General features: G+C 42.7%; 5 protein-coding genes across 5 annotated transcripts; 3 read left to right on the top strand and 2 right to left on the bottom strand.

Annotated features, from left to right (window-relative positions):
• The first annotated feature begins 61,791 nt into the window (after nucleotides 1-61,791).
• On the top strand, nucleotides 61,792-167,122 carry DAB1 (DAB adaptor protein 1). The gene is made up of 15 exons (XM_030455215.1): nucleotides 61,792-61,959; nucleotides 114,577-114,716; nucleotides 116,340-116,438; nucleotides 135,224-135,355; nucleotides 135,974-136,093; nucleotides 136,640-136,678; nucleotides 138,054-138,119; nucleotides 141,470-141,529; nucleotides 149,192-149,248; nucleotides 152,127-152,189; nucleotides 153,206-153,314; nucleotides 154,345-154,896; nucleotides 156,435-156,562; nucleotides 157,482-157,553; nucleotides 166,590-167,122. The coding sequence occupies exons 1-15, from the start codon at nucleotides 61,893-61,895 to the stop codon at nucleotides 166,632-166,634; spliced, it is 1,749 nt and encodes a 582-aa protein (XP_030311075.1). The 5' UTR covers nucleotides 61,792-61,892; the 3' UTR covers nucleotides 166,635-167,122.
• An 8,213-nt stretch (nucleotides 167,123-175,335) lies between these two features.
• C8B (complement C8 beta chain) lies at nucleotides 175,336-193,533 on the top strand. Its single transcript, XM_008500805.2, has 12 exons — nucleotides 175,336-175,589; nucleotides 177,161-177,314; nucleotides 178,387-178,528; nucleotides 179,375-179,516; nucleotides 182,564-182,696; nucleotides 183,566-183,763; nucleotides 185,686-185,926; nucleotides 187,044-187,172; nucleotides 187,865-188,028; nucleotides 190,188-190,341; nucleotides 191,530-191,598; nucleotides 192,989-193,533. Exons 1-12 carry the CDS (start codon nucleotides 175,504-175,506, stop codon nucleotides 193,141-193,143), a joined length of 1,767 nt encoding a protein of 588 aa, XP_008499027.2. The 5' UTR covers nucleotides 175,336-175,503; the 3' UTR covers nucleotides 193,144-193,533.
• Nucleotides 193,534-199,206: 5,673 nt separating this feature from the next.
• Nucleotides 199,207-217,725, bottom strand: C8A (complement C8 alpha chain). The gene is made up of 11 exons (XM_008500390.2): nucleotides 217,488-217,725; nucleotides 215,310-215,406; nucleotides 214,218-214,362; nucleotides 213,013-213,157; nucleotides 210,871-211,060; nucleotides 209,239-209,439; nucleotides 207,744-207,984; nucleotides 205,266-205,394; nucleotides 204,521-204,678; nucleotides 201,982-202,204; nucleotides 199,207-199,863 (listed from the first exon to the last, which is right to left on the bottom strand). The coding sequence occupies exons 1-11, from the start codon at nucleotides 217,595-217,597 to the stop codon at nucleotides 199,712-199,714; spliced, it is 1,791 nt and encodes a 596-aa protein (XP_008498612.1). The 5' UTR covers nucleotides 217,598-217,725; the 3' UTR covers nucleotides 199,207-199,711.
• A 7,041-nt stretch (nucleotides 217,726-224,766) lies between these two features.
• Nucleotides 224,767-248,962, top strand: FYB2 (FYN binding protein 2). The gene is made up of 18 exons (XM_030455259.1): nucleotides 224,767-224,837; nucleotides 228,335-229,088; nucleotides 230,396-230,590; nucleotides 231,647-231,680; nucleotides 235,068-235,156; nucleotides 235,833-235,861; nucleotides 238,385-238,538; nucleotides 240,226-240,352; nucleotides 240,453-240,496; nucleotides 240,798-240,867; nucleotides 242,684-242,767; nucleotides 243,904-243,932; nucleotides 245,310-245,367; nucleotides 245,898-245,990; nucleotides 247,496-247,580; nucleotides 247,971-248,127; nucleotides 248,282-248,315; nucleotides 248,789-248,962. Exons 1-18 carry the CDS (start codon nucleotides 224,829-224,831, stop codon nucleotides 248,877-248,879), a joined length of 2,136 nt encoding a protein of 711 aa, XP_030311119.1. The 5' UTR covers nucleotides 224,767-224,828; the 3' UTR covers nucleotides 248,880-248,962.
• Nucleotides 248,963-253,768: 4,806 nt separating this feature from the next.
• On the bottom strand, nucleotides 253,769-279,878 carry PRKAA2 (protein kinase AMP-activated catalytic subunit alpha 2). The gene is made up of 10 exons (XM_030455013.1): nucleotides 279,704-279,878; nucleotides 273,142-273,283; nucleotides 269,673-269,766; nucleotides 268,103-268,247; nucleotides 267,152-267,239; nucleotides 264,028-264,252; nucleotides 262,143-262,647; nucleotides 260,294-260,420; nucleotides 259,358-259,631; nucleotides 253,769-256,282 (listed from the first exon to the last, which is right to left on the bottom strand). The coding sequence occupies exons 1-9, from the start codon at nucleotides 279,795-279,797 to the stop codon at nucleotides 259,393-259,395; spliced, it is 1,659 nt and encodes a 552-aa protein (XP_030310873.1). The 5' UTR covers nucleotides 279,798-279,878; the 3' UTR covers nucleotides 253,769-256,282; nucleotides 259,358-259,392.
• Between the last annotated feature and the right edge of the window lie 6,331 nt (nucleotides 279,879-286,209).

Below are 286,209 nucleotides of genomic sequence, written 5' to 3'. Positions count from 1 at the left end.
AGTGATGCTCCCTACTCCATTGCTTTCAGGATGGAGCTGGCAAGTGCTGTAGAGTGGGAAGGGATTAATTGTAAAAACTCCTCACCCTGTAGCTCTTTATTGGGAAAACAAATTCTGGAGTTAAAACAAGGTTTTTAACTAAGTCAGGGAAATCAGGAAATAATGTTTTTCAATACCTTGAAGTAGGCTCCCAGAGAGTAGTGGGGCAGAAAATGGTACATGAGAAAGGTGTAATATCATTTCCAACAGCATGCAAGAATTTAGGTAAGCTTATAGCAAGAGCACTGACTGGAAAAAAGTGCCTTGATGGTCTTCTTCCACCAGGTACACATCTGGAATAGCAGGAGACAGTAAGGTGTGTTCTCAAGTCAATAACCAATTTTGTTTAGTTTAAGTTTAAAAAATGGCTTTTTGAAGAGTGAACAAATTCCTCCTGAGACAAGCACTGAGGAGAATGACAAGTTACTGGTTCTCTTGAAAGATCAATTTGATTTACATTCAGTTAGAGATGAAAACATTGAGTTGCTATACATTTCAAACATCCTGTCACCAGGAGTCAGCTCAGAGGCAGTGCTTTACTGGTTTTGTAGAAAATGTTTCTTATCTAATTAAGAAATAATTAAAAGGACCCACAACACCAGAAAGCCAGAGGGAAACAGCCAATGAGAACAGACAAAATTTCAGGATGTGTTTGCAGTGAACTTGTGGCAATATGGGGAAGTTTGGGAATCCATTCCTGGATTATTCTTTCCTACAAACCATTTTGTGGCCAAATTTGTTGCAACCTGCTCTAGTGATTTTTTTTTTTTTTTTTTTTTTGCATTCTTTGAAATAAAGCCTGCATAATGCTAATGAACCAGAGAACTTAGAAGCCCCTTAACACTTTAAGTCAGAAATGTGGCCAGGATGAATCAAAAGCTGGTTTTGACATGATTGGTTTTAAAACAATACTGCAGTTCTTGTGCATAGACCTGCCTGTCCAAAACCTGCCACTTGAGTTTGGGTTGTTTGCCCTCCCACAAGCTCTGGAGGGACCTCTGACTCCATCCTATCCCTTTGGCACTGTGTCCCCATTCCTCTGACTCCATCCTATCCCTTTGCCACTGTGTCCCCATTCCTCTGACTCCATCCTATCCCTTTGCCACTGTGTCCCCATTCCTCTGACTCCATCCTATCCCTTTGCCACTGTGTCCCCATTCCTCTGACTCCATCCTATCCCTTTGCCACTGTGTCCCCATTCCTCTGACTCCATCAATCCCTTTGGCACTGTGTCCCCATTCCTCTGACTCCATCCTATCCCTTTGGCACTGTGTCCCCATTCCAGCTTTCCCCTCCATGCTTCCCTCTGCCAGACTCCCCACCCCAGCTCCTCTTGTCCTCCTCTCATGAGGTTACCTGATGATGCTCTTTTTCTTCATTCAGAAGCCCCAAATCAGCATCATAAAATCATTGCTACCAAAATGTGTGTGCCAGGCTCCCTTCCAGCCAAAGCCTGCAGTAACTGTTTAGATGATCAGGGCACAGGTCCTCCTGACCTGTTTTTATTCTAATAACCAACAGAGCAAACTCCTAGCAGGGTTAAAGCCTCAATTTTTGGACTTTTCCATCGTGTGTGGGTAACATGGGCATGATTCCTCAAGGCAGTCCTTTAGGAAGTGCATGTTTGGTGAAGAAAGTTACCCCAGGACCTCTGCCTTTGATTTTATAGCTAAAAATTTGCTATGTGAATACTCACTTTCCAAATACTTGGATCTTTAAAGGGGTAAAGAAGACCTAAAGTGCTGATTAACATGTACAAAATGACTTAGCTCCAGCACTGTAGATAAAACTCAGTATAGAGCCTGTATTCCTGAAAAGAAAATAAGGAATTATTGTAAAAAGTCCTGTAAAGAAGTTGCTTTCCCTTTGATCTTTAATGGAGAAAGAAACTAATAATCTCTATAAAAATGCAAACATACTTAGTGAGCTATTATTCAGAAGCCCTGATTGCTTTTAACTTCATGATTTTTTTTAAGTTTTTTAAGTACATTCCATTCTGGGTGAAGAATGGGATTTTCTGAGAAAATTTTCTAGGAAGAAACCTAAAAAAAAAAAAAAAAAGACAATGGTCACTGGTGATATCTTGCTCTGGAAACATCCAGAGGGAAAGGCTGAGAAAAGAATTAATGTGACTGTATTACCCTGCTCCTGCAGCAGGTAATACACATTGTGTTTTCAAACAGAGGGGAGAAAACTGGCAGGCTTCAGCAGAATAAGTAATTTAAAAGCTATCAGAGAACTCTCTTCCCAAAAAGACTGGTTTTAATTGTACTTAGGGGATAAAGGAATATAAACAAGGAAACAGTTTGATCAGATGGAGTGGATTCTTACAGAGTTGATTCCATTCTGAGAGGATCCAATGGGAACTCATTTTCCTAGTCTGTAAGTTATGTTTATTGTACATTATCCCCATGCTGTATCATGTACCTCATATATTCTGCTTTATGGGACAAATCAGATAATGGTTTAAGGCTGACTGTATATATTCCCAGCTAGTTAAAGTGCTGGTTGTCAACAGGCATCTTTCATGGGAAAGGCAATTTCAAGAGGATGAGATTCTATCTAACAGAAGTACCTCAAGTACATTTTTATACTTGCTCACACACAGTATTTATTTCATAGCTCTCTATGCAGAAGATAGATGGGAAAGATACAATTACTGAAAAATCCCTCAGCCTGTTTCTGTCGTGTGATTTCTTTTCAGCTGGAAGGAAGGTTTCAAATGATCATCCCTTGCACACCAGTGATAAAAATCATCTTGGTTTTGTTTTTTGTTTTTTTTTTATTAAGGCATTTTTGTTGATTCTTCAGTTTTATGTTGCTGGAGAGGATTTCATAGCACCTGTCCAAATTTTTGTTTATATTTGATACCTCTCAAGCACTGTGACAATTAACACTTTTTGCCAAATGAATCCCAGTAAAGAGATAATAGTAGATTTTGGTTACTTTATGGCTTCTAAGTTTAAAGTAATTCATCAAAAGTAAAAAAATATAAATTGGATATCTTCATAGCTTTTCTCTACACATTTAATTGGATGTTGAGAAAGCAACAAATGTATTTACAGAAGAAAAAAGAAGTCATACAAAGAGAAAGTTGGGTGAAACCATAATCTGTAATCCATATCTACAGTGATTTAGAAGATGTGAGGCTGTGATGATGTGAGATTTATGCTGTTTACCCTCTTATATTGATAGAAAATAATATTGATTGTGTTAACTTCTGTGCTTAAAATGTTCTCCCTCCTGGCTGCTGCTATATATAATATCCTTCCTTTTCTAATTTTCTATCCTTTATATAAAAGAGAAGAAAATGGGGCAATGTCTGGTCCAGTTCCACTGCCTTGAGATGCTTCTGTGTGCATTTTGCCTGCCTTCCAGAACAGTAGCAAACTTCCCACCAAATATTTAAGGGCAAAATACTTTATAATTATTGACTGCACGTTCCTTTTAGGTTTCTCAGTGTACTTTACCAACACTGATTCATTAAAGCCTTTAGTGTCTTGAGGTGGCTGGAAGTATTCCCATGCCCAGCAGAACAGTAGAGAGAACAAGAGGAGAGCACTATAGAGGTATTTAGGTACTTACTGAATACTGATTTAGGCAGTGTTAAACATTTCTAAAAGTGAAGCCTTGGTGTGTGTTTCTGGGTCCTCTGTAGAGTGAGAAATCCAACCCACACTCTCTGGGTTGTTTCTAATTTCCTGCTGTCCCAACTCACTGGAAAAATTCACTGCAGGGAGATTACAAGAAGGATGCTCTGGCCTGCAAACTGCTGGTCACAACTGAGGCTCTTTCAGTGCTGCCCAAATATAAAAAAAAAAAAGGAAGCAGTTAGTTGAAAGTGTGACATAAACCATATAGTTTTTCTTACCTTTTAAAATTGATAGAGATGCTGATCCAGGAGCAGTATTTTACTACCTGAGTATCCAACCCTGCAGAAAGGTTTGCTCCTCACCTTACTCCCTAACCCCTGAGCTACTCTGCCTTCTCTACTTGTACTGTTCCATAGCACACCCTCTTCTCCCAGCTGACCTTTGCTTTCCACTGACATTTGCAAGATGTGACTAAATGGAAGCCAACCAAATAGATGTTAAACAGCAAAATCTTTTTGCTGCTCTTTTATGAAAAAACAAACAACAACAACAAAAAAAACAACCCCAACCCATTTTCTGAAGCTTTAAAATGTGAGGGGAAAATGCAAATGTTCTGATATTTGCTATTGCTAGACTACATCCAAGTGCAATTAAAGACATTGACCACTTGCTTATTTTTATGTGCTGAGTTACACAAATCTGTTCAAAGCAATGAAAAGCCCAGCTGGTACAAATCATTACCAAATGCCACTCAAAGCCACCTTTAGCTGGAGAACATTTGTTCTATGGTAACTGGGAACAAACTGTTTCAGTTCCTGCTGAAGTCTCTCAGAAGGATTGGACAAGAGTTCATCAGCTCTTTGGAAAGGAAAAATTAACTTGGATGCTCCTCTGCCACCAGGTGTGTGTTCTGACAGGTTGTGGTACCACAGATCCTCCAGTCTGAATTCAGGGCTTTTGGGTGAAAGGGACATTTCCTTGCAGGGTACAGCAGCCTTGGCAGCCAAAGCTGCTCATCAACCTATTTATTAGTATCTGCACTCCTCCCCCACTGTTATATTAATATAATGAATTGTTCACAGGTGCTTCAAATGAGGTTTAGATGATCACTGGGAGCTTTGGTACTCAAAGAAGCCAAATTGAAAGGAGCAGATGCAACAGTCCCCTAGCAAAAGTACAAAGAGTGACTTAATGAAGGTCATTTGGCACATTTTGGCCTTGGTGACCCCTGGAATAATCAGTCTCTCATTGCTTTACTGTTTCTAGACAGAAAGGTGATTCCTTCTCGCCCACTTGCCTTGCTTCTTTTTTTTTTTTTCTTTTTTGTCTTTATTACATCACTGGGAGCTCTTAATTACATTTAATCCTCATTTTTAACTAAAAATGAGAGAGTTCCCATCTGATCATTGTTAAACCTTGCTCTAAGTCATGCTTGAGCTTTAATGCTCTTTTGTCTGGCAATGTTTAAATCACAATAAGTACTCAAACACTAGGCCAGGTGATTAAATAGTAAAATGGACATTCTCAGCTGGAGATGCAGAGAGAAGTTAGAGGTCATGCCAGCTGTATGGCCTGAATGCTTCGTACACCAAATATTTGCACTGTCCATAGCTTGTGCTTTCCTTTCTTTTCCTTGTTTTGTGGCAAATACAGAGAAACTCAAAACCTGGCATTATCCCACAGAGGTCTGAGGATGAGATTAGCTTTGTAAATGTTGATTTACTGCTCTACAAGGTCTCTTCAAAGGCTGTGCACAAGGGGAAGGAGCTGCAGGCCCTGGAAGATGAGATCTGTCTCACAGTTCTGTGGTTCTTAATGAAGGTGACAGCCCAGTAGTTGGTACCTTGGCAGAGTTATGGGTACTTCCCACAGATTTCACTGGGATTTTGGGGAAAAACCTATTTCCTATGCCTCCTTTCCTTATTAGGGAGCCAGGGATGAGAGTGTTTTCTTACCAGCCTGTTTAGCTTTTTTTTTTTTTGTAGTTTATGCATTTTGGAGATAAGGTGGGTTTCTTACTTTATGTCTTACACTGTTCAGTGTAAAGGGACTCTGGAACCAGCTGAATCCTCTAGGGGATAATAATTGCAATAAATGTAAAGGCTACTTTACATTTACATACCCAAAGAGCTGCTTAATCCCCCTCTCCCTCCAAATGAAAAAGAGGCTCTTTTCCTTCTCTCTCTTTTTTTCCCCCCCCCCCTTTTTTTTTTTGGGTTTTTTTTTTTGTTTTTTGGGGTTTTTTTTTTGTTTTTTGTTTTGTTTTTTTTTTTTGTGTGTGTGTGTTTTTTGATTGGGTTTTTTTGTTTGTTTTTTGGGTGTTGGTGGATTTTTTGGTGGCTTTGGTTTGGTCTTTGTTTGTTTGTTTTTAATGCTTAAAGGGACTGCACTAAGGTCACAATGTGCATCCAAGTCCCATCTTTGTGTCTCTTGCCTGTCCAAGGCAAGCTCTCTAACACGTATATTTTGATAGTGGGGTGACAGATATTATCAAGGAGAAAGGAGAGCATTTTAACCTTGAATACACACTGCAGGAGAAAATTACCCAGGGACAGCAATGCCATGGACAGCTCCTGTGCAATGAGCCGTGGCAAAGGGTCTTCATTGGGTTTTTTATCCAGAGGGGGATTTCTGAGCTGTAAGTGTTCATTCTGGCTGCAAGTGGTCAGTGATAGAATTACCAAGAGGAAACCATCCCTGCCAAGAAATGTGACTGATGGGAGCAGAATTATAGTGTAAATATGGGCACAGTATTCTTTGTTCTTCCCAGCAAAGACATCAGCAAGTTTGCAGATGACACTAAGCTGGAGGGGAGTGTGGATCAGCTGGAAGGCAGGAGGGCTCTGCAGAGGGACCTGGACAGACTGGAGAGTTGGGCTGATTCCAACGGGATGAGGTTCAACACGGCCAAGTGCCGGGTCCTGCACTTTGGCCACAACAACCCCATGGGGAGCTCCAGGCTGGGCACAGAGTGGTTGGAGAGCAGCCAGACAGAGAGGGACCTTGGAGTCTGGATTGACAGGAAGCTGAACATGAGCCAGCAGTGTGCCCAGGTAGCCAAGAAGGCCAATGGCATCCTGGCCTGGATCAGGAACAGCGTGGCCAGCAGGTCCAAGGAAGTATTTCTGCCCTGTTCTCAGCCCTGGTGAGGCCACAGCTTGAGTCCTGTGTCCAGTTCTGGGCCCCTCGGTTCAGGAAGGAGATTGAGGTGCTGGAGCAGGTCCAAAGGAGGCAACTGGGCTGGTGAAGGGACTCGAGCACAGATCCTATGAGGAGAGGCTGAGGGAGCTGGGGGTGTTGAGGCTGGAGAAGAGGAGGCTCAGGGGAGACCTCATCACTCTCTACAACTCCCTGAAAGGAGGTTGGAGCCAGGGGGGGGTTGGGCTCTTTTCCCAGGCAACTCTCAGCAAGACAAGAGGGCAGGGTCTCAATTTGTGCCAGGGGAGGTTTAGGTTGGAGATTAGAAAGAATTTCTTTACTGAGAGGGTGATCAGACATTGGAATGGGCTGCCCAGGGAAGTAGTGGATTCTCCGTGTCTGGAGATATTTCAAAAGAGACTGGATGTGGCACTCAGTGCCATGGGCTGGGAACTGCAGTGGTAGTGGATCAAGGGTTGGACTTGATGATCTCTGAGGTCCTTTCAAACCCATCCAATTCTATGATTCTATGATCAGTTTTGCTCTTTCACCCACAGTCTACATCCTTCTTTGCTCCAGCAGAACACAGGTTGTTCAGGATCAGATGTAACCCAACTCTTGGGTAGGTTTCAGGGTGAAAGATGTGTATTTGGCTGGTTTTTTGGCTTCTGCCTTGCTAGGTTTTGATGATAAAATTTTACACCAGCCCCTTGGGGGAGGTGTCTGTTTCATGCTTGTTGGGCAGAGGCCACTGAGTGGAGCACAGAGGTAATTGTTAAATTCAGCCATGAAAACTCCTATTACTTAGTTTCTCTGTGACATCTGTTACATCCTGGTGTGCATGTGATGGGAGGGAGATTTTGTTTCATTTTGAAATCTGTTGGTGAGCTTGAATAGTATCTAAAATAGTTGATGGCTCATCAGAACACATACAAAATGCACTCTTCCGGAGCCCACTGCAAAATCATCCTCTGGATGTGTAGCAAATTAGTGTTCTATACAGAGAGAAATTCAGTTTCCAGGCTCTGTTCCAGGCCAAGCAGTGAGGAGCTGGGTCACCCAGACTACAAAACCCACTGTAAACTAGAAAAAGAAGATGTTAAGAGAATAAGAGAATTTCTGGCTACCTGGATACTGATGCTAGCATCTTTGGTTTCCTGGTACTGGTAAATTTTAGAAGGTTTTGCCATAACAATCCAAGTCATGCTCCTGTCTTCTTTTTGTACAAAACACAGAGATAGGGAGGATGCAGCTCTGAAGTTGACATCAGGGCATGAGGCTGAGGGAGCTTTGTGCTTCTCTTTTCTCATCCATCACGTGCCCTTGTGTACACCTTCCTGCAGCACTGATTTTTCCTCTTCCTTCCTTTCACCAGCAGGCCAAGCCCAGCTGGATTTAGTCTTGCTTACTGCCTACTCCTGAGCTGTATTTTTATTGATGTTTCTAAGTCCCAAGCACTTAGATTTCAACAGAAAGAAACTTCAGTTGAATGCTATAGATCTTTTGTAATCCATTATCTGTGTAATCAAAGTGGGTTTCCTTGCTGAAGACCATGTCTATGGTGTATTTGAAGTCCAGGGAGAACCTGTTTGCACGTTCAAAAGCCTTGTTCTCAAATAACATGGATTTTTCCCTGCTCTGAAAGCTGGCAAACATCTTGGTGTTCCTGTTAAAATTTGTTTTTCTGTTGAAGAAACAAACTTGATGGTAAAGGGAGCTGTGCTTAGGCAGAGAATAATGAGAAATGAAGGAAACAGAAAGGAATGGGTAATTCAGCTTAACAAATACTTGGATTTCTTTTTATTCTGCACCTAACCTTGATTCCATGGCACTTCTTCTCTGGAGACTGAAGCTGCTGGTTTTGTCAGTTTTGCTGGAGGTTGGCATGAAGATTCAGTCCTTGATGAACAATATATGTGAAAGTAACCCTTCCAGAAGTGTTATCCTGATTCAGAAAAATACCACCTTAGGCAGAGGAACCACAGATCTGAAAGACATTCTCTCTTGTATGTCCCATGGTCTCAAGCTGAGCCACATGCAGATGACAACCATCAGTCTTTCAAAAATCTTGATTGCTAATGACCTTTGAAATGATCCTGCTTCTGTGGCAGTGAATAAGGACTCCAAATCTGGGTTGTATAGGTTCTGTCTTGGTTCTGTCAGAATTTCCTATTGACTATGAACAAGAAAGCCAGGAATAAAAGGTGACATAGGCATTTAAGAGGCTAAACTGTACCATTAAGCAAGTTTTAAGTTTCCTAATATAAAGAAATACTGTGCACTTGAGATGTTTTGTTAAACCCCTGGTTTTTGTCTCAAGCAAATGTTATGATCTCTTTCAAGTGAAGGACTGGCTTTTTAGGTCAAAAGTAACAGCCCTTTAGAAATGAAGCCCTGATCGAGTTGACACCTATAAATTTATTACAAAATAAAAAGATTTCAAGCCTCCTTCATTTAAATCTTTACTTAACAATTTACATTATTGCATTGAGTTGCTCTGGTGGCACTTGGAATTTACATTTCTGCCTGGGAAACTTAAAGAGGAAAAAAAAAATATGAATACCAAATATCATAAAATAATGATTTTTCAGCTTTACAAGTGTACTACAGAAATACCAACTTAGGCAAACATGTTGCCTGGAGTTGAGGTTTCCACACTTCTGCAAACCTTCATGGTACAGGGTGTGTGGGTATTGGGAGCTCCAGGGTCCAACTGCCTTGATGGACAAAGGAAAAACCTGAGATCCCAGGAGTTTGTTTTTACCTGAACGTTATCTCTGGTGTGTTGGAGGGGTCCCAGAAAAACAGAGATCTTGTATTTGAGCCATGGGTCAGAGCCCTGGCAGCTCTTTACTGCTGAGCCACATCCATGGAAGTCTTGGGGTCATAAAGAAGTGAAGTCGAGCAGCTTCCTAGAATTCCTGAGCTTTGGGGATGATCCCAGCAGTGTCAGTTCCACTTCCATCAGGAGGAAGCAGTGGCAAACCAGTCAATAATCAGCAGCTGTTAAAGAGGGATTATATCTGAGATTAGAAATGCTGATTTTGTGCTGAAATAGTGAAAGGAAACATCTCTGCTTTTGGTTCTTATGAAGCAGACTGAGAGGGGGACCACTCAGACACAGGAGAGAGTCAGGAATGTAGCCAGTAAAGGCAAAGAAATGGACAAATTACTATTTAAACAAGATTATTATTATTATTATTATCATTACTGTTATTTTTATTGCTATTTAAATTGTTAAAAAACATGTTTCATGCTTTCAGAAGTATTTTTACAAAGCAGTGGGCTCAACTAACTTGAAAGTGGGCTAAGCAAGTCTCAAGGGGAAGTGTCAGGAATCTTTTCTAGTGCCTAACTGAAATAACACATTACATCTTACCTGAAAATGCCTTGTTCAGCTCATAATACCATGCTGAGGGCATTTTTCAGGAGGAGTCTGAGGTTAAGAAAAACACCTACTGAATAACTAGTGCCACTTACTTCAGCACTTGAGTTTTCCTCGGAGGTCTTCCATCCAATTACTGACCAGATCCAGGGATATTCAACTTATCAGATCTGACAAGAGCTGAACTCAAGGTAGAATAACTGCTTAAACATTTATTTGTGTCAATGACACATTAAAACTCTCTGCTCTGTCTAAATATTTAAAGGAAAATATAAAGAGGAAAATGTAATGTGACATAAGAGGAAATGAAAAACAACCTTCTTGTGGAGGACATTCACTACACCAAATTGCTGTCCTCTGAATACCTGTTATTTTGGGAGAAATTGAAGGGAATGCAGTGCCTAAATAACATGTTTGTCTGCCTCCTTTCAACAAAAATGATTTTTGTCATGGCAAGTGAATCTTTTGCTGTCAAAACTGGAGTAGATGATAACAGTCAAGATCTTCAGGAAGTTCTGAGTCTGAAATTTTTGATTCTAAAGCTAACATTGGAAAATTAAGAAATACTAAAGATTAATATATATTTAGTAAAAAGAAGCTGTAGTATTGCCTAGGTAAGAGAGCTTAAATGTGTTGATTGCTTTTCTTAAGGAAAAGCTTTCTTCCTAAAAAAGCAGAGCATAAAGTCTCCAAGCCATTTTTTTTACCAACTCAGAATAACACCAAGTTTCAAAATTCTTCATAAAGCAGATCTGTATTTTCCATGAGTAGATAGATTTTTGTGATAGCAAATGTACCTTTTCCATAGTAGCTACCTTTGGCTGTCAGTTTACCTGTTTTTAAACGAGTGTGAGCACTTTTCCATAGTAATACAGATTGTGTGGATTTTCATTATATAAAGGCTGCTGAAAATTTTCTTCATCTGTGAACTTTTCCTAGAAAGGAGCTTATTAAATTTAGAGTGATGACATCAGTGATGTCTGGAGGGGATGAGAGAACAATGGAACTCCAAATGGGTGCATGTATCATGCTTTTAGCAACACGTTCTCTGTTGGAACCTGACACTTATGTTTGCAAAACAAACCCACTCTAAATTAGTTTGCAGTTAATTGGCTGTGAAGGGAAATGCACCTTGCCAAAAAGGATTTGAAATATGAAGCAGTTTGGATTCGTGAAGAAGTTCATTGTGCTTGAAGAATCACAGACTCTTTCATCTGGGAAATAATTCAGTTCATAATCTCCAGTGCTTTTTCAAAATCCATTGTTTGGCAGAGGGGCATCTAATTGCTGCCAGCTACTTGAAGATTTATTTTAGAGGAGCAGTCTTAGAATGCATGTTGGAGCTGTTCATTTGCAGCTGAGGAAAGAGATTGAGTTGGAGTGAGTTTGGTTTGAATATGTGGTGGAGAAGAGGAGAAGGTAGCACACACAACCATAGCATCTTTTTTCTGGTTGTTCTCCTTGGGACTCAAAATGGAACGAGTGGTCAGGTGTGTAACAGAGGTTAGTGGCTGTGGAGTGTTGGACATCCTTGTTTATCTCTGTTTATTGGTGGAGAAAGTCTCATAGTAGGCCTGTGAAATGGAGGTGGGCATGAAAAAAGGTGGAGGTTGACTTATCCAAGGTCACACAGGCAGTCAGTGACAGAGCTGGGGTTTGAAAAAAGCCCCTGAGTCTTTCTTGTCTGACTACAAGATTCTGCAAACTTTGCTGAGATGCATGAAGAGTTCCTTCTGTGACCAAGTCCAAAAACCAGTGATGAGTGTCTGGAACTTTCAAGACTTAATTTCCTCTTTAGCATTCCCATGTGCTGGCTTTTAACAGCTGTCAGTGACTTTTCAGGATAGCACATACTTGTGTGTGTGGTCAGGAATTATCATAACCTTGTCCTGGTGGGCCACTGCCAGAACTTAGAGGAGCATCTCAGTATTCCTGAAGGATCCCCACAACACAGCTCAGAGTGTTCAGCAACGTGTTCTGTTCCATTGCCTGGCAGCTGAGTGGGGATCAGTAGCTAAGAAACTACCCATAGTAGATCTGTAGAGTGAGAGCACTGAGTTTCTTCCTCTTTAAGAAGAGAAGGTGGATACTAAATGATGATTAATTCAGCTGAATGGCACTGGGTGGCTACAGTGGTTAGAGATGGGCTACCATGGCTACTGATAATGCAGCAGGTATTCTTTTCAGTCAGTGCCTAATTGCCTTAGAGGAACTTATTAAACTGAAACCACTATTGTGTGAGGAGCTGCTCACGTGGAGTATCTCCAGAGTGATTGAGATGATCCTGCTGTGGGCTACAATACAGATCAGTAAATGTGGATTGGTTTTGTGAGGAAGCTGACATTTTTGAAACCTCAATTGGCAAGGGATGGTCTGCACGTTGGTCTGTATTTTCCTGAGATGTTATTAGTAAAAATAATGGCTGATTCTTTCTCCAAATATTTTGAATACCCACTCCAAAAATCCTATTTGAATCAAGTAAAGTGTAACAAGTATCTTGAACTTCTGGATTATTTGAAATCACCCCCTAAAGCTCCTTCTCAGACATCTCTGAAAATGTCTCTGTAATATTGTTTGGTAGCCATTTATAAGCATCACAGCTTGAGATATATGAATTAGTTATAATGAAAGTAAGATCTATCTTGCATCTCAGAGAATAGCCAGATCTCATTAGTACTAATGGGTGTTACACATGTACACTGACAATAACCTTACAGGTTTTATGGCTTAGTGATTTCCCATTTACAGAGGATGATACTAGTTTTGCAGCAGCAGAAATACATAGGCTTCCAGCTGGCCAAAAATTCAGTGCATTAAACAAAAGCAAACTTTCTTCTTGGCCAACAGAATGCTAAAAATTTGCATCACCTGAGCAGATTTCAGGACAAGAAGCATCTTTCAGCAAATGGTCTCATTTGGCTCTGCTCTGAAAGGCAAGGAGTTCTGTTCTTAGTCTGTGTGCTTAATCAGGATTAGCTGCAGCTGGTTAACTTGCATATGAGGTGAAAGTGTTAAGGTTTTTTTGACTGCCCTTTTCCTAGGGACTCAGAAAACTTGACTGGACTATCAGTGAGTTCATTGGCAGTAATTTTCCTGCAATTTTTTTCCAAGTAAACTTTTTTTTTGCTCTAGGAGGTATTTCTTATAGCAGTTTACTAGCAGCTGCAGTTCTTGGTGTAAATTGGGTAGTATAACAACTTACTTAAAATCCAGGTGTGCAGGTATCAGATATTTTAATGTTGTTTTGAGGCAATTCTTTAAACAATTTAGTGCCCTGGGCTGGCACATTGAATTCATCCCTAACTCAACCAAGGGGTACCAGAACATTTAACCAGTTTGTGACCATTGTCCTGTTACCTCAAACTTCATAAAGAACTAAGAGGATAATGCTAGTTTCCCTTCAGTGGTTTCAGTCAGTACTAAGGGACTGAGTGCTGGAGAGGTAAATATTCAACACACTGGAAAAGGAGTTGAGAGAACTGCTTCATAGCTTCAGCTTCTCCAGCTGGTGAGTGGGTAGTAGAAATTACACCTTTGACTTACATTTAAATCTTAAGATCTAACTCTTAATTGTTTATCACTTCCTCTGTGATGATATAGTACATCATCAGAAGGGAGAATCCAGGAATGTTGAGTTTAAATAAGCTTTACAGATAAAGACAAAAGGAAGCTGATCCTCACACCATATTCCTTGCTTGTTTGCATCTTGGTCATTTTTTTCACCAGAGAAGAGGAACTGTGACCATATAAATGTTCTCACGTGAGAATTCTGTTGCAAAGTTATGGCCTAAAAAAAGTACTTTACATGGAAAAGGAGCAGATTGCTTATGGCAACTCCTGCATAATGAAGGAACACAATGAAGAACTGCAGCTCATATTGCTCTTCAGGTCTGTTCTATTTTCATAGGGTTTTTTTAATAGTAGAAAATTGCATAGTATAATTACACGTTCATTTGCATTCATATTACAAGCTGTGAGCTAGTACAGTCTTTTATATTTAAAAAATATTGCTAGCAAGTATGATTTGCATCCATCAATTTCAGAAATGGGAATGAAGTTTACATTTAGAGTTCCTTCTCAGTCAACACTAGCACTTTTCCAGTAAGCTGTAGGATTTGGGGGAGGCCAGCTGCATGGTCAGTGTAATGTTATTTTGTAGTGCAGTGGGTAAGGGTATAGAGCAGTTAATTTACTGTCTTCCCCCACCAAAAAAATAAAATAAAAAAAAAAATAAAAAAAATTTGGGAACTAAGGAGCACCAACGTTTTATTGGACTTGATACTTACAGACAAGTATTGCCTCATGTCATCTAGAGGATGCTGTCTAACATTTCTTCATGACTTCGGTTATTTTAGAAGTTCTTTGTCTTAAGACAGCAAAATTCTCACCAAAAGGAAATAGTGCTGCAATTAGGTTTATGACTAGGATTTTTTTTGTTTGTTTTGTTTTATATCCACATTGGAATAAGTGGATTCAATTGGTATCCTGTCTTTCATTTCTGTAATAAGTGAAATTGAAGAAAACAGGTCTATAGTAAAAATCTCCATTCCATCAAGTACTTCTGTAAATACACTATGCCTTTTAACGTACATTTTGGTTATGTTACAAAGGTTATTAGATTACTTTATCTTTTATGCTTAATACCTGGTGTCTGTGGACAGAGGAAGATGAAACTGAAAAAAAATGGAGAATGTTACCAGATATCTGCACACACTTTTGGTCAATCTGTTTGCTCAGCCTTTCTCTTCACTCTTGGATGGGCACTCCCTGCCCTGTTACACATTGGTGCAGCTGGAGGTAAAATAACCTGTAGACATCTTGGTGGTCACTCCTTGACTGTCATCTCGAAGAGCTGCAGTTAGATATTTGTGTGCCTGGCACAACACAATTTCTTGTTGTAATTTCTGATCAGACTGGAGACTCTGTAATGGTTTGAGCCCTTGTATCTGACAGCCGAAGGAGATGCTGCCATTCAGCCCCAGGAGGTGAATCAGATCTACCTCGAGGCTGCAAAAAAGAGACTTTTCCTTCAGTCCTTTACCTCAGTTAGCTCGAGCAGAGCTGCTTTTATGCCTTGATTGGAGCTAACGCTGGTGAAATAGCAATAACCTCGCGAATGTACTTCTCTTCTGTATGTAAATCCTGTCAGGAAGTGCATGACAGGCTCTGTTTTCTCCGGGTCTCCGTTTGTAAAGAAGCTGTTACCGCGGAATAAGTTTAATGGGTCGTGAATTTTGTGTGGAGAGGAGAGTCTCTCCATGACTTCTGATCTGCCTGCAATAGACCTATTGGCTCGGCAGCAAGTGCATTAGGCTAAATATGCTCCCTCCATTGACTCTGAAGGTAACAGCCCTAAATGCCTCATTAAATTTTCATGGGTGACTGAGAGAAGCCATGAGAAAAACACCACAGTAGTAGCGGTGTGACGGCGGGGCCTCCCAACCTCCCTCCGCCGGCCTCCTCCTCACAAGCTCCCGAGGGGGGCAGCGCGGCCACGGCCCGGAACCCCGCGGCTCTGAGGAGGAGCCGGGGCGGGGAAAGGGGGAGGCCGGGTTCGCAGCTCCGCGGCCGTGTTTCACGCGTGGGCAGGGGCAGACTGACTTATCGACCGCCCTCCCTCCACCCCCTGCCCCGCGGGGAAACCCCTTTGCCCGACACCGCTGGATTGGAACGCGGTGATGCGAGAGCCGGGCGGCTGTGGGGCGGGGAGTGCGGCGGCGGGGCTGCCAGCAGCTGCTTCACACGGGGGCTGCCCCGGAGGCGAGTGACAGGTTGGGGACGTCGTCCTACACACACACACACACACACACACATATACATATACATACACATCCCGTCCTACACACACACACAGCCCATCCTTCCCCTCCCGCCCCGGCCGCGCCCCCCCCCCCCTTCTCCCTGCCCAGCTGCACCAACGGCGGCGAGACCCCCAGCCCTGGGAGAGCAGGAGGAGGAGGAGACCGACCCCCTCCTCAGCAGCTTTCCTCCGCCACACACCTCCCCCTTTTCCCCTCCCTCTGGCCTCAGCGCCGCACTGGCGGAGGCCGGAGAGGGCAGGCAGCGCGGGAAGGCGGCTCTCCCCCAGCATGGACGAGCCATGTGTATCCTAAGGAATAACAGCAGCTGCTGCGCCCACGATGGGGAGCAGAGGAATGCGAGGAGGAGAGGGCTCGCTGGGGCAGGTGAGAGCGCCGGCTCCCTTCTCCCTTCCGCGGCCCGTGTGTGTGTGTGTCCGTGTGTCCGTCCTAGGGATGAGAGAGGCGAGAGGGGGAGCGAAGGGGGTGTCCCGGTGATGGTGTGTGGGGATGCCTGTTGTGAGGGGAGAGCTCCGCTCCCCGCCGCCGGCACAGGAGGGCAGCTGCTCTCTGTTGGAAGTTGGGGTGGTTAGGTTTTTAGGTTGGTTTTTTTTGGGGGTGTGTGTGTGTATGTGTGTTTGCCCGTCCTTCTCTCCCATTCCCGTCAGCCGGAGGAGGGAAAGAGCTGAAATCTCCAGCGAGTCGCGGGAACTTGGGAGAGGAGCCGGGTGCGCGGCTTTCCCTCTCCCCGCCGAGTCGCGGGGCAGAAGCGGCTTTCTCTAGACCCCACCAGCCGGGACGCACTGTCCCTTGGAGGGGGGGCAAGAGATAAAACGAAAAAAAAAAAAGCCAGGAGGGCTCCAGAGATGCTGTGAGAGGGGGGGATTTCCAGCATCGCGACCCCCCTGGCTATCTTCCCGTGAGAGCGGCTTAACCCCCGCCGTGCCAGGGGGGCTCCCGGGGATGCTGCCGGGAATGGGTCTGGGGGTGCTGCCGCTCCGCTTTCAGTAGCTTCAGCTGCTGCCGCCTGCCAGCTGGAAGCACCCATTCGGTGTCGGCTGTGCCCCTGCGTTGGGGTGGATGTGTGGGAGTCTCTCCCCGCTGCCTGTCAGAGCCCGGACCCCGGCAGGGAGCCCCGAGGCGGATCGGGATGTGCTGTTCCCGGGAAGGTGGAGCAGGGGCGGGGGACGCCGCGCTGAGGAGCGGCGGGGAAATGGCGCCGGGAACTGAGGGGCTCTGGCCCGGGGGCGGACACAGGAGTTCCCCTGCCCCAGCTCCTCGCTGTGGGGTGCTCGGGTCTGGGACCCTCAGTGGGAGCCGCTGCCTGGTCCTGGGGGAGGAGGTCCCAGGGTTCTTTCCCTCCTTTCCAGCAGCGTGGGGTGAAGGAAGTGGGTGTAAAGTGAACAGTTACTTTGTGGGGTGCTTTGGGTTCCTGTACCTCCGTTGCACGGCTTTTATTTTGGAAAAATCAACAACACGCAGACAGACAGGCTTGAATTAATTAAAGTTCCAAACGCGTTGCTCCTGGGTCTGTGGGAAGGTGCCCGCACGGGTTGGCTGCCAGCCCGGGACAGGACACTCGTGACAGTGGATTGGCAGGACACGGTCCGGGGCTGTGAACTCTCCGGGAGGCAGAGCCACCTCTTTCTTTTGTGTTCTGCAGGGTGTTTCACGCCACGGGAGCTCATACTCATGACCATTTGAAATGCCTGTATGAATGGCAAGTAGTGAGGTAGGGAACTGGGGCCACTATTCAGCTGAACAGTAAAAGAACAAAGCTTGGTTCTGGTTTGGACAGTCACGGAGCTTGCAGATGAATGGGAAGTTTTAAATTTCCCTATGAACTTCTGTTTTATTGTACATTTCAAACCGGTTAAGCTAACGTTTGGGTCTTTCCTCAAAGCAGTTTCAAAAGCGAAGTCCTTGGAACTCTTTGCCATTTGTCTGAATTCTGAATGCATGTCTGAAACGTTTAATCATGTTTATTGTTTTCAGCCACTCAAACGGAATAAAAATTACTTATCGTTGATGAAGCTTATCTTGCAAGCTGTTTCACAGTATGTTTCTGTTGCAAGACACGGTGCTGTGTTAAACTCCTGATGACTGTATTGTTTTATTGTTCTTTCCATCTCCACCCTCACCCCCACTAATGCCAGTAGCACTCTGTTCCTCACTGATATACTCAAAAATAACACAAGAGCAAGTTTTCACTGCTAGGTTTGATCTTTCTACTCATATCTGAGATTTATATCTTGTATTTGCTCTTAAGCTATTTTTTCATTGGGTGCTATAAGGGCAGCTGATATATTAAAAAAAAGGAATGAAGGCACAAAGCTAAAAGGTGCTTTCAAACTCTGAAAATGAAACTGTAGGTGAAATTAGAGCTGGATTCTCAGTCATTGTTTATTTCTTTAACCACATATTTGAAACCTTCCAGAACACAAGATTCCTTTTCCCATTGTCATTACCACTTAATTTCATTACACTTTTAAAATTGGCTTTTCATATTGCTCTAAGAGTTCAGATTTCTAACTCTTTGGATTTTTGGAGTATTTGGATTATAGATGTTGATCTTAGACTATGCCTTATAGGTAATTTTGCTGCACTTTAAGTGTGTCTCAGCACAGTGATGGAGGACACCATCATGTTTTCTTGTAGGATTACCTTCGGGACTTCAGTGACTGCACACATCAGTGGTTTCATCTTAGGAGGATTGAAATTGATTTTCTTTTTTTTTTTTTATTTTTTTTTAAGCTCAGCTAGTGAAAGACCCCCTGTATGTCCTTTGACCCGTGGCCTCACATGATGAAGTGACACCAATAGTGGAGGATGTAGACTTGAAGTAGCTGCTACTAGGCTTTCAAAAGTAAGGTACCAGAATGGACACATTGTCCTGGCCTGCTTTGTTCTTTGGGCCAGGCATAGTTTTTAAATATACCTTGGAAGACCCCTGCATATATGGATGAAAATAATTTTAAGCCATGAAGCTTGTGATTCTCTTTTAATACTTTTGAGAGGTTCTTGCTCAACAAAACACAGGAAGACTGACCTTTCCCTCTGATCCATAACAGGCCTATTTTCTTTTAAGTATCTTTGGTTTCAAATTTTGCAGGATGGTTGTGTTGAATTTAGCAGCAGCCAGGCTACTCTGTTAAATATTGGTTAGTGGGCAAAATCTCTATTTTTACTCTCATGTTTACATTTTCAAGTGATGGCAAATACTAGTAAAGAGGACCAAGGTTGTCTAGACTTTCTAGTTCAAATTAACTTTCCCAGTCAATATTTAGTCAAGGTCTTGATGGTTAAAGTTAACTGTCCAAGTCAATGTTTAGTCAAGGTAATGACTTGATTTTTATAAACACTACCCAAGCATTCTTGCAAAATTAATCAGACTTGCTGTATCACAATACGTTTGCTCAGCCAATTACTTGGGATTAAAGGAATGTTATTACTTGTTTGATATTTCAGCAGTGCTTGCCTTCTGTGGCTCCATCCTTACAGTACTCCCCTAGTCTTTAAAGCAGGTATATGCCTGGTGGATTTGTGAGGTAAATAACTCATGTGCTATCCTGGTTTTTCTGGGTAGGAAAGTGAGATGCAGAGATGCCAGGTGCTGGCTCAAGAGGAAGTGGAAAGCCTTGCAAGATGTAGTGCTGCAGCATTTTTGTATAGAATTACAAGAAAGTCTTTCAGGAGCCTGTGCTGGGGTCCAGCTCATTGTACAGGGAGAGGTGGGCATTCTGAGAAAGCAATCATTGGGTGAAATATGGAACCAGTTCTGGTGTCTGGGACAAAAATGATGTAGCTGAGTATGGTGACATTGGTACTTTCAACATATTGTGGTGTGAGGAAGAATTGGAAATTTTTATTGCAGTTCTTCCTTTCTTGAGGCAATCTTCATTCTTCCAGGTTGCTGCCTAAGTCTCTTCAGCTGACACTAAAAACTGAAGTCTGGACTTTTGTGCCATTGGTTTGTTCTTTTATTTTTAATTTTTTTCAATTGTGCCACTTGCAAATGCATTCCACACAATTACATGGGTATTAGAGTAGATACTCATTAGGATTTTACTAATCTGAACCTCAAGTGCTGTTCTGCAGATTTGCCAGCCTTTGTAAGGGAGTGCTTGACTTCATCAGCTGCACTGTTTTATTATGAGTATTTTGATACAGTAGAATGCAAAGCATATCTTCTAAACCAAGTAATTAATCAGATTTAAACATTTTCATTTTCCTGCTTTAACTTGTCACACAGAGAACCTGCAACTCTGTATTTTGCCCTTACCACGAGGTTTTGCCCAGTCCAGCTACAGGAAAGTTACATTTCATGGTGGTGGTGAAGAAATTTCATCAATGCATGGATCTTCCATTGTGTTTAAAGGCAGTAGGAGTGTCCCAACTTGGAAAAAAATGAGTAAACCCAATATGGGAGTTACAGAAGAGCTCAGCATATTATTGTGTGCAACCTTATCTTGCACAGCCAGCACACATTATTGGGTGTTACAGGTATAAGGAGAGTTTGCTGATTTTAACTTTGCAGCATGAAACTTTGCATCTTCCACTTGCAAGAAGCCATAACAAACATCGTGAGAACTTGGCTAAAAATGGATATAGTGGAATTAACCACCTTTATTTTCAGTGGTTCATTAACATACACAAATTCTGCATAGAGTGGAGTCTACTCAACCCATTTCCAGTGGTGCATCTGTTTTTTAGAAAGAATTTCTTTACAGAGAGGGTGATCAAACATTGGAATGGGCTGCCCAGGGAAGTAGTGGATTCTCCATCCCTGGAAATATTTTAAAAGAGACTGGATGTGGCACTCAGTGCCATGGGCTGGGAACTGCAGCAGTAGTGGATCAAGGGTTGGACTTAATGATCTCTGAGGTCCCTTCCAACCCAGCCAATTCTATGATTCTATGATTTTGAGATGTGAACCATTTTGAAGATTTAGCTTTGTCTCCTAACCAGCTGTGGATTTGTTCTTTCTGAGTAGTTAGGATGAAGGTGGTACCAGCTGTGTGTCTGTGTGCCTGTTGGCTCTCATGTCCCCAGCTATCCCAGGTGTAGCTCATCAGACTCAGATGAAGTCCTACCCAGAGCCCTTCACAGGAGCAACCCCCTTGCTCTGACCCAGACCTCTTCTTAGATATGTGGAGTAGCTGGCATGGTCTTCTGGCGCTTGGAGGTGTGAGGATTTCCCCTTGTTGTTGATGGAATAAGAAAGGATGATAACTGTGGGAAAGCTTTTAAAAATGAAGTGTTCCTGAGCAGGAGGAGCCTGCTGGGAGCACACTCAGGGCATAGTTTCCAGCTCATAATTCTACAGAAAGTGCATGTCCTGCCATTACATTACTGTCAGTGTAATGAAGATGAATAAATTGTTACTTAAGGATATGTACAATGTAAAAAAATTGTGCAGTCCAATACCTAAATGCACAAAACAATCTGCTTTTTTTTTTCTATATTGAATTTTTCTCTCTCTTTGTATGGATATATGTATATGTTATCTATATGCATAGATTCATTAGCTGCTCTTTTGATTATATAAAGATTTCTCAGGTCTCTGGATATTGTCAAGTGGTTACACTGAGAGATTCTGCCCCCTGTCCCCCAAATAGTGATTACTCTTGTGGGTGGGAGAACAGCAGTTTCTTGAGAGTCTTTGCAATTCCCCAAGCCTGAAGGCAAATGAATGGAAATTTAGTGGACCACCTAGTTCTTGACACAGAATTCTCCAAAGAGGAGTCTGACCTAATTTATATTGTATTGAATCAAATAATCCTATCATGCATGTGTGCTTGCTGGTTTGTTTTCTTCTAGCAGGGATATTGCTGTCTTGCAAAAACTTCAGATTTAGATGTTAGGCAACGTCCCTGTGGTTTTAGGAGATTCTTTTCCTCGGTGGGCAGTTACCAGAAAATTAAATTTAGAGGACATTTGTGAAAAGGCAGACAATCAAGATGCAATCCTAAAGCTGCTAGAATCAGCCACACCTGGATGGAATGATTATTTAGTACTGAGGCTGATTGAGTCCTCCAATAAAGCCCTCCCATTATTAGTCAAGGTGGAGCTGGGCTCTTCCAAAAACGCCTTCTGTAGCAAAAAGCAGGATAAATCTCCATGTCATCAGTGTGATGGGAACAGTGTGGTCGGTGTGCTTTGCTCTGCTGATTGCTGCCTTTTGTCTTTGCAGCTTTGCTGATGAGAAGGAGCTCTGAATGTATTTGTTGGGGCCAGCGTGCTTTGAAGCTAATTGGGAGCTGATTAGCATCCAAGCACCGTATCTCCCTCCTTAAAGCAATTCCTGGCATGCAAATCCCTTTTTTAGTGTCATTCTCTAGGTAAGGGGACCCATCAGTCTATCTGGGTTAGGTCCCAAGATACACTGTGAAGCTTACAAAGCTGTATGATCATGTTTTGGAAAAGAACTTTTTAAACTTGCACGGTTTTATTCTTGGGTTCTAGGAAAGCTGTGGCTCTGCAGAAATTCAAGATTATAGCAACAGTTACCTGGAAAGTGTTCTTTGGTGCTGGACTCTTCTGCTTCTTCAGTGTCATTAAGGGGAGTCTTGGCTTAAACCTCTTGATAAGAGTTGTGTTGTTTGGTTGGTTTGGTGGTTTTTTTGATTTGTTTTGGTTATTTTTTTTTGCTTAAAAGTCTATCTTTTCTCTTTTAAAATATAGCATTTAAAACTTTTTGGCTTTCCAGTTAGAGGTTGTTTTCTTCTCCACTTTCTATTTTAGGACAGTTCCATAAGCACCCTTTCAGGAATGGGTGTGATCAGCAAGGTCCCAGCTTGATGGTTATAGAGAGACTCTTCTTGGTTTAAGTTCCTGCAAAACATGAAAGGTCTTACTTTTTTTTCCAGCTGCAGAATAAGTTTAATAAGGTTACACTTTTCTTGGGCTATGTGTGGTCAGGATGAGAGGGAACAGAGTAATCCACCATATAGTGTTCTTAGCACAGGTAGATGAAACTCAAAAGAGGTTCTTCAAGAGATTACTTTCCTAATTCCCACAGTGTCACATTGCTGCAGTTTTGCTCTTCTGGCTGCTGTTAAGATTCACAACATATTTAGCTAGGAAGAAAATCCACAGTCTGAAGATGATCCAAACTTAAAAACCAACTTAAACTTACCAAACTTAAAAAGATGTATTTTTTTTCCAATGGAAAAAATAAACATCCTAAACACTAGTGGGTATTAAGAATATAAGTTGGTATAACTTTTAAACAGTTCTAAATGATTTGAAATTTATGTCTTCCAGTAAATGCAAGAAGTTTCATAGTTTCAGGGTATTCTGCAGTGTTACAAGTCATGGGAAAATGTCTTTTTTTTAACTGTATCTGGTCATCTGGTTTCATACTTGTACTCATACCCACTGCTCCTGGTTAAAAGTTGGCTCACTGATGCACAGCATAAAGTAGTTTATTAAACATATGTCTTAGTTATACCTACTAAACATAACTTTATCAATCAGTTGAAATGTTTACATAAGATTATTGACATTTGTAGCTTCCCATTTGGAGGTGGACATGCAGAGACTTTAAATGTGCCTGTTTGGAAACAGAAGTTGAGTTGCTGGAGGTGCAGCACACACACATTTCTCACTTCTCTTGTAGTGTAATGAGGCAACCAGGTGCCACTAATTACCAGGGAGTGAGCATGAGCTTGTGTCAAGCCCACCTGTGCCCAATTAGGGTGGGCCCCCACTGCGCATGAGCAGGACCAGGGGGCCAATAAAAGGTGAGGCCTGAGACACAGGCAGGGCTCACTCCTGAGCAAGCCAGCGGAGGGATCAGTCGCTCTCAGAGCAACAGCACCGATCCAGGCTGGTCAACCCTGTGGCTATAGGCTTGGAGCACTGTTCGTGAGTCTCTGCTGGAACACCTGGTTGGACCTTGAAGTGCCGTACCCTAAAAGAGGTTCGTCTTGCTACATCTCTTTTGCAGAATTCTCTTCTAACCTACTGACAGATTGGTTACTTAGAGAAGAACAGGCAGAATATTGGTCATTTCTCAGCCTAAAGGATTATAAATTATTTTTTTCTGTACTTGAAGTAACTGAGGGGAAAATGAGTTCTCTCTGTACAGCATACAAAAAAAAAAGGAAAAAGAGCTTTGTTTCTCTTCCTAGTAGCTTGAGGTAGAGCTCTTCATAAACTATGTTAAAACAGCAAAGAAAAAAGAGCAGTTCAACTTGTTTAACCTTCACTGGGTTTATTCAGGTGCCTCCTCAAGTAGTTCCTGAGCTGAAGTCAGGCTGAAGAGATCCAAGGCAGCAGCAGGATGCAGTGCTCGTGCAGAAGCAGACAGTGTGTTAGGAATTTTGACAGCATTTCCAGGACCTGTCAGTCTCTGGCTGGAGATTGGCCACAGCAGCTCCATTGACATGTGCTTTTTGCCAGATTAACAGGTAGCAGGTCACTTGAATTCTCCCCTTATTGAATTAATGCCTTTCCTTTAATTTTCTCTCAATGTAATCTGTCAGTATTGATGGGAGGAAAGAAAAACTTTGCATTTAGAATGGTGGGTGTTTTTTTTTTAGTTTTATCTCTTTTTTGAATCTCATTGTATAACCTTTAGCAATCAGATAATTAGCATCATATTTTGCTTGTGACTATGGTGATGTAGGAGCTGTTTCCCCCCATCTTTGCCAGGAGGATTCAGGCCTGGAGTTTCCCACTAGCTACATGATTAAGCCAAGCATAAGGATGATCAGAAAAAATAAAAAAAAAGCAAAATACTTTTAAGCTTTATTGTAGTCCAGCTGATATTCATGCCATTGTACTGCCATTTGGCTCATCAACAACCAATGGAGTGACTATTTTATTAATATTCCAATTTTCCTTTTGATTTCTTCAGGTAACAAAGTACACAGTTAAGTTTTATTGCTCCTTTTGTGTCACTTTTCTTCAAGCTCTGAGGCATATTGGCAAATTCAAATCTCATAATGGGAACATTAGATGACCCATTAGGTGTTCCTGTCTTGTCTGTAGCAGCCTGTAATATATATATATATATATCATAATATATATATAAACCACTAATATTAAGGGTCTTGCAGCAGGTGGAGATTTCCCTTCCCTTTTTTAACATAATGAAGATTTTCCCCTGCTAGGATTTCCTTCCCTAAATGTGCAGATATTTTAAAATTTGGTTGATGTGCCACAGTAACACTGTCAGTACCATTTGAAAACGTTGTTGCTCCTGTTTATTGTTTTCAACCACCTGGTAGCTGATTGCAATAAAGATTCCCATTTTTAATTGTGGTCTAACCAGCACAAAACAACTCAAGAGGTAATGCTGCTTCACACAGCATGTTGGCAGCTCTCTCAAATTTAAAAACCAGTGAAAAAAAATGTCAGTGAGTTTAATAAAGACAATTTTATGAATGTGTGTGGTTTTGGTGGCTGCCCAAAGTAATCAAATCTCAGATCATGGCTTCAGGACAGTTTTTCAGCCACCATCCCCGGGTGACAGTTTTCATATATTCAGCCTCATTTTTCTTCCTCTGGAAACAAGAGAAATAAAATGTTTGAGAAGTCCTAAAGAGAAAAACAAATTGAATTGACCACTTACTGTTCCTGGCACTCAAATTTTATGTTTCTTACCTCCCTCATGATACAGTGAGCTATTCAAAAGCACTCTGGGAGAGTTACAGCTGATGAAATTTGGTAAAGTTCTTTCAAATAAGAACTACACTGATTTACATCAAATGAGGGCTTGTCCACTGTTGCTATGTTACGTTAGCAGCAAATGCTAATTGATTTTGGTGCATGCAGAACCTCAAAGAAAAGTGAGAATTGTTATTGAGTGAATCCCACTGTGCCCAGCTCCAGTTTCTGGATTTCAGTGCAGGATGAGCCTGGAGAGGACATGAAATCCTCTTTATGCTCTCTGCTTTTTGTAGAGGAAGCCTGGTTAGCTTGTACAAGATGCCCAGACAACTAAAATTTAATTGAGAAAGAATCCTATTTTCAGGCACTGAACTCAAGTTGCCTTGTTTTTTTCCAGACAGCAGAAATCCAGGGGTGAGGATCATGTGCATCAAACTTGGAACTCATGCTCAAGCCTCTGCAGAGAACCAACTCTGCTCTTTAGTGCAAAGAACATCTTGAGTTCAAAGAACATCTTGCATATGACCTGTGAACATCCTGGGGGGCTAGTTCTGCTCAGCACTGGTTTTACAGTGTTTTTAAGTGGAACTTTTTGGTGGAGATGGGAAGTACAGTACAGAGAGGCAAAATAGTGCAGGTGGAGACCAGTGGTTTTGTGGACAACATAACACAAGACTGAGTTGTCTGGGTAATGTCTGGAGTGGAGACTGTCTCTGAGTTTTGTTTTTTCCCCCCTTATTTTGTGGATTACATTGTTGTGTCTGCTTGCTTCACAGTGGTTATTTATTAAAGATAAGTAATGTTGAATGAGAATTTATTTTTTTAATGAGGGTGACTAACATTAGATTTTGCCAAGATTGCCTAGTTTGCTCAGAGAAATGAGTATCAGGAAACCACTAGGAATTGTTTTAGTTTCTAAGAAATTAGGATACATATGTTTTCTTCTACAAAAAAAATCCATTCAGGAGTTCAGTTTAGGGTTACTGTTGTATATTCAAATGATACCAGAAGAATCAGACTGGAACCAGGATCTCTAAGGATTCCTCTCCATTTCAGACATGAATATTTAATGCATTAGGTTAAAAAATCAAAAAAACCAAAACCAAGCAACTTAAGATTAAATTATAATCAACGAGAATAAAAGTACTTCATAAAGCTTTCTAGTTTTAACATAAAATATGAAAAAGTTAAGCCTAGAGTTACAGAAGTTGGTTTATGGGATTTGGCCACAGCTGACATGTTGTTGGAGTCTTATCTTCATCATTTTAGTATCTCTGCATGAGATAAGATGGAGATATATCAAATTAATATTGTTAAATCCTTATGACAATCCTAATTGTTCCAACTTTCCTGGAGGAAGTTGGCTACACTGGCTTTGTTGGCGAGAGCAGGGTGGTAAATGGAATGAGTTGTGTGTTCAGGTGTCCATTAGCTGAGGAAGATCTTGTCTGTCTTGGAAGTATGGGAGGTGATGTCTAGAGAGCAGTTCCAGAGGTTACCACTTAATAACAGCACCTTGAGAGAAGCTTTTCTCAGAAGACAAATACATCTGTTACTGAGCAGTGCTGAGAACTATGTGGGTTTTTTGTTTTTATCTAATATCTTGAGATCAAGTAGCTAATTAATAGGAGAATGATTTATAAGGATGATGCCTGTAGAAGAGTAAAGTTCTAAATACTAATCTATTGCATTTATTCTTTATTATAATAAAAGCCTGAGAAATAGACATGGGTGACTGAAGTGCCTTGCAGCCTGTAGCAGAGCTCACCAAACACTGCTTTTTAACCAAGTGCCTTTAAATGCAAAACCCTGGTGAGATGTTTTGGTGAGGTAAAGATGTTTTGGTAAAGTTTTGGTGAGATGACAGCAATAACTTGGAGTGATTCTGATTGCATCTCTGGGGGTGATGTGAGAGGGAAACTTCTCCACCCTGGTGCAGCAGCTCAGGGGGGGCTGCAGTGCTCTGGAAAGAGCCTGGGGCTGAAGGAGTTAAGGTCACTTGCTCTGAGGAGTAAATGAATCATAGAATCATAGAATCGGCTGGGTTGGAAGGGACCTCAGAGATCATCAAGTCCAACCCTTGATCCACTGTTGCGGTTGCTAGACCATGGCACTGAGTGCCACATCCAGGCTCTTTTTAAATATCTCTAGGAATGGAGAATCCACCCCCTCCCTGGGCAGCCCATTCCAATGTCTGATTTTACCATTTTACCTTCTTGAATTTGGCAGGATCTGATGCTCCAAGAGACATGAAATACAGCAAAGAGGCCTCACAGGGGAAGAACTGCAAAGCCCATGCTCAAACAAGTAGCAAAATCATGTCCCCATTTCAATATATTACTTTATATATTGACTAGATGACCTATATCTATCTGTGTGTATATAAGTAAAAGCCTCAATATATTTAAGATATTTACTGGCAATTTTTAATTCCAAAAGCAAGGCTTGGTTAAGCTAAATGCTACCAAAGAAAGAGCCAACATGCAAATCACAGAATCATAGAATTGGCTGGGTTGGAAGGGACCTCAGAGATCATCAAGTCCAACCCTTGATCCACTCCCGCTGCAGTTCCCAGCCCATGGCACTGAGTGCCACATCCAGTCTCTTTTGAAATATCTCCAGACACGGAGAATCCACTACTTCCCTGGGCAGCCCATTCCAATGTCTGATCACCCTCTCCAGAAAGAAATTCTTTCTAATCTCCAACCTAAACCTCCCCTGGCACAACTTGAGACCCTGCCCTCTTGTCTTGCTGAGAGTTGCCTGGCAAAAGAGACCAACCCCCCTGGCTCCAACCTCCTTTCAGGGAGTTGTAGAGAGTGATGAGGTCTCCCCTGAGCCTCCTCTTCTCCAGGCTGAGCACCCCCAGCTCCCTCAGCCTCTCCTCATAGGATCTGTGCTTGAGTCCCTTCACCAGCCCAGTTGCCTCCTTTGGACCTGCTCCAGGACCTCAATCTCCTTCCTAAACTGAGGGGCCCAGAACTGGATACAGGACTCAAGCTGTGGCCTCACCAGGGCTGAGAACAGGGCAGAAATACTTCCTTGGACCTGCTGGCCACGCTGTTCCTGATCCAGGCCAGGATGCCATTGGCCTTCTTGGCTACCTGGGCACACTGCTGGCTCATGGTCAGCTTCCTGTCAATCCAAACTCCAAGGTCCCTCTCTGTCTGGCTGCTCTCCAGCTGCTCTGTCCCCAGCCTGTGTAAATGGTGTGTAACTGAGTTAGTGCAGCCAGGAGGAGGTCTGAGGGGCTGACCAAGCCCATAGAACTGATTGCTTGTGAGTGTAGGAGTCTGGTTTTGGTATGCAGCTGCTGGATCAGGGATGTTTGTTTGCTCCACTGCATTAAGGATTATTTTAAAGCTTAGGGAAAAAGATGTAATGTATGTGATAGATTTAGAAAAGCTTTTCTGGGAAAGTAGGGATCACTACTGGAGTCTGCCTTACAGTTCCATAACAATATACCACACTCAGGAAGAGAAACTCTTAGAGTTTTGGCAACTAGAAAACAAATTTTACTGGCCCTTCCACCTCCAATCTCACATGGCCAAGGCTTCCTTTTTTAAAGCTGAAGAAACCTGTTACAATTAATCTGTAAGCCTTAGGAGCTGTGCTACAAGGGACCAAATATTATTTCAAAAAATACAATGGGTAAAACAGCTTAGGAAAACATGAGAGGACAGAAAAGAAAGAGTTGCTGTTAGAAGTACAATTTATTACTCAGGGCCTCCCTCTCTCCTCACTGAATAATTGTCTATTTAACCAGGAACCTGTGAAACAGTCTAATGGGCTATTAATAAACTGGAGTGGGTTACCTTTTAGTTGCTGGTATTTTCAAAGGTTTTAACTGCTGGGCAAAGTCTGAGGAGAGAGTGTGTGGATGAATATATTATGTATCCTCTTTTTTTAACAGCCCAGTCTTTCTGTAGTACAAAGGTTTACACATTTCTAGCATTCAAAAAACCTGATGTAATAACTCTAAATCCTTCCCTTTGATAATTCTGATTGATTACTGATGCTCTAAGACACCACTACAGCCTGGAGAAGAATTCTTAGCACATGCCAGAAAAGCATCCTGCTTATTTTGAGGAAGTGTTTGCATATGTTTGGAAAGCTTTGTAAAACAGTTCCTGGTAAATCTTTTTTTGTTGTTCTTGCATGGTTTTCTGGCACTTGTTGATGTTTGAAAGATTGTTGTCAGATTTCATCACAAAGGTTTGGGTAGAAAAAGCTTTTCTGATGTTAACTAAATGTGAGCAGTTAACTTTTCTGGTCTTTAAGTCACTCAGAGGTTTTCTTTCTGCCATTACAGAATCTTCATATACTCTTGATTCAGTGCCGTGTAGGAATGTGTTGAACATTAAAAAAATGTTACTTGCCTTTGGTTTTATGCTGTGGAAAAACAGATGTTCCCATGCTCTTGTTTAATCCTTTATAGTGTTGTGTAGCTGTAAATCTCAGACAGGGATTCTGTGCCCTGAGGATCCAGTTTTTCATTGTACCCAAGTGAGCCATAAAAAACCCTCTTGCTCTGCTCAGAAACCTTTAGGCCTGTAAGCTCTGCATTTGCTTCTGAGTTCAGTGCTTTCATATGTATCAAATGTAGGTAGAAAATGTACCTCTGCTTTCCAGAATGGCCATCATAGCTTTCTAATTACATATTGAGCTTTTTTTCTCTTGTGAAGGAGTTTAAATGTTATATATTAGCAATAATGTTTAAATTGATGAAGTGTAGAACAAGTGAAATGGGTTACAGGGAAAGGAAGTGAAAATATTATGAGCCCTATGGCCTAATGTATGGCATCTTAGAAAATGTGTCTAATGAAGTGAAGTATTTAAAAATCAGCTTAAAATATACAGTGAGAGAAACAGCAGTAGCAGTAGGATGATGATCTTGACTTTAACATAAGAAATAAATAAAGTCCTATTCTTGTCTCTGGACTCCCAGGTTCTCAGTTACTCATTGCAATCACAGATTCTTCTCTTTCAGTTCTTGTTTGCAGTTTTTACCTCAGACTCTATTCCTCTCTTCTCTGATCCTGTACTTTCTGCATTCAAATCCAGCAGCTTGCTGGGTACCTTAAAGGAAAGATGAACTTCTTGCTGTTGGTTCCAGCCTTTTTGGCATTGCAGTTTGGAGCAGTAACTACAGGGATATCCCATTTTGTGGTTGTAGGAATGTGCATATAAATTTTAGTTCCTTTTGGAGGATGCAAGAGAGGTAACAGTGTAGGGAGATCTTAACATAAAAGAGAAATCACTGTACTTCTGTCACTTTATAATTTTGTGGGCTTTTTTAGGATTGGCAAGGAAAAAAATAATCCATGACTTGAAGACCAAATCCTGCTCCCAGTATTAAAACTCAGAAAACTTCTCATATGTAAGTTCATAGTTATTTAACATGGTCAAAACGTTGTATTTCCTACAGTCTAAATCTTGGAAGTGATTCAACTCCCTCCTCTTCCCTCATGTCCTGCAAATCACCCTGAAGCACACACATGTGATGTGTAACATTACAGCCTGAGCAGTTAAAAATCTGGTGAGGCTGCAAGCAAGTGAAAAGAGACTCATCCAGTGGGAAGTGCCAGGAAACTTCAATAAGAGGGGATGCTTCCTCTCCTAGCTTTCAGTGGAGAAAATGTCCATGGGTGACTTATTTGAAGGGAATTATTTAGCCATGTTACTGGTCATAAATAAATAAATTGCTCCAACTTTTCAGTGAAGTATGTGGCCTTGAGATCAAAGATTTAAGAGGTAATGGGAAGCACAGATTGTGTACTCATTAAGGGGCTTTTTGTGTCTGCTTGGTTCAGGCAGACAACTGAAGGAAAACCCACATTTTTCTACCAGCACATGTTACAGGGAGTTTTTTGGAGAGTATGTGTTACACTGGTGACTGCTGTGAGGTTATTGGTACCAAGAGTCCTGTGGGCTGCTGTAAACTGGGGAGAGCAGAATTTAAACCATGATGTACTCTGGGAATTGGTGAGAAGAGGATTTGAAATGGGAGAAGCTCAGAAAATCATAGAATCATAGAATTGGCTGGGTTTGAAGGGACCTCAGAGATCATCAAGTCCAACCCTTGATCCACTACCACTGCAGTTACTAGATCATCTGAGTGCCTCATCCAGTTTCTTTTGAAATATCTCCAGGGATGGAGAATCCACTACTTCCCTGGGCAGCCCATTCCAATTTCCTACACTTGGGAAGTGCTGGAGAACTTCTGAAGGGGAAGGAATGCTCTAAGTGGAGTCACAGCCCTTGGATAGATTCAGATGCCTTCCCTTTTTGTTTATGATTTGCAGCTCTAAGGCTGCCAAACTGTGCTGTGGTTGTTCAAATGTAGCTTACTAGAGTTTTCTAAGCATTTGGTATGTCATGAGAGAGAATATAATAATAAATGTGTTTTCTACCATGGAATACCAGTATTGACTTCAGTTTTCAGGAGCACCTAATGGTACCTCCACCTCTGTCTTTTGTACCCAGGAAAATGATGGATTTTTAAATGCCTTTACATGGAGGAAGCCTTTTGCTCAGCTAAATGGGTTTGGGATCTGGTGTTGGAATTTAGGGGGAGGAATGATGTATAAGTGAAAATAATATTACTCTTCTTGGGCCCTTACTAGAGGATCCAAGCCATGCAAATACTGAGTTAGGAAGCAGAAATGTCAGACTTGACAAACATGAAATACAAGGCCTGTGATAGAAGTGTTGTGCACTTTAAAGTGTCTGAGTTACAAAGAAAGCTTGTAGTTCATGGAATTATATCTGTGAGCCTTTTAATATACTCAGGTTGTTCTTTATCTCCTACATAGCATGGAAGAATTTGTTTCCCTGGAGGTGTCTGAAGTAAGGCTAGAAAAATCCTACCTGATCTTTAATAATCCCTCACATGCATGGTAATACTCCAGAATTGTACTATCCTTGTATAATTTACACTTAAATCCTTTCATCTCTCTGCTCCCAAACCTTTAGTGGTAAAGGGAGACTGTGACTGCATACTTGAAATACCTCAGCCTTGTTGCCAGCTCAAACTCACCTTTTCCCACTGATTTATTGTGGGTTGGGTTTGGGTTGTTGTTTTTTTTTCAGAGAGTAAGACTGAAAAGCACATTTCTCCTCTTAGACTTTGGAGCTTCAGGAAGTAATTTGCAGATGGGGAAACAATGGATCTCATACAATAAAAGCACTGCCTAGGTAATTCATAAGGAAGATAAACTTGTATTGTTAAGCTTGCACATTTGGCTTTTATTTGTAGGGCATATATTGCTCTCCTGTGCTTTCCCCCATTAAGCAGTAATGTTACTGCATTAGTAAGAAAAAGCACTGCTACTTCAGGCTTTCAGAAACACACACAAAACAAATAATGTGCTTTACTGAATTATGAAGAACTGTGTTATTTGTTTATAACCACTCAGTTATTGCTCTCAGTGCTCCCCACTGCAATTTAATCACTGCTCTGCATCTCTCTAGGTCCTGTAGCCTGGTGTGAGGCAGCAAAAGGGACCAAGCCAAGTGACTGGCAGCTCAGGTGTTTCAGTCAGTCAAGACACTGATTTATTTCTTTGAGGAGGAGTGTGAAGATTGGTTGAGGTGAAGATTGTGTGAGAATGGTTGTTTTGTTGTTGTTTTGTTGTGTTGTTTTTTTTTTAACTGAGGCACTGAACGGTCATCAGTGAATGCAGAGGTCACACGGATGAGTTAAAATAGTTTTTCATCACAAAATAAGATAAAGGATTAAAATGCAGGGTGTTAAAAATACTGTGGTGTCTTTCTTAGTATAGACAGGTGCAGGTTTTGAAGTGTATTCATGGTGTCTTTTACTCTGTGACAGTGTTTGAGCTGGGACACCACTCAGCCAACAAATAAATCCTGTCTCTTTGGAACAGGGCAGGTGGTATGGATATATGGGAGTTGGATCCTTTTTGGAGTACAAATTATAACTCAATTAGAGTGAAAATGGGAGTGAAAGCACTGGTTGAATATTAGTCCTTGCTTTGAAAATGTTCATAGATATACCTGAGTTAAGAACAGATACATTCATGTTTTCATTGCCCATGCTGATGCAATAGAAATAATGTGATTTTACATTCCCCACACACCCCCAGCTGAACTTTGTCCATTTAGTCACAGTAATTCTGTTTTCTTACCTTGAAGTGCTCTTTTCAAGCTGGAAAAAAAAATACATGTCCTTTTTACATGGTTAAAAAAACACCTTATAGAGCAAACATGACACCATTGGGTGATGTTTATAAGATATAGAAAATTGAACCCAATTTTTTGCTCATGGTGTGTCATAATTTCTTTTGCCCAAGTTTTTATTTCATGTGAACTCATACAAATATAAAATACAGGGGAAGGCAGCAGATACTTCTGAATGAAATGAGGTTGTTCAAAGACTTTAAACCTCGGGAGACCTTTGAGAATCTGTGCTCAAAAATCATTGCTTTTACAGCAAGAGAGACACTTTACCTATGAAGAGATTGCTTTAGAGGGATATTCCCTAGAAAGCCTGCTCTAGCCTAGCCCAGCCTACATTTTATGTTCTTTTCCTAACCTAAATCCTGAGGTTTTCAAACAGTTTCATTAAATGTAGGCACTAAGTTTGATGGAAAAGGAGCTACATTAAAAAAAAAAAAAAGACTCTTTTAAGAGAAGCTGTCAGTGCTGACAGCAGACAAAGTTTTTACTGTCTCATGGAAATCTGGATGGCTGAAACTGAAGCTAAGAGAGACAAAGGGTGACTTTCCTCTTGGACAGAGCAGTGATTTCCAGGCTTGCTGCTGGGTGCACTCTGGGGAAGGGAAGGGATCTGCAGTCTGAAATGATAAAAACATCTTTTCCTATTGCAGGGGCTGCCTGGCAAAGGGAAAGCCCCACTTTTAATGGCACTGATTTCTGGGTGGTTTGTGCATGCTACATGTGCTGCATCCAGATGAATGAATGTTTTTTGAGGACACCCATTAAGACAGAAATTTGTCTCTTTCCCAGAGAATGTGCATGATATGGTGAATGGATGTGTGCTCATGATAGTTTTGGAAGATGAACAAGAAAAGAAAGTGTGCTGTGGGCAGGGAACCAAGCTGCTTCAGCACTTATTTTCCCTCCTGCCTTTTTTTTCTGAGCTAACAGTCTATTCAGCCTGACTACAGATCTATTCTTAATGTGTTGAACTGCATTATTTAGCCCACCACTGCAAGCCAAATTATCATCCCTGGAGATAAAATTGCTAACTTGATTTAATCGAGCTTTGTTAACACAGAATTTCATTTCTATCTTCTCTTGTATCTGTCCATTGTAGGTGCTTCCTGTTTATTAAGTATGATTTTTAACAGAAAAAAAAGAGACACAAATATACACTAATAGCAGCTCTTTAGCTACCTCTCCAGCGCCCAGGAGAAAGCTGTCCAGGAGACTCTTGTCTTGTAAGAGGCATTTAGAACTTGCTATTAAGTCCTGTAGTGCCTGTGTTCACACCACATCGATCCTTCAGAAGTGAGACCCTGAAGAGGCAGAACTCTATTATGTTCCTTGGCTGTGAGTAATTACTGAGAAATACAGAAAAGAATACCTGAGTGTTTTATTCATAATCTACTTAGCAGCTGCATTCCTTACTCCTGCTTCCTTTGAATGCCATTTGCTAGAAGGAGCAGCTGAATACACAGCCAAGCCCAGCAGTTAAAAATACTGTGAGTTATGTTTACTGAGAGAGATCAAAATAGTCCCCTGGAAGATTATGGACAAGGATTACACAAAAAGAAAGAATATGCAAGTCTGGTGTGTGTTGTTTTGTTTTTTTTCCTGCAGCATTTATTCCCATTTTCTGTGAAATGTCTTTCAGTTTTTAGGTAATTTCCCATTTTGTTCTTATCTCTTGGATGGAGAGCAGGTTTGAGATTTACAGTCTGGAAACAGCTTGCAAATGATTTCAGGAATATTTGCAAGGTCTTAGCAGCTGGTATGATGCAAATGAGTGCATAAAACAAACAGTGGTATTTTTTTATCTATCTTGCCATCCCATTCCTCAACCCATAGAGGTGCATTTGGCCCATCCTTCCCTTTTTTTTCCCCTCAGTGGTGCTGGGCACTCTATAAATCCAAAATAAACCCAAACCTCTCTTAGAATGCTTGGTAGCAGTGGCTCTTTTCTGATGAGGAAATACCAGTGATAAGACTCAGGTTATCATCTAGTCAGTGGTGTCAGTAACTTGGATACCTTTGTCTCTGATGTCTTCTTCCTCTTTCATGAAATTGCACCAGAAAAAGTTGTATTTGAGGTGAAATTTTAGCAACAGGGACTTGGATTTGGAGAACTGTGTTGCTCTGCTTCAGAAGAGCATCCTGGACATCCCCCTGAGGATGCTTGGTTGGCAGGAAAAAGGTGGTGGAGAGGGTCAGAACTGGGAGGAGTAAAAGTTACAAGTGGTTGTAAGAATATTACACGTGATAAAAATGGTAAATTTGGTGGTCATTTTGCCATTCAGGAGAGACCTGATGGAAGAGGCCACTAAAATGCTTTTTGCAGTGAAGCTTTGGATAGATTATGAATGGCAAACGCTGAGATTTACAGACAAAAAGCTGCAACCATTGACTTGGGAGCCAAGAGGTCAGCAGACAGTTGTCACAGGCTGTGTGACTTTTAAACTAACTGGTGGATCAGGGTTTTCATAGGATTGTGTTCAGTCTTTGTTGTACTGATCACTCAGTACTGGCTCTGAAATGGGAGGAGGAAAAAAGTTTTCCTGAGTGCTCTAAAGTCTCAGCTTTCACCACAGAATTCTGTAGATTGGTTGAATTTTGCATGGTGCCTGCTCTGCTGCAGCTTTGGCTACTGAGTAAAGAAACCCTGACTTGAGTAAGACTTGCCAGGGGCAGGAAGTCTGTCTGGAACAGGTTTCTAGAGGGTCAGGCTTCTGTTTGGGAGATTTATTTATTTCATAATTAAAAAAAAAAAAGAAAAAAAAAACCCAAGAAGTTTTTATTACCTGCATAATGTTGAGTGTGTAAAGCTTTCTGTTTGCTAATACTTCTCTAGTTTTTTTCCCTTAGACATCTATTTTTTCCTAAGTTACTCTGTCTCCTCAGAGCAATCTCCAGCTCAATGTGAGGACAGATTTGCCTCATTAGCAGGATGTTGTCTGGAAGCTGAGATTTGCTTTAAGGAAAATGTGATAGTTGTGATATGAGGACACAAGGTGATCTTGCCCATATTGCCACATTTGTCTGTACTTTATGTATTTCTTCCCTGTTGGCTTCAAAGGATTTCTTTCTAGGAGGGAGTTAGATGGGCTCAGTCAGCATTTACATTTATGCAAATGATTGTTGTGTCACTGGAGTTGCAACATTTAAAAAAAAAAAAAAATAGTGATATTTTACATGCCTTTGAGTATTGAAGTGATTACAATTCCCCACATAAAGAGTTGCTTTATTAATTAATTAACTCTGAGAAAAAAAAAAAGCTAGTGACCCTCTGAAGGAATATCAATAACTGCAACATTAATTATGCAAATAAGAACTGTCTTTTACTGTTCGTTATTCATAGTTTAACATGAAAATTGCCTTTTAAAAGATTGCTTCATTCATATATTTCAATAAATGTCTAATCTGCCTGGGCTGTCACTTGGATCTAGATTTTGAGACAAAGCCTCAGCAGTGACACTGATCCAGACAGACTGCTCCTTCCCCTGCCACTTCATCCAAGTCCCCAGAACCCTCTTCCTAATTGCTGGGCTGCTGTTTTTTTTTAAGGTTTGCTCTGGGAGGCAGCAATCTCCTTTGGGAATGAGTTCTTGGGAAATTTGTACACAGGAACACAAGAGTTGCCAGGTTTCATAGGAGGGGAAATGGGGGCAAGAAGCAGCAAAACATTTGGGGAGCTTTTGTGGCTTTCTCATGGCTTCCAAACCAGAGGTGGGAGCAGGGCTCTGAGTCCTGTTTGAGGCTGTTAAATTGTGGGGTTGTCTTTTTTTTGGGGGGTGTGAGCCTGTAGAGGTGGTACCAAGGCAACCAAATACCATAAGGAAAACAAAGTCAGAGTGGGTATTTGACTGCTCTGAGCTGAAACAACTTGCTGGTCCCTGTTAGACTTTGAAAACATGACCAGTTGCCACCTCTCAGGTGATTTTATGCAGATTTTGAGGAGACTGCCCTTGTGAGGAGCTCTGCTTTTTCATTTCTGAAGTTTCAGAGTGTGTTAGCAGATTTTGATTTCCCTTTCATAGTCCTAGAGACAAATAGTCAGAGGTTTCCAGGGCCACTTCTCTCTAAGCATCCCTACAACAGGTGAGAAAAGAAGAGCTGTGTTTTCTTTCTCATCAACATAAAGGTTGTGCTGCAAACAACCTTGCAGGCAAAAAAGCAGTAGCTGTGCAGTCCCACAGTTTACTCTCCACTCTCTGAAGATTCAAATGTAAGTTATTAAGCTTTCCTTTTTTTAATGCCCTAGAACTATGCCAATAGCAGGGAGGGCTGATGGAGAAGTATTTCCCCCCCTCCTGCTTCCCTGGTAGCGTGATGAATTGTGGAAATCCTGATTGAAAATTCTAATCACAGCCTTGCAGTCCTTCAGATCACAACCCTTGACAGCTGATTCACTCCTTTTCATGCCTGCTGCCTCTGACTGCTTCTGGTGCCTCTTATGCATGAGTCTATCATTAGCACACAAAGCATGATGGATTGGTTGGGGTACCTCTATCCTTAGAACCTGGGAAATGCTTCTTTTTTCAGACTCAAAGACATCGTCATGAATGAGAGAAGAAAGTAATACAGTATTGGATGTGCCTGTTTGCTGCCACTGTTTAGAGAGAAAATGATGCATTATGGGCAATGTAAGTATCTATGGCCTCTTTGGGGTTTTTACTCCTTCACAGATGATGCAGAAAATGGTGGATCTTAAGCAATGAGTAACCTGAGTCTGGGTGTGCCTGAAAGTTGTGCTACTTTTTGGAAACCTGAACTGTAATCACTTCCAAAAATCTATGTGAGGATGAGGAAATTCTTGCATTTCAGTGTGATCTGATGGCCAGAATGATGGGGAGTGATTGGCTGCAGTACTGCCCGTGGACTCGATGCACTTTTGTGTCTTCTCTTCTATTCACCCTTTTTGTCAGGAAACTTTTTGCAAATGTTTGCATCTGTAAATGCAGATGTTCACCTTGCAGATGCTTTTATTCATCTGTGTGAGCTGGCATTTAATGTTTCAGTGCACAAGACAGTGAAGTTTTGGCTCCAGTGATTGATAGGCACAATTTTCAAATGCGGGATCAAAACAAAGTGAAAATATGTCATGTTGAAATGCAGAGCTCTGAGGTGTCATGTGGTCTTGTAATAAATGAAATAGCACTGCAGACCTGACAGATTGTCGAGGAAATGTTTTTATATTTATGATGATTAATTTTCAAGATGAACTGCAATAAAAAAAGGCGTTAGTAGATACTTAAAGAAAGCAAAGGGAAGCAGCTTTCTGAAATGAAAACAAGCAAGTAATGATAAGGCTGCCTTCACTTTGAGATCATGCTTTCTAAACTTTTTGCAGTGACTAAATTGATATTCTGGCTGCTGCACCTGGCAATAAAACTACTCATGCAAGTGTAACGTTTTCTGGGAATTCCACTTCTTGTATTTGTACTGTTGCCTTGCACTGGGTGCCTCAGAAAAAGAGGGAACACAAAGCAGAGCTAAAGATTTTCTACCAGGACTGAAGATTCTCTCTAAGCCATTAAAAGAAATCAGCACTGAACACTGTGGGAAAACAGAAGTAGCTCTGTAGTTCCTTTGAAAAAACACCAAAATTTTCTGAAACCCAGCGTGCTCATTCATCTTCACCATTTGCAAATTGAAGATTGACTTTTTTTTTTTTTTTTTTAGAAAAACACTTAAGTGCAAAGAATATTATTTGTCAGATACAACTGAATGATTTAAACATTGTTAGGTGTGGGGCTAAAAACATGCCTTGATGCCCTTTTGTACTTAGCAGGAAGCCAGCCAGAGATGCCAAGTGCTTAAGTTTTATTCGTATTGATTTAGTTTTATTTTTACTTGGTGGGGTTCCTTGCTTCACTTCTTTCCATTTCATTGTGTTTGCACAGATGCCTTGGCAATCGACAGGCACAGAGTAGCTTTATGCACCCATTAGTACAATGGGATTGATCAAGCATGATCCAATGGACTGGATGAAGGAGCTGGGACAGATCCTGGATCCAGTGTCAATTGGCACAGCTCTGTGGCACCAGCATAGCTCTTTTCAAGCTGTAGTTTCTCTGCTGCTCCAGATCAGAAACCATATTAAACTGGGTCATGATTTGCCCCTGTACTCAGCCCTGGTGAGGCCACACCTCGAGTACTGTGTCCAGTTCTGGGCCCCTCAGCTCAGGAAGGAGATTGAGGTGCTGGAGCAGGTCCAAAGGAGGCAACTGGGCTGGTGAAGGGACTCGAGCACAGATCCTATGAAGAGAGGCTGAGGGAGCTGGGGGTGTTCAGCCTGGAGAAGAGGAGGCTCAGGGGAGACCTCATCACTCTCTACAACTCTCTGAAAGGAGGTTGGAGCCAGGGGGGAGTTGGGCTCTTTTCCCAGGCAACTCTCAGCAAGACAAGAGGGCAGGGTCTCAAGTTGTGCCAGGGGAGGTTTAGGTTGGAGATTAGAAAGAATTTCTTTACTGAGAGGGTGATCAGCCATTGGAATGGGCTGCCCAGGGAAGTAGTGGATTCTCCGTGTCTGGAGATGTTTCAAAAGAGCCTGGATGTGGCACTCAGTGCCATGGGCTGGGAACTGCAGTGGTAGTGGATCAAGGGTTGGACTTGATGATCTCTGAGGTCCCTTCCAACCCAGCCAATTCTATGATTCTATGATTTGCATGTTGGCTCTTTCTTTGGTAGCATTTAGCTTAACCAAGCCTTGCTTTTGGAATTAAAAATTGCCAGTAAATATCTTAAATATATTGAGGCTTTTACTTATATACACACACATGGATATAGGTCATCTAGTCAATATATAAAGTAATATATTGAAATGGGGACATGATTTTGCTACTTGTTTGAGCATGTGCTTAGCAGTTCTTCCCCTGTGAGGCCTCTTTGCTGTATTTCATGTCTCTTGGAGCATCAGGTCCTGCCAAATTCAAGAAGGTAAAATGGTAAAATTCAAAAACTCCCTGGCCATTGGCCTTCATTTTCCTTGATTTCAGGGAACTTCATTGCCCTGAAAACTGATGTAACTTTTTCTCTTGGCAGTCTGTCTGCTTTTTTAGTCACATCTACACGGGCGTGTTATACACAGAGCTGATTTATCAGATGTTTATTTTGAAGCTAGTTACTGAAATATATATTTGTGTCTAGTGAAAGGAAACTACCTACAACTGGTTCACTCTTTGGTGGGAGGTATTGTGCTCAGTGTTGCTTTTTATTGGCTCTTTTTTGACCAGCTGGGACTGGGGGAAGCCTTTACCCAGCTCCTGCTTGGGTCACATTTGTGTTTCTTGACTCTCTCTTGTTTAGCAGCTGAGAAAACATTTCATCTAGAAGATATGAGAAACTTTGGGAAAAAAAAAAGTGTGAAAAGAAAGCAATGATGGTGTCTTTGCACAGAGACCTAGGACAGGAGTTAAGAAGGGAAAAAACTAAATCAGAACTATCAATGTATCCACTAAGATACGTTGATGGAATGAGTGGTTTTAGGGGGAGTTTCTGTCATCAGCACATAGATGTTTGCATGTGGTCAGCAGAGATCAGCATTAATTCATTTTTTCAAAGTATAGGTGGGTTCTCAAAAGTTCCAATGCACTGAGGCTTGCAAATGACCACAAGAAATTCAGCCAGGCTGCTTCTGTCATTGATAAGCTCTACTGCAAAAGGCACAATGCTGGTATCATAACCATGTCAGAGTATGCAATAGTTAATTTAACATTCTTTGCAAAAAAATACAGGCAGACTGATGAAAAGAGACACTGTCAGATTACATGTGAAGTCATGATTTGTAATTTACCAAGGAAAATGTGGATTTCTATATAGACCCTCTTACAGTCCAATACCTAAGTTTATTAAATATTAAAACTGTGATCTGTAATAAAAATGAGGAAAAATGTATTGATATGTTCATATTTTAATAAATAATCAGTATGGCTTGTCTTAAATGGCCTATACTTCTGTTTTAACTTCTAGTGACAAAGTGAAGAGGCCATACAAATGTATAGTGATTTAATTAATAGAGGCAATATCAAGCTTTGAAATTCCTCAGGAGCTTTGTCTCTGTTGGAGCACTTTCTGTGCTGTGAATCTTCCCTAATAGTTTAAGCAAATGAACTAAAATAGCCTTTGGGCTATTTTGTTGCACTGTGTTGTTGGGGAAAAAAAAAAAAAAAAAAAAAAGAAAATGAATCCTGTGCCATTTTGCATTTGCTGTCTGTGAATCAAACTGTGAAAGCTAATTTAAAAACTTTCACACTTGGCTTGAATGAGGACTGCCAGTGCTCAGAGAATGTTAAATTGAACACAATTAGCTCCAAGTGGGCTAGATTAGATATACCCAGCAGCCTCCAAGTGCCCAGGCTTAATGGGAAACTAACTCAGAGGTTACAGCAAAGGATTTCCAAGCATTGAGTTGCTACTCAACACTTAACCCTCTATAGAAGAGAGCTTTGAAACCAAGAGTTTGCACTCTGTTGTGGGAGTGTTGTTGGCAGGGATGGTGAAACCCCGGGGTAAGGTAGGTATAACACTGGGTAAGTCTGTGAAAGGGGAACAGATCAGCTCAGAAATTTGGGAGGCTTCAGTGATGTGAGCATTTAGGAGTCAAATGCATTGTACCAGCTCTAAATGACTGTCTGGTCTCCAGAATACCTGGGTGTCACTGGGATTTAAAGAAGGGGCAGCTGGCACAGCTGTCCTAAAGTCTGGGGATGTTTCAGGGGATGATGGGGGTAGCAGTGTTTTAGTCTGGAAAAATAAGGTGGGTTTGAAGTTAATCTCTTGATCAAGAGCTGGAGTAGGGGCAAGAGGTCCAAACTTCATTGAGAAGGTGAAATTCGGTGTGAGGGTTGAGTGTTGGGACTGGGTGTGAGCAGATCTCTGACCTGAGAGGCTCTGGAGCTTGGGATATTAGGAAAAGGACTGGAGAAGGAAAAGGTGACGAACAGATGAAGTTGTGAAAAGTTACAGTGACATTAGCTGCTGCTCCTCTTCTCTCTACTCTTCCTCCTCTTCCTCCTCTTCCTCTCTTCCTCCTCTCCCCTCTCCTCTCTTCCTCCTCTTCCCCTCTCCTCCTCTTCCTCCTCTTCCTCCTCTTCCTCCTCTTCCTCCTCTTCCTCCTCTTCCTCCTCTTCCTCCTCTTCTCCTCTTCCTCCTCTTCCTCCTCTTCTCTCTCCTCCTCTTCCTCCTTTCCCTTCCTCCTCTTCCTCCTCTTCCTCCTCTCCTCCTCTTCCTCCTCTCCTCCTCTTCCTCCTCTTCCTCCTCTTCCTCTCTTCCTCCTCTTCCTCCTCTTCCTCCTCTCCTCCTCTTCCTCCTCTCCTCTCTTCCTCCTCTTCCTCCTCTTCCTCCTCTTCCTCCTCTTCCTCCTCTTCCTCCTCTCTCCTCTTCCTCCTCTTCCTCCTCTTCCTCCTCTTACCTCCTCTTCCTCCTCTTCCTCCTCTTCCTCCTCTTCCTCTCTTCCTCTCTTCCCCTCTTCCTCCTCTCCTCCTCTTCCTCTCTTCCCTCTTCCTCCTCTTCCTCCTCTTCCTCCTCTTCCTCCTTTCCTCCTCTTCCTCCTCTTCTCCTTCTTCCTCTCTTCCTCCTCTTCCTCCTCTTCCTCCTCTTCCTCCTCTTCTCCTTTCCTCCTCTTCCTCCTCTTCCTCCTCTTCCTCCTCTTCCTCCTCTTCCTCCTCTTCCTCCTCTTCCTCCTTCCTCCTCTTCCTCCTCTTCCTCCTCTTCCTCCTCTTCCTCCTCTTCCTCCTCTTCCTCCTCTTCCTCCTCTTCTCCTCTTCCTCCTCTTCCTCCTCTTCCTCCTCTTCCTCCTCTTCCTCCTCTTCCTCCTCTTCTCCTCTTCTCCTCTTCCTCTTTCCCTCCTCTTCTCCTCTTCTCCTCTTCTCCTCTTCCTCCTCTTCTTTCTTCTTTCTTCCTCCTCTTCTTTCTTCTTTCTTCCTCCTCTTCTTTCTTCTTTCTTCCTCCTCTTCTTTCTTCTTTCTTCCTCCTCTTCTTTCTTCTTTCTTCCTCCTCTTCTTTCTTCTTTCTTCCTCTTCTTCTTTCTTCTTTCTTCCTCTTCTTCTTTCTTCTTTCTTCCTCTTCTTCTTTCTTCTTTCTTCCTCTTCTTCTTTCTTCTTTCTTCCTCTTCTTCTTTCTTCTTTCTTCCTCTTCTTCTTTCTTCTTTCTTCCTCTTCTTCTTCTTTCTTCTTTCTTCCTCTTCTTCTTCCTCTTCCTTGATGAGGTGCTTGGACTCTGGCTTTTGAGTTCCCACTCTTCCATGAATAATATCAGAGTATGTGTGTGGAACCCATTCAAAACCTTCTCTCCCCCTTTCCCTTCATTGAGGTTTTTCTGTTTGGGTTGGGTTTAGAAGTGCTGGGGTTTTGTGGTTTTTTTTTTATTGTGGCTGTGGTGGGCTTTGTTGGGTTTGGGTTTTTTCTTTGAGGGGTGTTGGTGTTTGGTTTTGTTTCCGTTGTTTTCCTGCTTTTTTGTTGTTGTTTTTGTGGGGGGTTGTGTGGTGGGGTTTTTTTTGGGGTGTTTTTTTTTGTGTTGTTTTGGGGCAGGGTTTTTATTGGTTTTGGTTTTTTGTGGAGTTTTTGGTTGGTTTTTTTGTTGTTGTTTCGGGGTTTTTTGTTTTTGTTTTTTTGTTGGTTGGTTGGTTTTTTGGGGTTTTTTTTGTGAGAAGACTCCTTGTGGAGTTTTATCCAGATGCTGAGTGATATCTCAGCTCAAGTGATTCAAGTAATTCCTGTAGTAAGTGAGCACTGAACCTCCCAGTAGAGAGAGACCCTGATGGTAAATTGAGAGGAAGCAGGTCTGTAAAATGAGCATTTTACATGTCATCTGTTCTTCTGTAAGCAACAGGAATTGTGCAGACAACAGAACACTTTTAATTAATGACCTCATCCATAAGCACTGTTCCCATCTAACATGTTTACAGGGGGTAACATCCAGTCAAGAAACTTCCATTAATTCTTTTTTTTTTTTTTTGCATGAATATTGTGTGCACGAGTGCCTACGTTTATGTGTGGATTTTGGGGGGGATGCTGTTAGTGTCTGCAGTATTAATGCATAGAGAGTAGTTTAAAAAGAACCATGGAAAAAGTTTCATTATGCATGTAAATATATTCAACAGAAGACAAAATAATTCTATAATGGAAAAAAAAGGAAAAATTATGCCATTTGACATGAGGAATCTGCTTTGAACTATAGAATCATAGAATTAGCCGGGTTGGAAGGGACCTCAGAGATCATCTAGTCCCAACCCTTGACCCACCGGAGCAGTTGCTAGACCATGGCACTGAGTGCCACATCCAGTCTTTTTTTAAATGTCTCCAGACACGGAGAATCTACCACCTCACCGGGCAGTCCATTCCATAGCCCAATCACCCTCTCCGTGAAGAAATTCTTTCTAATATCTAACCTAAACCTCCCCTGGCACAACTTAAGACTGTGTCCTCTTGTCTTGTTGAAGGTCGTCTGTGAAAAGAGTCCAGTTCCCACCTCGCTACAGCCTCCTTTCAGGGAGTTGTAGACAGCAATGAGGTCTCCCCTGAGCCTCCTCTTCTTCAGGCTGAACAGCCCCAGCTCTCTCAGCCTCTCCTTATAGGGCCTGTGCTCGAGTCCCTTCACCAGCCTGGTTGCCCTCCTTTGGACCTGTTCCAGGACCTCTACATCCTTCTTAAACTGAGGGGCCCAGCACTGGACACAGTACTCGAGGTGTGGCCTCAGCAGCACTGAGTACAGGGGAAGAATCACCTCCCTGGACCTGCTGGTGACGCTGTTTCTGATCCAGGCCAGGATGCCATTGGCCTTCTTGGCCACCTGGGCACACTGCTGGCTCATGTTCAGTTTCTTGTCAATGCAGACTCCCAGGTTAAGGGAGGATAAGCACAGTCTGTTTTCTGACTTTTCTTTCTTGAATTTGTTGCTTGAAATATTATGGTGGCATGCAGAGGCCTAGCTTTAAATTTAATTTCATTTTAATTTCCCTGAATGCCACCAAGATGTTTTTAAAATAGACTGTAAAATTGGAACTAGGTAATATTTGGCATTCAATTTCTATAGAAATGGCATTCAGGATACAACTTTGGACTCATAAGTAAAAATAAGATGAAACCACACGTGTTGATGATGATTTTTAAGTATTATCAAGAACATATGAGTGTAATTTGTCCCTTGATTTGGTTATCTGGGCAGCTGGGGGCAGGGTTTGTAAGAGTCCTATAGATGGAAAGCCATCCATGAACTTTTTCAATCTGTTAATCCAAATGTTCTTTAATGGATAAAAATAGCAGCAAATTACTGCACGTGTAGAGATCTTGGGAGTTACTTACTGAGCTTCAAATAGAATTATTCTTCCAATAATATTCTGAATATTCACATCTTGTGGTCTTGAATAGGCTGTCAGAAGGTTACTTGGCTGCTAAAAGGCTGCACATCCTCACCTGTCTTTGGCATGGCCAACTAGGGGAAGGTCACTGTTGAACTCTCTCAGTTATTCCTGTGTTGGTTCCAAGCCTTCCAGCTCTGAGGAGCCATCCCTGAGCTCCTGCTGCTGCCTCCAGTGCTGGTTCTGTGTCTGTGTGTGGACCCAGCCAGCAGAATCAGGCTGATTCCTTCTGCTCTTAGCAGAGCTGAAGCATTAGGGCAGAGGAAAGCATCAATCACAGCAGCACATCCCTGCTGTGGGTCTCAAGGAGTGTGTTTCTTTCAACATCCTCAATCTGGAGGAAATAAAAGGCAAAGAAAACTCTGTCCAGAACACAGACAGATAACCCTGCCTTGCCTGAACCAGAGGCTGTGTTGTTGGTGTTCTGAACTTGCCCTCATGACCCTTCTGTCATCCTGACAAGTTTTTGAGCTGGCACTACTGGAAACGAAGCTGGTAAACAGGCTTGTCCTCTTCAACCAGGCTGCTTCACAACGCAGCCTGGCACTGGGAGGGCACAGCAGCAGGATTTTGTTCCCAGTTTGAGCGGTTTGGTCGGGTCACCCTCAGCTGATTGACCTGCCAGAGCTTGTAGAACCAGCACCTGGTCAGTAACTGGTCCAGGGGTGCCCGTGGGGCTTTGTCATAAGTTGGAGATAAATCCCCAGCAGTTTTCAGTGGTGTGTGGTTTGTGGGGACATGAGAGAGAAGCTTTATTTGTTGGCTGAATGTCACATTTCCTAAGGAAAAGCTTTGGCTCAAAGGTGGAATACTGAGTTTTTATGCAGCTGCTTGGTTTTTAGTTAGTGAATACATTGCTTATAATAATGGGAATAAAGTGAGCATTTGGGGCTTCAAGGTTTGGTCTTTTCCAAGCACTCTGATATTGCTTTGACACCAACAGACCTGAAAGCCAGTTACAACTGGACCTCCTGGTTTGGTTTTTTTTTATCCTTCTCATCCCAAATCTCCTTTGAGAGCCAGTCACTTCTGCCAGGCCCTTCTCACCCAGCACCCCAGTACCTATTGCAGGAGTAGGTGCTGAAAGAATGCAGCTTGCAAGCTGAATTCAAGCAGCCCCAGCAATATGGTTGTGGCACACCTGTGTTGCCTCTTTTCCCCCTTGTGTTATTTCACACAGACATAAAAAATTAGCATTCCAGAGCCAAGAACATCAGTAGAGAAATGCTAAATTTAACATGGTCCAGATGGAAGATAACTAAATGCAAGGCTGGGTGTGCAGTCACATGGGAACTTGTCTTCCTTTGTGAAAAAGAAGAGGTCTGTGCTGGACCATCATGGGCTGGGAACCACGGGGGGAGTGGATCAAGGGTTGGACTTGATGATCTCTGAGGTCCCTTCCAACCCAGCCAGTTCTATGATTCTATGATCAAAATGAGGATTTCTGATGCAGGCAGGCACTGTCTGTGGGAAACCTGGTTGCTTGGTGAGGAAGGGAGGAGGAGGAGGAGGATTTGATGCCTCAGGGCAGCAGGATGAGGTCCTACAGACTGAGCTGTCTGTATCATGGCCTTTGGTGTGTGGCATGCAAGCTGTCAGCTCCAGTTTCCACTTTGGTTTGGATTGGTGAAGTTTATAAGAATCTAAAATGAGGATTCAGAGGGAGAAATGTCAGGCAACTTGAGCAGCATTTCATGTTACCAAACACCATTGTAATTAAACAAAAATGCCTTGTCAGTAACCAAAATAGCAAAAGCTCTACAAAATGACCTAAAATACTGTGGAAATTCTTTTAAGAAGCATGAGTTTTGTTACCAATTTTATTGTTGTGTTTTCTGCTATTGGAAAGTGCTTTTCTTTGAATAGTTTACCTGAGTTAGGGCATTAAATATCATGAATTGTAGCTATTGTGTAGCCACATGTAGCTTCTCTGTACCTATGGACCAGAAGTAGAAAGTTTTTTCTGCAGCTGTGGTTGGAAATAAATAAAAATCTTAGAACCATAGTTTGCAAAAGAAGCAATGTTTTTAGTCAATGAACTGAACTTTTTTTAACTGATCTGTTACCGTGTCCATAGTGGGTTTTCTTTAAATTTTTTTAATTTTACTTTATTGTTAGCAGTTAACAGTTCTTTACTGTTATGATTTCCAGTGTACTAATCACTAATCTGCCCTTCTTACCAGTTCTTTAGAAAAAAGATTTGAGGATGCAGCCCAGTGTGCACACTTAAAAAACCAAAGCAAATAAAAAAACAAAACTACAAAAAGAAACCTACAAAAACCCACCTCTATGCTCTTATTAAAATTAACTAAAAATATTGTATAACTTGGATTTATTTTTTTTTAACTGAAGGAATTCACTGTTGCTGATACTGCAGAAAGGCTTTGCAAGAGGAGGGCAATCAAGGAGGGATAATTAGAGTTACTATTTAAATATGCAGCAAGCAAAAAGCTTATCTGGAAAGCAGAGTGAAGTTCTAACAGCATAAGACTAATGTAAGAATGATTTTCAAGCAGTAAAATCACATCTCCCTGACTTTGTAAGTACTAAATAATAAGCAATATTGAATAATGGAGAGTGTAATAGGCTGGGTGATAAAGGCAGTGGTATGTGATTTTAGCATTAGATCTTACCTAAAGGGGACAGATTGGTTTAACACTGATAGAGCTGAGCTGTGGGAGGATTACAGGTATTTGGAATGTGTGTGCAGGAAGAGATGAGAGTAATTGCTGGAGATAATCTCCTAGCAGTTATCTCAGGATAATGACATGAGGTTGGCAGAACCTCTGTTCTCAGGTTTTACTTCTAACAAATGGGTCTGAACAGCTCTGAAGGAAGGAGATGGGACTCTCACTGCTGGCATCATTTAAAGTTTGATGAGGAACAGAAGAATGTGCTGTTAAGAACAAATCCTTCTTGGCAGAGAAATGGCTAGGACAGTCTTCAAACTCCTAATCATCCCTGATGTTTGTAACTCTGTCATTATTTTTGTTAATTAACTTGACTGGGTAGTGCAAACATCACATGTTTTCCAAAACTAATATTCTTGTTGCTTGCTATTTAAATGTTGGTGGAACTGATAAAAACAAAAGCAAACCAAAATATTAATCATAGAATCATAAATGTTAGGGGTCGGAAGGGACTTTGTGAGATCACTGAGTCCAACCCCCCTGCCAAGGAAGGATCACCCAGGGCAGAACATTTGGCATCCATTTGGGTTTTGAAAGTCTCCAGAGAAGGAGACTCCACAACCCCCCTGAGCAGCCTCTGCCACTTTTCTTTAAACCCGTTACTCCTTGTCCTATTACTGGGCACCCCCAAAAAGAGATTGGGCTCAATCCTCTGGCCATCCACCCGTCAGATATCTGTGCACATTCCTAAGATCCCCTCTCAGCCTTCTTTTCTCCAGGCTGAGCAGCCCCAATTCTCAGTCTTTCTTCACAGGAGAGGTGTTCAAGTCCCTTAATTCTCCTCATGGCTCTCCCTGGGGCTCTCTCCAGTAGATCCTTTCCTCTCTTGGACTGGGGAGCCCAAAACTGCATCCAGTATTCCAGGTATGGTCCCAGCAGGGCAGAGCAGAGAGGGAGGAGGCACCTGGGTGATAACTTCACTGAACACATTTATCCCAAAGGCTTGAGCTGGATGTCATCTGCAGCCTCACCACACGGTGCTAAGAGCCTCTCTGATTTAAAAATTTGGGTAAGGCCAAGCCTGCCTCATTCTGGGCATCAGGAGGCAGCTCCCAAAGAGGTGCTGGGAACACTGGTTCATCCCTGCTCCAAGCTCAAGGGCACCTGGGTGCTGAGGGTGCCCTGCTCAAAGGAGAAGCAGCTGAGGATCTCTCATTTGAGCTGCCAGGGCCCTTTCCTGAGGCCAGGGGTGCTTAACCCAATGGTCCTGGCTACCTTCCAAGCAGAGTAATTAAATTCTACATAACTAAATTCCTTTTCATTTTAATTGGATTGGGTATTCTTCACCTTTTGGCTTTAAACTTGGCTGGCTAAACAACTTAAGTATTTCATTATAGCAGGGTCTTTATTTCAGATTAGGTTATATTATCCCTCAATATATGTTGTTTAAGAGTACCAGGTGTCTGCAGAGGGCAGTGGAAAAGGTAAATCAACATTTTACTTATATTTTTACTAATTTTCTTTGCTGTACCATTGTACACTCATTGGATGCACGCATTGAACCTCCTTCCAGGTTGCTCTCTCAACTTATAAGCCTTGTTGACACTTAACCAGAGTTTATAAAAAGATTTTAGACCTCTGTGTGTGCAACTTCCATCTCATTTATGGAGTCAGTGAAGTATCTGGGGCATCACTGGAAGTTTCAGTCTGCAGTGTGTGTTTAAATGTTCAACTGATCACTAAGGTTGCTTTGTACTTTGCAGAAGCAAGCTTGTAAACAAGGAAATCTGTGCTATGTCTCCTCTAAAACACCATTTCTAGTGCCAGGAAGTTCTGTTCAGGTACTGGAGCCTCCATAATTGATTTTTCAGCATATGGCATTTCACATATTAAAACCCAGGTTGCTTTGTCAACATGTACTGTGATTCTGCAGAAATTTTAATTAAAGTATGGGGATAGCCACAAGACATGAAATGAGAGGAGTGAAAAGGAGTTTGAATCAGAAGCTAATTTTTGGATAGCACATCTTTGAAATGGATAAAATTCAGATTAGTTCATTTAATGGTTCACCTGGCCTTACTGAGATCTACATTTGGAACTTGCCAGCACCACTGGCCTGTAATCAGAATATTTTTTGCCCTGCTTGCAATGGAATTATATTAGTCAATTCACATTAGCCAAGTCTGTATTCTGTGTCTGGTTGGATTTAGTTGTACTCTGCTGATGTTAGGGCTCTGTTTGGCTTTTTGTTTGACCTGGATATGTGCATCGTAGTGCTGTCAATCTTATGTTGCTCAGTGAACTCCTGCTACTGAAAATCCAAGGTCCATAGCTCTTTAATAAATTATTGAGTAGGTTTTATGCTGTTGTAATATTTGCCTTTAAGCATCAGGGCTTCTTTTCCCAAGGAAAAAAAAACTGGTACAGGATTCTGTTGGAGTTTCTTAACCTCTCTGACAGCCTTTGAAAGAAGAAAAAAGGAACAGCATGGCATCAAGGCATATATTTGTGGGGAACTCTTTAATATATATATTTATATATATATATATATGTATATCAGTATTAACTATACATCTGCTTTTTTTTTTTTTTTAATTAAGGGTATATTTCCTGTAATAATTGCACAGAACCCTTTTAAAGAAGGAGGATCCCACCTGTGTTACAGACTATAAATGTGCTTCCTGCAGCATTCTCTTTCTCTGCATTAATTCTAGAGGGCTGCTCTACACTTCCAGAAACCCTTTTTGTTGTGCACTTGATTTTTGTTGGTATGCAAGAGGGGAGAGGAAAACCAGCATCCTGGCTTTCATCCTTCTGGATGAGGATTAATGGTGACCACAGCTGCAGAATAATGCAGATCTTAGAGCTGCTGGGGGTGGGAAGGGGGAAGGGGAGAGCAAAGGACATGGTTATGTCTTGCCTTCCCCTTGCCTCTTCTGCCCTCTGATGCACTGTGTCTAACAGGGGAGCTGCAAGAAGAAGAAAATGGGTTCCTTCCATTGTCTTAGGAGATCTCCTGGTGTTTCAGTTTCCTCTTTCTGTCTGCCAGAAGCTTTCCTTGATTTCATGGGATGACAGGGCTCAGCATTCTGCTGTCTTGGCTGGATGAGAGCAGTTCCTGGAAATAAAGGCCCAGGTTTGCTGCTCCCCCAGCTGATTTTTTTTTAACTAATTTGTTTTTCATTCCTCTTATGGTTTTTTTTTTTCCTGTAATCATAAGGAATGGATTCAATTTACCAGTAGAGACAGGCAGTTTTTGCATGGCTTACTTGTTTTCTTGATGGTGCATTAGGCAATGGGTGCTGAAATGCTCCTGGCTCCAAGGTACACAGATTTACACAAATGATTTTTACTCCATCTCTGTAGATAGCCTCTAAATGCCTTGCAGGTCAGCTGGTTGGGATTTTTTTTTTTTTAAATGGATAAAAGTATGCTAATTCCTTCAAGGAAAATCAGAAGGATTATGACATCTAGGAAGAAGAAACTGCCAGACAGCTCATGAGCAATATAACCAGGGCTGACCCAAGAGCATATCTAAAGCTTCCGATAAAATTGCCTGAGGAGTCTGCCAAGAAGCCAGATGCTGCTGCTGGAAAAATACCTTCTGTAGCTTGGCATTTGTCCTGTAATTGCTTCCAAGAGAGAATAAACTGTAGCGTGACAGGAGAAGGTGAATGGCTCCTCACTGCATGCTGCTTGGGCACATTTTAAAAAATGTTTAGGAAATAAGCATGGTTTTGTCAAGCATTTCCACTCCTGCAGCTCCTTGCACCCATTGAACTCCTTACCAGCTCCCTATCTGCATAGTCAAGAATTTTATTATTTTCTTTTTGTTCATGACATTTTAACCTGATCTGGCTTGATTATTTATTTATTTATTTGTATTTTTCTCTTAAGTAACTCCTTTTACAGGATCCCTAAGGCTTTGATTCTGTAAGGGCACGATGTGGTCATGCAAACCTCTTCAGTTGGATGGTTTTAGCAGTGTGGAGATCAATGTGTTTCCTGTATGGATCTTTCCTGTATGGACTGTTAAGGGTTATCAGGTGGTTTGGTTTTTGTTGTTGTTAGGTTCATGTTTGGGGGTTTTTTTGTTTTTTTGTTTTTTCCTTGGGTTTTTTGTTGGGTTTTTTTTTGTTTGTTTGGGTGTTTGATTTATTTTTTGCTTGTTTTTCCCCTGTTACAGATCTTGCTGTGGGAAAGGTGCTGTCTTTTATTATTTAGAAGCACTGCTGAGTCTTACCCATGAACAGAAATGCATCAAGCCTGACTTTCTGGGAAGTGCTCCCTCCCTTTTAACATTCTTACTGTTACAAAGCAGAGTCATTTGTGGAGCAGTGTAATAACATCATCAGATACAAGGCACTGCGTTCACAAATGAGATAAGAACAGACAAGTGAATTCAAGAAAATTATCCATGGGTTTGAAGTTTTTCCACTAGCATCTTGCAGCCCTTCTCAAATAGGGTTTGGGTTTGTTCAGGAGTCTGCCTGCTGCCTTAGCAGTCATGTGGAATTACCTTCATGGGTGACACAGCTGGTTTGAAGGCAGGAGTATTTAAATGGGCTTGTCAAAAATATTTCTGTAGCTAAAACTCATGTAGTTGACTACTTAAAATATTTGGCAGTCGTGGAGCAACGCTGTAAAAATAGTTTCTGCTTCTGTCTGTAAATCCATCCTTATAATCCTAGAGAGCTTTTTCCTCTGCTCGTCAATGAACTTTGGTAGAAGCCTGGTGGTTGGGTTTGGTGTGTAATAAATCAAAAGTCTGTTTACAGTGAGATGAAGTCCTCTGATTAGTTTTCTGAAGGCTTCACTGTCAGGGAGCAAGGGCTGAGTGCTGAGAAATGGCAGTGAGTAAAGATCCTGGCACAGGGGGTTTTTGTTGTTGTTGATAATAGGAAAGTTTGCTTTCCTTTGCTGTTCTGTCAGGAGGCATTCAGGAAATTGCAGGGCACGGTGTGTAAGTGAACTCCTGTGACTGAGGGAATCCCAAAGGGGGCTGGAAAAGTTGGTGCCAAACTCACATCCTTTCAGGGGGTCAGTATAAAGCATCACTTCAAGCTGGAGTTCAGATTTCAAAGTATTGCTTCAGTTGGATCCTGTGAAGTTATGGTGCTGTATTTCATTTAAAATGAATGAGAGAGTAAATCCCAGGTCAGTCTCACTTGCAAGCTTAAGGAAGTCAGCTTGAAATTAAAAAGAGCAGAATTAAGATATTCCTGTAAAGGACAGGAGATGAATAAGTTGTGCCTTTAACTTTCCTTGCCACTTTAAAACATGCTGAGCTGTCCAGGATGGGAGACATTTAATTCCATAACCTTTTCTTCCAATTAGAAGGCACGGATTCTGATTGTGAGGAATTTGCATTTTAAATATAAAACGTGGTGTCTCTGTCATTGCTTGTACCTTCTCCCTGGTGATGTTCCTGACTTCATGCTTCTCCCTTTCCTTCGCTGTGATGATTGCACCACTGCTCTTTAGTAATCATTTAACAGCTCTAATTACAGAATCCTGTGATCCCAACTGTGTACTTTGTCCTTTTTCCCTTCTTAGTCTTCACTCGGTTTCTTTGGTGTCGAGAGGATTGCTAAAGAGCTCTTCTCCTGCTTTGCAAAAAATAAATTCCAAAGGCCCAGCTTTGGTAACGTATAGATTTGCATTTTCTTCTTGCTTTCAAGTTAATGGCATTGAATTTTAGACATGGAGGGGTTGGTTGCTCTGGTGCTGTTTACATCAGTCACGCTGGCATAGCTTCCCTGACACTAATGCAGAGACACCAGCATAAAATTGGTGTAACTCCAACTCCATTAAAATCAATGGAATTACGCCAGTATAAGTCAAATGCAAGGCTATTGATTTTGTGCCCCTGTGACTTTATTGACTTTAATGTGGAGGTGAGGCAGGTTTCTGCAGGGGGAACTCAGACCACAGTCAGACAGTGCCTGGGCAAGCATGGGTTGTGAGGTTTGGTTCTTGTTTGTTCTTACACAGCGTTATCACAAGTGGTTTTTTTTCTTCTCCACTTCAAGGTCAGCAAAGTAGTAATCGAGGTATAGGAAAGCCTTGGGGTGACACAGTTCCTGCAGGAGGACGATTTAGGTGATTTAGTTTCACTGGGAGCCCAGGGAATCTCCAGTCTAATCTTCAGGACTTTCCATGCTGGCTGGTAACATCACAGCCTCTTGATATCAAAGGAGGTTTCTAAGCTGGTTCTGTTCAGTGGCACTGCTTTTTTTTTTTTTTTCTTTTCGTGCCTATAACCTGCAAAATTTTTCAAACAGCACTTTGAGGGGAGTTTTGCATCCTGGAGCAGAAAACTATGCTTAAAGGAATGATGTGTGTTGTATTTACACTCCCAGCTCTCAGAGGGGTTGTTACTGGTTTCCAGCTCTCCGAGCTGGAGTTGCATTTTCTGCTGCACGGGTAAAAGGGAAGCAAAACCAAGACTTGTTTCACTCAAGGCTGCAAATGCATTTGTGCAGCAGACCTGCATGGAATTAAAGGCATCCAGTGCTTCCTTGACTGGTTTTTGTAATTGTAACTTCCAGTTGGATTTCTAACCTTTCATTTTCTGTGGCAATAGACTGGGGGGTTGATTCTGTCCCTTCCAGCCTTTTTTAAGCCTCCTCTTGAATGCTGCTCAGACTGCCTGGTGATGCTCCCAGCTCAGAGAAGAGGCAAGGTGTTAACAGAACCCATGGAAGGGATGGTAAATGTTATTTTAGGGAGCTGAAGCTGATACCTGATTATTGGAAATCAGATTGAGAGCAGGTAGAGGCACCACAACAGCACTGGAATTACACAGCAGAACAGGGGAGAGCAGCAAGTCTTGGGTTCTCAGTTTGTTGTGTTTATTGTTTTCTTTATTAAAAAAGAAAAAAAAAGGTTTTGCACTGTGATCATAGAAAATCTTTTAAGAGGGTAAATTTCATGTTGCAAGCATTAAAGGAAAAAACTACAGATATTTTTCTATTAGCCTTCACTGGCTCAAGTCAGTTTTTCTTAAAAGTATTTGAATATCCTTCCTCTGAGAAATTATGAACTGACATCATGTAGCTTTTCCTGAATGTAAAATGACAGACTTGGAAAATATATTTCAAAAATTCTGTCACAGTGAGGCCGATATGTTCTGCTTTGCCTTTGTCTCCAGAATGCTCTCCCCTATAATATAAAATAGAAACTGTAATATTAAAATGAAATGTTAGTAATTTCCCATTAAAAATGTTGATTAAATCAATTCATTCCTATGAAAAACATCTTTTTAATCCAGTCAGCATTTTCTGTGAGTAGAAAATTCACAGTAATTCTTGGGAATAATTGGAGAGGTGGAGTGTAGTGTTTTCTACTACATGGAGGGATTTCCAGGAGGAATTTTAGTAATTATTCCTCCTGTCATTGGCATAGTAATAAACATCTTACTTTGGAAATATTTTATAGGTCAATTTTTTGGCAAGATGCTCTTCTAGTGGTAAATTAGCTTCAGTGGTGCTATTTACACCATCTGAGGAACTGGGTAGGATGCCTGAAAGATGCCCTAGAGATAGAGTAATGAAGCATATTGTAAACCACAATAAATTTAATAGAATGTGTTATTTGCCTTAGTTACATGTACTTTTTTTTTTTTTTTAAAGAACTTCTTGTTTTGGGGAGCTAGGAGATATATTTTATAAATACAACTAAACAAATAGCAGCTATGTACAGTGGAAAATTAAATGTTATGGTTTGAGTACTAAATAGTTTTCTGACATCAAAGGAATTATGAGGGATGGATTGGGGAGGATCCTTCTGGTTTCTCACTGCAGGTGTAGTACAGACAGCAGAATAAAGCACGTAAATCTCCTCCCTTTATCTTAATACACAGAAAATCAGAGGTAGAGGGGAGCAGCTGCTCATTTTTAGAGCAAACAAAACAAATCTGAAATACAGAGATGCTTAGGAGTCTTTACAAGCCGTGAGGCTTGGGGAGGCAGTGGGAGAAGTGGGGTCCTGGCTTTCAGAGGAGTGTGACAGTTTGCAGGGGGGGATTCCAGGAGGAAAACCAAGCATGAGCTTTTCCCACATCTGCTGAGAGTTTGGGTAGGATCTCAGTTTCATAGAATCATAGAACTGGCTGGGTTGGAAGGGACCTCAGAGATCATCAAGCCCAACCTTTGAACCACCACTGCAGTTCCCAGCCCATGGCACTGAGTGCCACATCCAGTCTCTTTTGAAATATCTCCAGACACGGAGAATCCACTACTTCCCTGGGCAGTCCATTCCAATGCCTGATCACCCTCTCTGTAAAGAAATTCTTTCTAATATCCAACCTAAACTTCCCCTGGCACAACTTGAGACCCTGCCCTCTTGTCTTGTCGTCTGGCAAAAGAGACCAACCCCCCCCTGGCTCCAACCTCCTTTCAGGGAGTTGTAGAGAGTGATGAGGTCTCCCCTGAGCCTCCTCTTCTCCAGGCTGAACACCCCCAGCTCCCTCAGCCTCTCCTCATAGGGTCTGTTTGTGTGCATGAGCAGGGAGCTTCCTTTCACCTTTCCAGCCTACACCAGCAAAGCAATTGCAGGAATAAATTGCAGAGACAACTTTCCCTCTCTGCTTTTCTTTTCCTTATCCTTTTCTCCTCTGTGTCAATATATTAAACAGCCTCTAAATCTTCCTCATTTTCTGCTTGTTGCTAATAGGCCTTATTAACTGAAATATTTTGGTGGGTTTTGGACCAGTCCCTTGGGTTTCAGTTTGGAATTAGTTCAGTGCCTTCTGTTAAAGATTCATCCTCTGATACCAAGAAGCTTCCCCTGGGATGTTTGTGGGGTCTGACCATTAGGGAAATGAGCTGATGAGTACAAAATAGTGTGAGCAGCTCCAAAGGATTTCATGGTCTCCTCTCTCAGGAGGGTCTAAAGGGCAGGGGTGGCCAGGATGAGTTTTTTCCCATCTGTTCCTCTGTGGTCCCACTGAAGTTCTCTGTGTTAGGCTTCATGATCAGATGAGAAGTTGATGAGTAACATCTTTATCCCTGGGTAGCACTCTGTTGTGCTTGAACTGTTTGTAGTTTGCTGGCATCACAGCACTTTTAAGAATCATTTTATTTTGCCCTTTTACTCTGTTTGGCCTGTGTTTAACACTTGCATAAGCACTGGTGTCAGCCTGACAGATGATTACATTGGGTGCTTTGGAGGAAAGGAAATGAATTGCAGGACTTCAGAGAGGGAAGAGCTAACACTGGCAGCTTGGGTTTTGTTTTATCAAACCAAAGGTGTGGGAGATCCCATCCTGTTGTCAAATCCCATTTTGTGGCCGTGGAGAACTTAAATACTTAGGGAATGCCAGGGCTTAGTTACAGGTCCTTTGTAGATTTTTTTTTTTTCTTTTTTTTTTTTTCCTTTACATAAGCCAAGGGAAACTGGTTTTGGGGTGGGGGGAACTTCTTAAGTTCTGAAGCCCTAAAGAAAATGAATAAATTTGTCTATTTTAAAGCTAGAGTAAGTATTGTGATCATCTGGCTGACCTCCTTCATAACTTGAACCACAAGAAGTCAACTGTTCACCCTTTCAAGAGCCTGCTGAAGCATGGTTGGGAAGACAAATTATTTGTGATAAATTGTTTTACAGATGTCTGGGAGAGGCTGGGGGAGCGTATGGCTAATTTCCCTGTGCACCAGAGATCCAAACTGGTAATCCTGACTGCAAAGTGTATTTACAAAAAAAAAAAACCCAAAACTTATTCACTAAGGCTTTGGGTTTTATGCTGGTGTAAGAGTAACACAGAATGCAGGCTTAAGACTTGTCTTGGAATTAAAAACCAGTTAATTCCAGAATGGGCTGATTGTGTTCCTGCTGTAGGCACTTAATAAGGGAACAGAAAACAGTATTTTGTTGAAATGAAGAGCTCTGAATCCTCTTTAGGAAAAGCTGAGGCATGCACATAACACTGTAATAGCTGGAAGAGGAACAAGGCACCCAGGAAGATCATTAGAGTGGAGACAAGTAAGATGATGGCTTTTTAAAATGTATTTTATTCTTCAGTGTGGCCAACAAAATTTTGCCTTGTGAGCAGGGAGAGAGCTATGGCAGAAGTGATCAAAGGCAATAGCATCCCATTGATAAAACACATGCTGCTGTACTTCCCACAGTTGGGAGAGCAGAGTATTTAACAACAGTGACCTAGATTAGAGGAGACAATAAAAGCTGTTGCAGTGAAGAGCAGATTGACTGCCATCCTCATCTGGGTAATAAACGGCTGAAATATGGACACTGTATGGAAGTTTACTAATGTAGCTTACATAAAGACCTGTACTTTTGGAGGAATTGTCACTAGCAGCTTCAGTTTGAGCTATAGCTTGCATCTGACAGATGTTTATGTTCTCCTTTACAAAGACACCTCTTCCTTCATTCAAGGATCTATGAGCCTGTGGGACTCTGACCTGATTAGGTTTTAAAGTAAATCAATATGTGAACCTGTCCAAAAATAGACACGCATTTATTTTAAAATATATTACTCAGTGGGATAGCCTCGAGGGGATACAGCTTTTCAGGAGACTTTCAAGTGAGATAGCAGTCATATGTTGTTATTTTTAAATATTCAGTGCCATTCAGATGCTGTTATTTCAACTGTCCTGTTGAAAGTAGCTTACAACAGGAGATGACATTCTTGGTGCTTTGTACCCACAGCCTTCTAAGAAAGTAAAACTTACTTGACTCTTTACCCTAGGGGAATATTTTATTTCTTTTTAAACTTGTATTTTTTATTTTTAATAAGTAAAGTAGCTCACAACAGGAGATGACATTCTTGGTGCTTTGTACCCACAGCCTTCTAAGAAAGTAAAACTTGCTCGACTCTTTACCCTGGGGGAATATTTTATTTCTTTTTAAACTTTTATTTTTTATTTTTAACACATGGACCTGTCCTAAGTGTTTTCCTTTTGTTAAGTGGTTCATGGTCAGGCTTCCTGTGAAGTTAGGCAGTTAACCTTTAGGTAAATCAAAATCCAAATTCCAGAAAAATAAACTGTCAGTCCAGCTGTGACTTGTGAGATGCTTTCAATAAGTTCCACTGAGCTGTAAAGACTGATGCATCCCCACTGTGCTGTAAAACAAGATATTATGGAATTGGGTTGTGTGGAGGGGGAGGGGAAGGAGTTGGGGGACATCTGTTCTCTGCAGCATTTCCCTCCCTCTCTGCTGGGGGGATGTGAAGCATAAGTCAGGAGCTCTACTGATGCTCAGGGATGAGGTGGTTCCCCCACAGCAGAGGGAATGCACTGGTCTGTACTGGGGGCCAGCAGCCTCAGCACCTGGTGTCCCATCTTTGGGGTAGAAGCATCTCCCTGCCCGTGGAAATGGGCCTTTGGAGCGACTGTCAGGCTGGGGGCTGTTAGCTTCTTGTTCCTTTTCTCTCTTTGATCACCCTTCATTTGCTTTGTCCTTTCCTACTGTTTTCCTAACTCAGTGTTAAATCAAAATGCTCTGATCAGACTCAGGTGTTCCAAGAAGGTGTAGTCAGCAAGCACTGCGACTTGGATTCTGATGTTGCTTCATTCTTCCCCCTTTTTGCCATGCAGCACTTACTGAGACTTCAGAGAGGAAGAACAGGGAATTCTGTATTTCAGAATCAGTTCAGCAGATTTTTGAAAAGCTATCTTTGAATATCCTCTAATACACATACAGACTTGAAGAGCTTATTAAAGAAAGCCCCTGACACACTTCAGCAATATTAAATCACTTCAGACAGTGCATGGCAGTGTAATGTTACTGAAGCATTTAAAAATTGTTAAAAGAGCCTGGATTTGAAAGTACTAGAGGATTCTCAGCCTTTTACTGTGAAAAGTGATTTAAACTGTCATAATTATTTCAGTAGTCCTAGTGTATTGCTTTTTTAAATTACAGAGAAAGGACATTAGTAAATAAATGTAACTGTTAATCTCTGGCCAGCTAACCATCTGATATGCTGGGTTAATTTCTTTATTAAATGCTTGTTTAATAACTGGGCAGCTGTTCAGACTGGGCAGCTGGACTTGAGGGTAATTGTGCTAATAATGAGCACGTCTTCACAAAAAGAAAGAGCAAAAAGAAGATGTGGTTAGTGAGGAGGGAACCTCATGACAAATGGCATCAGGACAGTGTGGTCCTCTCCCCTCCACAGATTGCCTGAAGTAGGTGGCTCATCCTTCAAAGCAAGAAGGGCCAGCAGGAAGAATTGGAGTGATGGTTTCTTCTTTGCTTGGTGATTTATTCTATGCCTCCACAGCCTGTACCTCCCCAGCCCTTCCAGCCTCTCCCCTCCTGCTGCTCCACTGGGTTTCTGCTCTTGGGGAGCATTTTTCTGGTGCATTTCTGGATCCCCCCAACAAATCCACATGATGTCAAACTGCAGCTCTCTCCCTGGCTATTAACTTTTTGCCTCATGTACAGTTTCCACAAAATACAAATGGACTAGGATGGTGTAAGATTTAATTAAATGTGTTTTCAGAGTTCACTGTAAGCAGGAACTGCTGGATGGGTGCTAAGAATTACAGCTTTGTTTACATGGAGGCAGATTCTTTTATGCTGGAAACATTATCATAAGCAAGAAGAGTGATGAAGTATAACCTCAGTATAATGAGCAATGAATACCTTTTCCTTTTTTCTGTGGTTCAGTAGGAGAATAATGAAAGCTTTGAAAGAGGATTTGAGGAGCCAAAATCTGAAATTCATGTCTAACAATATGATTTTTTTTTTATTCTTGGTGATATTTCCAGCTACTTCCCACATTGTAGTCTTTGTCTTCCAGCTGCTGGTTCTTCTGTACATCCTGTCTGATGTCTCTGACATCTCAGATAGGTCAGAACGTCTTAAACAGGACTAGATTACAGTGTTTAAAGATCTAAAATTTTTTACTTATGTAGACTGAGAACTTCATAGGTTTCTTCCTCAGCAAACTTGCAGTGGCTTTCTTTGCTTTTGTTTGTTTTGTTGTTTTTTTTTTTAATTGATGTTTTAAACTCAGAAAATGACCATTACTTTTTGTTTCCTTCTTTTAACAGCACTGGAAAGGAGTCAATGAGATGAACTGTTTGGGCTATAGTATCTGAAAGGCTAAATTATTCTCTTGAAGAGACATTCTAAATGAGCCTGACCCAGATCCTGGATCTGTGTGAAGAGGACTAAGGATATAGGATGTCAACTGAGGCAGAACTTCAAGTGGCTGTTAAAACCAGCACAAAGAAAGACTCCAAAAAGAAAGGTAGTGACTCATTTCTCTTTACTCTTATGTATTTTGTACTTTATTCAGCTCCTACATCAACCACCTTTCATGCATCTGTGGTTCTCCTGTTATCTGTGTGCTCTGTGAAAGGAGAATTTGTTAAGCCCCGTGGAAGTCTGGTGTGGGAACCTGGGGTTTGGTTCTCTGACATTAAGAATCCATTGAGATATATTTAAAATGCAAGAAAGATCTTCTGTATTACAGTTCATTAATTTTTGCACTCTCTAGGTATTGCAGTTGTTTCACAAATGGAAATACAATTTCAAAACTTACTCTTAGCAATAGATAACTTTTATTTCCTCTGTTGATAGTATATTTTTCTTCTATTTTTTTAATTTTCTTGAACTAACCAGAGTTTAAATGCACTTTCTGTTACTGGAGGTTGAATCTTACTGACACTTTGTGAAGTTACAGAGAGCTCAGTAGCAAGCTGCAGAGAGATTAATTGTGATCAAATAAAGGATATAGAAATAAAGAGGAGGAAAATGCAAAATGAAGGAGAAGCTGTTAATAAATTCATGGTTATATAAGTTCATATTTGTATTTACAGTTTTGCATCCAAATGTTGGGCAGCTCTTTGTGCTGATAAGCATCAGAAATGGGTCTGTTTGGATTGGTGGTTAGAAATAAGAGTACTGAAGGGCTTCTAGTAAGGATTTTTGTCCCTAGATTCTTACTACTATTTTTATTGCTTATGTTTTTAAGTACTGATGAATCTGGAGGCCAAGACCTTGAATTCTAGTGGTGATTCATGTTGCTCTGAATAGCTGTCTTTGATTTTTTTCTTAAAAAACCTCTGCAGGTAATGAAATAGACATTGAATTTAATATTAATCGCTCAAATAAGCTAAAACAGAAAAATTAACATAACAGTTTTAGTAACTGAGGCAGCAGGATATAGATTTTCTTGTGAGCTTTTCAGTTTGGTATTGTTTCTTTTTATGGGTGTCTAATTTAACCATTTACTTTTTTTCTTTAAGACAAAAAATATTCTCATCTTTGATTATATACATTTGTGTTGAAAATTTCACTCAGATATCTGATAAGTAACTTGTTCAATAACTTGTGTGCCCAGGTGGCCAAGAAGGCCAATGGCATCCTGGCCTGTATCAAAAACAGCGTCACCAGCAGGTCCAGGGAGGTGATTCTGCCCCTGTACTCAGCCCTGGTGAGGCCACACCTCGAGTACTGTGTCCAGTTCTGGGCTCCTCAGTTTAAGAAGGATGTAGAGGTCCTGGAGCAGGTCCAAAGGAGGGCAACCAGGCTGGTGAAGGGACTCGAGCACAGGCCCTATGAGGAGAGGCTGAGGGAGCTGGGGGTGTTCAGCCTGAAGAAGAGGAGGCTCAGGGGAGACCTCATTGCTGCCTACAACTCCCTGAAAGGAGGCTGTAGCGAGGTGGGAACTGGACTCTTTTCACAGACGACCTTCAACAAGACAAGAGGACACAGTCTTAAGTTGTGCCAGGGGAGGTTTAGGTTAGATATTAGAAAGAATTTCTTCACGGAGAGGGTGATCAGGCTATGGAATGGACTGCCCGGTGAGGTGGTAGATTCTCCGTGTCTGGAGACATTTAAAAAAAGACTGGATGTGGCACTCAGTGCCATGGTCTAGCAACTGCTCCGGTGGGTCAAGGGTTGGACTTGATGATCTCTGAGGTCCCTTCCAACCCGGCTAATTCTATGATTCTATGATTCTATGATTCTATGAACTTCTGGGCAGCTATACCTTCTGTAGCTATTCTACCAAAGTGGTAGTTAAGACCTGGTGTTTGCAATTGGTTTTTTTTATCAGATGTCTTTGTATTAGCATTTAAAAAAAAAAAAAAAAGACACAGAAAGTAAAATTTTCAAGCATTTTTGGGAAGATGGTTTAGAATCCTTCTGACTAATCTAAATCTAAACTCACATGGGGGGAAAAAAATCTATTTAAGATAAAACAGATGTAGTTTGGAAAAGCAAAATAGGGCAACTTTGATGTAAATGAGACTGTGATGTTAGAGAAATGTTTGAGGCAAGTAGAGAAAGTAAAGATAGTTTGATTGTCTGATCATTCAATATTTCTGGGCAGGCAGGAAATGTTTAAATGTCAGTTCTTTGCAATAGGGGCAAGAGCTGTTTGATGTGTGTCTCCAATGCTGTTGCTTCTGCTGGAGGGTGAGACTTTTGATAACAGCAAACAACTGTTTTAGGAACTTGATGCTTATGTTAATAAAATATTCAGCATCCTACTTCGAGAAAACCTTCTCACAAATCATAGTAACTCAATACTTCTCTGCACGAAATCTGATTCTGTCCCCCCAATGGAAATTCTGAGAATTACTGCTGAGAAATATAAAATATCTTCTGTGGCAGCACTCAGAGCTCCCTGCAGCATGTCCCAGAGTATCTGAGGAGCTGGCAGGGACAGGGGACAGCAGGAGCACATCTCCAGAATTCATCTTTCTCTGTATTTTATTTTATGTGCAAGTCAGAGTGCATCCCATCACATCCAGCCATCCACAGTGGGACAGTGACTGCTTTATACAGACCAGGTGTGCAGCTCAGACCCTTTTGCCATTCAGATCCTACATTATGAAAGTTAGAAGTGACTTAATGTGCTCTTTTACTTGTCCTTGAATTGTATGTGTGTATTTAAACACGAGCTCTTTCCTATATAGTGTGAGTGATGGACATGTGAAAAACAGGGAATTTTTTTCTTCTTTTTTTCCAAAGTTCATTAAATGTGAGCGGTGCTAATATGAAGTTTTTAGTGTTGTTGCTAATCAGTGAATTTGCATCCAAACTTAGTATTCCCAAGAAATGAGTCTTTGCTTCATAAACAGAAATTTCAGCTCTAGTAACTTCAGCTCCAGGTTTTGTCTTTCTTCTACAAGAACCATGCAACCTTTTCCATTCCATCCTGCAGCAGGGAAGGGGCCTCTCTGGCTGTGTTTTCTGCTGCTCTGGCAATTCTCCTGGTATCAGTTCACAGAACTGCATTGAGAGCAAGAGGTTTGATAACAGCTTTTTAATGGAATGACTGTCCCACCAGTTTATTCCATGGGGAAGATCTGGGATGTCTGATGGGGGATAAGGATTAGCATGGAGTTAGAGCATGGGACACGTTTCTTGAGCTGAGCAGAGGTCTGTGTAGTTGTCAGCTAAATCTTTAAATCTCTCAATGTGTGTGTAAGGGTAAGCACTAAAATAATACAAAGCTTAATTCCTGCTATTTGTAAGGTATATGAATAGAAATCATGATAAAACATTGAGGGCTTTGTTGTTGCTGAGTTTGCCAAAAATCATGTTCTCTAAGAAGCAGAATTAACATTTCAAATAATGCTCCTAAAGGCTGATTTGATGCCATTTGTTTGTTTCAGCTGGTTCCTTAGAAGGTGAATAACATTACATGTTTTTACCATTCAAGGTGGGAAATGAGAATTTGAATGCAAATCTGCATCTCCTTGGGGGAAGCCACAACATTTTCCTAGGGATTTGGTTTCCTCTCCTTGCACTTAATTTCTCTACATGTTATACTTGAAGCTTAATTTTTTGCAGAATCATTGCTCATTATGTCCTCTCTGTGGAGTCTGTAGTAAAACTTTTGAGTCAATTTTCAGAATTATAGGGACTTCCAAAAATGAGAGCAAGATCCAAAGAGGATCTCAGGCATGGTGAGCACAACAATCATTGATGCTAAGGATCCCCAGGGGGTGAAATTCCCTTATTTATTAGGTTTCCACTGCAAGACATGGGAAGCACGTGGCATTTGGAAATAGATTTCCCAGCAGGCAGGTGGCCAAGGCAGGGATTGTCACAACAAGCCAGAAGAAACTTGGGATTTAGAGGGAGGGGTGATGTGCTGTGTCTCTACCAGAGCTTCTCACAGCCATGGGTTGGGGCTTTGAATTTTGGCTGAATGAACCCACAGGTTCTGAAGCTGTGATTGAGGAGGGGGGAACAAGATCAGACTCCACTCAGGGAGGTGTTTAATGCCAGGTAAGGAATCACCCTGCTTACACCAGCAAAACAGAGGGTGTTGCCTGGCAGGGCTTTCCTGATGGTAAAAGAATTTTGTTCCTTTTGGGATTAGGGTGGCAAAAAGCTTAAGTGTCCCATTTTAACTCTCTGACTGCTAATTAAAAGGAAAGCAATGGGCCTGGGACTATTCCCATGTCTCAGGTTGGGCCTCTGGCAGAGTCACATCTATTTCCTGGGCCTTTTAAACTCTAATGAGTGGATGTAGTCTATCTAACTATCTAAAGGAAAACCTTTGCATCCCCAGAAGCAAAACTCTTGTCAGACTGAGATCAAACAGGAGGTACCTAGTTAGTTTCCAAGCCTTTGGGGATAAGCAGCCTTGAAAAAAGGTTGTGTTTGTCAGGTTGAGTTTGCAGCATAGGTGCTGAGGGCTCCCCAAGTCCTCTTCCCAGTTTCTTAGACTTCCTTTGAATCTCATTTTTGGACTAATCCTTGGTAAATTTGAGAGTGGGCTGGAGGCTGCTGGTTGATGGGAAAGTTGCAGTTTTGCTGATACCTTGAAATTTCTCTGTGTTTTTTCAAGTTGATTTCCAGATTGGAATTTCAGTTGGAATTAATAAGTGCTATGAACAATGACAGTTGATTATTATTATTATTATTATTATTATTATTATTATTATTATTATTATTATTATTATTGAACTGTTTTGTTGTATTACAATCAGCTAGCACCAGCTAAAGCATCATCCCTGTGATGAGGCATTTCAAGTTGCCAGATTGGTTGATGTTCATTTATTTTTCTGATTACACAGCTAAGATTCATGGAAATCAGCGTAATTCAAATTTGATCTGGAGTAATGAAGGGGGGGCAGAGTCAGGAACTTATTTCATTGATAGGGAGTGGATTTGCTTTTGTTTCCTTGCAGTAGTTATGAGTTGTTCAATAATTTATAGATCATGTAACAGCAACTTTAATTGATACGTTAATTGAGTCCACGTGTCTGCCTTTAACAAATCTCCTTTGTGAAGTGGTTACTGACAATATTAATTGCATATCTTTAGAGTTTTGATATCAGGTATGAATCCATTCTCAAGCTGAAAGAGGGTGGGAAAATCATTAATTTTGACATTGTGTAGCTATAATTAACAAGAGTTATCCAATAACCCATCATAAATTAGAGAGCTCATGAATTCTAGTTTAAATACTGTGTTCAACCAAAGGGGCTCCATGGTTGTGTGAATTGCAGCATCCTTAAGGGGTGATGGATGTTGTCTCCTCTTGCAGTTATTTACTGGTTTTAACTGGCACACAGGTCTGCCAAAGCTAAGGCTGGAATTCTGTCACTTTGCTGCTTCTCAGTAAAGATTTAATGATTTATATAGAATAATAGTTCCTGAAGAACTTGTGTTATCTTCTAGTTTCTCTCTATTTGAACAGCAGTCAAAGCACTTGGGTTGAAACTAGCAATTAGGAGCCTTAATGCAAGGCTGTTCCATGGGGGATTTGACTCATGCACAGCAAAACTGTGCTCCAAGGTGTTCTCAAGGTGTTCCTTGGGAAATCCTTAGGTTGCTGGAAGGGGAAATCACCTCTGCATCCTCTTCAGTCTGTGCTCTGTGTTGGTTCTCCCTCCATCCACTCACACCAGGAAACTACAGCTGAAATAGTGGAGAAAGAAAGTGAGGAGCTGAGGCTGGCAAAAGGAGGTAGAATTCCCAAAAAGTAATATTCAGGGAAACTTTGGGGTACTTGCAGTAGTGGAAAAAGACTCCCAGCAAAGTTTCTAGTAGGAGATTTCTAAACAAAAACTTTAAAAGAGTTCAAGGAAGAAAATTCTGTCATGTAGTGAATGTCACTGAGCAGGAGTGACTTAACTCATCCATTTGAGGAGCTAAAAAGCCTCTAGGGGTCTGGGCCCCTCAGTTCAAGAAGGACAGGGAAGTGCTTGAAAGAGTCCAGCGCAGAGCTGCTAAGATGATTAAGGGAGTGGAACATCTCCCTTATGAGGAAAGGCTGAGGGAGCTGGGTCTCTTTAGTTTGGAGAAAAGGAGACTGAGGGGTGACCTCATCAATGTTTTCAAATATGTAAGGGGTGAGTGTCAGGGAGATGGAGTTAGGCTCTTCTCAGTGGTGACCAGTGATAGGACAAGGGGTAATGGGTGTAAATTGGAGCATAGGAGGTTCAAGTTGAATAATCTAAAAAATTTTTTTCCTGTAAGGGTGACAGAGCCCTGGAACAGGCTGCCCAGGGGGGTCGTGGAGTCTCCTTCACTGGAGACATTCAAAACCTGTCTGGACATGTTCCTATGTGATGTACTCTAGGTGGCCCTGCTCTGGCATGGGGGGTTGGACTAGATGATCTTTCGAGGTCCCTTCTAACCCCTAGGATTCTATGATTCTATGATTCTAAGTTTCCTAATATGGCTCACACAGAAATAATCTACAGGGAGGAATATGTTGGTGATGATGGTTTTATATCATTCCAAATCCAAAAATATTTGCTTCATAAATATTAATGAATTATATTTCTGTCTGCACGTTGCCTTACATGCACTTGAACTTCTTGTCTTTTCTGAGACATTTTGCCTTTTCCATTGAAATTCTGCAAGCAATAACACTCTATGTCAGTGTTACTCACTGTAAAGCACAGGTTAGAGTTATGAGGTGTATTGGTAAATGCTCCTGTTTTGCTGAAGGGAAATCAAAGACAAATCTGAAAAATGAGATTGGTCCCAGAAGTCTTGGAAGCCTTGATCTGCCCACCAGTTTTCCCTGATACAAACAGGTAACACTTGGCATTGATGTTGATGTGTGAATTGCAGTGAATACTTTTCCATATTACTGGAGAAAATTTCTCAAAACTTTATATAATCTCATATAATTAGTGGAAAGTAATGAGCTTTCATGCCTGTGTACATATTGGGAAGTTTAAATTGCTTTCAAAAAGAGTTGGATTTTTGCATCCAGTGCTGATCTGACAATTGATTCCCTAAAATTACAGCACAAATCAGAGCTGAGCTTGATATATAACCTGGAAGTCATATTTCTGATTTTGAGAGTTAACCAGTATGTTTTGCTCTCTCAGTAATGATATGCAGTAATTTCATGAGTCAGCTTGTAAAAGAAAAAAATGTGGAGCAATGGACAAGATAAGGGAAACTTGCAGGGTTGGGGTTGTGTATTTAGACAGCCAGAAACACAAGTGTTTAGCTAAATACCAAAGTAAATTACTCACCAAAACTGGAAGTGAAAAATTGTTGTGTCCTTCATCTTTAATGTCCTAAGGCTTTGGGACACTGGTGACTTGCTCTTAAGAAAAACTTGCCACAAAACTGGTAGCCTTTTGAAATACTCTGTGGCTGAATTTGTAAGCACATCCTTCATGTGTTATGGCATATTCCTGAGCTCAAAGAAATACACTGTGAATTTGGCCAAGTAATAGGATTGGACTCCCTGGGATAAATATGTCATGCCCAGACTTTCACTGGGCTCCTCAGGAGTAAAGAAAAAGATGTGGCTGTGATTCTTGCAGATGATGTGCTCTGGCTGTATAATCAATATTAACATTATTGGCCATCCAGAATAAAGGTAATAAAATCTGTAATGTATTTGGGTTGTCTAAGGACGCAGTGGATGAATGTGTTTAAGTAGCACATTCCTCTTGAAAATTAATTTCTCACACGAGATAAATGTGTCCTCAGAAATAATTACATATGAGTTGTGTTATTTTAAACTAAACATTGTTATATGTAATGGATGGTGTTAGTGTAAAGAAAGGAAAAGCTGCATTTCTCTCCTTTTACAGTTGGCTGGTTTTGCAGATAAGACAACAATACATTTAGTTTGTTTAACTAAATAATGTGTTTGTGTCAGTCTTTTGTATGAAAACAAAGAGCTTGAATACAAAGCAAAATATGTGGGTTTAGTTGTTTTTAAACTAGACCAAGTCTTAGTGAAATCCTGGGTAGATGTATTATATGCACTTAATTGATTTTTTTTTTTTTTTAACAATTCTTTCAAAGTGTCTTTTGCTGCAATTTCAGATTATCAAGTCTTAATGTGTGTGTATCTGTGGTTTCTGAACAGGCCTGGGGAGTAGGAGAAAGAATTGAGGTCCCCTGCAGTGTGAGCAGCCAGAAAGGGGACCATTTTTTCAGAAACTAAAAACCAATAACACGACTGAATGCTTTTGCTTTTGTAAGGAAGGAAAAATCAAGGTGCTTCTTGGTAGCTTTGCTTTCCTAGGAATTATCCCCCAGATGATGTGAGTAGGTTTTGGGTACAAAACCTTTGTGTTTGTCTGAGGGGTGACAGTAGAGGAAGCCCTGATGGGGCCAGGCAGTGAATGCAGGGTCAGAAGCTTCTGTAAGTGGGTTCTGGCCCCAAAGAAATTGTGGAAAATCTGTGTCCTGAGAGCAGAGTAGTGGGGTAGGATAACAGTACCAAAACTGCCACTCCTCATGCTGTGTGCTTCAAGAGTTATTCCCCTCCCTTTCACCTCTCACAGTAGTTTCTGTTACTGGTTTCCTGGTCCCTATAGTACTAAAATCAGGAACAGCTGGATGGTAAGCTAATGGACTATGCACCTATAATTCTGTTCTGTCACTATTTTATTAGTGACAAAGATAATCTTTCCCTGAGATTATTATCAGGAGTGTGTGCTGCTTTAAAAAAAACAAAACAAAACAGAAACAACAAGACAGGGTCCTGAGTGTAGTTCAGAAAGATTGTAAATTCACTACATACATTTATTGGTACTCAGCAGCAGTTCCCTGATGCCTCCATCATTCGGGGCTGCCTTCTGACCCTTTTTCTTGTCTTGATTAACTTCTCACTCTGCATTCAGCTGTCATTCACCCCAGAATTGCTTTGCCTCTCACTAGCCCAGAGTTTGGGCTGCAGAGACCTCTCTGTCTTTGGCTGCATGGACACCATGATGGCTCAGCACAAGCTGGAGCTGCACCAGGTTCCACAGTAAGTTCTCTGCAAGGAGGAAAGATCCAAAGTCCATCCATTTTCCATTAAAAAAGCCAAGTCTTCCCTGCTTGGATCTGTCTGTGAATGGAATCAGGACATGAATCCAGTCTGTGAATAGAATCAGGACATGAATCCAAGCTGTAAATCAGCAAATACTTGAGCACTCATTGACTTTTTGCCACCTTCTAGTAACAGCCTTGAGGCCAAAGCTAATATCCCAACACTAACCCGAGATTTGCAGCAGGCAGTCTGCAGCCTGTGCTGTCTGTACAACCATTCTTGACATCTTACAAGCCCCACTTTTCTGCTTTGACCCTCCCTGAGCAGCCTTTCCCCTAAACCCTTCTCTCTGTAGCTGAGGATCAGTGGAGTTGGCTCACTTCTGATTCAGGCAGAGCATTTATCCTGGTTTTGTTGCCTAGGCTGGAACAGCAAACAGAGTTTATCACTTATTCACAAGCAGGAGAGTTTATGCACTTCATTTACCATAATACTGTTGGCTTTTTCCAATTCCTTTTATTTATGCTTTTGTGCAGTGCAGGAGGGCAGTGGCCCAGACAATATCCATTATTATTTGGACAAGAACAGAGTAGCTTTCCCTTCCAGTTCTTAGAGACAGCATCACTCATTGCTGCAAAACAGTATTCAAAATAGGAGTGAGGCAAATTCTCTTTTGGCTTCTGAGCTGTGAAACCCCCCTTCTAAAGTAGAACAAGTTTGAAGTGAAGGTGCAAACACTGTGTGGTCTCTCTGGGTTTTGTGTCTGCTTTGTGATGTAGGGAAGAAAAAAAGCTATTGCTCCATCAACACAAAAATCAGGATGTGTGGGACCAAAGATGTTAACATGATGGTGTTTCCAGGATCTTCCATTAGAGGTAATTGAACCTGGTGGGCTGTAGGACCCAGGGGATTTTTTTCTGCTCCAGGCTGATGGAAAACTGCTGTGGTTTGTTGTGTCCAGGTAGCAGCAAGGCTGAGGATGTATTCCTGGTGGGCATGTGCACTGCAAACAGCCATACACACCATCCCACCCAGGGAGGAGGTTTTCCCAGCACCCACATGATAAAAAACAGCACCTACAGACAGCAGAGATTGCTCAGTCCTCCACTTTCACCAGTCCTGACCTCCAGGTGACCACCTGGGGAAGGTGGGAGGTTTTTCTGGCTGGGGTTACATTGCTGCAAAGTTGTCCCAAAGCAGAGAAAGCTCTTACCTCGACCTTACAAATTCACAGCAGTCTCTCTCCTGCAAATGATGGGAGGAGCAGCTTTCTCTGGAGTCAACTTGCTTTTAATGTCTACCTCCATTTTAATTCCTAACAAATGTTGAGCAGCTCATCTGTGATCTATAATTACACCTCTGATTCTTTTCGCTTAGTTAGAGGAGAGATTGTGTGGTGAAAAGGATGATTCAGGGAGTGAAATGAAATTAAGCACAGGAAGTCTTTTGAGGGTAACTATTAATTTCATTTTTAAATATAAAATTGCCATCAAAGTAATAAGAGGGTAATACTCACACATCACAATAATGTGAACTAGCATGCTGATAACTAGGTGGAAGGCAAAAATATCACCACTATTTGACTGAATTCATCTTTTTTTTTATACCTTGTGTTGTCTCTGTGAGTTATATATTGAATTCAAATGTACAAAGTCACAAAGTCAATCAAATGCATCAGGGAAATTGTGTGTACTCTGTACTTGGGCATGGCTTAAGCTCAGTGTGGTTACCTGTGTGTGTTAAATATTGGCTATATTTATCAGCACAGGAATTTTTATAGATTGCAGTTTTCTTTTTTAAAAATGCTCAGAATCTGAAGTGTTTCTTTAAAAATAATGTGTTACCAGCCCTTCTCAGTTAAACTGGATGTGGAAGAGAACACAGCCTTTACTGTTGTGAGCTTGTCAAAAAGATGGCAATGCCATAGAGACACTGGAGATCAAAATCAAAGCTACCTACAGAGTTCTTTATCTGTCACACCTCTTTTCTTTCTCTTCACTGGACTATAACTAAAGCAATATGTCATGTCTATAGCTCTATGTTTAATTGCATTAAAGTAATGCTGTGGCTGTAAGGTTAAGCACTGAAATTCTAAGGGAAGGCATGCTCCAAGTTGTCTGGCTAAGCCTAATTTAACATCCCTTCAGGATGTACATTTTCATACAGGTTTTAATGAGCTGAGCTCATCCTGCTCTCTCCTGCAGACCTTTGCCCTGTTCAGTGAATGGAAGGACAGTGGTCAGGGAATGTGCTCCATTTGGTGCTGCTTGGTAGCCAAGATGGAGCTGCCTGCTTTGGTACAATGCTCCAACCTGTGAATACACAGATGTTTAAGTGAGATCTAAAACATTTACATTTTAACATTCTTTTCATATATGCTTCTTTCCCCCCCTCACAAAAAAAGAAAAAAAAAAAACCCAACAAAGTAGTGACAGGTTATTGTAGTTTTGCTTTTGTTTGGTTTGGTTTTAGAAAGGATTTGAATGATTTGAAGAAATAGCTTCTCTAAAGGGTTACATCACAGGGATGTGAAAGGATCAGGGAAGTATTTCTGGAAGAAAAGAGTCCCAGTATCCAAGCTTGAGAGTGGTGCTTTGGTGAAGGAAGACAGTCTGGTTAGGGTGAGCATTAAATAGGGGCAAAGAAACTGTAGATGTTTTAGAATTACACTTGGATAATTTTTCAGCTATTTTCAACTAAGATGTTATTAAGGAAATTACCTCCAATGTAAGATGGCATTTCAGGAAGAGAAGCCTTATGTTGGAGGAGGTGGAGAACCCTTTAATCCACAGAGCCAGCAGAAGGGCTTGCAGCAGTTCCCTAATTCAGTAATTTCTCATCCTATTCAGTGCATAAACTGCCAATATATTGAGAAGATGATAAAGATCACAGTGGATTTTTTTGTGGTTTTTAGGTGTGGTGGGGGTCAGGATTTGTTCTGCAGCAGTTTAACCATCAGAGGTCTAAGAAAGTGTGGAATAAACTTGGGAAGGAGTTTTTTTGTTTGTCTGGAGTTTGAAAGACAGAAAGGAGACATGGGATGAGTGTCGTGGAGCTGCTGCTTCCCAAGAAACTCTGTTGTAGAATCACCACGGTTGGAAAGGACCTTCAAGAGAATCAGCTGTCACTTGGAGCTGTTTGCAAACACAAAAGACTGAGGCAGCCAGAAATTTGTGCAGAATTATCAAAGAGGACTTTTGTGTTTTAATAAAAAACCATTATGTTTGTTAGCCACGTATTAGATCCTATTTCCCACTCCTGATTTGCAGGGGGATGCACTATTAGAGGTAGAGGGGGAGGAAAAATACCAAAACACTACTTAGTGTGTGTTGAGATCAGTAACTTGAATTTCTTGTGAGCTTTCTGACCATCAGATGAACTCAGGAAGGTCAGTATTATACATTCTGCCCTTTCTTCTTGCTGCCTTCTGTCTGCTGTCTCTCCAGCAGGTAACTTTTAACCATTACACCACCATCTTTTGCTCTATAACCTCTGCAGGCTGCATTTTGCCATCCCTGTTACCACACTAATTATATCCAAACACGAGTTGATTTTTTTTTTTTTCCAAAGCAGATGATGTTTGGAGGAGACTGAATTCTCTGGGGTTAGTAATGAAATTTCCATTTGAAGTAACATAGTTCAAAGGGAGAAATTTCCCCTTTAGGTTTAGACCAAAGGTTCTAAAAGCCTGAGATGTGGTAATAAAGAGGCAGTAGCTTGAAATACCTTTCAAATTATGTCTCTTTAGACTTGCTGAAATGTGTGGTTAAACTTCTTTCTTACTGCTTTAAATTATTCAAGGTTATTGGCCTGCATTAAACTCAAAACCCTTTAAATACCATTTCTTTAACCAAGTTATTCAGAACTGCCAAGCTGGAAGATGTAGAAATGGTGTTCTGTAAGGGGGGGAAAAATAGATTTGCAAAAGGAGCTGGTTATTTTTTCCTAAAAAAAATATGTTTGTATTTTTACAGACAAAATTTAATTATTTTAATTATCAATAGTAGGTGTATAATGCAACCAATTCCCTGTTGCCAGTAGTGCTTGTGTAAGCTAAGGAGCCCTGGAATATAATCAGCCAGACTTTAATGTCTATAAAACATTAACATCCTTACTATGGGATGATTATTGAAAATCACTTTTTTTGCCAGCATTTGGAGTGGGATTTTCATTTGTTCTGTTGTGTGTGTTGGGTTTTGGAATCTGAGTTTCATAGTCAGTGTTCCTGTTAATCAGAATTTCATTTACTTACAGATGTTATCTAGTTTACTCATCCTTAAAGCAGTGCTGAGTTAATTCTCAGTCACAATTTTGGGGAGGAAACACCTTTTTCATGAGAATTGAGCCCACCTGGAGCCACCTTGTCCCAGGGTCTGCAGGGCTGGGTCAGTTCAGGGAATGGTATTTCTCCAAATGGTGATGCTTCCCATTCCAGTTTGGAAAGGGAATTGGCTCACAGCCTGATGGGAGGGCTGGCACTGAATCCCAACATGAGATTTATTGGATGAATCCCTTTATGCTCCCTTTTTTTAAATAAATGTTGTAACAAGGTATTAAAGATGATGCCAAAAGCATTGAGTAACTCTGGAGCATATTAAACCATTGTATCCTGCAGGTTTTTAGTTTTAACCCCACTCATGATAATGGCAAATGGGCTGAAGAGTGGAGAAAGGAAAATCCACACCTTTGCAGCTCAGCATTTTGTCTGAACTGGGTTTGGATCACAGAATGTCACTTCCCCAGAAATGAAACTCTCTTCTTCTGACTCATTTCAATTACATTTTGTTCTGTAAAAAGGAAGTATAGGTTTTACTAAGGCTCCAAATGCATAAAAATATTTCATTTTGACTACAGTGGAACAAGGAGGTTTTGAGGATTAAATCAATACTGAATTACTTGAAGTTCTTGTGGCTGTGGGCTGGGGTTTCTTGCTGTCCTGGTTGCTCTTTTTACTGCCCAGGGTCACCACTGACTCAGGTGGGTGTTACCTTTCCAGGTGCTGAATTTCTTAAGTTTTGAAACTTTATTTAGTTTTAAAATGAACTATTATATTTTTTGCATATCTTAAGACTATGAGATAAAATACTGTTTGCTTTGGGTTTCTTTTTTTCAAGATTTATTCAACAATTTTCCCATCCTAATTAGGGCCTGCTAGGATGTTTAATATCATGGAAAAACTGAAGTTGGAACCATGTCATGGTTTATTTTTGTTGGGTTTTACAATCAACATCTTCTTCCAAATATAAATGATGATTAAACTGAAATTCTTAAGGCTTTACTGGGGTAGAAAAAGGGGATAATTACAAAAACCAAACAATAGTGGTTTTTGAAAAACCTTTTATTGCAATACAGACATCATAGGAAAGGAAGGTGTGTGTTTTTAAAAATAGGCAGTGGTACTGCAAGAAATACTGAGATGTTCAGGGGTTTACTAAGTTCCTCATGAAATGTGAACCTTTTATTTTTGTGTTTTGGGATGTAAAATATGTGTCTTGAACCCATCACACACCTGGGCAAAGGATTTCATCTCCCGAGTTCCTTTAGGAAAGTTGCTGTAGAAAGTGAGAAATAATGGCAGTGTTACTGTTGGCACAAAGGGCCTCCCTCCTGAAATATTTTTTTTAAATTCAAGCTACACACTCTCCTGTTGTCACAGTTTAACACTGGCCTGGCAATTAAACCCAGTAACAGATGCTCTCTATTAATCTCTCTCTCCTCCTTGATAAAGAAAGGAGAGAGAATAAGGGAGAGAGACTGATGGCTTGGAAACTAAACTACACAGCTTTAATGAAACAGTAATGATAAATAGGAAAAATTACAGAATCTATACAAATATACAGGAAATGGATATCACATTCCTCCCCCTTTTCCCCCAGTAACTCTCACGTCACCACCAAGGCTCCAGGGCAGCCCTGGGAAAGTCCAGGCTGGAATCCTGGAGTCGGCAGCAGTTGGGAACTGGAGGCAGGAACACACAGATATGGGCTGGGATGGATCAGGAACACACAGATATGGGCTGGGATGGATCAGGAACACACAGATATGGGCTGGGATGGATCAGGAACACACAGATATGGGCTGAGATGGATCAGGAACACACAGATATGGGCTGGGATAGATCAGGAACACACAGATATGGGCTGGGATGGATCAGGAACACACAGATATGGGCTGGGATGGATCAGGAACACACAGATATGGGCTGAGATGGATCAGGAACACACAGATATGGGCTGGGATGGATCAGGAACACACAGATATGGGCTGAGATGGATCAGGAACACACAGATATGGGCTGGGATAGATCAGGAACACACAGATATGGGCTGGGATGGATCAGGAACACACAGATATGGGCTGAGATGGATCAGGAACACACAGATATGGGCTGGGATGGATCACGAGCACAGGCAGAGGAACGGACGGAATCCTCCCAGGATGCCAGGGGAAGGAAGGGAAGCAGGAAAGGCAAGAAGGGCAGGCAGCTGGAAGCAGGAAATCATGGCTTGGCCCTTGTGATCCCTCAAATTTATCCTGAGTATGAGGTGTATGGGATGGAATACTCTGTTTGGTCAATTCTGACATCTCTCTTGTCCGTTCCTCCCCAAAGGAGGCTGCAGGTGGGATCTCTTTCTTCCTTCTGAAGGGTAAAAGTTTTCCTCAGAGCTGAGCAGTGTCCTTGGCTCTGCACACCAGTCTCTAGCAGTAACTATAAACATCAAGTGTTATCAGTCCTAGAAGCACACACTGTCTGAGAAACTTGCTGTTAATTTCAGCAAGTGCAACTACTTAAAAGAGACTTAGCCAAAAGCAAAAGTACAAGACAGAAAATCACCTTTATCTTGGCCCAAACCAGGACACCCGTGGAAGATTTTGGAGGTGATCAGTTCTGGTGAGGGTGTTGGCTGAGATGGTCTCAGTGCTCTTAGGCAAGATGCTGAGATGTGCTCCTCTGAAGGTGTTCATGGATTCACAGTTCCACACAAGCATTTAAACATTACTCAGAAAATCAGAGGGAACCAATTTTTGTGCCAATCAGGAATGAAATAACTTAAAATGAGTTATGGGGAGGTCATTTGTCTGCATGTGGGCTTGGGGAGCTGCTGAGGAGAGGAGACCTGGCAGTGATTTCAGGGAATCCATGGCCCAGGTGTCTGTCCCCAGCATGACATTTAGATAAAAGAAAAGGTGAAAAAATAATGTTATCCTCAAGATGAAAGCTTTTTTTTTTTTTTCCCCTTCACTCAGACAGACAACAAACCCCCAGTGTAGACAAAGCCTCAGATTGGCTAAAAGCCTTAAATTCTGCTTTACTGCTGGGCAGTGCATCAGCCACATCCAGGTTTTTAATGGAGTATTCTGGTAAGAGAATGTAATTTTCTCCCTAAGATAACTGAGATGAAGCTGGTTCTCTAGGAAGGAGAGATTTGAAGTATCTTGTTAGGTGCCCAGCCTAAGAATTAACATCTATGGCTCCAGATTTGCTGGTTGTGCAAAATAATTTAAGGAAAATAAAAGAACATCAGTGATTTTTCTAGTTATCCTTTAAATGTGAATAAATCCATCTTTCAGTGCAAGGTCTGCCTGGTTTTCATCACTGTCAACATAAGATGAGTTGTATACATGAGAATTTAGTGCTGTAAAAAATCTTTGAGCAAGGGGACTTTGCAAACCCCCCAGCAAGGTGTGTTGGAAGAGGTGCAGCTGAGGATTTAACACCAAGTAGCTGCTAAGTGTGCAGGGGGTTTATTTTCTTTGTTAGTGAAAAAGGCAGAGAGGTTATGGCAGGCAATTAAACTGGAATTTCTCCAAAAATTTCAGTTCTAGAGAAATAGGATTAAATTGATACTGAGGATAAAAAAAGCTGCCTCAGAAATCCAAGTGGTAGTAGGAAAATACCACTTGTTGTGTGTTGGTGCAAGTTCAGCACTGTCACATAACATACCTGAAAAAACACCTTTATTTCTCTTTTTGAGCCCCATTTCTCCCCTCAGTCTCTGCTAAAGACCTTATCAGAACGTGTAAAAAAAGGCTGTAAATATTAATAAATAGGTAAAATATTACAGGTAGAATATTCGCTGTATTTCTTAACCATTTCCCCCCCTTCATTTGGCAACACATTTTCATGTTGTCCTAATGAATCCAGGCTACAGCTCCAGAGGTTGATCCCTTTCCAGTTTCTCTTTATGAGTTAACAAAGAGAAAATTAGGGAAAGTATGGGGATGGCATCAGAGAAAATGCCAGGCAGCTTCAGGGATTGCATCTGGGCAGCTCTGAAGGTGCCAATGTGCCTTAAAACACACTTTGGACTCTTGCTTGTAGGAAGGAGAATTCTGCCCAAGGCAGACAAAAAATTAGGTTTAAAAAACTTTTATAAAAATAACTTTGGCAGAAAAAAATCTGCTTTTTTTTTTTTTTTTTCCAAAAGGCACACAAATATCACTTCAGCTTTGTTTCCTGAGCTTCCTTTTTTATTTTCCTTCCACTTTTATTCAGCTGTGTGGCAGATTTAGGCTATATCATGCTTGAGTTTTAAGGAAGTTCTGACAGTTTCATATTTATGACTTGTCTCCCCTGGAGGAAAACTGACATGCTGAATTTAAATTAGACATTCTAGCTGATCTGTAATTTCAGGTATTACCTTTAACTATTTACAAATATTATTGGAGCATATCAAGTACTTTTAGTGGTGCAGTTTTCCTGAGCTGAGTGATTGCTTAGAGATTGCCTTGGAAAACACTTTCTTAAATTTGTCACTTCATACTTGACATCACCTCTATGCCAAGCTGCTGTTGTTTTCCAGACATATCCAAAAGGGAATTTTCTTTTTCTCCTGCTTTTAAGATGTTCTGCAGCCCCCTGGAGTAAAGGAGCTGGGGGCTGCTTCACTCCCTCCTTGCCCCAGCTTAAAGCCTGGATGGTTGGGAGCTTTTTCTCTTTTTGTGGTTAATTTTTTTTGCTTTAGAATTCAGGAGTTTGTGTTTACAGCATGAGGCTGGTTTTATATTTATTCTTCATGGGATGAGAAGCCTGCTCAAGAGGAATGGCCCCACACCCTTTTAATCTTTGTCAGGACACTTGCTTTGTGTTATGGTACTTGCTTGGAGCAGCATCTTTAGTAGAAATAAAAAAAAAAAAAAAAAAAAAGACAAAAAATTGTCTTTCAATGTCTTCCCAATTCAATTTGTTTCACTTTAATTACTGCTCTAATTACAGTTTCAGCTTGTTCCCATTTCTGTCTAAATATAATGCTTCTGCAATGCTTTTCCAGAGGCTGCAGGTGAGGAGCAGAAACAGGGATGCAGAAGAGAAAATGAGAGTGCACATGGAGGAGAGACAATGCTGAGAGCAGTTTCTGGAAAAGAGCCAAAACTTAACCTTCATTAATTACTAGAGAAAACATTTTATAATAATGAAATTTGAAATAATGAAACAAACCATCCTGTGGTTATTGAGATCAGAACTTAAACACTGGTCAGTCACCAAGCATATCAGTGGTTTTGTTCCAAGTATGGAATTAGTTTATTTTCCTGAAACGTCAGGAGCTGACATTTATTTTGATTTGCCCCATCCTGATTTTTTGGGAACTTGCATTGCTGGATTTCTCTTGCTGAAACTGCTTTACAGCAGTATCCTGGGGGGTGTTGCTGGTCAAGTGCAAGGATTGTTCCTTCAACTACATCCTAGATGTACTTAAAGGTTCTGCAAACCTCCATCTCTTCTGTAATTTCTTCCCTCCTTCTGCCCATAAATCCCTTGTGCTTCCTCACACTCCTGCTCATCCTTACATCCTTGCTAACAGCAGAGATTTGCTTGAAAACAAGAACATAGACTGTGCCTTTTCTTCCATAATACACATTCCATGAACATTCCCAGAGTCAACCTGTTATTAAAAATAAACATTTTTTTTTTCCTACTATGGAATTCAAAATAACCTGATTAAAAAGATCTTGACAAGGATTTCACATTATGGAACACACACAAAGCATCATTTTTGGCATGGCTCAACAGCAGCCATGATTTATAGCAACTTCCAGTGAGGCTTTATGTATTTACAGCTGTCTAGTAAAGCAAAGAAGGGTTTGTAGACATATAACAGTGCTGGGCTTTTCCAGTTATTGTGGTTTTGTGTAGCTCAGGAATTGTAATGCATCCCTGGCTGTTGTATTTGGGTTCAGTATGGGGAGGAGAACCAGTGGCTGCAGGGTCTGAGGAGCGTCACCAGCAGGTCCAGGGAGGTGATTCTTCCCCTGTACTCAGCGCTGGTTAGGCCACACCTCGAGTACTGTGTCCAGTTCTGGGCCCCTCAGTTTAAGAAGGATGTAGAGGTCCTGGAGCAGGTCCAAAGGAGGGCAACCAGGCTGGTGAAGGGACTGGAGCACAGGCCCTATGAGGAGAGGCTGAGAGAGCTGGGGCTGTTCAGCCTGAAGAAGAGGAGGCTCAGGGGAGACCTCATTGCTGTCTACAACTACCTGAAAGGAGGCTGTAGCGAGGTGGGAACTGGACTCTTTTCACAGACGACCTTCAACAAGACAAGAGGACACAGTCTTAAGTTGTGCCAGGGGAGGTTTAGGTTAGATATTAGAAAGAATTTCTTCACGGAGAGGGTGATTAGGCATTGGAATGGACTGCCCGGTGAGGTGGTAGATTCTCCGTGTCTGGAGACATTTAAAAAGAGACTGGATGTGGCACTCAGTGCCATGGTCTAGCAACTGCTCCGGTGGGTCAAGGGTTGGACTTGATGATCTCTGAGGTCCCTTCCAACCCGGCTAATTCTATGATTCTATTCTATGATTCTATAGGTTTGGGGGCTGGATTGCTCACACCAACACCTTGTGTCCTTTTGCAGTTAGAGAAATAAACTCTAGAACAGTGCAGCTGGAGGAAAATGAAAGTTTGGAACATATTCTATCAAATCCAGGTGATGGGACATTGAGGGATTCCCTCCTAACTTTTCTTTCTGGGCTCAGAGGAGTTTGATCTCTGTAAAAGTCTCAGTTTGAAATTGTGCCTTGTGGTTTTAGTGCATTTCTGGTTATTTCTATTATTATTTCTTTCCATTATCTCTATTTATTTCTATTCAGTGAGGGTAAAGGAAAAATTGTTTCAGTTCTCACTCTTGCAGTAAATCTGGATACAGTGGGGGGGTGGGAGGGACACAAAACCTGCACTTTTTACAGCAAGTATAAGCAAAGAGGTTAGGGAAGTTTCAGGGTAACTTTAGGTGTACAAGGAGGATAATGTGACCAGGGAACACAAAGCAAGGATGAACATTCACTGTGAATAGTAATCTGCTGGGATATTTATATGGGAAAGCCCAGAGCATTCCAGGGGATGGTAGTGAAGTGGCTTCAGCTTTCCACCCATGCATGCTTCACACACAGCATATGGGCAGGGTTTTTTCTGTTCATTTTCTTGCCACTGAAAAAAAATACTACTTGTTTTCTTCCCTTTCTTTAGAATGGAAAGGGCAGATGAGTTGGCTGCTGGGTTTTGAGTCTAACTCAGTATATTTAGGAAGTATTTTTGAGAGCCTGCTTTAAAAGATGCTAATAGAGATGTTGTGCAGTTTGAGTTTTCCATTACTGGAGATATTTCTGGCATGTTGGAAGGCAAAATGAGAATGGATGCTGTACACATCTCTAAATGCTCCCTCTGGAGGTGGGGCTCTGTCTTTTTTTTTTTTAATCCTACCTCTCAAAAATATTGTACAAACTTTAGAAAGATACCTAGCTTATATAGAAAGATCACCTATAGAAAGACATGGGAGGCATTCAGTCTGTTGGGAACAGTGCTTTTTACAATTTGACTTCAGAGCCACTTTTTTTGAACTGAAAATGAACATTTTCATGCAGCAGTGATGGGCAATGAATGCAAAAATAATAAAGCAATCAGGCACCTCTGAAATGCTGCCACCTCTCAAGAAATGACAGCAATTTACCATATGCCTCAGCACATTACAGCATCATCCCTCATTTTAATATTTGATTTCAAAGATTCATGTTTCTGATACTTAAGACAGGTGTAAGTCTTAGACATCCAGAGGTGTCAAATTATGGACTCGGTGCCTAGAGTTAGGCTTTTGTGCTTCTTTGCTACTAAATAACATCAGACTTCAGGAAAAAAAAGAAAAAAAAAAAAAGGTTTTTCTGTCTGAACGTGAGGCTTGGCAGGCATGAATGTCTTCAGGTGGTTTCTCTGATGATATGTTCCTAAGTTGTGTGGTTTATCCTATAGATCAGTGGAGGGTAGATAGACTGCATTGATTTTACAAAAGAAAATGCTATTCCTCTGGTTTCAGTGGTGCCAACAAAACTACCTGCTTGTAAAGCATTTTATCCTCTTTGGGGGCCTCACACAGGTTTTTTTGTGTGATGCTGGCTCAGAGCCTTTCAGGGCTTGAGAATTGGTGTCTGTTTACAGGGAAGGACTCATTGCCAGTGGGTCTGAATGAAAGCAGGTTTGTATTTCCAGGCTCCAGCCTGAGTTAAAAGCTGAATTTTTACCTCACTGTCACTCAGCTTCACTTCTGTGAAAAATTCAAAGCTGGATGCAATGCAAGCCCCTTAGGTGACAGCTTCAGCCCAGTGTCACCACCCTCAGCAGTGCCACACAGGCTGTGGAACTCAACAGGCACAAGGTGTCAAGTCCCACCTCCCATCAGTACTTGCTGTATCAGAGAATTAGTTGTAAATGTTATTATTTTATTGCAAAACCATTTTTAGGTGAGTCCAGACTCAGCCCAGCTGAGGGATGTCCCAGCAGTGCTATCTGCAAAGCTCTGAGTGCTTGGCCTGGAGCTCATGTAACTTCTGGATGGGTGAAAAAGACAAAATCTGCTTCTCTAAAATCATTTGAAATCAATCAGGATCAGGAAGGACATTCCCTTTTGTTTGCTGGCTAACACTCACCTAGATAGGATCTGTTGGTAAGAGCTGAATGGTTTATCTGTGGTTTTGAGTTATTTCTCCATGCTGTGTTTTTCCTTGTCTGGGTTGTTTGAGGGAGGGTTGGGTGCTTGGTTTGGTTTGGTTTGATTTGGTTTTTTAAGTTGATTTGTAGTTTGGGGTTTTTAGGTTTTTTGTTTTTGTTTTTTATAAGGAATAGGGTTTTTTCAGTAGGAACTGAGCAATATGTATTGCAGATTAGGCAGTAAAAGGTTTCAATCTGGCCAAGTTGGTTGTTGCTGAAACTCAGAAGCAGAGGAATGGCTCAGGATCAGACAAAGCTGTGGAAAGTTGGCCCTCAGCTACTCTCTGAATTTTAATGGGAGATGTAAATTACACTGCACTGCAGCTCCCTTAGTTACTTGATCTATGGAGTGAAATTGAACCTGACTACCCAGGCTGCTGTTCATCTTTCTTCTTGATTGAGAAAAAGGTGCCAGTGGCACTGAACAGCAAGTACCCACGTGGAGGGAAAAGGCTGGGAGTGGGGGAGAGTGGAAATACCACTGACAGCATTTGGGAGATGGGGAGTGATCAAAGCACCAGCATTTAGCTCTGGAAGGGGAATGGTGGGAGTTTAGAAAAGAATAAGAGGGAAAAGAATAGAATGGTAAAGAAAATAAAATTACCTTTTATTTAAAAGCAAAATAAAAGAAAAAAACCACCTCCAAAACCAAAATTTGAAATGTAACTTTCTCATTAATTTGACTGCAATTAATATATATATATAATATATACATAATATATATATTAATAAATATATATGTGAAGTCCTTGCAAAAGAAAGTGACTGAAGTGATTATTGATTATAATTTATAACATGTGTGACTTTATTTTCCAATGCTTTTGCTTTTCTCTCTGATGCAAGAATGAGAGTGTGATCCTGCAGAGGATTTTCAGGCTTTTCTTTTGCTTTCAAAGTGTGCCATAAAAATTATTCTTCAAACATTTCTTCCTGAAACAGATCTCAAAACTCAGATGCTTTGGTTGTCTGTTGTCCATGTTATGAGTTGCCAGGATTGGGAGCAAAAGGGGTATGAGTAATTCTGGGCCAACTGGGTCTTGTAGTTCTGGGTCTTGCTTTCTTTTCCATGGATTATTTAACACTTGTATGGATATTCATGGTAATATTCAGTTTGGATGGGGTTTTCTTCTGAATGAAATGCAGTGACCTGATGCTAAGGGACAGAAAGAAAATCTCAAGAACTGATGGCTCCAGAGAGTGGTTGTGGGAGAAAGGCTGAAGATGGAAGCTGTAAACTTTTTAACTCCAATCATGGATATTCTGTTGGCTTCAGATAAAAACATCTTGATTTAATAGGTTCTTGAAGCAGTTCAGACAAATGCTTACACATATCCTTTGAAAGCATTATCTTTAAAAAAAAGATCTAAGTTATAGTACAAGATTAATTTGATATCATTTTATAGAGTGACAGGAATTTCAAGTCCTTGGGAAATCCCAGAGGTGAGATCTGGACCATGCCAGACAGATGTTTGTCTAAGGTGCTGATATAAAAACTCTAATGAGGAATTGTATTACCTATAGGTAGGTGTTTCTGTGGTCCAAGTGCAGAACAAGGTTTTTCTTAATCCCTGCCCTATAGATTTAGCTGATTTCTTCTTATCTTTTCCTGCCATACAGAGAAAAATTAATTGCCTGCCCCTTAATTCTGACAATATCATAATATGTCTGGAGGATGGAATATATATATATATATATATAATGAAAAAGTTCTATAATGCTACAGGGAAGTATAGTCAAAAAGGTAGTAGTATCTAGGGAAGGATAAAAGAGAAATGGGATAAAATTAGGGTAAATTTAGGATAAAATTAGGGTATATTAGGATAAAATTTATCTTATCTACTGATAAGATAAATCAGGTGTTTCATGCTGATATAGTAAGGAAGGAAAACCTGAAGAACAGAAAACTCAAGAAATATCTGCCCCATGGAACTCTTTAAATAATGGACACTTATTCTGAATCCCTGGGTAATCTGTTTTGATTTTTGGTTTGTGGTTTTGTGTTTTTTTTTCCAAGGAACAAACTGCTGTCCAGTTCCATCCAGAGGAGACTTTTTTTAGAGTGGCTTTTGCAAATCTGTTGACTGAATTGAAAGGCAAAAGGCTCACCAGTCACTCAGTGAGGCAGAGGCAGAGATAGGGCAGCTGTAAATGTTTACCTACTGTGCCTCATTTAAATGTTAAATATGACTCTCAGGAGCTGTAGGCAGGTGGGAAAAGGTCACCTCTGCCTTTGGCTAGGCTGCCTGCACAGAAAAAGGGGTGAGTGCTGACAGCAAAGATTGTGGGCAAAGCAGAGAAGTTCCTGATGAGAAGAAGCCTGTGGGGAAGTGGGATCCTTTGCCCATGGGATGCTTTCATAGAATCACAGAATCCTTGGGGTTGGAAGGGACCTCGAAAGATCATCTAGTCCAACCCCCCCTGCCAGAGCAGGGCCACCTAGAGTACATCGTGCAGGAACGTGTCCAAGCGGGTTTTGAATGTCTCCAGTGAAGGAGACTCCACAACCTCCCTGGGCAGCCTGTTCCAGGGCTCTGTCACCCTTACAGGAAAAAAATGTTTTCAAATATTCAACTTGAACCTCCTGTGCTCCAATTTACACCCATTACCCCTTGTCCTATCACTGGTCACTACTGAGAAGAGCCTAACTCCATCTCCCTGACACTCACCCCTTACATATTTGAACACATTGATGAGGTCACCCCTCAGTCTCCTTTTCTCCAAACTAAAGAGACCCAGCTCCCTCAGCCTTTCCTCATAAGGGAGATGTTCCACTCCCTTAATCATCTTAGTAGCTCTGCGCTGGACTCTTTCAAGCACTTCCCTGTCCTTCTTGAACTGAGGGGCCCTTCGTCCATCCTTTCCATCCTCCACTGCCATCCTTCCCATTCCTCCCCTTTGTAAGGAGAGGAGGCAGGCAGTGGCAGCAGAGGATTGATGTTTTCCCAAGTGATGAGTTGTTTTATGTCAGAAGGTGCTGGGTACTTGGATAAGAGCTTCTGCAGTTGTTACAGAAGCCATTATAGACTTCCATCTAGTGGGAAAAACCAAAAAAAAACTAACCAAAAAACAGGGCACTGCACCTTGGTGCTTCCACACCTTTAAGTGAGCACATCTGACTTTTTGAATTTTATTTTTTTATCATTCATTATAATTTTCTTCTTCTCCACCATCATTTTCATTAGCCAGCATTGTTGGAATGAAGCTCTCAAAGGCTGAGGTCTGATTTCAGCATCCCAGTGGCAGGAGGCTGCAGAAAAAAGGAAAGGGAAAGGGAAAGGGAAAGGGAAAGGGAAAGGGAAAGGGAAAGGGAAAGGGAAGGGAAAGGAAAGGAAAGGAAAGGAAAGGAAAGGAAAGGAAAGGAAAGGAAAGGAAAGGAAAGGAAAGGAAAGGAAAGGAAAGGAAAGGAAAGGAAAGGAAAGGAAAGGAAAGGAAAGGAAAGGAAAGGAAAGGAAAGGAAAGGAAAGGAAAGGAAAGGAAAGGAAAAGGAAGGAAGGGAAAAGGAAAGGAAAGGAAAAAGGAAAGGAAAAATGAAAAAGGGAAGAGAAGGGAAGGAAGGGAAAGGAAAGGAAAAAGGGAAGAGAAGGGAAGGAAGGGAAAGGAAAGGAAAAAGGGAAGAGAAGGGAAGGAAAGGAAAGGGAAAGGAAAAGGAAAGGAAAGTCCAACACCAAGCCCAGAGGTGTGTTATGCCTTGCTGTAGTTATCCTCATTATTCAATAGCTCCCTGTTCAGGGTGGCCTGAAAATCCTATTTGTCAACAGAGATGGGCCAAAAAGAGGTAAACTGGCACTGCTGGTGTGTGCAGGATTTCCTTGGAGGTTGTGTGGTTGCTGGAGAGGTTTATGCTTCAGTGTGCACAAGAAAGCCTCTGAACACAAGAAATCCTAGAAGTCATTTGTCCACCTTGAGCGTTTGTTCTCTGACTTTGCTGTATTATTCAAAGTCTGAGCTTGCAGAGGATGGTAATGACATGTCTCACCTTGCTGAGAGCAGATGCCCTTGTATGTAAGTGTACATTTCTACTTCTTTTCGGGGTTTTTTTGAAGTCATTTTGAAATGACAGCACTAACACAAACAGTGCTAAAGTCTGCTTTGTTCTTCTGCTGTGGCAGTGGATTTATTTCACAATCAGTGTTTGTCATTTTAATTATAGGTAAGCTGAGGGAGGTGGTGACTGGGAAAAGATGATGTAAAGATTTAGGCTGCAGCTCCAGACTGGGTTTCGAGGTAAAAGAGATTAATTTGTTCCAGCCATTTTACCAAAAATCTCAAATTGAATAATCTTCATGTGACAGCCTGGAGAGGTTGCCATCACCCTGGTGTTTCTTTGGACCAGAGTTAGAACAACCCACATAGTGCTGAGCTTGGGGCTGTTGCTGCTGAGACCTCTACCAGCTTGCAAAGTGTTGCTGTAGTGGCTGACACTGTAGAGAGGCACCAGGATCCACTGCTTCCTACATGAAGAATTTCAGCTTGCTGCTAATGAGGTCATTGGATTGGGAGGAATTTTTGAGTCCAGCCACCCCCCCAAATAATTATTCAAAAGTTACCCAGGAGTTTATTGTAGTGTTTTTCCTCAGTGTCATGTTGCTGGATCCAGTTGCCTTCTGTGAGCAGCCAGCATGGCTGAACCTCAGGCAGGTGGATTTCCAGCTGCAATGTCATTGCTGTTGTCATTTTTTCATTATTATTTATTTTATTTTATTCTTGAGCTTTCTTTGCTCTCCTGATCTCCCCTCTCTGTCACTGGAGTAGATGTTTGCCCAAGCCTATGGCTGATTTCTCAGATTTCTATCACTGTGGCATCTTCCAGAGCTTTCTTCCTTTATTTTCCCCCTAAAGCTGATAACCCCTAGAGGAAGCTGAGTGAATAATTGGTATTGCTTTGTTTCCACGTGCCCATGTTTCCTGGAAAAAACCCACAGCTTTGGAAGCTCCAACTCTTGCCACCACCCTTACAATTGCTAGCAGAAATGTTCAAGATCCAAAGCACCTCAACCAAGTCTTTATGTCAGGCCATTCCTGGTGTGTTTCTCCGTGTCTGGAGCTTTGTCCTCTTCCACCTTGGTCTTGACAAAAAGGGAAAAAAACAAAGTGAGTTCTTTTAGTCTCCTCCCCTGTGTCAGGCTTTGTGGTCAATCAATATTCTGTATTTATCCATCATGACTAAAATGATTTCTGTTGGGTATTGGGTACAACTCACTTCTCTTTTTTTATCTGGAGAAAATGAGAGCAGCCCTGGGAGAGCTCTTAGTGCTGCAGGTACCTTACATTTGGTGAGGGAATTGGCCCATGAGATGTTAACAACTTCAGATCTCTGTTTTTCTTCCACCCTTGCCTCTAATTTACATGCCAGTTGAGGAAAAGCAAGTCTAAATGCAAATAAATATTCTCTTTCTAATTTTTGGTTTTTTCTGGAGCAGGAAGTCAGGAGGGAGTGGGCATCTTTGTGGGAAAACCAGCTGGTTTTCTAGCACAGGACTGGAAATTTCCAAGGACATTTCTCTTTGAAATAGAGGGTGACTGTATTGCAGGGGGGTTGTTACAGTGATGTTTTTGTTAATGGGGGTTTTGGATTGATTTGATGGGCCACGTGGCATAAATATCCCAATCAGTAAATCTCTGTCCTATAGAAGGAAAAAAAAAGAAGTGGAAAGCTAATGTGAAATACTGCTAAGTGCCAGCCTGGAGAAGGTGTTTGCATCTCCAGCTGTTTTCCTCCAGCAGATGTGCAATGGAAAGCAGGGAACTTTTGGGTGGTGGTGGCTGAGAAGGTGCCTTGGTCCTTAGTGGAAACCTGGGGAACCACAACCATTTGGAGGAGCTGAAAATCCTGGGCTAATGGGATCTATGGAATCTGCAGGGGGGACTCTGCTCCTTCCCTGCCCTGGAGCCAGGAGCTGCTGTGCTGAGCAAGCTGCTGGCAGGGAGGCACCAGGGGAGGCAATGGGAAGAAGGATTAAATGGAACTCATCCAGGCAAGGCAGCCTGGAGCTGAGGGGGCCCCATTCTGGGCTCAGCTACATGCACTTCAATTTTATCTTTAAGGTCTGAAAAAACAATGCTGGCATCAAAAATGGGAGCAGAAAGATGCCTTTTCATCCCTCCCATGTTTTCTTTTTGGCAGTCTTTCCCCCTTTTTGAAAAAAAGGGGGATTTTTTTCATAACTCTGTTTTCTTGATTGAGGATTTTCTCTTTGAGGATTTTTTTTTTTTCACTGTTTTTAAAAATCTCCAGACTGTATGCAGACATCATTATGTCTCTTCATATTTACTTAATCTTACTCCTTGTTATCCACACAATATTAGCAATGGCACATTTTCCTGAGCTGGTTTCTAAGTGGTGTATTTTCATGAAGGAAAAAAAGGAGGGGTATTTTTAACAGAATAATTTGCAGGCAGGTGCTGTGTTTAATCTGGTAACCCCTGTTATTTGAATTTGGTTTAGAGTCCTTCTGTCCTGAGATGGTTAAAGGCTGGAAAGGAATTAAGGAGACCAAAGAAAGTCCCTTGACATTTTTATGTGCTGAAGTAACAGGCAGGCAATCTCGTTTTATACAATGCTGTCTTCCTGTGTGGAACAATTAGTGTTAATATGATAATGATAATTGTTTCAGTAACTTACTCTTAATTAACTATTTATGTAATAAGACACTTAAGGATCTGTCTTTAACAATTCTGAGGGGGTTTTTTTCCCCTTGCTAATTGCTTTCTCCATATATTTCTTTCCTGTGCTGGGGACTGTCTTCTGTTCAGCATTAACTGTGTGACATCCAGGCTTAAAATTTGGTATTGATGATCATTAATTAGCAGAAAATGGTGCATGAATGGCCTAGTAACAGGTGGGGTTCCTTCCTTTAGCTATGCTGTAATTGCCAATTGCTGGGTTTTCAGTGGAGTAATCAAGCTCTAATATAGATCCCAGCTTGTGGGGCCACCAATCCTGCCTGCTCTTGTCACCCTGCAGTTTTCAGCAGGTGACAATCTGCCCCTCTGCCTTTCAGATGGCAAACTTCATTCTGTGCCAGATGTGGGAATGCCTCTTTGGGAGCCTTCTTTAGGCAGCTGGCACCATTGATCAGAAAGGGGGAAAGTGTGGAGGAGAAAAGCTGCTGGGCAGTGAGTGATGTGAATGGCATTGAGAAGCAGGGAGGAGAGTAATGACCAGATCATCTTCTGCATCATTTGATGCTGCTTAATGTGTTCTGAAGGGGTACTGAGAACAGGTAAGGGGAAGATCCTGCTATGCCATGGGCTCTTTAATTAGCTCCCAGTGTTCTGCTTTGGACTTTTTTCATCTTGAAAATGTCACCTGCTGCCCTGTTTTTCCCTCGTTGTTCTTTCACTTGTGCCCGTGTGAAGCATATACCAATATTTTATATTTGTAATTGGCCTACGTTTCTGTGTACTGCTTAATACAAAGTGCACATTCTCCTTTTTACTGTGGTTTATGTTTATTGCACTCACCACGTTGGTTTATGTGCACAGTGTGCTTATTGAATGTGTGGTGTAGTCACAGAGATGTTGTATTCCATTGTTAGCATCATTAGTGATGTTTTCCTCAGTGATTTCCATCAAACTATAGTTTAATTTAATTCACTTCATTATTTTGCAAAGCAGTTCATACGGGTTGGATTTCCTTTCTGTTGCTTTTAAACCCAGCAGTGTCTCAAACCAGTGAGAACCTAAGTATTTTAAACTGTGGCTTTTTTTTGGTTTATTTTTTTTTCCCTAGGATTTCTGTAATACAGCCAATCAGTTAAAGCCAAAGACTGATAAGTGTTGCAAGTTAATTAGCACCTCAGTTCATCAGCAGTCACACTCAAATTAATACCAGAGAAAGCACAGAAGCATCTCACCTTCCACTTGCATTTAGTGAAGGTGATTTTGCAATATGTTGTGTGGTGTGCTGAGTATATTTAATATGCAGTGCTCTTATTTTTTGACCTATTTAAACTCAGGGTCTCAAATCTTAAAGGAACTGCCTTGTTTCAGCTTGTGTAGAGAATAAGGAAGATTCAGTTAATTGCTAGGATTTATTCTGATTAAGCAGCACTGACTAATGGGTTTCTACACTCATCCACTTGGGAGGTAGGTATTTCCTTAACTATTTTGCCTTCTTTCTAAGTACATGCAGTTTATGGCTCTTGATGGAAATAGAAGTCACTACATGGCTAACACAGAAAGACAACTTTAGCCTAATCAAGCCTTAATTGTCTGGATTAGTAAGGCCAAGAATAACTAAGATGCTTTGCAGAAGTGCTGAGTTATTCATATTCAGTCCATTGCATCATTAGATTTTCACTCCATGGGCTTTGCTTTCAAAGCCTGAAAAACAAATGGGGCAAAGCAATATTCCCACTGCTGGCATGTCTGAGGAGAAATCCTTGGAATTTGAGGGACTCGGTATTTGGGGAAAGAGGACAGATAATTACTTTTTATTGTTGTCCTCTCAGCTGCAGTACCTTAAGGAAAAGGAGAATCACTCTTCCTTTGGAGCTGCTTGCTGTAGGAACCCCTCATCAGGAGCAGTCAGCACTGCAGAAGCCTCTGTCTGAATGTTGGCTGTGAGCAGGGCAGAAAGCCAGAAGCTCTGCAGTGCTCCTTCCTCTGCAGACTCAGAGAAAAAGTCCTTTGAGTTGCAGGTCTTCATTTTACACCTCTGCAGTGATGCTGAGGGCTGAATGTGGTGGGATTAAATCAGTACTGCCCTGCTAGCTTTATATTCCTGATACTTATTCCCAGTATTGATACATGGAGGTGTGGAGTATCTGAAAAGAGGGAATCAGGCCCATGTCTCCCAGGAACACTGCTTATGTCTGTGTTTGAGTTTTGAGGAGTATTCTTCAGGGGTTTTAGCATGTGGACTATGTATATGCTTCACTGGTTTTCTTGGAGTGGGGCAGAAGGAGAGGAAATCTGAATTTAGCCTGTTGATGGTAAGCATGCTAGAAAAAAAATAGATTGGTTGCCTGCTGAAAAATAGACTTTTATCAAAATTTATTGAACAGGGCACAGGTAAATGTGTTTTTCTTTTAATCAGACTTGATAAAATTACAATCAGGAAGATGCCCCTGCTCCCTTAGGCACATCACAACCTTGTTATCATCTCAAATTCATCCAGCCTTTCAAGAGAGGGTTTTATTAGCTCTTCTTAATCCCCAAATAATTATCCTAGACAGAGAGTTATTTGTAGAGAACATCCAGTCTAAGGTGAAGGGATTCACAAGAAATCATAGCCCCTCATAAATTCTCTGCTGTTCAGCAACACCCTTGTCCCTGCTTGTCCTTTATCTTAAATCACAGCTGGCTTAGGCTGCTGGGGAAATGGTACCTCAGGCAAGAGAGATGCCTCCTCCCTGGGGGGATGGGGTGGAGATTTTATCCTTGTGTTTGACAAGGAGGAAGAACTTTTTGAACAGACTCTAAAAAGGGAGGGAAACTTCTCCTAAGAGTTTACATTTGCTCCTAAGCCAACTGGGGAGGGTGGGTGCTCAGCCTCCAGAAGTCATTTGGCAGCCTGTGTAACAATCTTTGTCTCCCTCCTGTTGCCCATGTAGAGCCTGAATGCTGCAATGCAAACTTTCAGATATCTGAGCTGCCATCTCCTCACCCCACTGATGGAGTCCAGACCATGCCAGCTCCCAGGCCCCTCCTGAATCCCATGGGGAGAGCCAAACTTCAGAAGAGCCTTTAGCTAGACCAAGACTGCAAATTTGCAGACAACACTAAAATGGGAGGGAGTGTGGATCAGCTGGAAGGCTGGAGGGCTCTGCAGAGGGACCTGGACAGACTGGAGAATTGGGCTGATTCCAACGGGATGAGGTTCAACACGGCCAAGTGCCGGGTCCTGCACTTTGGCCACAACAACCCCATGGGGAGCTCCAGGCTGGGCACAGAGTGGCTGGAGAGCAGCCAGACAGAGAGGGACCTGGGAGTCTGGATTGACAGGAAGCTGAACATGAGCCAGCAGTGTGCCCAGGTAGCCAAGAAGGCCAATGGCATCCTGGCCTGGATCAGGAACAGCGTGGCCAGCAGGTCTAGGGAAGGGATTCTGCCCCTGTACTCAGCCCTGGTGAGGCCACAGCTTGAGTCCTGTGTCCAGTTCTGGGCCCCTCAGCTCAGGAAGGAGATTGAGGTGCTGGAGCAGGTCCAAAGGAGGCAACTGGGCTGGTGAAGGGATCCAGCACAGATCCCGTGAGGAGAGGCTGAGGGAGCTGGGGGTGTTGAGGCTGGAGAAGAGGAGGCTCAGGGGAGACCTCATCACTCTCTACAACTCCCTGAAAGGAGGTTGGAGCCAGGGGGGGGTTGGTCTCTTTTCCCAGACAACTCTCAGCAAGACAAGAGGGCAGGGTCTCAAGTTGTGCCAGGGGAGGTTTAGGTTGGAGATTAGAAAGAATTTCTTTCTGGAGAGGGTGATCAGGCATTGGAATGGGCTGCCCAGGGAAGTAGTGGATTCTCCGTGTCTGGAGATATTTCAAAAGAGCCTGGATGTGGCACTGAGTGCCATGGGCTGGGAACTGCAGTGGTAGTGGATCAAGGGTTGGACTTGATGATCTCTGAGGTCCCTTCCAACCCAGCCAATTCTAGGATTCTATGATCCCTCCCTGCCCTACATCTTAGGTACCTGGCACCAGGCTGCTCAGCTACATTTGCCTCTAATTAAGATGAGAGCTCCAAATCCTGCTGGTATTTGAATCCTTTCCCTGGGCACAGAGCAAGGGTTCCTCCTTTCTTTTAAATATTGGCAGCACAGGCAAGAGGGGGAGGAGAGGTCAGATGATTGCTGCTGCTGCACTTTTGTGGAATGGCTTCATGATTACAGGAGTTAGAAGGTAAGAAAACCCAGCAGGTTCATTAAGTCCTACAAGTGTCCACAGTTTTCCTGAGAGCTCCTTCTGAAATAGGTTCTTAGGTTTTGAGTTTATCGTGTTGCAGAACTCAGCAAATTTTGTGGGGAGTTTTATTGAAGTGGCAGTAAAAACCAAAACAGGAAAACCCCACCAACCCATACCTAGGCTATTTTGTGGACTTCAGAGTCATTTATTTACTTGCTAATGAAATGCTCACTAACTGCAGGCTGCTCACACCTATTCCTGTTTTAAAGGAAAATGCCTTTACTACTGTAAACAGAGAAATTAATCATAACTATCTTGTTCTACAAAACACACTTGGCTGCAATGGGGAAGGTCTGAATTTTTTTTTCCCCTTCAAATAAGGAAAGTTAAATTACTTAAGGGACTACTTAGCTTCCACTAGTGCAATTAGATTAATGTAGGAGGAATTTTGATTTATTTCCAGAGATGAATATATGTTTCTAGGTCAGTAACTCTATTTAGAACAAAAGATCTGAAGATTTCTCTGAAATAAATCCAAATGTACTATTAGGTCTGCTGCTCTCCATTTGAATGTCAGTTTAGTCTTCATCAGGATTTTTTTTGCCCTTTTCTTGCAAAATGGCATGAGTCCAGAGGTGTTCAAGTTCAGAAGTAATAAAGGAATTGGGAAAGAGGAGAAGAGGTAATAAAATGGTGATCTTCATTTGCATTGCCAGAGGACTGATGCCAGTCACCTTAAACCAGGAACATAAGCTAGGAGGGGACAGATAGGGAGGCAGTGGTGGTTACTGGCAGTAAAATACTCCCCAGAGCAGTAGAAATTAAAGTTAACAGTGACACATTGAAAAGTATGATGGTATTGAACATCTGGGCAATGAAAGAGCAGAGAGAATTCAGTTCTGATCATGTAAAGCAGTGCACAGAGAGGGGAAAAGAGTAGGAAATTTCAGTGTACAGTGGCAGGCTCTCATTTGTTAATTGCCACTTTGGAAAGACATCTGGAACTTGAGTTCTGTAAAACCAGTGAGGCAGTTTCCAGTTTTCCAGGGTCCTTTGAGCAGAAGCCACGTGGGGTGTGTGAGAGGTGATGGGAGAGGGAGCAGGGGGGGACCCTGCATGGTCAAACTATGGGACCCCAGGCTCCAGGGTGCTTTGTGTGGGATGCTTAAAGTTCAAAGAGCAATTGGGCAAGTGAATTAAAAAAGTATCTTGGAATGACTGATTTACAAAGTTGTCCCTTGTTGCACAGGAGTCCTTGGTGGTTGGGAGGGTATTTCATGGTGATATCACTGATTTTCCATCCCACCAAACTGAAGGAGCTTTATGGCCTTAGCATCCATCTCTTGTGAGTAGATCTCCAGAGGGTAATCCATGTTTTGGTTGGCATTTGTTCATGGGTGCTGTGGTATGGAAGTTCTGCTTGAGATGGTGCCATTTCCAGGTCAGGTTGTCCCTTGAACTGGGATTTTTAATAATGAGGTGTGAAATATGTTCTCAGTGAAATGGTTGGGTTTATATCATTAGGAGAGTGAATTTGATGAAGTTGGAGTTTGCTGCTTGTCAGATCATGACACCCTTGGTAGGAATCAAGAACAGATTTCTGGATTTGGCCCCTTGTATGCAAACAAGAGAATGTATCATAAAAGTTGGAACTTCTATCAACTGCAACAAAACTGCAATATGTGCAATATGTTGCTGTAGCGGGAGGAGCCATTCTTGCTCCTGAAGCTCGACGAGCTGCTGGTCTCTTCCAGGACTCCAGCCACCACACAGCGCTTCCAGGGTAGAAGTGTAGCAGAAAGAGCCTTTCTTGCTCCAGAGGCTCAACGAGCTGCTGGCCTCTCCATGCCTCACACCAGAGTGAGCTGGGCTGCTCTCTGTGGATGTGTGTCCCACCTTTATTGGCCCCCTGGTAATAGGGGGCCTGCCCTAACCAGGCACAGGTGGACTCACACCCACTCTTTGGCAACTCGAGGCACCTGGTTTATCTTGTTTCTCTACATGTTGCAGTGTGTATTACTGGGCTGGTAATGTGTCTGTTGACAAACTTCATGGTAGAATTAGTAAAACTTGACCTTTGGAGAATTAAAACCAAAGAATTAAGATTGAGCCTCTCTTTGAATATTCAGGATGCCATGGGAGACTGAAAATAAACTGCTGTTTCTGGTGGAAAAATATCCTCTGGCAAACTTAAATATGAATTTTTAGGAACCTGTTTGTATCTATAGTAGATTTAAAAATAAAAAAACCTCTTTCTACCCATTAGATGTTCAGTATCATATAATGAAAGGTGTTCAGATCAGTATAATAAACTTTCTTCTTGATAGATAAGCTACCAAAGGGACCTTATGGTAAGTGTGGTTAAAAAAAAAAACCTGAAAAGGCCCCAACTTTTCCTCTTCCTCAGGAATCCTTTCTTCAGTCCTTGAACACCATACTGGGACCCTGTCTTTGTGTGCCCCACTTCTGACATCAGCTTCCATTTACAATCATTTTTAGTGCAGTTGTGCAGATTTGTGTCTAATTACCCAACAGAATCTGAATTTTCAGCCTGGTAAATGATTCTGTGTGTGCCATGTACTGTGGTTTGCATGTAAACAGTTGTTGGAAAGCAAAATAATCCTCTCCAGTAAAGCAGGATGAGTTCTGAGGAGTGTTCTCTGTTTGCATCTCAGGAACAGGATGGTCTCGTGTTTCAGCTTCTTGGGGGTTTCTGTAAGGTTCCCTGTTATGTATAAACCTGGTTTATTCCTCTCACCAACAGTGTGTATGCCATTGTAATCTGAATACTACTCCTGAAAAATGGTTTAGGCTCCTTTTGTATTCATGATAGATTTTATGAACCTTTTTTGTTGCTGGTGATGTCAGCAGAATCTCTCTATTGAATAATGGATTAGATGTTTAATCAAAGTTCTGTGCATTATTATACAACTCACTTCTTTCAGCTTTCTCCTGAAAACTGGAATTAAAAAATTTGATTTGCAATGCAATTGAGTGAACACCTGAAAAAGAAAGCTCATTTATACAGTTTGTACCTCTGCCTAACAACATGCAGATATAAAACACAAGGTGTATATCCAGCAGGCCTTTCTACTGGAAGCCAAGGAGAGTTTTCTGCATCAGTAAGAAAAGAATACAAAATTCAACATAATTTCCACTGACTCTCGTGTACTTCTTTGTAGTTATTCCTGCAGATGATAGTTTTAAAACATCTGCTTGTCCTAATGTTGCTTTTCTCAACATCAGTTGAGATGTGGCTGCAAGACCAGTTCAGGTCCCCCCAGACCCTCTGGTTTAGCAATTACATCTGGTTTTATTCCAAATTATGGTTTTGTCCAGCTGTCTTTTAAAACCATTTCTGTGAGTTGCTAGGATACATTTCTAAAAGTGGAAACTTTATACAATCTCAATATGAAAAAACCTTTCTATGCCACTTTTTGCCAAGATTTCCTTACAAGTTTACCCATCTTTCACAATTGTCATCCAATCCTGTTCCTTTGTTTGCTATAATCAGGGAAACACAGAGCTGATTAAATGAATCTTTTTCTCTGCTATTATTAACTCCTTTGCTGAGCATCCCCGTGGCATTATTCTGATGGATGGTTGGTCAGCTCAAGCCTGACCAGGGCTGCTCCTGTGAGTGTTGCTGGATGGGGTGGTTTTCATCAAACCATCACCTTTCTGCACATGCACACACACACATTCTGCTGTAAAAACCCCTAATATTTCAGGTGATGAAAAGGAGAAAGCAGATCATTTGAAATCAAGTCAAACCCAGGTGTTTCCCTTAAGGAAAGTGCTGAATTTCTAACTAAAAAGTTTACAATCTATGTGAGGGTTGGGCTGAAGAGGCAGTGGCAGAGCAGCCAAATGGCAGGATCAGGCTTTGCATAATAAATTCTTTGTCATTTTTTTAATTTGCTGCTTGCCAAAATGTGATCCCAAGACTCCCAAGTCTTCCTCATCTTAGAGCACCTGCTTAACTTGCCTTGTCTTACCCTGGTAGGTTTTTTTATTATAACATTAGTCCTTAAACTATAAGGAAAGTTACATTTCATGGTGGTGGTAAAGAAATTTCATCAATGCATGGATCTTCCATTGTGTTTAAAGGCAGTAGGAGTGTCCCAACTTGGAAAAAAATGAGTAAACCCAATATGGGAGTTACAGAAGAGCTCAGCATATTATTGTGTGCAACCTTATCTTGCACAGCCAGCACACACATTATTGGGTGTTACAAGTATGAGGAGAGTTTGTTGATTTTAACTTTGCAGCATGAGACTTTGCCTTCTTCCACTTGCAAGAAGCCATAACAAACATTGTAAGAACTTGGCTAAAAATGGATATAGTGGAATTAACCACCTTTATTTTCAGTGGTTCATTAACACACACAAATTCTGCATAGAGTGGAGTCTACTCAACCCATTTCCAGTGGTGCATCTGTTTTTTAGAAAGAATTTCTTTACAGAGAGGGTGATCAAACATTGGAATGGGCTGCCCAGGGAAGTAGTGGATTCTCCATCCCTGGAGATATTTAAAAAGAGCCTGGATGTGGCACTCAGTGCCATGGGCTGGGAACTGCAGTGGGAGTGTATCAAGGGTTGGACTTGATGATCTCTGAGGTCCCTTCCAACCCAGCCAGTTCTATGATTCTATGATTCTATGGTAGAAATCCTTTTTCAGCACCTGAATTTTGACCAGTTACTTTAGGCTCCCTATTGTTGCTTTTAATATCAAATAGATTTTATTTTTGTGATATAATATGGGGAAGAGGGATGGGGGGGGGGGGGGGCGGAAAAAAGAATTGGCATTTAGATTTTCAAATAATTTTTCTTAAATGGAAGTTGTGAGATTGTTAGCTACCATTGTGATTCTTTCGAAACAGCCCAATAGGCAGTTAAATAACTGCTATGGACATAATCAACAATTAAATTATATTGAATGCCTGCAGACTCCATCAGAAAGGTCTAAGGGAAAACTATTACCAGTGAAAAAAAACCCATAGCATTTAAATTCTGACATGAGAAGCAGCCAGACAAAAGGAAACAAAGATCACGGTTTGATTACCCTTGTAGAAGAACATTTAGAAAATGAATATTAGGGCCTTGGTAATTGAAAGCATTTAAAAGTGTTAATGCCTTCCTTTGCTTTGATTAGAAAGGTCACAGGCAGAACATTGCTGTGTGCTGACGTGGTACCTCCAACAAGTCCAGTGGTGATGGCTGGGATGTGCTCAGCTCCTGCAGGTCTTGGAGGACTAAACCCTGGGACACAGCTTCTTGAAACAGCCAGAAACATGAATTTGTATTTAAAAGCTTTTAGGAGTTATTGAGGACTTAGAGTGTCAGGATATAATGATTATTTTTTTTTTCAGGTGCAGCCTTTCCTGGTTGCTTAAAGCCAAGCTGAAGGTGTGTTAATGCACAGGGGTGTACAACCAGCAGAAAGTTTGAAGTCTTGTGTGGCTTTATTGTTCAGGGACATCATTTTTAAGTAGTGAAAGATAAAGCCATTCCTTCCTTTCTGTCCTGGAAGCAAGGTATCCTATAGATTATGGACAGGTATAAGCTATATGACCTTGGAGAGCCTGCATGAGGGGTTTGTGCCCTCTGCATCTTGCTGTGAGCATTGCTCTGAGGAGAGTCTCTTTCTTTTGACTTACTAAGATGGTGCTAAAATAGCCTAAAACAAAACATAATAAAGCAGAGAATTAGGCTCATAATTCTTTTTGCCTTAGGAATGATAATACTATGCATTTTTCAGCTCTACCTTCTGGCACTGTATTAAAAGATGAAATACAGGCTTAGGCAGCAGTTACTTGGGGAAGAAAGTTAAAATATTTCACTCCTGCCAATCCTAAAGTTTTTAGGGTATTTAAGAGGCATTTGGCTGTTTAAAAAGTGGAATCCACCATGTGGTTGCTGATAAAAGCAAAAGGACTGGTAAAAGGAAGGGGGAATCAAGCAGGGTGCTGTGGAATGATGAAAATGTGATCCTGAAGATCTTTGCCTGCTCTTGTCTTGATATCAATTAGTCACAGGTAGCCTTGGTTAGGTAATGAACTTTTGTATTTCCCAATCCTGCACAAATGTTACTGCAGCTCAGAGTCATTCCTGATCCCTCTCTGGAAAGGGTTTAGGTCTTGGTGAGCATGTGGGGGATGTAAATCATTGTGTGTCCCCCTTCTCTTCTGGCAGTGTTTTGATATTGATGGAAAGGCTTTTGGGAGTTGGGGAATTGGGGAAGCCTGAGCCTGGTTTCTTGGGTCTTGAGGATCTAAGCTTTGAGGAAAGACAAGCTCAAAGTGTGGCCTTTCCTCAGTAAGTCCATCAATAGTGCCTTCTCCATCCAGCTGCCTGTGTCCCCCTGACCAATAAAGTGAGAACTTTATAATAAAATTGAGATTTAGCTGAAACTGCTCTGAATATTCAAGTGTTAATGCAGGAAAAAAACAGCCATAGGGAGGGATGAGGTTTGCTTTGCACTCTCCCACATACCCCTATGGAGTGTGTGATTGTGTTGCTCTTGTTTTCTTGGGAAAACAGACTAAAAATAATGGCAAATAAGAAATAAAACCAATTTTGTTGCTGAATAGTACGTTGTAAGGGAAAAATATTACTCACATCTTTGGATTACCAGAGTATTTGAAGCTGCAATAACCCAGTTGTTAGCAACCATAATTTAGATGTTTGTGGTTTGGTTGTTTTGTTGTTTTGATTTTTTTTTTCTTCACATAAATATGACTTATTTGAAGTATGTTGAATTAGGAAACTCATGAATAAATATTTTGACATAATCAGAATTATATGGCTAGAAATTGACCTACATTGCATGACAGATGCTTCAGAATCCCCCAGCTAATAGCATACTAACCTGGCATAGCAGTGCCCTATCTTATACTCCACTAAGCTGAATACAGGCATTAAATTATTAGATTGTTGGGGGTTTTTTTTCATGGAGATTAGACACAGTCAATTTTGTTTGTAAATGAATAAGTTCTAGGCAAGTTATTGAGAAGGCATTGGAATAAAGTCCAAGGGAGGACTCGTGCATCATTTGACCAATGTTTTTAGCATGGTCAAGCAAAATACTCTTAGAGAAGAACCCAAAAATGCTTGACCCTACCAGCCATCAAACAACTTGATCATTACACCAAGTAGACAATCTTACACTCTTCAGAAGATCAGCACAGCTGCAAGAAGTATAATAATATTTTTAAAGCCTGGTAATATTATAATGATATAAATAGAGTGTTTCCCCTGAGGCTGTTCTTTACGCCTGTGTTGAGTTCAGAAGACTAATCTGATCTGTGTGGCCTTAAAATTAATAGGACAAGGATTTTATACAAAAAATCCTGACCTCAGATTAAAAGGTGTCTTCTCCTTTTAAGTTTATATGGAAATTTGTTTTAAACTATCTTCCCTGTTATTTTAGTAAAGCACAGGCGATTAAACTATTTAGGTTCACATAGCACAGAGTATAGTTTTCAGGCTTCAGAAATCTTTGCTGTTCAGTTCTAGCACAAGAAACAGTAGTGCTTTTATTAATTAAGTACAGTTGCTTTTTATTTCTAACATCCCTCAGGGACCCCCTCAACTTGGTGAGGTTGCTCAGACCCTCGTCAAGCCTCACATTGAACATCTCCAGGGTTGAGGCCTCAGCTGCCTCCTTGGGCAACCTGTTCCATTTTTCCACTTCCCTTATGTTACAGAACTTTTTTCTAACATCCAATCTAAAATCTAATTTAAAGCCATTGCCCCTCATCCTGTCACTCCAGGCCCTTGCAAAGAGATTCTGGAAGGTCTCCATTAGATCTCCCTGGAGCCTTCTTTTCTCCAGGCTGAACAAGCCCATCTCCCTCACCCTGGCTTCACAGGAGGTGTTCCAGATTCCTCCAGATCATTTTCCTGGCCTCCTCTGGACCTTCTCCATCCAGTCCATGTCCTTCTTGTATTGGGAGCTCCAGAGATTTTTCCCTCATTGAGCATGCAAGAAATTTGGGGATGTTAATCACCAGATGGACCTCCAGCTGGGGTCTTATCAGAGCAAAGTGGCAGAATAATCAATGCAGCACCAGAAACAGAAGAGTTATCCTGATACCTCCATGGCACTACACACAGGAGAGATGCACAAATCCCACTTTTTTTTCCTCTGGAATGTGTTTTGGCACGGGGCTGTTTCCCTTCTTGTCAATGCTTTGCCCAAGGGTGATTGCTGGCAGTGGTCTTTTCATTTCTGCCTCCTGCTGCCACTTTGACAATAGGAATGGCAGCAGGAGGCAAAAATGAAAGGACCAGACTGAAAGAACACTTTGCCACTGTTGTAATTCTGAAATTGATGGTGTTTTTTTAGCCCAAAGTCTCAGGGAAAACAAAACAAAAAAAAAAGCTGCTTTCCTCTTTGCCTCCTATTGTTTTTCCAACAGGGAGAGATGTTTTCTGATGCTGCAGAGGCAGTGGGAGGCCAAAATGGGAATAATTTTCTTCCTGAAACATTGGAGAGCAAAATGTGAACAATTTCAGCAAGGAAAGAGTGATTTGGTTTTTTGTTGACTGCTATGTGGTGAATACTGGTATTTCAATTTGGCTGTGGAAAATAAAGAGCAGCTGTTTTCTTACTGAATTAATGTGCTCGTGGCATAATTCCTACAAATCTATTTGCTGGGGGTTTTAACATGTTGTTTTCAGTCGTTTGCTTTTCCTGTGTGAGAAGAGGGCTTTGTAGGGCAGGTACAGACTTCCCTTCTGAAGCCTCCTGCTGCCTCTAATGCCACAGCCTTGAGCCCAGCTTTTTGGGACAGAAACTTAGGGGTCTGCACATTTCAGAACTGCATTTTTTACTCTTATCATGGCTAATAAATCTAGACATGATTGCCAGTGCCACTAATTCCTTAGGAAAAAGGATGCAGGGGGGGTCTGTAGGTGGGGAATGCTGCAGCTTTTATGCTGGGGTCTTTGCTCAGAGGTGTGGAGGCTTCAGTGTTATTGGGGTTCAGGGAAGTGGGAGGGGAGTTGGAGAGAGCTTCAGAGGAGGCCAAGTCAGAGAGATTCATGTTCTTTGAGATTGATGTTCCCCTTCTTTTTCCTAGAAGACCAAGTCCCATGATTCAGGTGAGATTTCAGCACTGAACCAAACTGCTCAAGGAACAGAAACCCAAGCACCAGACTCTGCAGTTGGCAGATGTTGATGTCTTGTTGTGACCTACATGTTCTAACTCTTCTAACAAGTACTGGCATGAGTCTTCCATAAAATCAAAGTTCTACATGGAGAAGGAAGGTGGCTCAAGGAGCAAGGCTGGGAGGATCTCACCCCCTGTGTGCTGGCAGCACTGGTGTGTGAGGAGCCCTCAGTGTTGACAAGAGAGGGTAAAGTGTAAATCAATTAATGGTTTTGTTCCCCTGCTTTGGCTGGTATGGGCTATTGCATTTTTCTTTGGGGACTTCAGTGTCTGTAATTAGTTCTCATGACTGGAAAGATTTTTCCCTCATTGAGCATGCAAGAAATTTGGGGATGTTAATCAGCAGAGCATAACCTTTTCTTAACTTACTCTTCCTTCTTGTCCTGGAGAATTGGCATTTATCTTAGGGCAGCATAAGAATTTGGTATTTGGATGAAGGGAACTGATTCACCACCCTTTCTCTTTCTTTGTACATAACAAAACCTAAACTCTTTGGTAGACTCATCAGCAGAATACATTTGTAGGCTTTGAAGTGGAAATTGTGAATTTATGTGTCTCAACGTGACTTTGGGGTGCTGTGTGTACACACAGCCATTTGTCTGTGGCCTACATTAGTTAAAGTCTAATTAAAGTTGTTGCTGAAAACTACATACTGAAAGCCAAAGACAGGTAGAGACATAAAAGCACTTTTTTTTTTTTTCCTAAGTTCTGAGATTTTTTTAGTTCTGAGAGGATATTTACTTGACTTTGTCTTCTTGATTTAAATACTTACCCCAGTTTTGGAAAACAAGGTGAATGAAGTTTGCTAAAGGATCTTCTGTCTTTTAAAGAGGAGAATCCCCAGATACCTATCCTTCTCCCTTCCCCTCGAGTTGTCCAGAAAACATCCTTTTTATTCTTTAAAATCAGAAAATGGAACACCAGGTTTTCCTTGTTTCACTTTTGGTCATTCCCCAATGGGCTTGTTGAACATGGCTGATATCTCAAAATGAAGTTTTATTGCAAGGTCTTATTTTGCTTTAAATCAGTGTGGAATTTGGAATTTTAGCTGCTTCTGCATCCAGCCTGTGCAAAGCATCTCAGAAAATGGCTTTCAAAGATTTATGAAGACTTGCGTGGTACAGAGGCTGAAAGGAAGTTTAATTACATTCAGCTTTTGGTCATTTCTGAGGCTGAGGGTGTGCCCATACACTGTCATCTCAAAGACCATCTAAGAAAATAAAATTGATAAGTGAGCCTTCTGGCTAAAACTAAAATGAGTGCTTTGTCATCTGCTTGTGGAGCAAATGTGCTCCATCACTGCCATCCCCATGTGCTTGCCCTGTGTTCTCCATCTCTGAGATTTGTCCCAACTATTTAATCAAACATTATATTATACTAAGGCCTCTTCTGTAAATAACTGCATTTTTTTTCACATTCTCACATGTACTTCTTTGTGCTATCAAGAAATAATTTACCTTGGTTCCCCCCCAGCTGCTTTGCTTTGGAGACAATAAAATGCACCTGTTATTTCCTGGTGCAGAGAACAAAGTGTGAAGATAAAAACTGGGCAAGTGCAATTGCAGTCACCTTATGAAGGACATCTCTGCTCATAAAGCACTGCTCCAAGACAGCAAATAATATGGAAACATCTTACTTGCTTACCCAGGAAAGTTGGTTCTAGGAGTGGGGATGTGGAGGTGCCTTCCAGTACAGTAATTCACAGGCTAATAATGCCAGAAGCCATAAAATGTCTCAGTTGGAGGTTACTGTGAATAGCAGTTGGGAAGTACTGCTGTGATGATAGTCTGAATGATGATTGAATTTTCCTGGAGAGCCCTTATCTCTGTTTAAAACTGTAGGTAATGTTTTTAGATTTAACCGTAATAGAAGTTCATTGAGTCCTCAGAGTGCTTTCTGTGTCCCTCTCTTTAAATGTTTTATTGTTTTCTGCAGAAATATCCTCAGTCTTTGCATTCAAGACAGGTGTTTGTGTTGATGTCTAAACAGGGTATTTTACTTCTTCTCTCAGCAGAAGGACCAAGAGGATGGAAGCACCAGAACCTTCTCTCTCTACTTTCTCAGCCTAGGAGGCTCATTTGCTTCCCAATGGCATTTTATTAATGAAGTACAGTTGCTTTTGACCCCCTCAACTCGATGAGGTTGCTCAGACCCTTGTCAAGCCTCACCTTGAACATCTCCACGGTTGAGGCCTCAGCTGCCTCCTTGGGCAACCTGTTCCATTTTTCCACTTCCCTCATGTTACAGAACTTTTTTCTAACATCCAATCTAAAACCTAATTTAAAGCCATTGCCCCTCATCCTGTCACTCCAGGCCCTTGCAAAGAGATTCTGGAAGGTCTCCATTAGATCTCCCTGGAGCCTTCTTTTCTCCAGGCTGAACAAGCCCATCTCCCTCACCCTGGCTTCACAGGAGGTGTTCCAGATTCCTCCAGATCATTTTCCTGGCCTCCTCTGGACCTTCTCCATCCAGTCCATGTCCTTCTTTTATTGCAATGCTCCAGCTGGGGTCTTACCAGAGCAAAGTAGCAGAATAATCAATGCAGCACCAGAAACAGAAGTGTTATCCTGGTTCCTCCATGGCACTACACACAGGACAGATGCACAAATCCCACCTTTTTACCTCTGGAATGTGTTTTGGCACGGGGCTGTTTAAACTTGTAGGTAATGTTTTTAGATTTAACCGTAATAGAAGTTCATTGAGTCTTCAGAGTGCTTTCTGTGTCCCCCTCTTTAAATATTTTATTGTTTTCTGCAGAAATATCCTCAGTCTTTGCATTCAAGACAGGTGTTTGTGTTGCTGTCTAAACAGGGTATTTTGCTTCTTTTCTCAGCAGAAGGACCAAGAGGATGGGAGCACCCGACAGAAAGAACTTCTCTCTCTCTAGTTTCTAAGCCTAGGAAGCTCAGTTGCTTCCCAGTGGCATTCCTGGGCAAGGACATCTCATAGGGAGAGGTGGGATTCTTGGTTGGAGGAGGTTTAAAAGGCGATGAACTGAGGTTTTGTGTGCTTGTATCTTTCCAGTATAATTACATTCCAGTATAATTAATAGAGTGGACCACAATGGGGTTCACTTGTTGACCCTACAGGAAGCTGGCTGTAGATAAAAGCACTCCAGGAGACATCTTGCAGACTTTTTAGGAGTTTCTCTGTTAGTTGATTAAAGGAGAAGTTTGCATTTAAATTGTACTCATACCAATTGTACTCTGTAACCAAGATCTGGTATTGGGTCATTGTATAGAGACAAGAGGTACTTATTCCCTATAAAACCTCAACATGTTTTTTAAGTTGCAGTCCACCTCCATAAGCAGATTGCCTCTCATTACATCAGTAAATCTTTTTTCAGTTGCTAGGAATTGTCCTTTAGTGATGAAATAAAGTGTGAAATCCAGAGTAGATCTTCATTTAAAAGACAGCAATGATAGCTGGTGCAAGCAGATCTTGCTGCAAATGTACTCTGATCTCTTGAGATGGATTCTAGATCTTAAAATTAAGCCCTTAAATAACTCTTTTGTTAACGAATTTTTTTAAAAATGGCTAATTGCAAGAAACTCACTAGAGAAATCTGGTTAGAGGCTGCTTGTGGTAGCACCAGAGTTTAAATTATGTGCACCTATACTGCTAGAGAGGATGTGTTTTCTTTTCTAAAATGTGAAAGGAGGAATTGGGACTTTTCTGTGTCAGATCTCAAGGTGCAGCACTGCCAAATAAATGATGTGGCAACTCTGGCTCGAGCAGGAAGAGTTCAGTAATTCTATTCATAGGTAGGAGGACGTGGGAATTGGAGGAGGTTTTTTAGTTTGAAAATCCCAAAATAAACAGGATGCACTGAATTTCCTTATGATTCTGAAGAAAGAATTACATTCTTGAGGTTCTACAGTCTGGGTATCAAGATCCTTTTTGTTACAGACAGTTTTGAGCCCTCTGTATCAGACTTGTGGGTTTGTGAAGCCATTGAGAAAAACGTGCCATCAGGGAGGATAATCTGAGCTTTTCATGATTCCTTCATGAACTTCTGTTTAATTGCTGCTGTTCTGAAACATATATATAATTACGTATAAGTATTTTCTCTTTAACACCTGCTTATCTATTTTTTTTTCCTAGGGAAATCTGTAGTTGATTAAAATTACCGTGAATTCTCTTCAGATAATTGGTATCAGATGAAGCTGGGTGCCATGTGTGCCTGTGTATGTGTACATAAAATTATGGTTGCATATATATGTGGACATAGAGGGGTATAAATGCACAACTAACAGGAAATATCTTTAATTTAGCAATTAATTCCTTTGGGGGGGCATCCAGGAGGTCATTCTGCACCGCAGTGTTTTGTTATCTTCCCCTATAAAAATGCTAATTGTCCCCAGGAAGATGTGGGCTGTTTATAAGTGTGTGTGTGATTGTTTTGCAGCCCTGCAAGATATAAGGAGGTGTCATTTCAGGTTTGTAATTTGAATGTGTGATGGGAAGAACTTTGACAGTTTATTAGTTACAAAAGGGGAGAAAAAAAACCCCTCACCCGAAACCAAAGACAGTGGAGATCTTCAGCAAATTGATTGCCAGGAGCATGTTATTGACGTTGAGGATAATATCATTATGTATTTTACAGTCATAAAATCAAGAAATTCAGATTATGCCCCCAGGGCTTCACACATTTAAATAAAGGATATAGCCATTTCCAGGGCTATTGGTTTAGATTAGCGGGTGCTGTGAGGAATGGGGAGTGTGTTAGAAGAAGGGAGAGGAAAAGCAACAATGTGCTTACTGCAGGGATGCTCTGGTTCCTTTTCTTTTCCTATTTATGAAATACAAATACAGATCCCCTGGGAGAATAAACAGCATTTAAGTGTTAGCATATCCACACAGTGTTAGCTTGACGCTCTCTTAAGCTAGGAGCCAAAATGAAGTGTAATCCTTGGCTTGCACCATGAGTTGGGGATGAGTCTTCTTGAACCACACAAGACACAGTGCTTGGGAAGAAAACCTGGAGAGCTGCAAAGTTAACAGCATTAGGAGGAGTCAGGTAACCTAAAGCAAACCCAGCTGTCCTTCATGTCAGAGTAAAACAACAACAACCCCATGGGGAGCTCCAGACTGGGCACAGAGTGGCTGAGAGCAGCCAGACAGAGAGGGACCTTGGAGTTTGGATTGACAGGAAGCTGAACATGAGCCAGCAGTGTGCCCAGGTAGCCAAGAAGGCCAATGGCATCCTGTCCTGTATCAGGAACAGCGTGGCCAGCAGGTCCAGGGAAGGGATTCTGCCCCTGTACTCAGCCCTGGTGAGGCCACACCTTGAGTCCTGTGTCCAGTTCTGGGCCTCTCAGCTCAGGAAGGAGATTGAGGTCCTGGAGCAGGTCCAGAGAAGAGCAACTGGGCTGGTGAAGGGACTGGAGCACAGATCCTATGAGGAGAGGGTGAGGGAGCTGGGGGTGTTCAGGCTGGAGAAGAGGAGGCTCAGGGGAGACCTCATCACTCTCTACAACTCCCTGAAAGGAGGTTGGAGCCAGGGGGAGTTGGGCTCTTTTCCCAGGCAACTCTCAGCAAGACAAGAGGGCAGGGTCTCAGGTTGTGCCAGGGGAGGTTTAGGTTGGAGATTAGAAAGGATTTCTTTCTGGAGAGGGTGATCAGACATTGGAATGGGCTGCCCAGGGAAGTAGTGGATTCTCCGTGTCTGGAGATATTTCAAAAGAGACTGGATGTGGCACTCAGTGCCATGGGCTGGGAACTGCAGTGGGAGTGGATCAAGGGTTGGACTTGATGATCTCTGAGGTCCCTTCCAACCCAGCCAATTCTATGATTCTATGAAAAGGCCTGAATGGCAGGTGATGGGCTGCTCTGATGGTCATGCCTTGGGAGCAGCTCCCCGAGAAGGTCCAGGACCCACTGCTGGTGGGTGGGACCCAGGGAGTCCCCACCTCTGGTTCTCAACCCAGACTGCTCTGAACTCCAACTTCTGCAGTAACTTATCAGCCTCTTGGGCTTTTTACCAGATCCAGCTCAGGGTTGAATGGACCTGAGGTACTTGGGTTGAGTCCTTGGAGGCTGGGGTTGAGGATTGCCTCTAGCTTGCTTTGCAGAATCTGAGTTTAATTAAGGTATGTTGCCTTGAATAAAAATGAGTGTGTTAAAAACCTCCTTTATTAGTGTTGCAGCATATTTAGTGAGCTGGATAAAATACTTTTCCACTGATGCTGATGATAAACCTCTCTCTCATTTAGATGCAAGCCCAGAAGCACATTGCATCACCCAGCCCTGGGGATTTATTGTTCTCTTAAAAAACTGTTGAAGTCCAAGTGCAATGTCACAACTCAGCAGCAAAGGTCACGTTTTCCCACACACACAGGAGCAGAGGCTCCAGCTGGAGCACAATATGGCTTAAAGGTGAACAGTGACATCTATAGAAGTAGATGAAATAATTACTCTTACATTTTAAGGGCCTCTGAGGATTATAAATCTATATACTGCAAACAAAATAGTTCTTTGCTTGTGTCAACAGTGGCTCATTTTCTAATTAAAACTGATCACCTTTCTAACCTGAATTAGTGTGACATTGTTAGTGGTTTGGGTTCTTTTGCTGTTGTTGCATTTTTTCTTAATTTGAGGCATGAGAATCCAATAGCTTTTAGGGTTTTTTAATAATATGGTTCCATTTTGGATGGTGGAAGAGTTGTGTTGAGTTATGAACAGCTTGGGCTGTTTCTTTACTTATTGAAAGATACTTATAAAATCATTTCAGAGCAAACCATTGGAAGATGCTCATTGGTCTAGAAGTTGTAATACAAAAAATTATACTTAGGATCATTTTAGTGGTTCTAGTCCTCTGAAAAACACTGGGCAGATGCCTACCTGCACAGGGTACTCTGGACATCTGAGGTGGGCATCGGTTGCTCCCCTGGCACAGCTTTGGCAGCAGTGGTCTTCTCTGAGCCAAAAAATCCTAAAATGACATCTCAGGAAATCTACATTGTGGAAAGAAAGAGTTGTCATTAAACATGCTTCTAAATTTTGCTGGAGATTATGGGCTTGTAGGGATTAGAGACTTCTTTATCTTTAGTTTTCCCTAAAATCTTTACTGTTGGTTTATGAATGTCCCTGTCCCTGCCCTTGAGATGTCATTTCTAGTTTGAGGAAGGCAAACTGAGAGTGAAAGCCCCAAGGTTCAGTGTCTTGTTACTCAGAGAAAAGCTCCAGCTGGAAGTGCAGCTTCCAACCAGGATAATCCAGGCTGGGACCGAGCATGGGAGGTAGCAGGGGGTGGCTGGAGAACCAAGGGTGGCAGCAGATCTCAGGGACCTGGGAAGAAGAAAAGATTGACTCTGGTTGATCCATGGTAAGAAAGGGGCAGGACTTTTCTGGATGGGTTTCTGGCTCAGCTCTTTGGTTTAGTGATGTAGTGTTAGTCCTCTGCCTCCTCTGAAAAGCTGAAAAATTACAGCCTCATAATTCAGGCATCTTTTATTTATGCTATTTCAAACACAAAAGGAACTTTGTTCAAGAACTGTCATTAGAAAAAACTTTTTTTAATGATGAAATTATGAGGAGAAACCAAGGAACTGGGGTTGTTCAGCCTGGAGAAAAGGAGCTTGGGGGTGAGACCTTCTTGATCTCTTCGACTAACAGAAAGGAGGTTGGAGTGAGGTAGAACAAGAGAAAATGGCCTCGAGTTGTGCCAGGGGAGGTTTAGATTAAATATTAGAAAAAATTTCTTTACTGAGAGTGTTGTCAGGCCCTGGCACAGGCTGCCTAGGATGGTGCTGGAGTCAGCATCCCTGGAGGTGATTAAAAGCTGTGCTGAGGGACATGGTTTAGTGGTGGCCTTGGCAGTGTTGGGGTAATGATTGGACTTGATCTGAAAGGTCTTTTCTAACCAAAATGATTCTATAATATGTTGATGAGAGTCTGGGCTATGGGCCTTGTCCAATGTGCAAATGAAGTATCACAACACATAAATCTCCCACTTCCTGAGGGCTATCAAATCGACCACTCTGACAGTGTTTCTCACATGGTCATTTTCCAAACAGGTCAAAATTTTTTTTGTCAGCACAAGTTACAGCACCAAAATTTGGAAATAATCATAGAATCATAGAATTGGCTGGGTTGGAAGGGACCTCAGAGATCATCAAGTCCAACCTTTGAACCACCGTTGCAGTTCCCAGCCCATGGCACTGAGTGCCACATCCAGTCTCTTTTGAAATATCTCCAGACACGGAGAATCCACTACTTCCCTGGGCAGCCCATTCCAATGTCTGATCACCCTCTCCAGAAAGAAATTCTTTCTAATCTCCAACCTAAACCTCCCCTGGCACAACTTGAGACCCTGCCCTCTTGTCTTGTTGAAAGTCAACAAGACGTTTGGCAAAAGAGCCCAACCCCCCCCGGCTCCAACCTCCTTTCAGGGAGTTGTAGAGAGTGATGAGGTCTCCCCTGAGCCTCCTCTTCTCCAGGCTCAACATCCCCAGCTCCCTCAGCCTCTCCTCATAGGATCTGTGCTCGAGTCCCTTCACCAGCCTGGTTGCCTCCTTTGGACCTGCTCCAGGACCTCGATATCCTTCCTGAATTGGGGGGCCCAGAACTGGACACAGGACTCGAGGTGTGATCAGGGGAGACCTGGGTATACACTGAGAAATGGTGACTCTTGCAGGTGGCTGATTTATAGCATAGGGCAGTGTGTTTGTGCCTTCTCTGTGCTTTTTCATGGGACATAGGCTCTAGGATTTTATGGATGAATTTGTAGTCTAGTAATTTGAAGTTTCCAGCAAGGTTTAAAATATCCACATGGTTTTTCAGGTTAATGGTTTTTCCCAGTCATTTATCCCCAAAACATTTCATTGTACTTTATCTGGGTCATAATTGACATGGGACTTGTGCATAAGCAAAGAGAGCCACAAGTTGTGTTTGAATGGGCTATTCAGTCAAGGATTTAGTTATGTGCAGCAAAATAGCTCATAGGTTGGAATAAGTATAAGTGCTCAAACCAGGAAAGGAATGGGAGGTCTCCATATCATAACTCAGACCCAGGAAACACCCTTGGACACATCTGTGCTCGTGCAATATTCTTGTTTATAATCAAGATGGAAATTGTTGGCAAGAAAGCTTTTGAAACTGGACTTACTGCAGATGAAATTGATATTTTTGTGAGTATAAAAGCCATGGGAAAGCCCACTATTAACATGGAACTTTGTTGTGTCTTCAGATGTTCCCCCTCCTGCCCCACTTGGGAGCTGAAAGTGGAAAATGGTTTTGTGTTGTTTTTAGCTGATGGTGCCAACATCTGCCTTGGCATTTTATTGGGTATTTTCATTTTGAACCAAATACAGCTTTGAGTTTCTGATTTCTTATTTGTCTCTCATTTTTTAAAAGTCATATAAGAGCAGATTTTCTGTGCAGCTGTAAAGAAGCAGATATAATTGATTTTTTTTTTTCAGTGCCTACATTGGACCTTTTAAATAGGAATCAAGTGTGGAGAAAATATGAGCCCAAAATGTTCAAACAGAGGTGGCTAATACTAGATTCATACCTAGGGTTAATTTATAGCAGGCTCCAACTTTCTATTAATTTTGTGCAATAGCTGGAAGGATGGGGCAGAGTCTGTGAGAAGAGCTCCTATGTGGATCCATTTTAGCAATGTCAGTCTGTGTTTAGGTGAATTTTCTGGTGGAATCTATTGGGTCCAATAAACTTCAAATTGTTTAATATCTATCTCACCTTTTTTGTTGTTGTTTTTTTCCCCTGCTTCTTTGTGCCTCGGATGTTGGTTGCAGTTATTTACAGTTCACTGCTGGGGTTTTTTTTGACATCTTAGAAAGAAGTTCCAGAGACAGCTGCAAAATATATCTTTAATCAATTTTTGCAAGGCTGATTCCTCAACTAACATAATTTTTCTAGCTAAGACATGGTATAAACTCTTCTGCAGATACTCAGGGAAAAAAAGCTTCTTGACAAAACTGTTCCTTTCATGAATTGTTGTAGTGTTATCATTGTTCAAGCAAGCCTGAGAACTGTAATTTGGGTACATTGGGCCTATCAGTACTGTGCTATCTTGCCCCCTGATTGCTCTTTTATTAAGCAACACCATGTGCTATTTTTTTCAACTTCTTGGTGAGTCTGGGAGAGCTGAAATTGCTCGTTGTGTTTTCTTTTCTGTAGGTCTAGAAGCAGAAAGAATAGGACAAGGAGTCAGTATTTCTTGGGTGGGGGAGGTTAGACCAGCAACATTCTCCAGGAAATAACATCATTGGGGTTTGCATCATCCAGGCTGTAGCTGTAAATATTGGTAATAGTGGATAGATGAGTCAGGATAGGAAGAAATGTTTCTGTTAGGGTTTTGGTGTCAGAATGAAGAATTCTCAAGTGTATTGGGAATAAAACAACCCATAAAGAACAGAAGTTTTCAGATCCATGAGGTCTGATTCAGGGCTTCTCTCTCCTCTCTGCAAACCTCATTTGTGTGCAAATTTCCTGCAGAAGATTTTGTGTGGCAACAATTCCACTGGGAATTCATCTGAGGCAGCAAGGCTGAGAGGTTTCATTCAACTAATGCTTTCCTCCTAATGCTATTTAAATGTTCACACGTGTAGGTATCGAGGTAGGAGTTACATCCAATTTGCCATATTATTCCAAGTGTTTATTCCTTTCTTTTTCCTTTGCAATTATATGAATGTCCCTTGTGTCTTTTCCAGGTCAGGATCGTAGTGAAGCCACTTTAATAAAGAGGTTTAAAGGTGATGGTGTCCGATACAAAGCAAAACTGATTGGGATAGATGAGGTTTCTGCTGCACGAGGAGACAAGTTATGCCAAGACTCCATGATGAAGCTCAAGGTACAGTGGAACTTTTAATGTTTAATCATAATTTCTGCTTCAACTTTTGCTCATTCTCCTTTCATGACCCCCGAGTCACACTCTGGTTAATTATGGATTGAAATCAGTCAATTTTACATGAACTCAGGGCTGGTGTTGCTTCCCCCAGTTTAATTTTAATACATTCTCTCTGAGGTTGGTAGTTATTCATGACTGACACCACTGCAATTTGTCCACAAATTATAAACAGCGTATCTGCACCTTGAGTAATTTTATTAGGCAAAAGGGGAGATAACCCACCAGGAAGAAAAATGATTTATCAGAACATTTTCTACTACTCCTGAGTGCTACTCAGCTGCCTTTGAGTGTTATCTTAACTTCTGTTGGAACATTTAAAAAGGGGTGAGTGAGGTTGAGGGGTGTAGGTAGCCAGATATAGGGAGAACTGATGTGTTCTCCTTGGAAGGACAGTGTCTTACACCAGGAACAGCAGCACTGATGGGTTACAGAATCAGGAGGCAGTGTGCTGAGGAGACAGGAAGGATGAAGAGGATTCCCTGGAGTTTTGGGAAAGAGATGGAGCAGTGACAAAAAAGCAGCCTTTGAGTAGGCTGCAGACTTGGAGAGCAGACAGTCTGAAAGCACAAGTGGTGTGGGAGGGTGAACACTGTGGGATGTGTCAGACACCTCTCTCTAGCTCAGCCTTTTCTTAAAACCCTCAAAGAACCTGAGAGCTCTCTGAAGGAAGCATCATTTAAGGAGCCCTGGGAAAGGTGAAGAGCTGGAGTGGTTGAGAAGGAAGGAGAGGATGTGTTTTTCTTAAGTGTAGTTTGGGTTTCCCTCCCCTGCCCTGCAGGGTTACAACTTAGGGCTAGGAGTAAATGCTTGGGAGTGTTTTCCTCCCTTTTTTTTTTTTTTTTTTTTTCTTTGATTTTCATGTTTGTTCAATGGAAGGAACAATCTCATGAGGGTCTTAAAACATTCGTTATTGGGGTTTCAATTTATTTACTGGTGCAGTTGGTTATGTTTGACCTTATTAAAGTGTTACTGGTCAGGGCAGGTTCTGGAAAAGGTGGAAATAGAAGTGATTATTACACTTAGTGTGGGAGATGCACATCAGCAAGTTCACTTAAAAAGTAAAAGCCTGAGATTAGGAAAAAAATGAGCCCTTAACAGAAGTTTTCTGCATCAGTGGTATAATTTGGTTTTGAGAAGATGCATTTATTAAAAAAGCTCCATTTTCTTATTCCAGATGTTTGCCTATGAAGTAAGCTAGAGTTGTTGGGGATTTTTGGTTTGGTTTTTTTCCCTTTTACTTCTTCTTGGTATTTTTTTCCTTGAAAAGAAAACAAAGCAGCTTATAGCTAGGAAAATGACCTTCAGCTTCCATGAAAACAAATTTCAAGGAGGATTAGCTCGTGCAGGGGTTGGAAGTGGGAGCATATTTGAAATGCTCTCTGGGTAGCATAAAGAGATATGGTACCTTGAAAATGGGAGGAAGCCAAAAGTAAGAGGGGGAGTATTCCTGGAAAGCTCCTAAGTTTTCCTAGAAAAGTGATGAACTGTATAGAAGCAAATCTTTGTGTTCTTCTGTGGCAGCTGGAAGAGTAATGAAAGCATCCACCCTGTTTTTTGTTTCAATAGGGAATTGTTGCTACAGCTCGATCAAAAGGGGAACATAAACAAAAAATCTTCCTAACAGTCTCCTTTGGGGGGATCAAGATCTTCGATGAGAAGACAGGGGTAAGTGGAATAATCACCTGGTGGAACAGAACTGAACCTTTTCATGGATATTTCCTAAAAAGCATTTTCTGGTTGGGCACTAGTATTTCACACATAAAGCACCTGGCAAGCTTGATAATGGGGTTATCATACAGCAAACCATTAGGTGACTGAGGTGTAGAGTGTAGCATGAGGATCTGGTTTGTTAGAAAATCTTGCCTTTGTTGGTTTGTTATAAAATCTACTTCTCTAGAACCACCTGAGCACACAGATGCTCCTGATGTGCATCAAGAGTCACAGCTTTGAGTCCAGAAAGTGTCAAGAAGGGATTTGTTTCCCTTCTGCCAGATAAAGAATTGCTTCCTGGAAATACCAGCCCACTTTTTCGTTTGTAGAAGCCTTTAGCAGCCCAAGGTGCAGACTGGGTATGGATTTTCTCATCCAGCCTGGACACATCTCTGGGCTGATACCTGAAAGACTGAGGTTGCTCTGGTTGAGAAGTTGCAGGGAACCTCCATGCCTAACACAATTTTCACCACAGCAATATCATGTTTGATTTTTTTTTTCTTAGATTGCTCTGAAAGAAGAAACCTAAGCAAAACATTATACTACTTAGATCTAAAGAGACAACACACAAACTGTTTTAATCCTAATTAAGAAGATTTTTGCAGCAGTTTAAGCTCTGCCTTGAATTTTAAAAAGCTCTTGATTTAATCTTTTGAAAGATTAACTATTTAACATGATGCCAGAAATAAAACCCTACTAATGATAGATGAAATTATCTTTGCCAGTTAATTTATATTATTAGAAAATCAATGTCATTGAGCTCACTGATACATAATACAAGTAGTTAGTCATGAAAAGCTCATTTGGAATGTGTTTTGTACAGCATGAGTAAGGAATTCATACAAAAGCAGTGTTGAAGAGAAGGTTGCTGAAGTTACAGCCTGGCCTCTGAAGACAGGAAAAGTCAGGACTGGGGCTGGCAATGCCTGGTTGTTTCTTTTACCAAAGAGATATTAGGGTAGTCCAGAACTCTGAGATGAGATGACAAGCCATGAGATGAAGCCAGAGAGTACCAGCTTCATCCAGTGTACAGAACAGAGTCTAATGCCCTAAGGAACATGGTAATGTTTTGTTTTCTTTGTCATCTGCAAATTGCACTGAGGCCACAGTTGCTTTCCTCAGGCTTCTGTCTTTTTCTTGAGGAAGAAAAACAAGAAAAAACATGAGACTTGTCCCGTGGCACTCATCTCTGAATGCTTCACAAGCATAGGATTTATTTTTGTAAAATAAAGAGGGAAATGGAGATTCTTTTAGAAACAAAAGTGTGGTTGGGCCAAGTTGTCTTTCCTGCAGCATCCTTCACACTCTCCTTTCTGCAAATAGTGAGGTGGAGACATGAGAACAACTCTTTCATTTCATAATTGACACCCAGTATTCTAAATCCAGCATCACTACATCATCCTTACAGTAACCCTGCCACTCACTCACTGGGGCTTACACTGAAACTTTTAAAGCCACCTTCCAGATGTCTGTCCAGAGTGATGGACAGGAGTATTGAGTTGTCCTTCTTGAAACAGGACTGTGACAGAGGAGCTTTCAACACCAGTTTTTACAGTGTCCTTTTGAAAGCAGGACAATTGTGCCAAGCTTTTGAAGCAGAAGTGTAAGAACTCATCTTAACATCCACCATTCCTTTGGCTTTTTCACCACTTTGGCTCTTTCCATGTCCCAAAGTTTGGTGTTTTGACCCATTCTCCTCACAGTCTCTCTCCTCATTCTTCCTGTGCCTTTTAGTAGTTATGTGCAACCTCAGTACCAGGCCAGAAGCAAACCTCATTTATTGTTTGTTTGGAAAGGTTCTTCATCTTTCCAGAGTGTCTTTTCTTCATTTTTATCACGGGCTATTGCTATCACATCTGCCACCAGTGGCAGCCTGATGTGATAGGGAAGAGAAAAAAAAAATATTCTGAGAAAATGTAGGCTTCTGGATGTTGTAGGCTCCTATTGGATTTTAATTTATCAGAATCAAAAATCAATTTGTAGCTGAAAACTAGCAAATTTTTTAAAATTGACAGTGTCATAGCTGACTTCAAAGAGATGATTTAGGGGAATTGCTCCATAATTCATTACAGCTGAAGGGCTGCAGTTGGGTTACTACTGAAAATGATAAGCAAGGCTTTTCCCCCTGTTACTTTATAGCTCTCTTTAGTATGTTCCAGACATAAAATTTATCAAAAACTATTGATTTTAATAATGCTATTATTATAGCTTTAGGAATTCTGCCCTTTGAGTAAAATTATCCATGAAGGAGATTAGGCTCAAGGTGGAATATCATTTGGGAAGAATTTATCTCACCAAGAAAAATACAAGAAGGATTTTCTGTGAGTTTGCAGGGTAGATGAGATACAATTCAGTTGAGCTATAGCACTGCAACAGAAATAGTCACACTTCTCTCTTCTATTTCATTGTTCTCTTCCATGGATTAATACAAAAATAAGTCCCTTCATCCCCCTTTTCAAATTTTTTTCATTGTATTTAGGATGTGATAGAAGGGCCCTGCTTAACCCAGCAGCCCTGTAGGTACCTGTACACTTCTATCAGCTCAGTCATCTGCTGGAGGAGGCTGCAAACACAGGCACAGCAACAGAAATTGTTCTGCTTTTAAAGCCCCAGCAGCAGCTGTATAATCCAAAATTGTGTTTCATTTGACCAACAGGAGGCTAGCCTGATCTATGCCAAAATTTATCAGCACAGGTGGATTTTGCCCTATTTTATCCCTCAAATGCCCCTCTTTTGTCTACTGTCACATCTTTGCCACTCACCCCACTTCTCCAGAATGTGTTTGCTAAATATATACCTTACCTGAAGGAACTGGTTTTATTTTTAAATCAACATAAAAACTCTGCCACGATTATTACTAAACCCAAACTTTTTCTACCCAATGTCACATCAGTGACTTCTTGGCTGCATGATATAGTAAAATAAGCCCTGATAGTTTCTTCTGCCACATTCCCCCTGCTCCCTGGTGTCTGTCAAACCCAGCAGAGCACAAGCTCTGATTTCTTTTTCACTGGTAGGCTTTCATAAGGGTTCTTGTGTATTTTAGAGAGCATGGGCTATAGAAGGCAAAAATGCAAATAGTGGCATTATGCTATTTAATATTTGCCTTTTCAGGGTAGAATTTAGCAATTAATGTGTTCCTTGAGAAGCTCCCAAAACGAGGGCTCTCAGGATAGCAGGATATGCAGAATTTTGAAAGGACCATCACTGTTCATTAGCTATTTATGAGTATTATTTTGTTAATCACAGACATCAGGCTATCTCCCTGTGATATCTTAGCAATGCTTCATTAGACGTGCATGACTAATAGGGGCTCCATGAAGAGGCTGTAATTATCTCATTGTTTATTTATGGAACCATAAATCTTTGTTTACTGTAGGTTGCTTTCCAAAAATGTATTTAAAAATAACATTTAAATTCAGGAAAATACTTGGGGAAACATATTCTTCTAGGTTCAGAAAATGAGGTGTACTTCTCAACTAATTGCAAGATCCTCTTGCCCTCATTACACTGTGAAGGAGAAATAAGATGATAGGAAAACCATTACTTGTTGGCTTTAAGCAAAGAATTATTTCTGTTAAAGTTTGTATCAGCTCATGGATATGCAAATTGCCAGAATACACTGCAATATATATGTATTTATATATATATATACACTATTGTTATAGATAAAATATTTATCTAGACTCTAAAGCTGTACACAAACCATGATGGACTTACATCAGCCTCATGTTTATTTGTGAGGAACATCCTAAACAGATGGATTTATAAATCCACTTTGTGAAGATGACACCCACTTCACCAATTTTTTCTTCCATTGTCACATGCAGCACCCAAGGAGGGAGTTTCATTTGCATGATCTGGTGTGTACTTTGGAGGGACTCAGTAGTTTTTCAGAGATGTTGACCCATAACTTTATGGAAATACAGGGCTTGGGAACTGCCTCTGGGATTATAAAATTTCGAGGAATACTGAAATACTGCTCATGTTGCTCATGTTTGATGAATTTCTTATGTACCATACTCAGGGTGTCAGTATGAAATGAGAAGCTTCCTTCTCTCTATATTCTCTGTATCCTATATAATATGTACCATTCTCTACACACTATATCATAGAATCATAGAATCCTTGGGGTTGGAAGGGACCTCGAAAGATCATCTAGTCCAACCCCCCCTGCCAGAGCAGGGCCACCTAGAGTACATCGTGCAGGAACGTGTCCAGACGGGTTTTGAATGTCTCCAGTGAAGGAGACTCCACGACCCCCCTGGGCAGCCTGTTCCAGGGCTCTGTCACCCTTACAGGAAAAAAATGTTTTCAAATATTCAACTTGAACCTCCTGTGCTCCAATTTACACCCATTACCCCTTGTCCTATCACTGGTCACCACTGAGAAGAGCCTAACTCCATCTCCCTGACACTCACCCCTTACATATTTGAAAACATTGATGAGGTCACCCCTCAGTCTCCTTTTCTCCAAACTAAAGAGACCCAGCTCCCTCAGCCTTTCCTCATAAGGGAGATGTTCCACTCCCTTAATCATCTTAGTAGCTCTGCGCTGGACTCTTTCAAGCACTTCCCTGTCCTTCTTGAACTGAGGGGCCCAGAACTGGACACAATACTCCAGGTGCGGCCTCACCAATGCAGAATAGAGGGGGAGGAGAACCTCTCTTGACCTACTAACCACACCCTTTCTAATGCACCCCAGGATGCCATTGGCCTTCTTGGCCACAAGGGCACATTGCTGGCTCATGGTCATCTTCTTGTCAACCAGGACCCCCAGGTCTCTTTCACCTACACTGCTCTCCAGCAGGTCAGCCCCCAACCTATATATGCATTTATTTATTTACAATTTTTTTATAAATACATGTATAAATAAAATGTTGGCTATCTATCCTCATTCTTGTTACCTATCCCTTAGCCTAACCTTTATTTTTGGAAGATTAGGTGACTTGCAGAGCAGGTTTTACCCACCTGAGGAGCTCCCTGTTCTATGGCAGGGGTACCAGATCTTACCTGTAGCACTTTGAACAAAAAAAATTAATTTTCCTACTGGCCAGAGAACTAGCAATTAATTCCTAATGATATCCAAACACATAATGCTTGTGGGGATGGTTATAATCCTGCTGGGCTCAGGTTATTTTCTTCTAGTGAGGCAATGGTGTGGCTGTGCTACCACTCAGCCACTGGTTTAGATGTCTACATCATGCTCATCTTCCTGACATTTAAGCTCTCTTGACCTTATAATGCAGTTTTTTCAAAGGTGTTAAGGCTTCTGTGAAGTCTTTTTCCAGGTTATTCTGAGACTTTATCAGGTTTGTGGTGGTAACCCCTGCATTTCTGTTCTTCTCCATTTCATATCAATGATGGTGTTAATTATGCAGATAGATTGCTACCAGGAATCTTCTCTGAAAGAGAATTTTAGCAAGATTAAAATTTTCCTTGATGGCAGAAAATACCTTGTTTTAAATGTAGCAAGAGACTTTCTGAACATCACTGGAAATCTTTTGGTTTTGGCATCTTTGACCAGAAATTGAGGTACAATTATGGATCTGGAGTTATTCCTTGCAGCACATGTGCTGGAACAGATGAAATGTCAAACTGTCAAGTCTCTATCACTGAGCATCTCTGAATATTTAAAAATAGAAATAAAGGCAGGAACTAATTTTATCTGCTCTCTACTTATTCTGCAGTCAGCAGGAGAGATGGTGTGATTAGGTCACTGAATTTTTGTGTTGGCCAAGAGGTTGTTAATGGTCCTTGACATGTGCTCCTTCCAGCTCCAGGCCAGAAGCTTCCAGAGGTTTTGTCATCTTCATTTCATTGAAACTAAACCTCCCAGAGTTCCTGTGGCCTCTTCATGGTTGATCTCAGCTCTTTGTTAGCATCATTGATGCTAACTTCTCAGCTGATGTTGAATCAAGTCCTTCCTGGCCTCCTTGTCTCTGGATTTTACCCCCGTGTTTCAGATTTCTCTTCCTCTCTCCTTTCAGCTTTCATCTGGGATTTTTTGGGTTCTCTCAGTCCTTGATCTCTTTTTCTTGTCCTGCTGTGAATTTATGAGTTGCTTCATTTGCACACAGGAATTTGGTGATGGTGTCATACCAAATGCTGCAAGCCCTGTCTCCTTTCCCATTCTTCACCTGTTTCTCCAGCCCTCTCCTTACACACTCAGCCATCAGTTCCAGGCTTAACATGGATCAACCAGTCCTTTGGCTCCTGATTCCCTGGAGTCAGCTCCAGAGGCTTTTCTTTCTCTGACCTCTTTTTCTGATTGCTGAGGAAATTGGCAGCATCTTCTGTTATTCAGCCCTGTAAACTCTGCAGCCTTTTTGACTCAGCCTTGTTTTTTTCTTCTTTTCATCTAGGGTAACTCCAGATCTTGCAGATTTTTCTCGGCTGCTCAAAAATACACCATTTATTGTCATACTTCCAGTCAAAATCCAGCCCTGCCTCTCTTCATCTTGTATCTCTATTGTTACCTTTTTTTTTTTCCTTGACAAACGTGACTTTTACTTTTGAAATCAATCGTGACTGCCAAGATTGCTGTCTCAGCTTATTCTTTTGATCATTCCACACTTCTCTTTGCATTCCTGTGCTGAATATGCTTTCTTTATTTTATCAACCTATAGCCTAAGGTTTTTTCCCAGGCTTTTCATGGCTGTCTTTTACTCTTCATCCACTTTCAAGAAGTACCACCTCCAGAAACAGCTTTCATCACTCATTCAGTTTTCCAATAAATTATCCTGAGCCTCATCCCATCCTGCCCATCATATTTTGGAAGGATTCTCTGCACATATTTCTGCAGTACCCCTTTATTTTTTTTCCAACTCCTTAAAAACTCCCATGCTGGAAACCTCATCAGCCTGGTGGTGCTGGGACAACTGGTACCCCAGCTTGTCATGGCAGTCACCCCCTTATCATTTCCCTGCCATCAGGACAGCCCATCTTGTGGCTTAGAGATCCAGCCCATGCCATTCTTCTGGCCATCTCTTGTTTCTTTGGTGGCCTTGAAGAGCTGGGGAATGGTTACAGAGGACAAATCACAACCCTGTCTTCTACTGGCTCAGCCTGATGTGGCAGAGGAGAGATGGAGGATGTTTTCCAAGGCAGAGATTGAAGGAGTTCTTCATGCACAAGGGTTTGTGAGGAGGAGCTGCTGCAGCCCCATGTCTCAGAGATGTTCCAGTGGTTGGAACTGAAGTATAAATGCTCTGGGATTACCTTTTAATTCCATTAAAAAAAAATAAGTTATCTGTTTATAGGAACTTTCTGTAAGAAATGTTGGATCTTGGATCAAGCTGAGGGTTTTGAAGGGCTGCAGTGATAACACTGGTACCTAATATACCTAATAACAATAAAGAGCATGCTGGAAAACAGCAAAGTCAAATTTTGCATGTACATTTGGAAAGGGAGGCACCTCTGGCACCTCTGAGGTGTTAGGGAATTGGATGCATTGTCCCCAGCTCTGCCTGCAGCCAGTCCTGCTGGCTGACTGACTGGGAATCTTGCTCTGCAGCTTGGCACTTTCCTGTCTTTCTACTTGTAAATATGAACAGCAAGACATGGCATTTACTGCTCTACATGCAATAAATAAATGTAATTAGTATATGGCAGAGTAGGGGACTTAAAAAAAAACAAACCTTGTGTATTGCTCTTACAATGTATTTATAATCTTCTGAGAAAGGGAAACAACACCACATTTCATAAATAACATTTGACAGTTAGCAAAATGTAAATGTCAGAAGCACCTATTGCCATAATTACATCCCTTATGGACCATTGTGATTCATTTCTTCCTGGCCTTCCAAACTATACCCTGCACAGCCTGGATGGCTCAGATCACTCCACTGGGATTTTTAATAGCCACAAGCTCACAGAGATCCATTTTATAGATGCTCAGTTTGCTGCATGAAGATTGTAAAAGCCTTATGTATTATGACAGTTTTCTCAGTGTGGGGGAAAAAAAAAAAAGATCCCAAAGGCAAAACTTGGGTGTGATTTTGCACATTTGGGATTAGGAGCTTTGGTTTGAACCTTACATCTTTCCTCCTGACACTTGGCATACAGAGGAAGACTCTGATCTACAGCTGAGTTCAACCTTCCTGGAGTGAGTATCTGCCTTGTGAGATTTCTGACACTAATTGGCATGAAGATAAAATAAAGCTATTCCAGACCTTTCATCCAAAGTGAAATAATTTATAGGAATTTCTTGGAGCTGTATTTTTGTGTGTGTGTGTGTGAAAGGGGTAAAAATTGGATTGCTTTCAAGAAAGCAGAAAATAAGATTTTTTTAGGACTCCAGAGATAGTCTTATTTGGCTGGCTGTGGCCTCCTGTTGTTTAAGCCAAGCACCCCAGGATGGATTTAAGAAAAGGAGGTACATGCACTGAGTGTTACGAGGTAGGGAGCAGCACTATGTGCTTATTCCTCCTTCACATATAGGGCATATCTGTGAAGCTGTAGTAAAAATGACTTTGTATTTGTATACATTACATACTATGTATATAAATACCTCTGATATAATTTAGTTTTAATGTTTGGTATGCTTAAGCAGAATTTGGGGTTAATTTTACTAAAACCTTGCAAGTCAGCTTCTGATGATGAAAATGTTCCCTGCATCCCTCCCCTGAGGTGTTATCCTACAGCAGAAAACTCCAAGTGTAAAGTGATATTGGTGTTATTTTGCCTATGTCACTTCCATTTGGTGATTCAGGTAAATAATTTGGGGTTTGAAAGCCACATTGTAGTCTCACTGACTCCAGCTGTGCTTTTGCCTTATAGAAGAGCACCCAAAATCCAGAGTTTCTTAGAGCTGTTTTCAAGTATTGATAGTTTTAAGCCAGGTTAATGCATTACTAAAAAAAAAAAAATAAAAGAGAGAGACAAAATAGTAGGAAAAAATATCTCAGGCCCATTTTCAGCACACAGAGAATTATAATGGGTGGATTTCAAACTGCTTGGAAAAGGATTTAGCAAGAGAAATGCTGACAGAATAATAGCAGAGGTGGCTGAGATGTGCTGAAACCTCCTTGGAGAGCAGTGGGGGACCTCCACCAGGTGTCAGAACAGAAAGTTACATCCTCCTCTGAAATCCACTGCTCCTTCCTCCTGGATATGGCTGGGAAGCATTACACCCCAGGTATGCTGGTTATTTTCCTTCCTATTCAGTGCATTTTACCTGGTGAGCTGCTCTGCAATTTTCTGTTTGCTACCAATGGTGTTTCTGAATTTCTGTGCTAACTTGTGGGCTGTTTCACTTCTCCCATTGCCAGGGCTGGATGCAAGGAAGGCAGGTGACCTCTGCTGTCAGTGTAATGGGAGAGGGGAAACTACTGGAAGGTTTCCTTATAAAGTTACCTGGAGTTGACAGGATGCTAATAATGGGTCTCTATTTGCTATAAAACCAGGAGATGATGTTCTGCCTGTAGGAATATGTTTGTTTTTACAGGGAAACTGGCAAGAGCTTTGTTCAATCTGATAGTCCAGAGGGATGAGTAAATGCCTTTTCTTCTGCTTAATCTATAGAGTAAGTGGCCCTGGGGAAGGTGAAGAGGAGGAAAGGCAGTGGTTTCCAGAGGATTCCCTTATTTGTCAACAATTACCCTGCTTTTATCCCTGTCTGCCAGTTGAATAAGTAATAGATTTGAGATACCATTAGATCTTTGCTTAATATAGAAATAGCTGTTCATAAAAGTAGCTTCCTAAATGCAGTGATTGTGCTCATAACCATTCTGCTTCTCACACTGAATGCTCAGCATGCAGGCAAACCATGTGTGGCAGAGCCTAAGGGCTGAAACAGCATCTCCCATTGTGCTTCCCAGCACCTGGTGATAATCATGAAGCTACAGCAGTGCCTAATGTGTCCCTAAGCAGTAGCACTCCTCTAGAAGCAGCAGCATTTAATGGGTTGTAGCTATCTCTAATTTTAATACATTTTAATCCTTTGTGGTGGTTCCCATCCTGGGTCTGCATCTCTGTACTCCCAGCAAAGCAAGCAGCAGCCTTTAAAGGGAGTGTTGTGAAATAGGTGAGGCAGAGCACTAATTAATTGGAGTGCCTTGACATTTAAAGCAAATGAGAAGCCTGAGTATCTGAAAATAATGCATATAGCTCCTAACCCCTGCTCTGCATAGCTCTGAGTATTTTTTCTCTCTTTTTAGGTAGTCGAAAGTATGGATCTGAATCCAATTTTATTTATTTATTTATTTATTTATCATTGTGTCCTTGCTTTATAAAAAGGCTGGGTGGGTTTGTAGAAGGTTTTCTAGCCTGCTGGCATCTTTAATTAGCCAAATGTGCTCCTCTGAATGATAGAGGAATTTGGGAGTATTTTATAGTGTGGAGCACGTGAGAGTGCAACCTGGGCATGCATCAGGCTTAGAGCTGAGCAGGGCTGAGGCTGAAGTGAGGAGGCAGCTCAGTTTTGATTAGGAGAGGAAAAACAGGAGACATGCTGTGCACAGAGTTGTAGAGGGGGCTGGGAACTAAAGGAATAAGTAATAGGAAACAAGCCAGCATCCATGCATCAAAGCTGGGAAAGGCTCCCCTGAGTGCATGTAAGTAAAAGGTGAGGGCAGCACCACCCAGCAGCTTTTCTGAAAGGCAAACCCCGTGTGACACCTTCTGTCAGGACAGAAAATCAAGGCAGGGAGAGAGAAAAGCCAAGTGTTGTAGTGCCCTGCTCTGTGCTGGGCTCTTGTGGACTGTTGAATCAAAGTTTGATGTTGGAGATTTCAGTCAGCAGGACAAGACTCAAACCAAACACTCAGCCTGCTTTGCATGAAAATGAGCAGGGAAGAATCATCTTTGGGCATTAAAATGTGCAAATGGGAGTTTCAGGGCTTTCTTTTGTAAGGTGCCAGGGCAGAACTTAACTAACTCCCTCAGTTGAAATACAGAACTGTTGTCACACCATGTGCCAAGCACCCACTGCCTCTCCAGAAATTCCTACCCTGGGATAATGCCAAGGGGAAAAAGAAACCAAACAAAATTAAGGCAAAAACATCTGCAAGTTCTTGGTTCTTTTTCAGCCTCTTTGAGGTTTGCCTTTTACATATTCTATTATTCTGAGGACTCCAGTACTGCACATGCTTGTCATGTTGCTTTGGATGTTTCTATTCTACACGAAGCATCAGCTCTGGGACCTGAACAAATAAAGGAGGGACACACACATGGGGTTATCTGAAGTTTGGTTTTACATGCAGCTGTCTCTCAAAGGAAAGGTTTCCTCTTGTTTTCTGTAGGAAGACTGAAAATAAAATGGCATGGGCTTCATGACCAGGCTCAGTAATTAATGATACTGAATTGTGGAGCTCATTGCTCCAGAGTTGCCTTTGCTAACCTGCAGATCCATCAGCAGCCTTCAGGCATCATTAGAATGCTCTGGGGTTGCACAATTCCAGCTATTTAGTAGTCAAAGATCTTACAATACTGACAAAAATTGTTCCTTAGTCTTTCCAAAGATTTGACCATTGCCTCCCAGGTCAGTTCTGCACTGGCAGGAATAACCAGATGCTCATGAGATCTCATGAGAATGTATTTTGGAAAAGGTGGTAGTAGAGAAGGGTGACCTCAGGATCAAAGGTTTACCTGTTTGTGGCATAGAAGAAGTAAATAAAGTAAATTCAAGTGTTTCTCACATACATGTTTTGTCCATATATATAGCCACTGGAAGCCAGTCTATCCTTGTGGAAAACCAGTAGGATTTCTTGCTTGCATGCTTTGGTTTATTTCTGGTCATGAAATCACTTTGATATTTGAAAGATATAAAACATCATGCTGGGTGAACTTCTCAACTTCTTCTGCTCTCATTTTCAATTGTCTCATGAACATGAGATATTGGTTATACAGAGGTGGTGGATTCGTGGAGTCCTTTTCTATCCTTATTTCTCTCTGTACATGTGCTTTCCCTCAGCCCCCTTTAAAGTCTTACTAAATTGATAGGAGTATCTGGGAGACAGATTGACAAATATAAACCAAATCCCTCTTGTCCATTTCCCTTCTTCCAGAGAAGTTTGTAATGTCAGGGAAGTAGATTTATGGTTAAAAAAGTTGCTGTTTGATGACTACCCAGTGCAACTTAAATTTTAGTACTCCAGTAGGAGTGGGGGTTTTTTTGTGGTCTTTGCAAGCTCTGCTTTACAGGAATTGCATAACAAATCAAGAGAAGCAGAGGCTGGTTTTCACTGATGAGCTTTTCAAATTACAAGCTAGAACAAGAGGCTGGGTCATGATGCTTCCTGAACCTGAAGCAGTTAAGATCTGAGACAGTTAAAGCCCAAAATTGCCTCCAAAACCCCTGAGAGTTGTGTGAAGAGATTTCTTGTGCTGTTCATGTAAATCAAAAGCATTTCAGGAGGTGAAGAATATTGGCAAAGAGGAAAAAAAGACCCTTGTAAAAGTAAAGGTTTCTCAAAAGACATTCATGGGCTGTAAAGATGAATGCAATAAAAATAGGGAGAGGTTCAATGATACTGTAAGTGACTGTCTGGCTGCTGAATATTGTGCTCCCTCTAATTCAAGATTTTAATTGAGAAAGATCTTACAAGCTTCAGAGTATATCAGGAAAAAATACAGCTTTGACTTGAGAGGAGAGGGGCAATGCTGGCATATTTGGGGCTCTTTTGATCTACTGACCATTTTGCAGAAGGTGATGAGGTGGGTACTAAGGGGGAATACACTCAGGACAGGTTTGTTACAGCCTTGGAAACCCAACAGTGGCCACTGGGCAGCTGAGATCCTAAAGAATAAAATAATATCTTTCTAGGCAGGTCCTGTTACTTGTGCACCAGATGGAAGCAGTGAAATGGAAAGGTAAAATAATGTTTTGTGGTCTATAGGCAATCCCATACAGTTGCAGTGCAGGGCCATAGTGGGGCCATTGACTTGGATATCAGGAATTGAGTTTGCTGCTTGTTTTGTATCCCTGTACAAGTCCTTCTTTATTTTGAACCATCCTGGTTAAACAATGACTGTGTCTGATGCAGAAAGAAGGAGAAAAATAGTATGAGACCCAGGGGAGGTTCAACATCAATGGCTTTAGTTTAGAACATTTGTTTTTCCAAAGCTCTCTAAAAATGTTTTCTTGTCCTTTAGGAATTTCTTTGTCCTGAAACAATATTTGTGAGTGCGTATTTAAAAATCTAACTTGGGATTAATAGTAATTGGGCAAGGGGGTTTTGATTTTGCTAGCTACTTTCACTCCTGGTGTAATAAAAAACTGAAAAGCCTTTGAAGTGAAGATAGAAAATTGGCCATGTGTGTGTTTCAGTTTTGTTTTGTTCCTTTCCCAAGTTCATATATCTAATAAATGTATCTTCTGCATGAGTAACTTAGCATTTGCTTCCTAAGACAATGAACAATAACCAACTTGATGTCTGCTCTTTGTCAGACATTATTACAAATGATGAGAGCCAGACAGAAGTTTATTACCTTAGTGGGTTTCTCTTTCACAAATGAGGTTCTTGGAGCATCCGGCTAGCTCACTGTCATTGCTCCATTCATCACAATTAGACAGCTCCATGGGCAGAGTTAAGTCCCTCAAACTTAATTGACTCTGGGTGGATGCTGGGGGTCTGGGGTGAGGACAACTCCAGGCCAGCCCAGAGCACACCTGTGTCTTCTTAAACATGAAATCACTGAATGGTTTGGATTGGAAGGAACCTTGAAGATCATCCAGTCCCAACGCCCCTGCAATGGGCAGGGACACCTCCCACCAGCCCAGGTTGCTCCAAGCCCCATCCAACCTGGCCTTGAACACTTCCAGGGATGGGGCAGCCACAGCTTCCCTGGGCAACCTATTCCAGTGCCTCACCACCTTCAGTTTCCTCCTAATATTTCATCTAAATCTCCGGTCTTCAAGTTTTTAACTATTGCCCCTTGTCCTCTCACAATGAACACACAGGGCCTGGCTTCCTAAAGTGCTGTGAGCAACTCAGCATGGGCTGGACTATGGGGACTTGGAGGTAGAGAGCAGCATGGCTGAAACTACACTCCATAATTATTTTATTATGAATCCAAGAAGGATTTTGCAGTTTGATGGGTGACCTGGATGACTGGGGAGCTTTAAGTGACACTCAGAATATATTCTTGCTTATTCAAATGTGATAAGAGTAAAGAGATGTTGTGATTTTTCCCTTTCAGAACTTTTTGAGACTTCTCAAAGTCTCATGATAGCCCCATTCATTTTCATTGCCAGCCTTTCTTTTTTTCTCTGCTTCCAAAACAGAGGAATGAGGCAAAAAAGGTATTTGTTTGGGTAGGTGTGGACAAGTAGTAATATTCTCAAATTAATTCTTCAAATCAATAACTCCATGTACCATTCAATGAAAAGACTTTATATCTGGTTTTGTTCAGTTTCTTGACACCCTCATCCACATCAGCCTCCTTTAAAACTTTGGGACCACATAAAGTGGTTATTTGTAACCACAGTGGTAATGAATTAAGGGTTGGACTTGATCTCAGAGGTCCTTTCATAGAATCATAGAATTGGCTGGGTTGGAAGGGACCTCAGAGAACATCAAGTCCAACCCTTGAACCACCGTTGCGGTTGCTAGACCATGGCACTGAGTGCCACATCCAGTCTCTTTTGAAATATCTCCAGACACGGAGAATCCACTACTTCCCTGGGCAGCCCATTCCAATGGCTGATCATCCTCTCCAGAAAGAAATTCTTTCTAATCTCCAACCTAAACCTCCCCTGGCACAACTTGAGACCCTGCCCTCTTGTATTTCTGAGAGTTGCCTGGGAAAAGAGCCCAACCCCCCCCCTGGCTCCAACCTCCTTTCAGGGAGTTGTAGAGAGTGATGAGGTCTCCCCTGAGCCTCCTCTTCTCCAGCCTCAACACCCCCAGCTCCCTCAGCCTCTCCTCATAGGATCTGTGCTCCAGTCCCTTCACCAGCCCAGTTGCCTCCTTTGGACCCGCACCAGCACCTCAATCTCCTTCCTGAGCTGAGGGGCCCAGAACTGGACACAAGACTCGAGGTGTGGCCTCACCAGGACTGAGTACAGGGGCAGAATCCTGCCTGAATTCCAACCTGGCTGATTCTGAGACAGGAACAGAAATGCAGGGGGAGTGCTTGGGCCACACCTGGCAGCCACATCCCAGTATTGCCAGTGGAAATTCCAGCCATGGAGCTGCCTCTTGCTATCAGTTAGTTATTCAGGGTGAATAGTACAGCTGAAATCCCTGTGAAACTTGTCCCTGTGGATATAACACTGTGTGGTACATGGCTCCTGCTTGCAGTGGGGCAGCTTTTTATGGGAGGCTTTGCAGGATATTTTGTTGTTGTTGTTGTTGTTGGCTCTTAACACTCTGCCCCAGGCTCCACTAAATAGACAACCTCATTAAAAGAGAAATAGTGACAGTAAAGCAGTGACTTTCTCGTGCCATCCAACTCCCATATTTGACATGATTGCTGGGCCCTCTAAGTACTTAATTGATTGACGTAATTGATTTAGTGGCACTGGAGGCTACAGCATGGAAATAAAGGGGCAAGAGGAGGATAAGGGGTGAAAAATTTATGAAAGGTGCCAAGCAGCCTGAGGGAAATTAGAAATGCTACAGATCTCAGAGGCAGCTAAATCAATTCAAGGTGATGTACGGGGAGCAACCTGGGGGAAGAGGAGAAGCAGGAGATAGGATGGAGAAAAGGAGAGAAAATAATGGCTACTGGGGGAGACTGGAGCTTCAGGGGAAGAGGGAAGAAGGTGAAAGGGGATATTTTGGGCTCCTTTAACACTAGGAAAACCACTTTTTATAGATGAATAAAATATAATTATCTTTAGCCTAAAAAGGAGGACTTGTGCATCACAGGACTGTCTTAGTTTATCTGGTTTGAGACTTTATCTGTGCTTGCATTTAAAATCCTCAACGTTTGCAACAGTGACTAAAATCCCAAGAGACCTAAAATAATTTGGAAGCTATGTACAGTGGATGTGGGGTTTTTTTAACAACTGAAGCTTAAATGCTAAATTACTTTCTAATCTTTGCAATATTTAATTGACTGTATTGAACCATAATACAAATTAAGTCTTCTCTATAATTTGTTCTGTTGTACTGCAGCCCTCCAAAATGATTTGATACCTCACTTGTAAAGTTATAAAAGGCTCATGGCAGCACTCAGGAAAAATAGAGTAAAAACATCAAATAGTGTGTGATGGAATCCATCAGTATGGGTATATAGAGGTATCATAAACATTCCCGAGTTATGCAATAATTATTTTATGTTCTGACCCAGCAGAGAAAGGAACAAATCATGGTAAAACCTTGAAGATTATAAAATAAAAAAAGCATTGACCGACAGTTCTGCTATAAGGAATTTTATATGGCTTTTGTTTACTTTCCTTTTGGGACTGTTCATATCCCATATGGAGGGGGTGGCAACATGTGAGCAGTTACAAACTGTGGGATAAATATGATATTTCTCTTGGTTGGTCTCACAGGACAGGTGAATCTGTGCAAATGCACAAGACAAAAATTATAATCCCAAACATGCAAGGATCAGGTTTTTACAGCTGGGCTGGATTGTAGGTCTCTGCTGGGGGGCTGGGTGGGATGGGGTTTCTCCTCATGCTGTCCCCTCTCCTGTCCTTCACTCTGGTGCAGGCGTTGCTACTGTGCTGGCTCTGGGCAGGCTGCATCCTCCATCCAAAGGTTACAGGAGGGTGGCATTTCTCATCCTGAATTTTATGGTGGTAAATCTTGACTGGCTGCAAGAGGGGTCCCATTCCTTAATGATGAGCAAAGAAACTGGGGACTAGTCAACTAATTTTTGCAATAAAGTATTGGAATATGCAGGAAGGACACGTTAGGTGAATCGAGGGCTGTAAAAGCAGAGGTTCAAAGGGTGTTTCCATTACATCTGAGGACAGGTGTGAGTATACAACACTGCATTTCAGGTGTGTATTCCAGCTCAGTATCCCTCAAACAAATAAAACTCCTGCTAAGCACTGCACAGAGTAAATATGTGAAAGGATAATGTTGCAGTCACCTCTACTTAATTCCTACACCTATTGAGACAGTATGGAGAGTATCAGAGCTGTAATGATTTTTGACCAGTTAATGAGGGTTTCCAAATAAATTGGGAGTGTTTCCATCTGCTGCTTTACATTGAGAATGATACCTTTCCATGGTAGAATGATTTAATTTAATTCCATGAGTAAGGAACCTGATCACAATTTAATTTTGGTGCAAAATGCTGTCTCCCAATCAATAAAGCAATGTCAAAGAACTTTGGTACAATAGGAGCCAGAGAGAACTTTGCCTGTCAGATGCAGAATAGAGAGATGGGAACACTTGATTTCATTGTAACAAATAGCATGCAACTTGGTTTTCAGAAAAAACTAATAAATCAATATCCCTGCATTACCTAAGGATGATCCCATCATTAATTTTAAACACTCAACACATTGGGAGAGTCTGAAGAGCACCTTAACTCAGCCACGTTCAGCCTGAAGTCTTCTTTTGTTTTCCTAGGAGCAAGCAATCTTGATCTGAAGTAGTCAGGAGTCATTACTGTAAAATGAAAATGAAACATGTCCAGTCTCTTTGTTTTATATGGAGCCATCAGTCTCTTCCATGCTGCCCCTGCTTTTAAATTTCACTTCATGTTCTACAGAAGCCTCCTAGCTCATCACTTGCTCTGCACACTCTCAGCCTTTCACCACTACCCATGCACATCTTCTCTGGTTTTTGAATTTGAAAATGGTTTGGTTTGGTTTGTTTTGAGGGGTTTTTTTAGCTCTAAAAATAACAGGTTGTTTAGAGATTGCCTGGATACCATGCTGGTTTTCAAAATGTGCTTTTCTCAAGACCAGCAGGAGTCTGGACCTCAAAAGAATTCTCTGAAGCTTTGCCTGTTCTCAGAAATAGCATTATCCCCAGATGATAAAAGAGCAGGTCAATATATTAGAAGATAATAATTCAAACTCGTAGCTTGCTTTACATAAAGCTTTCAAGGACATTAATTGAAGTAGAAATACTTAAATATTTTATTTTGGTAATAAAACACTAATTAGGACAAAGCAAGAAAGATGCTGGCCCTACAAGATATGCCTATTGGAGTCTCAGGTTCATGTCCTGGCTGTGGGGTGAGTTCTAAACCAAATCTGAGTCTTTTTAATTATTACAGTTAACCAGTGTGAGATTTCAAATAAAATGTGAACGTCTGCATTGATTTCAAATTGGATAATTGCATTTCCTGGGCAAAAGAAGTTTTTTGGAGTTCTGTTCCTGCTTTAAAGGAAATACTGCTTGCTGGCTCATGCTGGGGGCTGTAGAGATGAAGCAAGTTTGGTGCTGATTCTTAGAGAAATCTGGTATCTGCAGCCCTGCAGATCAATCTGTCCTCAGGCTCAGCCTCTCTGAAGCTACAGGTGGCTGCTGCTGCAGATAATACCTATTGATTCAGTACCTAGGATGCTGTTAGCCACTAGGTAATAGGATATTTTTTTTGTTGAATTATATCTCACCAAGAGTGACCAAGAAAAATATCCTTTTGAAGCTTTTAGTCAAATCATTAAAGCAAGTCCAGCTTGGCTAGAATCTGAAATGAGAACAGGCTTTAAGAGTTCAGATATTGATTGATTTTGATACCAGCTTTGTTGGGTTTAATTCCACAGGTGTGTTGAGATCCAGGTAAAGCACTGATGAAAAAAAAAAAAAATTAACACAGCTTTTGAATGGGAAATTTGATGGATATTTCTGATGGTGTTTGTGGTTTGTTTGTTTGTTTTCCTAGCTCCTACAGCACCACCATGCAGTTCATGAGATTTCATACATCGCCAAGGATATCACAGACCATCGAGCCTTTGGATATGTGTGTGGAAAGGAGGGAAATCATAGATTTGTGGCAATAAAAACAGCCCAGGCAGTAAGTATCAGATCACTGTCAGCTTCTGCAGTGGAACTCGAGAGAAAAGCAGTGTTCATAAGAAGCTGCTCAAAAGGTCAATCTTGTGGTATTAATGATTGTTCTTGACTTGTCACGAGTGTCTGCTTAGGTGTTCTTAAATAGTAAATTAATGAAGCCAGCTTGAGAAAAAGGGGATGTATTGCACTATTTCCAATTTTTTGGTGACATGTTTTATTACAATTAGTTATTGTTCTCTTTTCTGACTAAACTAGACTGGATACAGTGAAGTTTGGGTTTATTCCTGTAGGCATTTAAACAGTGATAGAAAATAGCCATTAGCATATAGTCTACTGTCATTCCTTTGCATGAGAAACCACCAATAAATATGCTTTTATATTAATACATATACCTTTTGTAATCACAGTGCCTTTTATATTTGTGATTATGATTACCATTAATTGACAAATAAAGTTTGAGAGAAATTAACCTGAGCCTGGATGGTGAGGTAAAAAAAAATAAATCCATGTGACGTCCTCTCAAGTGACAGAGATTCTGTGCCTGCTGTCTCAGCAGGATGGGGTAAGGAGTGTGTATTTTCCCATATAGAAACTTCTCCTCTTGTTTTTGCATCCATAGGCTGAACCTGTAATTCTGGACTTGCGAGACCTGTTTCAGCTCATCTATGAACTGAAACAAAGGGAAGAAATGGAAAAAAAGGCACAAAAGGACAAACAGTGTGAACAAGCAGTATACCAGGTACATGCATAAGCTTAGACTACCACCAAGAAAAGGATGGTTTGAAGTATTCCCCCAGAGTTGCTCCAAAGAGGCCCTTAGCATCCTCAGCATTTCTTGACAGCAATGTATTTCAATGGTTCTAGCTTCAAATGGAGAAATAGAAACCTGACAGCCATCCTGTGCTCTGAAGTAGGATTAAACACTGAGGAAGGCTGTCACTTGGGGTTTGATGAACAAGTTTTTTTATTAAAGCAGAAGGAAAACTTTGGTGAAGGCTAAGGTGTTGCAAGTCAGGTTTTTAAGAGTGTCTGATTCTTCAGGGAATGTCTGAATGTGTGTGTTTGAATCAAGTCAAGTAAGGTGCAGATTGTTAAAATGGGGTGCAACTTGAATAAAGTTACTTGGTACAATAATGTAACCTTAACTGTATAAAGAAAGAAAACTTTATACTTACCTGCCCATTTTGCTTGTTTCTTTGCTGTCCTTTAATTTCTGAATACAGTTCTTTTATCTCTACTGTTTATGTTCTTTGCTTTTACTGCCTGTCCTCTTACTTTGCTGTAGACAATTTTGGAAGAAGATGTAGAAGATCCTGTATACCAGGTAATTTCTGAAGCTGTAAGGCTTTGGAGTTTCAGAAATGAGTAGATCTATGTTCTCTTACAACACAGCCAAAACCTTTAACCTTTTAGCCAAAACCTTAATCTTAACCTTAGCCAAAACCTTTTAGATGTTTTGAAAATTATTGAGATAAGTCTTCTGAGAAACTTGTAAGATTTTTACTGAAAGTAGCATATTTAGAGACTAAATTGTATCTAATAGCACAAGGCTGTGTAGAATAGAAGAGAATATTTTAATTGGAGTATAGAAGTATTGAATTAAATGTCATAAATATTTGTGGCTTATGAGTCCAGATTTTAAGCTTCCCAATGAGATTTGTCATCATATTTGAATGCAAACTCTCACTAAAATGGGAGTTACTTTGAGACTAAGGAAGGTGAAATGTTGTTCTGATAGTAATAAGCTGACTTCTGGTTTTGTCTGCTGAGGGGCTAGGATGTAATTCAGAGGATGACTATTTAGAAAAAAACAACAGTGGAAGTGATGTTATAGCAGATTCTCATGTTGGTGTTTGGGCTATGATTTAATAATAGATCTGAACTTTAAGTCTTGTTTCATCCAAGAAAAATGTCTGGGAGCAAGGGTGATTATCAGAAACATGTCAGTATATTCATGTCTGATACCCTGCTGAGTGTGGAGAAGAAAAAGATCTAATTTCATTCTCATGTTTTTCTGTTGAAACAAAATATATGGTAGTTTAGGTTTGATTTTCCTGGAGATTTTGTGTTCTTCCACTTAGGCATGTCAGTGGGAGGCACACTGAAAGAAACTGATTCAGCCATTAGTGAATATTGAACAGTGCCTAAGGTGCAGCAAGAAAGATGATAAGAATTAGGATGCCCTACATTACTATTCAGCTTTTATAATGTCAAGAGTTTTACTTTGTGCTCTTCATAATAAAGCAAGAACCTGAAAATGAGAAGTGTTATGACAGCCTTTTGCCATTTGGGCTGCTACACCAGCACCAGCCTCTTCTCCCAGTTTGGATTTGAGCTTTTTTATTAGTAGATAATAAATATATATATATGTGGAAATAATTGCCATTATGTAAAAGAGGCAAAATTCACATTGAATTCAGAAAATTAATAGTGAGCCACAGGTTTCCCTTGTGAGGGAGAATTAGGAAGTTCCTCTAATGATCATTAGAGGAGATTTAGGTCTGGTCTGGGCTGGGTTATGAAATCTGAAACCACCTTACTCTGCACTTCCCACCAGTTGTCCTGCTGCCAGCCTGTGCTTTGAACGTGTTTCTTTAATGCCTACCTATGTTTTTTTTTTCTGTGGAATTCCAAATCTCCTTTTTCCCCTTTCTCTTTCATCTTTTGACTTTCCCTCTCTGGCGGCCGTGGTGTAATAGTACATTGTGTTTGAGGCTGGACACGAGCCAATCCGTGAGCCTGAAATGGAAGAAAACATTTATCAGGTATCAAATCGCTCACTTCGGGGTTTTTGTTGCAGGGATTGCAAGCATTTAGTGAAGTGCATTTCATACATGGGTCACTTTTAGTTGTTCCCATCCATCACCAAACCTCTGGCATTTCATTCTGGTGCCATGGCTTGAATAACCTGCCTGCTCTCAGTGTGAGTTTTCTGTTTGTTTCTCATTTCAGCTGCTGCAAATTTTATTCAGTTTCTCTTAGGAAGGGTCTTAAACCTTTGAGTGCACCCTCTAAAGAGATAAATAGTGAGCCCCCCTTTTTTTGGTCACTTCTTGAGTCTTTTTATGCCTAGAAGCAGATACTGAAATCTCAGGGAGGACAGGCCATCCAAGCAGGCTTTAAAAAGATATTTTGGTGGTTCCTTTTTCTCTCTACCCACAGAAAGAACTGAGCAAAACCTAAGAGCTTTCTACTAACTGGGGAAAATCTGTTATGTTCCAGCCCGAGCTTGCATTCTTCACACTGGCAAAAAATTGCAGGCAAAGCAATATTAAAATAATCTTTTGTCATTCAATTTATCCTCAAAGGACTGGTACAGGGTTTATTAAAATATAATGTAATTCCTTCTGTTACACAGAGTAGAGGCAAATCAGGAGACAGACAGAAATCTCTGTATGCTGTAAGAAAATGGTGAGTTGAGGAAATCATTTAGTTTGGAGGGGAAGAAGACTCAAGCAGTGATTAAGTATTTCATAGAGCTCTACTAGGAGCTGATCTGCTAACCAGAAAAGGGGTTTTTTTTTAAGGTAGAGAGCAGCAGGGATAGAACATTAAAAGGGCAAATTTTTTTTTTTTTATATAATGAGAAAAGATAGGAAGATAATAGAAAAAATGGAAGGGGGAAGTAGCTGTAAGCCAAAGTAGAAGCTAAGTAGGAAAGATCTGGTGTGCAAAGAACTCACCTCTCCCTTGTGGAAAAGGTTGCTACCCAGTAGGTGACTGGAGATGGAAGATGTGTGCCAAAAAGTGACAATTTCTATTTCTTTTAACATAGTTGAGGTCACAGATTTCTTTTTAAGCATTCTTTCTCTGTCTGTCACCTTTCTTTGATGCATTACCCCAAAGACTGTCTGTGTCTCTCTGCTCTTTCAATATTGTCTATGGAAATGGCTCTAATGTGTTACTTAGGCAAGGACTTCATCACTGAGCACATCCCAATCCTCTCACCTAGTGTCAGTTTTTTAAATAGCATCTCTCTGCCTGTTGTTTTATGTTAGTGAGGCAGGGATGGGGTTTTCTCAGGTGTTTTGGTGGTGTGTATGTAGCAGCTTTGGTCTCGATGGAGACTCAAGTTCAGCTCCACCAGGAGTTGGCAGTCAGAGGTGGGGAGTTCTGAGCTGTGGTGTTTGTATTGCTGGGAAGATGTAAATCCATCAAAATGGTTCACAGGCTGTCACAGAGGCAGAGCTGTCAGCAAGAGTGCTCATCCCCCTGGGCTGATCCTGCTCATCAAAGAAAAAACAGGAGAAATCCCTTGCAGACCCTCAATCTATGTAGCAAAGCAAAATAGTGTTATGAGAGAAGGGAAGTAAAGACAACAGGAAGAGAGGCAGGGTAGAGCTGGGAGAGTAGAATCTCTTTCAGAAAAGTTTTTCTGCCTTGGCATTGGAAGTCAGAAACTTTTCTCTACTACAACTGTGAATTTGGAATAAGAGTGCAGGGAAATGCTCTTTCCATAACAAGCTGTGGATAGGAGTGTGCAAACTGGGATGACTTCATGGAGAAGTTGGCTGCTGGGAAAAATTTCCAGAGAGAAGGAAAATGTATGTGTTGCTGATAGGTTATAAATAATTTATTTTACCATATAAATAATTTCTTTTACCATGTTCCTCGTCTGCTTATGAAGTCTAAACTTACCAGTGGCTTACTAAATATACCCCTCTGGGTTTCTACTCTTGCCCTGTCACTTAACAGTCTGTAAAAAGAGAGCACTTTATTTCCATGAAATCAAATTGTTCCACTCTGACCAGTTTTACATTATCTAATGTCATAGATGGTTTTAGTGGAAGAACACAGGACTCTGAGACAACCAAGGCAAGCAAGTCATTCTCAGGATAGGAATAGCAGAGGTCTTTCAAAAAGCTTGTTCAGTTTCAATCAAGCTCTTGAAAGACTCCTGCAATGTGCACCAAGTTAAAGATGCCCCATTTCCCAAGAAGACTTTGACATTTAAACATGGGCAAGAAGATGTTTGAATAGCAGAGAGAATTATTTTTACACACTATAGAGGATAAGCAATAGGAGCACATCTTAATGAATATGTAACATTCCTTCAGCTGAACCAGACCTACTCTAATATCAGATGTCTAAGATATTTATTGTCTTAGAATACAAAAATGTAATAATTTTTGTCATATCTGCAGTATAATTCCTCCTGTTAATGTGTGAGGTCTCAGTAATGTCTGCAAAGTAACCTTCTTATGCTGAATGCCCTTGCTCAGTGGAAAGTAGCTCTGATTTACTTAGGGCATTGATGTCTGTTTGGAGCATGGTTTTACTGTTCTTTTTGCTTGTGTCATTTACAATAGACCTTCAGTGCTTCTAGGAGGGAAAAGAAATATCATCACAAGTTACAAATATGTAAAGCAGCTGTCCTGGGGCAAACAAAGCCTGGGCTTACAAAGCAACTGAATTTACATCAGCAGGTTAGAAATGCCCAAGGTGTAAATCAGGACTGGTGACTCAATTCAAGGCTTGCCCAAAGTTTTTTAAGTGTGTCATCCCCTGTCCATGGCCAGGCTGTTGTCTTCAGCTCCCTGGCTGTGTCAGACTCTGACAGGCCTGTAATTCCTTAGCAAAACTGCAGAATTGTAAGCAAACAGCTCTTCAAGTAGCTGCAGGCCCCATCACTGCAGGGTTCCATGTTATGGCTTTACTTGACTTAGATTACTAAATTAAGTGGAAGGAAGAAATCTTAATGCCATGGGCCAAACATCTCTTTTCCTCAGATCAGGAGCAATATTCTGGCTCTCTGCCATGGAGGAAGATGAGGTACTGACCTCCCCATGACTTCCATGTGCATCTTCTACCCCCCAATTAAAATGAAAAACCAACCAGCTAAGTAAGAAGGAGGTTCCAAGGTGCACCTGATCTTACTGAAACTGAACCTATCAGAATGAAAATCTCATTTCTGAACATGACTGGGTGTTAGGATTTCAAACAGTCACATAGAAGCTTTATTTCCTTGCTGTTGTCTCCATTAATATTACTGCTTGATAGAAGCTTGATTTCATTAGTATTAATTGACTACCCTGGGCTTAAGCATCAGTTGCAGATTTCAATGTTTCATTGAACTTGCTTGGGTAATGACCTTCGTTTTCATTTGTTGATGCAGGTTCCTACCAGCCAAAAGAAAGAAGGTGTTTATGATGTGCCAAAAAGTCAACCTGTAAGTGTAAGTATCTTCCCTATTTATATGCAATAAAGGAGAAGTCATTCCCAGTTTCTGTGGCTTTCATTATTTTAGGTAATACTTGGTACATTTCTCATGATGGGAATTTTACCAGTGATCTGTTGTGGGTTGATTGAGTTGGTTCAGAGTAACCATGACTGTAATGTCACATATATCCATCTCATTCATTACTTAAATCTCCTTTCTGTCTTTCCTGACTCATTCTTATGGAAGTCACTATTCATAAATGTGTTATCTGTGGTTAAGAGCCTTCTGCATGTTCATGTCTGAGTTGTTGCTGCCTGGATTGGAGGGGTTCCTCTGCTACCCAAAGCTGGACGAGGGTTATCAGTCTGAGTGGGCATGGGCTGCATTACCTCCTCTCTGGGCTTTCTCAGAGCTATATAGAGCTATATGTCCTTTATATATTGGGCTCCTTGCAGGTTGGTTTGCTAGGACAGCAGGGTTGGCAAGGTCTGAATAGCAGTGGAGGTGGAGAGAAGCAGTGTTAGGAAAAGGGATGTCAGGACATCATCTGTGGCCTCTACTGTGGTTTTCTATGGCTAGAATGTCTACACCTCTCAGCAACCTACCTGGGGAATACAGTGTGCTGATGGGTGAAGGTTTCTTAAGGAGCTTCAAATCAAATGTTGGAAAAGAAGTGGGAATTTGCATTAGAATTAATTTTCTAAAAAAAAAACCAAACAACCCAAACGTCAAACAAACAAGTTACCTCAGAATCCAATCTAGTGTACACTATAAAAAAAGCAATTATTTTTCCAATAAAGCCAACTTCTGCAGTAGCTTATAAAGGTGTAGTAGCTTATAAAGCTTCATGCATTGCATTGCTTGCCTGGTTATTTTAGGCTGTAATCAGCACAAGGAGATGCCCTCCCTAAGGTATTATTTCTGTAGTGCTCTAAAGTATCCAAGAGGTTAATGTTCAATATAAACTGTCTGCTTCTTTCTTGCTGTCTGTCTTGGGCCTTGTAATCTATTAAAAAATAGGGTTAATATGTTGTTTTATCTAAGTGGCACTGTGCCTTTTTTGTGCATTACCATTTTGAAGAGGTGAAGCCATTTATTCCCTGAATGTGTAAGGAATGGTAACAGGTGATTGAGAGAAGAAATGAAGTGATAGGAGCCTTAGGAACAAGGCATTCATTTGCTGAAATGCAGAATACTCCTTAATGTATACTCCTTAATATAAATTTGGGCTGTAAATACCTCAAGAAATTGTTTCATTGCATTGGTTACATGGAAAATGAGGGTTTTTTTCAGGGTTTGTGTGAGAGTGAAGGAAAACAATTGAATAAGTTAGGAATTTCAGTTTGCTGTGAGCATGGGGAAAATGCCTGCATTCAAGAGAGAGGAAGAAGTACTCCTTTATGTAAGGCTGTAGTAACTTGCACAGCTTAGGCTGAGCACAGAGGCTGAGATGCTGGATAAAAAAAAGATAAACACTGGGGAGGGCTGGATGGGTTTGAATTGTGACACTTCTGTGGTTTGCACAAACAAATGAACCCTGCCATAAATATTTCATCACAAGCCACTGGGAGGAGGGAGGCATCACTGTATGCCCTGAGAAAATCTAATAAAATAAGTCATATTGCATAACTAATTAAGCTTTTGAGCATGGAATAGGTGTAGAATTTTCATTCATTTCTCACATAGTTCAGTGGTACAATTTTTCCAGTGTAAGTTTTGTCTGATTTTTTTATTATTATTCCTTCAGCACTGGTTCAAATTTACTCTGGGTATGGTCTGTAATTTGGGTTGTTGCAGGATGATTGGGTGTACAGGACAATGCAGACACGTGGGTATTAGACTGGCCTGGTAAAGACTGTGAGATACACAGCCTATAGAACCTACTTTGGAATCATCAAATGTATTTAATCTGTCATCTCCATGAAGCTGTTTGCAGACTTGATTTATTTCATATTGGTTTTTGGGTTTGCTATTTCATGGTTACATTTAAAGTGATTAGAGCTTTTTCTCCAAAGGAGTTATGGACTTTAATTTATGAAGAAAAAGAGAAGACAAGAGGAAGAAATATGTAGCTGAGATTTTTGTTTCACCTTTTTATTAGGATGTCTTAAAAAAAAAAAAAAAAAGAAAAAGCAGTATAGCTCTCAAAATTAGCAATTTAATATTCTACTGCCCATCTGATTTATGGCTCACCCGTCCACATCTGAGGCTCTCTGTCATTGAGACACTTGCCATATTTATTTTTTTTTTTCAATTTATAGCTGTCATTATTATATAAACCTCTAAAATTCAATCTGAGGGCAGACAATCTAACTCATCTAGCTGGTTTAAACATATAAGGACACTTTCTTTATTAGGAGATCTTGCTTTCATTAATTTCATAATGGATGAATCAAGCGAGAAACTTTTCGTAGCTCTTAATAGGTTTCAACCACCATGAATTTTCTCTTCTGACAACAAAGAACAGCAGTGAATAAAAATGCAGCAAGTTTTGCTTCAGTTGTAATGGAATTGCTCACATTCCCTGGGCAGAGATCAATTTTCCATCTTGGGATTGTTTTCTTCTGGTGTGTTCCCTCTGGCCTCCACACATCCAAGTGATGAGGGATCCTGAAGCAGTCATCCAGGTGCCCTCCACCCTTGATTTCTGCAGCCACTGGAGAGCAGCAGCTATTCCATGGGGAAATTCCTCCTCTCTGCATGAGGTGGGAGTAAATACCCATCTGGATATGGTTCTTTCTTGTCTGCAGAGGAACTTCAAATGAGCTGCAGGTGTGGTGACTTCTAAGGTGGGGTGGGATCTGCCACCGTGTAAAAACTAAAAGCCAGAATCCATTTTCCAAAGGAAATAGGAAGGGTAATTCAGACTGTTTGGGTAAATACTGCTTTCTCTCTGCAATGGGATCCTACTGTGGCTGAAGGTAAGAAGGAAGCATCTTTCTAGTGGTGCTATGAAGCAGAAGTAGTCAACAGTTTTGGTGTCTGCCCAGAGAGCTGATGTGCTCTGTCAGTGCTGTGGTGTGAGGTTGTTTGTCAGGAGGTGTCCAAGTACTTCAGAGTGTGACTCCTCGTAATCTCTGGTACCCAAATAATGTAAATATGGTGCAAATGAGGCAGAAAGGAATGAATCTCACTTCCCAGAGTTTGAAGGTACCCACTGAACTCAATTATGAGTGGTGGCTGCCTGCCAAGTCACTTCTCTAACACTGGGATGGGAAGATGGCTTACTTGAGATAATTCTTGTATTTCCCCATCTCTTTGTTGCATCCCTTCCCAGCAAATAATGCTTTCTTGTAGATGTCCTCTGCCCAGAACACAGCTCAGCTCCAAACACACTTTTCCTGATCCCTGTATCTCTCCCTTCCTATCAACTCACACTTGTATTCATTCCTATTTTCTCCCTGCTGCTTCCTTAGACCAATTCTTCTGTTCCCCACTCACTGAGAATAGATGTCAAACCAGACAAAGAAATCAAGCTTACCCCAAAGTGGTTGTGTTAAATGGTACACACTCCACATAAAAATTGTTGTTCCACATGGGAAATTACCTGTTTTTTAAGAAGTGAAATATTTAATGAGGTATTTTTGTCATAATTTCCCATCGTCTCCCCATTATCCATCCACATCAAGCTCTACCCGTCATGGTGTTCCCAGTAATAAGAGTCAGACTGTAAATACCCTTCACAGAGACTGTCAGTCACATCACAATAAAACCTTCTCCTCTCATCAAAATGTCTAAACTCTCTGCTTACCATTTTATGAAGGCTTTCAAACAACTCATTGTGCTGCTGTATAAAGGCTCAAGGAATGGGAGCTGATGTCTTGCAGGCACCTGGCTACAAACTGAGTGGAAAATAGGAACAAACCAGGGATGGAATGAACAGGGGGTAATTTGGCTGCCCATGGGAGGAGCAGATGAAGCTGGGCTGGACCTGAGCCCACTCAGATCTGGAAATGCTCAGGGCTGCCTGATCCTTCTCCCATACTAGGAAGCCACATTCCATATAATCATAGAATAATCTGGGTTGGAAGGGACCTCTAAATGTCATCTAGTCCAGGTTCTCTGCAGTCAGAAGGGACACCCTCAGCTAGATCAGGGTGCTCAGAGCCTCTTCAAGCCTCACCTTGAACATCTCTAGGGATGAGGCCTCAACCACCTCACTGGGCAACCTCTTCCATTTTTCTACTGCCATCATGGTAAAGAACTTTTTCCTAACATTCAGTCTAAATCCACTGTCCCAATGTCTAAAGCCATTGCCTCTTGTGCTGTCTCTCTTGTCAAAAGGTCATCTAGTCTGAGCTCCAGATTGCTCAGAGCCCTCTCCAACCTGACCTCAAGTGTTTCCAGGGATGGGGTTTCTCCCACCTCTCTGAACTACCTGGGCCAATGTTCCACCCCCTCATGCTGTAGCTGGGGAAGCTTCTGGCATTTGAGGATCTTTAGGATCTCTAGGAAGTTGAAGGCCTTGACAGTTTTTAATCCATACACATATTTTTCAGTGTTGTTCTGTAACTGAGCAATTTTTTGTTGATTTCTCCTGCTCCTCCACTAATCCAGCAGTATTTTCAGAGGAAAACAGTGTGGCTGTTGGATGTTCTCAGTGTCTCAACCTCCCAGACGTGGTGTGACTGATGATTGCTTTCCTCACAGCTCTGACAGGCACCTTCCTTATACTTCTAATTGGTTTTTAGAATGAATTGCAGTTAATTAGCAAGCTGCTTGCAGCTCGTGGAACTCATATCAACATTTGTTGTCTGAGGTTGTGCAAATAACTGAAGCTTTGCTTAACTCTAAAAGATTGATTTGAACCATTGGAAAAAGTATTTGACATAGACAAAATATTTCACATTCAGTTAAAATGAGAACAAAAATCTGTAGTTGGACTAACTGCTTGGCTTGTTGTTAGACTTCCAGTGTAAAATACATGTTAGAAAAAGGGGATTGGGAATGCAGAGAGGCCCCTCAGTGGGATGATCCCTCTTTTGTCTGCTGGGCTGAGTGGTTCAGCACTTACTCTGTGTGCAGGAAACCAAGTCCCAATCCCTCTGCTGTCTCAAAAGATTTGAATAGCTAATACCCAGCTCAGAGGTTAATTACTAATTGCTGCTTAATTGCTATATTTAGTATCCTTCATACTCTTTTTTTTTTTTTTTTTTTTTTAACTTGCTGAGCTCTGTATCAGTGTAGAAGTTAATTACTGGGTGTTTTGTCCATGTCTTTTAAGCACCAGCTTTGCTTCATTCTCTGAGATTACAGAAGCACGTTTGGGAAGAGGCTGCTTTTCTCATCTTGGTTGCAAAAGTGGGGCAATATTTAGCAGGTTTTCTCGTGCTGTGAGTCTGTGGCAGTCTCTTGCTGTTGGTAAAACCAGGTTGAGGAACAAAAGTTGAATATTTTGACCTGTTGTGTGCCCAGGAGTGAAGGAGGTGAAGTGCTCCGTGTACCTGCAAACACCATAGGCCTGGCTCAAGTTTTCCTTTGAAAATTTGAACTTTTACATTGCTTAGAAAAGATGTTTTTCAGAGTAGAAGGCAATGAGGGAATGCTGGAGTAGAAGTGGGTTTGGTTTATTTCAGGTTATGAAAGCTGCAGTTTACTTCTCTCTTGCCATCACTTCCCTACTCCTGGTTTTTTTTTCTCCCTCTCTTGGATGAAATGTTCTTTACTGGAGGAACAAGGAACTTCAGTACTGGCTGGAGTGGTTTTAAAAAAGCTTTCCTGTTGCTTTAAGAAGCCAGATTTACATATTTCATGTTTAAAAGATTTACAGTATGCCTCGCATGCCTTTACAGAATGATGGAGCTTTCATTACAGGTTTAATGTCACTGCCATACAAGGATTAATTCTCTTCCCTCCACCTCGATCTGCGTGGCTGCTTGCAAGTGCCTGGTGTCTACCTGGCTGACTAAGCTGTAGAGGTGCTTTCATATTCAGGGAGATACATTTTTGAATAATTAAAATGAGTTTTTACATCACTCTCCAGAGAGACCCCAGACAGCAATCCTAGAGAAAGATCAAGGACCGGAGCATCTTTCCAGGCTTCTGGGTATTTTCTATTTTGCACTGGGGATGGAGGCAGAGGATTGTTGACCTTAACTGAGAAGGTTAAGCACTTTGGATCAGAAATCTGAAGTGGTTGAAGGCTCAGAGGGCCAAATTCTGCCCTTGGGAGCTGTGCTGCAGCCTCAGCTCTGGTTGCTGTTGCAGGCTGTTGAATGCTCTGGCAAACAGGGATATTTCCCCCTTAGGAAGTGTCTCCTCACCAGTGTGTGATGCAGAACACGAGCTAATGGGAGATGCAGCTCAAGTGCTCCATGATAATTGGGCACTTGGGGACACTCTGTGACACGTTGGGCAAATGCTTCCTGCAAGGTCCCATGATGGCACAGTTGGGAATTTCTCCTGGTCCATTGAGCACTGTGCACACATTCCCTCTGTGCCAGGACAGGGTTATTTCTCAGCTGCTTTCCCAGAGCTATCAGGGTGGCTGGGGACAGGATCCACTTTGGAATGATGTGAGCTGCATCCCTGGATGCTGGGGAACTGGGGGGGGTGAACCAAGGGGGCTCTCAGAACAAAAAGTGATTAACCACCAGCCAAAACTGCTCCCTCCTGAAGGTGGAAACCCTTTGGGTTTTGTTTTAAGGATGTTTTCAAGGTCTTTGGAGTTCTTTGAATAAATGGACAGAGATTTTTTTCATGCTTTCCTTATCTGGGCTGGGGGAATGTGCTGTCAGCTCCAAGCAGGTACAGGTCTGGATCTTGCCTGGCTGTGCATGATGGCATTTTCTTCCTCTAGCTTTGCCTTTTGCCAGTCTTTTTTTATTTTTATTTTTTTTTTACTTCAGGTCTGTGCGGACATGAGGGGGGAGAAAAAGGGCATTCTAGGCTGTGTCTGAGGTTTTTAAACTGCTTGGTTTTAAAATGGCATGGAATTACTGGCTGGTACCTGTATGAAGCTTCTCAGTCATATAAGATTTAATTTTAGGTAACTTGCTGGTATGTTTGTTTCTTAAGGGATAAAATCTCCAACACTACAATAAATGTTATCTGCACTTTAGCATTCTGAGGATGCTGAAGTGATAATTTGTGTTGAATTTCCAGATGGATATAGATACATATGTTTGTATGGGCTGTATATTCCCAGATATATTTACACACATGAACTAGGGGTTTAAATGGAGTTGGAACTGAGTGATGTAAGTAATTTTAAAAATTACTGTGGGAAGAAAATAGTCATCTTAAATATGTTTATGTTGATGTAATAGCTCTCTTATTAAGAGGAAGTTGAGTTTTCATGCAAATACTTGATTTTAGAGCTTCTCATGTCCAAAACTCAATGACTTTTCTCCCCTGAGGATATTAAGTTCCCTCTTTCACCAAGCCAGAGGTGATGAACAGGACCAGAGCTCACTTGAGGATGTTTATGGGTAAAACTGCCTTAAACACAAGAAGCTGAGATTTAGCACAAGTAAAGTGCAGGATTGCCCCACATCTCAGCAGCTCTCAAACTCACTGTTTTGACTGCAGGATTTCATAGCCATGCTCCCTGCCAGATGGAGAGGGTTTTCATTTCAATGCTGAAGTCAATGATTATGGAGGTTATCATTTTCCTGCTCAGAAATTCATGTCATTTTCATAAATCATTCATTTCATTTCATCAATCATGCTTTACAGCTGCAGAATGGAAACTTATTGCTGGACATTGATGAAAATCTTGTTTCAGTCACTCAGGTAAGGTTGTGACACTAAAAATGTTTTAAGGAAATAGAGATGAAATCATCTATAGGAATAGTGCTATTTGAAAATGTTTGATTTGGGATTAACTTCACTGGAATGTAGCTAATATCAAACGTGAATAATTTAATAAAGCTTAATGGGTGAAATTGGTGCTTTAGTGACAGTGAAATCACAAAAATAAAAGATTACTCCTCGGTGTCCAGAACCTCCTATACTGGATAAAACTACATCTATGTCAGAGAAGATGAGTTCATTTATTCAGGCTGAAAATTGAATTGTTGAAGCAAGCTGGATCCAAAATCCAGATCCTGAACCAAACCTCTTAACATTGCTGTTTAAAGTTTTCTTTGGGAAGGAAATGAAGAAGTTGTGTTCCCACATATATATAAATATACATTTCTGGGCATGTTCTCTGACGTAGTCCTGTAGCTCCTGTTGCACAGGAGGCTGCCACTTTATAAGAAATAATTTCCCTGCATATATATCCCTTTTCCTTGGGGAGTGTTGTGAATCAGAGTTTATTACAACAAATAGTGAAGTTGGTTTTCCTGTCACTCTCTCCAGCTGCCTGTTTTGATGTCCTCCATCTGCAGAGTTTCTTTTCAGAGCTTGAAATGGAATTACACCTCTGAGGGGTTGCTAAAGATTCCCCCCCACCTTAAAACAATCTAGAAAGCATTATTATTATTCCCGTTTTACAGGGGTGTTGAGGCACAGAGAGCCAGGTTTCCACCTTTCAAACACATCCCATATAAGCCTTAGTTCAAAAGGATGCTCACTATCAATTTGCAGTGTTGATATGAAACAAATATTAAGTTTTCTACAAAAAATGTGTAGTTTCACAGAAATTCCCTCCTAGTCTGTGTGTGCCTTGCCTTGCTGTCCTGGTTTGGGCAGGTTAAACTGTGTCAAGTGTGTTAAAGTGTCCTGGTTAAACCATGACACTTGCACATCCCTCTGACTTGTTCTCCTCCTTCTTCTCCTGGCATGGGAGCACTGGGGGAGCTTTTGCTCAAAAGGACACCAACTATTTCTCAAGCCAGAGGGGAAAATACAATGGAAAGCCCATCAGTGATTCAGGAAAAGGGCAGATTTAAGGGTGGTGCTGACCAAGTCATCCAGAGAGATGAGAAGAAAGTGGCTCTTTCAGTGATTAGGTGTTACCTGACATATTTAGAGGCAGTGGGACCTACAGGAGGCTTTAAATGATTTCCAACCAAGTGCTGCTGCTGTCATTATTCCCACTTTTTGGGGCATTTTAACAACTTTTGCCTAGTGGGTTTGCACACATTGCAGCAGTGATGTATGGGCTTTTTTTTTTCCCCAGAAGCTGCTTCTAGCAGTATTTTAGTAACATAGCCAAAAATCCCCTGAAGAAAACATGGAATTTATTCTTCCTTCCATCTTCCATTTCCATGCAGATACTTAGCAGGATATATAAGCCCATAAGAAGAAAATACATTGTCAGAGCACTAAAGCAATGTGATGTATTTAATATAAGATGTGATGGGAGGAAATGTGTAATAATTCATCCCTAGGTACATCATTAGACATAAAGCTGAGAATCATCCAAGCTTTAAGAAATGGGAATGGAGATTAGATTGCAAAAAAAAAAAATTATTTGTTGTATTTTGAATAACAGTCTTATTTCTTAAAGGACCATTTTTCCTAAAAAATAGGGGCAATTTTGGGGTGATCTTGCTTATCTGATGGGCTGTAAAGACTGACCAGCCAGTTCATGTCCAAGGCTCTACCTCTTGGCTACATCTGCAGGTCAAGACTACTGAATTTGAAGCCTATAGGTGTAATAGGAGGCTGCAAGTTTTATGTGCCCAAGCTGGGGAGGAGAGTAAATGAGCTGAGTTAAGAATTGCAGGAAATCTCATCCATAATGAAAACTGTGGCTTCCCACATGTGTGGGTGTGATTGAGGGTGATAGAGGGAAGGATGAGAACCCATAAGCAGAAGAAAGGTCGTGGAGAAGGGGTAATTTCTGAGTTCTCATCAAAGCTTCCCAGAATAACCACCCTGATAGGGAATGGTAGATGAGTTTTGGGTTTCCTGCAGAGCTACAAGGGATCTTGATCCATACCCTGGACTCCAGCAGAACTGATTTGCAGATGCAGATGAGTGGAATAATTGCACTCCAGAACATGTGAAGGAGCTTTGGAGCTTTATTTATGTGGCCATGGCAGGAGCTCCTTATGATGAAAGTGCTTTTCCTCTTCTGTTGAGTGAAGCCTTCATGGGTGACTTATTTTGAGATCAATCTAAAAGATGCCCTGAGAAGATGTTTCCAGCCTGAGTGACATGTGGAGCTACAAACTCCGAGTAACCCAGTTGTACATCCTCCTTTGAGTCCACTTATCCAGGACACACCTGTCCCATGGGCAAGGAAAAATCAGGCAGCACTTGTGAAGTCCTTTCCTCCAGTGTCCTTCTGTCCCTTCCCCAGCCTGCTGCCATCTTTTGAGACCTTTTAGGGAGAGTTTAGAATAGAAGGCATGGAGAAGAGCTGGCCATAAATCATGCTTTGTGCTCACTGATGTTAAGGGAAGAGCAGTAATCCATACAGTCCTATTCTGTTTGTTTTTTTCTTGCTTTATTCATTTTTTTTTTTTTTTTGTAAGAACTCCCCACAGAATCATTTTATAGAGTCAGCTGCAGCAGTACCAAAGAGGCCACAGCTTGAGCCTGTGTGCTTTTTCCATGTGGCACTGGACATTTGAAGCCTAGGTGGCTTTGAGGGGATTTATATTGCTAGCTGTTACTAGCTAACTCTGTAAGTTTTATCTAGCTAACCTACACTTTATTCTCCTCAAAAGATAAATGGTAATAGTTTTGGTTTCTTTCTTTCTTTTTCTCTTCACAGGCTGTTACCCAACTAGAGCTTTTTGGGGACATGTCTACTCCTCCTGATGTAACCTCTCCCCCAGTGAGTATCTGCACCATGCCAGTTGTTTCCAGCACATTTATTGAGCACGTTTATAACTCCGGTCATCAACAGTTCCAGCAGGGAGAATTCAAAGGAGTTTTTATGTTACAAGAAAACAAAAAGTGAAGCAAATTCAATGTGGAGTCAGTGCTTCATGATGATGTGCAGAAATATCTTCAATTTTTATTTTTCTGGTCCAGGGCTGGGTGTCACATCAGCTCTAACCTGAGCTGCTGATCTCCTTCCCTGATGTTGATCAGAGGTGGATGCTTCACTGAACTCAGCCATATAGATTAGGTCTCTGGTTCCACCAAGCACATATCCCAGACCTGCCAGTAAAAGAAGGAAGGCAAAACAATAAGGAGAGGGAAACCTGAATGTGTTTTGAGGACAAAGAGAATTTTCTCTGTGTGCTTTTTGCATCAGAAAATTTAAACACAAATCATTTTCCTATAAAATTTGTGAACATTATGTTAGGAGTATGAGCTGTGAAGTCAGTAGGCTCAGATCTTTAGAGCATATCAAAGCCTTATCTCCTCATTCTAAAGCTTTCTTAGTTGGGTTGGGTTTCTCCTTCCATGTAGACCTCTGGCTCTGGTCCTGTTGGTTACTTGGAGGCTTTGTTTGTTCATTTTTCTGTAAATCCTGCAGGTTCATGTGTCTTTACTATTTCTTCTTGCTCACTACCTTTGCTGATTGTCACCTAAGACCTAGAATCACAAATCTGTACATTTTGGAAAAAGAAAAGATGTCAGTATGTGTTGCATGTGATCTACTGCAGACAAACTTTATTTTTATTTTCTTTCCTCTAATACAAAGCCTCTCATTTCCTTTTTCTCCAGCAAATTCTAATGCTCTTATTTCTTTTGCTTCTTTCCTTCCCCATCTTCCTATTCTTTTTTCTTTCTCCCTTCCAGACCTTTATTTTTAGAGTTATGGATGATGTGACAGCAAATTTAAGTTCTGCAGAAGCTGGAGTTGATACATCATCATATTTTTTTCCTGTCTTCTTGCAGACTCCTGCTACTCCAGGTGATGCCTTTATCCCATCTTCATCCCAGTCACTTCCTGCTAGTACAGACATGTTTGGCTCTGTACCTTTCAGCACTGCTGCCGTACCCTCAGGTGAGAAGTCTGGGATAAAATGCACTTGGTTCAGGTTTGGGCATCAGTTCTGGGCTCTGCTTTGCATTTCAGCACTCAGGGCTTTCAGTTGGTACAGTGGAAGTGGAAGGGGAGTGTTACAGGGCAAGGCAAACCAAGTCCTTAACAAGCTGGGGGCACATTATTTTGAGTTTACCCACATTTTTTAAAGGAAAAAACATGTCACTGGGACTGCAAGTGTAGCTTTGTAGGTACAGTAGCAAGAGAGAAAAAAACCAATTAGTTTAGCTTTGGTTTCTTGGCAGAAACTCAGGGGAGGTTGAGGTTGGATATTAGAAACAATTTCTTCACAGAAGGAGTGGTTAAACATTGGAAAAGGCTGCCCAAGGAGGTGATGGAGGCATCATCCTTAGAGGTGTTCAAAAGACAGGTAGATGAGGGGGATGCTTTAGTGCCTAGGGGTGGTAGGGCAGATGGCTGGACATGATCCAACCATTGAGGAGATCCAATCCTCAGGAGGAGATTGGATCCAATCCAATTGAGGAGAGGCTGAGGGAGCTGGGGGTGTTCAGGCTGGAGAAGAGGAGGCTCAGGGGAGACCTCATCACTCTCTACAACTCCCTGAAAGGAGGTTGGAGCCAGGGGGGGGTTGGTCTCTTTTCCCAGGCAACTCTCAGCAAGACAAGAGGGCAGGGTCTCAAGTTGTGCCAGGGGAGGTTTAGGTTGGAGATTAGAAAGAATTTCTTTCTGGAGAGGGTGATCAGACATTGGAATGGGCTGCCCAGGGAAGTAGTGGATTCTCCATGTCTGGAGATACTTAAAAAGAGACTGGATGTGGCACTCAGTGCCATGGGCTGGGAACTGCAGTGGTAGTGGATCAAGGGTTGGACTTGATGATCTCTGAGGTCCCTTCCAACCCAGCCAATTCTATGATTCTATGATCTTAGAGCTCTTTTCCATCCTTGATGATTCTGTGATTCATTCTCCTTTACAGTAGTCTTAAAATCTTTCCTTTTCCTCTTTTTTCTTCCCCTCTCTCTACTCTTTGAAGGTTATGTTGCCATGGGAGCTGTTCTGCCCTCGTTCTGGGGACAGCAACCACTTGTTCAACAGCAGTTGGCCATGGGTGCTCAACCTCCAGTTGCTCAGGTGATGCAGGGGGGACAGCCAATAGCCTGGGGACAACCTGGTATTTTTCCTCCTCCTCCTCAGCAGCCGTGGCCATCCGTAGCTGGTCAGTTCCAACCAACTGCCTTCATGCCAACACAAACTGTTTTGCCTTTACAAGCAGCCATGTTTCAAGGTACCATTGCTCCTATAGCTACTGTTCCACCCACGAGTGATTCCAACAGATCAAGTCCACAGACAGACAGGCCCAGACAGAAAATGGGAAAAGAAATGTTTAAAGATTTCCAGATGGCTCAGCCTCCACCAGTGCCATCAAGAAAACCAGATCAGCCTTCCCTCAGTTGTACCTCAGAGGCCTTCTCAAGTTACTTTAACAAAGTTGGGATGGCACAGGAAGCAGATGATTGTGATGACTTTGACATCTCTCAGTTAAATTTGACTCCTGTGACTTCCACAACACCCTCTACAAATTCACGTGAGTATTCATCTGCTTATAGCCATACCTGTCCTCAGACATGCCTGCCTTTCTTCCTCTCTTTCCTTCTCTCTTTCCTTCTCTTTCTCTCTTTCTCTTTCTCTTTCTCTTTCTCTTTCTCTTTCTCTTTCTCTTTCTCTTTCTCTTTCTCTTTCTCTTTCTCTTTCTCTTTCTCTTTCTCTTTCTCTTTCTCTTTCTCTTTCTCTTTCTCTTTCTCTTTCTCTTTCTCTTTCTCTCTTTCTCTCTTTCTCTCTTTCTCTCTCTTTCTCTCTCTTTCTCTCTCTCTCTTTCTCTCTCTTTCTCTCTCTTTCTCTCTCTTTCTCTCTTTCTCTCTTTCTCTCTTTCTCTCTTTCTCTCTTTCTCTCTTTCTCTCTTTCTCTCTTTCTCTCTTTCTCTCTTTCTCTCTTTCTTTCCTCTCTTCCTCTCCTTCTTCCCTCCTTCCCTCCATTCTTCTTCTTTTTTCCTTTTTTTCCTTTTTTTCCTTTTTTTCCTTTTTCCTTTTTTCCTTTTTTCCTTTTTTCCTTTTTTCCTTTTTTCCTTTTTTCCTTTTTCCTTTTTTTCCTTTTTTTCCTTTTTTTCCTTTTTTTCCTTTTTTTCCTTTTTTTCCTTTTTTTCCTTTTTTCCTTTATTTCTTTTTTCCTTTTTTCCTTTTTTCCCTTTTTTCTTTTTTGCCTTCCTTGCTTCCTCTCCTTCTTCTCCTTCTCCTTCTTCTCCTTCCTCTCCTTCCTCTCCTTCCTCTCCTTCTTCTCCTTCCTCTCCTTCCTCTCCTTCCTCTCCTTCCTCTCCTTCCTCTCCTTCCTTTCCTTCCTTTTTCATAAAGTAAATCACAACCCAGGTATGAACTGAGACCCCTCCTTCATGCTGTAGGTTTTTAACTGTTTTCCCACCAAGAAGAAAAGTATCAGAGAAGAATTTCAGAGCCTACTGAAATCAGCAGCCCAAGAGCTGCAGTCTGAAATTCCATTTTTTTAGCTGACAATAACAATTTATATTCTGTGCTAGGTGCATGCAGGCTGGTTGGGAATTGCCACAACATTCAGCCTTGCAAAGAGTTTCCCTGGTGTCTCAATCAAGTCCCACTTTGCAATAATTAGGGGCTTCATATTTATTTTAAATGCTCAATGGGGGCATGTGAGGAAGGGCACTGAAGAGCTGGAAAACAGGCTTATTGGGGGGGATTTTGCAGGTGGATGAAAAGAGTTCATCAGACACAGATTTACCTGGGGCCAGCTGGAGAACTCTTTGCTACCCTGGCATAGGGCAGGCAGCTCAGGCATTCCTGATGTGCTGTAGTGGTGTCTCCCTGCCAGATACAGCCAGACTTCATTTGGAAACAACTGAATGAAATCAAATATATGGACTTGATAATGACTTCTGTGTTCAAATTTCCCTCTTATGGCTCCTTCTCAGAAAATAATTTTTAGGGGTAACAAAAGTTGAGGGTTCTTAAAAGTATGAGCAGGTTTTGTCCTGCTGTGTCTTTCTGAATAAATGAGCAGGTTTATATTTTGTTGCTGTTACCTTAATTTTTTTTGCAGCTCCAACCCCTGCACCCAGACAGAGTTCTCCATCAAAATCATCAGCATCTCATACCAGTGATCCTGCTGCAGATGACCTCTTTGAAGAGGGGTTTGAAAGCCCAAGCAAAAGTGAGGAGCAAGAGGCTGTGAGTAGCAACAAGGTTTCTGAATACCAATAAGCTCTTTTTTTTAAAGCTAAAAAAGGCAGAAGTTACTTAAATATTATTGGCATTGTCAGAAATAAGTATTCTAACAGGGCTGGGTGGTGTTTTAGGGAGAGCTGCAGACAGCATTTGCTTCCCACCTCAGTTTTGGTAGCTGAAAGCATGACATTTATGTTGATATGCACTAACATTGAATACAGGGAACCAAACTGAGAGTTTAAATGCAATCTTGGGTCAAATGTCCTTTTTAGCTTACCAGCATTCAGTTGTTGATGGGAAGAGAGTCCGAGGTAAAACCAGATACATGCTGAGGCTGCAGAGAGAGATGGGGGAGTTTCTGTGTTAAAAGATGATGGTTGATGCTGTCTTGCACATTCTTGCATCCCAGTTGCTTGCCTGGTTGCATTCCTCAATGTTCTGGCCCTCAGTATGTGATTTCTTTGCCTTAGACTCAGTGAACCAAAGCAAAAAATGTCATCCAAGCAATGCCTTTAAATCCCCAGGTGTCTCAGGCAGATAAGAGCCTAAGTGAGCCAAAGGCAAGAGGGAGCCTGCACAAAAAAAGCACCCAAAAGTATGAAATCACTCAAGCTTGGACTCTTCTCATAGATTCACTGGCTTTCAGGGCCTTTTGGAGTTCTGGTGTGTTGGATCCAGTACCTTCTGAAGTCTGTGGCAGGTCCTGCCTGGGCTCCAGCAGGTACTGGTGTGGTCCCTTCCTGCCTGCATCAGCTCTGGGAAACCATTCTGGTTTCTGAGATCAGATCAGCGGTGAGGTCTCACTTTCTGGTTTTCATGAGCTAGGATGTACTTGTTATGCCCACAGCATGAAAATAACCTCGTGTTGACTTTTCACTTTCTTGTTGTTGAGAAAAAAAGGTGTTATGTTCTTGTATTCTAGCCTGATGGGTCTCAGGCCTCATCCAACAGTGATCCATTTGGTGAGCCAACTGGTGATACTATAAGTCCACAGGTCGGTAGCTAGATAGCACAGGTTGGGGTAGGTATCTGTCCTTTTTTTCTCTACACTTTGAGGTGCTCACTTATTCTTCCACCAGTGCCTACCATTGCTTTCATGGATGCATGGTTTGTTTTTCCTTTTCATCTCTTTTCCCTTTTCCCTCTCCATTATCCGCGGTGTATTCCATGCTCAGTGGTCTGCATGGCTTTTGCCATTCACTCAGTGTTGCAACTTATGTAAATATGTGTGTTTCAGCTGCCTGCATGCTTTAAAGAAATGTAGACTTACTTTTTGTGTTCAAATTCTAAGGGGAAATAGGGAAACTGAGCCATTACTAACAGTGCATTAGGCAGAACATACTTTTTTTTATCAAATCCACTCTGGCCTGTAGTCAGATGTAACATATTAAATGGAATAAGACATCTTACCCATAGACATAACAAACATTCAATGAAATTGTGTAATGATACATGAACACCTCGACCCTAAATCAATGTGATAATCAGAACAAGCAGCACATTTATTATCTGCATGTAAAAAATGTTGAAGTGGGTTTGTGTATTTTTATCTCTGAGTGCAAATTAAAAACACCTGAAAATTATGAACATTCACATTACCATTGGCATACTGATGCTCTCAAAATTACTCATCCAACATAAGTCATTTAAATCCAGACAGTTGGGAAAGATGCTCTTTTCATCTTTTGTGTTACAGAATACCTTAGAAGATGTGGCTGCCAGTGAATGTTCTGTGATTTGTTTCAATGCAATATTTATGTTTTACCAAAGAGACAGTAAAGATACAAAGGTTTATGAGGGCTGTTGTTCCATCCAAATACTCTTATTTTTTTACTAGTTGAAGGATATATTTGATTATCTTCTCCCTGGCAGCCATTCCTGTTCTGTATTACCCAGATCTGGGAGCTGATATGGCTCTTTGCTTCAGCAGTACAGTGCTGGAACCCTTTTGATTTTTGTACATCCACCCTGAGCTGAAACAGTTCAGTTTCAGGTCAAGATTAATAGTCTAAGTAGGAGTCAGTTTACTTTGTACATTAAACCTGCTTAGCAGAAAAATCTTGGAGTAACTTAAGTTTGATCCATGTGGACATAATGAGATTATCTCTTTAATAGCATGTGGTGTTCTCAGAAGGCAGCTCTTCTTTTAACTTAACCAACCTTTTGGAGGCTAAAGCTAAACTTTGGGTTTCCTTGAGTCTAGAAAAGGCAGTGTAAGTGTTGAGTCAAGCTGGGATGAGTTGCTCTGGGAAAAGCATCCATTGTTTCTTGTACTCCCAACAAGAAGGGAGTGGATGGTACCACACGGGCACTGAGCTTTGCCTTTGACCAGCCCTGGTTATCCCACCTTCTGACCATTTCAAGAGAGCTTTCCTGCATCAGGAAAGAGAATTTGACCTTTAGCTGAGTCCCCACACTCTGCAAACCCATAGATATTTTTTTTCATTGTGGTTCTTACTGGTCAGGGTAATTCTGAAATCCACTATGGGAAGAATAATGATAAAATCTCTTTTTAATTTTCTGACTGTCACAAAGAGACCATCATCTGTAAACTACCACCACACAACTCACCTACCAGGAATTCTGGAGATAACTTGTAACAGGAGTGTAAGGCAGTCAAGTGAGGGATTCCTTTTGTTCTGCTTTTATATAACACTTTGTAAAATACTTTCTTTTTTACCAATCAACTGTCTCTGGGAGCTAGAGGAACAGTGTTTCCATATGTTTTTTCCATATATTGTTGTTAATCCCTGCAGAGTCTTGCATAAAATACGTATAATTCTCAGCAATACATTCTGGGAACTGTTAAATAATGTTACTGATTATCTTATTATAGTAATTCCTAAAAGCTGTAGGCAGGAACAAGCAGCTGAACAAAAAAGAAAGCCTCTCTCCAGTGAAGTTACACTAATATCATTGTGCCTCTGTGCAGTGCCATTGAGCAGCACTCTGTAGGAAATCCACTTGCTAAAAACCAGCCCATCTAATTCTGAAGCCTGGTAGAGTCAGAGCAACAGCAAGTCTAAATCTCCATGGAAAATTATCAATTCAGGCCTTACTACTGTGTTGGGTATTGAGCTCTGCATTTGGAAGGAAACTTAATGGTGAGAAACGTGTAGTACAAAAGAATCACAGTCTGTGTAAAAGCCACTTTTGTGTGTCAGATGGGAGATTACTTGGCTCTTTAGAACATGGTTCTTCACACCAAGAACAGCCCAGCATCCAGCTCTGATGAATGGACCTCTCAGGAGCATGACATAGCATTGTGTTCAGACATTTCAAACGTGGCTCTTCCCAGCATCTCTATTCAGTCAGCTGTGCCCATGTAATATCTTTACTTGCCTTGTCTTGATGTATTCAGAGTGCTCACCTGACTATTATTTTACATCCTGACCTTTCAAGGTGCTTCAGCAATTTGGTTTCTTCTTTCCTTTTGATACCCCATATTCTCATGCAGAGGGAATTCAGCATCTTCTAGTTAAGAGCTTCTTTTCTCCATTTGTCTTCCTTTTGCAGCCTTCAACTTAAGCTCCCCAAATCCTCATCCTAACAGCAGCCATTCTTGCAAGGAACTCTTCTACAAGTACCTAAGGGTTCTTAGTAAGTACGTGTGACTTTTTATGGCTGTGTTACATTTTTGTCCCTTTATGGCTGGAGATAAGAAGCAGACAATCCTGATTTTCACAGATGAAAGAAAAGCCACTCTTTGCAGAGCTGTTCACATGAAGTTTTTTGTTCAGTTCTCCCTTTCTTCATGAGCACCACTGAGGGTAAATAATGATTTTCCAGAAAGGGTGAGGAGAGCAGTGAATAAGACTGAAGTCTTTAGCTGATTCACATTTTATCCCTCCTGCTGTCTTCAAAGGTTTAGTGTGGTGTAACTAAGGTGGACGGAGAGAGAGAGGGAAAGAACTATATTTAATTATTCTACCAAGTATATTAAACTTTTCTTATTGTTTCTTATTGTTTAATCCAATTCATTTTGGATTAGAGCACACAGTTTGAACAGAGGAGTTTTTACCTGGTCATCCTTTTAGCACCAGTGCACCCAATCAGGCTGAATTACAGGGTGCAGATATTTCTGTTCTTGGGTGTATTTCAGTCTCAGCAATAGATCTACCACACTGGGATGTGAGGAAGCCCTGAAGATTTATAATTGAAAGTTTAGCAAAGGCTACAGAAGAGGGAACCTCCAAGCATAATGAGAAAAGGGAAGGAGAGACATGAACTTGACTCTCTGGCTTCTTCAGATCCCTGTGGTTATGTTTGCCAGCATCTCCTAGCAAAACATCTTGATTGTGGAAAGTCTAAATTCAGCCTGAATACTGGGATCAGATGTCATAAATGTTGGATAACTCCATATGGACAAGCTGGTTCTTCGAGGCAAATTCTGAAAAAGAATCAGGGAAGATTTGATAGCACAATTATTGCAATGGATGTCATTTTAAGTGCTGGAACAAATGGAGCTCTATTGAAATACTGCCCAGTTCAGGACTTGCACTGGCAGTCATTCATGATTGATTCTCAGGAACCCTTCAAAACATTTGTGGCTAGAGCATATATTCCTCAAATAGCTGTTTAGTCGTTCTGTGAAATGTGTGCAGACAATTAGAAGCCCTCCAAATATGTCACACTCTTCATGATGCTATCAGCAGTGTCAGGAGAGCACCAGTTCATTAGAATATTTGTCTATCAGCTTTTGGTGGCACTTCAGTGGCCCACTGCCATCATCAGTCTTGGAGCAAGTGCCAGTCTTAGTGATGAATGTTCCTAATAATCTTAGTCAGCTCCTTGATGGACTAGTAGAACTCTTTCTTCAGACTGTTATTAGGAAGTTAAAAGAAAATAGCAAGTTGTGGACAAAGCACTGGCTTATCTGGGAGCTTATAGTGAGCCTCAGGAGGGCATATTAAGCTGATTCTTCATCCTCTTCCTTCTGCTCACTATCTATGGAATTAGGATTCTGGATGGCCTTCAAAACTGAAAGGCTTTATTTGGAGGATCTGTTACTATCATTCCTCTGGCTCAGTAGGAATTAAATAGAATCCAAAATGAAATTCATAATGATTTTGGGCAGCCTGTTCTTACTGCAGGATCTAGGGCTATCATTCTCCATCTAAAGACACAGCACCAAGCAAGGCTGTGAACCTGAGACAGAAGAGGTGTTTTTTGGGAAGGAATCAGAGTCTGGAAAGTCTTGCTTCATGCCAGAGAAATCCTGGAATTGTAATTTCATGCTTTATGTTTGTTCATCATCAGATTTCCCAGGGAATCTGAAAGGATAAGACCAGAAAAGTTCAGGCTGCTCTTGAACAGAGACATCCTAGAGATTCACTTACATCTCTGCTTCTGCAATCTCCTTCAGTTTAGAATCTCTGAGACTTCTGAACAATTTGGTGTGAAGGAGAATTGCCAGATAGGTAGATGGGAAGTATAATTGCATTGCTACTGTTTTGTTAGGAAAGGGGTCCAGAAATAATAGGAGTGTTTCTTTGCTGCAGTTCATTATTTTACTGGGACCACGATAGAGCAGGGTTCATCTTTCTGAGTTTTTCTGAGTTTTTCTTTGTTCTTTTTCATTTTATGGATGTATGGCATCCATCTGGATACTAAAATGACTTTAAGAGACTTTTAAGGTTATAATAGGCTGGGTATTTGAGACTAGGAAAAATTCTTAGTTAGGTTTATAATGGAGGCACTTGCCAGTCATGATCCTGAACCAGAAGGTTGATGTGTTGATGCTACTCCTAGAGGCTAAGTGTAATGAAAATAACCACAGACAAACCACTGCCTGTTAATGGCCAGTAGGAATTGGCCATGAAGACAGGCTAGAGAAGTTGGGATTGTTCAGCCTGGAGAAGAGGAGGCTCCAAGGTGACCTTATAGCCACCTTCCATTACCTGAAGAGAGCCTACAAAAAAGCTGGGGTAGGGCTTTTTACACAGGTGTGGAGAGAGAGGGCAAGGGGGAATGATTTAAAACTTGAAGAGGGGAGATTTAGATGAGACATTAGGAAGAAATTCTATCCTTTGAGACACTGGCAGAGGTTGCCCAAGGAAGTTGTGGTTTCCCACTCCCTGGAAATGTTCCAGACCAGGTTGGATGGGGCTTGGAGCAACCTGGGCTGGTGGGAGGTGTCCCTGCCCATGCAGGGGGGTTGGAACTGGATGAGCTTTAAGGTCCCTTCCAACCCAAGCCATTCAGTGATTCTATGAATTACCTGTCCCATCACCAGAGATATTTCATTGGAATCCTGCTTGCCAAGTTTACTCTGTCCCATTTTATTGAGTCAGCATGCAATGAGTAGAGAAGCCACGTTGCACTCCCGTTCCCTTCACTTGCATCCCCAGCACAAAATTCTCCTTTTTGGCTGGTGCTTCAGCACACTTTTATTTCATGAAACTCCATCACTTGAGCCTGCCCTTTCTGATCAGTCAGGCAGGAATAAAACCAGCTCTGAGCATCTATTGTAAAGGGCAAAGAAATCTCTGCAGGCCTCACCTCTGCAATTCTCTACCTCTTGCCTGAAGCTTTGCACGTAGCAGGGTGCCTCGCCGTGATGAGAGGATGCTGGTGTCAAAACAGCTTCTTCCTGACCTTCCCCTCTGCTGTTCTGTGAGCCAGCTCACCCACACAAGCCTGAGTAGATGTATAATCTTGCAAGAGATGTTCTCCACTGCTCAGTTCTGCTGGGGAGCAGATGTTAATGCCCTTCGATGGGATGCAAATTTCCTTTTAGCATTTGCATAATGTTCCTCAGACCCATTAGCAACCTTGTTACCTCATGCAGTAGTGTCCTATTCCAGAAGTACTTACTGTTGGCTACGGGCTTGTTTATTGTGCAAAATGTTCCATAAAATGGGAAGAATAAGCTGATTTTTAAGCATGAAGTATCTTTGGAATATGTAAATGGAGGATGCACAGGGAAAGTTTTCTCAGTGGCAGTTTTTGCCATTCATTCTGGGAGACTTCATCACTCAGCATTTACACATATATATACTTGTAGCTTCCTGAATATTTAGCCATCTCACTAAAAGCATCTATATTTAGACATTTCTGGTCCCTTACTGCAGCCTTGTCACTTTGGTCAGATACCTGAGCTGTGAATCAACATCCTCTTCCTGCAGTGCCTCATTTTTTAAAGGCTCCTGATGAACAGAAAGAGCCCCATTAGTATGTGAGAATATAGCTAAAGGCTCCACTGATAGCAGCTGCCAAACATAAAGGAAAACATTTACTTTTTTCAAACATCTGCCAGAAATTGCATATCCCCAAAGCTGAAAGAAGCCTTCAAGTGGGATTTAGCAGCAAAATGAGAGGTGCTGCCAGTTGCCTTTTTGGTTTCTCCCAGTGGGTTGGTGACAGCACATCAGAAGTGCTTTTGGGCCAATTCTATAGAATGGAAAACATGTTGGGATTCCAGGTGGCTATGTGAATTGGAAACCTTGTATGCCATTTGATTTTTCCCTCTATTTTCCTCTTTTCTTTATGTTTGACAAAGACCCCTTCTCTCATTTTCTTCCCTATGGATTTGTTCCCAATCGGGCGTAGAAGTAGAAAGCAGAAAACATAGGTGAGATGATTCTGATGCTGTGAGTTCAGTTCACCTGCCTTTTAATTGCATTCCCTGTGACTTCTGAGTGGCCTACATTAAACAAAAGGGTTTATTTCTGCTTCTAACACCCTCTAGAATCTAGTGAATTCCCCCTGTGTGGCACTTGGAGAGAATCTATCCATGAAGTCAACAGCACTTGACTTTCCTTTTGCCTCTTTTCTGTCCCTTTCTGCTCTCTTTTGCCCTCTTGATTATCATCAATACTTTACAGATGCCATTTGAAATGTTGGGCTACAGGCAAGATGCACTGCTTGAATTAGCTCAAAATATTAGAAAACAAATCTCAGTCATTGACAAAACCAAAAAGAAAAAAATTGGCTGAGAGGATCGCACGCAATTGCTGCAATTAATTTCTCATTTAGGTTCCTGAAGGGGGAAATCAAGTAAAAAGAAGACATAAGAGCACATTTTTCAGTCAGAATTATCTGCTCTACTGAAAGACAAATTATTCAAATCAGTGAGAAATTCAGGCCTTTGCCACATCAAGTGAATGTTCAGATAAATGGTGGGTACAAATCAAAGATATTTCTCATTCCAAAGGCTGCCTCGTGAGTGTGCTGATGACCCCTGGAGAACTCCTCCTCCTCTTCCCAAGATGTCAAGTTCAGTAACACCTTAGGCCACCTGTTACTTAAGTGCATCTGCATATCTGAAAGATTTTTGAGGACAGCTCTAACAAGCCCACTTGACATTTTGAAAAGCTCTTTTTTTTTTCCCTGATGGCATTTGAAAAACTGACATCTTTTGTTCCAAAGGGATTCTCTCCCTCCCTCTCCTTTTCTTCTCCTCCTCCCTTTTGCTTCCCTTCACAATCACCTCAGGTTCAGCAAATGCCTGAAGAATGGCTTGGTGTGTGTCAGGTTCCCACATTAATTAGTAGAGATTTTCTCCCAACTAGCTGTGATAGATCATTCTGCCAGCTTCATGTCTGACTTACATGAGAATTGGCACAGGTAGGCTTAACACTGAGTTTGTGAAATGCAGTTATTTACTCTCAGTCATCGCTTCTGATTACCTTTGGTTTGTCAAGGTCACAAAATATATTTACTCCTTGCTGGGGATAGTTTCAGCAGCTTTTATTTAATCATTCCCAAGGATTTCTCTCATCCTCTCGTAATCCTCATAGGGTACTCTGGGCCTCATGGAGTTAGGAGATGGGGAAGCAGTCTCTGCAAGCCCCAGAAATCTTGTCATTTGAGGGGAAAAGTGACAACTTTTCTTTGGCATGGAGGAAACAGCTCAGATTTTGGATTTGCTGTGTGATGGGACACAGCCTGGAGCACTGGACATGGGATAAACGTAGCCCTGTGGATCCACCTTTGAGCTGGCTTTTTTTTTCATCAGCAGCCTCATTTATATAAAAAGTAATTAAAACCCTGTGCCATCCCCTGCCAAATATTTTTGCCCAGCAATTTGCCAACCCTCAGAATTTTATTTTTTTTTGCTCAGAGTCAGCTCTTCTGATGCTGCTGTAACATGAGTTGATTCTAACTTGGTTAAATTCAACGTCGTGGTGTGGTATTTGAATATTTATCAAGCTGTGGAGAGTTAATGCAGTATGGCATTAATTAGCCTTTCTGCCTGTCTTGTTCTTTTTTTAGATGTCATTCTTAGTTTAATAAATTAGTTTCTGGAAATGAAGGAGAGTGGATTCCAGGGTTCATGGGTGGTTTGCTTCCCACTGCAGCCAAGATGAACGTAGTATTAAGAAAACACAGGGTATCAGCACTGAAGAACATGGCAGGTTTTGGGTTTTTCCCCCTCACATCCAGGAAATTCCCAAGAATTAGCAAACCCTCTTGCTTTCCACCAGCTTTAATAATCATTCTAATGGCTACCCAGACTCCTATCAGACTGCATGGAGCTACCATTCCTCACAGGCAACTCATATTATAACTTTAAATCCCATCACAGCTTCAGCATCTCAGCCTTCAGCAGTGGTTGCTGTTTGAAAAGTGTTTTTCCACCATGAGTTGTGGAAAACCCACAGCTCTTTTCTGCTGGGGATGGGTCTCAGCCTGGTACTAGGAGCAGCCTCTGATGCCAGCTGCATTTCTGGCCTGTAAACTTCCAAACATCCAGTCACAGAAATGATCATTTCATTACTTCATTTGTCTCTGCCCAGCAATACCTCCTGAGGATCAGTCCACGGACAACAGTGGAAGAGGAAATTGATAGTGAGCATTTGTTTTCTGAAAGAATTTCTCATTTTATGAATTTTTTCAGAAATATTTCAGTCAGATTTTCTTCCCAATTCAGCCAGGGTGCCGTGATCAGTCAAGGCAGCTCAGAAAACAAACACTTCCTTTGGGTTTTGACTCAGGAGGTATTGCTGTTCTCAAGAGAGGATGTTCTAAAAATGTTCTAAAAACTGTCTGGAGCCATGTTGGCTTATTTTATTTTTGTTATCCCCAGGAAGCAGAACCTCTCTACGCCCAGATCAACAGACCTAAGAAATAGCATTGTTACAGGCTTGTGGTGCTCCAAGACTCAAATGAAACCCAACAACCTGGCAGGCCTTTGGCTTTCATGCTTTTTTCTGATTGATTTTGACTGACCTGGAGAGATGATTGCCCTCCTGGACTGGCTCCACGAGTGTTCCTGATGGGGTTTTCTTGGCAACCAATGGCAGATTCCTATGGCAGCACAAAATCCCAATTCTCCCTGTTGATCATACCACAAGTCCAGCCCCGTCCCCGCAAGCCATGGGGATCCAGAGTAGGAAATCTTACTCCTCGGTCTTCTTTCAAACATCTGTTATCTTCTGTATGCCACATATAAATAACAAGCATCTGAAATTTACTCAGTAATAGACATTCTTTTTCTTTTGAGCAAAAAGCTTGGTCTGTATGTAGCAGTGGCATCATCATTCAAGAGCTTTTTGGGGCACAAGTCGGCACTTTTTATGTCATGGCGACATCTTTTTCATCATCATTTCCATCAGGCTGATCCTGACTTTTTTTTTTCTTTTTTTAATCCATATTTAGACATATTTAAGCAGCAACATCAAAAATATCAGCAGAGTAATTTTTTATTGGGTTTTGGGGTTTTTTTTTCATTATTATTTCTTATCCTGTAGTTTTGTTTTGAGTGACAAATGTCACAGCGAAAACACCACCTGTGGAAAGGATTCCTAATTTCAAACCACAACATAAAAACTTGGTTGTCTCTCCATCCTGACTGAAAAGGTTGCCAAATGGACCTTGAAGTTCTAGTGCATCATGAGGAAGAAATGCTGCTTTCTGTCTGAATACTCATGTTGGGGGTAGAGAAAGGACATCGAGTCCCACTGAGGAAAGACAAAAGATTTCCTAGGAAACTCTAAACAAAGTGCAGAAAAGGAATATTTTTATTTCTTCAGTATCTTGCTGCTGTAATGCTATGCAGACAAGTGTTTTCTTCTCTGTGTGCCATTTTTTTGATGAAAAAAAAAAAAAAAAAAAACCAACACAAAAACCATTTGCCAAATAATACTGGTATGATTCTGGTTTAGGAATTGGGATGAAGAGGACTTTACTGATGGGACAAGGATGGCATGGATTTTGGAATAACAGACTGATTCTGTGATCAAATTGTTCATCTTTATCACTTTTTGTACATCAGAAAAATCAAATGGGATTTTTATTTTATAACTTGAAAAAAAAAAAAAAAAAAAAGAATCTTACTGTTAAACTCTTTAAATGTTTAAGGGGAAATGGCTTTAAGGAGTTCGAATGAAAATTGCCAGTTTTTTTGTAAATATCAATGTTATGAAAATTCTTTTACTTAATGCCATTACACCGTAGAGAAGGTAGCAAGTTTGCAGTGCTTGGGAGGTGTGGCAAAAACCCCAGTTTGTGGTTCTCACATCACATTTGTCTTTTCACATGCTTACAGGAACAGGCTGAAGCTCAAGTGCATTTGCCAAAACCAGTCAGCTTGTCAGCCACTGGTGAAATGAATGGGAACACAGGATTTTATGCTTTGGCATTATCACACAGACATCCTCCACTTACAAGAAATCACTTTTTATTGACATTCCTTTCAACCTCTGCATAGAAGTCATCAAACTGTTTACCCACAGAACAAAAGAATCGAAAACGTCTTCTTTTCTATGGTTATGAAGCAAAAAGTGCAGTGTTTGGGTTCATGCTTTTAGCACATGGTTTTCAGAAGGAATCTATATATTTTTGCCCTACAGAGAATTGTTATGCAGGTCAAGTGTGTTTTCCTGGTGTTCCTATGCAGTTACAGTATATTGAATTTAGTGGTTTAACACTAAGAAGCAAAAGAGGGGGAAAAAAAAAAAGAAAAAGGAAAAAAGGTTAAAGAAATCAAATTCTTAATTGATCCTTTTTTAAGGTTATTGTGCAGATTTTGTTTTTAAATTGACACATTAGGATTTACATTTTTATCATGCTGAAACTAGGCCTGGAGTTATAAATATTTTATTTTCTTTCATCTTCCTGATAAGCTAAAAATGGTTTAGAGGCCAGAATTAACTGGGATAGCAATTGTTGATATGTATAACCAAATTTCATACCACGGTCTTTTCTTTGGATTTGGGAAACTAGAGAAATGGGAGGTACAGGATGAATGTGAATGAAAAATGAGCTGTGGATAGAGCTGATGAACCCACAGAGAACTGTTCTCATTTTTGGTCATTTGATGCTTATTCCTTAGTCACGTGCAAACAGCTTTGTAGTGAATCTGATTCTGCCACCAGAAGGAAGATCCTAAGTGGAGAAGATGAACCAAAACTCAGTGGATTGAGTGTTTCAGGATTAAGAGCAGAGGTGAAAAAGGACATTTCTTTAAGAGTATTTTCCTCATTTGCACAGTGGTGCTACTGCCTTCCTCCAGTGGCTCTTTTGGGTTTTGTCCTCCATGCATGGAACCACAAAGACAGTTTGGGTTCATCATTGCCATTTGAGGTTCGTGTCATCGTGGGTGCATTTCCACTTTTAGGGGGTAAAATGTTGGAAGGAAAAGAAGAGATTTTCCATCTCAGAGGATCCATTGATGTCATAGTTGTAGGAAACAGATCACTTACACAGTCCTTGCAACCAGTAGGTGCTGGGGGAATGAGGCTGGGATTTTAGTGTCTTATCAGAGGAGCTGGACCATCACCATGGACCTTTGTCTTACCTTTACCAACTCTCAGCTAAAAAAACAAATCCTGAATAGTCCTTGTCATGGTTGAGATGCTGAATTGGGAGGTCTGCAAGGCCTCTGCACTGTACCAGTATTGTAGATAACTAAAATATCCAGCTTGTGCAATTGTTTAATCCCTCATCCTTCACTAGCACTAAATCCATCACTTGAAATTGAAAAACCAGGGAATCCCACCAGCCATCCTGTTATCCCCTGTAGGTTCTTGATCTTTACCTGTCATGAAAAGATATTTTGATAGATCGTAGTCATCCAAGTGTCTGATGAAACCTTTCATCTAATAACGTACTGGGCACCTTCTTTGCAAAAATGTTTACTCCATGGTTTTCATTCAGTTTTATTTCTCCATCCTGACACATATTTTTTTAATAAAGATGAAAGAGAAAATGACTGTTGCAGTACATTTCTAAACCTACTTTAACTTTACCTCAGATAATGACCATTTGTTAACACATATGGACACATTATTTTTAACTTTATGTATAATGCATTCACCAACAACAAAACCAACAAATTTTTAGAGATTTTCCATTAATTTCTGTAACACACCATGTAATACTGTTATGAATAAAAACATTCAAAAAAAGGCATAATTTCAGTAAGTTTGTTTCATAGCTTTGGTTGTAATTCTGCCTTTCTTACAGTGTGGGTGTCTGTCGAGGAAATATCTGGGAAAGGAGAAAAAAAAGTGCCTCCATTTTGGGAATGCCTGATTTTAAAGACTCCCAAGTGATGCTTAAGAATTTGCATTCTTATATTGCTGCTTTTCATTGCTGCCTCCCTGGTGTTGCCCTTGTTTTGGGTGTTTCAGGATGAGCATCCCAAACCAGTAGGTATTTTACTCAGCTCCTGTCTAATCTCAGGTTCCTGGGAGAAGCAACACTGTGTAGTCTTACTGAAAGCTGGAGCACCTTTGTGGCACGACAAGTTGTAATTTCAGTCTCATTTTCCTCTTCAAATAAAATTAAGAATTAAAAATGACAATTTTGAAAGTAAGAAAGCCACAAAGCAACCCAAACTTTCCAGTAATATACATAGAATTGAAAGCAAAGCCTTGATCCATTAGGACATTAAGATGCCACCATCTGTTCCAGTGGGACTTTTCTGCTGGTTGGGGTAGGTTCAAGTGTTTTGCTGGTGAGGAACTCTTGAAACCCCATGCAAAATAATGTTTGATATTCAGATGTACCAAGGACTGGATTTCTCCACTGAGGTAAGGAATAATACCATTTTTTTTTTGCCAAGAGGGTAATGCAAAAATGCAAGATATCACCTTGAAATGTAAGGGTAAGAAGCATGTGTCTGTGTACAGGTAGAGAGAGAGGTTTGAATGTTCACTTAGATTTTATTGTATCCCTTTAATCATCCACCAGAAACGACCACTAGGTCAGACTGAAACCTCCCTTTGTCACTGAATATTGTTGAAATCCTTGGATCCCACCTAGGAATAAAAAGTTTTGTTGTGATGAACACATGCTTGGTGTTCATGTCGTTTTGCATATGGCTATTCACATCTTCTTGGAAGGGGGAACACGCTCTATTTGGTTTTCATTGAGCTACAAAACATCAGCTTATAGTGCAAAAAGACACAGGTTTTAAATTAAAATGCATTTTTACAATGTGAGCCAAATCTGTTCTTGTTGATGCTCATCTTAAAAGTTGGTTTATGTTAAAAAATCAGAATAATCAGCTCCCATTGCAGAGCTGTTGTGCAGACTTGGTGTAAAAATTCAGGATGAGCAGGTCTGAGATGTAGTCTTGTGATGGTGATGGATCCCCAGATAGGAAGGACCTGTCTGGATGATGGTGGTGGTGTTCAGAAGGGGGGAAAAAAGAAAAAAAGAAGTGTTTTTAAACTGTGTTGTGGCACTGTACTGTATTGCATTAATATTACTGTAACTTCTGTGCACTAGGAATTCCTAGATGGTTTATTAGAGTATCCAACCCAAACATGACTACCTCCAGAAATGCTCTTGATTTAACTAATGCTAATTAAGACCACGATCTCCTGCAGTAATGAGAATTCATTTAGCACAGGCTTTGCAGAATCAGGCTGTGGTTTTCCAGGAGTGAGGAGCCTGACAGTTCTCTCTTTTCCATGTCAGTGACTTCAAGAAAAGGGATTGATTGCACAGACTGGGACTATGCAGTTTTAACTTGCTTACTTTGGATTAAAGGCAATGTTTTATGTGCTTTAATCACTGCACAGTGACAGTTGCAGCAACAGCCTGAGCTAACCTTGTTCTTCCTTTTTCCAGGTTGTGATATATGTTGCCATGCACCACTGCCTTTGTTCTTTTCTTGTCTGTCTAAAAGTTCAAGTCTTCTCAGGCTGATTTTTATTAGTTTTCTGGTAAATAGTGCTCTCACTCCAAAGAATAGAATTGCAAAGAAATGAAAATGGATCTTTGTTGGCAATTTTCTGGGAAGGGTTGAATCCCTTGGCTGCAATCATCCCTCTGAACCAGACCAGGAGCCAAACACTGGAGAATGAGCAAGGTAAAAATCCAAATGGCAACCAGAAAATGTTGAGGGTTTGCTTCAGAATGTCACCTTGGGTCTGTTGCTGTCACTGTCCTTACTGGTGCCTGGGTCTCTGGTTCTGCATGTGGGCTCAGTGGGACTCATCCCTCTTCCTGGCTGTGCTCTGATGCAACTACCATAAAAATCATGGTTTTTATGGTACTTCTGTTCACTCTCTTGTGATGAGGTTTTCCCCAAGCTGGTCTTCTCATATTGATTTGCTTTTTAGGGTCAGCCCCATTAAAAGCCTTTTTTTAATACCTAATATCAAGCATAGAACTGGCAGGGGGAAGGAAAATGGGTGGTTTTTTGGTTTTGGGTTTGTTTTGGTTCTTTTTTTTTTTTTTTTTTTTTTTACTTGCTTTTGCTGTCTGAAAAGTGTGGGGGAAGTGAATTACACATTTCAGCCTGACAGTGAGGAATATGGGGAGATATCCTGATGCCATTTCCTGATTACCTGTACCATTGCCTGTATCTTTCTGAAATTATCCTACTGGAGGCAGGAAATACCAGGTCTATTAGTGAAACGACTCTCCAGCTATTAGTTTTTAGATCTTTAAATAGTCTTATCTCAATGGATGTGTTTGCCCTGTGGCTCATCTATCACCCCTAAAATGTTTTATCAGCACCTGAGGAATCTCAAGAAGAAGAATAGCCTCAAATGTTACCCATTCAAGGGGCTTTCAGATACAGAATGTTTTTATTTTTATTTTTTTTTAAAAAAAAAAAAGGTCTTTTAAGATCTGATACTGTTTGCTGGCTTTTCCAACCCCATTTCCTAGCTCCCACAGCAGCACTTCCATAAATACTCCTGATCGGTGAAGAAAGTAGATTAAAAGAAACCCAGGGTAATGGGCAGCAAATCAATGTCCATTCAGCCTCAGACGTTTGTGAAAATAAAAGATTATGAAGAATTATTGCCAGGTTCTGGCTGTGTGAAGACCTTTTGTGGCATCTTTGTCTCCTTTAACAGAAAGTTATTAGTCTGAGGAGAGCTCTGAGCCAAGAGCCAGTTGGGACAATGGTGTAAGAGCTTGTGGGGTTTGGGAATTTTGTATTATTTGGCAAATTCAGGTTCTGAGTGGGTTTTTTTCTTTCAAAAATGGTGTTTCTAGTTTAAAAAATGAGTTTGTGTGTGTGTTATCTTGAGGCCTAATGGAGAGAAGGCATGGGGCATGGAAGGGTTTTTTTCCTCCTCATTACTGCAGCCCCTCTTCACAGGACCTTAGATAAATCAAAGCTTTCAGGGCTGAACTTGTGGCAGATTTGGACCAGGTCCCTGTAAGGCATTATTTTTAATGAATCAAAAGCCAGGAAAGGAGAAATAAACTCAACAAGATGTGGTTTTTATTTCCAGGGCCTTTCAGAGGACCAGTCTCACCACCAGAAATGAAATGTATAAGTAAAAAAAATGATGGTGCAACAGAGTCAAACATCTGCAAACATTCCTTAGGGTTTCCTACTTGTAAGCTTTACCATATTTACCCCCTGGATATATGTTTTTCACCATTAAATCAGTGGGTGAGCCTTTGGATGAGCCAGGTGTGTTCTTCTGCAGAAGGAAATGAAAATATTGTCTCAGAAAAAAGAAATAATAGTAAACTCCTTTTGAAAAGTGCATCTAAGATGCCCTGAGTAGCTGTTTGTTGGCTTCAGTCTGACATTTCCCAGAAAGGGCCTTTCATCTCTGATGTTGTTCATAGTTTTCATTTGGAAAGGAAATTGTCATTTAAAAAAAAAAAAATCATCATATTTGGTGAAACCATATGGTGACAGCTTATGGGTCACTTATGGGGACAAGGGGTTACAAACTTAGGTTGGTGTCACGAGCTCTGCAAAGGGTGTTCAGTTCACTCTGAGAAGTGTGTGAACAGGTAGGAAATTCTGACTTTTGGGTTCTTGCTGCAGTTTGAGCTCCTTCAAGCACTGAGATGCTCATGGTGAGAAGCAGTGGAACAGGAGCTTTGAGATCCTCACATGCTGCCAGGGGTTGCAATTAAATCCAGAGGGTGCTTAGTTTATAATCCTGGCTTCTCTTTTGCTGCTATTAAAATACTGCCTGTGTTCTGCATCTCCCAGCCAGCAAAGCTTCTACCTATGGAGGGATCTTTCCTGGAAGTGTTTTGGTTTGGGTTTGGTTTTTTTGGGGTTTTTTTGTTTGCTTTTGTTTTTCTGGGGGGGGGTTGTTTTGGTTTTTTGGGGGGCTTTTTTGTTGGTGGTTGTTTGGGGTTTTTTGGGTTTTTTTTTTTGCCATGCACAAATGATTAACAGCTAAATCAATGGTGCCAAAGGTTGAACAAACTGTGTCCCACAGGCACACCTGGGGTTTAGTCTGGAACGAAGTTATTCAAAACAAATAAGTCAAGCAAAAAAAGGCAACTTTGCACAGCCTAAACCATTTCTCCTAAGACACAACTTTTTTTTTTTTCTCCTTTTTTTCCTTTTTTTTTTTTTAAAGGATGCAGCAGCCAGCAGCTGATTTTGCAGGGCCACAGCTCCACAGCCAGAGTAATGTGGTTTGTAAGGTAACTGGGAGCCATTTGGTGGTACAGCACTCAGCCAGCTTCTCAGGTTTGTTTTGTGTTAGTGTGTGAAATTAATTTTATAGATAATTTCCCTCCCCCCATAACCAGCAGATTAAACTGCAGTTTTAATCTGTATCATCCAAGCACTGGGAGGCATCCCAGGGGGAGAGGCTGTGCTGCTAAAAGTTGCACACAGAGGACAATGTTCTTTAAAAAAACCTCTGCTTGGCCACCCAGGGGGATGGGAGAGGAGGAATGCAATTATGGGCCTTGTTTTGGCCAAGGAAACACAGGTTCAGATGACTTTTCTCCCTCTAAGACACTTATTTTCAGTTAATTAGGAAAATGAAAGGCTGGTGTGTCTCAGGATCCAAAAGCCATACCTGGAGTGAGAAGCAGCAGGACATGAAGAAACTGAGGAAAAGTTGAAGAAAGGAAACTGAGGAAAAATTCTGCAAGGCTTTGAAGGTTCTGATTTGCTTTTCAGAGCACAAGTGACCTGATAGGAATCAGCCCTGGGTGAGTTCTCTGCCCCCTTAGGACCATTAAAGAGAGGGAATGACTCAACATAGTAGCCAGAAAACACCAAGATGTTCAATTTGCTGTCCTGAAAGGTCTTGAAAGATTTTGGGTACATGGAGCAGATGATCTCTATGGAAGAGTCCAGCCAGGGCTGGGGATGATTCTTTCCATGGGAAGGACTGGAGAGGAATGGGCTTCCTCTGGAAGGCAGACAGGAAAAGCAGAAATAAATAAATGATTCCACAGTCTCCTCTATCCCTAGGAAACCAACATTCCTTTACTTATCACTTCCCCCTTGCCAAGACCTGAGAGTGTTTCATTTGTTGAAATATTCATTTATTTTTTCCCCTGTCCCTTGAAAGGAGGATTACAAATAAAAACCAGAATTGCTTCAGGACCAATCTTTGCTTCTTTCCCACTCGCCTCCAGCCAGCAGCGTCCTAACAATTGCAACATTTACCTTGTGAATCTGCCAGGTGGTGGGGTCATCTGCTGTTTGCAGGGTGGAAAAACCAACCCAGCAATTTATCTTTTTCTCCTTGAATCCTTTTTCACCCCCCCCAGCAGATGGAAAGGTGATTTCCAATCGCCAGCAGCACCTCGGAGCGATGAGCGCGGCGTTGGCTCCCTACCCCGGTGCCAAACTGGTGCTGCTCCATGCCCTGCTCAGCATCCTAAATGTTCATTGCTTTGGGTAAGTGGATGTTTCTGAGGCTGTGTCCATGGATTGATATGATAAAAAGCAAAAAATCAGTCGAGACTCTTTGCTTCTCCTTTGGAGAGTGTGTAAATGCTGTCTTGAGCCCTTGTTCTGTGTTTCTCCTGCATAGGGAAAGGGATTGTTCTGAAATTAAGGTAGGGAAATGGTTCAGCCTTTAAAAAGAATTCTGTCTCATCAATCTGAGATGACAAATAGCCAGGGCTGTGTTGGAATGTGGAATTCTGGTTGCAACATGCAGCCTCCTCCCATGCTAAGCTGCCCGACACTGTGCTGAAGACTCGGGTTTGTTTTCTTTGAGGATGTAGATGGCAAGAATCTGGCTGGTAGTTGCTTTTTTGACCTGCTAAATGAATTTTGCTTTTTCAGAGGACTGCAGTCAATCAGTAACTGTAATCTTTCCAGTCTAACTATGTTTTGCCCCTGTTCTCTGAGCTTTTAAGCTCTGCTTTCTTGCCTCAGTCAGCTGATGAGTTTTTGTCATTCCTTTGTTCCAGGAGATTTTTAATATGCAGCAATAGGAGCCCCTTGCCAGGCACTAAAATTAAAGCTTCAGCTGCTCTTATTCCTTGTCTTGGTGGAGGAAGTGGGAACACTGCTGTGTGTAGTTTCCTTGTCAAAATGGGTATGAAAAGAAACTCATTGTCAGTGTTTTACTAAAGCTTCCTCTTTAGATAAGGTGCTCCAAGGAAGCATTTGTTTGGGATAAGGATTTAATCAGAAATACTGAATCCACCAAACAAATAGGCAGCATTTTGGCTGTGGCAGCATGGAAACCTTGGAGACAGAGGGAGTGAGACTGGGAAGAAGAGTAAAGGCTCACACTTGGGCTTCAGGTCCCTTACTGGGACGGATGGGATCAATGGGTTAATGATTCTATTGTGAATGGAGAATAAAGTTGAAGATTCATGGGTTTGCCCAGCTCAAGAAGAACCAAACTGCTTGGCAAAGGGAGGTGCTTAAGCTGGTTTTCAAAAATGCTGAGTTCAGGCCAGCCCTCAGCATCCCAGCTGGGCTTTGCTGGGGGATACCTGACCATGGAGCTCTGCATTGTGTAGGGCAGCAAAGCACCAAAGTGCTGCCCATACAGCAAGGAGTGATGGGGCAAGGGCAGCACACGGGTGTGCAGATTTGACTGCTGGGCCACTTTGCCTGCTCATTTGGTAGGACTTGTGCTGCTTGAGGTGAAACCCGATGGGACGTGGGTTGAGTTTCCTGTGGGACCTTGGTGGGACGTGGGTTGAGTTTCCTGTGGGATAGATCCTGCAGCCATCCCTCTGCAGACTTACTCCCATGGTGGTGTAGGAGACTGGGACTGCTTTTGAGTGTTGAGGAGTGCATCAGGTTTCACCCAGAATCAGTGCCAATATAAAACAGTTGCTGAAGTCTCAAGGTTTTGATTTGATGATTTGATTTGGAGATTTGATGATGTCCAACACGTGTCAGTGCTCTTTGGCAAGTAGTTTTTGCACAGGTTTAGGCCAAATTACTTTGTCCTCGTAGCTGGGTGGTTCCACACCCTGAAGCTCTTGTGTTGTTGGCTGCAGTGGTGAAAAACTGTCCCTGAACTTCAGCAGCACCAACAAGAGCACAGCCAACACCAGAAGCACCCGGTCCGTGAGCAACCTGCCCCAACCCCGGGACTGTCTGCTCTCCCCCTGGTCCTCCTGGAGCAAATGTGATCCCTGTCAAAGGAAAAGGGTGAGTGTTTGTGGTCTGAGAGGCCGGAGACAGGACCCCCTCCATTCCTGCTCTTCTTTGGCCTCTGGACAAAGAGCAGAGAGCTGCTGAGTCAAGTCCTGTCCTGGTGAGACTGTGGACTTGTGCTTTCAGGTGGCTTGTTAGCTCCTCAGCTCTTCATTCTCGGTAATTCCAGTGGTTTCCAGGCTACTTCACTATCCTGAGAAGGTGCTAGCCCTGGATTGGTGAAAAGATGGGCAAGAAGCCCAGGCTTTGCAGGAACTTTCTCCAACAACTTTTCTTCCAGCATCAGCGGAAGGCACCATCTCCATTAATGCTCCCCCGTGGGACCTGGAGACACTTAGGATTAAGATGCTTTTTGTTGTCTGTCAATGAGTGTTTTCTGCCCCAAAATCCCTATCAAGTGAAAGTGATGATCCCAGCAGTGTGAAGAGCAAAATCCTCCTTGCTAGAGTGACCTCTGCTAATGAGTTGGAGAAGCCATTCCTGGGCTTAGAGGGGAATAAGTGGGGATGGGAGCCGGGAAGAGCAAAGCTTTGTATCAAAGAGTTAAAAGCTGGGGGGGAAAAAAAAGGAAAAAAAAAAATAAAAAGGAGGGCTAACATATTGGACAGAGTAATTGAGTGCTTCACAGCAGTGTTGTGGGCGGAAAAAAATCCCTGATGATGCAGAGGGCCAAGTAAATACTCTGACAGAAAATAACAAGGGATGTCGTTACCAGCACTAATTGAAAGAGAGGAGAGGCAACTGAATCCTTCCTTACTCTTGCAGATGCCCACACTACCCTGTCAGGCTCATTTAAACAAACTGTCAAAGAAAAGCAAACTTTCCTTCATCCCTTCCAATCCTCAATCCTACCTTTGTAAAATTAAAACTCTTGCAGATCAGAAACCTTTGAAATGAGGCACGTTACCAGCATCACACTTCTTTGCTGACAATTTTTTTTTTTTTTTTATTTGACAGTGCTCTTAGATCAAATCTCCCCAATGCTAAGTTTGTTTTTTTTAACTACAGAAGCGTAAAATTCACAATTTCTGTGCACTTGAGTCAATATTTTTTTATTTCATCACAGTACAGATTTGCCCGCCTGGAACAACCTTCTCAGTTCAATGGAGATCCCTGTGATTACTCTGACAGAGAAACTGAAGATTGTGTTACAAATAATCCTTGCAGGAATAAAGTTCCATGTGATGGGTTTGTGTGTGCAGTCACAGGTAAGGACTCCAGGAGTGAGAATTGGGGGTGCTGAGGTGACATCTCCTGTCACCATCACCTTGGGCTTTCTGCTACTCAGGAGCTTGCTGGGCTAAAGAGATGTCAGGAGCTGACCCTGGTCCATCCATGCTTGTGTTTGCATCAGGGGGTTTGAGCTGATTAACCAATGTTTGTCAGTTTAAAACATGTCTTTAATATCTCCAAGTAGGAAGTTAACACCCAGTTAGAGCCATAAAATCTATGGGTTGGATGACAACAGGAGAGCCAGGACTGGGGATCCTCGCCACGTGCCCAAGAGGACAGGAGGTTTTGATGGTCCTCATGGCATTTCCCCTCATCCATATCACTAATTAGTGATAACAAGAAGTATGGGGAAGCCAGGTTGCAGTTACCTGTGTCCTGAAATTGATCAACCTCTACTTTGCATCTGTAACCTGACAGCAGAGAGGAAAGTGGGCAGGGAACAGGAGGACAGAGATCAGAATCACTTTCCTTTGCCCTGTGTCTTGGGTGCTATCCCTTTCCTGTACTTTTAATTAGTTTTGGGTTTTGTTTTCTTTTTTTGTTGTTTTTTTTTTTTTTCTTAAGTTGAGCAAGGAATGTTAAGATTCTGAAAGTTTTGGGGGAAAATGAGCAGATGGAGTTTGGTGATTAAAAACCTGACTTTTTTTTTTTTTTTTTTTTTTTCATGCAGACAGAGAGGAAATATTTTCCATCTAGGTTTAAATCATACATTGTAGGAGTCTTTTATTTTGTTTCTAGACTCAGGGGCTGTTGGTTTTCCAAAATTACTGCTAAGTGTGATAATAGATTGTTTTATGAGTAATTCACACCTTGCATCCTAGGGAGATGCATTACACGGAGGCTGCTTTGTAATGGGGACGACGACTGTGGGGATCAGTCAGATGAAAAAAACTGCAAAAAAGTGTTTAAAAAATGTGACCAGAAGATGGAGCAATACTGGGGAATAGAAAATCTGGCAAAAGGGTAAGTCAGTGACCTTCACCAGGTGTTTCCTTACATCCAAGTGATTTTACATCCCAACATTTCCCTCATATCTAGAGGTATTTGCCACATTAATCAGTGGGAGAGTTTTGGTAATCCGATTATTCTGCACAGATTTATGTAAAGTTTGACTTTGGTTTCAGTCAGTCTGTGGGGAGCAGGAGTGTCCTCACCTTTAGGAGTGCAGAGACTACTTCAAATTGGGGTTTTGGAGTAAAACTGAAGGAAGTTTCTTAAAATCTGGGCATACACTTACCCATGTTGCTATAGAGTGACTTCAGTCAGCATCTTGCATTACCTAAAATCTGCACCTCACCATAGATTTTTTTTTTTCTTTTCTTTCTTTTTTCACAATTTTCTGGGTTTTGGAGCAATCAGAATTTCTTTAATGTCTTCCACAACAGTGAGAGACAATGGAATTTGTCTGCATGGGGTAGCAGTAACCTGCATGTTACCAACTTTTTTGGGTTCAAATTGACACCTGAATTAATCCAGTTTTTCCAGGCCAGCTGTGGCAACTCTCTGTAATAGCAGCCTGTGTGAAAAGGGTTTTTTCTCATTCTGTAGGGGAAAAAATGGTTTTTACATAAAAGAAAGGCAAATAACAGAAAAATCATGTTGCAAGGAAAAAATTATAATTTCCTCTTTATTCTCTGGAGATACGGCTGCTGCACTTGTCATTGCTAATGCTTTGTACTTCTGAGTTTAATCAAAATTAAAAATAATGTTGGACAATTATAGGAACATGCTTCTCATCTCTTTGAAGCTGCAATTGCTCAGTAATTTGCTTTTAGTGGACTTCCCTTCTTTTCAGATTGTTCTAAAATTAGAGTTAATATTTTACAGCTTCAGAGTCATTATCACATAAGTCTCTCTCTCTCCCCAAAATAAGGAGAGGCAGATCCAAAAGAGGCCTGGAATGTTAACAGGGGCATGACATGAACTATTAGCAATTTATCTTTTTTTTTCTTTCTTTTTTCTTTCTTCTTTTTTTTTTCTTTTTTTTTCTTCTTCCTTTTTTTTCTTCTTCCCTTTTTTCTTTTTGTTCTTTTTTTTTTTTTCTTTTTTCCTCTTCTTTTTTTTCTTTTTTTTTTCTTTTTTCCTTCTTTTTTTTCCTTCCTTCCTTTTTTGGTTTTTTTTTGGTGAGGCTTCCTTTAAGGACTCTTGTTATTATTGCAGAATGAATTTGTGGGGATGGGTGCTGTATCCTCAGCTGGGTGATGGGAGGGTATCCTGAGATTGAGCAACAGAAAGGTTTTTACTTCAACAAAACCCTCCCCAGCAGAAATAGAAGAAGCAAATAGTGGAGTTTAATCTCCTCATCTAAAACTCTGCACAGTGACATCCTTTCTTAGAGCAGGCAGGTTAAGGTTGCTTCCCATCATCCATTAACATCAAAGGAAAACTTCCCAGTGACTCAAAGGAGTAGTTGAGCAGTTGCTGGAGTCCCTGGATCTTGGTCCTGGCACTTTTCACTCTCAGCTTCTGACCTCTGGTTGATCCTTGACCAACCCAGCAAAAATAGCAAGTGATAAACTAGGAAAAAAAATGGGAATTTAAAATTAGCCTGGAGGGCTGTGGATGTGGTCTACCTGGACTTCAGCAAGGCCTTTGACACCGTCTCCCACAGCATCCTCCTGGAAAAGCTGTCAGCCCATGGATCAGCCAGGAGTACCCTGTGCTGGGTTAGGAACTGGCTGGAGGGCCGGGCCCAGAGAGTGGTGCTGAACGGGGCTGCATCAAAATGGCGGCCGGTCACTAGTGGTGTCCCCCAGGGATCAGTGTTGGGCCCAGTGCTGTTCAATATCTTCATTGATGATTTAGGTGAGGGGATTGAGTCCAGCAAGTTTGCAGATGACACTAAGCTGGGGGGAGTGTGGATCAGCTGGAAGGCAGGAGGGCTCTGCAGAGGGACCTGGACAGACTGGAGAGTTGGGATGATTCCAACGGGATGAGGTTCAACATGGCCAAGTGCCGGGTCCTGCACTTTGGCCACAACAACCAAGTTCCAAGGTCCAAGGAAGTGATTCTGCCCCTGTACTCAGCCCTGGTGAGGCCACACCTTGAGTCCTTTGTCCAGTTCTGGGCCCCTCAGCTCAGGAAGGAGATTGAGGTGCTGGAGTGGGTCCAAAGGAGGCAACTGGGCTGGTGAAGGGACTCGAGCACAGATCCTATGAGGAGAGGCTGAGGGAGCTGGGGGTGTTCAGCCTGGAGAAGAGGAGGCTCAGGGGAGACGTCATCACTCTCTACAACTCCCTGAAAGGAGGTTGGAGCCGGGGGGGGGGTTGGTCTCTTTTCCCAGGCAACTCTCAGCAAGACAAGAGGGCAGGGTCTCAAGTTGTGCCAGGGGAGGTTTAGGTTGGAGATTAGAAAGAATTTCTTTCTGGAGAGGGTGATCAGACATTGGAATGGGCTGCCCAGGGAAGTAGTGGATTCTCCGTGTCTGGAGATATTTCAAAAGAGACTGGATGTGGCACTCAGTGCCATGGGCTGGGAACTGCAGCGGGAGTGGATCAAGGGTTGGACTTGATGATCTCTGAGGTCCCTTCCAACCCAGCCGATTCTATGATTCTATGATCTGATGACATGGGTTGGCTTCTCTGGAGATCCTGCTGGATGCTCCTGCACTGCTGGGGGCATTTGGGGATCATCCAGGTGGGCAGCCTCGTGGGGGTTTGGGTGGTCCAGCTTGTTCTGCTCTTCCCAGGAATTTCCAGTAAGGCTGCAGGAGCTGCCAGTGCTGATGGCAGCAGTGTTCTGGTGCTCTTCCTATCTGGGTGGTGAAAACTGAATAATTAATACAGTCATTGAAGTGATAAAATTTGACTTTGTCTTTTGCTTTCTTGTTAGTCAGTGGGGTTTTTCTGGAGGGAATGGGTTGATCAGACAGTGAAAGAGGCAAAACTGCTACAGGGCTTCAAGAAGCTCTCAAAGAGCCCTCAGCCCAATCTTTTGCCTTCCTCAGCCCAATCTTTTGATGTTTACCCCTAATTCAGTGATAATACTTTGCTGTTCTGTTTCCTGCACAGCCTAAACATCTTCACAAACAACTTGGAAGGATTAGTTCTTGATCACAGGTACTATGCTGGAGGATGTTCTCCCCATTACATTGTGGACACAAGGTTCAGAAAGCCATATAATGTAGAAAGCTACGTGCCAGAGGTATGTCTCAGATTCTTCTGCAAATAAATAGAAATATTCCAGTAAAGGTGGAGTACTGGAAAGTGTGGTACTGATAAAACTTCATTACTAAATCATTTTATGAAGAATTACAAAGCTTGTGAGCTCAAATGGGATAAGGCTGGATTGAGCCCTACTTGTGGGACATCAGCTTGGAGTTGTCCCCTTATAATATCTGTGTGTTTTTGGAAGAGATGGCAATGACCCATTGGACCTGGGCACTGCAAAAACTGAGTCTAACCTTCCCAGTGCCCTGTGCCCAAGACCCCACAGCCACCCAGTGGGCAGGGGAAGTTTAATTGGAGGTGGAATTTTAGAGTGCCTTGAGAGCCAGGCTGGGAAAAATGTCCTTGAGCACCAGCCTGGGACATGGCAGCAGAGCAGGGACACGGCAGCACACCAGGTGCCCTGTGCAGAGGCTCCTGGCTCATTCTGTGGGGCACCAGAGCTGTATTTCAAACATTATAAATTTGACCTTAAAGCTCTTGCTGACACAGAATGGAATTTTTGAGCGCTGCCTGTTAGAGGAAACCTTTTCCTCTTCGAATTCTGAGTTTAATTGATGCCTTTGTTTAAGATTTCACCTCCTTTGCATAAGATTGACATCCTAAGTGAAAGCCTGAGGTCCTTGCAGTAGAGAGGAGAGAGCAGCTTTTCTGCTGCTGTAAATGCAGGATTCTTGAAGTACCAGTGTTAATAATAATGGTGCTTTGCAATTATAAAAAGCTTTTCATCTTCAAAGTGCAAGCATTAATCCACAAGTACATTTGTATCTGTACTCCTTCCCCCTGCTTCAGGTACACAATTGCTGTGCAGGAAATTAAATGTGTTGTTTTTTCCTTTCTGTTTAGACCACAGGCAAATATGAATTTACAATGACTGAATACAACTCCTACTCAAATTATGAAAGCTTTGTCCTGAAGGCAAAAGCTGAGCAGTCTGGCTTCAGCTTTGGTATAAAAATACCGGGACTGTTTGAACTGGGTTACAGTTCTAATGACAACAGGTTCCAGAAGTTCATTCAAAGGATGAAAAGATTTTCTTCAACTGTAAGCACTTCTCTGCTTAATTCTCTGCTCATGCATGTGCACAGCACTTTGGTCCCCATCATCAGGCCAGCAGCCAGGACCAGCAGAAATTAGAGTATTCCTCCTGACAGAGTTTGCATTTTGTGTTGGTCGAGTGTTGACTATGGCCACAACTCCTTTGTGTGTATTTTTAACATTTTTTTTTCCATTCCCATGTCCTGCAGGACTTTTATGCCAGAAAAACATATCATACAGCACATATAAATATCTGTGTGTGTTGGTGTTTTCTTCTTTCCTTTGAGTTTTGTTGCTGTAGCATGTTCTCTGGACTATAAATAATAATTGGGCTCAGGCAGTGAATTGCCAGTTCCCATGTAAATCATCAGGGTTTCAGATGTCAGAGTTTTCCAGCACAGAGCCTGTGAGTGGCAAAGGCTGATCAACATTTTTAGGGGTGGAGCAGTTTTTTGGAATGCCATTTGTGTCCTTAAATCCCAGGTCTGTCAGATTAGAGCCTGGACCCAGGCTGTGCCCACATCCCAGTTGTGGGCTGTGCCCACATCCCAACAACCCCATGCAGCGCTACAGGCTGGGGACAGAGTGGCTGGAGAGCAGCCAGGCAGAAAGGGACCTGGGAGTCTGGATTGACAGGAAGCTGAACATGAGCCAGCAGTGTGCCCAGGTGGCCAAGAAGGCCAATGGCATCCTGGCCTGGATCAGAAACAGCGTCACCAGCAGGTCCAGGGAAGGGATTCTGCCCCTGTACTCAGCCCTGGTGAGGCCACACCTCGAGTACTGTGTCCAGTTCTGGGCCCCTCAGTTTAAGAAGGATGTAGAGGTCCTGGAGCAGGTCCAAAGGAGGGCAACCAGGCTGGTGAAGGGACTCGAGCACAGGCCCTATGAGGAGAGGCTGAGAGAACTGGGGCTGTTCAGCCTGAAGAAGAGGAGGCTCAGGGGAGACCTCATTGCTGTCTACAACTCCCTGAAAGGAGGCTGTAGTGAGGTGGGAACTGGACTCTTTTCACAGACGACCTTCAACAAGACAAGAGGACACAGTCTTAAGTTGTGTCAGGGGAGGTTTAGGTTAGATATTAGAAAGAATTTCTTCACGGAGAGGGTGATCAGGCTATGGAATGGACTGCCCGGTGAGGTGGTAGATTCTCTGTCCCTGGAGACATTTAAAAAGAGACTGGATGTGGCACTCAGTGCCATGGTCTAGCAACTGCTCCGGTGGGTCAAGGGTTGGACTAGATGATCTCTGAGGTCCCTTCCAACCTGGCTAATTCTATGATTCTATGATGGGTTCCTTTTTCCCTCTCCAGTACCAGTCCAGATTTTCACAAGCTACAACAGAAAGTCTTGGCTTTGCTAACTCAAAAGATTTTTCAGTTGCAAGCTGTTAAACTGCTAAACATGATCTGAGGCTGAGAAGACTGGGTCTGTTCAGCCTTGAGAAGGTTTAGGGGAGACCTTATTAGGATGTTCCAGCACTTAAAGGGGGGCTACAAAGCAGATGGAGACTCCCTGTTTACAAGGAGTCCCATGGACAAGGGGCAGTGGGCACAAGTTGTTCCTGGGGAGATTCTGGTAAAACATCAGGAAAATTTTTCACTCTGAGGACAGTCAGACATTGGAATGGTCTCCCAGGAAGACCCAGGTCTCCCAGGAGAAGTGGTGGATTCCCACACTTTGGAAAGTCTCAGCTCAATGGGGTGCTGAGACATCTCCCATAATAATATCAGAAGGGTTGGACCAGATGATCCTTGAGGTCCCTTCCACCCTGACATCCTGTGATCCCATGATAAATCCTTACAGTGTTAATTGCTCAGTAGCAAAATAATAAATGGCTTCATCAGAGTTTAAGAGCAAATAATTTTATGCTGCCAGCAGAAAGTCATCCCTCCCTTCTTTGGGATTTTCTTGTGGTTTTGCATCTCCTGCAGTCCAGCAGTTTCATCCATGCCCGTTCTGAGCTGGCTGTTGGTGTTTATAAGCTGAAACCCCAGTCCCTGATGCTGCATTATGAGTTCCAGCAGAGACTCCAGCAGCTCCCAGTAGAGTACAGCTACGGGGAGTACCGGGAGCTCTACAGAGACTATGGCACCCACTACATCACTGAGGCCACTGTTGGGGGCATCTATGAGTACACTTTAGTCATCAACAGCCAGGAGCTCCAAAAAGCAGGTAGGTGCATCTGGTGGTTGTGAAAAAAAAAGGGGGTTGGGTACATTTTTGGGGTGAAAGCCCCTCTGCAGGCACCCAGTGATGGTTCAGCTCTGAGGTGAGAAAAGAGAGGGTGGAAGGAGTTGGTGGCATCCCAAAGAAAGCCCATGGGGAATGCAGGACTGGAAGTGCTTGATGGCTTGGGATTCAAAGCATCCTCAGCATCCTGGCTTTCCTCTAGCTCTCAAGCTGTGGCTGCTGCCAGTTCACAAAAAAGGGCCCCATAGCAAGTGTTTCAGACAGTATTTTCGGTGACACGTTTGGGAGGCTGACAAGATGTTGAGATGAATGAGAATCGTGTAGCTTAACACTTTTGTCAGCTTTGCAAACCTTCAGCTAAGTTCTTTTTTTTTTCCATTGCCTTTCAAATGAGTTTGGAAACACCTTTAGCCTGGAGAGCTTTTCCAGCATGTAGGAAAGAGTAAATAATTTGCTGGGTGACTCTTACGCCTGACATTGCTCTTGCTCTTTGGCTCTGGCTTCCTCTTTTTTTTTTCTTTTTTTTTTTTATTGAAAATGATGATTGTTGGGTAGGCTGAAGCAAGCTGTGTGACATTAATCAATAGCTGCACTCTTTTATTTATTCATTGGCATGGGAGTGAGTCTTTGCTGTCCATTTGCAGCAGCGTTCAGTGGGCTCTGCTGGGTCTGATGCTCAGCCTGGTTGCTCCTCTGCTCTCCAGGAAGTTTTTTTTCCTGAAGTCAGATAAAGCCCGGAGGGACAGAATTAAAATTCAGATTGCAGGTATTCAAACCATCAGCACTGCCCAATTTCTCTGATGTTTGGCATTTAAGTCACCAGCCAGGCTCCCACCCATTGCAGTTTCACATAACCTGGGGATGAGTTGGTCATTAAAAACCTCTTCTAGCATTTACCTGGTTTTAGAGTTCTGTAGAATGTAGAGATTTCATTACATTTCAGATGGATCTGCTAAATATCCCCCCAAAAAGGTTTCTTCCTCTCACCTCCTTTTTTTCCAATGGAAAAGTACTTACCAACTCACACTGTTCTGTGTATGTGGACAAAAAACATTTCACAGTTGTAGTAAAACACTGATTTTTTTCATGTGTCTTAAAGGTTATTCTCTGAGTGATGTCCAGAAATGTGCACAGCATGGCTTTAACATTGGGGCAAATATTTACCAGGTCTATGGGAAGCTTGGAATAACTGCAGCTGGCTGTAAATCCCTTTTAAAAGAAATTGGAGGTAAGCATGAAACACTTCTGCCATTTCATTTCTAGCCTTTGTCAGAATGAGAAGATTTTGTGATGTTGCCTGCCTGAAAGATTTCCCCACCCCCTTCACAGCTGCTTTTGAATCTGCTGGTTAACCCCAGCCAAGCCTTGCAGAGGAGGTGTCTCAAAGCTTGGCTTTTTGCAAGATTTTCTTTGCTGGGTAGAGAAGAAATATGTGCTCAGTGTCCCAAGAAAAAAAAGAATACAGGGACAAATCAACCATTTCCCACCTGGCTGGTGCTCTGGCACCAGTCATAGAAGCACAGGATCCCAGACTGGTTTGGGGTAGAAGGAACCTTAAAGTTCATCTAATTCCAAACCCTCTGCATGGCCAGGGACACCTCCCACTAAACCAGGTCACTCCAAGCCCCATCCAACCTTCCCTTCAACACTTCCAGGGATGGGGCAGCCACAACTTCCCTGGGCAGCTTGTGTCAGCATCTCACCACCCTCAAAGGGAATAATTTTTTCTTGATGTCTCATCTAAATCTACCATCTTCTAGCCCAAAACTATAACCCCTTATCCTCTCACTACACACCCTCATAAAAAAGTCCCTCTCAGCAGGACAGGTCATACACAGGAGGGGTTTTGCTCCTGCCTCAGCTGCAATCTATGAAGAGATACCTGAGCAGATTGGGCAGGTCCTGATTGCATTTTTACAGACAGCACCTCCAGTAAAAGGTTTGTGGAAGATTTCATTGTCCTTGTTCGTGGGGGAGCAAGTGAACACATCACAGCCTTGGCTTACAGAGACCTCCCAACAGCTGCCCTGCTGCAGGAGTGGGGAGATGCTGTCCAGTACAACCCTGAAATCATCAAGCTCAAGGTAAGGTCCCTGTGGCTTTATTCAGCCTCACTCAGCTGGAGAACTCTGTGCTTGCATAAACAGATTTTTTTTAAGTTTTTTTTAAAGGTCAGTTTGTAGGGAAAACAGTATTTTGCAATGTGGTTTCTCTAAGGCTGGGTATTCAGTAAACCAAGTGTGATGCTTTACAAAGGATGTGCTTGGAAGTAGAAGAAGTAAAGAGCTTTAACCCTTCTGTCTTGGCTGTGCTTACTGCCTACCAAGCAGGTCAGATCCACCTTCTGTTTTACCAGCACAGCACTTACCCCAAAAATATCAGGCAGTATTTCTTTTATAAGGACTTTGTTTGAAATTTCTCCTGCTTTCCCTGAGCATCAGTGACTATTTAGAAGCAATTCTGGTTCAGAAGGTGAAGTGGTTCCCCATCCATGCCCAGATGTTTGTGCAGGGCAGCTAAACTTTAATAATAGGAGTTAGGTTTTGAAGAGCCAGGGTTGTTTTCATTCTGAAGAGTTTTAGATATACTAAAACTCTTCTACTTTTACACTGTGAAAGTAAAAGAGTGAGCAGAAGTATGGCAGTTCTGCCTCACCTTCTTTAATGTCAAAATAAATTCACACAACAGCACAAAGATGCAGGAGAGCATCCATTTGAAACAGGAGGTTGGACTGGTAGTGTTGATTTTAATATTGCACAATTGGTTTTCATTGTAAAATTTAATTTTGGGCAAAAATTGTAAATTTTGTTTGTTTCTCATTGAAATTTGTGGCTTTTCATTAACAAAGAAAAAACACACACACACACACACACAAGTTGAAATCTGTAAAATAAGGGGGAAAGCAAAAAAAGCATCGATTTGGAAATAAAATCAGTATTTTCCCAGCACTTACTGCTGCAGGGGTGGCTTTCCCAAGCCCCTGGGCTGCTGTAATTTGACTTTTCAAAACTGCTCTGGGAGGTCCCTGGGCAGGAGACATCAGTGCAATCCTCTGTGCTTAGAACCCATGCACAGAAAATTCTCCTCCAAGAAATTGTGATGTTCTTTGTCTTGCCTGGCACCAGTGACCAAGCTGCCCAGTGAAAAACCCCAGATGGATGTAATTTGGATTTGGTATCTCTAATCCTTCATTTCCATATTGATATCCCTGTGGGGCTTGCAGATCAAAAGTACTAGCAGAGTGTGACTAAATGTCTGCCCAGGAATGCTTAGTTAGGGAAAACTAAAGCAAATCAGTTCATAAATCATCTGCTGAAGGCTCTTGGCAGGTCACTCTTAGTGTATTTCCTCATTTGTATGATCTGAATTCAAAAAGCAAAGTATGGATCACAGATAATTGATGAAGAGAGGATGTATAGCAGCAGGAAATGAGCTTTTTTTTTTTCTTTTTTTGGTTGAAACATTTGTCTGGGTTTTTTTGCAGCTCAAGCCTGTGGTAGCAGTAGGGTGATCTGCATTGCTGTGGCCTGGATGGCAGCATCCCTAGAGCAAGGATGGGAATTTGGGGTGACACATCCTCATATTGTCCCACTGGCATTGATAATATTGAGACCATATTTTAACTTGCTTGTTTTCAGGGAAAAAAAAAATATAATTAGTAAGCCAAAGTCTCCTTGTGCACATTTAGAGTGTCTTGCAACCCATCATCATCATCATCTCCCACTGCCCACATCTGCTTGTGGCTGAAGCTCACACTCCTTTCCCTTCTGAAAGCAGTGGAAACTCCTTTCTTGGCTTCCTACAGAGAGAAATCAGCCTTGAAATGCAGAAATGGTCACAGTGAGAGTGCAAAATGGAATGCCTGTGACATGGGGCTGTGCTGTGTGGCTGTGGGAGGAATGAGGGAGATGTTTGTGGATGGGTTTGGGGGGGACCTTTTAAAAATTGGAGTAAGAGAGCACTCAGAAAGCTTAAGTTTGAGCAAATCTGATCTAAAATCATCAGTGTCAAGAAAATGGCTGAGAAAGGATTTAAGGAAGCTTTGTTAACTAGTAGTAGAGCTGTTGGATGTTGTGCATTCTCAGTGATGGTGTAAACCAAGGAGGGGGTCCCTCTAAGTATTCCTGCCATCCCTGCCACGTTGTTCATCAAGTACCACTGGGAAACCTGGAAGCCTGTGCTTCATTTCCCTCTCCAAGTGTGTCCCCACCAAGCTGTGTGATGTTTTTTCCCCCTCCTCCAGGCAGAGCCCCTGTTCCAGCTGGTGACACCGAGGGACTTGGCTCAGGCAGCAGCAATAAAAGAAAATCTGCGACGGGCTCTTGAGGAGTTCCAGCTGGAGAGCAGTTCTTGTCACTGTGCCCCATGCCATGGCAATGGAATCCCCTTCCTCCGAGGTCAGGAGGGTTTTGCATCTCTTCCCCAAGAGAAATTTATCTCAGCTGGGAATCTGTGGGGAGAGAGGAAACGGGGCGAGTAACCTGCTCTGTAGTTTCTTCTGTCATTTCTCTTGCAGGTGGTTAAATTATTGATTTTATTTTGTTAAGCTGGTCCATTTGTAGAAAGCCCCTGGTAAGTAAAGGCAGTAAAGTCATGGGATGAGCTTTGTCAGTGGGAGTGACCATTTTTACCAGTTTTGTGGTAGAATTTGTTTTGTCTCAAATATGTGTTAAAAAAAATACCTTTGACATCTTCAAGTCTCCTCCTTTGCTTTCAAGATTGCTCCCATCCTCCTAGAGAAGTGAGGTGTGAGTGTCTCAGCATTAATTAGTGTTTGTAAAAGTATTTTGAAGATGAAAAGCACCGTATTAAGTGCCAAGCACAGTTGTCACTGTCACCTCCCCCTGTTCCTAAGAGAAGCTGTCCTCCTTTGTGAGCAGACTGTGAGTTAAAAAGGAAAGGGAAAAAATAATCAAACTGAACAAAAAATGCACTGCCTAAACAAAGATATATGATGTGATGAGGAGAGATTCTAACAAAAGGACCATTTTGTCAAGTACCTCATTTCAATCTACATCTGCAAAAGTCCTGATGAGGATCGTTATCCCCTCATGCAGCAAGGATGGCTTCAGGTACCACCGAGTTGATTGTAGCACTTAAAGCCTTCATCTTGTGATTACCCGTGTTTAAATACCTTCTTAGGTGCTGAGTCAGGTTAGCATTTCATTCAGGAACTTCTCAACAAGAGGTTTTCAATCAGTGTTATTTTCTTAAGTGGGAGCTCTCCTCAGGGCTCCTGCCTTGGGATGCAAACCCCAGCTCTGGGCTTACCTGGACTTTTCCTCTGCTGTAAAGCCAAGTTGGGATGCTCCAGTCCCAGATGCTCATTCCTGATGCTGCAGCTGGTTTCCTCTCAGCTTTCCCACAATATTCCTGGTTCAGAGGAGCCAGGGGGGCTGTGTGATACCCTGAATTCCTGGATTCCTTCTCCATCTTAGCTGAGGTCAAGCCATCTGAGAAAAAATGCTGCTATTATTTCACCTGCTGCTGCCCTTTCTTCCCAGAAGGGGAAAAGAAATGGGTGTCTGCAGGGAAATGGGACATGAGGTCTCTAATCACACCTCCTCTGCTCATTTAACTTGCAGGAAGCAAGTGTGAGTGTTTATGTCCCCTTGGCTACAGTGGCCCAGCCTGTGAGACCAGCAAGAGAACAGGTAAGAGGGACCCCAAGATAATCCCAGCTGTATCCAGGGATTGGGACTGATGGATGGGGAGTGATGCCCAGCACTGGGCTGTCCTCCCTCTGCCCAGCCCAGTGCACAAAGGGTTGGGGTCTTGCAGGGGGTCAGATCTACTTTTTCCCTCTCTTCTAAATTTATTTGCACTCAGGAGGAGGTGGCTTTTTGCAGTTCAAAGTTGTATAAAATCACCTTGCAATTGAATCAAAATACCAAGTCCATGGCAAGCCTCAGGTCTCCTCCCACAGCTCTTCCCTAAGTTTTTCCCTTTGATACAGCCAGTATGTTGCAAACTGTTTTCTTCCAGTTCTTCTACCATGCATTTTAATCTTAAAATCTTATTATGTTGTTTTGAAGCATTTACTAATGCTTCTTGGTCACTTCATGTCACTGCTGTCTCCTGACTGATGTTCTCAACTCCTTCTAGCTTAGATCTGCAAATTTAATCGTTTTGTTTACTTCTTCCAGCTCAATAATTCAGAGGCTAAATAATAGCAGATCTCAGACACTCAGAGCTCTGGCACAGTCCCACAGTTTGATGCACTGCATTTATCATTGCACTTTGTTTACAGTCTTTTACCCAGTTCTCATTCTGCATGACTGTGTTCTAACCAAGCCAGGCTGAAATACACTTTAGGCCATGATTTCACTGAGCAGAGGGTCAATTTTCTGGGTGTTTCTGAAGAAGTCCATGGGGCCTTAATATGTGGAGTCACTTACACCTTGTTCCAGCCTGCTTACCACATGTGTAATAGCATCCAACCTTCCCAAAGACTCACATCCATTCCCTTGTCAACTTGTAACTTCCCTCCTCACTCACCTGCCCTCCTTTTTTTTTGTGTTACCTTCATATTCAGCTCCACCATTCTCAGGATTTTGAATTCTTGTCACTCATGCTCAGGGGCCAGAAGAAACAGTGTAATAGGAAAAGTGATGGGTAGAAAGCTGAATATTCAAGCTGTTGTTCACTGGAGAAGAACATGCTAACATTTTCCCTACCAGCTCCAAATGCAGCCGACACAAAATTAGTTGCTGTTTTCCTTACCTAGACTTGGATTATGTCAGGGAGGGAAAAAACCCTATAATCAAATACAAAGCTAATTGATCATTTTTTTTTCTTGTTCTTGCTGCATCAGGTGTAGTTAGAACAAACACCAGAAGTGCTGAACAGAGAATTAACATCTTAGAAGCAATTATTCATTGTTAGTGACTCAAATATATTATTAGTGGTGTGGACAGTGGCAGATCTGTTTGTCTTTAAATATGATCCATGGAAGCTGACAGCTCTTCCCATGGAAAGGATTGCTTTGTTCTAACAGTGCTTTCAGCCTTTGGGTTGTGGTTTTTTTGGTTTTTTTTTTCCCAGATGCTGCTGTGAATGGAAACTGGGGGTGCTGGTCCAGCTGGTCTTCATGTGCAGGAGGTGAACGAAGAAGGAGACGACTGTGCAAGAACCCTGGTCCTGAAACTGATGCAGGGTCAGCATGCTCAGGGCCAGATACTGAGACTCTGGCTTGCTAGAAGGAATCCTGAAGGATTTACCCAAGGCTGATGAGCAGTTTGCAAACTGAGCAGGAAGATGTCACCTGCATTGGCCTCACTCTGCTCGAAGGGCTCAGCCAAGTGCATTGAAGTTGGAGACATTTCAGAGGACTCTGGGAGCTGGGTCTGTGTTAGGAACAGCTTCAGACATGCTGTGTGGCTGTCCCATGGCATTGTCTTAAATATCCTGACTTTTCCCTGTCTTTATTGCAACAGGCTAACTGAGATGAGCTTTGTCTGCTGTCTTATTTGGGTAGCTGCATGATTTTTGATTTTACCATCTTGTTTTTTGAAGGTTCCTTCCAGATGAGGAAAGGCTGTTTGATCTTAGATGCACCAGAATTAAATTGTGCAGTGACTTGAATTGTCTGTCATGTTAGAAATTGTCTTGAAGGAGGGAAAACCTTCTTGTGAAGAGCAGTCTGGTGACACCCAGGCACTGTTAGACTATCCCATAGCCCTGCTGCAGTGAACAGATACACCCCAGTGCCATCAGATGGTTCCTTGGGAAGGGGAGGGAGTGACAGAGGGATGGGGAAATTGTAAGACTGCTTGGGGATATGGGGAGGCAGGAGGGGAGGGATGGCTGCACTTTTGCAGGAGAGGCAAAAAAAAAAAGTTGTCACTTCAGGGTGTCAGGACCTTCTGCTGAAGCAGGGTGAGCAGCCAGCTCTTCTTGAATGCTTCATCATGAGCAGAATAAATGGATCATTTTGGAACAAATGTCTTTGCACATCCCCTACACTTAGTAGTTGCCTCACCCCGAAACAGGCTCTGGTTCCTCAGTTTGATCCCATGAAATCCTGGAACTTGAGAGCTGCATTGCTGGGCCACTCAAGTTAGGACGTCTGAGATGGAGGAGGTTTGCTATGGAAAAAAAAAAAATAGAAAGCAAAATGAATGGTTTGTCCTTTGTTACCATCCCTGGAGCCACGCTTCTCAACCCAGGTCAAGCAAAAGAGGAACTTGTGATATTGTGCATCATTTATGACTGGCCTGAGCAGGATTGTTTCAGGGACTTGGCACCTACAGTATTTTTGGTGGTTGATGATTTCTGCAAAGACATTTGGTGTGGCATGCTGTAAAATAACCAGCAACAGCTTTGATCCAAAGAACCAGTTCCACCAGTGCAAAGTTCTTGTAAGAAAAAGTTCTTCTTGAGGTGCTGCTGGTTTAGTATTTAGGGGCTGTAGGGTGGAAAGCTGGACCTGATGCTCTTAGAGGTCTTTTCCAACCTTGATGATTCTGTGATTCTGTAAGTGTTGGGAGCCTGCTAACATCTGCAAGGTCAAACACTCTTTGGAGGGGTTTTTAATGATGCTGGTGATGATGGGGTGGTATCACCCGTTTCTCTCCTTTCAGACTGACATTGTCTAAATGTAAGTCTTGTAAGAACAACTCAGGCTCTCTGACATCTGAACAAAAGAACACACATTTAGTTGTAGCCTTCCTGCCGCCTCCACACTTCCTGACAAGGTTTCTGTGACAGCTTTAAGAAAAGAAGAGCACATTGCATATGTAAAAGAAGAGTGCTCAGTGCTCCTCATGGGCTTTGTCACTGAGCTGCCAGCCCAAAACATTTCCCTCACCCACCCTGGTGGCTTTTGTGTGATAGAAATTAACCAAGAGGTTCATTTAGGTTCATTCATTTTATATAAATCAAAGCTTTTGATGATGTGTTTCAGAGCTTTTTTAAGGGACACTGGAGCATCTCTCCAGCAGAGGACCCTGCTCATGGTCCATGGGTGCTGTGAAGACAGGTACTGCAGGGTGGCTGCCTGCCTTTCAAGGGAAGGATGGAGGTAATCTGATTAAGGGGCTTTCTCAGATGAGTTTAGATGCTTTTGTAACTCTGTCCAGCTTTCCTGATCATCAGGCTGGAATAAGCACTCTAACCCATGGCCATGGGGTGTCTATCCACTGCTGGGCTGAGCAGAGCCAAGTAAAACACATTGAATTTGGACTCTTCTTCCCAGAGCAGAAAAGCCCAGATTTTTTTTGAAGTGCCAGTACCTAGGGTTTGATATTTGGGTTGATTTTTTTGGAGGAAGAGAGACTTTACAATCTTAAAGATCAGTGGGATAGCCTGCTGGATAGTGGGGTACTTCTACTGAAGTATGAATTCAGTAGTGGCTGAATATTGAGCCTCTGGGTTTAAAAGCTTCCCACAAAGGATATAACTTTATCGTGTCCTTGTGATTTTGTGCTTTGATTCAACTAACTAATGATTTATTACAGCCTGGAGGGTAATGAAAAACACAGTGCTGAAGCTTTTATTGTTTCATTTTGGTGCACATTAAATTTTGGTGCTATCTTTTAGTGGTGTTTCTAACTTCCACTTTTTCTGTAAGTTCAGATTAATCACCCACATTTGAAAGCTCAGGAGGGCAGCAGGCATGATGGGTGCATGCACTGCCTGCCCATTTCCTGGGGGTAAGACACTTGTCTCAATGGGCTTTATGACATCCTATATTATATTTACACAAGCACTTTGCTTGTGAACCAAAGCAAAGAAGTAAACCTGGGGAAGCTGTATTTTCTCCACCTCCTTGCTTGAAGACGTTGCTGCTGGGAGGTGAGCTGGATCCCAAAAGCATCTTTTAGGTAAGTTGGAATCCTCACACTCAGCTTTCCCAGGAGAAAACCAACTCAGCTTTCAACATCTCCATCAGGAATGGGTAAATCAAGCTCGTTTCCAACCTGGATTCATTTGCTCCTTCTTTTTAATGTCATGTAGACACTTAAATGTTTATTTTTAGATTTACTTACACATTTACTTTTACTTACACACTTACACATTTATTTTTTCATTTACTCACCTTTACCTGGGAGGCTGGGATGTGGTCTAAGCTGTGGCTGGGGACTCTCAAACCCCACAGAAGTTATAGTATTGCCAAATTACTTTCTCATACTCCTGCTTCTCCCACTATCAAATAGATATGGTTCTTCCTCCCCAGGTTCTCTCCCAGACAGAGAGATTTTGTTGAAAGTGGCCCAGAAAGTCCATGCAGAGGTGTTGACAGTCCCCAGACTTCCAGCTCCTTCTTCTGCTTTTTGGTGATTAAAGGGCTCTGTGAGCACTCAAGACAACTGCCAGATTTCAGGTCAAATGATTCCTGCAGGTGCATCTTCATTTTATACCTTATTTCAACACCCTCCAACTTCTCTAATTCAACCAAACTGAAGTTGAAGACAGTAATTATTGTTGTTATGAATATTTATTTTCTATTTCCTTGCAGCACCAAGAGCCCTGATGTGTCAGGGGTGCTGGAGCAAACGCCAGTCCCTCCCCAAGCTCTTCAGAATCTGGCATTTCTTTTGTTTCTATTTTGGTTTTTTGAGGGGTAGGATTAAATGTTTTGCATCTTCCCATCCTTCTGCCTCCATGAAGAGGAAAGCAATCAGTTTTGAGCTGCTCCTGCTGGGGCATTTTAAAGTCAGAGGCTCAGGAGGCTGCAGGACGTGGTGTGACATTGACCCCCAGGTACAAAACAGCTCGGGCTCAAGCACTGCCCTTATCTCCTCCTCTCTTAGCTGGTTATCTGGAGCCTGCACCTTGCAACCTCAGGTGTATTGTCATCCATCATTTGCTATTTTCCTCTGCATCCTGATGCCTCTCTGCCTTACCTTTGTTAATAACCCAGTTTGCCTATATCCATAAAAATATCTGATTGTGATACCATTTATCCAAAGCACCGTGCATCCATCATGTACTTATGAGCGAGATAAACCAGGTCCCCTGGGAAATATGCCTCGAGAAATATATAGGATAAATAACTACATCAAATGTGTGTCAGTGTGCAAGAGGAGAAAATCCATTCATTAAAAGCAGGGTGGAACTCCAGGGTTTTATTTTACCCTCCAAGCTTTTAGTTTGAGAAAAGAAAGGTAAGTTTTTGCTGCTTATCTCATCTGGCACAACTCTCCTGCTGGCCACTTCAGCATGAGCCATATTAACTTCTTTGCCTGGCATTGTAAATGTGTAATTGCTCATAATCTGATTTTATTTTTAATTTCTGGACAGCTTCTTCCTTTCTTTTGACTTCAGCTCCACTGCTCCTGTGTTTAAAGCCATGCAGGTGTTTGAGCCCAGCCAGAGGGGGGAACTGGGATGGGAGGAGAGAGGCTGCTTTGGCCTCAAAAGGGAACCCTTAGGGTTGGATTTCATCACCCTGGGTTCAAGGTGAGTGATCAACTCTCCCCACTCGTATCTTCAATTTCAATTTTCAACCTCTGTGGTCGAGCACCACCCTGTTCCAAGTGGAGAAATCCCAACTTTTTGCTCTCATTCACAGCTTCATGGTGGTATTTCTCCATCACTTGGATGTCTACCTTTTTTTTTATTATTATTTTTTTATTTATTTTTTATTTTTCCATTTTTTGGTGATCCAGTTCTCAAAATGTCCTTCCAGTCTGTGATCTATCCTAGAAATGGCTCTGAAATCCAAGGATGCCAATTGCCTTCCTGCAGGCCACATCCCTCCCCAGCCTCCCAGGCATTAGATCTTCCTAATCATTAATTTCTTCCCTTTGGTCACAAAAGGAGCAGACTTGCCTTCTAACTAAGATTACTTTATTTGCTTTCTGGCCTTTTCTTGTCAGTGTAAAGGTAAAAATTGCCTGTGAGCCAAACTGGTCCTGAGTGGAAGAGTTTCTGCATGACCAACCAGCACTGAGAAAACCACTGGGGGAAAAACTTGTTTTGAGCCTCCATTTCATATCCCTCTGGGATGATGAAATCACAGGGGTATAGGATGATGAAATGGGTATGGGATGCTTTGTGCTGCTGCATTTTTCCAACGTAGAAGGCATCAGATTGAAGCCTTTGGGAGCAAATTCCTCTCTGGGTGAATATCATCCTTACCTGGAAATTCCAAGCTGGCAAAAGGCCACAGCTCTACCACTCACACAGGGATTATTCCCAGAGCAATCTCAGTATTCAAGGCAATATTGTTTGTTGTTTTCTTCTACAAAAAGGCCCTATTTAGTTTCATTTTCAGGCAAAAAGGGGTGAAAACGTGGCCCTTTGGAAGAGAAGATGGGGCCAGATCTTCAGGTAGCATAAATCAGCAGCAGGAAAGGAGTGATGCAGATTTACATCAATTGAGTGTCAGCCTCTAAATCACTGCTGACACCCTGTTGAAAAACAAGCTTTTCCAAGAGCCAGAGCTGAGCAATTCCTTTCACTGAACCACGATTCCTTTCTCCTCCTCCTATCCATTCACATGTATATAGAAGTACTCCTTTGTGCTTTGAGGTTTTGTTGCTTTTCATAATGCCTGATTCCTTCTCAGGGCTTTCCCCCCCTTCCCTCCTCCTTCTTTCTATGTAATGAAAAGCACAGTAAAATGAAGTGCCATTCTCTTTCCCTCCACCCCAGGTTTTTGTGGCAGTTCATTAAGAAGAGGGAGCTGCAGGCTCTTGCAGTGGTCTCAGGACACAGTTCAATACTGTGTGGGTTCTTGTGCAGAGATTTATGTCTTAAATTCCAAAAAGCCCCTTAAATCAAGCAGCCTCTTAGCATCTTCTCTGCCTCTGCTAGCCTGGGAGATAAAAACTCCTGTGTGCTAATAGTGAATTTATCACTGATCTTAAAGAGGAGGAGCTTTGGCTTCTGTGTGAACATCCTCTGCTGAATGGCTGTGTTCCAGCCTCTCTATCATTATTTCATTTATTTATTGGAAATTCTTTGTCAGTTTGGAGTCACATTTCACAATGGTGCTTTGACATCCCTTGATTTGTGTCTTCCCATGCCGAGCAGCATGTGGCTTTCCTACAAATGGCTTCAAACTTGAAGAGGGGAGATCTGGGTTAGACATTAGGAAAAAATTCTTTCTTTTGGGGGTGATGAGACACTGGAACAGCCCAAGGAAGTTGGGGCTGCCCACTCCCTGGCAGTGTTTAAGGCCAGGTTGGATGGGCCTTGAGCAACCTGGGCTGGTGGGAGGTGTCCCTGCCCATGCAGGGGGGCTGGAACTTGAAGATCTTTAAGGTCCCTTCCAACCCAAACCATCCCAGGATTCTATGAAATCCAGCCCTGGCCAAGGTGTTGGACTTACTTTAATAAAAATAAAAGGATCGTGAGCTTTTAATGTGGTTTCCAGAGGCAAATATAAACACTTCAGCAAGTCAAGCTCACTTACATGAGCAGTTTTAGTGACTTTATTTCATGACACATTTTAGCCCCAGGGCCACTCAGCCCCTCTGGGGGTTCTCCGCTGTCTCCTCCATCACTTCTGGTGGTGTCAGGGTGGCTTCCATCACTCCTGGTGGTGTCAGGGTGGCTTCCATCACTCCTGGTGGTGTCAGGGTGAGGGGACAGGGGTGCCTTCAGTCAGCTGGATGAATTGGTCTGGTTTAGGGGTGGGGTTTTTTTGGGTTGTTAGGTGCTTCCAAACTGCTCTCTCCATCCATATAAGAACGCGATGCTTGGCGATGATTTCTCCCCAGCCTAATTCCACTGCAGGACTGTGCCTGGGGTATTTCTCATCCAGTGTAGCTTCCAAACTGCTCTGGGGTGTGGGGAGTGGTGCCATGGGGGGGTTTCTCAGCAGGCTTTGCTCTGCTGGTCCCTCCCAGCACAGGGCTTCCCACCACGCTGTGGGGCTGGGTTGTTGCATTGCCGGCTGCGCAGCGCCCTGCCCGACTGGCAGGGACCCCACTCTGCCCAGCAGCTCCAGTGCCCATCAATCTCACCACCTGTAGATCATTTAAAAAATAAAAAAAATTAATTAAACAGGAAAAATGGAAGTATTCAGGACTGAAGTGCTGAATACCACAGTGGGCAGAAGAAGGGGAGGGAGACTGAGTTGTGCTGGCACCATCGTCCCGGGGCAGTGGTGGAGTCACCATCCCTGGAGGGCTTTTAAAGATGTGGTGCTGAGGGTTTAGTGGTGGCCATGGCAGTGTTGGGTTAACACTTGGTGATCTGAAAGGTATTTGCCAACCTGAGTGATTCCATGAATGCCAGCACCACTTTGGGAATTTTGGCTCTGGGGGCAGGCAGAACTCCCTGGTCCATCCCAGCTGTACCCAGCACACAGGTGGCTTTTGAGATCAAGGTGATTTGCAGCCAGATGAGCTGATGCAGCATCACCCTTTTCAGACAATTCCTGTTTCATTTTCTCCTCTGCTTGTCTGAAATGCTGCAGTTTGGCTTTTCTTGTCCAAAGGGCAGCTGACAGCTCTCCCTGCACTGATGTTCCCATTTCTGACCAAACCAGAGGGACAAAACCCTCCTAATGTCATGGAGCTGTTTCAAAAAAACCTACCCATGCCTTTGGAGATGGGTCATTTCAAGGCTTTTTTCATTTCAATACAGACTGAGTCATCAGGAGCGTTCAATACTATGGATTATGGTGTGCTCCTGAATGATGGGAGTGCTTGATGCCTGTCATTTACTGTCATTTTTTATTTACTCAACTGCTCTTCATGCCTGGCTTGGGCACTTTATTAATCCAGACAGCACAAATGGATGTGTGGGCTCTTAGTGATGCTGAAAACCTGGGTTTCCCATCTGCTGTAGCACTGTTCTTTTTTAAAAAAAATAAAATAAAAATCTGGGTTTGGTCTTAAATAGGTTTTAAAACTAAAAATTTCTTTTGTTCCCCATGAGCTGGAAGTGCTCTCACACTACTGCTAAAAGCAAGGAGCACTGGGGATGGGTAGTTTGATGGGATGCTTTGAGCCAGGTCCTGAGCTTTCCCTGCTCCTCATCTAAGGTAGATTCCTTGGATTTGGAGACAACTCACAGAGTCCTGAGATTATTTTTTTAAAGTCCACTTTTGAGCCACTGAAGCAATGCTTTCAGCCCAGCTTCCTAAACTTTCTACTCAGCTCTTACTCCCTATCTCATCACAGCTGTGTTTTCCCAATGCTGAGACCCCAGTTGTCAGCACATGGGTGAAGACCTGGAGCTCTGCCTGGTGGAACTGCTCTGAAGATGGATTTTTTTCTGCCAGCTTCAAGTGCTAAGGTCTGGGTTTTTTATTTTTTTCTTGCTGTCAAAAGTCAGGACAAAAATATCCCAAAAAAACTGTGACATTTTTTGAAACCAAAGAGCAGGTTCTAAGGTTGGCTTTTTTGGCCACCCATTTAATTTTTTAGGATAATATATATAATAATGAAGAAAAAATAAATCCTGACAGTTTAGAAAAACACATTTTTTCTTTTTAGATCAGCCCCTAATGAGCTGCATCCCTTGAGCATGGCAGCCAGGCAGAGCCCACTCCCTTGGCTGCCAGCTGGGTTTTGCCTGTGGGCTATTGCTGGGCTCCAGCTCAGCTTTTTTGCCACACATCAGTAAATCTCCAGCTATTAAACACACCCTCATTTCCACTAATTTATTTATAATAATCACCTGAGCTCTTAATTTAATTCCCTTGCAGGGCTGCTTAAGATAATGTAGCAGCAACAGCCACGAGGGATGAGTGATGCATGGGTGCAAAGAGCCATCGTGGGTGATGAACCATGTAGAGGGAAAACCTCTGTCATAGATTCATAGAATAATTTGGGTTGGAAAGGACCTCTAGAGGTCACCCAGTCCAACCCACCTGCAGCAAACAGGGAAACCCTCACCTAGATCAGGTTGTTCAGAGCTTCGTCCAGTGTCATCTTGAACATCTCCAAGGATGAGGCTTCAACCACCTCCCTGTCAACCTGTGTCATTGTTCCCCTCACCTTATGGTAAAGAACTTTTTCCTAGCATCCAGTCTATATCTGCTCATCTCTAAGTTAAATTTCCCCTCATTTAAACCATTGCCCCCTCTCCCTTTGCTGCCTTTTGCCCTCCCCTAGAGGTGCCCATCGGGGTCTCACCTTGGCGCTTGGTCTGCTCGCAGGCAGGGCCTCCATAGCCTGATGGACACTGGCAGGAACAGATATCTCCCACCAGGATGGGTTCCCCATTGTTCTGGCAGGCTTGGCAGCGACAGGCATTGAATTCCAGGAGGTATTCATCCAAAGCTTGTTGCAGGTTTGCCCGTTTGGTTTCCACGCCACCAAGGTCACTTCTGCGGAGAATTTCATGGATGGGCTGCAACTGAGTAGGGTGGGGATGGAGAGCATGGAGATACTTTCAGCTGGGCATCAGCTGAGGTGCTGCCAGTTGGGTAGAGAGCTGAGACATTGCTGGAGAGACTCAAGGACTGAGGAGAAACTTATTTGTCTTCTTTGACAGCTCCAGGAACGTCGTGCGAAGGCATCGCCACGACTGGTGGGCTCCAGTGAGAATCCACTGCTCCAAAATCTTCCTCACTGTAGAGGTTTGTGTGGGATTGGCTTTTCTGAACTGTGTTGGGGTTTCAGGCTGGCTTCACATGATGAATTAAAACACCCCAGTAAGCCCATTTTTTGAGCTGATTTCTTATTTTTTTCACAGTTTCAGAGATTTATGGGTACTCTGGGCTTTTTTGAACAAAAATGTTTTAGTAGGAGCTCTGGACAACGAGTGGCAAAATTCAGAACTCAGTGCAAGCCTTCTGCTAATGGTAACCAGATTGGGAACCATCAGGTCAACTAGAGAATTTTAACTACCTAGGTTTTGCCCTTTGATGCAGGAAGAAAATACTGCACTACCTACAGCATAAAGAACATAAAACGCTCCTGTTATTTCCAGTAGCAAACCACAATTCTTATAACTCAGGTTATAAGAAATAACTCAGGTGGGCAACTGTAATTATAATTCCCCTTCTCTGTTGAACCTGTTTTATAAAAATGAGGGGATGAGCTGAAGGGCTGGAGGCTTTTGCACTGGTTGTGGCATTCAGCCTCCTGAAACCCTTCCAGTGGCTCGTGGAGGTGCTTTAGGAACCCAACTGTGTTTAGAAAATGGTTCCCCCAAAAAATCTCAGTCCTTCTGGTTTCACCAGTAACAAAAAGTCAACTGCATATCAAAGCTAAAATCCCAAGACTTATATAATATATAGTTATAATATTTATATTTGTCCAGCCATGCTTCTGTGGGGATGCTGCACGTCCTGGCTGGGAATGGTTGGAAAGTGGAAAGAGAAAATGGTTGGAAAGCAGAAGAGAACTGGACGTCATCTCATTGCAGAAAGCTCTGTGAGAGCAGTTTGTGGGGGGGATCAGCTGAGCTTTGGGAAGAGCTCTTAGATAAATTTGCACAAGGTGGTTCAACAAACAAGAGGGAGCTGCTGATAAGAGCTGCTGAAGTGGACATGAGCTCTTATCAGCAGCTCTGGTTGCACAGAGATTGTTGAGCTCCAAAGCAGCCAACAAAGAGGTCAAAGCATGGCTTACTGGAAAATTGCAGTAGATTTTGCCCCAAATTGATGATGGGAACTTGTGCAAAAAGGTCAATAACCTACAGCATATGTTCAGCAGGATCTGGAAGTGCTTCTAATTTATCAGGGATTTCTCTTGCTAGAGGGTGCTGCCCAGGAGGGTCTGCAGATTCCCTCATCCCTTGCAGATGGTTCCTGAATCCACTTTCCTTTATCTTCTCCTCATTCAGAGCCAGGAGTGGCTTTCAAATGAAGCTGAGAGGGATGGGAACAGCAGCATTGCTGCAGCCAAGGTCCTTCCACAGCCCTGGCTGTGCCCCTGGAGCAGAGCAGCCATCAGAGCATCCCCAGGTAGATGTGGTACTTGTGGCCACCACAGCATCCCCAGGTAGATGTGGTACTTGTGGCCACCACCTCCTCAGAACTCTGATCCCTGGCCCTGGATTCTCCCTTCCTTTCTATCCCCTCTACTTGCACCCATCTCTGAAAACCTGTAGGATGCTTCAGTGATTATTCCATTGGATTGTATGGGGTATCCAATAAAATAAAGGGAGGAGAAACTGGATGACTTTTTATGGCCAAGGAGAGACAGGACCCACCTAAGAAAGCAGTCAGGAGCCCTGTGCTCCAAAAACTCCTGGAATTCCCCATAGCATTACTCCCCATGGTCTGCAGAGCTTGGGCATAGAATCTACTGTGGCTCTGAGGCAGGTGAAAAACAAGGGGGGGTCTTTGCTGGGGGCACAAATCTCTGTCCCCAGCCCCTGGCAAGTCCCCTGCTCGTAGAGGAGGGCAGGCAGCCTCAAGGAGAATAATGGGGATGACTGAATGCAGCCATGGAGAGCCATTCATTGGGAAGCTGTTTGGGGACACATCAAAAACTTAACTCTGCACTAATCCAGCATTAAGCTCCTTGTCTGTCTCCCTGTGGATGCAGTCAGTGGGAGATGTACTCCCCATTGTGAAATGAATAAGAGGTTACCAGCTCACTGGCCCGTTACATTTAATCTTGTTCTGTGATGGGGATCACAATAAAAATACAAAATGATCTGCTCCACTACCCTTTCATTCCTTCAAGTGGCAGAGTTTCTTCAGCTGCAGAAAAGCCTTACCTCAAAATCAATAACAGCAGGATTATATTTTAATGACCTTCCCCAGTGCCGGGACATCTTGCCATCCCAACTGTTCAGGAGCCCAGTGCTGAAGCTGGTATCTCCACCTCTAATCTGGGAAATGATGTCTTCCACAACAGCACTGTGGCTCTCAGCATCTGAAAAGGTGAAGGACACCCCCCTGTTAGGTAGGTGCTGTTGCCACCCAGAGACTTGAAACTGCTTAAGGGAGGGGAGAGCAACTGGGGAAGGCGATATCAGGGATGCTGCAATTGATGGCAGCCCTCACACCTTGTCCCAGGCTGCTGAGCTCTAAGACCTGAGGATCCTGCAAGGCCCCCAGCTTCTGTTCCTAGTTAGCAGCCATGCTGTCTGTAAGTGATTTACAAATCTGGGGCTTCCTCACTTTTGAGCACTTTTTATAATCAGCTTTGAGTTCTTTCAGTAGTTGCCCTATTGCCCCTTCCCCCATGCTGTGCCTGTAGGGACTGCAGCCTTCCAGCCACCCCACTGCTCTTATTTACACCTTTTTCTAACCCAGATATTGCTGCTGGATTAATTCCTTAATTCCTATTCTTTTAACACCCATCACTACTTCTGGAGACCTGGACCTAAAGTCACCCCCAACCCTGCCTGAGCCATGGCTGGGGATGGCACCAGCTCTCCCTTCTTGGTACCTTTATGTGACCCGACTTGAATCTCATCACCCAAGGGATGGCAGCTGCCATAGCAGCCTGTACCATACCTGTTTTCAGAAATCCTTTCTTTTCACACTGAGAGAATGACACAGAGGTTCCCAAATTCAGAAAACTCTCACTGACTGAAAGCCCAATGGAGAGGCCAAAACAGCTGCTTATCTCTTCAGCACTGATGTCTGCAAAACAGGAAGAAAATCAGTAAAATCAGTGACTTGTTCTGAGGGAGGTTTGTTTTCCTGCTTGGTTTGGGTTCTGTTTATTTTCCTATCAATGAAGAAAATGGTTATTTGCATGTCTTGTGTTTCAAAGTCAAGAGATATTCTGGCCAGTCTTGCAGTAGAAAAGCCAATATTTTATTAGGGTGTGTGAGGTTTATCACATCATAAGTGAAAAGGTGAATGTCTTCAATGTAAACTTGTTTCCTTAAAAACTATTAGAAAAAAGTCAAATGTTAATAAATGCCTTCAGACCCATTCCCTCTTGTTTGGTGTATTTAAAAATCAAACTCTTTTTCTGTTGGGTTGGGTTTGGGTATTTTTTATTTGTTTTTTTTTCACAGCCTAACTCATAACTTAGGGTAGATCTGGGAATAGCAGCTGAAACTGATGGATCCTTGCTAATTTTCCCAAGTTGAGGATCTTGCCCAGGTACCCATGGCTTAAGCAGCATCTTCAGAAGCAGCTTGCAGGTTTGTTTGATGAAATCTGCTACAGCCTTGCTGCCTGCACCACCATGCACATCATGGATGTACAGAGCTGGAGACCCAAAAAGTGACTGCAGAGGGGAGAAAGGAGCAGAGGAGGTGGTTTCACCAAGGTAAGCAGTGGGCATATTTCATACAGCCTGGTTTTGTGTACACACTTCAGTGTTAAAAAAAAAAAAAATAATCCATTGAGTGCCATAAATATGGGAACTGTGAGTAAAAAGTAACTTTTATATTGCTCTGTTTGTCAGAGGGCCTTAAAATGGTTTACAAAGCAGCCTGGTGATCAATACCCCAGTGCTGAAAGGGACCCCACGGGGGTCACTGGGATTTGTGCATCCTGGCTTAAAGATTGAACCCACTGTTTTTTCTGCTGAGCTGCCTCAGCCCAGCCCTAGGACCAGTGTCTTGTCTTGCTCCAGTTTAAAATACTGCTAAAACACCCATTGCTCTGGTTTTGTTCCCTTCAGCACACCCTGGAGGAGAAGCTCACTGGGGCATGGGCATGGATCTTCTTGTCAGCTTGGTCCCAACCAAGATTGATGCTCAGCATCCTGAGAAAAGGGCTACACATCCCAGGTTCAAACTGGGGAGAGCTGAAGATTTTGGGGGGGTGGGGAAATGCCATCCCACTGCAAAACTGGGCCCTGGAGGAAAATGAAACGTGCAGCATTCAGTTACTTGTGCTCAACAGTTGTAAAGACAGTGGGTAAAGTTCACCCACCCAAAGCAAGGTGAGTGATGGCTTCTCTGGGTGCTGGAGTGCCATAAGATTCCACTTGAGGAAGACCCTGATGAATTGATTCCCCACGGCTCCTGGTCAGTAGTGATGTTCAGTGAGGGGCTGTCAATACCATTTGCAGCAAGATCAGGTCTTGATAAATGAAAAGTGGTTATCAGTGCAAAAGGGTGGTCACAGAAAATATTGGCACTTCGGGGGGAACCATGAGAGGGTTTTTTTTATATATGATATAATGATATTTATATATATGATATAATTTGTGTTAGTTAAATGTGCTGGAGTGATAAGATTTACGGGTGCATTTTGAATTAATCAGAATATATGAAGACTCTTTCTAATTTACTTGGTGCATAATGCATCTCCCATAAATGTTCTTGTAATGGGTGAACACATTATGCTGTTTTCTGCTAAATAATAGAACCATAACAATCTATTTTTAAAACAAGTAATGAAAAATATTGATGCCAGAGCAACAAGAGACCTTGCTCTGACATAGATATTTATTTCACTCGTGACCACATCCATACAAACTGCTGCAGCCTGAAAGCTAGAAGTGGATCTGGCAGCAAAGCTTTGCACTGCTGGGTTTTGGGTTGTTCTTGGGTATCTAAACCCAGAAAAAAACTTCATTTTCAACATTCAGGTTTCCTACATGCCTAAATTCCAGCTCATGCATATGTGTGGAGGCTCAGAGACCTCCCAAGCTGTCTCTCATTTAAGGACACAGAATAGGGATCTTGTTTTTCCTGGGCATGTGCTTTAGAGAGGGAGAAAAAGATGCACAGGTTCCTTCCAAATCTCACCCAGGTTCTCCTGACATTATCCCTTGTTCTGTGGCCAGTAGTGCAAACATCTTGTGAATAACTACCCCACCACTACTGTGTGTTCTGGGGCTGATGGCAAGTTTCCATCTATCATGTGGTGGGACAGAGGTGCCAATGAGCCCTCACAGAGCCCAGAGAGATGCTGGTGGTGTGGAGCATCCATAGCCAGATGAATTTCCCTGGTGGACTGGACCCTCCCCAGGTCCTGGTTTAGAGCAGAAAGTGATGAACAGAGAACATCTTGTCAATTTCTAACCTTTTCTTCTCATTTCCTCCTTGTTAATGACAAGAATGTACTCAAAGGTGCCTCCCATAGTGCCAGATGTGATGAAGTGGGTGCCGTAGTCATTGATGAACTTGGCGTACATGCCGTAGTTGTAGGTGTCTGGAAGCTCCTGCAAGGAGAGCAGGACATCTTCATCCAAAACAATCTTGTCCCTTCTCATCTTGAAACGGGCTGTCTGCACCTTCATGGCAACTCGGATGAACCCAAGCTCCTTCAGTTAAAAAAAAAATAATAAAAAAATAAGAGGTGCCACTCAAAGTGCGTTTTAAAAGAAGAAAAAAGTTATTTCTAGTCTGTAGGCTTGCAGAAGAAAGCCTGAATTTCAGCCTGACAATGAAGGCACAAAAACAAGCCCAAGTTTCAATTATATGGCTGATAATTTCTTTTTTTTTAAGAGTTTATGAGGTGGAGGGCAGAGCATGGGTTTGGATGTTCTGGGGGTTTTTTTGTTGATGTGCAAATAGGATCAGAATTGGGTTCCACATGACTCCCCCCTCTAAGTCCTCTGTTTCTGCTGTTGCTTTTTACTGCTTTCCTTTCCATACTGTTGATTCCCTTTTGCTTGGGATACCCCAGCCAGAAAGGTGCTGACAGGGTCAGGATTTCCTGGATATCCCACTGGATTCATGAATTCTCTCCTAGTTTGGCCACTGCCCAGTAGAAGACTTCAGAACATCCAGAAGAGCCTCTGAAATGATTCCTCCAATAACTGAGCATTGCTGAGCTGCAAACACCCAGTGGTTCTAGACAAGGGCACAGCAAAAACTACAATGTGCCTTTTCCCAACAGCTTTTAAGGACAATTCAACTCAGAACACCAAAGTAATTCTTCTTCATTGCTTTCTGACAGCAGATACAAGAGGAGTGGAGATGGGGCAGGGGAAATAGCAGCATTCCTGTTCTTAAATTGGGAAGAGCTCATCAAAGTTAGTCCATGATATAAACCCATGGTGAGAAATCCACCCTGTTATTGAGGACTCTTTTTCCAGCATGGTATTTAACCTCCCATAAAAAAGGTAGCATATTTCCCCATCAGAAAGCAGCTTGTATTAATTTGAGCAAGATATATTTGCTACCCGAGATTATTCCCTGAGGACAATTGGTTTTGATCAACATCTTGGTATTTCCTCCTCCCTCCTCATCATTTTAAGCATTTTTTTTATTTATTTATGTGCTTAATGTCACCGGGAAGCAGGATGGGGTGAGAAGACATGTGTTGTGGTGCTGCATAATTCAATTTTATTCCCACTCCCTGTTTGCTGCAACATAATAAGAACAACAAAGAGGATTGCTAACGATCAGGCATTTGCAATTACATGAACAAATTAAGGTACAATTACTACGTGTAAAAAAAAAAAATGCAATTGAGAGAATAAACTGCCAGAAGTTACAGCCAGACCATGCGACGTGCAGATGACAGGACTGGAGCATATGCATCACTGATTTTTTTTTTTTTTTTTCCTTACCTTCGTAGCATATTGTGTGAAATTCTTCAGGGATCCTTTGCCACCTGATAAAGTCAGGCCCAGGGTGATCTGGAAATCTGAATTTGCTGGCCCAATCCCAATGGTAAAGCCTGTTGTTTTGGATTTATCACTTTTGAGGGCATCAAGCAGATCCTTTGAATCATCATAAAACTCAAAAGTAAATCCAGAATCAGCGTGAGCCTGAAGTGAAAGGAGCAGACATGGATTTTTCAGGTACTTCCCTTCATTTTTAATCTCTATTTCTTTAAGGAGCTGATGGTGGCTTTGTTGAAGCCTGGGAAGTCAGCACCAATCCTGACTTCAGTGGAATGAAGGATTTGGTCGTGTGCCATTTTATTTGGAAAGAGGTGAGAAATGGGGATAAAGCCACAAGTTTTGCTTCTTCTATCTCCAAGCAAGGGAAAGCTTCATGTTTAGCCACTCCAAGAAGTATCATTACAGGCAGAGCTGCTAAAGAAGCCTGATTTGACACTTCCCACTGTAAACCCATCCTTCAGTTCCTTAGAGCTCTGCCAAACCCTTACAATCTGAGTCATTTTTTTTTTTCTTTCCAGCCTGCTTCTGGATGAAAGTATTTAGGTAAAAAACTCAACAGCAGTGAGCCAGCCACTTGCTCCAGTAGAAAACAAACATTGTTTTGCCTGTGTTTGGAGAAGTGACCTTTGCCTTGACAGCTCTGCTTTGCTGGCATGTGGAATTGAGCAGCCTGGCTGAATCTGGGCTGTGACAACTGCCAGCTCCATCCAAAGCTGGCTAAATTATCAACACTGGAAGAAAAACATCTTATGCCATTGTCAGGGACTTCCTAGACTCTGGTGGGTGGAATACTCAAGTGTCCTTTGGTGCCTGGCCATTGTGCCATATCCTTCCCATGGTAACAGCAGATAAAGGTGAGAAGAAAATGTGGGCTGTGTGTGGGTCTGCCTGGGTTCAAACTGGTGTCTAATGGGCACAGGGGGATCTGCCTGCTGGGAGGAAATGGCAGCCAGTTACACTGAGCCAGTGGCTGTAGTATTCCCCTGGGATAATGTATATTTCATTAATTCATGACAAAAAAACCACAATTAGTGTTCAACAGTTTGGCCAGAGCACCCACTTATGATGTGAGAGAACCAGGCTGGATCCCTGCCCTACATGGTTCCTTCTGCAACATCAGATAGCAGCACGCAGAGTATTGGTGGTATGATACCTGTTGATGGCTTTCAGGATCTCTGTCTCAGTCAGATTTTGAATTTATATCCCTTGTAGCCATGCCACAGACCTAAAATGCTTTCAAAGCTTGAACTAGTGGCATCGTTCCCACCTTACACCTGGCCAACTTCATCCCTAGAGAGGCAAGTGGCTTGTGAAGGCCTCACAGCTTAATAACAGCAGAATTTGGAGAAAACTCATTTCTCTTGGCTCTGACTAGGGCAGAGTAAGCAGTGGTGATAAAGCATGTTAGCTCCTTGATGTTCCATAAAACAGAGTTTCTACCATGGCTTGCCCGTTGTCTTGGGGATGGCAAGAGGGGTGCCTTGACAGACAACCTATAGCAAGTGACACAAAATGGACATGATACCTTTATAGGAAGCTGGGCTTTTGGCTGGGAAATCGTTGCTTTTGACTTACTAGGAACTGGTAAAGGTGGAAGTTGTAAGGTTTTCTGAAGTACTTCTCATCATCTCCATAGGAGAGGCGTTCACAGGCAGCATCGTACTTCAGCTCCCGCCACTCGCCGTTGTAGACTTGTTCACAGTGCCCTCCAAAAAACTTAGGATCATATACATGGAGCCTCTCTTCCTGTGTTAGGATATTGTATCTTGGAAAGAAATAGCATTCAGGAAGTTATCCATAGCTCCTGTTTTATTTCCCTGTCTCTGTCACTGGTTCTGTTCCCCTGGACGCTACAAGTTATCTGTCTCTGATGTTGAGTTAGGACCTAAAAGATAAGGTTTGGGTCTGCTCTCCTTGCTGTCTTCTTCCCCAAATTAACAGGAGACAAACCATCATAGAGGTCCTGGAACAGGTCCAAAGGAGGGCAACCAGGCTGGTGAAGGGACTCGAGCACAGGCCCTATGAGGAGAGGCTGAGAGAGCTGGGGCTGTTCAGCCTGAAGAAGAGGAGGCTCAGGGGAGACCTCATTGCTGTCTACAACTACCTGAAAGGAGGCTGTAGCGAGGTGGGAACTGGACTCTTTTCACAGATGACCTTCAACAAGACAAGAGGACACAGTCTTAAGTTGTGCCAGGGGAGGTTTAGGTTAGATATTAGGAAGAATTTCTTCACGGAGAGGGTGATCAGGCTATGGAATGGACTGCCCGGTGAGGTGGTAGATTCTCCGTCCCTGGAGACATTTAAAAAAAGACTGGATGTGGCACTCAGTGCCATGGTCTAGCAACTGCTCCGGTGGGTCAAGGGTTGGACTAGATGATCTCTGAGGTCCCTTCCAACCCGGCTAATTCTATGATTCTATGATTCATATGCTAGAGATGAAAGAAATCAGTTGAATTGTCCAGTCCTTCCCATCCTGGCGAGTAGTTAGGAAAGTTCTGGCATCTGGGAATTCCTCCAGGCCCCCTAAAAGTGTCTCAGAGCCTCATGCATCCCACTGTCACGGAGTGTTTTCTGGCATTCCCAGTAATTGTTTTCTGTCTTTATCTCACCTCCTTCCTTTTAATAATGGTCCCATTTCTCAGGGCAGTCAGCACCCTCCCTAGGCTCACACTCAGCCTGTGCTTTGCCAAGTCTCTCATTATTTCCTTACTCCTCTTTCTTCCTGCTCTCCTCCATCACAGCTGTTGCCCTCTGAAAACCCACTTGTTACTTAATGTTCCCTCTAATTCTGTGGCTCCAAATAAAAACATTATTCAAACTTGACAGCAGCACTGCTCCTCACACCAGGGAATGGTCTTTAAGGCTGAGATAGTCAGTGCTGCTGCTTCTGTGTGTTCTTCAAGAGAAACACAGCAGAGAGAAGTATTAAATGGGGTGCTCAGTGAAAATTAATATCTGTCCTTGAAAAACTTTTGTTGCACTAGGTCCCTGGGCCAGAGAGATTGGTCTCCTGGACCTCAGAGAGTGTTGGTAGGAGCTGGTGGGAAAGTTACCTAAGGGGTGATTATATTCTCATCCTTTAGCCTAAGTATCTTGGTTAAAACATCAAATTTAAAGCAAAAAGTTTTCACAACAGGCAGTTTGTCTTTAAACTCATTCTAGAGACCTCTTTTCCAATATTACCTAACTAGAATTTGAAACTGAATGCAGTAAGACTGTTTCATGGATGTGTGTGTTTACTCTGCATGTGTTCATATGGACCCTGGATCTCTGCCTTGAATCCATGCCTCAAAGTCCTAAATCCTGGAGTTAAATCTCCTCAAAGATGAAAGCCACCAGGATGCTGCATCTCCAAAGTCTACTGTTAGCTTTAATATGTTGCTTTTAGCCACTGGAGAAAGTTTTGAGATAACTGGACTCAAAGAACTTGGTGCCATATTTTTACATGAGTATACAGAGTACTCACAAACACAGAATGGTGGAGAGAGACCAAGGTCCTGTGGCAAATCTGAGACAGACTTTGAAACCAAAGCTGGGGTGAACCTCCTCTTTGTTCCCCACGGTGGGGTGGGAAAGTAGCTCTTTTTGGGTTTTGTACAGTGCCCTGTGAATTCATGGAACACTGCTCTTACTAAGGAAGAGCGATATAAAAAAAAACCAAACCAACCTTAATGCTGTTTTGATTACATGAGTACCAGTTATTGATAAATTGCTTACCCTTGGGCTGCTTTTTCAGCTCCTGGGATTGGAGAGAGATGTTCACAAGAGCTTTCAATATCTTCATCCTCACAGTTCTCCTCATCAGACCCATCTCTGCAGTCCAGCTCTCCATTGCACACAAGATGCTGTTTGATACAGCGACCTAAAGTGCACAGGTAGAGACAATAGCTGATCCTCCCTCCAGAAAACCTTTTTTGGGCAGCTTGCTTTGACTCTGTTGTTTTCCACCCGTATCTCAGGGCCTCAGGAAGCCACCCCAGGTTAAACACAGTGCTTTTCCATCAGGTGCTTGCTTTTCCCAACTCCCTGGGGGGAGGTTTTCCCTCTGCAACCTGGAGTGACCACAGCTCGGGAGCCCAAGGCAGCCTCAGGCTCCCATGGGATGGGAATGAAGTAGAGGTAAAATCACTGGCCTGATGTTATTATCTATGATCATGCTTTTGGAAGGGATATACAGGAGGTCAGCTCCATCTGGTCAAAGTGCTCCTCTTCTCTTTACAAACTTTGGGGAAGTTTGTTGCAATAATTATAGCCCAAGAATGGATGCTTGCAGGATGGGTGTTGGAAGTGCTTTTGCTTTTGAGGGGTGAGGAGAAAAACTTGACATGATCTTCAGGGCAGGAATCAACACCTTTCTCTCAAGAGAGAGATGCTGAACTGCTCCAGCTGATGAGCTGCTCACAATGCTTCTAAATCTCCATAAGGATTTTCATCAAATGCTCAAGATGGGAGTTCAGAGCTGTTTGTAAACCCAAAAATCTGTCAAGGCTAGTCAAACTTTCTGAGACAGCCTTATGACATCCCACTCCTCAGAGCTGGGGATGGCTAAAAATAAATAAATCACCCCAACAGATTGCTAGTTGGATTATTGATTGAACTGGGTCTCTCGCAGGGGGAGAAAGTGGTGTTTATGGGAGCAGTGGTGCCTGTGGTGGGGAGTGTGAGGGTGCAGCACACCCCTTGGAGCAGAATATTTCTCCTCTCTTTGTTCCACTAAAAAAATTAACCTTTTCTCTGTCATGCAGCCTTCTTTTCTTTTTTTTAAGCACAACATGAACAGATTTCTCTAAAAGTGAGGGGGGCAAAACTAATGGGGAAATCTCCTTTGTCTCACACGGGTTTGCCATATTGCTGGCCAGGAGACTGAAATCATTGCCGGGACTGCAACCTCTTTGGCAGGACTTGGTGCCCAGTTCACTCACCTGTTTCCTGGCACTGGAAGTCCTTCCCACAGCTGGAGGTTCTGGTGCAGGATGTCTCAGCACGACAGCTTTGCTCATCCCAGAGGTGCCCTGCACATCTCTGCCCAGCAAACCCCGCCGGCTGCAGCAGCCTCCGGTACCGATGCTGAACCACAGAGGAGAGAAAAACACCACCAACACTTCACGTGGATCCCCCCCAGAGACATCACCTCCCCAGGCTATAAAGCAATTCCAACTATCACTTCTCCCTATGCTGTTATTTTTCTGCCTAGTCCCCAGGCTTTGCCTGTGATAAATGGAGGAGAGTCAGAAGGGAGGTGGGAACGCGGGAGATTTGCTCGGAGTTCACACAAGTGAATTTGGAAGGGGGTGGAATGGCTGTTTTTACTGTTTCTTCCCTATTTTATACCTTGGAAATGATGTGGAATTTTTCCAGTTAAGCGTGCTTTGTCCTGGAATGGAAGAGGCTCAGATGGACAGACACTAATTACAGCACTGATCCTGCCACATTTCTGATGGATTATTAATGAGAATTGCTGCTCTTGAAACTAGGAAGGGAGGAAAAAAAAAACCAAAAACAACAAAAAGAGGAAAGAGAGAAGAGCAAAATAATTTACAGATTATAAGAACAGGGATAAAAAGCCAGTAGAAAGCAAAATTATGTCAAGTATTTGAAAATAAATTATTGAATTGTGAAGACATATGTGAAATGTTATAAAAAATTGATAACGGGAGCTGATGAATGAAGGCTGCTTTTAATTTCTTTTCATTGGAATATTTGCATTAAGAATCAGGGGGTACTTAATGAAATCTGAGAGAGAAAAGGAAGAAAGCAGATATTCTGGCCTGATTCTTCCACCATTTGCCTTGATTTGGCATTTTGCTGGTCTGCTGCTTGAAAGGAAAGTATTCCCCAGTTTACACCAGGGGTAAGGAAGAGCCTCTCCAGCACAGGAGCATCTCCATCATACTTGGATGAGTTTACTGGATGCTTCAGAATGATGAATATGTATAATATATATTATTAATGTGTGTACATCCTCATCACAGACACATCTGAAGATAAATGAATACATTATGGTGGAGGCTTACTTTTTTCTCTTGGCAAGGAAAGCAATCAGTCCATGCTGACCACTGGCTCAGCTGACAGTTGACAGGAGCTGGAGAATTAACATCCCTGCTGCTTCTCCTAAGGAGGGGAAGAGACAGTGGGCTGAGGTCTTTGAAGCTCTGTTTTAAGGAGGGTTGAGGAGAAATAATCTCTATGTGTGTGTGTGTGTGTGTGTTCTTCCACCAGGCACCTGGTTTGGAGGAGGGAAGCTGTGGTGGTCCAGATGTCTCATCCAGGTGTTCATCATCAGAACTGCTCAGGGCCTGCACCTGAGGATTTTCTCTTGGGTTTCCTGCTCTCCCAAGAGATGCTACCCCCTTCCCAGCAGGCAGATGGCAATAAAAGAGATGTGCATTATTAGATATGAAGCCAAACACCCAGGTAAATGGAATGGAATGTCAAGAAGCAACAGATTTTAAGGAAAGGGTTTTCTTTTTGGCTTTCTTTTCAGAAACACATCACAAACTCACAGAGTAGTGATGTTTATCACCTTGGGCCAGTTCTGAAATCTCCTTATTTAATTTTTTTTTCTTATTTATTGTGAACTCATCATCAGCACTGTTCCAGACAAGTGTGAAATCAGGATCTGACTCCCATGGGCTTTGTGGAGTGATGAGAATGGCTGCACCAACAGTGCTGAGAAGTCCAAAGCAACACTGACTGTGGGAATTTGTTGGTTTTCTGTATCTAAGAGGAAATCTGTAAATCCTGAGAAGAGGGGAAAACCTATAGGATGAATATAAGAGCAGAAAATGGCAAGGGTAGTGTATTGCTATGGCCTTTGGGTCATGCAGGGGATATCATTATGCAACAGCAAGAAAACCCTTATCTTGCCTCCCAGCCCCATTGTTAGGATCTCTGTGTCTAATCCTACAATCTTTATTTGTATAACAAGTTCCTTTGTCTTGAGGAGCAATCTGTGGCCTGTCAGAACAATTCTGTGTTTGCCACAGCCTCTGAAGCATTCTGAGGGGTTGTGTGAAGCCAAGAAAAAAATATTATTATTTTGGTGATTAACTAATGAGCAGTCTGTTTTACTTATGAGACTGCAGTCCAAAGAGAAACACTGATAATTAACAGAGGTATGGAGCACACTGGGGATTCAGCAGGGGCTGAAGAAGAGAGATTGCTAAATGAGAGCTGCAACATCTCAGCAAGGGATGCAGAGCAGCACGGGAGATAAAAAGCCACCACGTTCCCAGGAAAACCACGGAGCTGGAGGACACGTATGGATTGATGCCTCTTCATTCTGACAGGAGGATTTGTGGGCTGGATCCTTCAGCACTTCACAAGGTACTGGGCTGGCTCACCTTCCATTGGATTTTATGTTTAGCTCTTAATTATTCTGCCTCGTCTGATAAGTTCATCAAACATCAAAAATCTTGTCTTTGTTCGCTTTCAAAAGGGATTATTGGAATAAGCCTTCATAATTAAGTGTATCACTACAACATTTTTTTTTCCTTTCCTCCTTCTCCTTGTTTTCACTTTCCAATTATCACTGATACCTTTTGTGAGCTTTCTAAGTCATATTTGCCTTTAGAACAAGTTTGAAATCAATAGGTGTAGAAAAAAAAAACAAAACTCCAGCCATTTTCATCACAACACTATAGCTTTAGTGTAAGGTACTGTGTTTATTCCCTTCCTTCAAACCTGAAGTAAAACTCATATAGGTTAATAATATTGTTCAGGGGAATAAAAAGGGGGGAGAAAAGAGGGGGAAAAAAAAATAGAAGTCTGAGGATCTGGCCTGGTTGAAAATTGCATTATAAATATGTACTTGTTACAGGTTAACATTGTCAAATATGGAACAATAATAAGGAAAAAGAATATGAGGAGCATTCACTGGTAAATCACCCCACATAGAGAAATCATTCCCAGTGCCCAAAATTAGTGTGGTTATTTTTGTGAGGAAGTTGAGGAAGGCTTAATAGTCACTTGTCAAAGAAAAAAAACCACTGTGCAAGCAGTTCATATAAGAAGGAATTAGGATGCCAAGCTTGGGCATTGGACAATATTTTTTATTTATTTTTTTTTTTTTAAATCTGATTTTTTTCACAGAGAACACAGTGTGGCTATGACCTCAAATCAGGCCAAAATGATGATGCCCAACCTGCCCATAATTTCTCCATGTGAAGTTTGGGGGGGACAGCCAGACTTACCTCTGGAAAGGCAACACCTCCAGCTCCCCGTGTGCCGTAGCCACAGCCTGACGTGCACTTAAAGCCAGCGAGCACAAAGAGAGAATCAGAGGAGAAAGCTGCCACCACATTGCTTTTCCATGTGTAAATGTTTGCTGTGGATCAGTTGCAAACCAAAGCTTTAGGCTTTAGGATGCTGTAGGACAAGCACTGCTGGGAGATGCAGGGAGCCCTCCGGCCTCCGGAACGCTGCGGTAAATCATTGACAGCACAGATCAAATCACAGAGAATCAGGACACATCCCAAAGGCCTTTGCCCCTTTGGAAGCAAATTCTGGGTGTTCTAGCAAGGGAATATATTAAACTGTACAACTGTTCCCATGTTGAAGTCAATCAGGTCCTGCTGTAGCAATGTGTTCCTTGCCTTGTTGTTTGAAGGAGGAGGAGACTCATATCCCACAGTGACTTAACTCTCATTTTGGTGTCTCTGGTTGGGGACCAGGGAAAAGCTTCCCAGTACAGAAAATGGAATATTATTGTAAATTGAATATTATTGTACAATTGTATTGAGAGAGACTTTCCAGCTACATCAAGGAAATACCAGTTCTTTCCATTCCTATAAGACAGAGTTCCCTCTCCAAAGCTGATGTGTGAGTTGCCACTTGGATGTTATAAAGGTAATAGTCCCAAGATGAGAATATTCAGTTTTTCTGTGTTGGTCATTGGAAAGACTTGGTTATGCTATAGTTCAAGATGCCCACCACTGTTTCCTCAAGCTTGCATATAGCCTGGAAGATTTCTCTGCCACAGCATTCCTGGGAAGGCACAAAAAGGCCCAAGAAATCTATAATTTCACTAGATACTATTTAAAAAAAAAAAAACAAAAACCTGAGAGATCTATAGAGGCTTCTCTGTTCAAACAAGAGTCTGTATCTTCCTGCTTTTCTTCTTTATAAGTGGGATGAGATGCTTTATGCATAAATGAAGTGTTCCCAGCAGACAACTGGAAGCTTGAACCTCAATAAATTCAAGAGAAAGTGTAATTATTGTAGGGAAATCTGGTCTTGGACTATTACAGCTATTAAGCAGACAGTGAATTGTCCTCTGTCCACAAAAGACTGGGATAGAAGTGTCACTTTGTATATTTCCCAAATTAATTGCAAAGCTCACTTCAATAGCTGGGATTGTAAATTACCAAAACAAAAGGACCTCTTACCGTGGTGTTTTAATATAATTAAGGTTCAGAATGACCCTGGGGCTTGTCTTTGCTAAACATGAAGAAATGTAGCACATGGGTAAACGCTGTAGTGAAATGAAATGAAAACTGGCTGTTTGTGACCTTCGAGAGCTTGTTAATGTAGTCCCTTACCTACTAATGCACTCCACATGAGGTCAGAAAGTCTTTCTCCTTCCTTCACCTACAAAAGAACAACCCAAATAAGGGTTTTATTTCATTATTTATTTACTTTTATTATTTTTTTAATATGCTATTAAACCTAAATTGCTCTTGCCTGGGATAAAAGCAGGGGATTGAAACTGGCCTGAGGGTGATCCCTGTTGTTACCTCCCTGATACTCATTACAGCCTCTCTGCCTGTTGCTCTGAATTCACAATGGCATAAACAGATTTTAGCAATGCTTTTAAAGGTCTGGTGGGGATGGACATGAATGTCCCAGTGATGGGACCCTTCCTGGGTGTCTGCTGACTCTGCCTTCTTCCAGATTCCTGCCATCCTTTGATATAAAGGGCTGGTTTGCACAGTCAAGTGCCTCCTCAGCATCTCAGCATGGCTGGCGAAGTGTTGCATCTTTTCTTTTCTGATAGCATCAGAAAACACACCATATATATAATGAAAGTTATTTGTGGCAAGTCTCCCAGGTAAAAGGCTGGGCTGGTTTGTGCAGTCAGGCACAACAACAATTTCTCCCTGATAGGTGAGGTTGTCTGGGGGGGAAGGCAGGCGAGAGAGATTTAAGCAGCGAGCAAGGCTCTCCACGTTAGAGGTGAAATTAAAGAACCTCTCTCAAAGGTGTTGTGTTCCAAAAGAGATACATATAAAAGCTATGGTTCCATTTAGAATGTTATGATTTGAACTTGTCTAAAATGTCTCTTGGATCTTTGCCTCTAAGCCTGCATTAACTCTCTCCCCTCCGGCTTGCAGCCCATAGCGATGCAGTCGCCTTGGGGATGCTGAGCCATGGACTCAAGTTTTGGGGCTCTTCAGGAGCATGGAAATCCAGGTGAGGTGCTGGCAAAGCCCTGGATCAGGGTTTGCATCCTCATTTTGGGACCATTCCCACTGCAAAGCTCTTTTCCTCAGTGCTGAATAAGCCTTCCCTGCCAACCTGTCATTTGAAGTAACTCCTCATTCGCAGCTCAGAAGTATCTAAAATCAGGAGCAGAGAAACTCAGTGTAAACAGACTTGGGCACTCACTTTTCTTCTCTTATAGAAAACAGGACTTTGCTCAACTTTTAAAAAGTCTCCACTTTAAATGTCCTTGAAGAAAGGGACTTAATTCCTGCCTGCAGAATGCCCCCATCATTACTGAACTGCACGTTGGTTACGTGGCTGCCTACACAAGCCTAGCTCCAGGGTGAAGTGAAATTACAAGAGCTAACATAACTTTGTTGTTGTCCAGCAAGATGCATTTGTACTTTCTCTATATTTAGTTTGTTATTTTTATTTTTTTTTAGTATATTCACCTGGTTTTCCCTCCAGGGGATGCAGTTGCTTGAAAGAATCATCATTTTTTGTGACAATATTAAACTTTTAATAGTTTGAAATGCATTACTCATGCTCCACTGTACATCTGGATTTAGTTCCTGGCTTGAAAATTGGGAGCATCTAGTGACAATCTTGTTCTATTTTATTCTGTGCTATTTGCTATACCCCTCAAAGTTGTATTCAAGCTTCTTGCTGTCGATGTGACTGATCCTGCCATGTGCTCTTTGCTCTCTCCTTGTTCCCCAGGAGAAAGTACAGAGCAAACAGCCTTTCATCCAGGAGTAAGGTAGGGTTAAAAAAAAGAAAAAAAAAATAGAGATTCTTGCAGTTTACAGGGGTTATAGAGATGTTAGATATGGCAAGATGAAGAAATGGTGCCTAGCAACTGGAGTTCTGCCCTTGGAAAGTTCACCATCTCACATCTCACAGCACACGTGGGCTTTCTCAGCTCATTCTCTCTGAGAGTGATGGAGAGTTTTTGGTTAAATAACTTCTCTTTTGCTGGTTACCAAGGTTTTGATTTCTGAACTTCCAGCTCAAAATCCCAGCAAAGATACCTTGAAGAGGATGGGTTGAGATTTAGAAGGTGGTTTTATGTTGTTTAGCAAACAGAATACATGAGGAGAAGCATTAAAAAAGGTAAGACACTGTGATTTTGTGTATGGTGCTGAGCAGATGCTCTGTTGCAGATGATGTTTCTGCAGAATTGAAGGCCTCATTCCCAGAAGCACTGCAGGGCTCAGGGGAAGGAAGGAAGGAAGGAAGGAAGGAAGGAAGGAAGGAAGGAAGGAAGGAAGGAAGGAAGGAAGGAAGGAAGGAAGGAAGGAAGGAAGGAAGGAAGGAAGGAAGGAAGGAAGGAAGGAAGGAAGGAAGGAAGGAAGGAAGGAAGGAAGGAAGGAAGGAAGGAAGGAAGGAAGGAAGGAAGGAAGGAAGGAAGGAAGGAAGGAAGGAAGGAAGGAAGGAAGGAAGGAAGGAAGGAAGGAAGGAAGGAAGGAAGGAAGGAAGGAAGGAAGGAAGGAAGGAAGGAAGGAAGGAAGGAAGGAAGGAAGGAAGGAAGGAAGGATCTCACCCTGATTATTGTCCCCAGTTCAGTGGGGTGACCCTGTTCCTGAGGTCCAGCTCTTCTTCATCCCCAGCTTAAATTCTTCAGCTGCTGAGTGCTCACAGGGAGATGGTGCCTGGTAAGGACCAGCAAGGCTCTGGGTCATTTCTGAGCATTGGGAACACTTCCCAGTTACTGAAGCCACTGAAATGGCTGCAGAAAGGTGTCCATCCAAGGACCAGAAGTTGTCCAGAGCTCTGGAATGAGTACTGAATGGATAAGATACCTTCTACCAGAACAAACATCCTGAAACTGCTGGACGTAGTGCTAGGTGAGTGATTGCACTGGATGATCTTAAAGGTCTCTTCCAACCAAAAAGGTCTCTTCCAACCAAAAAGGTCTCTTCCAACCAAAACGATTCTGTGGTTCTGTTAACACAACCAATTTCCCAGTCCCTGTTGCTACAGAAGTGTCTGGGAGCCCAGGGCCACGCTGCAAAGGCAACCTGGGAGCACAGACAGAGAAAAAAGCTGAAACAGTGCAAGTACTTTCAGTTCATTTTCTTAACCTCTGCATGGGGCTGATCTTAAAACTTTGAAGGAACCACCCGGGGACCTCCAAGGGCTCCTTCTAAGCAACACTTTGTCCTAGGCGGTGAAAATAAGTGTTAGATTTGGAGTGCCAGGATCAACAGCACTTAAATTGTTTTCTGAAATTCCTCCTCGTTGATGCCAGTAATGCAGGAAGGACAAGAGGTGGTGGAAGAAATGATCCTATCTCCCCCTCTGCTGGATTCCCAGGGTACGACCGCCCGATAGAAGAAGGGGGCGTGGGCTGGAAAGGGGGATGCGGTACCTGCGCTCGCCCCATCCGAGACAGAATAAAGCAGAAAAACTCCACCGAAATTGCCCCACAGCACAAATTTGTGCCCTGCTATTCGCTTTTGCACGTTTTTGACTGGGTTCTATGTTTTTGGGTTTTTTTTTTTTCTGGATGTATGGACCCTGCCACATCGCAGCCCTTTCCCTTCCTCTGTGCCCCATCTCCTTTCCCCCAGGGCTGTCCCATGTGCAGGGCCAGGAGCTGAGACAAGGAAAAATAACTTGCCAGGCCATTCATGTCTAACATTGTCACCATTTATGTCATGTGCAACACCCAAATCTCACCCAAATCTCCATCTTCTCACCCAAAGATGAGGGGGTTGTCTGAGAACTTCTCTTGCCTTCAGCAGTCACGCTCTCTCCCTTTCTCCAAGGCTGAAAAATGAGGAATAAAACATATTTCCCAGATCTGTGGTTGTGTCTGGTCTGTAGTAACACCTCTGTGAGATCCAAAAAACACCCAAAAGACTTCTAAAATATGACAAACCCCACCAGTCATTAAGCTGAAGAGAATAATGCAGGGAAAATAAGTTTTGCTGAGTGCTGTACTTGCAGCACTGGGGCTGATGTCTGAGGTACTGATTGCACCATTGAAAAAAAAAAAAAAACAAAACCAAAACCAAGGAAATGTGGCCCATTAAAGGGCAACTTATGTACAACAGTGCCAGATCCTTATCATCAGGTATTCCCCAGAAAGGTCTGGAGCCTTCTGCAGTGTTTGATCTATACATCCCCATGGCTATACCATGCTCCCTAGGCAATTATAGCCCAGTGTGATCTATGGCAGCCCTGGGGCTGCTGTTAAAGGGAGGTAAGGCAAGAGGAGTCCTGCCAGGGATAGCACTCAGAAAATGCATAGTTTAAAGAAAATTGATTTTTTTTTATTTATTTTTTTTAAGGGCACATATAATGGACTCTGCCCTGTCCTTTCTCACAGGACTGCAACTCTGAAGTCACAACCTCCTGATTCTCCAACAGTTCTTTAATTCATGGGCCAGGTTCATACCCCTGGGCAGGTCATAAATCCTCCTCAGCTACCTCTACACAGAGCCCCCATTCATTTCCAGCCCATCGTGACTCTGGCTCTGCCTTGGGGGGACTTCCCTGCTGACTCCCAACTCAGTGGGATTCCTCTTTCTTCTCCAAGACCACTCCATAGCAGCAGAGCTTTCATGTGGGGAGGAACCAGACTTGGGCTTCAAGGAATGCCTCTGATGACTCTTTTTTTTCTCCTTTTCTCCTTTTTTCTTTATTGTTTTTTTTTTCAGGTCTCATCAAGCTTGCCTCTGGAAAGCAAGGTCAGGTTAGGCTGGGAGAGCATCAACTCCACTCTCAAGTAGGGATGTTTGGGGCAAGGCTTTCCCTGACACCCATGCACAGGGCAGGAATGTTCATCCACACTTCAGGTATCAAGCCCCAGCCCTCAAATAGATGGCAAAAAAGTCTGGGATATCTTCAGGCCAGCATGCACACACAATTTGCCACCAGATCCCACCCATTACAGATATATTTTACTTCTCCCTCTTTCCTAACCTCAAAGCCTGCTACTGCTGCAGGATTTCTTTTCCAGCCAGTTCTTTGGGAATGGTATAAGTGAGAGGTGCCATGTCCTGCTACCTTGGACCAGAACCAGCCTGTGATGGGTGAGTACTGACCCATCCAAGCCGCATCAGCAGCTGCCTCCAAATCCCATCTAAGAGATGTCTCTGCTTAAAAGGAAACCTGAAGCCCTCCCACAGGGAAGGATGAAATAGTATTTGATCATCTAAGGAGAGAAAAAGAAAGTCCTGGGCTCTCAGTTAAACTCTTGCCAAGCTAACCAGCTTTGCTTTTCCTGGGAGACAGGAACATCATGGGCTCCATGTTTGGGCAAATCCTTTCGGGCTTCTCTAGGGCATGAACACCCAGTTATAGGAAAACTCTTTTGTATGCCCTAAATTAACTGGTCTGTCTTTAGAACTCTGAGGCAGCTCCCCCTGGGAAGAGCTGCTTGAGCAGGGAATATGTGTGGGCTTCAGCAAGGACACCTGGGTTTGCTGGGCTCTGCTATCCAGAGATGAAGAAAAGATGGAGCTTGGGGCAACCTTGGTTTAGTAGGAGGTGTCTCTGCCCATGGCATGGGGAGTGGAACCTGATGGTCTTTAAGGTCCCTCCCAACCCAAACCCTTCTGTGTTCCTAGGAAAACAACAGAGTTCCTCTGGGGAAATGTCTGTTTTAATCACTCAAAGGTCTCAGCTTGGGGAAGACACCCAGAAGGAGGTGGGGTAAGGATCAGTGCCCTGCATGGTGGGACTCCCCTGTTCCCTTTGGTGTGGGAAGAGACCTGATGGACATCACATAGATGGGCTTCACATAGACTTGGGTGCTCCAGGCTCATCCAGGCCACAGAGAAGTGCTGTTGTTCTCCTCAGGAAGCAAAGCAAACCCAATTCTTCCTTTTTTGAGCCCAAAACCTCCCGAGGTGTTGAAACTGGAGGTTCTGGGAAGGCAGCATCTCCGGGCAGGATGGTGCTGGGCAGGATGAGGATGGTGCTGGGCAGGTTCAGCCCTGCCCAGGTGAGGCTCTCCCCGCCCCAGGGGCAGCCCCAGGTGTGTTCCCAGCCAGCCCCACCTTGCTGGGCTGATTGCCAGGATAGGGGAGGGACAGAGCAGGGAAGCAGCCAGGACACAGGGAGATGGTGCGGGGCTGGAACTGGTGTGGAGCAGCCAAGAGATGGATGTGGTAACTGCTGGGGTGCAGCAATGAACTGCCCTGTCCTTTCTTCCCCCCTTTTCTAACCTCCCTCCCCCCTCCCTTCCCTCCCCAGGGTGGGTGAAGTGTTTGCTGCCTGGTTTTCTGCTGCTGATTTATGGCTTTGGGTTTGTTCTCTCTCTGCCAGGTGCAGTTTAACCTCAGGGTAAGGTGCACGCTCTCAGTGCTGCTCCTGCTCAGCCTGGGGACCACAAAGGGACAAATCCCTGCCCCAAAGCAGAGAGGCTTGAAGGGCTGCCTGCTGCTTGGTTTCTCCCTTCTTCTCTCTGAGTTTCAATTGCTGCCTCTTAATTTAACAATTTAATTTAATTGTTTGCATTGGGGGTTTCTTTTTCTGTTTTTATTTAGTTAGTTAGTTAGTTATTAGAATATTTTTCTGGGTTAATGAGTAGATGGTACCTTCAGCATTCTCTGTCAATGTGCCCAGGGTGCCTGGGCTGAGCTCCAGCCCCTCCACTGCAGGGCAGAGGGCAGCTTCCAGCTGGTTAAACATTGACCCAAGGGAACTCCCTTGGAAATCAAGATAGAGAAAGGATGAAACCCAGAAAACTTTCCTCTCAGCTGTCCTGCATGTCACATTGTCACTGGGGTTTGCTCTCCCCCTGTCAATTCATTTTAGAAAAGCAACTGCAGGAAAATAATGAGAATTCAGATTTCTTTTGGTTATTCCTTGGTACAAGCACAAAATTCCAGCTGCTGCCCTTTCTAAAAGGCATCTTTGTCACAAGCTTAACCTGAGCTTGATTCTGCTTCCTAGAATGATAATGTTTGAAGAACTTTTTATTTACAGGGGGGAAATATGGAAAGTTTAGCTGTCCCTTGACTCCGTCATGCTCAGAGCTTTCCATCCAGGGGAAGTTTATTTCCTTTTTTAGTCCTTCCCCCTCTCATCATGTGTGGGCTTTAGGCAAATGTAGCATTATTCACAGTGAATTGTTTGGCCAGATGTAGCTGCAAGACACATTGTGAGCTTTTGGCAGTAATTTAAGTTTATTGGTGTATTCTTCCCAGTTGTTTACTGGTGTGATTTCCAGGGGAGAGCCTCTCCCTGGGACTGGGATTTCATCTGGGTCCTGCTGGCAACCTGCTCTGCACTGCATTTAGGTTGAGCATCTCCTTGAGTTATCTTAAGGTGTGCAGGTTGAGTCAGGGAGTTTGTTTGGAAGGATCTGTGATTTTTATGTGTCCTTCCCACACCAGGTCTGCTCAGGGCATCACAGTGAATATCCCAGTGGGCTGGGAAATGGGGTGCTCGTAGGGAAAGGCAACTCAAAGGGCTACAGGAAAGCCACAGAGGGACTTTTTACAAGGGCATGGAGTGATAGGACAAGGGGGGATGGTTTCAAACAGAAAGGGAGATTTAGATAAGATGCCAGGAAGAAATTCTTGAGGATGGTGAGACACTGGCCCAGGTTGCCCAGAGAAGCTGTGGCTGCCTCATCCCTGGAAGTGTTGAAGGCCAGGTTGGATGGGGCTTGGAGCAACCTAGGCTGGTGGGTTGCTGCTTTTCCCCATGCCAGGGGGGTTGAAATGAGGGGATCCTTAAGGTCCCTTCCAGCCCAAACTCATTGATGATTCTATGCGAGTGTGTTAAGCACAGAGAATCAGGCAAATCATTTGAAGCTGACATTTCAAAGCCAGAGGAATAATAACTTGAGGGGGGAAAGAGAAGCTTATGTCCATCCCTCTTTAATTACTGGCAGTGGCCAAACTAGTGACTCTCACAGCCTGTGCCAGGGACAGGCCTGACCAAACCTGTTTTGTGGGATTCCCCTCTCTTGTGGCACACTGAGACATGCAGGTACTTTTTTCTTTTCTGTTTTCCTTGTCTCTGAGGGCACTGATGAGGAACTATCAGTGAAGAAAATGATTAAGGAGAGATAAACAGCATTAAACTCTACAACTATTGCTCCAGCACATGCAAAAGTTGGGTGCAGTTGCATTAAGGCACCTCACATCTTGTTTATTTGTCTGTCATCCTTGGAGGGATTTGAGACCTCTGGGATAATTATTATTTTTTTTTCCAAAACCTGATCCATCCTCTGTTTGCTTCCCAAAACCCCCATCAGCTCACCACTAGATTAAGCTGTCTGGGCAGCTTCCACAGCATCACCCTGCTGACCACTAATATGAAATATAATTGGAGCAATTCAAACCTCTCCCCCAAGGGTTGGTTCTTTACATCATGCACTACCCTGTGAAAGTAATAAAGTCAGTGAAAGGGGTTATTCAAGAGAAATTGTCAGTGTTTAATAAATCGTGCAATTAAATGCAATAAACCCTCAGTGTGCTATTCATCTGTTCTGCCTTAACACTTAAGGCTGGGGCTTTTTTCAGAATAACGAAGTTCTGTCCTAGATAATTTTTTCCAATTTCCTCATTAGACAGGTTCTTGTGAAGCCTTACAGTTCTCTGCAGTGAACCAAGCTGCACCTAATGTAATCATGGCATATAAAATGTTAGAGAAGCAGTTCAAGGACTTAAGGAGCTCGTAAATTTTCTCTTCATATTTTCTCCCCACTTCAGTTCAGGGCTGAAAGGTAAAGCCACAACATTGCAGGCAAAAACTGTGCCCCCCCCCTTTCTCCAGCATGGGGCACTGAGATTCCTGGGGACCAAGGCTTGAAAACAAATGTTCTTTAAGCACCTCTTTAGATTTTACTGTCACTGGTTAGCTCTCTTGGTTCAAAATCATATGTATGTATACATATATATATATGGGGCCTGCTATTGTATGGGAGAGGAATTGAGTATCTTAACCAAGCTTCATCATTCTGACCAGGAGATGCTCTTGGTGTCATCATAAGCTACATGTTTGATTCTTTTATCCTCTGCTTGCTGGGAATAATATCAAGGGAAGAAGCATCCAAAGACTGATGAGGCCTCTGAGCTAACCAACACAAAATATTCTGTCCCAGGGGTCATTTGGAGCCCACCAAGGGGGATGTTTGGTGATTCTCTTCCCATGGTTTGCTAAAGGAGATAGGGGATGGAGTGTGGGGATCTCTGGGAGCAGCACTGGCCTCTCCCCTGGTTGTAGCTTGTGTATAGAAAATAAAATGCAGCTTTCCTGCATGGTAGGTGGATGAGCAGTGCTGTAGCATCTCAGCTGGGAAGCAGAGGTGTTGGCCAGGTTCTCCCCAGGGAGGTTCTCCAGCACTAGATGACTTGGGCAGCACAAGGCGTCTCTGCTGGCTCTGCTTGGTTGTATTTCCATGCTCTGCTTCTGTGTTTTGGCCCTGACAGCTCTGTTGGCTTTATTAGAAATTATTTGTGAGCCTTTGGAGGGTTCCTTGAATGAGCTCATTCTCCTCTCCTGCTTTTATACTTTTGCCAGGCTCTGCAAATCCGTGGTGACCAGGGTGGAGTCTGCACCCTCTTTCTCTCCAGAAGTCCTGGTCCTATAAATTGCCTGTTGCCACCTCTAAAAGCAGCTGTTTTGTGCTCTCCCCTCTTCCTCCTCCCAGGAAGCTGTGACTGATTTCCAAGCCCTCCGAGCAAAATTTCAAAACGACTCCAACTTGGCCAAGAAGCTGTTGCAGCCACCCAAGAAGCCTCCCCCTAAACCCTCTCCCAGGCTGGGCTCTGGAGGGAATCCTGTCTCCAGCCCTCTGCCCCTGAGTAAGAGAGAAGAGATAATAGTAAAATCCAAGGATGAGCATCCCCAAGCCTCTGCTTTCACCCAGTGCAACCCCATGAGGTGGCCTCGAGCCAGGCTGAGGAACCTGGACCCAAGTGGACACAATGAAGAGGTCTTGGAGGAAGGGCTGGGTTATCTTGAGAAGTGTCCAGAGAAGCCTCTGCCATCCTATACCACTGACCAGTATGGATCAGCCCTGGCACCTTCAGAGGACCCTCTGCTCCCATTTTCTTTCCACCATGCCCTACAGATCTGGGAAAACACTTCATCCCATGGTGAGAAAGCAAGGGCAATGCTCCCAGCCCAAAGAACAGCAAACATATATGTGCAGCCTTGTCCTGAGCAGAGGATGAAGGGTGCTCCAGATGCATCTGCTGGCACTGGGATGCAACCATCTGGAAGTGAGCCCATGCTGGACTTGCATGGCCAGGAGCAGGATGCTCTACATGGCACTGGACCAGCTCTTCCCCAGGCTCTCAAAGGACACAAGGGCTCTGATGAAGTTGCTGAGAGCATGGTGGCCACTGCAATCTGTCAGCTGGGTTATTGTGCACCAGCAGAGCAACCTCAGCAGCAGAATGGTATGGTAGGCTAGACACTTCACAATGACCCTATAGATATATATATACACATACACACATAGCTGAAGGGGCTACATGAAGGGCTTTTCACAAGCGCAGGGAGTGATAGGACAAGAGGGAACAGTTCTCAAGCTGAAAGAGGGTAGATATAGATTAGATATAAAAAAAAAATTCTTTCCTGTTAAGGTGGTGAGCCACTGGCCCAAGCTGCCCAGAGAAGCTGTGGCTGCCCCCTCCCTTCAAGTGTTCAAAGCCAGGTTGGATGGGGCTTGGAGCACCCTGGTCTTGTGGGATGTATCCCTGCCCATGTAGGGGGGGGGGAGGTTGGAACTTGATGATCCCTTGCAACCTAAATAATTTATTTTTTTGAATCTGTGATTTACAAGTAGGTGCTCTGGAAGTGCACTGGAATAGCAGCTGAACAGAAAAGTTGTTATGGGTTGGGACCCTGAAACAAGAGGCCAGACTGTCCCCTTGGATTGTTCACAGCCTTCTCTGGGTGTTCTGGGGATGAGGAATGGGCCACAAACTGCTGCTGAGCTTGGGGAAGGGGTGGCTTCCCTATTTTTAAAATTTACTCTAAGAAATTGCCCTTTGAAGAGTAGGCTGAAGGGTGAGAAGAGAGAAGCATCTTTAGTTTGGGGGTGTTTTGGTCTTGTGCAGCTACAAGGTGACTGTGATTGAGCCCCACTATTTGGGTCTCACAGCTCTCTAAAAGCTTGGATTTTCTGCAGAGTCTGTTGAGTTCAAATTAAAATGGCTTCAACCTTGACTCCCCCCCTCTGCATCCTTTCAGCTTTGCAAAAGGTCACATTTGAGCTTGGAGAGCATGTTCTCCTTGCAATATTTCTTACAGAAAGTGGCACTAGGAAATCTGAATGCTGCAAAGTTCCCCTTCCTAACGCTGTGCTGAATGACAGGGCACTGAAAAGATTCATTTTTTGCTTACCCTGGAAATCCACCTTGCTTGGGCTGGGTATGGAAAACAGCTATGCCACTAAATCCTGGCAGATTAAAGTGCTAAAGGTACAGAAAATGAGGCTGGTATTTTATAATCCGGAGGGAGGGAACTGTCAAGAGCTGAGGCCCCAGCATGGTTTACTGCAGAAATCTGTAAAAATGGACATTTCCATTTACTTTTCCATCCTGGTAATATGGCAAGAGCCCTGCTGTGTAATAAGGATGCTGAAATTGGGAGGAACAGGGGTGGTTAGAAATGTCTGTATCACAACTAATGATCCTACTTATTTTTTTTTTTTCTCAAATGAGGACTAATTGCTGCTTATCCTTGTGTTTGTCTGGATCAGGATCAGAGCCTCCCTTCAGGAAGCCTGGAGCAGGAAAATGGTCTGAGAGCCCTGGGAACAAACAACCAAGAATTAAACCTCTCCCTTCAGCTGAATCCCTGGGTCCACCCCCTGGGAAGCCAGCAAGACCCCCAGGGTTTGATCTTGGTCATTTCCGAAGTGCTGTGCCTTCTGTCCAAAGAGCAAACAAAACAAGTAAGAGATTTCTAGTCTTTCACCCCCAAAATAAGTTTTTTGTCATCTATAAGGAATATGGTTCCACGTGTATGGAACTGAGACCTTGTTCCTTGTTTCTAACATCCTCAAGCACTAAAAAATGTAACAGTTCAGTGAGGCTGATTTTTTAAAATTATTATTATTATTTATTTTTTTTTTTGCACTTAATCTGGAAAAGGGATCTGGCTTTCTGTGTGGGATGTCCTCCCCCATGCAGACACCCCCTTTCCTCCCAGCTGGCAGGGTGTTGTGAGGGGTTTGGAGCTGGTTGTAAAGCAGCAGCTGGGTACCTGGTGAGTTGATCTTTATCACCCCCCTTCAGTGGGAAATGCCTCAACTCTGCAGCATCCAACTGGGAGAAGGCACAATTAAATCAGGAGAAACTGCTCTACCAATCCCCCACCCCCACTTCTGTCTTAAATACAACCCGGAGCACCAGGGTTTAGTGTTCCAACACCAAGAAATGCAGAGGTTCAGTTTCCCATAATAAAACCCTATTGATGTTGCATAATGGAATATTCTGGACCGCTTATTAAGCTGCTCAATAATGTTCCTTTCTTGATGCAAGAAAACTTAATTATAGCCAGATCTTTAGGCACAACTGCCAAATTCAAAAGGAGATGCTTTTTTTTAGGAAGGGCTTGGTTAAACCCTTTGGCTTTAGTCTGCCAGTGCTTATTGCTCCTCCTTGGCCTTGATAAGGATAAGAGGGCAACAAAGAGGCTGTCGCTGGGGCATTTTTCCAACCTACTCACCTTTTAAAATTGTATTAATTTGCTGGAGGAAACCAGTTACCTTTCTATGTCATCAAAACCATGCTCTCTCAACATTGCTGAGTTATTGATCTCCAGCAAGCCTGAGGTTGTTGCCTGGAAACATGAAACAATGAGATATTAACACAGCCCCATCCCCAGTTTCACGCCTGCCTTTGTGTGTGCACCCTGTCCCTGTCCCACCTCCCTGGGACAGCAGCCTGTGCCCTGTAGGAGAGTGCTCTTGCCTTCCAACACTAATCCTCTTTCTCTTTGTCTGCAGCTGCTGGCAAAGACAATTCATGGACACCCAAAAGGTGAGTGGAGAGGCAACCTTGAGCTCCTAGGTGACAGGAGTGTCCCCATCCCGTGATGCTGAACCAGTGCCATGGAGGGAGCATCCTGCTCCTAGAGGCAGTGATTTGCTGCTGTTTCTGGGATTGTGTGAACTGTAGGATCATAAAATGGCTGAGACTGGGAGGAAACTTGGGGATCATTTACTCTGATCAGTCCCTGCCACAGGGACTGCCATGGGCAGGGATTCTTTCATCCAGCCCAGGTTGCTCCAAGCCTCATCCAGCCTGGCCTTGAACACACCCAGGGAGAGGGCATCCACAGCTTCTCTGGGCAATTTGTTCCAGAGTCTCACCACCCTCTGAGGAACTTCTTCCTAAGAACCATTTCCCCTTATTCTATCACTGGACACTTATGGAAAATCCCTCTCCAACCTTCCTGTGTGTTTCCTTCAGGTCTGGGAAGCTACATGGGCTCAAAGCCAGCTGGGATGACCTTCATGAAAGCTTCAGCCCTGTTTTCTCCCCTGGGTTCTTTGAGCCCTCCCTTGTGTCATTAGGTTTGCTTTAGCTGGGGTTTTGGCTGCAACTGCCCACCACAGGTTTTTCCCTCCCTGTTTTCCATGTACTCAAACCTGGTGTGTTTAGAAAAGAGAATCTTTAGGCAACTGTTGCTCAAACAAAGCTCTGGTGTAACCAGCAGGTGTTGGGTTTGGGGGTTTTGATTATTTTTTTTTTTTTGCCAGAAGCAGAGGAGCTCAACCTCCTGCATGTTTGTGCAGCCACCTCTGTCCTCCCCATCCCCACAACTTCAGCTCTCTCCAGGACCTAAAGTGAGATTTTTATTGAGTGATGGTTTAAACTCCCTGGAGGACAGGAGTTGATCTGTTCAGCTCCTGGCACCACAAATGCTTGAAATGGCTCAAAAGTCTTACAGGCACGACTGGGCTTGTATACAAGGGGATCCTGACTTATTCTGATATGTCTCTGAGTGGTTTCACAGTGGTTGTGTACCCCAAGAGTGGCAAAAGTGAAGATAAATATTCATATACCTGCTTTGTCTTAGCTGGGAAGCAGAATGGCTGAAGCAAAGCAAAAAGAGGAAAATTCTTAAAATACTTTCTGTGCCCAAACAATGAACTCTTGCAGCTATCAACACAGCAAGTTGTGCTTTTCATATCATGAGTTTTGTTTAACTTTTAATCTGTAATTGTCAGAAGAGAGCTGGTCAAAGAATAACCAGGTCCCAGGCTGCCATGCTGCAGAAGGAAACTGTCCTAGCAATGCACTGCAGCAAGATTGCTCTAATTCTTGTCTGGCTCTAGTTTTTGAGATATGGTCTTCACAATAGGTCACTTGTTAAAGATTAACCATGTGATAAGTGCAGAAATGAATTCAAATTGACTCCAGCACAAAAGCAGAATCGTGGGAGGGGGGGGTTTGGGGAGGGCAGGAATTCCCCTCCTGGAAGCCTCCCCTGAAATGGAGTCTGATCTCTCAGCGACTGTGATGCAGTTGCTTGGGCCAACTCATCTTGAGCTCTGATTCCTTGTTTGGGGCTAAACACTCTGTTTTCACTGATGCCAGGCAGGGATTTATCAGCCCAGCTGTATTTCAGGTCCCACGTAGCACTGGGGTACATACAAGATGCTGTCTGGCATCCAGCCAAGCTCCCAGGATGCTGTTTCCATCCAAGGGATGGGCTAAGGAACTGAAAGGTCAGGGGTTTCTTGATTTCCTCTTCCTTGAGGAACCAAATACCTGCTTGCTTTGTTAGTGCTATGTGAATAGATGTGTGTACCCTTCAGTGGGACCTACATGGCCTTCAAGGTCATCTGGGACAGGGCTCTGAGAAACCTGATAGAACTGAAAATTTCCCTGTTCATTGCAGGACTAGGTGACCATTAAAGGTCCCTCCCAACCAGAGCCATTCTGTGATTTTATGGAGATGCTGTGGGAGAGGCTGTGTCACTACCCCCAGAACTGAGGGGCTACAAAGAAGAACATGAGGCTGGGGCAGCCTTTGGTGTTAGCACAAGCTTCTTTGCTTAAATTTAGGTGTTGTTTCTTCCTCTGATTTCAGCCCTGTTAAAATGCAGTTTGAGTTTCTGGTTCCTCCTCTCTAGCTTGCAACACCTACTTCATCTCTGTTGAAGCTGAGTTGTGACAATACAGGGATTCAGGGAAAGCCAAACCCTCCCTGAGGTTTATTGCAGCCTTACTGTTCTGAGATGGAAGTTCTTGATGTAACTCTTTTTTGATGCTCTTTCCCCATCCCCCCCTGTCCCCTGGATGTGTTATGAGCTGCATCTTGTGCATTTGCTGTTCCCCTGTATGATCTTCAGCTGCTGAAACCTTTGCTGCCCCAGGCAGGGGGGGAAGAAGCTTTTCCTCAGCAATCTGAGCAAACTTGGTTTTCTCTCTGCATCCCAAAAGATGTTAATTTGTGTAGTGGAACAAAGCAATCAGATGCCTCTGATTACCGAGAAGTGGGTGTGAGCTGGTATCAAATCCACCTGTGCCCAATTAGGGCAGGCCCCCTATTGAGCATGTGCAAGACCAGGGGGCCAATAAAAGGCTCACCTTGGAGGTGATGAGTGCTAGTGGTGCAATAAAGGTAATACAGTGTTCAGGAGTGAGCTAGTCTGTGGCTGTGAGTTTCACCTTTTATTGGCCCCCTGGTCTTGCACATGCTCAATAGGGGGCCTGCCCTAATTGGGCACAGGTGGATTTGATACCAGCTCACACCCACTTCTCGGTAATCAGAGGCGTCTGATTGCTTTGTTCCACTACAAATTTGGATTTCTGGAGGACAAAAGCAAAAAGGAGAATGAGGTGATGGGGAGTCCAGTGCTTGAGGCTGTGTGGTGCTGGAGCTGAGCAGTTTTGCCTTTTTGCCTTTTTTTTTTGCTGGCATGTGGCACTTGCTGTGTCAGCATGGAGTGGGTGGCTTGATAAGCTCAGGAGCAGAACCCTCTGATATCTCTGCTTTGCCCTTCCTGTTTTCTCAAGTGAGAAAAAGCTTTCCAAATGCTGCAACTCACTTGTTATTAATTATAAAGTAGCTGCAGTAGGTTTGAAAAATGCTGCATTGATTTCCCTGCTTTTTTTTTTTGTTCTGTTTCTACTTGAGGCTGTAGGCAAGGGACCATAATCCTGGTATGAAGTCCCCTGATGTGCTTTGAGCCCTATAAAGACAGCCTGACCTCCCAAAGGAAAAACAGTGGAAGTGTGGAGTTGGGCACAGGTCTCTTCTCCTCTGAGGAATTCCTGATTTCACTTCTCTGTCTTGTATGCTCAGTATCAAAGCACTTGAATTCCTTGTCCTTAAGATGAATATTTTTCTTTCAGGCTTCTAAAAGATAGAGGAAAAAAAAAATCTCTTTTTTTTTTTTTCTTTCATCTTCTCAGTGCTCCACTTGAAGAGCAGCATAATTATGAAGAAACCCTGATGTACCTGAATCAGTCTGGGGACACAACAACCTTGAGTGTCATTGAAGGTACTTTGCAAGGTGAATTACAGGCTGTCAGGGACAGAGCCTGGAAAAAAAGGAAATAAGTTTCTTCATGTTGAGAAAAGGAGCTGCACATTGGTCCAGGTGACTGCCTGTGCTGTCTCTTTGTGCACTGGCAGTGCAGGAGGACTTTGGAGCACAGACCAAAAAGAAGGTGGCAAGGTGATGCTTGCAGTAAGGAAAAGTCATGAGATGCTGCAGATGGAGAAGAGAAAGAAAAGAGTGAGGCAAACCTCAGCATCTTCTTGGGGATAGATGGATACAGAGCTTTTCCATCTCTACTTCTGCCCAGTATAATTTTCTCTATGAATTGTTACTGCTCTGCTTTTATAATTTTCAAAGCTGCCTCTTTTTTTAGGGAGGTTTTTTCCTTCCTTCTGCATTGGTTTGCTCTCCTATTGGAGCTGGAGCCAAGCAGCAGCCATGGGGGGATCTGTCACAGCCCTCTTGGGTTGGCCTTTAGGGCTATGAAGATTTTCTGTAGTCCTCTGAATGTAAGACAGACCTAAACAGCACATGTAAAGGTCCTGGCCAGTAGGACTCAGGGAATGTACCATGGTGACTGTAGGCCTGGATGCTGAGCAAGTGATATTGCTGCTTGAAGTGCAGTGACTTTAATATGGACTAAAAAGTAATATATATTCACTATTATCTTTTCTAGTTTCTAAGGAAAAACCTGAAGAGCAGGAGGTAAGTCTTGTCACAGTTTCGCTCTTTCAAACTTGACTCTACCATCCATAACCTGTGTTCCTAACTTAAAAACTTCTATCTGTATTTCTTACCTGCCAAATATTCCTTTATGAGTGTTGTGTGTGAAAACTCTCAAAAAATAAGTAAGAAATTGCAGAGGGAACATGAAGAATAATGAGGTTTCCAAACACACTAGGGGAGAGAGGCAGTTCCCTGGCCTTTTGCTGCCAACATGTAAGGGGGTGGTAACACCATCTGGACATTGGTGGGTGACCAAGTAAGTGTCAACCACTGATATTAAGGCCATGAATTCTTGGAGGAAAAAATCCTCTAAATTGTTTTGGAAGTTCCTGCTGGAGGCAAGCTGGTGCTGGTAATCCCTCTGTGAAGGCAGAAAAGCCAAACTTGAGCCAGGTTCCTTGGCATGGCATCTTGCTTCCAGTTTTGGCTCGGAGGTGAGGGCAATCATAGGCATGGCTGGGTGGGCTCTCATCCCCTGCTGCTGGGATATTTCTCCTGCAAACTACAACTTGACTCTTTTCCATTCACCTTGGATGGAAAAGGGGTAGAAGTTCCTCTTGGCAGTGGAGATAACCTGCAGGAAAGGCAAGACAGAGCATTGCAAAGGGCAGGAATTGGTCCTTACAGAAGACGCATTGGGCGGCTTGGCCAAGCTGGCAGTGGGGAGCTGGGCTGAGAGGACACATCACCTCCTGCCAGGAATAATCAGTTCTGGCTCTGCTTAAAGAGGGGAAACTGTTCTTTGGGAACCATCAAACTCCACTTTCAAGTCCTGACTCACAAAGAAATCAAGTGGTCCAGGAAATAACCCAGGTTTCCAAATGCACTTCTCTGTGCATGGTTCGCAGAGAGATTCTCTGACTTGGCTGTAGTCTTATTTTATGGTAGGTTGGAAAATATTTAATTTTAAAGAAAAAATAATAAATCCTCTTCCATAAACTCTCCAGCCTGTAACTGATTTTATTCTGACCAAGTAGCTTTGTTGCCCTTATCCCCTGCACTGTTACTTTATCCCTATATCGTTTGTCAATCCGTGTCCTCCAAAGAGGAAATATCCTTTCCTGATGACTATTCCAAATGTAAAATGCTTGTGGGCTTTTGAAAGAAATATTTCTTTAAATGCTAGCTGACAGTTGAGGCCTCAAATAAAAGCTTGACTGCTGAATAAAAAAGCACAGTGGCTGAAGGTTTTCCTCTTCTTTATTCTAGAAACAGAAGAGTTGTCTCTTTGCCAAATCCAGGTAATTTCCTTGACTTTCTCTCAAGCTTCTTCTAACCACACAGCTAATCCAGGTTAGGGTTAGAATATTGTAACACATAGTAAATAGAAAGAAATTTCATATATTTTGTGACCAGGGCAATGTAGATGATGATGATGCACTTCTGTGTCAGCATTCATGGCCTCTAAGAGTGTTTCCATTCTAAAGGATATCTGGAGGGGAGATTTTCTCCTCTCCTCTGGCACACAACAAAATACCTTGTCTTCTCCTACCAAAACCTGAACCCTTGCAATATATGAAGGGAGAGTTATGAGGCTCTCAAAACGAGACACCCAGTTCCAGGCCCAAAACTGTGCAGTAAGGCCAGGTCGTCCACACTGAATTTCACCCTATAAATGTCACACTTGAAACTCCTCGTGGTGTTTGATTACTCTCACTGGCAGAAGACTCTTTTCCATGGGGACTGAAGAATCAGGTGATTAAAAGGGGGTGAGGAGAGCCACTTCAGTGGGAAATGCTGTGATGCTGGGAAAAAAAAGGTGTCACATGTTGCCTCCTGTTGCTGTATCTTCCCTAAATTGCCATATAATATGGTAAGAGGAAAGTCTTGGGAGCTTTCCAGGGAAATGGATCTTTCTTGTCCCTTCCTGCCACTAGGAACCAATCTTCTTAGTTTGTCTCTTTATCAAGAGTGATTTATTCCCCAAATAACCAGTGGTCTTTAGATTAGGATTTGCCCCTCTTTTGAGTATTGGTGGTGGTTTTGGCATCTTCCTCATCCAGAGGGAAAATGAGCTGCTCATTTGGGGACAGTCACAAAGCAGTCTGTCTCTCTGTGACCTTGCTAAAGTGCTTCTGTTCAGAGATTTCTCTCATTTCTGAAATTTCTTAAATTTTCAGTCTTGGAAGAGCTATAGTAGAGGATGAAAAAGAGGAAAAACCAAGGTTTGAAAGAGAGAAGAAGTTCTGGGTAATGTATCCTTGAGCCTAATTTTAATAGTAACTCTAGGAAGTTTCTTCTATCCTCCCTCTTTTCAGGAAAGAGTTGAAATTTGAGTGTTTAGTCACCTGTTTTTTTGGTTTTTTTCTGCCTTCTCTTTTGCCTTCCCATCCCTCAGCTGCTACTTCTATGTCTACCAGAAATCCCTGATGGAAAAGGGCATGGAACTGCCTTAAATCCACAGCAAGATAACTTTTATTGTTAGAGTTGTCTATATAAAAGTTATGTTACTTGATATCAGAAGCTGTTTCTGCACTGACCCAACCAAATGTCTGACCTCAGCCAGGTGGAAACGAATCTGGGTCTCCCAGTAGCCAAACCAAGGAAGATGGAAGAGATGGGATGAAGGAGCCACAACTGGAGCAGGATGTGACCAGTAGCCAAACTGCAAAGCATCCTGCCCCACGAGGGCTAGGAAAAGATGGAATGGAGCAATGTGAGTATTCCCTTGGGCTCTCGAGTGTTTCCCCAACCCTTGGTCCCATCTGTTGCTCAAATGTCTCTTCCATATGGGAAATGATGTTAAGTTTGGCTGCAACTCTTAAACCAGTTTAGTGAAACCCGGGCAAGAGGTTGCATGCATGTTTGTATTCTGCTCTGAATCATTTATTTTGGCTTGGCAAATAGCTTCCTAAGTTGGTGAACCATCTGTAGAACTCAGACTGAGGTGTTTGTTTTCCTAGCAGCTCGCCCTTATCCGAGGGAGCTGAAATCCTCTGCTCCTCAGAATTTATTGAGTCTCAGAAAAGGATTTGGATGAGGCTTGTGGTAGAAACACATGTGAGCAGGATCAGAGCCTGAAGTCTCTCCCTGTCCCTTCTTAAGAGGGATGATGGCTTCTTGCTCCATCTTCTTTCCAGTGAGCATTTTTCTGACTTTGGGCTTTATCTGTTACCGTGTCCTGACACAGGGTTTGGAGCTGGTGCCACACCATAAAACCCTCTTGTGTCTCCTCTGCAAACATCATTTTGCAACTCCAGGTGTAAGCATGGCTTTGTTTTGCAGAGCTTTGCTCCCACCTCTGCAAGCTGGTGATGTGCCAGGGCAGGATTTCTGAAGTGAAAGGCAGAAAAGGTCCCTTTAAAAGGCTCTGAGGGCAGATTTTCAGTGATCAGGAGAAGATGTCCCCTGACTGTGGCTGTGGTTGTTGTTATTGGTGTGTTCCTCATTTGCTTTATGTTGTTTTTTTTTTTAAATTTCTCAATCACTTCACAATCACTTTCTGGTTTGCTTGGTGCCTGTTTTTGTAAGAATCCTTCCTGGTTTGCTTGACCTTTGAACAGCTGAAGGTAATTTCTGTTTGGATATTTTTTTTTTTTTTTTAATTTTGAAGTACCCATGGTGAGCCTCCTGCTTTTGCTTCATCAGAGAGGCTGATTCAGAGAATTGTTTGGTTCCCACTCCTCTTTTTTTCTTCTTCATGGGGTCTGAATATTTTGCAGGAATGGCCAATAAATGACCTTATTGTGGTGGTGCCTGTTCCTGGTGAGACTTATTGCATGCACCTCTGTTCTTTTGGAAAAACTATCTGCTTGTACTGTATGTACATTCCTGCATTATTCCAACCCTTTCCTCAATCAGTTTTAAGGATTTAATATTGCTACTTGACAGAGTCCTCCAGGAATAAACTTTTTCCAGGCTCATAAGGTGCAACTCTCCTGCTCTATTCCAGCCCTTGGTAGAATCCATCTCTGGAATCTTCTCCCTCCTTGTCTTCTTTCCAAGATGTTGATTGACAGGGGGAATGTCAAGGGACTGGCCCATTATTTGGACCTCAGCATCTCCATGCTAAGCCCTCCCTTCAATCCATGTGAACATCCATGAGCAGCCTCTGGATGTTTTCTGGAGCATTTGGGTCAGAGCTTCCACAACTGAGAATATTGATGGATGCTTTAATCTTTTTAAGCCTAAAATATTTCAAAAGTTTAAGAAGTTTTAAATGTAAATACTCTTCTTTCTCCAAGTGCCTTGGAGCAGAGACTTCCCATGTCTCCTGGAACAGAAAATATGGTCTGTAAGCTCTTATTTGTTGTGGCATCAGCTGTTACCCTCAGCAGTTTTCCTTGCCCAGAGAGAAATTCCTGAGAAAAGCTGCTAAACCAGGGATCCTTTCTCATTCCCAGTGCACTACATATATGTTGGTGCTCCAAAGCCAGTAGTGGAAGGAACAGCCCTGAACCAAAACATTTGGCAGCCCCTGCCAGCACCAGAGGTCATTTATGATGACGTTGAGAAAATCCAGGATAGACTGTGAGTATGGACCTGGGCACTTCCCAATGGATTTATCTCTTAAAATGGCTTTTAAAAACTGTGCTGCAGCACATCCCCATGTTGTGTTTCTGTCTTTTAGCAGCCAAATATCAGATGCCTCAGGTCCATCTGCTTCAGCCAGCAGTAAGTGCAGCACGTGGGCAAGTTCAAATGGGAGATGCTTTGAATTTGGGTTGGTTCCTGGGAGGTGTTGTGAATATTTTCATTTAATTTTCCACCTCTGTGGTGTCTCTTTCTGGCCTGATTGCTCTAAATTCCCATTAAAACCAGTGGGGAGCAATACAGGTGTCTAACATGGAATTCATTTCAGAAACCTTGAAAGTAGGGGTAAAATGTAATGGCCTGGGTGCAATTTGTCCAAAAAACCCTCAGCTCATCACTACTGCCCATGGTTTGTGACAATGGGCATGGCCTTGGTTTCAAGTTTCAGGGAACAGCTATGAAGAAACGTATGAAGATGTTGAGATTGGGAGTGAGAAGCCTGCAAAAATGGAGTAAGTTGCAATTTCTTAGCCTGGCTTTTGGAACACTGACCTTGATCTGCCATGAGAAGTTGTTGTATGGGGTTTTTTTTTCCCCTCTTCCTGCCACTTTCCCTTTTTGAAGGAGAAAAAAGAGTTACTGGAATTAAATCCTTGAGCAGTGAGGCCTTCAACACTCTCCATCCCTTGGAAATACCCCCCAAACAGATCCCTCCTGGTATAAACCTCCCAAAAGCCACTTGATCCAAAGCCTTGATCAGTTGTAGCTGAGAAATAGCACTTTTTTTGTGTCTTTGCCAGAACAGGTTATGCTCTAGGGACAAATGGGGACATTGTTCCTACAGAAAAGGGACAAAATATTCACATTTCAGCTCCCAGGAAAGCTGAAAAGGGGCCAGGGTGTGAGCTAATGCCTGCAGCTGGCATGCTGGAGCTAACTTGCAACCTGCTCTTTTTCAAGATCTTTGCTTCCACTGGGTGTGTTAGAAAAGCAATGAGCTTTGCAGCCTCAGGTTTATACATTGCCTGAGCTTCCCAAATGGATTAAGAGGTGAAATGTGATGTTAGTTTTTGGTTTTCCTTCTTAGCTCTGCATGGTTCCCTACCCTCACCCTCTAAAAGATTTCCTGCATCCTTTTTGTAAGAAATGGGGGCTGCAGAGGGGCTGGGGATGCTGCACAAAGGTTCTCTGAGTGGATCTGGTGCCTTTTTTTTTTTTTTTTTAAGGACCAACGTGGGGGGAATAAGAAGGTGTTGGTGTACATCTGCTTTTCTCTTATGGATGTGAGACTGGGGCTGGCTTGGATCTGGATTCAAACCTCACTTATGGCTCTGGGTGTCAGAGAGGGGAAAAAAGGAGTGGGACTGGGCAGTTAATATAAGGCCAAAATGTCATTTTTCTGCATATTGTCAGTGTGGTGGAGATGCAAAAGCTTCTCTGGCTGGATGGTGGAGTCTGAATCTGGTTCCTGGACCATCCATGCATATCCCCAGGAAGCTTAACCCTGCCTCTTTTTCATGGATACTGAAGAGCAGCAGAAATTAAACTCTGTTGCTCAGTGCATCTTGTTGGGTTTGGGAGGGAATTGCCTGGCAAAAAAGCAAGGATTGGGACCAAACTCATGTGACTCAGTGTCTTAATCCCCACCCCAGTTTCATGTCATTTTTCTATAGATCCCACGTGCAGGATTAGGTGTTTATATATCAAGTATTTTTAATAGCACTTGCACATGGGTAATGTCCCCCCATAGAGAATCTTGGCTGTAATTTTCAGGGCTGGAAGGGACCTTTAAGACTGGAAGTAGACAACCTTAAAGGTCCCTCCCAACCCTGAAAATTCTAGGATTTTATTAGAAAATAGTTGTGTAGCTTTGCAACCTCCCATAAGCCTCAGAGAGGAGCAGATGTAGTGAAATGCCCTTCTCATGGGGTACTGAGAGATGAAAGGTGACTCAGGCAGATGTCCTCCTTTAACCTGCCCTGCATGATTCTGGGGGTTTTTATCTCCTTTTCTTGGAATTTTTACTTCACATAAGCCTGGATCATTCCTTAGCTGTTGGGTCAGAGGACAACTTCAGCTAACAGAGAAAAATTTAAAGCCAAGCAATGTTTTGAGCTTGGACTTTATAACTTAGCACCTTTTGCTATTGGGGGTGCCCATCCCATTGAATCCATTGCTCATCTGCATGGTGCTGATAAAGCTTAAAGTTTAAGTTCTCCTGGATTTCCTTTATCTGCTTCATCATCTCTGGAGCTCCAAATATTGCAGCTCTCACATATTCAGCTCTGAGTGCCTCTTGAATTTAAAAAATTCTTCTCTTTTGGACAGAGCTGCCAAGCAAAAGATGTTTGGAAACTTGTTTAATCTGGAGAAGTTGAAACTGAAGAATATCAAGCTCAGGGAAAACTTAAGGTAAGAAGATGTTGGTTGTCCAGCCCTTTTCCCCTCCAAACCTGTGTGTACATATTTGCAATAATAGGAGAGCAGGAATTCCAGGACTAAGGAATACAGCTCTGTGGGGGAAAAATATTCCAATAATGCTTCTGCCAACCCAGTAGGAATTGCTGTGATGGGACCAATGGTCCATCCTTGTCTCTGGCACCAGGAATCTACAGGAGCTGGTCCTACAGCCCAAGTTTTCACAGGCTTTCTGCTGCCTTTGGAACCTTTCTGCTGCCTCAGTGTGATGCAGGTTTCCCAGGGAACATAGGGATGTGCTGGGAACTGCCTGGATCTGCAGGCCAGGATTAGGCAAGACCTTGCTGGTGTGACTGAAGGGTTGAGCTTTGTCCTTCCAAGTCCCAAGCTTGATACTCAAGCTGGTAACAAAAAAGCTGAAGAAGTTTCCACCTGAGTCTGTAGTCTAACAATTTAGGATAGAGGATCTCATAGAAGTTCAGATAGTGCCCTTCTGGGTACTCTTTGGTATTCCACACACTGGTTAAGGTTCTATGGAAAGTGCAGCTGCCTGCAGATCCCCTTGTCCAACCCAATCTCCTCTCCTATGAGAGGAAGGTTTGTTTGACTTAAAAACCTCTTCACATGAGATGCTCTGCCATGTCAGTGGCTCCTTCCTGCTTTACTCCTAAATATCCCTAGAAGGAAGGAGCCACCATGTTCTGTGCCATTCTTCTGTCACAAAACCCCCTTAAAGCTCACCCCATCATCTTCACTACCTGCAGTCACATTTAAATCACATTTAAATTCCTGGGGAACCCATAACATTGGCAGACTGCAATGGCTACTGACCACAGTATCCAGCTGGCCACCAACTCAGAGAGGGAAGGGATGGCAGGGTGGGCAGGAGGAGGATGCTTTTGCCCATTTGGACTGTTCTTTGGATGCAATGTGGACATTTCTCCACCTGCTTCATCCTCTGGAGGATGGAGATGCTCCTTTAGCAAGGGACAGAATACTGGCAGAGGTGGTTGTGTCCCAAACCTAGACCTGCCTCCATCACTTCAACACCAAGTGCTGCTGGTTTGTTGGGGCTTTTTGGGCAAAGCTGATGTGCAAACCTGTTTCTAAAAGCCTCTTTCTATCCACAGGTTGTTTTCTGTTTCAGTACCAAACTTAGGTAAGCATCCTGCATGCATCTGGACCTCAGGGATATATTTGTGTGTAGGAAGAGACAAATGCTTTGCATAATCTTGCAATTGGAAAATCAACTTTGGGCATCGTGCCTTTCCCAAAATCAAGTAATATGTCAGGCTGCATTAACTCTGAAGGCTTGATAGAGGTTTGGTCTTCACTTCAGGGTGGCTTTTTGCTTAGTTTAGGGCAGATCTTTTCAAAAAGGACAATTACCTAGAAGAGACTTAGCTGACAGTAAAATGATAAGACAGAAAATGAGTTCTATCTTGCCCCAGACCAGGACACTCTTGCAGATCTGAATATATTTAGGATGGTAACATCTGAAGCTGTCCAAAACTGAGCCACAGCTTCCAGGCTGACCACAGTGTTTAACTGTAAAATTATTTGTCACTGCCTGCTGGAGGGACAAGTTCATTCCTTCTGTAAATGGGGCTGAAGGCAAAAACTGTCCCACCAGACCAAGCCTTAAGCAGGTGTTGGAGGGAATGGATCCATGTCCTTGGGATGGAAAACCTGGCTGGGAATGTATCCATGTCCTTGGGATGGAAAACCTGGCTGGGAATGTATCTGTGTCCTTGGGATGAAAAGCCTGGCTGAGAATGTATCCGTGTCCTTGGGATGGAAAACCTGGCTGGAAATGTATCCGTGTCCTTGGGATGGAAAACCTGGCTGAGAATCCATCTGTGTCCTTGGGATGGAAGCCTGGCTAGGAATATATCCATGTCCTTGGGTTGGAAAGCCTGGCTGGGAATGTATCTGTGTCCTTGGGATGGAAAACCTGGCTGAGAATCCATCTGTGTCCTTGGGATGGAAGCCTGGCTGGGAATGTATCCATGTCCTTGGGATGGAAAACTTGCCTGGGAAGGTATCCATGTTCTTCGGAATGGAAAACCTGGCTGGGAATGTATCCATGTCCTTGGGATGGAAAGCCTGTCTGGGCTAGTTGCAGTGCAAACCACAGGATATTAGGGGATGGAAGGGCCCATGAAAGGTCATTGAGTCCAACCCCCTGCCAGGGCAGGATCACCCAGTGTAGGTGACCCAGGAACACATCCAGGTGGGGGTTGGAATATCCCTGGAGAGGGAGACTCCACAACCTCCCTGGGCAGCCTGTGGCAGTGTTCCAAAGAAACATCCCTGGAGCAGGATGGCCAAACTCATCCAGAAAACTGCCTAGAAACACAGCTCACAGCCCCAAATATCCTGCTTTTGCATGGGTGTGGGGATCTCAAGGATCTTCCTTTGGCATTGCCTTTGGGATGAGGAGCAGCCCCCAGTTTCCTCTGCACTGCATCACTCTGAGCACCAGGTTTAGCACAAAATCTCCTCATTTCCTCTGCTGTTTTTTGCTTCCCAGCAGCTGCTTCCCAGGAGGACACTGTCTATGACAACGTGGAGGTGTGGCAGAGCAAGCTGAGGTGAGGAGGGGATGACCTGGGCCATGGATATGTTTCTTATGGCCTTGAGGATCCTATATAGGGTACTGCAAGGGACCAGAGAGCCAGGGGCTGGTTGGGATTCAGCCAGCCCAGGTGCCCTCCCCATGTGTGTTTGATTTGGCAAGGAGCATCCCCCCAAATGTCTCTTCAGTGGTTACCTACTTAGCACCAGAGATGTGATAAAGAGAGAGCTGCTCCCTGGAAGTTGTGAAAACTGGGATGGTTTCCCTAGGGAAGGGAAAGTCTGGCTCCCAGAGCTGATCATCAGCCCTGTCCTGGCAAGCTCCTTGTCAGAAAAATTGTTCCTAATAGGAACAGCATGGCTCAGTGTCTTGCTGCCAGATGATTGTGGCAACAGCAAGAGTTTGGATTTCAGGGGAGGTTGTTGGGGGAGGCAAAGGGAAAAATCCCAGCTTTGTAGGTAACCCAGATTTGGGGAGAAGACATGGTTTGCTGGGAAAAAAAAACAAACCTTGAATTTCTGTGTGGTTCTTTTCTTTTCCTCTCAGAGAGAAGGATGACAAGCACAAAGTCAGGATGCCAAGATTTCTGATGGCCAAAGAAGATAAGGACCAAAGGAAAAGCAGCAATGATGGGGAAAGGTCTTGGTTTTTGTTCTGTGGTTTCCCATGTTGTTTAACTTTACGGGGGCACCACTTGAGCCATTTGCAGCAGCAGGATGGCCCAGATTGTGCAAACATTTTCTGTTTGCCTGGTGTTCCAGGGTCTTTTTCCCTTTGAAGCCAGATTTCAGGAAATTTTGCCGAAAATATCTTAAGGGCAAAACCAACTCTTGGCTCTGAGTTAGATGAATGTAGGAATACCCTGAGAGTTTTCCTCTTGAAATTGTATCTCCTTCTTCCTTAGTATATAATCTATCTGCTTTTCTGCCCTGATCAGTCCCATTCAGTCTTTAATTGTGCCTTGATTAAATAGTTATCTCTGTGGATCAGGCAATGTGATGTTTAGAAGCTGTGTGTTCCCCTTGCCTTTATTCTAAAGTATTGATTTCTTGGGCCTTTTTTTTTTTTTCCTAGCTGGATATGTTACATTGGCTCTTGCTGTCCCATTTCTCCATAAAAGCAGCGAGAAAACTTTGTTATTTCTGCTGCAAAAATTAGCATGAGAGTCTGAGTTTCCATTTCCCTTTCAGCCCCTTTGCAGGGAGGTTTTTCCTGACCCAATACCTGGGACTTCAAACAAATGCAAATCAGAGATCTCTTTGCTGGGTTCTCAGCACAGAGTTCCTGCATGGGGTTGCTCAAACACCACTTTTGTGCCAAGTCCCACACCTGATTTTACAGACTGTCAGGAAGTCACCAGGATTTCATCCGTTTCTCAGAACTGGTGGCAGGTCCTGCAGGCTGACACTGCCAAGGAGGAATCTCTTCACAGCTTCAAAATCCCAAATTCCAGCTCTTGTTTCCCCTTCTCCTAATTTTAAATGCATGAAAGCTAGCCAAGACTGAATAATTTATTGCAAGTGGGTTTAGTTGGTGAGTTGTTTTTTGGGTTTTTTTCCTGTCTTATTTTTAAACTGAAGGCCATAGCTGGAATTTCATGGACAAACCCACGAGTGGGATCTCCATGCCCAGGGAAAGTCATTCCTCCCCTTATGCCAGGCTTAGGAGCTTGGTTTTCACTTCACATTGCCAGATAAATGTCCACTTGGGTGACTTTCTCCTCCTTGTGCTAAAAAAGCAACAAAAATCAGGGACCTGTGTCAAGCTCCACTTCCAGCAATGACTCAGGATGGGAGTTATCAGGGGACCTTTTCTATTGCAATTTAAATTAAACCAGAAGGAGACAAACTGCTGGGGGAAAAGTGAATTGTTGGCTTCCATAAAAACACAAGTGATTCAAGACACTTGATGGGGAGTTTGCTTGTTCCCACGCTGCTTACAGACAGAAAATGGCTCAAGTTGTGCTCACCAAGAGCTTTGGGTTGGATCTTCATCCTTTTATTAAAACTAGCAATGTGGGTGGTGTGCTTTGCTCTTCCAAGAGTTCATTGCAGAGCAGACTGGAGTTGGGCTGCGTTTGCCAAAGTGCCAGGGGTTGTTTAAATGGAGCTCAGAAACTTGTGTGTCTGTCTCTCTCAATGCAGGAATATCTTCAAGCTCAAGAAGAGCAAGGCAGACAGAATCAAGAAGATGGAAAAAGAAGAGAAGATTTTCAGAGAAACATTTTTGGTGTGTGTCTTTGCAGAGGACTAGTTGTGTCAGAGGGGGGAAAGTAGCTATGTGTTGTGCTTAAAAAGATATCATAGAATGGCTTAGATTAGAAGGGACCTCAATCACCTACCCCAACCTCTCTGCCATGGGCAGGGATGCCTCTCATCTAGACAAGCTTGCTCCAACCTACCCTTGAACACTACCCTAGAGGTACTCTGGGAGAGATGTCCCTGCTGCCTTCTCTAATCTGGACTCTTCCTCAAGGGTGTTGCTGTTTTTTGGGGGGAGGGTGAGGGTGTTTCCCCTTTTCACCCCCATACAAAACTTCCCCGCCCATCCGTAAATCTCCCCCCAGGCGCCCCGTGGCCCAGGAGTGCAGAGTAACCTGTGCTTTTCTCTTCCCTGCAGTACACCAAGGAGATCAAGGTCATCAACAGGGCCACAGCAGAGTGCTCAGTCCCCAGTAAGAGGAGGGTTGATCTCCCAGTCACAGCTGGAGAGCAGCTGGATGTTATTGATGTCACAGAGGGCAGCGCAGTGATTTGCCGCAATGCCGAGGGCAGATGTGAGTTTGGAGCAAGTCCCTGCCAGAGGGGGTCACTTGGCCAGCAACAGTGTGTTCTTTGTGCTTTTATTTGCTCAGGAGTTTACTATTTTTTAATTTATTAATTATTATTTTATTAATTTGCTGCTTTTTCTTCCTCCCCTCCTTCTCTCAGATGGGTACGTGCTGGTGGAGCATCTGAACTTCAGGTAAACTCAGGTTTTAGTTCTCCTGATCCATTTTTTTTCTTCTCCTTCCTGTGCATGGGTATTTCAGATCTGGAGAAGTGTGCTTAAAACTTCTGAAGGCAGAGGAAGGTTAATGTAAACAGCCAGTATTAAATATTAAATAAGCATTTCCAGTTTTAGGCTGCTATTCTGCTGCTACACATGTTTCCAGTCCAACTGCAACTATAAAAAGCCCCTTCCAGTCATGACTTGTATAATAAATTGGAGATTCTTGACTTGCCTGCAGATCTGCCATATGAATTCACATCTGCTGCAAACATGGGCTGCTTGGAGCACGTTGCCTTGCCAAAACACCCCCTGAAATTCCCTGCTGCTGTATCATTTCCACGCGTGCTCATGCATAATGGGTACAAATCAACCTCCGATTGCCCAGGTGCCCTTTAAAAAAAAATAAATATTTTTAATTCTTTTTTTTTTTTTTTATTTTGAGACAGACAGTACGAGCTACCCCGAGAGCTGCTCTCCCCTCTGAGCATCCCTGAAGGTCTCTTCTTTTCTTCCCAGCCCAGTGAGAGCCCCTGTTGATCAACTCTGATGATGTGAACATAAATAAAGTTTTATTTTTTACACTAGTACTGTTTAATGTACAAAAGACATTTGTTTTTTGCCTGCTGCTTTGAGCCTGTCCACTGATTATCTCAATAGTATTTTGAAGTATTTTGATTGATTATCTCAGTATTTTGAAGCACTTGTTGGTCAGCTCTGAAACAGCCCTTACATTTCTGCCTTTGCTTAAAAAAAAACAAAACCAAACTGAAATAGCCAAATAGCCATTACATTTCTGCCTTTGCTTAAAAAAAAAACAAACAAGTTGTGCAGTTCAGTTGCTCTGTCTCATTACAGTCTGGTTTAGGTGCTGGAATTGCAAGAGTCCCCAAAAGATTTGCTCTTTAAAAAAAGCAAAGGTCTCTTTTTTTCTTCCCACCCCAGTGAGAGCCCCTGTTGATCAACTCTGATGATGTGAACGTAAATAAAGTTTTATTTTTTACACTAGTACTGCTTAATGTACAAAAGACATTTGGTTTTTGCCTGTTACTTTGAGCCTGTGCATTGATTATCTCAACAGTATTTTGAAGTATTTTGATTGATTATCTCAGTATTTTGAAGCACTTGTTGGTCAGCTTTGAAACAGCCCTTACATTTCTGCCTTTGCTTAAAAACAACCAAACTGAAATAGCCAAATAGCCATTATATTTCTGCCTTTGCTTAAAAAAAAACAAAAACAAGTTGTGCAGTTCAGTTGCTCTGTCTCATTACAGTCTGGTTTAGGTGCTGGAATTGCAAGTCCCCAAAAGATTTGCTCTTTATAAAAGCAAAGGTCTCTTTTTTTCTTCCCAGCCCAGTGAGAGCCCCTGTTGATCAACTCTGATGATGTGAATGTAAATAAAGTTTTATTTTTTACACTAGTACTGTTTAATGTACAAAAGACACTTGTTTTTTGCCTGCTACTTTGAGCCTGTCCACTGATTATCTCAACATTACTCTCAGTATTTGTGACTTTTTGAAGTACCTGTTGGTCAGCTCTGAAACAGTCATTACATTTCTGCCTTTGCTTAAAAACAACCAAACTGAAATAGCCAAATAGCCATTACATTTCTGCCTTTGCTTTAAAAAAAACAAAAAAACCCAAGTTGTGCAGTTCAGTTGCTCTGTCTCATTACAGTCTGGTTTAGGTGCTGGAATTGCAAGTCCCCAAAAGATTTGCTCTTTATAAAAGCAAAGGTCTCTTTTTTTCTTCCCAGCCCAGTGAGAGCCCCTGTTGATCAACTCTGATGATGTGAACGTAAATAAAGTTTTATTTTTTACACTAGTACTGTTTAATGTACAAAAGATATTTGTTTTTTGCCTGCTACTTCGAGCCTGTGCATTGATTATCTCAACAGTATTTTGAAGTATTTTGATTGATTATCTCAGTATTTTGAAGTACTTGGTGGTCAGCTCTGAAACAGCCCTTACATTTCTGCCTTTGCTTAAAAAAAAACAAAACCAAACTGAAATAGCCATTACATTTCTGCCTTTGCTTAAAAAAAAACAAAACCAAGTTGTGCAGTTCAGTTGCTCTGTCTCATTACAGTCTGGTTTAGGTGCTGGAATTGCAAGTCCCCAAAAGATTTGCTCTTTATAAAAGCAAAGGTCTCTTTTTTTCTTCCCAGCCCAGTGAGAGCCCCTGTTGATCAACTCTGATGATGTGAACATAAATAAAGTTTTATTTTTTACACTAGTACTGTTTAATGTACAAAAGACATTTGGTTTTTGCCTGCTACTTTGAGCCTGTGCATTGATTATCTCAACAGTATTTTGAAGTATTTTGATTGATTATCTCAGTATTTTGAAGCACTTGTTGGTCAGCTTTGAAACAGCCCTTACATTTCTGCCTTTGCTTAAAAACAACCAAACTGAAATAGCCAAATAGCCATTACATTTCTGCCTTTGCATAAAAACCAAACAAGTTGTTTGGTTTCAGTTGCTCTGTCTCATTACAGTCTGGTTTAGGTGCTGGAATTGCAAGAGTCCCCAAAAGATTTGCTCTTTAAAGAAAGCAGACTATATACATTGGAACTGGTTTGGGGCTTGACAAAGGTGTTGAGCCAAGAAGCATGAACCACTGCTCTCACTGGGTTAAATATATAAAATAGTGGAACACTTGACTCGTTTCTTTCCAAAGAAACATTAAAAAAAGGTAAATAAAGCATTCAGTCAAAATTTACTTTATTTTTGTAAGCTATTGGCATCCCAGATATGTAAAAGCTTACAGGGTAGGTTTTTCCCCAACAGTTGTCCCTGTGTTTGGGCTATTCTCTGCTGTGGGCCTGGAGGATCATTGCTTATTTTAAGGAAAAAAAAAACCAAAACAAACTCCAAACTGGAGGAAGAGAAGTATAAATTGCTAATGGAGTCTCCTCTGTGTATCCAAGGAGACATACTCAAAAAAAAAAAACTGTGGATGGGTTTTGTACATGACTTTGGAAGAAAAAAACCCCTTAAATATTAGTGTAGTGTACAGCTTCTGCCCCTCCTCAGCACGTTTTAAGAGCCCCTATCAGTTTGCTCATAAATGTCCTGAAAAAATGTAAATTATTTAATTAGAAATTATTAAATATTCCAAGCTTAAGAAAAGAGAGCAAAATAAAAGTGCTGTTTGCCACAGGGCCATTTCAAAGCTGGCATAGAAGACACCAGAAAAACAGAGCAAATATTGAACGTTGACTTTTAAGTCCATACAGGCATTCTTATTTATTTTACCATGTGGTTACTATTAAGTGCATTGGCCTGCATCCATCCTTGCAATAATAATAAAGAAAACAAATAAACCCAAGCCCTGTAAGCATGCGCAGATTTGCAGCCTTGCCAGCCCAAATATTTGGAGTTCTCCAGCAGAGATGGAGAATTTGGGGGGTGCTGAAGGGAGTGTTGGACTGGAATGTGTGCTGTGTCCTTCCCTTACAGCCTTTGCAGGGAATTATCCCAAGGGAAGCTGTGGAAATGGTTCACCTGGGTTGTTTTTTCTTTATTTTTTTTTCCATGGCAATATTTAGGATTCATCTTTTAAAGAAAAACCTTTTCCTTGACTCCTTCCTCATCCTCTTCCCCATCCAGGATGAGCTGACAACTCCTGTTGTCTATTAATCCCTACAGTAAGAACTACAGGCAAATATTGTATTAGCCATCTGTGCTTCTTCTTTTATTGTCTCCTAAGGAAGTTCATAGAATCATAGAATTGGCTGGGTTGGAAGGGACCTCAGAGATCATCAAGTCCAACCCTTGATCCACTACCACTGCAGTTCCCAGCCCATGGCACTGAGTGCCACATCCAGTCTCTTTTGAAATATCTCCAGACACGGAGAATCCACTACTTCCCTGGGCAGCCCATTCCAATGTCTGATCACCCTCTCCAGAAAGAAATTCTTTCTAATCTCCAACCTAAACCTCCCCTGGCACAACTTGAGACCCTGCCCTCTTGTCTTGCTGAGAGTTGCCTGGGAAAAGAGCCCAACCCCCCCCTGGCTCCAACCTCCTTTCAGGGAGTTGTAGAGAGTGATGAGGTCTCCCCTGAGCCTCCTCTTCTCCAGCCTCAACACCCCCAGCTCCCTCAGCCTCTCCTCATAGGATCTGTGCTCGAGTCCCTTCACCAGCCCAGTTGCCTCCTTTGGACCTGCTCCAGGACCTCAATCTCCTTCCTGAACTGAGGGGCCCAGAACTGGACACAGGACTCAAGGTGTGGCCTCACCAGGGCTGAGTACAGGGGCAGAATCCCTTCCCTGGACCTGCTGGCCACGCTGTTCCGGATCCAGGCCAGGATGCCATTGGCCTTCAAGTTATTTAAACATTTTTTAAAATATTTTTTTGTAAATTAAAAAAAAATAAATTAACAACCTTCCCCCATTTATGCTGGGATAGAAATAATCAGGCCCCAATCCCAGTGCAAACTGACACAGTCCTTGGGGCTTTGTGACCCAAGTCAATAATACCACCAGTTTCACCAGGGACACCTTGGAAGGCAATGAAACCTTCATGGACAGATCCCGGTGGACACACAGAAGGAACATGCTTAATATGGGATGATTTAGTAGCCAAAAAAAATGCATTTTACAGATAGAACTTTAGATTTCCTCAATTAAGCCACAGGTTGGCTCTACTTAAGTCAAGATTAGTGGTCAGAAATAATTTTCCTTTCTTTCTTTATAACCTTGCTGGTGCACCCTAAACACAGCAACACCTAAAGTAATTCTCACATGAAGTTTAAACCCTGTTCCTCCAAGATTCTTTTTTTGAAATGGAGATCAGCAGGGTGACAGTTGTGACTTGCTAAACCTGAGAGGAAAATGGAGTTTCCTAGAAGCCATTTTGTGTCACATAAACTGAGTAATCGTAGGGAGAGGGACAAAGCTGGACACTGACTGCAGGTGTACATGAACCCCAAACCCCTCCCCAAGCACCTTCCTTGCAATGCAAGGTTATTTTTGCACAATATCTTTGTTTTTTTTCTCTGTGTTTTTGTGTAAGGAGTCGAGATCTGAGGTCAACAACAGCTCTGTTAGCTCTCCTGGATGCAAAACAAAACCCTTTGGCCTGGCTCCTGGTATGTCTTTTGGGCTGAGAAAGCTGTTTTTGCTATTTGTGTATATATTTTAATAATTTAACTCCCCTCCCTGGCTCTTTGTCCCCTCCCCAAGCCCTGGGGGTATCCATGGTCCCACAGTTAGGATGTGTTGGGATTATCTCCAGAGGGAAACTCTGCCAGCCCCTCCTCCTCTCCCCAGCCTCCAAAGAGGGCCTGTGAAAGAAGTAAGATTTAAAGATTTGTTCTTTTTGTCTCTTTTCATCTCTGAGTTTATTAAAGTGCAAATGTCAACCATGGAGACAGCTATCACATGCAGTGCAGTACACCAAAAAACCACTTTCCACACCAGAACTGGAAGGTAAAAGGCTTCATTGTGATTATCTAAAGCACAGTTACTTGCACAAAGGACAAAACTGAACCTGGGCTCCATGCCCTCCCCAAACTGCTACAAGTCAGAAAGTAGAAATCAAGTCATTGGAAACCAAAACCTTCTCCATCAGCTGAGAAAATATGAAATGCCAAGGAGAATGGAGTATTTCTACAGCTTGGTAATTTGTTTCTGAGCTTCATGTTAATGATATGGTTGAAGAGATGCTTATACTCAGAGCTTTTAAAGTTCACTATTTTAGCAAAAAAAAAAAAATTAAAATTCATAAATAGTCTTTGTAGTAAGAAAAAAAAATTACAGTGGACTAGCCTGGTTCATCTCTCACATGAAGCTGAGGTTTGTCTGCCCAGAGCTCCTGGGTCAGGGACACTAAAGTTATCCTGGGATTCAGTTTTGCTTTGTGCTCTAAAAGAAAAAACAAAACAAATGCATTGAGGTACAAAACACGTGAATATAACATGATACAGAACACATGAACATGCTTTCAGCAACAAGAATAAATATTACTGTGTCTACAGTAGCTACTTCACAGCTTTGTGAGCAGAGGATAAATAAACTACTTTAAAAATTGGGGGGTGGGGGGGGAAAAAGTGCCAACAGAGAGCTGAGTCTTACAAAACAATTCTGATGTTTAAATTAAGGCAGCTTCAGCTTTCAAGGCTTTTGTTGAAAACAGACTTTTTTTAGCTCTAAGAAACAATGTACTCATGCTTTTCAGCTAGAGACCTGATTTACCCTCCCATTCCTCACTTTGCTGATCAAAACAAGCAAAAAAGCCCTGCATCAAACACAAGTAACACCAGGTGTGCTCTCAGCTAAAGCCTGTGTTTGGTCAGTAGGTGTAAATACAAGAATTCTGAAACCCAGCTCATCTCTCCAGCATGGGAGGGAGGTACCTCTGAATGAATTAACTCCACGGCCAAGAGGCAGACTGGAAATTCAGAATTACAGGAAGCTGTTGGTTTGTTTATATATATATATATATATATAAACCTCTTTATATATATATATATGTATATAAAAGTGAATGATTAAAAGGAATATATAAAGAAATGACTAAGAAAGCCAAAGGAAAGCATCCAGACCAAAGTAAGAACTTACAAAAGGTGACTCTAGTAGGTACATCATACACCCGAAACAAAAACAGACCCTAAAACTTTCCAGTAAAACACTTCAGGAGGGGGAGTGAGAATTTTCAGCTCATCCCAAGGGGATGGGTGTGTGATTCTTCTTCCTCTTCTCCACTCAGCTAATAGAAGGGTGAAACCAAATAATTGCACAAGAAATGGTACTTCAAGTATTTGGAGGCACGGCCCGCGTGTCTCAGCAGTGGGGTTCTGCATCACCTGGGGGGGTTTGTGCACCTGGGGGAATAAAGCTGTGGCTCCCAGCAGTCCTAATGTATGGTGAAGGCACAATTTCATGTCCTGTGTGTGGGTCTCTCTTCCTTCCACATGGGTGCACAACAAGAGGACTGGTGGCAAAGAGCAGTGGAACGAAAAGGTGTGGAGAGAATGGTTATTTTGTTCAAAGTTCATCTATTCTGATACAAATGCCATTAAAAATCACACACACACACACTATAAAATATATGCACAAGAGACACTAACCAACTCTTTTGGTTTTTACAACACTGCCCATACCTATACCTTCCACACCCCTTCTGAAATGCTAAGTTGGACACTGAAGATGCATTTCTGACCCATGAAAAGAAGAAAATCCTGCTGCCTTCACCTGCACAGCTCCGTGTCCTGAAAATGAAACTGCCCTAAACCCCATCAGCACCAGGGCTTGGACTGGCAAGGTTAGGAGGACAGGGTGCTTCTGGCTCCTGATCCCACTGCTCCTCCCTAGAGGAGCCCACGCTGGGTCTGTCAGGGTCAGCTAAGCTACTCATGGGCTTTACCTAGAAAAGGGTGTAAAAATATCATCCCCTTTCTCCAGGTCCTCTCACACTCCGGGATGAGTGTGTGTGAGATGGCAAAAGTCCAGGACACACAACCCACTGGGCAGATAAAACTGAGAGGTCAATGACAGGGATGCTACTTACTTTACAGATATATATATAAAATATATACACACACATATATAATATATATATATAATTTTACAGCTAGAACAGTACACAATTCTTCTGATTTAACTCATACCAGAGGTGGAGGTTAATGCTGGAGCCAAACTGAAGTCAATCCTTTGCATCTCATCTCTCTCTCTCTCCTCCTTGGGCTGAAGCAAAGCTTGGGTGAGTTTGTGGCTTGCAAAGCTCAACTGTCCAGTGGCTTTTGAAGAATTGCACTTGGAGTAATTCAAGTTTCTGTAGTTCAAATATGTTTACCCTGCTTTTCCTGATGTTTGTGCATGTACCAGCATAACTCGACAGAACTGACCACAGTGTACCTGTGTCCAAGTTCAACTTTTCCTCTGGAAAATGTAACGGGAGGTCAGCAGCTTCTTTGCAGCTGGGAGCCAGAAAGGAGCCTGGTTGAAGGTAAAGTAAATAAATACTAAAAAAAGCCCCAAAAAACAAGTGAAACTTCTCTGAATATTTCAAAATGCAGTGTGGAGTTAAGGCTGTAATGGACAGCTTAACCTGATGTGCTCATTGAGGAGGTGCTTCCATCAGTCCCACTCTCCCCACTGCCTCTGCTGACACCCAGCAGGGAAGTTGCTTCATCTCTTTCTTCCTCTCCATAAAAAAAAAACTGAGCCACTCTTATTGCCTCCTTGTCAGGACTGGGTTTGCAGATCCATAAATGATTTAGTGTTCTCATGGGTCTGAGAAGATGCCAAGGGCCACAAGGGCTTATCCTACCACCTAGAAATCCCACCTGCCTCCAGGAAGCAACTATTTCCTCCCGAGGGCATTTGCTGCTCTTTAATACTATTAGTTCTGCTGGGGAGGAGGAAATCCCAGAGGACAAGTGTTATTTTAAGGCAAGACATCTGTACATCTACATGCTTCTGAATGCCAGATTATATCTAAAGCACCAGCCCCTTACCAGCCAGCCTACAGGTGTTTCCAGGACTTGCCAAGCTGCTCAGTTGTGGGGGATTTAAACAGACTTCAACCTTACAAATACATTTCATGGCTGGGGTATGGACACTTCCAACACTTTGCTGGATGGAAATTAATGTCTGTCCCTCAGCTCTTCCCTCCTGCTTCTTTCCAAAGGGATTTGCCTCCAGCAGCCAAAACCATTCGGGTCTCAGAGCTGATCCCAAAGCTGCTAAAGGGCTGGTGCTGCTCAGCTTTGGCTCTGGGGTGGGTTCGTTTTGCACACAAGAGTCTGGATTCTCCATCCCCACTGGGTATAACCTCCTCACACCACAGGACTGGCAATGTGCATCATCCAAGAGTCACCAGGCACAGCACCAAAGCCAGTCTCAGCCCCAGAGTGCTTATTTAATCATGATAATATAATAAAAAGCTCATTACAAAACCTAGGAGGACTACAAATGCTTCCAGTACTTCTTTTAAAAACAAAATTGTTCTGCTGCCAGGTTTATAATCCAACCAGTGATGTGTTGGATTTAGAGTATGAGGACTTAGCAGCAAAACTGTCTTCTTTTTTTTTTTTTTTTTTTTTTTTTCCTTTGGAAGCTTCCTGGTTTGTGCGACTTCTGGAAAAAAATTGGAGCTGTAAAGTCACATTGGTGAGAATCCAAGTGGAATCTGTAACAAAAGTAAGGCAATTTTGTGTTTGTTTTTTTTTTGTTTTTTTGTTTTGTGTTTTTTTTTTAAAAAAAGGGCCTTCAAACTGAAAATGTCCATTTAACTGCCAGTAGATGGCACAAATATCCCATATATGTCTTTGTTACCCAAAATGATCAGTACAAAAGGCTTAATGTGTTGTTCTCTTCCTTGCTTCTCATAGAAACTTGCAGAAAGTATAAAGTGCAACTGCACAAAACAAACAAACAAACAAAAACAGCTAGCAGAAAAAAAAAAATCCCTCAAAGGGTCAGAAGAAGTTATCAAAAAGATGTATTGAATCTTTTTAAACTTGACTGACCACATACCTGGGATAAGCAAAAGTTCTCCTTTGCTTTGTTTCTTAAAACAAAACAACAACAAAGAAACAGAAAAATAAGAAAATCCCAGCTAGGATTTTTTTGGCAGAAGTTGTCATAAAGCATTTGTTCTTTGATTGATTAGAATATTAAGTTCCTCCAACAATGAAGTAAATAAAATTAAATACCATAGCAAAGCCACGTAGATGCCAATGCTGCTCATTAGGTTAAGCCTAGGTAATAATAAAAAAAAAACCCCACAATTATTTTCAACAAAGAGTCATTAGGGTTTACCCTGGAATACCAAGAATTTCACCTTAAAATCCCTGCAGTTTGTCTGAAAAAAAAAATAAAAATTCTCTTCTTCAGCTAGCCAGTAGTAAAGAAACAATGAAACTCTGAATTCAGATCTCCCTGCCTTATCCCACGGAGTGACAGAGGTCCCAGGAGTGGGGCAGGGGAGCCCCTCAGCACAGGGCTGAAGACACACACACCTTCACACCTTCAGAAAAGAAATCTCTGGTGGTGTGAAGCTGGGAGTGGGGAAGGCAGATTTGGCAGTGATTGGAGGAAGAAGGCTTCCTATGGACAAGAGGAGAAGGAAATGCTTTCCAGCTAAGCTCTTGCCCAGCAGTGATGATCCCCACCCTTGGATGCATGGTGGGTGGCTCAGTGGCATCTTGCCCTCCTGGTTCATCTGAATCCTGCTTGGGATTCAGCCCCCAGAGCTGGAGGTGAGTGGGTTGGAGGGTGGTGATGATGAAGGGCTGGAAAAAAGGCAAGCAGCCTCTGAATGCCATGAGCAGGTCAGTTTCCTCCCCAGTGGAGGAAATAAAGCATCTTAAGGGACACTCTGCTGCAAAGACTTGATACATGGAGGCTTTCTCATGGCAGGTCTGCAGCAGGACCTTTGCACATCCCACTTTCCCTCCCCATCTTGAGGTGAGTGGGAGGGAGGGAATAGAGGGGGGGGTGGCATATTGCACTAGTGCAGAAGCATCTCAGCAGCTGCTAACTTTAGGAGGGAAGTGTTAGCAGAGGCCAGCAGCCCCACCAGCACCCACTATGAGCTATTTCATTACCCCTCAGCTCCATTTTGTGTAGCTCCTGGTCAACCTGGCTCAACCCATCCTGTCCCTGCACAGCAAGAGGGATTCAATATCCACCTGGCTGCACACTTCCTGCATCACCAAAAGCTGGGCTGTGGCTCTATTAACTCAGGGTGAACCAGGAGGAGGGTGTTTTCCAAAAACTCAGGGATACATTTGTAACTTTACAGCTATGCCAACATTTTCCACCTGGTTCACTAGGGGGGGGAAAAAAAAAAATCTGTTGGATACATTTCACCACCCTATAACCAGCGAAATAAAGTTGTTCTTAATTTCATCAGTGCCTTCTTAGAGGGGAGTATGTTTTGGGTCTGGAATTGGCTCCGTGTTCATGGGCTACGGAGCAGTGAGGGATGGAAGAAGAGGAGGAACAAAGCAGAAGGAAGAAGGAACCAGAAGAAGTCAGCCCAGCTCCTCACAGTGCTATCGATACCGTGTGCGGTGGGACCGGTGCCTCGGGGCCAGCCATCAGCGAGCCAGGGCCATGATCAGGCTGGCACACATCTCAAAGAAGTCCATGGTGTGGCTGCCCAGGCGTGGTGGGGTGGAGGGGATGCTGCCCACGAAGGAGCCACTCAGGGAACCCATCAGGGACTGGCACTCAGCAATGGCAGCAGCATCGATGCTCAACCTGGGGCGGTGCAAACCGGCGGCGGAGCAGGAGCGCTGGGGGGTGGATGAGCCTGACCTCTGCTCCATCACTTCATCTTAAAGATAAAGACACAAAAAAAAAGGCTGAGAGGCTGAGAAAACTGGGTCTGTTCAGCCTTGAGAAGAGAAGGCTTAGGGGAGACCTTATTACAATGTTCCAGTACTTAAAAGGGGCTACAAAGCAGATGGAGACTCCCTGTTTACAAGGAGCCCCATGGACAAGGGGCAATGGGCACAAGTTGCTCCTGGGGAGATTCAGATTGGACACAAGAGGAAAATTTTTCACTCTGAGGACAACCTGACACTGGGATGGTCTCCCAGGGGAAGTGGTGGATTCCTTCACTTTGGAAAGTTTTAAGTCTCAGCTAGGCAGGGTTGCTGAGACATCTCATATAAACAATAATATCGGAAGGGTTGGACCAGATGATCCTTGAGGTCCCTTCCAACCTGACATTCTGTGACCCTATGAAAACTAAAATGAAAAAAAAAAAAGAAAAAATTGCATCAGTTTGGCACCTGCAATGCATGTTTGGTAAGGAACTGGTAACAGCAGTGGAGACAAATGGATTCAAAGGGCTTTCACTGACTCAAAAGAGCTGCAGAAGGGTTTCAAAACGCGAAGAGTAATCTTTAAATGTCTTGTTTGGTGTTTTTTTTTCCTTTCAAACCTGCCATTTTTATGTGGTTTACATTCTGCATTGCACCATTTCCCACTTACCATCAATACTTTTGAAGTCCAAGAGATAGCTGCGGTTGTCAACCTGGTAGAGCTGCAGGCTCATCTTCACATAATTTCCTGTCACCGGGTTCTTGCGGCGCACCCTGAGGTGGTAGGAGTTCACCACCTGCAACAGGAAACTTCCTTTTAGGAGTGAGATTAAAGGTAGCAAGATTTCTTTCCTTATTTTTTTCTTTTAGGACATTTAAACAAAAAACACAGTTTCCAGAAACAGCGCCTATAAAACGAAGCAAATGGCTTCATATCTTTTTTTCTTCTTATCTTTAAAAACACTTTTAGGTTTCTGATGCAGCAGCTGCTGCCAAACAGAGCTGCCCTGACCTGTCTGCCAGGCACCAAACTGATGCTGCTTCTCCCTCACCAGCAGCAATGACCCTATGAGCCAAAAAGTCCACTCCTGGGCTCATTTCTATGTGACAAGAGGAGTGTGGGCAGCTGGAAAGAGTTAAACTCTCCCATCACCACACCTAAATTAATCATCTGTGAATCAGCCCTGAGCTGCAGATTTTCTCCTGCCTCTTCCCACCCCACAATCTGCTGTGTCTCATCTGCACTGAGATCTTTTCTCTGTGCTATATTTATGAAGCTACTGCACGGACAGGAAAGCTATTTTGATGAAGAATCACATCTGAAGTTATTCTTAGGGTGGGAAAGACTCTTGTGAAACCTCCTCACATAAAATAAGCTCCACTGCCTACATGAAGACATTGGACTGACTTGGTTTGTGAAGCTGTAACAGAAATATATCAGGTTTGTTCTCCCTCTGCAAAGCCAGGCAGCTTACAAATGTCTGGCTGGTGCAAGCATATGCATCTGGAGATGGTCCATCTCCTGCCTAGTGCAGTGGAATCAGGTTGCTGGGTGCTACTTGGCTTTAAATACATCCATTTATCAAAAATAAGGAGGAGATAGGGGACTTTGGAGAAGCAGCACAGTGACATTCCCACTGTACAACCCCTGGGACCTGGAACAAGGAGGGGATCTCCTCTAGTGATGAAGATCTGGGCTGAAATTCTCCTTACCTTGCTCCTGATGCTCGCATGAGGCTGCTGTTAAAGGCCCTGAGTCAGGAGAGCTCACCTCAGCCACTGCACACAGATTCAAGGAATCAGGCTCAGCAGCAAAGATAAAGGGCTAAACCAAGAGATTTATTAATTGGGTTCTGAAAAAGATTGTGACTAAATGCTGTGTAGCTCAGAAGAAACACCTGAAGCAAGTAGTGTTAACCAAAATATCACCCAGATCTAAATCAAGCTTCAAGAAGCTGAGTCCTGAGCCAGGGAAGCAGCAGTGTCTGAAGGTCTGTCTGGTCCACAGGCACTGCTCCATCTCCATAGAGGAAAATGCCACCACATCAATGGTACCAATTCCTGCCCTGAAAGTTTATCTGTGCAGCTTTCAAGAAGATGCATATTGTGGCATGCTAGGACCCAAGCAGAAATAACAAGAACTACTTTGCTCAGGAGCACTCAAGATGACCTCGCAAGGAATTAGCCACTAAAATTAGAAATGTGACTGGCTCCTCTTATCCCTGCAGCTAAAGGAGGCAGAAATATCTCCCCAGCCAGAGCCTTAGAGCATTCAGAAAGAAAAGTCTTATTTCCCTCCATAAATACACACCACGGGTACTGAGCCCCAGCTAGCACCTCCGTTCAGCCTGGCTGAATAAATGAGAAATGACGATCACAATGAAATGATGATCACAAGGAGTGGATATTAGCTTGGTGAGGCTGTAACCATACCTACCAACCTCCTCCCTGAGCAACCCAGCTCATGGAACAACCCTTGAAAACCACCACCACGAATCCCCCAAGGGCTCCCTCCCTACCTTCCACTCGAAGTCCAGCTGTTTCATAGCCCGGTACACCTCGGCCATAATGTCATAGGGTTTGCTCTGGCTGCGGATTCCTAGGTGCCACTTGGCCTTTTTGACAGTCAAGGGTTTGGGTTTTGTGGTGTTGAGGGCATCCAGAGGACACCGTGCTTTGGGGCTGTCTGCTATCAGCGGCGGCATCCGCTCGGGGTGCGGCTTCACGCCGGGAGGGATGTGCAGGGAGCTGTCATCCATGAAGGAGCCCGTGGGGGGGCTGGAGGCGAGGTAGAACTCACTGGCTTGGTTCATGATCCTCCTGTTGTCGATGACGAGGTGGTAAGCCACTGCCAGCTGGTCCTGAGGGTCACCACTGTACAGGCTGTTCATCACCTCCGACTCGGTGCACTCAAACTTGTCGCAAACCTCCCGCACCGCGTCGTCGTCGATGACGGTGGCGTCGTAGGAAGGGTCCTCTGGGAAGAGGTAGCTGGGCAGCTCCTCCTTGAACCACTCGTGTTCCCTGAGGAAAGGCAGAGAGGGGACAACGTGAGCTTTGTGCAAGGTAGGCTGGAGTCACCAGGTGCCACCAGGCTCTGGCTTTCTCCTGAAAAGCACCTGGGCAGGTGGTTTTGGTGCTTTTTGTCTTGGTGGTTAAGGAATTTCATTGAGGAGTAAGCAATGTGTTCCCAGCAAGTTGGCTCTAAATTCCACCAGCAAACAAAATTAGGTCTGTGTTCCTAAAAGAGCAATGGGTTCCTAAAAGAGAGGTGGTGGCCAAATGAGCTGCAGACTGGGGAGCTACACCCAGTCCTGCTTGGTCCCCCCAGTATCACACCAGTGACGATGCTTTTCAAGCCTGGCTGTTTGCTCTCCTGGCTCTGAACTAAGATCTCAGCACTCAGAAGATGCTCACACTCCTGGGTTACTCTGGGTCTGCTAGATACAGAGCAAAGCTGCCAACATAGCTGGTTCCCACTGATTCAAGTCCATGATAATTAAGTGGCTAAATGCCACGGAGCCTTGTCTCCGTGTACTTGCCATGTAATCTTGCCATGTGTGCTGCTGCTCTAAGATGCAATTAAGTAAATCCTCTAGTCTTAAGGGCTTGAGAAATAAAAAAGGCATTTTACTTGGTTTTACTGGAAGGGTAAAATTAAGGCCATTCATTGCAAACGCATTAAAAACCTGAGAACTCCTGAAAGCCCCAGTAAAACACATATGCTGAGCACACCAGCTAAACATGATTGCTACATATTCCATAAAACATGTATCAGGTTCCAGTTTTACAAAACATTTCTAAAATTACTCAGATTGTGAGAATTTTCAAGTCCTACTATCAGCTGTGAACTTCTCATGCTCTCTGAAGGCACAAATATCTGCTTAGGAGTCTGTTTGTTCCCTTTACCTTGATTTTCCACAGATAAAATACATTTGATATTTAAGGATTAAGTTGGAGCAACTCTTGTGTTTCTCCTCCTTTTTTATTGGATAGACACTCAATACAATGACCACCCTCTTATTCTGAACTAGTTCCCAGAGGGAGGAGATGCTGAAATAAAGTAAGGAAAAATAGCTGGTGGTTCTTTGGTTTATTGCATGATACAACCCAATCTTCTAAGCACTATTAAGAGATTTCTCAGGCTGCTCTTATAACATAATACTATTTTATATGTATAAAACCTATACAAACTCATTGTTCATCCCCATCCACTGCCAGCCAGCAGCACCCACCTCTCCATCACCACCCAAGCATCCCTTAAATCACTGGGGACAAACACCAGCTGGATTAGCTGACTGCTCCTGTAAACCACCCTCCCTACCTCCAGCAGGTGACACCCAGGATGGTCACCATGCCCCCAGTATGATGCCAGAGCCCCCACCCCATCCCACCTGGGCTGACCTGATGTCCTTGATGGTGGCTCTCTTGAGGGGGTCAACCTGCAGCATGTGCATGAGGAGAGTGGCGACGGAGCGGTTGAGGTATTCAGGGATGTAAAACACACCCCCCCGGATCTTCTTGAAGAGGGTGGGGACATGCTCATCATCAAAAGGCAGAGTGCCACACAGAAGGGCATAGAGGATAACACCACAGCTCCAAATGTCCACCTCAGGGCCAGCATAGAGCCTGCATGAAGGTAAAGGCAGGAAAAAAGGTGTCACTCCCATCCTCTTCTCCTCGGTGAGGATGAAGGTCCCTCTGGGGACCCCCTGCAAGCTCCCTGGGGGCCAGAGCTCCAGCCCACCCTAGGGCTGTTTCACACAGAGGTCCCCAACCAAACCTGTCTAAGTCAAAATCATCCAAGCCTGTGAGGAAAGGAGCTGGTGTGGGCTTCCCATGGTCCTCTGGATGGCCGAGTACATCCCTGCTTCTGTTAGACCCTACAAAAAGCCAAACCCCAAATTCTTCCAAGAGCTCTGCCAGGCTGTTTGCTTCTTCACCCCCCAAGCCCAGGGCTCAATTTCTGTTTGTGCAGTGAGGTAGATGAAACTGCAGCAGGTTCCATATTTCTGTGTGTTTATCTTGGGTTGAAGTTTGCACACTGGCAAGCAAGCAAGTGCTCCTGCTTCTGGCAAACTGAGAACCTGCTCCCTGGCATCACCAAGTCAGGCACCCCAAATAGACAGGGTTTGCTGCTGCTTGCTTGATCTCTCTCTATTTTTTTAAATTTTTCTTTTCTACAGCTGGTGCCTTTCTCAGAGATTTTTGGAGGCAGTCCCTGTAACATCCTATCAAAATAGAAACACAGAATCCCAGATGGTTTGGGTTGAAAGGGACCTAAAAGAACTTCTAGTTCCAACTCACCCCCTGCATGGGCAGGGACACCTTCCACTAGACCAGTTTGCTCCAAATCCCACCCAACCTGGCCTTGAACACTTCCAGGGATGGAGCAGCCAAAACCTCTCTGGGCAACCAGGGCCAGGAGAGAATTTCTTCCCAATATCTCATTTAAACCTACCCACCTACCCTCTCCTAGTTTGAAACCATTCCCTCTTATTTTATCACTTCATGCCCTTATAAAAAGTCCCTCCTCAACTTTCTTGTAGGCCCTTCAGGTATTGGAAGGTGTTCTAAGGTCTCCCTGGAGCCTTCTCTTCCCCAGGCTCAACAACCCTAAATCTCTCAGCCTGGTTCCATAGCCTCCTCTGGACTTGGTCCCATAGCTCCATGACCTTCTTGTGTTGGGGACTCCAGAAATGGAAATACAGAGACAAAAGCAAAGTCATTTTGGAAATGGGGACAAGTATGGGGACACCCCTTTGGTCCTTCCTCAGTGGCCACTTCCAACAGACTGGAAGCCAATTCTTCTGCTGGTAACTGTAGAGAGACATTGTCAAACAAGTGCCTTGAGTTGCCAGTGAGTGGGTGTGAGTCCACCTGTGCCTGATTAGGACAGGCCCCTATTGGGCATGAGCAAGACCAGGGGGCCAATAAAGGTGGAACACACACCCACAGAGAAGACCTCAGTTCACTCTGGTGTGAGGCATGGAGAGGCCAGCAGCTCGTTGAGCCTCTGGAGCAAGAAAGGTTCTTCCTGCTACACTTCTACCCTGGAAGCGCTGTGTGGTGGCTGGAGTCCTGGAAGAGACCAGCAGCTCGTCGAGCTTCAGGAGCAAGAATGGCTCCTCCCGCTACAGGTAACTTCAAGCCTCAGCACTTGACTGGACTTTTAAGCCCCAATGAGATCCCCTTCTATTACTCTGAAACCTGAGCCACCACGCTCTGCTGCTTTTGTGCTCTACTCAGGAAAAGTACAAATGCATCAGCTTGGTTTTGTTTTTCTTTCCTACTTATCTTGTTAATAAACCACATGTCCTGTATCCTTGGAACCATCCAGCTCTGCATCCCAGGACTGCAGGGGCTTGTTAATCTGTCATGTGCTTTGTTTCCTATATGAACTTGGAAAAAATATACTTCTGGCCTTTATTGAAAAAGGAAAAGGAAATATATATATATTTTTAATCACTGTATAGTTTCTGGCTTTGCCCCCCTCTTGACAACAAGGATTTACTTGCTTTAACACACAGAGCTGTAGTCACAACTGGGCTTTTTGGATGCTGGTCTAATTCCTAGGATACTCTGCCAACACTTGCACTGGTATAAACAGGGATAAAATAATCATAATCACAGAGAAGACACTTGGAACAAAACACTGTATGTAAAAGCTACACTGGATTAGGAAAGCTAATTGCTCATACAAAGGGTGATTCAAAAATATGGGGCAGATAAAGAGATGGAGGGGGACTGAAAATCACAACATCCATATTTGCAATCCTTGCTGTGCTATTATGGAGAAAGCCAGGGAAATAAGTACATTTTATGTAACCTGGGTTCCTGACAGTAAAACACAAAACACTTTTAACAGTAACACTTCCCTGTCAACGTGGTAAAGTCCAACTCAACCTGGCAGAGTGTGTTCAGCGCACCATGTGTTGTACAGATGCTGCATGCTCAGGGATGGAGCCACACTGGAGGTTTGTCAATTCATTGATTCAAAACAACATTAGGATGGCTGAACCTCCTGGCACAAACATAACCCTGAGCTTAAGGAACCAGGGAACAAGTATTTTCAATACAAGAGTTCAACAGAGTAGGGAAGTGGTTAGAGACCTTGCTGACTCTTCTGTTGGTGACTGGTTTTCCTCATTAACACTGTTTCATATTACAGGTGGGCAGGAGAGAAAGGGTGGCTTGAAAAAGCCTTTCCATCTGAAACCTCAGTATCTGCATCCAAAGAGTAATTTTCACACTCTTTAATTAGCAATCTAAACAGTCAACATCTGCTATTAATAATTCCTCCTAAGTAAACATCCTTAGCAAAACGTGGTTTGCTATTACAGCTACGGGGAAATGTAATAGCCAAGAAAACTTTCAGATTCCTTGCCAGTAGATTCACCCAAACATAAAACACAGTCTGGAAGGATTCAGCTGCTTTTACTATGTGTGCAAAGCTGTTTCCAATCCCAAGAACAAATTTACAGACCATGTGCTCACAAAGGCTCTGATTAGATGTGGCATGTCCTACCTTCCAGAGATGACTTCAGGGGCTGCATAATTTGGAGAGCCACAGCTGGTGCGTAGAAATTCTCCATCTGACATCATGTTGGACAAGCCTGAGAACAAGATGTTTCTTATATATATGAAGGTCCAGCTACAGAGGACTTTGTGTCACGAAGAGGAGTGATATAGCAAGTTTGAGGGGGGGAATGTGGAGAGGAAATGTTGGACTAATTTACATACACTCCTTCGAGCTGCTTCGAAAAAAATATAATTGGTAATTATGACTGTAATTATTATTGTAACTTTATTTTCACATCCACCCAAGGGATATTCACTCCAGGCTACTTTTGCTTCTCTGAGTTACAAATCCCAGAGTTTTCTTTCATTAGCAGAGAGGAAAAGAGACATAATTCATCCCAGAGCACTTACATTATACGGGAATTGTGTGGGGTTGGGAAATTAGTAAATTTGGAAAAAAAATTATCACTACTAGAAAGGAGTCACTGGGGCCAAGCTGGTAGCCCAGCTATTTCAATGGATTTCAATAAGTAATGCCACTTAAAGGCTCCTGTTACTGCTCATTTGTAAAATGAAGTGAGGCCAATAGCACAAGGCCAAACGTATGGAGAACACGATGAAAATAAATGTGTGCAGCCAGCTCACCCTGGAATTAACTGCACCAAGGGTGTCCTACACAGAAATTAGCTGCATCTTTGGGTGGTCACATAAAATCATAGCAAAGATTTTCAAATTACCTTGCTGCTCCATTTTTACTGTGAAGACAGAGGCAGCCTGCAGCAGGTAATCCCTGCTTTTGCCAAGCAGGCGGTGTTTATAACAGTGGGCTTTGCAGGTAAAGCAGCTGCTGGTGGTTAGGGAAAGAGGCTCTGGGTTTTGTAAAGCATGCTACAAGGACACGCTCCAACAAGCTTCTCAGAGCTGGCTGCATTTCTGGAATGCTGTTGGGGTCACATACCAAAATCAGCTATCTTGGCATTCATGTGTGCATCCAGCAGCACGTTCTCTGGTTTCAGGTCTCGGTGGACGACCATGTGTCTGTGGCAGTAATCCACTGCTGAGAGAATCTGCTGGAAAAGGCGTCGAGCTTCTGCCTCTTCAACCTACAGGTGCAAAAGGAAACAATCCTGAAGGTTTGGGCTCTGTGAGGAGCTGACAGGGGAAGGTTTGGAAGCCCAAATGTTCCAGGGTGCAGAGAGAAAAACTGCAGAGCGCTTGCGACCAGAAGCGGCAAATCAAGAAGATTTCCGCCCCCCCCTCCCCTCTTGCATTTTAGAGCCTGAGAGTGTTTGCAAATGATACAACCCCCTGGATGAAATCAGAAACCTAAATTTAGCTGAGCTATCAAGAAGTACTTGTTGGAGACACCTAGGAGGCAATGGGCTGGTGTGCCAAGGGGAGCAGTTCTCTTACACAGCACAGGCGGGTCAAGGCTGGACAAAACGCAGCAGAGGGGTTTGCTGCATGGTGCAGGGACCAATTCCCTAAAGGGAATTCTTCCCTTTGCAGAAAAAAAGCTAAAGGTGGAACATTGTGCTGATTTTAACTAGCTGTGTTAGCTATTTTATAGCTGTGTTAGCTATTTTATAGCTGTATTAGCTATACATTACAATATTAGCAATATTACAGGAATTATATCAAAAATGATGATGGGACAGACTATTTTTGCTAGTTTCTGAATGCAGAAGTTCAGCAACGACCTACAGTGGTCACTGAAAAGATCCAAATGTGTAAAATGTGCTGGAAATCAGAACTCCAAATAGAGAAGTAAATGGAGTCAGCTGTCAAACAGAACACTAATCTAAACCAATTCGTTATAAATGTATTGATTTTTGCAGTGCAGAGAAGAAACATGTGATGTTTCACCTGATCCTTCACCTGACACCTTATTCTGGATGTCCCCTCCAGCCTATTTTTATCTCCTTGCCTTGCAATTGCTCCCTGCTTACACCAGAATGTCCTTGGGGTAGACACTAGTGATCTTCTTTGTAACCACAATACCACATTTTAAGGGCTTAACCTCCACCTCAGGTGATTTATACCCAGCAGGATTATTGGCACTTGAAAATGTTGTTCAGATAAGCCACACCCTTTAAAAAAGCTTCAAAAAACCCCAACATGGAGCCAAGGGTGAGAGAAATGGCCAGGATGGAGATGACACTGAGACCTTTTTCTCCGTGGGTAGCTTGCACACCAGTGAAACTGCTGCTGAACCCCAGGGGTTTTGTCAGGCAGCCTATAGCTAAAAATGATAAAGCTATGCTAGTTTTCCAAATATTTTGCACTAGGCAACACGTTACCTTGGATATTTTGGTTTGTGTATCAAAATACATCAGGGAATGCTGCAAAAAAATCACAGGCAACTTTCGTGCGAGCCGGGTACGAGACACTCCAGATGGGATTGCTGTGAAAAGCAACTTCTATTTTGGGCCTTAACCTTAACTCTGTTCCCTTTAGCAGTCGTTTTCCTTTTAAACACCATCTTCTACCCACATAAATGTTTGGGCTGACAAGTTACTGGCACTTACACGTCCGTGCTTACAGATGTAATCAAATAACTCCCCTCCAGAGACGTATTCCATGACCATGAAGAAGTCAGTTGGTGTGCTGATGACCTGGTACCTTGGGAAATAAAGTGGATTTGGAAAAAAAAGAAATATTAAGAAGAACGAGGAAAGGTTTTAAACAGATTATAACCCTTAAAATAACCATTTGTTTGGATCTTGCATTTCTAATCACTTTCCACTTCTCTTATTTCAAGTATAATCCTTCGCTTGTCTATGAAAAGATCACTCTGACAGATCTATGGCTCTCCCTCAAGCTTTTCAATAATCCTCTGAAATCTCTACCAGACAATGCCATCACATTTAGGATGGTTCTGAATTTTGGGTTGTTTTGGGTTTTTTCCTAGAATTTGCATCAGCAGCTATAGAAATGAAAGCTTTGTTAACTGGAGGCAAGGAGGGGGAATATTTCCTCACATCAAGGATAAAGAAAAAGGACTCTAAACACTAGAGGGAGATGCTTTTGGAAACAAAATGAGCACCCAAAACAGTTATTTTTCAAATATTAAATTCCTTTATGGCCTACAATGAAGAAAAAAAAAAAGAAGAAAAGAAGAAAAGAAAGAAAGAAAAGAAAGAAATGAAAGAAAGAAAGAAAGAAAAGAAAGAAAGAAAGAAAGAAAGAAAGAAAGAAAAGAAAGAAAGAAAGAAAGAAAGAAAGAAAGAAAGAAAGAAAAAGAAAGAAAGAAAGAAGAAAGAAAGAAAGAAAGAAAGAAAGAAAGAAGAAAGAAAGAAAGAAAGAAAGAAAGAAAGAAAGAAAGAAAGAAAGAGAAAGAGAGAAAGGAAGGAAGAGAGAAAGAGAGAAAGGAAGGAAGAGAGAAAGGAAGAGAGAAAAGGAAGGAAGAGAGAAAGGAAGAGAGAAAGGAAGAGAGAAAGGAAGGAAGAGAGAATGGGAGGAAGAGAGAATGGGAGGAAGAGAGAAAGGGAGGAAGGGAGGAAGGGAGGAAGGGAGGAAGGGAGGAAGGGAGGAAGGGAGGAAGGGAGGAAGGAGGAAGGGAGGAAGGGAGGAAGGGAGGAAGGGAGGAAGGGAGGAAGGGAGGAAGGGAGGAAGGAAGGAAGGAAGGAAGGAAGGAAGGAAGGAAGGAAGGAAGGAAGGAAGGAAGGAAGGAAGGAAGGAAGGAAGGAAGGAAGGAAGGAAGGAAGGAAGGAAGGAAGGAAGGAAGGAAGGAAGGAAGGAAGGAAGGAAGGAAGGAAGGAAGGAAGGAAGGAAGGAAGGAAGGAAGGAAGGAAGGAAGGAAGAAAAGGTGTTTCCTTTGACTTGAAAGTTATTCTCCATTTTCATTTAAAATGATTCCTGAGAGCTGCAAAGGCATTTGGGTGTCCTCCTAGCTGGTCTAAAGTGCCAGTGATCAGATGAGGTCAAAGCAACTGCAGGAATTCACAGCAGCAGCAACTGAGCCCCTCTCTGTTTTAATTCAGACACATTGTTGTTTGCTTTTTAACAGCTGAATTCCTGTGGGGTTTCATTTGAAATAAACAGATTGCAAACATTTTCAGAGTGAATGGGTGATAGCCCCAGGAAAAATCAAGAGAAGCAACTTGATTTTTCTGAAGTGCTCTCGACCCAGAAATCTAATTTATTCTCAATTGCCCCACTATTTTTTATATATATATATGCAAAAAGAAATGGAAAGAGGATGTTTATCTAATTTGCTGTCCTCAACACCTCTTTACCACTGTATTTTATAATTGCATTATGTACCATAGGAGACTGATACTGCTAAATTTTTAGGCTTTAATAGCCTGGAAAATGGGTGAACTGGACTTGTAGGATGCTGGATGCCCAGCTGAGGACTTTTGCTGGCTTTTTCATGAAATAATACCAAGCTGTTCTCCAATAGATCCACGGAACTGTGAAGTTACTCTAAAGTCAACAGTTGCTTCATGGTTAGTTATTTAACTGCAGAGAGAATTTGTTTTTCCTTGCCTCTAAGTCCCAGGTATTTGCTATATCTCATGCCAGTTTTAAGGCTGACCTAAATGTCAACTTATCCTTGCAGTTACCATTCAGCAGCTTTCTTTTATAGAAATGCCAAAGATATTATCAAGTGCCTCATTAATGTGGACTGCCTGCACAAACTGGGGGTTGAGAAGGAATCCCAGAGCCTGGAGTGCAGGTGGTGATTTACAGCTTCAACTCAGGTTCATCAGAGTGGCAACTTTGCAAACTTAGGTCTGAATAAGAAATTTTTACAAAATGTTCCTCTAAGCCCTGGATAATCAGGCCATTAAAACACAAATCCTATTGACTTCAAGCCAAGTCTCCCCTCCACAGGCTGTAATTCCTCAGGCACAATTCTCAGCAGCTTCAGCTCTGGATATATCAAGTGAAAAAAGGGTCAAATGACAAAAACTCCTAATAGCATCCCAACACAGACCCTCTCTTTGCACCTTTAGGATGGCCTCTGTATGGGGGAGAGAGGACAACTTGGGACAGGTTTAATTGAGCAAAACTTAACACAGGGACATCAATCTGTTGCAATAAATCAAGACTCCCAGTGGAGGAAATACAGAATCATAGAATTAGAGAATAAATTGGTTTGGAAAAGACCCCTAAATGTCATCTAGTCCAACCCCCCTGCAGTCAGCAGGACATCAGGTTGCTCAGAGCCTCACCCTGAATTTCTCCAGGAGGATGAGGCCTCAAAAACCTCTTCCACCCTTCCTCAAAGTGTTGTGTCCCCTCATAAGTTAGTGGCAGACTCTCAAAAAACCCCCATTTGGCTTTAATGTGCAAAAACTTGCCCACATACCTAAGTTTTTCTACTTCTCCTGAAACCAAGTCAAGCAGGTAGGAGAAGCCCAAGGAAGTGATTCTTCCCCTGTACTCAGCCCTGGTGAGGCCACACCTTGAGTACTGTGTCCAGTTCTGGGCCCCCCAGTTCAGGAAGGATATCGAGGTCCTGGAGCAGGTCCAAAGGAGGCAACTGGGCTGGTGAAGGGACTCGAGCACAGATCCTATGAGGAGAGGCTGAGGGAGCTGGGGGTGTTCAGCCTGGAGAAGAGGAGGCTCAGGGGAGACCTCATCACTCTCTACAACTCCCTGAAAGGAGGTTGGAGCCAGGGGGGGGGTGGGCTCTTTTCCCAGGCAACTCTCAGCAAGACAAGAGGGCAGGGTCTCAAGTTGTGCCAGGGGAAAGAATTAGAAAGAATTAGAAAGAATTTCTCTATGGAGAGGGTGATCAGGCATTGGAATGGGCTGCCCAGGGAAGTAGTGGATTCTCCGTGTCTGGAGATATTTCAAAAGAGCCTGGATGTGGCACTCAGTGCCATGGGCTGGGAACTGCAGTGGCAGTGGATCAAGGGTTGGACTTCATGATCTCTGAGGTCCCTTCCAACCCAGCCAATTCTATGATTCTATGATTCTATGATTCTATGATAAGCTTCTGCAGCTGGGAGGAGTAAGCAGAATGTGAGAGAGGAAAATACTCACAGTTTGATAATATGAGGGTGCCGGAAGAGTTTGAGGTTTTGAATTTCTCTTTTGATCTTCCCAACCACATCCAGGCTGCGGATTTTCTGTCTGTTGAGGATTTTCACTGCTACTTTGTGACCTGTCAGCTGATGTTCACCAACTATTGGAAAGAGAGTGTTGCAAAGTCACTACACAGTGTAGCAAGATTCAGGAAAGCACCTTAAGACACTGTGATTTAGAAGCAAAAAAGCAACTCTTGAGGAGAAAACAAAAAAAAACCCCAAACAAACCAAAAGAGGAGAGGGTGAAATATATTTAAACTTGGTTTTTGTCTCTTCACTTGTCTTCCCAATTGACAGAAAAGAGGATTTACCTGCAAAAAACCACTGAAGAAATTAAAGTTACTAGAGGAGGTCATACCCAAAGCTAATTTGCAAGGATTTATAGGATGCTAAAGCTGGGTCTATCATAAATATATATATTTAAACAGCAGAGGAGCATCTCCACTGTAACACACTGATTAAACTCCTAGTAAACCCAGTCTTAAAACCAAACCATCACATTGTTGTGTTTTTTTTTTAAATGACACAGGGATTTTCCCTGCCCAAAATAGGATTTGCATTACTAAAATGAATTTCTATTTATACTTCCTCCAGCATGCTTCTGGGGTTGATGACAAGCTGCAGGAGCACTGCTGCTCTGCAAGAGAAAGTTCTGGGTTTAGAAAAGATGCAGAAATTTCACTTTGGGTGGGTATGCTGAGCACTTGGTACATTGAGATGCTGCTGCTTATCCCCTGTGTGCAGGGACAACCAGTAACCACAAACTGGGAGCAGCAGCACTGTCACTGGGGGAATTGCACTGATTTAACAAGAATGTGAAATGAAGTCAGTATCTGATCCATTTGCTATCAACAAACAGACACCATAAGAAAAAAAAAAAAAAAAGCACCTAAGAAATATGATTTATATTGAAGTTAACAGAAGAAACTGCTTGAAAACTGTCACTTGGATGTTAAAAGGGTTCCCCAACCATGAGCTTCCCCTCCTCAGTATTTCCTACCCTATCAAAACCATTGACCTAGGGATGGCTTTCTAAAGCCTGCAGAGAAAACATACTTGCAGTAAATATTTCTGCTCTCTAATTAGGAATGTCACTCTGCCAGCAATAACACAGAGCTCAAGGAGTTAATAATTATGAGCAAACCTGGTAATTACTTTATTAGACTAATTTTGGAGGTTCTAATGAACTGAGCAGAAGCACAGGGTGTGAGCAGACGGTGTGAGAAGGGCAGGGCAGCAGCACTGGCACAGCTCAGGGCACACCAGGTCACTATTATTAGCCAGCAGATAAGACTTGCCCAGAGATTCTTTCCTCAGTAAGAGCATCCTAAAAATAAAACACTTTACTGCCCTTGAAAATTAAAGCACTGCTTTGCAGGTCCATTTTATTCCTTGCAAGACTTGAGACTGCTCGATGAAATGAAAATAAACTCAGCCTCGCAGTAGAGATGCAATTTAGGGATTAGCTGAGGGCTGGAGGAGGCAGATAATTCCTCTTGGGAGGTGGAAGGAGAGAGCTGTAAGTAATCCAAGGAGATATTTTTCCCTGGTGTATCCCAAGGGAAAGGAGAGCAGGGAGTGCTGGGCCTGCCTCAAAGCAGGGAGACTTTGCTGGGACAATATTCTGAAGGTACAAAAGGAACAGCCCCTTCATTCACTGCAAGAAATTCTCCCTAAGAGTAAATAGCCATATAAAGGGCACTGATTCCTCTTGGCCAAGGTTGTCATGGTCTCTGTGTGGTGTAAGCTACACCAGGGAGGACACAACAGAGGGATGTGTAAGCCAACTTCAGCAGATGGTTTTGAGACCAAGTCTTTTAGCAGCAGCGGTTGATCTGATAAACTACAGCACTCCTCTACCTCTGCTCTCTTTCCTGGGAACACAAGAAGCTGAAGTTTGAAAGCTGCCCTTGATTCAATCAGCTCCATTAAAGAATTCCAACACACCATTAAAAAATTCCAACCACTACATTAAGGAATTCCCAGCACCCTTGAGTTGGGAAACTTGGGAAGAGCAAAGCAAAGAGGTTTAGCACTGAACTAGGAAAAAAACCCAAACTTCTGCCATCCTCTATTTCAAGACAATTTTTCTGGCCTTGTCCCTGTACATGCTTTGAAAATTTTTTTGTTTAACACACACAAAAAAAAATAATGGCCATGCCTGGAATGAATAATTATTGTTTTTAATACCATTGCTGATGAGTTCATCTCCTTTCCACCCCTGAAGTGTAACTCTGAGGAGGTTTGGTAGCCCCAGTGCATTAATAATTAAAAATAAACAGCCTATTTTGTAATCCATCTTTTGCTTACAGTAAGCATCAGATATAGAGATATTATTGTTCCAGTCCCCAGTGGCTTGTTAAGCCTACTGAAATGCCTTGAGAGATAGAGACAGAGAGAACATGATTTTGCTGGCTGGTGGGAGACTTTTAAACCTTTCATGTCTCTCCAGCTGCAGCCTCAGGATGCAGGAATTCCGACACAGGGAAGTAAGAACAACCTTGTAGTCTCTGACTCCATGTGCTGGGGGATGTTGATGGGATGATCTGGCCCTGGGATGAGGAGCAATGCTAAATTCTGTGCCAAGGGGATGCTTGTGGAGCTTGACCTAATGGTTTTGTCACCTCCTTGCCCCAAGGATGGACAGTGGTGGTCTCAGAGGGTGGTGAAAAACCTCCTTCCCTCCCTGCCTTCAAAACAGAGGAGGAGGGAGGGTGCTGAGCAGCAGGATTAGAAAGGAGATTTGAGCATTTGTCTTGCCTTTCAGTGACAAGTACTCAGGTAAGCTCCACCACAGCTTAAAACCAATGAGGAGGACTCAGCGAGGGCAGAGCAGGGAAAATGGAGTTGGCACCGAGATGAGGAGCAGCACTGCACAACCTGCTGCAAAAAAAACCCCAAAAACCCAGCCATAAGGGTTAGGTGGTAATACTGAGCCTCATCTCCAAAACCCAGCACCATAAGGACATGGTGTGAGTACCCTTAGCTGCTACTCTGCTTGCAAATGTGACTGCCTGAGTATCAGAGAGCTTCAGCATCAGGTGCTGTTAAGGAGAGATGGGAAGAGAGATACAACAGAATTAGTTTCTGAAAGTAGACCCTTCTAATTTAGTTATTTTTAAAAGACAAAAACAAACAAAAAAAAGGAGGGATAGTGTTTATCCCACAGTCAGCTGAAATAACAATTACAACTCCTAGACAATATGGTTTTTTACAGCAGGTACCAATGAAGCCTGCTCCTCAGTAGAGATGTTTGGTGCAGGCCAGGCAGCACAAGCAGTTAAACTTTTTGCTAGTGCTTCAGGAGAATGTCAAAGTTTAGGGAGGGATGAGAAAACTCCTTTCCTATCAGCTGTGCAGCCCTTATCTTAGCCTGAAGTTAAAAATGAAATCCATCCAAGGCATATATTTAGCAATGTTGAATTAATTCTGCCCCAGAGCCACTTGCTCCTATGTTATATCATCCTTCTCTCTTCTCTTCTCTTCTCTTCTCTTCTCTTCTCTTCTCTTCTCTTCTCTTCTCTTCTCTTCTCTTCTCTTCTCTTCTCTTCTCTTCTCTTCCTCTTTTCTCTCTTCTCTTCTCTTCTCTTCTCTTCTCTTCTCTTCTCTTCTCTTCTCTTCTCTTCTCTTCTCTCTCTTCTCTCTTCTCTTCTCTCTCTTCTCTCTTCTCTTCTCTCTTCTCTTCTCTCTTCTCTTCTCTCTTCTCTTCCCTTCCCTTTTTCTCTTCCCTTCCCTCTCCTTCCCTTCCCTTCTCTCTTCCCTTCACCTGTTCCATCTCCTTTAGTTTATCTTCCCTCAAACACAAGGTCTGTCCCTCAGCAGCAATGATATAGTGCCTGAGAAGAAAGGATCTGACCCCAAGTAGAGCCCATGGAGGTGCCACCATAACCAACATAAACCTCAGGCACTGCCAGTCCTTGAGGGATCACAAATAGATCACCTTGGTGGCCAGCAAGTGTAGGTAACAAACCACCAAGTGGTCACCAGGGACACCCTGTGTGGCACTACATGGAAAAATATTTGTCACTCTGCTGGATTTTTAGTGAAGTTTTCCAAGCTGGAACCACCATCAGCCTCAGTGTGTGAGAGCTCTTTGGGGACCTGCAAAGTGGGATGTGCCCAGGGCAAACACAGCAGCAATTTGTCTCAAACCTGTTCTCACCAACCAGCCAGCAGTGGAGGAGATGCCACCTCCTTCCTCCATTGCTTCACTAAACTCAAAATCCAAGATATTTTCCTCAGCTGTATTTCCTGAAAGTTAATCTTATCTTTGTCCCAGAGAACAGGGAAAATAACCAGCACCAGCACACTCTGTATTTGGAAAAAACCTTGACAATTGGCATGGGACCATCACATTCCCACTCAACACATCAACTCCTGCCACCTTCTCCTCTTGTAAAAAAATGCTGCATTTTAATCACCAATTCCAGCTGGAATTTCAGTATTAGCAAGAAAATCCTTCTCTTATCTCTCAACCTATTTGCTCCCCTCTGCGCCTTGTAGGATCTTTCTATACACAAGATCAAGGAACTCAGTGAGCTTAAAACCAACCATCTCTCACAGCATTTTGCCAATTTTTAGGAGGAAAAGTTCACCAATGACTGAAGCAGTGCTGAGCCAGAACCCTAACAGGGCAGGAGGGGCTTTCCCTGCCACATCTCTGGTTTCTGATGGCTCAAAGTGACTGCTCAGCTCCAGCCACAAGTTCAAGCTCTGGTTACTAACCCAAATCCTTCTTTTCAAATGTCTTTTTTTTTTTTTTTTCTTTAATTTCCTTAACAATTGTAACCCTTAACAATTGTAACATGATTTCTTCACCTTGAGGAGTGAGGCAGAAAAAACATCAGCAGAACCAGACCAGAAAACATCAGCATCACATCACTGATGGCAGAGGCCTCTTGTGAACAAAGAGTTATTATACACAATATATGCAAAGTTTGAACCAATTCAGACAAATACCTCTTTGCTTTTCTCATGTTTCTGGCCAAACAAGGTGAATACAGGTTTTTCTAAAGCTCTTTTTATCAAAACCCTATGATTCTGTCTAAACAGGAAACCTGGTATCTTCATCTCAGTTTTCAGTCTCAAGTCCAAACTTCACCTGTCGGTTGCAGGTAAAATATTAGGGAAATGAAATATATAAATGGCACATATCAAGGATTTTGAGCTAGGAAACCTCTTTTACGTTATTTGAAATGTTTCTTTGGAACCTGTAATTTTTTACCAAAGTTGGGTCATTTATGAGGTTGGGGATGTTTGTGCTACATCCTGAAATGTAGTTAAGGAAAAAAAGGCTATTGTTGGCAGGCTTAATTTGATCCACAAGGAGCAAATTGCCTTTGGATCACTTTTTGAGGTCTGCTGGTATAACAGGAGTGATTTAACTGGTTCTTACTGTTAGAAGGATTTATTCCGATAATTCCTTAGTTGGTAAATTTGTGGTTTAGGATTAAACACAGCAATGTATTTTTAGGGGCTTGATTAATGGTCACAGGTGGATTTAGCTCCAAGTGGTTTCTTTCCCCCTCTGTCAATTTTGGTTTATTTTAAAACTCCAGTCCCTGAGTGCAGGCACATCCAAGGAGCCACAGCCCTGGGGGTGACCTCCTGGTGGGGTGGGGGACAAGGAGCAAGGCAGCTGCTGGAGTGGAACCTGTTTCCAACCAGGAATCATATCCATCCATTTTGCTTAAGCAATAAAACCTGTTGAATTATTGTTTTGCTGCTTGGTTGGTTTGTTGGTTGGGGTTTTTTTTAAAAAAAATACCTTGAATCCCAGATGAAATTTGCACATAATGGCAGAATTCACATGAAAAAGGAATTACAAATTGGTGGGAATCCTACAGGCAGGTAAAGTTGGCACCTTGAAAAACATAAATTGATCGCTCTGGTAGGAATGCCAGGGGGGGATCCCTGCCCTGATCCCTCCCCTCCCTGCCTGCTCCGGGCTCAGATCCATGGAGCTGCCCCCCAGGAAGGTCCCCTCGGGAGGGGGAATGTCTGGAAAGGCAGGAAACCCCTTTCTCTCCCGGTTCCTCACGCTACGAAGCCCTTTGGAAAGTCAGGGGCAGCCGGGACTCCAGGCTGGGCAGAGAGGGGCAGGATGAACGCCTTGTTAGCGCCTTCTTTCCTCTCCAACCTCCCCACCACCTTCCTCCCAGTTCGGGAGGAAAAGTTTCGGTGCCTCCCGCTTTCCAGCACCGGCATCAGGGGGGCTGCAGCAGGCGAAGGGCGAGGGCTGCATCCCCCAGCAGCTCCCCGCGACCCCCCCTCATCCTTTACAACCCCTCCCAGACCTTAAAGAGGAGGGGGGGGGCACCTCCCACCCTCACCCCACCGGAACACCGGGCCCCGCCAAGCCCAGAACCGCCCGCTCCCCGGGGATGCTGCGGGGATGGAGGCCCCTTTAGCGGCGAAGGGGCGTGAAGGGAGGCAGTGGGAGACCCATCCTAAGCCGGCTTCCCTCCTCCCTCCTCCTTACTCCTTCCTCCTCCTCCCCCCCAGCCGCGTTACTCAGCTCTTGACTTTGCCGAAGGTGCCGACCCCCAAGGTGTCTCCCAGGACGTAGTGCCCGATCTTCACCCGCCCGTCGTGTTTCTGCTTCTCGGCCATCTTCGCCCCCCGCCGAAGGACCACAATGCACAGGGCCGGCCCGGCGGGGCTCGGCTCGGCTCGGCTGGGATCGGCTCGGCGGGAGGGAGGGAGGGAGCGAGGGAGGGAGAAAAAGGGAGGGAGGGAGCGGAGAGAGAGGCGGGCGGGAGCAGCGGGAAGGAGCGGCGGGAAGGAGCGGCGGGAAGGGCCCTGCCGGGCGGGGAGCGGGAGGCGGCGGGAGCGGGGGTGGGGAGGGGACGCGCCCGCTGCCGGTGGCAGGTGGGGAGGGGTGAGGGGGGGAAGGTATATACCTCCGTGGGGTGACACCTGCCTGCGGGTGACACTGCTTCGGGGCGGCATATGCCTGGGGGTGACACCTTCCTCGGGGTGACAGCTTCCTTAGGGTGATATCACCCCTAGGGTGCATCTTCCTGGGGTGACACTGTCCTTAGGGTGCACCTTCGTGGGATGATACCTTCCTCAGGGTGACAGCTTCCTTGGGGTGACACCGTCCCTAGGGTGACACCTTCATTGGGGTGACATCACCCCTAGGGTGCATCTTCCTGGGGTGACACCTTCCTTGGAATTACACGTTCCTTGGGGTGACATCACCCCTAGGGTGCATCTTCCTGAGGTGACACCTTCCTCGGGGTGGCAGCTTCCGTGCAGTGACACTTTCCCTAGGGTGCACCTTCGTGGGGTGACACCTTCATTGGGGTGACACCATCCCTAGTGTGCACCTTCGTGGGGTGACACCTTCCTTGGGATGACACCTTCCTTGGAGTGACACGTTACTTGGGGTGACACCTTCCTTGGGGTGACAACACCACTAGTATGCACCCTCCTGTGTTGACACCTTCCTTGGGTGTGTCCTTCTTCGGGTGCTCCCTGTGTGGGTTGAGCACACCTGGGTGTGACACCCTTCTGGGGTGACACTGTCCTCAGGGTACATCATCCCTGCCATTCACCTGCGTGGGAATGACACCTTCCTTGGAATGACAACATCCCTAGGAATCATCCTCCTGGGGTGATACCTTCCTTGGAATGACACCTTCCTCAGGGTGTAGAGAGACATTGTCAATCAGGTGCCTCGAGTTGCCAAAGAGTGGGTGTGAGTCCACCTGTGCCTGATTAGGACAGGCCCCTATTGGGCATGAGCAAGACCAGGGGGCCAATAAAGGTGGGACACACACCCACAGAAGGAACCTCAGCTCACTCTGGTACGAGGCATGGAGAGGCCAGCAGCTCGTCGAGCCTCTGGAGCAAGAAAGGCTCTTCCCGCTACATTTCTACCCTGGAAGCACTGTGTGGTGGCTGGAGTCCTGGAAGAGACCAGCAGCTCGTCAAGCTTCAGGAGCAAGAATGGCTCCTCCCGCTACATCAGGGTGTGCCCTTCTCCTTGTGCACCCTGTTTGGATTGAACACATCTTGGTGTTCACCAGCCTTGGAGTGACACCCTCCTGAGGTGACACTGTCCTGAAGGTACAACCTGCTTGTCATGTACCTTCCTTGGAGTGACACTTGCCTTAGGGTGTCCTTGGGGAATACCAGCTTGATGGGGACCCTCTCCTTGGGGTACACCCTCCTTATGGTGTAGCTGGCTTGTGGTGGCACTGTCAGAAGGTGCATCTGCTACCTGGTGGCACCTTGGGGTGACACTTGCCTGGAGAGTCTTGGCATCTGTCCGTGGGATGCACCCAACTTGAGTGAAAAGCAGCTTGGAGGTTGCAGTGTCCTTGGAGAGCAGATGCCTTGAGAGTGACACCCTCCTTGAAGTGACACCCACCCGAGGGTGACTCTGACCCTGAGGAGCATCCTCTTTAGGGTGCCCCTTCCTTGGGTTGATCCCTCCTTTGGTGACACTTTGCCTGGGATGCTGTGAGCCAGGGAAGTTCCATTAGGAGTGGAGAGCAAATCCCCCCAGGAAAAGATGTGGGGTGGGAGGCCCAGCTGGAGCTTGGGCTGGGAAATGAGGTGGGTGGGATTGGTGGGAATAAAATAACATGGTCAGGGTGGGGGTTTGGGAGCAGGAGAAAGGAGGTGTCATGGGGAAAAGAAGGATGGTTGTGGGGTGGACAGTGTCTGGTTGGGTTCCTATGTACTGAGGAAGGGGAGGTGGAACTCATAGATACCTCCTTGCTTCCTTTCAGCCTCAACTGCTGGCTGGGAGAAGTGGAGCCCCAGTGTGTGATGGTTGGGAAGGGTTAATTTGGGGTGGGGGGGGTGTTACCCCCTGCTAGCAGCTGGCAGGCAGTGCTTTGGGGGGGGTGAGGGTGGAGGAGCAGTTCCCCCCTTAGCAAAGCAGCTCCAGGAGTCTTCTTGGGGGTCAGTAGCTAAATCTAAAGGAGCAAAAGAGATGGATGTGGGATGAAACATCAGGACATCAGTAGGAAGTGCAGCCAGCTGAGACCATCTCCAGGTCTTGACAGGGAGTCAGCTGCTGTTGCTGAGGATTTAGCAACTCATCCTAACCATAGCATTCTCCATTCCTTAGAATTTCAGCCCTGGGGCAGCCAGCAGCCTGGCAGGGAACACAAAATCCCAACACAGCTGCTTTAACTGGACTGCTTCTTCCTACAACTTCTCATCAGGAATGGACTTGGAGAGGAAGAAAACCCAGTCCTGAAGAAAACACCCAGGTAGTGACCCCAGCTCTTTGCTGAAGACTTCTCCTTTTATTTATTAAATAGACAACTACAAAACCCAAATTCTCCTGAATAAGATGTAAGTTTTGTCTGGAGCACATAGTTTGCATGAAAAAAAAACCAAACCATCAGGCATACTCATTCTAAGTAGCATGGCTGAGCACTGAGATGGCTGTAGTATATTTGAAGAGTAACCGTGTTGTGTTTTAATTAGTGTTAATTCCGAGCTTTTCCTTCAGCCACAAGAAGTAGCAGAAAGTGGTCACAAATGCAATTTGCTCTCTGAAGTTGAAAAGAGCTACTTGGGAAGGTGTGTAAACAAAGGACACCTGGTAAAATAATGAACAGGTTCTTCAGCCCTACTGTCAGGAATATAAAATGACAACTTAATTCAAGAAATCCAGTAATAAAAATAACTAAGCTAGCAAGCTCAGGGTGGAAACAGGAAGGTGGCTGCTATACAAAACCATGTGTAACAAAACCACAGCTGTTCCATCAGAACAATAGCTGCAAGTGGAGGCAGAGGAGAAACAGTATTTACAAATAATATTATCTTATCTAGGAAAGCTTGAGGAAACCTTGTTTTCATCAGCTGCAAGAAATTATCAGGCCATGCAAGTCTTTTACCTTGCAAGCTCCCTGCTGCCTTCACACGTAAGAGCACAAGGGATTTGTTTGATCTCTGCTTCCAGTCTTGGCAAGCTCTGACTCTGCCTCAATGAAGCACCACAACAAGTAGGTGAGATTTCCAAAGGTGTTTTTTTTTTTTAATGGTTGAACAAATATGTTTGACAGGAGCTGCTGTATGGAGATGTACTCTTTTGCCACCTTGCTTGCTCCTAAAAGTTGGTAACTAAACCCCAGAGCAAACTGGTATGTTGGGAGTCTTTCTGCAGCTTGTTGTGCACCCAGATGGTCACAATTCTGAACTAATATTAGCTAGGTCTTTAATTTAAAACCTATATTTTGGGGGTTTGAGGCTTAGAGGAGACTAAAAAAAGCCATTGCTCTGCAGCAAGCACGTTGCCAGGTGGGTGAACATCTCTCCACCTGTACTGGTGTCAGTCATTCTGCAGAGCCTGGGGTGCTCCTGAAAGCAGTGCCAGGGCTCAGGCTTGAGGGAATTCACTTCATTTTCCCTCTGGCTTTAAAATAAATGCCTGTAAGTGTGCAGGCTGATGTGTATGTCTGTCTATACATCTCATTTGCAGGCACTGGGGAAGGTAGCTGAAGGGTCTGGAGTAAGATGCTGGGCGTTGCTAGGAGATGGAGACTCCAGTGTCTGGCAAAGTGGCATTTTTATTTTTGGTGGAGATCACAGAAAATGGTATTTGAAGAGGGATGGAAATCTCTTCCCTCTGCTTATGTTCATCTCTGAATGATCTGTCTGTGTCTAGTCACACTGCAGCTTATTTAAAATGGGAATCAAAGCCAGACTGGGTGCTCTTCAGCCCAGCTTTTGGTTGGCTTTTTTCTTTCTTTCTTTTTCTTTACTCATTGAGAAATCCCTCATGTGAGCAGCAGGATATATTTTCTGGGTTTGGGCTTAGTAAATCCATGCTGACAGGGCTTCTCTCTTGCTTTCCTGCTTCTGCCCCTTATTGCAGGAATGAGATCCCTCCACCAAAGCATTGCCAGGCACCCTCCCAACATGATAGCATGGGAAAAGCTGCCATGGGCTCTCTTTTCTTGGGGAATTGCTACCAGGGCTGGCTTCACAGCAGAGATTGAGTATGAATAATAAACCTTTTGAGGGCTTTTTGCCCCCTTTTTGGGGTGCAGAAACACAGGGGCCCCTCACAGCTCTCACAGAAGCTCATGCCACGTGCTCAAGTTTTGCTGATGCTCCTCTCAGGTGCTGAGCTCCCTTTCCTCAGTATGCAAGGAGGGTTTTTTTGGTTCTGGGCTAAACCAGAGGGGTGTGGAAGGGCTGGGAGAGCACCTGGGCAAACCTGGGTGCTGCTTCAGTCCCCATTGTGAACCTGCAGAAGAGCTTGTGGCTGAACATCTTCACCTGGGGCTGAACCTCCCAGCCTATTTGGGAAGAGGTTAGGATGCTGTAGTTTTCCAGTGTAACATAACAAAAAAAAAAACCCCAGGAACACTGTGCAGCTGTTCATCCAAATGTTCAGGTTCTGGGCTCTGCCCTCCAACCCTTTTAAGTGCCCTAAATCTGTGGATTTTCGGGAGGATTTGCTTTCCCAGTCTGTTTGGATGAGACAGTTAATGAGATAATGCAGCAGTGGGTAAACTGTGACATTATTTTATTTTTTTTTTTTTTTGCAATGTTAGAGGAACTACATGCATCAGAGGCTTATGCACATCAGATTTGGAACCACACAGTTCCCATTTATATTATGTAACTGATGTTATTTATCAAACCCCATGTCCTGGCCCTGAGCAGATGTTGAGCTGTCATGCTACAGCATTGGAAATTAACTTTTCTGCAGATTAGTTATTAAAAAAAAACCAAAAAACCCTCAATCTTGTGATTAGCTTGTTGTAATATAATGTAACAACATGCAATATGGAAGTATTATTCCAGACATGTAGCACAGATGGGTCCAAAAATCTGTTCTGGTCTCTTGTAGGTACTGAGTGGAAATCTGAGCACCAGCCCTGGTGGGAAAGGGCTGAAAACCCTCCCTGGGTGGGGAAGGACTGTGATCTTTTTTACAATGAAAATAAAAGATCCTAGGTGGGCAAGGTGATGAAGTTAACTGAGGGAGGAGGCTGCTGGAAAGAGATTTCTGATATATCCAGGCACTGGGTGCACACAAGCTCCAACCAGCACTCAGAGGAGGCATTTTCTGTGTGGTTTGCTCCTTCCTCATGAGAAGGAGATGTCTGGATAAGGGATTTTTTAAGGAACTAGATTCCTCATCCCACTAAAAGTGCAAATGCATTCCTGGGGGTTTGGGTTTTTTTAAGTTGGTTTTCTTGGTGGTGGTTTTGGGGTTCTATTTTCTTTTGTTTTGATTTTTTTTTTTTTAATTTTATTTTTTTAATAAGCTCTGGTAAGGGTGATGGTTTCTTTGGAGGTTTTGGGGACAATTTTTAGAGCAGATATATACACTAAACCTTTTTCTGCCATCCTGGAATCCATTTTTTTTAGGCTTTATCTGCAAGGATGAAGCACAAGATGGATTTGAGGCAAGCTGCATGGAAAGGTGGGAGAGAGTTTCTGTTTCCAAGCAGTCCTAGCCTCCTTTTTGGTACCAGCTCTGGGTAAATCCTGTTCCTACAGAAACTTTGTAGCCTGGAGCTCAGCAGCAAATCCTGGGAGATAACTTCCAGTGGTGGGGAGAGGAAAGCAGTGATTGTGTGGGCTGCATCCAGCATTTTCCCAGCAACTTGCCAACTATGTTTTCTTTTAGGGCATAATCTGGGAAGGCTGGCAGACCTCCTCTTGGCTTCTCCTTAGCTCAGCTGGGAAAGGACTTGCTCATGGGAAGGAGTTTAAAGTTTACTCTTTGTTTGGACCCATCTATTCTAGGGACAGGCTGAGGAAGAGTTTAGTTTTTTGGGGTTTTTTTTTGCTGCCTGTAGATGCAGCCTTTTTTGACCTTGATATGAAATGCTATTTAAAGATTCCTGGCCTTGTAGAACCATCCCACAAGTTCCTTGCCTTGTCTGTAGCAGAGCAGGACTGCAAACAGGGTGGAACAGCCTGTTCCCCACTTCCACAACAGCCAGGACAAGAATGGGGCTAAAATTAAATCACATTAAGATGGTATGGAGTGAAATCCTTCAAGTGAGGCTTGTTGAAGCATCAGATCTGTTATTTG

Source organism: Calypte anna, chromosome 8 (genome assembly GCF_003957555.1).
Source record: "Calypte anna isolate BGI_N300 chromosome 8, bCalAnn1_v1.p, whole genome shotgun sequence".
Classification (NCBI taxonomy): Eukaryota; Metazoa; Chordata; class Aves; order Apodiformes; family Trochilidae; genus Calypte; species Calypte anna.
The sequence above is the reverse complement of the archived record's forward strand: the minus strand, read 5'-3'. Positions and strand labels throughout refer to the sequence as shown.

Bases quoted from the DNA above. Each gene is read 5' to 3' on its own strand.
- DAB1 (XM_030455215.1), top strand. From the start codon at position 61,893: ATGTCAACTGAGGCAGAACTTCAAGTGGCTGTTAAAACCAGCACAAAG. The intron at 135,356-135,973 runs GTAAGTATCAGA...TTGCATCCATAG, and splicing joins CAATAAAAACAGCCCAGGCA to GCTGAACCTGTAATTCTGGA. The intron at 157,554-166,589 runs GTCGGTAGCTAG...TGTTATCCCCAG, and splicing joins GTGATACTATAAGTCCACAG to GAAGCAGAACCTCTCTACGC.
- C8B (XM_008500805.2), top strand. From the start codon at position 175,504: ATGAGCGCGGCGTTGGCTCCCTACCCCGGTGCCAAACTGGTGCTGCTC. The intron at 187,173-187,864 runs GTAAGCATGAAA...GCATTTTTACAG, and splicing joins CCTTTTAAAAGAAATTGGAG to ACAGCACCTCCAGTAAAAGG. The intron at 190,342-191,529 runs GTCAGGAGGGTT...TTTAACTTGCAG, and splicing joins TGGAATCCCCTTCCTCCGAG to GAAGCAAGTGTGAGTGTTTA.
- C8A (XM_008500390.2), bottom strand. From the start codon at position 217,597: ATGTGGTGGCAGCTTTCTCCTCTGATTCTCTCTTTGTGCTCGCTGGCT. The intron at 215,407-217,487 runs GTAAGTCTGGCT...TCCCCTCCTTAG, and splicing joins GAGGTGTTGCCTTTCCAGAG to GAGAAGCAGCAGGGATGTTA. The intron at 211,061-213,012 runs GTAAGCAATTTA...TTTCTTTCCAAG, and splicing joins GCTGAAAAAGCAGCCCAAGG to ATACAATATCCTAACACAGG.
- FYB2 (XM_030455259.1), top strand. The intron at 235,157-235,832 runs GTACTTTGCAAG...TATCTTTTCTAG, and splicing joins AACCTTGAGTGTCATTGAAG to TTTCTAAGGAAAAACCTGAA. The intron at 238,539-240,225 runs GTGAGTATTCCC...TCTCATTCCCAG, and splicing joins AAAAGATGGAATGGAGCAAT to TGCACTACATATATGTTGGT.
- PRKAA2 (XM_030455013.1), bottom strand. From the start codon at position 279,797: ATGGCCGAGAAGCAGAAACACGACGGGCGGGTGAAGATCGGGCACTAC. The intron at 273,284-279,703 runs GCTGAGTAACGC...TCTTTCCAATAG, and splicing joins CACCTTCGGCAAAGTCAAGA to TTGGTGAACATCAGCTGACA. The intron at 264,253-267,151 runs GTAGGACATGCC...ACCTTCATGCAG, and splicing joins CCTGAAGTCATCTCTGGAAG to GCTCTATGCTGGCCCTGAGG.